Source organism: Copidosoma floridanum, unplaced genomic scaffold, assembly GCF_036245765.1.
Source record: "Copidosoma floridanum isolate Cflo_tuat_1 unplaced genomic scaffold, Cflo_Japanese_pri ptg000030l, whole genome shotgun sequence".
In the NCBI taxonomy this organism is placed as follows: Eukaryota; Metazoa; Arthropoda; class Insecta; order Hymenoptera; family Encyrtidae; genus Copidosoma; species Copidosoma floridanum.
In genome coordinates, this window is record NW_028321907.1 from 15486946 (window position 1) to 15731023 (window position 244078).

The 244078-nt window shown below is 41.9% G+C and overlaps 7 protein-coding genes across 11 annotated transcripts; 6 read left to right on the forward strand and 1 right to left on the reverse strand.

The window, feature by feature from the left end:
* Positions 1-11082: 11082 nt before the first annotated feature.
* On the forward strand, positions 11083-12081 carry LOC106639654 (general odorant-binding protein 69a). Its single transcript, XM_014353362.3, has 5 exons — positions 11083-11136; positions 11256-11328; positions 11441-11532; positions 11607-11718; positions 11975-12081. The coding sequence occupies exons 1-5, from the start codon at positions 11083-11085 to the stop codon at positions 12079-12081; spliced, it is 438 nt and encodes a 145-aa protein (XP_014208848.2).
* Positions 12082-16449: 4368 nt separating this feature from the next.
* Positions 16450-18167, forward strand: LOC149373493 (odorant-binding protein 10-like). Its single transcript, XM_089597072.1, has 5 exons — positions 16450-16562; positions 16682-16754; positions 16838-16929; positions 17004-17115; positions 17942-18167. Exons 1-5 carry the CDS (start codon positions 16509-16511, stop codon positions 18046-18048), a joined length of 438 nt encoding a protein of 145 aa, XP_089453198.1. The 5' UTR covers positions 16450-16508; the 3' UTR covers positions 18049-18167.
* A 22604-nt stretch (positions 18168-40771) lies between these two features.
* Positions 40772-210227, forward strand: LOC106639594 (uncharacterized). Its single transcript, XM_089596839.1, has 13 exons — positions 40772-40792; positions 40837-44127; positions 44735-44785; positions 105632-105691; positions 193084-193218; positions 202405-202614; positions 204407-204667; positions 207746-207862; positions 208057-208314; positions 208448-208650; positions 209436-209587; positions 209676-209745; positions 209823-210227. Exons 1-13 carry the CDS (start codon positions 40772-40774, stop codon positions 209842-209844), a joined length of 4851 nt encoding a protein of 1616 aa, XP_089452965.1. The 3' UTR covers positions 209845-210227.
* Positions 59877-88125, forward strand: LOC149373494 (uncharacterized). Its single transcript, XM_089596216.1, has 4 exons — positions 59877-60037; positions 85173-85435; positions 87467-87986; positions 88108-88125. Exons 2-4 carry the CDS (start codon positions 85203-85205, stop codon positions 88123-88125), a joined length of 771 nt encoding a protein of 256 aa, XP_089452342.1. The 5' UTR covers positions 59877-60037; positions 85173-85202.
* Positions 210228-218814: 8587 nt separating the features above from the next.
* Positions 218815-224599, forward strand: vtd (RAD21 cohesin complex component verthandi). 3 transcript variants are annotated; one of them, XM_089597129.1, is made up of 11 exons: positions 218815-219279; positions 219771-219954; positions 220205-220434; positions 220514-220694; positions 220780-220942; positions 221021-221428; positions 221512-221927; positions 222069-222443; positions 222517-222660; positions 222738-222893; positions 222965-224599. In XM_089597129.1, exons 2-11 carry the CDS (start codon positions 219811-219813, stop codon positions 223088-223090), a joined length of 2343 nt encoding a protein of 780 aa, XP_089453255.1. In that variant the 5' UTR covers positions 218815-219279; positions 219771-219810; the 3' UTR covers positions 223091-224599. The 3 variants fall into 3 exon arrangements, with proteins under 3 accessions (XP_089453255.1, XP_089453254.1, XP_014208907.2); XM_089597128.1 differs by having other exon boundaries at positions 218816-219279; positions 220499-220694; XM_014353421.2 differs by lacking the exon at positions 218815-219279 and adding an exon at positions 219469-219670 and having other exon boundaries at positions 220499-220694.
* Positions 224600-227851, reverse strand: CCT1 (chaperonin containing TCP1 subunit 1). Its single transcript, XM_014353425.2, has 9 exons — positions 227644-227851; positions 227161-227246; positions 226864-227090; positions 226685-226795; positions 226195-226600; positions 225917-226119; positions 225583-225775; positions 225347-225510; positions 224600-225269 (listed from the first exon to the last, which is right to left on the reverse strand). Exons 1-9 carry the CDS (start codon positions 227714-227716, stop codon positions 225062-225064), a joined length of 1671 nt encoding a protein of 556 aa, XP_014208911.2. The 5' UTR covers positions 227717-227851; the 3' UTR covers positions 224600-225061.
* A 6140-nt stretch (positions 227852-233991) lies between these two features.
* wts (serine/threonine-protein kinase warts) lies at positions 233992-240595 on the forward strand. Of its 3 annotated transcripts, XM_089596312.1 has the most exons (10): positions 233992-235427; positions 235769-235944; positions 236264-236863; positions 236969-237478; positions 237521-237769; positions 237864-238074; positions 238126-238423; positions 238512-239026; positions 239102-239379; positions 239458-240595. In XM_089596312.1, exons 1-10 carry the CDS (start codon positions 235331-235333, stop codon positions 239887-239889), a joined length of 3366 nt encoding a protein of 1121 aa, XP_089452438.1. In that variant the 5' UTR covers positions 233992-235330; the 3' UTR covers positions 239890-240595. The 3 variants fall into 3 exon arrangements, with proteins under 3 accessions (XP_089452438.1, XP_089452437.1, XP_014208917.2); XM_089596311.1 differs by having other exon boundaries at positions 237527-237769; positions 237864-238423; XM_014353431.2 differs by having other exon boundaries at positions 236969-237769; positions 237864-238423.
* The last annotated feature ends 3483 nt before the right edge of the window (positions 240596-244078 follow it).

Below are 244078 nucleotides of genomic sequence, written 5' to 3' on the forward strand. Positions count from 1 at the left end.
CCGTGATGATACATATTTATAACCTCGGGGCGAAAAAATTGCAAATCTCGGTGATTCCGGAATCCCCGCGTACCGGCCGCTGCGAAAAGTTCCTCTCGCTATTACACAGTCGCCAGAACCGATTAAAACACCGCGAGATAACGACATCGGCCAATATTCATCAGCCCAAGTCCACAACTTTCGCACCGTTCGAAGTTCCTCGAATTTCCTCGCCAACTTTCGACGGAGGAACCGCCGAGGCTCTAATTTTCAACCGCCACTCGTCGTTCAAAGAAAATTACTCGACTCTCCCTTCCCGGCCAAAAGGATAAGAAACTCCGTGAGAGGTCTGTAAGTGCATTTTTGGCTGGGGTATCAAGCCAGCGCGCTCGGTGGTAACAGCTTTCACGCGTTATTCTAGCTCGTGAGCGAGAGGCAAGGAGCGTTAAGGAGCTTTATCAACGCCGAGCAGGTTTTTCAATTGATCAAGATGCTTTACTTACTTGATTACCAGAGCGCGTGTGTGTATATACATTTGTGCTGATCGACTTTGCTTTAAATCGTATCCCTTGAAACTCAAGTTAAAGCAACCTTAAGTAGTAATTCACTAAAACTGATGATTACGAAGCCCTCAACAACAATAAACAAAGACTCATATGTTTGGTATATTGTCAAAAGCAACGTGGATATACAGAATTTACATTTACAGAATGAACTGATGTAACTTACGTAGGATGAACTTTATGATCTTCTCAAACTAAAGTAAGTTGCTACAAATCAGAGTTGCCTTGTACGCCAAACGTAATCAGATTTCAAACAAGATACATTTATTCATTCAACTTTAAATTAATTTGAATATCCTTTATACCTCTAATCTTCTTCCATAACTAATCCAAACAACCTTTGAACGATTCCCAACTTCAAGTAGGCGACTTGACCAACAACCGTCTCAACCGAACGTCCATACTTAATGTTTGTTGAGAAATCGAGCAATTACTCTGCCATCCTCACGTCCATGGACGCACGATTCAAACTCTACGGCCTAACGAGATAGTGTGGGTTGGAGAGGTATCCTTGTCGCGTCTTGTCTGACAAAGTTGCAAGAGCGTCAGGAACAGGAATAGTCGTCGATCAGCGACTGGCACCTGTCGCATAGGCACATACTCATGCAGGTACAGATAAATTCTCGGATAACCATATTGGACAGGGATTAGTCACAAGGAGGAGAGGATCGTTTCAATGAGCGAATATTCGGGCCGGGAGGTATGCGACGAATAGTCGTGCTTACGCAAGTTATAAACACTCGTGTCATCTTCTATCCAATTCGGTATTCAGAGATAAATGGAGAAATTGGGATACATACCTTTGTACGACGGGATATCGAAGGTGCCGAAACAGGAGAAAGACAATGGCGTGTTTGACGCCTTGAGATAATCGTATAACGTGGTGCGCGAAATTAATGTGTCGTCTAATACATCGTTGATAGAAACAAGTATGTTGATGAAAAAACAGCTACGTTGAGATCTATCCATGTTTGGTTGTTAACGCGTTGTTTGCACACGGTGGCCACCTGTAATTTCCACCCTCTCAACACAAAAAACAATTAAAAGACTCGAAAAGAATGAGGCAACAGTTACAAAAACGGGAGGAGGTACGATACACGCAAGAAGTTAAAATGCAAATATGGACGGTCGAGTTTGCATTTCGAGCGCGTTTCACTAGCACCGTCCGGCACAAATGTTTTCATCTCATATCCCAGCGGCTAATGCGTACGTATACATACGTATATGTACATGAATAAGCATATGTGCATTTGTAATCGGAGGGGCGGAGGTTAAATCGCGCCAGTCGCAGTTTCATTTGCATTGGACAATATAATGGGGCGGCAAAAACCGTGGGATTAAAGAGGGGAGGGCATTCCCCAGAGATGAAATATTCAGTTTCGAATTGAATGTCCTCGCGTACCGATGAAACATCGCGATAGCCGGGGCTCATCTGATTTCTTCTCCCCCCCTCTTTTTTAATTTTTAATTATCGTTGGACCTCGTGGAATTCATTTGTTGCAGTGAAACGAAAAAACGTCTCTCCTCCGAGCAATCTCTCCCGTCTCAACAAAGTACCTGGCGAAAAACTTCTCGGCATGAAACTCCGAGTCGCTGAGTCAGAAAATCAAGTCACGCCGTGCATATCCGGGCGTATCTCCAGTCGCGCGCGAATTAATTTCTTCTTCGCGTTGGGGAAATTTTTTTCTCTACCACGCCATCCTCCCTGCGCACGGAAAGAGGGAAAACTTTTGGAAAGGAGGTCGTACTTCATACCCGAATGCCCCTCATGTGCGGTGCATTTTTCGTCCTCCGTTCCTCGAATCGTGCGCGCATTCACGAGCATCAGAGCAGCAGAGGAGCCATTCAACGGAGCAGAGTACAACACGTGATGCTCACGCCGAGCCTCGGGCTTCATTACGTCTATTATTTTGGCACGAGTTCTGAGAAACCGTTCGATACATCTCTCGAGGGATAACCGGAGAAGGCCAAAATTGCTTTTCGCACAATACTTATACCCTCGGTACTCTCCTTTCGATCGGCATTGGTGATGGCTTTTTTCTCCCTTCAACAGCTGAATTGTCGTTGTAATAAACGCTGCTTTCAGCCCCAAATTTAACTCACGCTGAGCTTCTGTTCGTGATTTATACCTGTGGAATGTACGTACGATAAAAGGGATTCCATTGTGCGGGCACTCGCGACGATCAATTTAAATTCATAAAAGATCTTAGGTCTACGGCGAAGGATATTTTTTACGGAATCCTCGAGTCATGACAAATGTGATCGGACCATCATCCAAAAACGTCGACGTAATGGGCCACCAATCGAAAAAAAAAAAAAAAACCGCAGACCAATAGAGCACCCTTGCTCCTTCGGATTTGCAAAATCGTGAGATTCAATTTTCAACATCTCGTACACACATGGGGTTGTCCCAACAACACGGTTTCCGCCAATCGGCTAAACCAGCCAACAATTTCCGTAAATCACGAAACCCATGTCCGTGTTTACGCTTTCCTCTCGTCTAAACTAGGGTAACAGGAAAAAAAGCCACCACACGCGCTCTCGAAACGAGCTTTTCTGGCGGAAAAAGCCGCACTCAATAGAAGCATAGTAGAAAGAAGGGAAAAAAAGAAGGTACAGGTGAAAAGCTCCTATCTGCCTTTTTCGATACTGCAGATCACTCGGAGATCCTCTTTTTTTAAGATAAAAAAAAAAAAAAAAAAAACAAAAAGGATAGGTACATCATACCAGCATTGTTTTTGCTTCGCGCCTTCAATCGGTACGAAAATGAAAAAAGAAGAAAAAAGGTAGGTACGTTCCGCATTTGTAGTTTGCGATGGAACGAGAAAAGGAGGGATTAGGAGAGGGTTCGTGGGCTGTACGGGTCCACCTTGTTTCGTAGCGATGCAGAGAAACGAGCGATCGTAACGACTCCCCGATGGCAATTAAACGCGCGTTGTTTGCTGAATCTCTGCGCTGTAATGCGCAACTTTGCCAAATATTTATCGGCTCCGTATTTATTGCCGTGTCCCTGGCGAATGAGCACTCGTAAACCGAGTTGTGTAGGTACCTACGAACCTTTCAAAGGTTGAATTGCCCCTGTAAAAGTTCAGCTTTCAAAATTCACGTGAATGACCATCCCCAGCATATTACACGATTCACACAACCACACTCGACGTTTAAAAAGAAAAAAATCACCCAACACCTTGCACACAACAGGCATAGGCCAAGAGTCAAGTGATAAGGGAAGGAGGGCCCAGCTATAGGTGAAAAGACTAGGCTTGACGACATCTGAAAAAAACACTCAACAACCGTACAACTCTGCCCTCCCCCGAAAACTTTTTTCTTTCTCTCGTCGACATAATTTTCAACTCGCTTACGCGCGCCCCTCGTATATTATCCGTGGCGACCTACCCTGGCAAACGCTTTAAAACAAAAATTAAACGAAGCACGGAAAAAAGGGACACATAATTAGAGCCGGTGCTCGTGTTTGTTTAGCGCTCATATACGCATGAACAACGTTTGATGTTACTCGGTAACACCTGTAGTTAATTATCGCGCGCCTAGACGTGAGAGGTGAAACAGAAAACTCTCCCGAGAGTTTGACGACGCGCTCCTGCACGCACGTGTTCTAATTAACTATCGTCGTTATAGCTATGGTACCTGTGTAGCTAATTAGCTAGACCTTGAACGCAGTGCCTATCCCTCCCCCCGTCTTTTGTGATGCTCGAATCTAAAAGGTTCGGCTTAGTGCTCATCTGCCATGGTATGGTATGCTCTGCGGGTATATCGAAGATCATGCGCACAGTTTCTATCATCCAGACTCCCTCGAGCGCTAAAATTTTTATTTCGCTACTTTAATTTTTCGTTCGGGCAGTTTTCATTTTCACGGGAAATTTAGAGGGTTTGGATTTTTCGTGCGCAACGAGGGTGGTTCTTTATTTTAATACCTTCACAAATTGAAAACTCAGCTCTCAAGTAATTTAACTGCCACTTGTAATATTTTTTTATTCGGTGAAAGATATTTTTTTTGTTGGGATGTAATACACAGTACACGTTTATTCATTTTTATACTCCTTGAATGCTCATTAAAATTATCAAAATTAAAAAAAAAAAAAAATGTAGTTTGGTTTTCTAGAGGTGAAATTTTTTTTGGTAATTTTAGAAACGCAAGAGGCTTTCGTGCAAGTTTCGAAAATTTTCATTATTGCTTCTCTCTCGTTTAAACTGGTGGTGACGTCCTAAACAGCATTTTGGCTTCAGCGAAGTAGGTGCTGGGTTTTTGGTTAATTTGCTATAATTATATTAGGGCTTGCTTGAAACATGGTAGTTCATTAATTGTTAATACGGTGACGAGAATCGAGTAACTAAAATAAAGTCGATAGTTACGTGTCATGTATATTTGGACTAATAATTATCGAACGTCAGTCAAACAATTATGTTGGACTCATTTATTCGGAAGCATCATTAATTGATACAAATTTAGAGTATGAAATATAATTTAGCAATCATATTTAGAAAAATCGACAATAATATATTATTGTAGTTAATTCTAATAGAGTGAACTCTACATTTCAATGACCCTACACTGAAGTTGGAATACAAATTTATTTATATAAAACAAAAAAAAACTTTATTTCGTAATGCAAAAGGATTAAGATTTTTCTTTCCAATACTCCACGTTTCAATATTATTGCCCTGTGAGTAAATCGAACGTGAGATCAGCGCACATCCCAAACGGTTTAGAAAAAAAGTATCCGGTGTCACAAAAGCCCCTTTGTACAACGCCTTTGCTCTTCCAGCCTTTGGATCGTCAACAACCCCTTTCAGAAGGTTGGGTTGTTTTTGTTGGGCTCCAAAAAAAATGAGATTTAACCATCGAACTCAAAGTACCATAAACGTAAAGTTTAGGCTACAGCCGTTGCTCGAGATTTTAATTAAACGAACCGCCAATGGTTTCACGCGCTTGAACGTTATTTTTTTATTTGTTTGTTTTTTCCTTACTTTTAATTGGAGAGTTAATCAATATGCAAATAGGCAATACTTGACATATCGAGCTGACGGTCGTTACGTGTGGTAAAAAAAAAATTAAAAAAAAAAAATATAGCATGGCGAAATAACGAGATTCGTAGCACGAAGAAAAATTGTGCATGTATACGGTCAGGAGCACAATTTTTTAACGAATACGAAAATATAATCGCTCGACGAGCCAAGCTTATTGGATTTGTTATCAAATTATTAGAGTATTATGTATTATTTGAAAAATATAAATTAGGCAACACAATATTATTATGAGTGAACATGATTTTCAATAGGCTATCGATGTTGAAATTATCCTAAAGTTGTTATCTGTGGTAAGCGGTGGGCAAGCCTGCTTTTGTACGTACAACGAGTTTCAAAATCAATGTATAATTAAAAATCAGTGAGTTGGTTCGCCTACGGGCGAGCGGAAATTGTGTTTCAGCTGAACGGATTGATCGGGTTTAACATTACGTACAAACGAAAAGCACACGTACGAGTGGAGATACCACATATGCCGTTCGTGCTGCTCTCAATCGCGACGAATCAATACATTTGGATTCTCACGACCTTTCTACCTTCTCTCACTCGACCCAGTTGGATTCGTTTATTAGTGCTTTGTACAGATGTAGACACGTACATGCACGAAGTGAATTGTGTGGCCGCATGTGCACTACGTCGGCTTGATCTAGCTTACACTTGCACCTTGGCGTTGTTTGTAATCTTTGTCGAATGGAAAAAGGAGCTTTAGGGATCGAATTTGATTTTTCAACTCGAAAGCTGCACCCATTCGTTCATCCCCGTGAACTGCGATTCTGTTTGACGATGTAGGGGTATACAGATTTGAATAAATTGGATTTCGTGCATGCTCGGAGCTTCTTATTTTTTCTTATTCTCTCTTTTTTTTTCAAAAGCTACGTTTGATTACCCAGCACTCATTCAATCGAGCCAATATTTTTGCAATGAAAAAATAGTCGATATGAAGTTTTCATAAAGCGTTTTCATCGATATTTAAATATTTGCATTTTTATGGATCAGATTGCTGTAATGTGATTTAATTTTTTGTTGATAAAAATAGTTCATGAGATGCAATCAAACACAACTTTTTGTTTGTTTGCTTCTGTATGGACGTTATAAATACAATATGTTAAAAAAAAAAAAAAAAAATGAAAAAACTAAGAGTCAATGCTTAATCTACTTCAAATACCGTAGAAATATTTTTCTTCTCACCTTAACACATTTTACTTCTTGTATGTAAATTTTGATAAGCTTCAAAACTAGCTTTGGGACGGAGGTAGGTGTGGATGTATACATATCTACTTTTATGTTAAAATTTACTTGCACTGGGAGAGACATATACATATATACGTACGAATGTATTATTCAAATACAGTGTGCTGGAAAATGTAGCCGCGACGGCGTAAAACAACGCTTTGAAAATTTGATTTTCCAAGTTTCCTTCGCGTCCACGCTTATTCACAAAACCTCGTTAATGCGATACCACGTACCGACTGCACGTGCGTGTGTGTTTATCGACAACAGGGACAATTTTACTGCATGTATCTTGTACATCGCAATATCAATGGCCTGGCAACGGTAATTAAAATTTGTTTGCTCGAAATTACACGTTCTTTCTCAGACTACCGTTTCACAATTCGTTTAACCAGCAGCTATGACCGTAACGCTAACAAGATTAACTTGGCGAAAAACGGAAGAAAAAAGCCGCACACAACGCTCGCTTGGGTACACAGTGTATTCGAGTGCACGTGTCTGACCATACACTGACACACTCTACTTGCACCGCTCAAAATCTTGTCACGTATTTACGAGCCTTTTCATTCCTCCCTTTCTCCACGTAAACCCTCGTAAGTTTTTAATAGCCTGTCTTATGGACTTTTTTTCCCGCTCCTTTTATCCAACCGTTTGATTGCAAGAATTAGAGTTGGCTGCAATTTCAAACTTATCTCACCCATGCCTTTTACCTTTTAAAGTGGCTCAAAGTAATAACTATGCATTAATCGTCCATTTGGTTCGTGGTCTCTTAGTCTATTTTCAAAAAGCCAACTTTATTCTTAGTCACATAGCGAATAAAGAGTGAGATGACCCTGCCAGCTCTCTTCCTTCTTGCCGCGGTTTATCTCTGAAGAAAGGAAAAAAAATGAACCTCAAGAGCCACATACTTTCCAGTCCTTCACCTACACCCATATTATCCTCTCGAGCGTTGTCCTCTTTCTTTGGTCTGGATACACAGGTTTGGAGGTCTTTTTCGTATACCCTTGCTGTGGTCAGAATCATCGATCGTATTTTTTACCACCACTGAGAAAAGCAGCCTGCGCATAGGTGTATATATATATATATATATATATATATATATATATACACATATACATATTTATGTTACGCAAGAGCACGGACGTGTCCCGACGCCATCACCTGCACGCACTAGTGCATACTATCTCTATGCCGTAGTGGCGAGGGTGTGGTGAGCGCGTACGTTCGCCATGGGCGTGTTGTTGTTGCAGCAGGTACCCTACGAGTGTTGTTCTGGACATCTGATGGTGAATTGAAATGGTTACCGAGATAGCGAGTGTGTACGCGTCTCTGACCTTGATGTTTTGGTTTTCGGGGATGCTAATGGCTGCATCTATTACCTACCTAATGCTGGTGGCTGGTAGGCGTGGCGCACGCTAATGTATACCTGCTAGTGCATATCCATCCAGTGCAACTTTGACGTCATTCGTGATTCGATTACCCTCGCAAAAGTATATAGAAAAAGTGAGTTTTGGACGCACCCAGTACATAAACCATGGGTCCTACTGCATTGCAAGTGAAAAATGTGCCAAATAACACTGCTCTTACCGTCGTCGTAAATACAAGAAAAAAGCACGGCTGTCTCTCCTCCATAAACCCATAAAACATCGAGATCAGCTTCGTTCGATCGAAAAAGGTTCGAGAGACAGAGAGAGAGAGAGAGAGAGGGAGAAAGAGAGATAAATCGAAACAAAAGTAAACGAAGTGAGAAGATTTGACAAACGTCCAAATTAGATCTGTGGCTAAAAATCGGCTGAATTGTATTGCTGAGTTAATTGATACTCGTAATTGATCTTTAGGTTCTAGTAATTTTATTTTTGTAAGTTTTGTGGATTTGAGGAAATCTACAAAAAAAAAAAAAAAAAAAAAAAAAATATTCCTTTTTTTTATTTGGATTTTATCATATAGACCTAATTGCTTTTTGTACAAGTATCAAAATATTTGCCTGGCAGCAATAATTACACTTAGAAACATATAAAAAAATACTTTTAGAAATTATTCGATGCTGTCAAGCTATCTTTATTTGAATTCCAAGCCAGTTATATACGAGCGTAAGAGCACTAAATATATTTAGTACTTTAGACATAAAATGCTCTGTGGAAAAATCAAAGTAATAACTAAAACTTCAAAAAAACGAATGTACTTCAACTCAATTTATTTGCAGTGATTTTTCATGATGAGTTGAAATTTATTTTAATGAACTGTGATTAGATAATGCGAACTTAGTAAAAAATAAGTTTTGATTAAAAAGTAATCATAAAAATATTAAACTGAAATTAGTTTTTCATTATCAAGTGTATCACTGCATCGTCATATCTGGGAAATTAATTTTTTTATTTTTATATTGATATGAAAACCTTTTCATTTTTAATGATGAAAAAAAAGTGCAAACTATACTTTATTATAAGTTTAAAAAAATTTTATTTACGTTTATTAATACCGTGACAACCTAGAGTGGCCTTACGTATACGATTCCTTTCACAACTTTCTGGAACAAGAGTATCCCTGATTCAGTTGCAATTTATCTTTTTTCCACCTTGATCCTTTTATGTACCTATTAATGTTGCAGATTATAAAAAATATGTTGTTGTAACATGGAGTACAGCAAAAATGATGTGAACATATTTAAACTTAACAAAAAATTACTGTGGATCTCATTATTTTTTCTTAAGAGAACTAGAGAGAAATAACAATTAACAGCCCTCAAATTAGCATTTTAATTTCAATTTATCACCATGTTTCTATGACTACTAAATATTATTAATACATTGAACTTTATGTTTGGTTTTATCTGTGTTTCTTCCTCTTGTCTGTTCATACTCAAATTATTTTGGTTAAGATACATTTTAATTTTAAAGATGTGGCATGGTTAGATTATTTCGAAATCGTATTAGTTGACAATTTCTTTACGAGGTCTTAGAAACGAAATGGCAGATCACTGGCCTTTCGTTTAAAAAGCTTGGATTAGAGACCCTATTCCACCACTTTTTGGGTACTTCTGTTGTTTTTTATACAAGTTTTTCGTTCTTATCATTGGTAAACTCCTCGTCAGTATGATATAATGTAATTCTCACCGTGCCATCTGAGAGTAAAGGAAATGGTGTGAAGCTGAGACGTGTAAAATATATACCATGACTTCAGAAAAGTATAAGTAGTAACGATGCCTCAACGTATTTATTTTTGTATATAACTTATACAGATTTTTTATGGAAAATCAAACTCATAATGAAGTGACTAAAGGCTAATAAAAAACAAAGAAAAGAGACAATACATTTTTTAGTTTCATTTTTGTATTAAGAATCGAATAAATTTTTCATTTTTTTATTTATAAATGTCAATAACCATTAGTGAAAAAGTAATTTGGTCAACTGAAAAGACCTTCGATGTTAAGAGGTTTGTGACCCGAATCTACCGGTTATCGGGCAAACGCTTTGTCCGTGAAATTAAAGAGGAAAAATACGAGAGAAAAAAAATTAATCATGTCTATTTCATACATCACTCTACACATGATTTGACTGTATCGACTTGCAACTAATTATCACCACAACATTTTAAAAGAATTTCCTGTCAGAATTTTTTATAGAAATTGTGGTTCTACATTTTTAATACCAAACATATATATCAATTATACGTAAATCAAAATTTGATGTATATAATGGCGTGGAGCCATGTATCGTTTGCTACCCAAACTGGAATGCTCCGCTACCGTACCACTTATCAGTTTATTTGATTAACGACATTATAAAGATGTTTAAAATTTTTATAAATATTGGATAACCTACTTGAGAACAGTAACTTATTTGTAAAATTTTTATTATTTTTGAATGTAATTTAAGCTTTATGACCAAATCAATTGAAATTAGTAGTTTTCGTCGGATAAGTGCCATCGTCTCTGGGCTTATTTTGCGGCACGAGGGACCTGAGAAGCAGGGTCCGAGGGACGTAAGGTAGCCGTGGAGTGATGGCGCTTATGTGGCGAATCCTATTTTTCCTACCGAGGGCACACCAGCCTCTCAAAAACGCCCGAGGTAGGAAAAATTCATTATCCCTTGCACATTTGCTGACCTAATTTATAAATATATTTATAGCACTGTAATGGTGGGGCTAGTGTACTCCCACTGTAATCTACTATTATTTTGGTATATAAGTTCGACACTTTTAGTGGATTGATCAGAGGAAAAGTGTTACTGTCTGAATAAACTTCTGATTATCCAATTTTTAATTCTTTACGATGTATATGTGGATCCTAATGGTACTTACTATTGGCATCAGTTCTATTTCTGCAGTAAGTGAATAAACTATTTGTATTTATTAAAATTTACGCAAGGCTTTCAATATTTATTGACAATGTGATGGCTATTTTACACAGTTTAAAACATTTTTAATGGTTCGTTTTATTTTCAGGAACCAATAGTACTAGTAAGGAGTATATCTAAAACACAAAAATTCTGTTACATAGAATCTGGATTTAATTACGGTAATAACTTATGATTTTCCAAAAATTTTACTAACTTGTTGTTTAAATTCTGAAAGACAATTATGTCATCGAGGGTTTGATTTGTGATTTGAATTTTTTTTCGTTTTTTTAGGCAAATTAGAAAAAATCAAGAAGTTTCGTCTCTTTCCATCTGATGAGAGTTACAAGTGTTACATAGGCTGTTTTTGTACTAAAAAGAAATATGTAAGCTAAAATCCTTATTTTGTTTTTTAATTTAAAAACCATTTCATATTAACAATGAATTATTTTAAATGAAGCCGATGCCAGATACGAGAGTCATGAATGAAAAAATCATGTGGGATGCTCTAAATCGATCACTCCCTCAAAAAACAGTTAATAATGCCATGGCCAGCTGTAAAAATGTGACAGGTACGTAAGCTTAATCTTTTTAAAGATTAATCATTATGCACATACATCCAGACCGTAAACCATTAAAATTGTATGTACTCCATACTTAGTAGAACTCAGTCTTTCACATTTGCCATCAAACTTTAATTAAAATATATTTCAAATTCTTTCAATTTCTGCAACAGAATTTGACGATTAGTTCTTTGAAAAAAAAGAAATTTCTGATTTATAGTTCAACTTGCTGAATTTAATTTAAAATATGTTAAATCTTTTTCAGTGACTGAAGATATATGCGAAACAGGAGAGAAATTGGTTGATTGCTTCATAAAACAAGGAATTACTCTCGCAGATTTTATGGGGTACATTGAAGAGGATAAATTGTAGTTATGTATTTTAATAAATTCATCACATTATTTCAAGAAAAAGTAATTGTCTATTTGACTGTTATTTAAAATATGTTTTAATAAAATAAAACAAAAGGAAGTTCATAATTCAATAAATAATTTATTAAACGCTAAATTTAGTATTTATTGATGTAAATATTTATCAAGAAATATCACTTTACGGTTTATATGTAAATATAGTTGTACCTACATGGAGAAAACTTTTTCCATGATCTAGCATACAGAAGTATAATTTAATAGTAATGTGTGTTACTGGAGTGGTTCTATGGACGCTAATAGCTGCATCTATCCCTAATGCTGATGACTTGTAGGCGTGGCACACGCTAATGTATACCTTTTAGCGGATGTGTATTCACTGCAACCCTGACATTTCTGGCTTTGACGTAAACTTTTACAGTGCACAGGTACGCGTGTCGGTAGTAAAGATATTTTTTTATCTCAGTGTTGATAATGTTTTGGCACGTTGAGAGTGTACGGGAGAGTTCAGGGATTCGAGCTAGCTTGAACACAGCGTGTAGGCTAACTTGGATCTCCAGCGTTCCAAAAAAAAAAAATGTACCTTTCCCACGTGCCCTGGCTTTTTTCTGCTCGGCTCAAAAACTAAATTCCATTAGCTCGATTTGTTTGCTATTCATTAAAATGGCAAATGGAAAAGGAAATTTCAATTTGCATATTAAAAGCATATCCTCTGTCCACTGAATTTTTCACCCTTTGGGTTTCGCAGTGACTTCACGAGTTTCCGCACGGAACTTTGCGCGGAGTTGGGAAAACAATGCAGACGCACTTCGGTTCGCTCGAAAGTTACGGCTTGGCGCTTCATGAAAATCTTTGCTCTGAAAAATGAGTTTTCAAAGTACCGCACGTAACCGACTCCTCGGCCAGTTTTGACGTAAAATTAATAAAAATTAAAAATCGAGCTGAACGTTAGTAGTACAAAAAATAAGTACTCATAAGGCATCAAAGGCACTTACTCGTAAATACGTCATTCGTAATTTGATTACCTTCGCAAAAGTGGAAAAGTGAATTTTGGACGTACCCAGTACATAAACCATGGGTCCTACTGCATTGCAAGTGAAAACTGTGCCAAATAACACTGCTCTTACCGTCGTCGTAAATACAAGAAAAAAGCACGGCTGTCTCTCCTCCATAAACCCATAAAACATCGAGATGAGCTTCGTTCGATCGAAAAAGGTTCGAGAGAGACAGAGAGAGAGAGAGAGAGAGACAAATCGAAACAAAAGTAAACGAAGCGAGAAATCGCGCGCGTGGCAAAACCAAGTTTTGTGTGCCTGTATGTGTTGGTGTGCGTTTCGAACGATCACGTCTTCTCCCTATCCCACCCCATCCTTACTCACTTGGGTGGCGCTATTTTTCACACTCGCTCTTCTCATACGTGTCGTGTGTGTATGCTCGTAAAAGACTGCGGATACGGGTGGCTTGTTAAAGTTTATCGGCTGCCTAGGACAAGTCGCCGTATACATACATAAATGCACATGGCATACAAACCAGGATGAGCGCTGAAATTCGTTTATTTATTTATTTATTTTCCTACAAGCTTTTTTTTTTTTTTTTTTTTTTTTAAGAAGACATTTTACTGCAGTCAGACACGGAAAGACAGAGACAGAGAAAGAGAGTTTGGCACTGTTTGTTAATTTATCTAATTGGTTGGTCTAGCAACCTTAGAATGTAGTCAGTTCTTCTTGTAGAATGAGCAAAGCAGTTGCGCTATAATTTAGAGAGAACAGCACACATGATAAAGGTCAAAAAAGATCTTGAAAAAATATACTTTTCAAATTGTCGTTTTGAAACTCTTTCAACAACTTTGGAGACGTGAAAAGTTTTAACTGGAAAGCTTCTTTTGAAATCTTTTTAACACGTTTCTTAGTTTTTTTTTTTTTTTTTTTATTAATTATAAAGTTTGTCATTTTAAAGATTATTTGAAACAGTTTTACTTTTACTTATTTAATTTTGTACACAACGAGTAGATATTAATAAATGAAAACGTTTCTAAAACATCTACAAAAAATTCTAGTAATAGGAAAATATTTCAAAAAGATGTAAAAAAGTTTTTACTCCTTTACGATGCTCCAAGATCGATAAAAAAAAATTTCAAAATCTACTATTTCAAGGTTTTAAAACATGTTGAGCTTCTTTATGTGGAATAACTAAACATTAGAGTATTCAATGCTGATCATAAGTTATTCGCCAAATTTAAAAATCTAACTAAATATTTTTAATGCAATATTTTTTTTATGTAAAATTATCTTGTTTTCCATAAATACACTCACTTCTTGCGCACAAAAATGAAATACTCTATTGAACTTCTACTTTACAAATGACCATCATCAGGGTGTTGGTTGAAAAGGAAGGGGAGCAATCAATCAAGCGGACGATCTGTATTAGCAATGCTGTAGCTAATTAGCCAAGCAACGGAGGAGATTGTGAAACAACTGCTGCCGGAGCTTAATTGGCGCTTTTTTGCGCAAGCCCGCAGCATAGTTCGCGTGTACCCGATATACCCCCTCCCATTTAACCATCGTTGGTGGAGAGAGGGACGGTATTTAGAGAGACAAACTATGCATAGCCGAGTGTGACTTTCTCTCTCGTCCTCTCTCAATTGGTGTCTAAGGAAAGGACAATTAAATCAGACTCCACTCGGGAATTTTGTCTTTATGTTTATATTTTTAGGTAAACAACATAGGTTCTTAAACTTACTGTAATATAGCATGATTTGTTTCAGTATTTATCACTATGCGATTTTTGAGAAAAATGTCTTAGGGTGCTCTATTTAACAAAAGCTCTCACATGGGAAAATAAGTCTGCAGTCTTTAATAAATTATTGTTATTATTGTTATATATAAAGTTATAGATAACATAAAATTTATATGAATAGTTTAATGATATAAAAAAAACTTTGATTTAAATTTCTGTACCTTTTTCAAGGAATTCCACAGAGCAATTTTACTAAAGATGTTACTAAACTCCACAGCAACTCTATGTGGTTTCTTGAACCTAAAAAATTTTTTTTCGATGTACATTTCTCAAATATTTATTCAATAAACTAGAAAGAAATAAGAAATTACCACTCTCCAATTAATTAATTACTTTTTGACATTTTTATAGTGATTTGTATCTAGAAATTCACTTTCTTTTAGCAATATTGGAAGTTTGAATTTATCACCATTTTTCTTTGACTACTAAATATTAATATTATATCTAAGTTTATGTTTGATTATATCTGTGTCTCTTCCTCCATTCGGTGCATACTTAAATTATTCTTTTTAAGGGACATTTTAAATGTGAAGATTTGTCACGGTTAGATTACTTCGAAATCGCATTAGTTGATAATTTCTTTACGAGGTCTTGGTAACTAAATGGTAGATCGCTTGCCTTTTGTTTAAAAAGCTTGGATTGGAGACTCTATTTCACCACTTTTTAAGAGTAAGAGAAATGATGTGAAGTTGAGACATGTAAAATACATACCCTGACTTCAGAAAATTATAAGTAGTAACGATGCCTCCACGTATTTATTTTTGTATATAACTTATATAGATTTTTTATGGAAAACCATATTCATAATGAAGAGACTAAAAGCTAATAAAAAGCAAAGAAAAGAGACAATACATTTATTAGCTTCATTTTTGTATTTAGAATCGAACAAATTTTTCATTTTTTTATTTATAGATGTCAATAACCATTAGTGAAAAAGTAATTTGGTCAATTGAAAAGACCTTCGATGTTAAGAGGTTTGTGACCCGAATCTACCGGTTATCGGGCAAACGCTTTGTCCGTGAAATTAAAGAGGAGAAATACGAGAGAAAAAAAATTAATCATGTCTATTTCATACATCACTCTACACATGATTTGACTGTATCGACTTGCAACTAATTATCACCACAACATTTTAAAAGAATTTCCTGTCAGAATTTTTTATAGAAATTGTGGTTCTACATTTTTAATACCAAACATATATATCAATTATACGTAAATCAAAATTTGATGTATATAATGGCGTGGAGCCATGTATCGTTTGCTACCCAAACTGGAATGCTCCGCTACCGTACCACTTATCAGTTTATTTGATTAACGACATTATAAAGATGTTTAAAATTTTTATAAATATTGGATAACCTACTTGAGAACAGTAAATTATTTGTAAAATTTTTATAATTTTTGAATGCAATTTCACTTTTATGCCCAAGTCAATTAAAAAATTCATTATCACTGGCACATTTGCTGACCTAATTTATAAATATATTTACAGCACTGTAATGGTGGGGCTAGTGTACTCCCACTGTAATCTACTATTATTTTGGTATATAAATTCGACACTTTTAGTGGATTGATCAGAGGAAAAGTGTTACTGTCTGAATAAACTTCTGACTATCCAATTTTTAATTCTTTACGATGTATATGTGGATCCTAATGGTACTTACTATTGGCATCAGTTCTATTTCTGCAGTAAGTGAATAAACTATTTGTATTTATTAAAATTTACGCAAGGCTTTCAATATTTATTGACAATGTGATGGCTATTATACACAGTTTAAAACATTTTTAATGGTTCGTTTTAATCATAGAAACCAGAAGTACCAATAAAGAGTGTGGCTAATAGACAAAAATTCTGTTACGTAGAATCTGGATTCAATTACGGTAATAACTTGTAATTTAAAAAAAATTTTCAATAACTCTTTATTTCAATTTGTAATTAAGACTTTTTTTTTCATTTACGTTAGACAAATTAGAAAAAATCAAGAAGTGGCGTCTCTTTCCATCCGATATGAGTTACAAGTGTTACGTAGGCTGTTTTTTTACTGAAATGAAATTCGTAAGCGAAAATCCTTATTTTGTTTTTTAATTTGAAAACCATTTTATATTAACAATGAATTATTTTAAATGAAGCCGATGCCAGATACGAGAGTCATGAATGAAAAAATCATGTGGGATGCTCTAAATCGATCACTCCCTCAAAAAAAAGTAAACGAAATCGTCGACAAATGTATAAATGTGCCAGGTACATAAGCTATAACTTTTTTAAGATTAATTATCATACATATTATACGTTCAGGGGGTTATCGTGATATTTCATTTTCCATAGAATTAAAAAAAAAAATTATGAGACATTTATTTTATCACTATATATATATCATATTAAAATTTAAGAGGAACTAGCTTTGTAATTTTGAAAAAAAAATCTTCAAGTTTTTCTGTTATACACGGAATTTTATAGAGCTTTTATGGAGAGGTCGTCGCGAGCTCGCTGCCAAAGATGCTTATTCTCATATAACTCGTTTAATTTTCTATAGATTTTCGTAAAAAACTAATATGCTGAAGCTGACTATGTTAAGAAGCATTGCCCCAAGGCCTAGCTTTATAGTTTATGAGATTTTGTAATGTAAAGTAGCACATTTTGCCCAAAATTTGATGAAAACGAAGCAAACAGATGACTAGACTTGAATCTCGACTTGAACTGCGCATGCACGAGTACATTCACTCATAAAAAATTCATCGTTACGGTAAGAGAAGGATGTACAATCAGCTTAGATCTTGATACACCAAATTTTTAGCGCATATAGTACCACGATAATCCCCTGAAGACCACAAACGTTTGTACTACATACTCTGTACAGTTCTAGTTGATTCTTAAAAAAAAAAAAACTTATTCCTTATTGGACTTGTTAAATCAAATTTCTTTCTGTATTATTCTTCTTCATCATACTTTTTGATTTTTAATCAATTAGCTGCGTAGTCAGTCTGAGCTAATATCTAAGGAAGTCGAATGACGAATAGATCGACTGTAGCCGATGACAATCTTTTAAAGTATGTTAAAAAATTTTCAGTTACTAACGATGTATGCGAAACAGGAGAGAAATTGATCGATTGCTTCATCAAACAAGGAATTACTCTCGCAGATTTTATTGGTTACATTGAAGAGGATATATTATAGTTGTTCATCAAGAAATTTACTATATTATTTAATGAAAAAGTAATTCTCCATTCAACTATTAGTTGAAATACTATTTGATGAAATAAAATTAAATGTATTATTTAATAAATATTTGGTTTATCGTGAAATTTGGTGGTTATTTATGTAAACATTTATAAAGAATATAAAAAATACCCAACGATTTATATACAAAAACAAATTGTGCCTTCATAAGAAAAGCTATCACCATGTTATACTGTACATAAGTAATTTTAATATCAGTGACCGTGAACTTGCCCAGTTTCAAACAATACCTTTACCGACATCTGCAGTGGTATACTGGCTCTCCTGTTTAATTTAATTAAACAATTTTTTTCCCAACGAACAGGAAAAATTGTGCGAGAGCTAGGTAATTTTCTTTAAAATGAAATGTTTTTATGCTTAACAAACTTGTCAGTGTTATTTTGCATTTGCATCAATAAATTTTTTAGAAATTTCGTAAAAAGTCAAGTATGAGTTGGTAATACAATTTTAACGACGTTGCTGAACTTTATCTAATGGAAAAAATCAACAGTGAAAATTTAAGAAAATGTATAAAATCCACACCATGTATACAGCTTGAAAATAAAAAGGAATAACGAAACAATTATTCAAACAAATAATTGTTCCCTGAAATAAAATTCTGTTGAATTAATTTATGTGATTTTGATTACAAGAAGAAAGAGAAGCTAAAGGATATTTAACACATCAATTGTTTCTGATCTGATGCTGCTAAAAGTGATAGAAGGTACCTCATTTTCTATAGACAAAAGGTTTGAAACAGTAATTAATGCGAAACTTTCGTTCCATGAGACAGACGCGTGCAAACATACACACAAGCAATAAAAATAAACTTACCAACAAATCTGTTATCCCCCTCGTGTATAAACGATCAGCGACAGCCGCTAGATAATAAAGCGCCTCGAAGAAGCAGCCACCTGTACGCCAGTTCGCATAACTCTCCAGGCTTATTAAGCGTGATCGAGCGGCCGATTATCGCTCGAGCCTGTAAATCCTTCCCCACCTCCCTTCGACCACCGCTACTCTTGCGATTAGACGGTACAATGCATTATTGGAACCAGCGCTGGCGTTTCCGGGCATCGAGCTCGATTCAATCCGAACCACACACGCGCCTGTACTCTTACACTGCGCGTTGTACGCACGCACGAATGGCTGTTCGATCGGATTGACACTGCTCCGTGGTATACGTTTAATGCATCTCCATCGCCCGTACAACAGTAGATGCGCGATGCACAGCTGTATACTGCTAAGCTATAGACTTTATGCAAGTACAGATGCACCAAACCTATTGATTGATTGGTAATTGGCGCATGTGAAATGATACGCACGGGTAAAAAGAGGAAAAAGAGGTCTTGCTGTCTTGGGTGGAACTCGTCGTATAGTGGGGGTTGGCTCTGTAGCTGGTATTCCGGCTTGAAACTTGCGGAGACATTTTTCTCTGCCGCGAGGTGAGTGCGTCAGTGTGGGGGTAGGCCCTTCGCAAGGTCGACGTCTCCCGAGCTTTTCTCTGTACTTCAAGTTTCATACGATTATGTATTCGCACGGTAGGCAGAGCGTCACTGCGTTTTCTCTGCTCGAGCTGAAAACTCTGACAGACGGCTTGGAATTTGTAAAGGCTGTCGGGCTACTTTTTCGTGAAATAAACGGGCCAAGAGAACTGTCAAAAAGATGAAAAATGTCCGATGAGCCCGTTTTTCCTTAATGGGGTTTGTCGAAAACTGGCGTTTTTCGTTTTGCCAACTCGCTGTTGGAGGCTTTGCGAAGCTGCTGGGTGAAAATTTTCAGGAATGTTTTTCGTAAATTTTACCATAAAATGATATAAAATGTCCCGTTCACAATAAATTGATTGTCTGTATAACGTACAACGTCCGTAACAATTGAGATATCACAACAAAATTAAAGCGTATTTTAACAGTTAGACTTTTCATCAAAAGTTTTATATATTTTTTGGAACGTATTGGATTTTTTTTTTTTATGGCTTTCATAATTAATGAGACTAGCAAAAAAAGGAAATATGGCACTTCTATGATCGTTGAATGAGTTTTAACCTCATTAAATTTCATCACCATTCACAACCAAAAAATCTTATATCTGCAATAATTTCTAAAGAATTAATAACCAAGAGCTTAAAAAAGCTTCTTGTCAAACGATTGGCAGTAACTTTTTTCCCCTTCTGCAAAGTAATAAAGAAAGTTTACGCCTGACATAAATAAATAAGAAGCAAAAGAAATAGAGGGCAAACAGTAGCTTTGGCCTCCCCTCCATCCGAATCAAATATGGATTTTCAATATAATGTCAAGACCGAGCTCGGGTCCCCTCTACATTGGGTCGATTATTCAAATTCCGAGTCACTCAGCCGAGAGAGAACAAGTTATTAATAACCCGACCAATGGGAATTTATAGTAGTCAGTTGAAAATGGATGCCTCAAGACGTTATTCGAAGTAAACCGGTGGTTTTAGACGCGAGGGGAGGGGCACAGGGGCTAATTTAATATTCTCCCGGTTGTGTGCCGCAGGCAGACACCACCATCTTGTCTCCTCAGCTTCATTCTAATTGTCAGGGATTGTCGCGGGCGTATACTTGGCGACTCAAACGTACATCATATTTCAGGTCCACGTAGATTTTAGTTGTTAACTGGATGATTTTATTACGTGTAAAATCATACCCAAGTGTCTTTTATTTCAGCTCCAAGCTGTATAGGTGTCACGTGCTCGAGAGCAAACATCTCGATACGAATTTCAAATCCACACTCTGTAAATGTAAATCAGTGGTACAATTTACATTTTTTCAATGAGCAGCTTGAATACCACACGTGATTCGTTAAATCTTCCTCTTGAAATGAACGGCAGTGAGAAATCAGTAACTACTTTAGTCGGTGAAGAAAATTCAGAATCGAATAATGTAAGAAAAACAGTGGCATAGAAACCACTGATTTTTCATCCTTGAACTAGTAAATGTATTCATCATCAATCAGTGCCTTTTCCCTGTTTCAGATTTCCAGAGTCTCCGGCGATCGACGAAACTAGAAATTCGATAAGGTCATGGAAGCTTCCTATAAGTAACGGGACGCCTAATTAATATAGTCTTTGGCGTTTTTTTTTCTCATCCTCGGACAGAATGGAAGAGACAGTGTTTACTTACCTCGGCTAGCCGCATCCATGCATTATGCATTTTCCGTGATGGCTTTCTCAAGGAAGCTCCACCCTTTTTTTATTAACTATGCAAATGTCTACATATTGATTCTCCGAGCCCTTCGCCTTCTCTTTTTTTATCATTATAATTTTCAACGTGGAGCTGGAAAAAAATAAAAAATCAAAAGAGTAGAGTTGTCGATTGCAAGCGTGTCGGAATTTTTTCCTCCGCGTTTTCTTTTCTCGACGTTGGCTTGCTTACAATGGAAAATTCGCACTCCCCCCCCCCCCAACTCCGTCTCGTCCCGACGCACCATTACCTTAATGGATGTTTATTTACGAACTCCCCGTCCTCCTCAGCTCCCACGGCTTAGAGATGTATTCATTCGCCATCGTTTTCTTTTTCTTTTCCTCCGTCTTCTTCTTGTCTCGCGACTGCAATCGAGCGTACACTTGTACTTGCACGTTTTTTTTTTTTTCCTCCACGACGCACAAACGCTGATCGCACCGCCAGCTAACGTAGTTGCTCTTGCCGGGATGCTTTTCTTTGGCTTGTACAGATGCTACGCTCTCGCCTGGCCCTCAGTTTTTCTTGTTACGCGAGCCACTTCTGGAAGAGAGTCGAGGAATCCTTCGTTTTCTCGCCGTAGGGAAGGTTGAAAAATTGCCGCAGACACCAAGCCGGGTTTGCTTGATTGCTCCTTGTCATTCGAGCTTTTTTTTTCTTTCGTTTCCTCATTACCTTTTTTTACTTTGAAAAATCGAGGTAGGTATATCTCCAGCGGGTTATTGATTGACTACGAGGCAAAGTTGAGCTTTTTTTGAGGCAGACTATCGAGAACGGCCCTTCGGAAGGAAAGTTTGAAGAGATTTCGGAAGGTGTTCGGATATCGCGCTCTCGAAACTCGGGTCCGAAGTTTCGCTATCGTTGTACCATTATGATGGATAACGCCGAGTCGATTTATTCAACAAAATCCAAATTGAACGAGCAAAGGGAGCTTTTGTAGCGAGACAATAACTAATTCGTCACTGTCGAGAGACTGGGGATTCTTTCCCTTGAAAAGTGGTCTCGGGATTGAAGAACAAAACCCATCCGAGCAGAAGCACCGGCGACGATTGTCACTCTCGTTTTTTGCACGAAAAAAAAAAAAAAGAAAAATACCAAAAAACAGAGTAGAAATGGGGATCGAGGGAAGAACAGTCACGATAATGAGCCTTCAAGCTCAGGCCGTTCAACAATCGCGGGGAGGAATGAAAAGCGAATAAAACGAGAGGGAGAAGAGAATAAAGGAACTCACACAAATTCCAATGATTTTCAGGGCCAAGCTACGCGTGACAATGAAGTACGCCCGCGTATCGTATTATGGGCGGGCACGCGCGGCCGATCGCACTTTGGTTCCCGTGTGCTTTTGTTTTTCCCAAAAGTAATCCTCGTGAGCGTGGAATCTACGGCGCGTCGTATAATATGCATGCGTATGATAAAAGCTTCCGAGCACGCAGGTGTGCAGTCATATATAGGTACCGTAGCTGATAATGTGGACACGTCTCGGCGCCATAATGTAATGTATGGAGAAATATATGCAGCTTTTTTACAGGACACACTGTTGTTGGTACTGCGTGAGCAGGTATATTTTCATGGGAACTTGTGCAGGTGCAGCTGATGTTAAAAACTTGGGAGAGTTTTTCACTCTACGTTGGGACAATTGACAATGGATGATGGTATCATTAATAAACCGATCGATTTTTACTACAGGTTGAAGAAAAAATAAATGACCGAGGGTCAATCATCTTTGTGTATATGTCGCTCCTCGACAAAGACGCAAATAATAAATATCAACCTTTTTTTCGTTTACTAATATCTCCAGCATTGATCAACAACAATTGCTGTTTCCTTTTTCTCCGCTTCTTCATTTCAACTGATTGTTTCATCAAAATTTCCTGCTGGAAGACAAAGGTATATTTACACAATAACTCATTTCGCGGGAACCTTTTTCCCATTTTTAAGGCGCTGTTTGCCTCTTCCTTTAATTTACGTGCAACGGTACGTGGAGGTGTCGTTGTTACTGTTGCTTATTGTGCCTCATTTTCAAGAGACTCTCTGTACATCCGAGGAGGAGAAGAGAAACCTCGAACGGAAGTCATGTTGTGGAATGTAATTTTTTTTTTTCTTTGCCACAGGACAGAATACCAATTGTGTTGAGGCTTTGAGAGACAAAAAAATCATCTAAATGTGTTTTCGCGTCAAAGCTGGTGTAGTTGGACGGAGCTGTTTTGGTAGTGGTCGCCTCGGAGTTTTTGTCGTTTGCGATAATTTTGGCGAGAGCCGTGCACTAACGTGTGTGCAGTAGAATTGGGGAATTCATCGTGACGAGTGATTTGTTCGAAAAGTTTTGATACAATTGATCGTGGAGTTCAGGGAAACAAATGTGACGAACGCGAGTTTGGAATTTCATTGCACAGAGCTAATGGGATTTGAGGTCTCCTGGTGTCTGAAAACGCTGCCTTTTGTTTTTTGGAGGCTCCAAAATAATGCACACCCGCGCAAGTTTGAATAAAATATGCAAAAAAAAGAAAAAAAAAAAAATTCACAGCTTCAGCCTCACACTACACATTCATGAACTCTCTGCTCTTTCGGATGCGAGATGCTCATCCCTCGCAATCCGCCTCTATTCTCATAATACCTTCGGATCGCAGATTTCACGAACAGTAATGCCCAACCAGCCACCAACTTCCAGAGCAACGCCTTTGAACTTTTGCTGCTAGTAGATTTGGATTCGCTACTCCCTTTTATTTTCAAGAAAAAACTTGCGGAATTCACGCGTACGTATGCTGCATACGATGACAGCAGTGAAAGCGGTAAGTAGAGTAGGTTCGAGTTTGGTCAGACACATGGAAAGAGTTCCGGGGTTTCCAGCTGTTACTCGTGGGTGTTTAGATTGAGTTTGGGGTTTTTTTGAGCTTCTAACTTGTTGAAGGAATCAGGGCCTCGAGAACAAGGTATAACAATTACCGTTTAGTCAGGAAAAATGAGAAATATTTGTCTGAAATTGTTATTAAACTTTGTGCTGTAAAACGTTATTACATTTTCCATCACAATTTCAACAAAGTCGTTAGTATTCTCTTTGAAATATAACATTAAATTAAAATTCATGAAATCGTGTGAGACAGCAAAATGAGATTTCCAAAGAATTTTAATAACTTTCCGCGTTATTAATTTTCAATCAATCGTGAGCAAGGCGAACTTGATGAATAAAAAGTTGCCCGATCGCTCATGATTTCCATACGCAAACCCCCTTTTTAGATCAAAAGTTTCAAACGAAAAATCAGGCTTCGGTCCCGAGATCCCGACAATCTTGAATGCAAAATGTTTCGCACAGCTCGGCGCCGTTGAGCGCGTGCCGCAGTCGACGTACACGGACTTATCCCCCGCCCCGAGATTTCAACTTTTTGATTGGGCCGTTTGACGCGCGCGCACGCGTGTATAAAAGCCCGACAAACTTGGAACTGCCAGCCAAGATATACGGAATTAAACTGAGATCGGGACACAGATGTATGGCACCCACGCGTATTCTCGGGAGTTTCGGGTAACGCCCGCGAAATCTGCCGGGAGACTTAACGAAGGTGCCTCGGTGTCGCCCCCGTGAAAGGGAAAAGAGCAAATGACTTGGCTCGTCCCTCATCCCTTATATCACTTTATCTGTATTTCCCCCTGGCTTTCTTTGGGTCTCTCCTTTCGCAGTTTTGGCTAATCCGAAACTCACGCTTGCACCTCATCTTTCCTCGGGCGCTCCGTTATCACGCCAACAAACGCCGAGATTCATCAAATTTAGTTAAATTGCGCTGGATTTTTCAAGCGTTACCATCCCGTCTGCGGTCCTTCATCGGTAGACAAAAGGGAACTTTGAGCTTAAGGACGCCACTCCACTGATTGTGTGATGCATTAAAGGGTACGGCTCGCGCAGTATTGATTCAGCGAATTTCGCGAGCAGGACGCGATAAAATTATCAACGCTCTACAGTTTAGAATAATTAATTTGCGTACAGTGCGTTTTATTAAATCCCGAGCACAAAGGGGCCTTCGTGCCGCTCGGGCTGCTGGAGAGTGAAAAAGCTGTCTTTTTTTTATTAAAGATAAAATGATTCGAAATGCAAACAATTTTTTAATGAAGCTCCAATAAAGCTACAAAATGTTTAATTTGTAAACTTTTAATAGCCTCTGGATGAGATTATGATGGATCTATATAGAAAGAGCGATGTAATGTATTATCGTTTCTTTGAAATTTAATATGAATTTTTCCAAATAAGAGAGAAAAGTGAGGAAAATTTTTCAAGAAATATTATATTCACTCGCAAAGGAAATTATTCCGACTCTTCCGTTTGAGAAAAATATTTAATTAATAGGCGATTTTTTTATTTTGCAAACAACTCAGTTACATTACGAAAAAAAGTAAAATGACGAGTATTACAAAAGTTGGATGAAGGATAGTTTTATTCATAGTCGGGACTTCAAACCATGAAAACTTTTGGAAAACAAGATGTCAACGCCCGTGCCTGCCCATATGTTTGCGATCACGCGTTTGCCTCCGAGTTTGCTTTAGTGCAGTTCACGAAGAAAAACCGAACTTTAACGCCTGGCGCTGATGTGTTTTTAAAGCAGCGAAATCGACGTATTCCCATTATGCAGTATGGACTCGGGGGAACTGTCTGTGTTTTCACAGCCAAGTAAATGGAAAAGTTTCATCGATCGAACAGTTTTATACTTCATCCTTCAACGTTTTTATGAAAAATACAGACGATTGATGAGGTGTTATCGTACAATTAATACCCGTACAATACAACATATTTAACAAAAGTGTTTTGTTTTGAGACATTTAAGAAAATCACTTTTTTTTCCCAAGTTCCGACATTGCAAGCCCGAGGCGTGGCTACTCGGTATTCCATCGGGGTAACAAACTTTGTATCTCAAATTTTACGGCAGTACGGAAAGTATCGATTAAACACACGTAGTATGTATAGAAATTTCTAAAAAAAAAGTTCTTTCCCGTTCGCACAAGTTTTTAAGATTTATGGGCTCTCGGCAAATAATTTCCAACCAACTTTTTCACAATTGCATTACTTAACTCTTTTTCCGTGCCAAAAAGAGCGCGAACAATTAAAGTTTGGGAACAATGAATCTTTTAGCGACATTGGTACTATACAGGTGAAAAAGTAGAAGGATAATATTCACGTTGGCACGGTCTGAAAAAGAAATGTTAAGTATAAAATCGTCAGTGCAATTATTTTAAGATTCAGTCAAATGGAAGCTGGAACAGATCGAAGTAAACCTGCCATTCACGGACGGAGAAAAAATGCAGAGAAACGTCTCAATCAAGAACAGTACAGGAAGAAGGAAAAAGGTAAAAACAAAGGGAGCAACTCTTGCGTTGTGCTCTAAGAGAGCATTGCACTGCGCGTTACCTGCTCGCAGGCCACATCGTTAATGCCCACGGTCGTTAAGTGCCAAGGGTGTGCGCGTACACTTATAGGATACCCTTACACGTCTGCGATCAAGGAGGGAACGGGGGAAGATGTGTGCGGGCTCTTGATGCGATTTCATGCGGCGCTGGCTTTTTCAGAATTTCGCACAGAGAACTTGAAGGGCAAAAGAAGCGTGTGCGAGTGAATTGACTCTCCTTGACACCTTCCGCATTTCTCACTGGCATTTCCAGAAGCAATTATCGAAAAGGTGTCGAGCCGAAAGATTTGATTATTGAAAATTGGTGGGTGTCTAAAAAATGACAGAGTCAGCACATAATTTTATACCCCTGCGCCGCCCCGTAAAACGCTGTTAGATTTATTGCTCCAAAATACTCACATGCCCTCGAATCGATCAATTTTCATCAGCAATTTTTTCGAAACAACAAAATCCTCCGCGCTCAGCTATTTTTCTCCCGGGATCGATTCCTCGCAAAGAGATGCACCAACGTGTGCATAAAAACTCGACTGGACGATGACACGTGCTCTTCGATCATTCGTCGTTATATACCTTTCAAACGACGTTTAGACCTGCCAATTAAACAAAAAACGTCCCATCAATATCCTCGGTAACTGCAGAGGAAAAACAATAACAATGGCCAACGCCCGGTTACCCCACCAGCGCACTACCTGCCATCGGACGAGCGCCCGCTCAAACGCCATAAATCGATAGAGCGCATAAATTGATCCGCCTGCCGGAGTGCGCGTTCGCACGCGGGTATACGCGTACACGTCGCGCGCACACCCGTCGTTTCGGCCAACACACATTTCTCCGCGCTTGCAAAACCGGACGGCCGCGGAGACGTCGGGAGCGCGGGCTCTAATATAATTTTCGCGCGGCAGAGCGAATATCTGAGAGCTGCCAATGGCACGGCCCTAATGTGTGTCCGTGGCGCGAGAGAGAGAGAGAGAGAGAGAGTTACCTCGAGTCTGCGGTGAATACAGCATGGTATGTATAATAGGGGGAGCGGGTATGTGTTATCGCGCGAGAACGTGTTACAGGGTATTTAGAGGCGACAGGAAGAAAAATGCGAGAAAATAGAGGATGTTGCGGCTGCCTTTGCCATTGCGGTCGCGTGGGCCTGTTTGACAGTGAAACACACACGTGTCGTCGTACATAGTTGGGGCGGACGCGTACATACAGCAACGGAGGGGTGAATAATGGATTGCCAGCGGCTGGGTTAATGAAGCGGGCTGATTCTTCATGCTGTTTGCCTTTTCCATTTTTTCATATTTTTCTCTTTTGTTTTTCGTGTCACTTTTGGTTTATTACGTATATATACCGTATCACTTTGCGCGTGTCGTAATGGGGTTATCCGATTTCACAAGCACGGGAAAGCTCGGCTGTTTTGCATAAACTCACGCCTACAAAGAACCATACACTCCGTTTGTAGTTAAACTCGCGATTCGTTGTACTGCCGGAGAGCACGATAACTCTGTATGATATCGTCAGACTATATAGCAACAAGTGTATCGTCATACCGCGCGAAAACATGCATATCGTGGTGCTTCTGTGTATACTCAGGGGGATGACGGAAGACCCACAGCTAACTATTAAAATACACGCTGTATTACAGCATTTCATCTGAGGATATACAGTATGCGTGATTATTATCGTGTACTGAGAATTGAATAGAAGTTTTTATTATTATTTTTAGCGCACAAGGAAAAAAAAATTAGTAGACGAGATATTTTTTCATTGTAAAGATAATTTATCGCTATTTACTTGGATTTCTGTATATTTTATTAGTCTAATAATAAGCATTATAGTCTTCATCCACAAAGACGAAGCGTATTGATAGTTTTTGTTACTTACCGTGTTTGTTCCTATCATAATTTAAATTTGACACGTGAGACCATTTAAATGACTTAAATCGATTGTTGTACATAAATTGGGATATTGAAATTATTTTTAATCTTAATCAAGCATAGTTTAACAGAGAACAGCAAATAGTTGAAAAAAATGATCTCCTTGTAACTTTATTTGAAGCATAAGGTAAATAAGATTAGATGATAAATGAAAAACATTTAACACTTGAATTTAATTAAAAATATATTTCGGTGAAACCGTCAAAACTACGAGCACCTGTAAGTTTTTTGATAAAAAAACGTTTTCAAAGCGTTAGTCCAACGTTCAACGAGGACCACCGTTCATCTGCTAGCTTTTGATACCGATGTTTTTTTTTTTTTTTAGCTGTCTCCCATGCACATACGAATTTTTTTGCGCTTGACGAGTTGAAATGCCGTTGCGGATTTTTGTTCGACTCAGTGACTTGCATGTACACCCCAAAATGTTGTAGGTACAGCTACGCACCGGCACTAAGAGGAGTATATCTTGCATACGTGCCTCCGATTGTCGGTACTTTGTTTCCGTCGGTGAGAAGTAGAGATGCTTGGGAGACGTGACAGAACGACTAGGCAAGTGTCTCTACTTTGACAATACCTGCAATGCGATGCTGCTCACTTCTTCTTCTACTACTTGGACGACTCATTTTCCAAAGTGGTTTCGGGGCCTGTACACCCTCTTTCTCTCTCTCTCTCTTGCTATACGCCCTTTTATTGTCGCTATTTCGAGTGCTGGAAGATTTTTCACACTTGAATTTAACTACACGAGGATTATTTTGTTTACACCAATTTCTAGGACCCTGACGGACAAAACTGTGATGTATCGAGTTTCCGTATGTAGAGTTGCGCATGTGCTTTGCCTATTCTTATTGCGAGTGTGTGTGTGTATAGTCTCCGCGATAGACAACGAGACCACTCGAGCAGAGTGTTGTGGATCGACCCGATGAACACGCGTGTAGAGGCATCGCAGTCACGAGCCTCGCTCTCTGTATACATCTACTTTCCACTAAACCTTATAATATACTTAGTATTATTATCAAGGATGTCTATTATTTAAACCTACCAGTTCCCTCCAACTGAACCTATTTCCCAATTAATTAATAACTCTATAGATGTTTGAGTGGAAGTGCCAAACATAACAAAAACTAATCATTGATTTAATTAGTTTCAATAAATTTTGAAAAAAAAAATTTGCACAAAATAATGTTATTATTAGATTTCAAGTAATTGAAGTCATTGCCATCAAAATATCTCACCTGTATAATATTTCAGAGAACAATTTTATATTATTTTAAACTTTGGTGCATTATGTAAAAGTATTAGGAACTTTAATTATTAATAATATGTTTGATTTTTTACACGTGATTAAGTTTTAATTTTCTTTTTTTTTTCTTTTAACAATCTCTTCTCTGATTATGGGTACGAACAAAAAAATACTATTCATTCAACAAATGTGTCATTCAGTGAGGAATACACAAATGAAAAATATTTCACAAACAGTATACGCAAGCACAAACAAACGATCAAACAAAGGCAGTAGAGACGTTTGTTTGGAAACAAATATATCGAAACAAGAGTGCGAATCAATAACGCAAAAAAATATTTCAGAGAAAAACAGGGAAAAAGTGGAGAGCAGGTAAAAAAATACAAACACATATCTGTGGGTAGCAGCATTAAAAAAAAGTAACTAAATTTATAAAAAATTCATGAAAATTTTTCTACACTGATGCACATGATACACAACTCATAAGCTTATACAGCTATAGAGCAATGTGTTCAATCGCCACTCATGATATTCTGGACGAAAAAGTTTATTTTTTAACTATATTAGTTTTTTATTCATTTCAATTACATTTAAAGTTATGAATGTATTATTTATGGTGAAATTTTACTTTTTTATAATTAATGTTTCAAATAAAAGAGGTGTTCTGCAATTAAATTATTTTTTGTTCACATAAAATCGATTTTCGTTGTTCAACGTCTTTAGATGATATTGTAGAAAAAAATGCATGAAAAAAATTATTTTTATTTAAAATTTCTCCATTTTATACAACACTTCATAGGGTACAAAATTTTTATTATAACAAACAATTAAAATACTGTTTTTAGCTACATTTGTATCTTTTTTTCACTTTGACGTGTTTGAATTACACCTTAGAGTAAAACAAATACTATAAAACAGATTAAAATTTTTTTAACACACAAACAAATCTAGCGTAATTAGTTTTGTTTTTAACTTTCTGTTCTGGAACCACAATTTTTCTTTGCAATGGTTTACCAACTAATTTTTTTTACGATTACCAAACTTCAAAGTTCAGATATAACTTCCATACGCACCATCTTGATGTTCTGTTGCCGCTCCTGCACAATATACGTAGGAAGAGCATTCGCTGCTATGCTTTTGTATTCTCGACAATATCGAGTTCGCAGCACGGAGAGGTAGGTAAGGAGAAACTCGCTAGGGAGGCGATGAATGACACGCTGCATACAAACCACCTTAGCTCACTGCCTGCGCTTCTCCTCTCTCGTTATCGTTCGAAACACAAGCAACGAAGCCCAGAGGGTTGTAAACTTTTTCAAAATGCCCTACAACTTCTATTTGAAATGATTCGATTCGATTTTTGTTGTTTTCCTAGTGTCACCCCCGTAAAATACGGGGGAAGTAAAATACATCAAATTGGTTTGGATTACTCGTTAAATTATCCGAGACGGAACATCTTAAGGCAAGTTTGAGATAGGATCAGTCCTAAAAACATCATAAAAAATAGTAGTTACTCACATACGTATTCTAAAGGTACTTCTGTCGGTTAATTCCATCATAAAAAATATTAGGTAGCTTCAGGTAGATAATAATTTTTGATCTACAACTTTAGTACCGTCTATAAATATTGTGGTAAAGTGTTTCTACAGTATATTTCGTTCATTTACAATTTTAGCTTTTGAAACTTTCATTTTGTAGAACAATGGTTTTCTGTATGTGTGTGTGTGTGTGTGTGTGTGTGTGTTTTTTTTTTTCTTGCAACATGCGTCTTCTTTTACAGAGAAAGTAAATTTGATAATGAAATGAAAGATATGATGAAATTCTTCACGTTTTATATCTACTATTTATAAAAAAAAAATATATTAATTTGAAGACACCCTTGAATACAATTATTAGTTACAAGTTAAATACTGTGAAGTATGTTAAATAACAGTGTTTCATTATTCATCTCCGATGGGTACTGTAGTTTAACGTTTTTCGTTGAGTATTATGTTTATTTTTATTTCATTTGTTTAAAATATTAAGCATTGCAGTCTTGTTAAAAAATAATCAAATGAGTTAAAACAGTAAGTTAAATTAAAAAATACATGGCATTTAACAACAATTTTCAAATGTACTGTTTCCATAATTCCACGCTTGAAGAACAAAATGTATGGTTGAATGATTTGGTTGTATATACCTATACATGTTGGTTCAAAAAATAATCTGTTGAAATCTTCAATATTTCAGTCACTCTTCATCCACAAATACGTACGTCCTCCCCTCTTGGGTGTTTCTGTCTTCGTATTGGTTAGAATGGTATCTGTTATGATAACAAGTCGTGCATTGATCTATTGTTATTCTGTGTAAGTGATGCGAAGTATAAGACATCCTCTTACAGTTGAGGTAGAATAAGCTCGTACGTATCAATACCCTCCTAGGCTCCCTTGTACCCGAGGATTACGCAATTTTTGATATTGAGAAACGGAGCAAGAAGTGGTGGAACAGGGCTCGAAGAGGAGAGTGGGATTATGGAAATGGTAAAAGGGAAGCTGCAGGGGCAGGAGGTGGGACCTCACGCGAAAATCCGCGCGTTTCGTGAGTTTACGCGGATATGGCTCGCTCTCTGTAAATATTTCCGCGGAAGAGGGAAGGAGAGAGGATATTGCGTGGGATTTCGCGATCACCTAGCTATATATATATATATATACCTATACTAAGGGAATATGGAAACGCTTCTGCACCCATTCACGAGGTACTTACGACTGCTGCGTTATCGATCTCCGGGAGGGTCTGGATTAAGTCGAGGTGCGGCTGATATTTTTCACGACCGAGTTTTCAGGATGGCACAGTTTTGGAAGTGCTTTTTACGATGGGTCTCCAATTTTATTTCTGGTTCAAGTTTCTCACTGTGCGAAGATTTTTGCTCTCCGTACAACATGATTTTATTCGAACGAACGTGAAGCAGAAGTTTTTACGAGTTTGCTGTAAATAATTGGAGTAAAAATACCTTGTTATAATATACAACTACATTTTTACTGTTACAAGATCATGCAAAATATAAATAAGATTAAACCGTAAAGTTATATTTTGTGATTATTTTCTTCATTCGATTACTATCTAATGGAAGATCCGGTCGGGTAATTAAGTCCACCGACGAAAGCTCTAAATCTTCAGAACTGGTATCGACAGCTGCTGCGCCATAGGATGCAATAAAATCCAAACCCAATTTCCACCTTGATATGCCGATGCAATTAAACTTTTGTTTTATGATAGCCAACAAAATTACCCTCATATACGGTATCATTAACCACACAACGTGACTCACTTATTTTCATTCGTTATAGTAGCAGTTTCATCATTCTCAATATTTTTTTTTCCATTTTGCAATTACAAGAGATTAATTCAAAGCGGATCCAAAATCAACGTCACCTTAGTAACGCTCAAAGTCACCCTGCAAGAAGAGATACCTTATCGACCAGGCCGATTGTTTTTACAAAAATTTCCGACAATAAGAGCAAAGACAATTGAGAAATAAAACCACTGTCTTTTACCTTCCACAAACGCACGCAACAAAGGAACCCAGTAGAAGCGACGAGCAAACTGAGCTCTATTTTCATTTAATTCTCCCGGAAAACAAAGGGATCGCAGCTGAAACAGTAGTCTCTCTCTGTTTACACGAATATATGTATGTGTGTGTGTGTGTAAATACATGTAACCTGCGGGGATGTCGAGCGTGGTCTTCTAAAATCACAAGCTCCGCTGACGTGCGTAAGCGTAAACAAGTCGCGCCTGAGCGCTTTATGTCCGTAACCTGCATTTGCCATACTGACTTTCAGACGATCCTTATACACGTTGGTAAAGTGTATCAACCCAGTTAATGGGGCAAATGTATGCGCAATCTCACCCCGGCTGACGAAGTTTCTGGGATAAATAAGACGTCGTTCCCAAAACGTCGCTAGAGAGGATTAGCCGTAACCCCGGATAAAGTGCGATTCTCGTTAGCTTGATGAGATGGCTGTGGGTGTCGAGTTTGCTACTCTTTTTCTTCAATTGGATTCACGATTTTTTTTTCTTTTCTTTTTTTTCAATTGGATTCACGAAATTAGAAGAACTACCTGTCAAGATTCTTTGGATGGAATTAGGAAGAGAGTCCTTACTCGAGTGTGGATGTAAGCTCATTGAGGGCAAAAAAAATAGTTCTCAAGAGTTTAGGGGGGAGCTGCATTGAGCAATCTTTCGAAAGAAAAAAGAAAAAAATTAATTGTGGATGTATTTTTTTTTCACCCCCTCGAGATAAACAAGGTGTGAGCGTGCATTTATCGAGCTCCGGAGAAGAAAATTGAGCGTTCCGCCTCTCGGGAGACACGGAGCATCCAGAAGTTTAATTAATGCAAGTCCCGGGCTGTCGTTTGAATAAATCAAAAATTCATAGCCCTCATTTGTACCGGTTATTTTTTACGATGCGCTGTGATTTTCTTTTGTTCTTATTAATCGCTCGAGTATATTTAAGATGAAAAAGTGAAAGACCAGTTTCCTTTGTTCCTTTTAATGTTCTTCTTTTACAGGCACAGTGGCGTAAAAATGTTAAATATACAAACTCGGCTTGGATGTACAAGACTGATATTTTTTTTATTTGTTCTCAGAATAACGTAAGACTGAACGTGAAAGTATAAATGTACACTCGAATGAAAAGGGTATACTACGGCTGACGTGGTATGTTTTTAAAGAGGAGATTTTTACAATTTACCAAAAAAAATTCATCCCTCCTCAGTGCTTACCTTCAGCTTGAGAAAAATTTTCAGTTATTTTTCAATGTCCATCCTTCAGAATCGGTAATAGCCATTACTGGAAAAAATTAAATTACATGGGGACAAGAGGGAAACGAACCCTCGGTAATTAATGATTTTTCCATTGAAACGGTAATTATGCAACGTCACTTGTCCCTGTTTACGTCGCCAGCCACTTATACCAGGGCACTTTGCATCGGAACTCTTTCAGCAGCGCGTGCACGTAAATATTTTTCTTGCTGCCCGGGCCTTGCTCCCTCGAAACGCGACAGCAATTTGATGCCAAGCTGAGAGCATCGAACCGATAAATATGGAAATTAGGGGAGACGGGGGCCATTTCGTACAGGAAGCTGGAGGGTGTAAGTTATTAGTGTGTAGGTACACACGTACATATATACACTACAAGCTAGGTCACGTTGGGAGTTCTCTCACCCAGTGTGCGCTGTACACACCTTATTAGTTCGATAAAAAATAGTTTCTTCTGGACCAGCAGTTTATTTTTCGTCTTGTTTTTTTTTTTTTTTTCTTTGCTCTTCCTTGGACTTTTCTTTTGGAATACTTGCGTGCTTTCCTCCAACAGCTCGTTAAAGTTTACCCACAGAAGGAGGAAGCGTCTGCGTCTATTTATTTGCAGCGGACCAAACTCGAGGGGATAGTTTACGGGCCGGAGAGAGAAGGAGTGACTTTTCTTTTGGAAAATATTCCGCGAAACTTTGGAAAACGCAGTTTGCTTTTGTTTAATGAAATCACGAGTTGTAGGTTTCCCGGTGGGTAAAAGCCCTTGGATTTCTCGAGCCAACGAAATTCCCTTTAGCATTTGTTTTAATCGTTCCAACGCGTCGGAATTCAGTCGGGTTTTATTTTTCTTGAGCGCGAAATCAAGAGGGAAAGTGCAATCAGTTAACGTCACGTAAAATCGAGTTGACGGGAAATTAATGAACCGTCGGGGCCCCTTTTCTGAAACTCGGCGAAACACAATCAGCCTCTTGCCTATCAATTAATAGACTTTTATGTGACTGCGTCGAGTAAAATCCAATCGACGCGATGCAAAGTGTATACAACCAAAGTCAATTATTTAAAACAGAGGTTACTTGATTGGCAACTTACGTACTTCGATCCTTGATTCATAAAAACCGTGGTATAACTTGTTAAAACATGTAACCGATGAGACAGGTACTCAACATGTACGCACTCTTGTGGCCAGTTACTCTGATCCCTGCTTCCCAAGGCTTTTCCGCCCCTATGCAGTTGGCAAATAAATAGAAAACATTGGGCGATTCTCGAGGGGAAGAGGGTAAACAGTATAGCCGGGCCTCATTAGCCGTGGCATCAGGAGCGTGCAGTTGAAAGCGAACGGGAGTAGCGTTGCAGTGCACAGTCAAAAAGAAAGTATGAGAAAGGTAAAATGAAAGTAGTTGCCGGGAACTGTTGTATATCTAAAAAAAAGTTAAAAGAGAAGCAGAGAAGAGAGAAAAGGAAAATGAAAGTGTATATATGTGTGTATACGTGTGTACGGTGTGCATATAGTAAAGATGGCGTGGGAGTAAAAAGCTCGAGGCTGACAGGGGAAAACCATTTTTTCAATTAGAAAATAAAGGGGAGGGAAGGAAAGTATTTTCTGTTCTGATTAAAAGCCTGAGGGATCAAAGAGTATTGGTGGTTTTTATTATTATTATTTTTTTCACAATGACTGATGCAGTGAATCTTTAAGTTTAACCAGAATTAACCATATGGGACGATTTTTTTTTAAATTAAATTAGTTATGTCAATGTTATCTTGCAGAAATAAGTGTGCTGATATATCATAGCTGAACGTTGTTAAAAAAGGATTAAACAGTTAAAAAATAACACCGCACATGGTAGAATAAAATTTTTGTTTACACATACTATTACCTATGTTTATTACGAAATTGAAACATAAAAAAGTCACTCATAATAACGCATGTTAAAACAAAAAGTTTATAGTTAATTATAAGTTGAGTAACAACCAAAAGAAAAAAATAATTTTAAACTATTTCAAATTCAATTGTTAATTAAGAAGAGCTTTTTACAGTAACATTCGATTGTTTGATTGTTTTATTAGTGAATTAGATAAATTGTTACAATAAAGTCAAGTGAAAGAAAAATAAAATTAAAGAATGTAGTTAAACTCTCAATTAAACCTTAAATTAATTGAGATTCAAGAAAATTGGATTCTGCCAATATTGTTTACAATTTATCGTTAAACTCTAGTATAGAATACAAGCGAGACAATAAAGTTTGCGGGTAATCTCTTGACGTCAGAGTTGTTTCAACGAATTTCACAAAATGAAAAGAGAGGCCCTTGATTGGGACTTGATGTACCATTTGACAAAGTTCCATTGCAACATTTTCTGAAAATTTTACCACATGTTAAACCAAATCTCGATGTGATGCCTCTGTACTCACAATTTATGAAATTCACCCCAAAACGTTGACAAAACGGAAAAATGGCATTTTATCGTTAAGAAGATTTTTGTTTGTCAAGTCGATCGTTCAATCCCTTGAAACCTCTATCCTTGGCAATGCAGCCACACTCGTGGTCTCCACCCCAATAGTTCAGACAAGCGTGATCAGTGGATATTACATCGAGCTTACGGGACTGTATGGATCGTCCAGCGAGTGCTCGATACCTTTTGCTTTGAGGAAAAGACAAAAAAGGATGAAAATCGCACGGATGGACTTTTGGAAAGGTGCTCTTTGCACCAGTGAGCTTTTGTATCTGGATCTGCAAGGAGAAACGGACCGTCTCGCGAGTCGTGCGGAGCTTTCGAGGAAGCGTCATGTATGCACGTATGAGTGGATTGTGAATTAAATGGCACGTAGTTCAAACGCCCCGGTGGGGCCTTTGTTGGATGCCGCTCGTGCCATGGCAGTTGTACAGAAGCGAGCACTGCACGATATAACGTGCCCCACAATCGAGAGTAAGGGAAAACGGGTGTTCGGTCCGAATGATCATGACGGTGATATTCAAATTCAAAAGGGCTTTGTGACTAAGTAGTAGACAGAGGGAGGAGAACTCCATAAGAATATCTCACAGCTCGTTTCACGTGTGACTTCAAAGAGCGAATTCAGCAGCCTCCCTGAAATTTGACGTTTTCTCAAAGTGCCCTATTTCACGGGAGTACGCTGCTGGCACATACGCGATGCTTCTAATGTCAGTGGTGCTACTGCAGCCGCTGCTTTTGCTATTACATTCTGAAAAGTCAGTCTCGGTACGAACGAGCGAGGGACGGGAGTATATACGCATTTTGCTCGTAAAATGAGAAACAGGCGACCATGTAAGTGCATTCCTCCCTTGTATTGAGAAAGTCGGGAGACAATGAGTAGAGTCCAAATTTAGGATTACGTATACTTCGGGAAACTCGTATAATATTGGCTAAACTTTTTCAACCCAACGAGAGTCCACGAACTATCCAGCGAGTCCCAGCCTATTGATTTATTTATCAAAGAATAAATCCCCGGCAAAAGGAGGATCCTCGAAGCTCAAGAGCTTTCGTGTGCGGACACATGTCCATGCATGCCCCGCGCGTGCAAGTACAGCCACACTCTATGAACTTCTCGCTAAATTGAATCACGAGCCCAGGGGGTGGGACGAGGGGGATGGGGCGCATGACGTGAGCGAGTGGGCGTCAGAGGCCAATAATCGCGTTAAACTGTTTACCGGGCATCGGTGCCAAGAGTGGGTGGCGCGGGAGCGGGAACCAAGCGTTTTGCTGCTGCGAAAACGCAGGCTCGCGGCCCTGGACTCTCTCTAGGGCGCGTTACACGTACGATGCAAGATCGGGGGAGGGAAGTTGAGTAAAGCTGAATCAAGCGCGAGTATACTCGTCCAGCCACACGAGCCTCCTTACCCGGCTGGGACCCACACCCTGTCCGCGAACTTTGTCCATTAATCTTGGAGCCCCGGCTGGCTGCGGAGGAGTGACTCTGCGCACCAGTAGCTGCGACGGTCAACGAGGGGTTATAGTGGTGGTGGTGGAGAGCTTGACCGATGAGCCCTAGAGCAAACTGTCCCAGGCCCAGGGGGTGTTAGAAATATGCACTTGCCAAGATATATTTAGACGGAGGCTCAGGAGCGGATCGACAACTTTCTCTGTTTTTCATGGAAGAGGTTGATCCTCCCCTCTGCTTGTATTATCTCGAAGGGCGTAAGTTTTGTTGCACCGATCAATGGAGGAATAATCTTTACATGTATGCAAAAGTGATTTTTTTTACTGTATACGTACCATTTTCTAGTTTTTTTTTTTTTTAAGCAGTCCGAGCAGAATAAGTAACGAAATATACGATCCATTTTTTAGTGTATTAAATTCGATGACTGGCAGAATGCAGTGCACGTGACCTATACCGTTTAAGTACACGTGTCCTCGCAAGCTATTATTATAACAAACTCATGCCGTTCTTATATCTTTCTTAGTTCATTTTTTTTTTTTTTTTTTCTTTCCTTTTTTTTTGCTTGTGAGAGGAATTTTTATAGCTATAAGACACGTTGAGGCATCAGTTTCTACCTTCCTTTTTAATGCTTGGAATTTCGTTTCCTCGTTTCACGTCTTCTTCTTCTTTTTATTGTTTCAACCAAGTTTCTTCTTCTCCCCCTTGCTTTTTGTACACGAGTGCATTCGATAATCGCACAAAGTATTTTATCAACGCAATACTACCTGTAATACTATATATTTACTTACATACACTCGGGTGGAGGCCGTCCAAATGGACACAATGACCCCCGTATAGACACTACCATATATTATGATTAAAGATGACAAGGGTTGAAGATTTTTGATGAAAAAATAAAATTTTTCATGAAATTTATACGTCCAAATTCATTTGACACCGCTATCGGAGATACACTTCGGTTGAGGTGCTCGTTTCGTTTGCGCACCCGCATACACGACTGACTTGTTCAATCGATTTTATGTTCTACGTGTAGATGGGTGTTTTGCCGATCCGATGGATAATATTAATTGGAACTGCCCGATGCAGTGCCGAATTTATCGTTTTCCCGCGCGTAAATAGATCAACAGGCAACAAAGTAATAACTCACGCTTTAGCTTTTAAATAACAAACGAAATATCATTTAAACTTACATGCATATAAATGTACAAGGGAATGAAAAAATCCTGCTTCGTAAATATTCGGTCGACACTTTCGTTTCCTTTTCTGCAGATAAAAAAAAAAATGTCGAGCAAACAGCCTGATATTCTCAGGGTATATAGCTCAAAACACTTTTAATGACAGAATGGTAATTAATCGGTCTCGCACGCGCCATCCACCCTGTACGCGCGGGCGCACACAAACGGATCACCTCTCGTACACCGATAAGCGCGATAAAATCTCGGTCCGAGTACACCTGGGTATAGGTGTTCAACGCCAACCTGTTTCGGAACTTGGGCGAAAGGCTAGATTATTGCGTATACGCGTACGCATGCGCCCCTCGCACATGGCCTCTTTCTCCGACGTCCTCGGCGTCGATATGTATTATGCACCCCCTGAACGTGTATATATATATGTGTGTGTACACACATACGTATCCCTGAGCGCACTAAACTGCAATTCGTTTGTTTCACAGATAAACCCGTTCGGGCGTGGCCGGCTTAATTGAAAGCTGCGGTCGGCGGCGAGTGCCCGAAGCGCGCGAGCATAAAGACCTCGAGCAAGAGGACGAGGATAATGAAAAATCAAGACGGAAAATAACAAAAATGTCGGCGGGCGAGGAAAAGAGACGCGATGGTGGAGGAAACCACGGGATACGGACAGTTGTATTTTAACGAGTTATAAGGGAGGAATTATGGATAGTCGAAGATGTAGCCTAGAGGAGCGGTAGTTGTCGGCTCCTGGTGGAAAAGAAATGTCATGACCAGCAGCGATAGCTGGGGATGCCAGAGCAAAAAAAACTAAGGCAGACCAGCAGATGATCCGTGATTATTTATCTGATGCTTACGTGTGCCCGAAACACCGAGCCTGGGATTTATAAGTAATCCAGAAGGAGAGTATCCAATCGAGCCTAATTTTTTAGATACTTTTACAACGTGATGATGTATTGATAGTAACCGAGTGTCCTTTCCCCGAAACGTATAGGTTGAGGTGTACGAACGTGTAGCAACAATTAGTAGTAAACAGAGAAAACCGTATCGCGTGGAAATCGAGACAATGAGATTGGGGCTCGTTGGCGTACTATTGCATTAACCGCGGCCGATGCGTGTCAGTGTCACTAGAACGGGGGCACTTGTCAGCAAGACCGTGGTTGCCGCGCTCGGGTCCCGCAACTCGTCACGGTGTGTGGCCTGGAGCGCATACTCGGCTACATCGGCGGCAGGCCGGTGGCCGGCCCAGCCATGTCCCAACTATCGGATCCCAGCCACAACGCGATACAGGACGAGCCCAAGAGCAGCCAGCGTCAGAACGGCCGCGCCTCGGCCGACCTGATGAAGGACCTGGCCATGGCCGATCTCTCGAACGGCTTCGAAGCCCGAAGCGCCCCGAAAACTCGGCCGCGCAGCGAGACTCAAGAGATCCAAAAGGCCAGCGCCAAGAGCCAGCTGCTCCAGGACGGCCAGCAACAGCTCCAACCGCAGCCGAAACACGCGGAGGACTCGCAGAGGAGCGCCTCCGTTCCCGTGGTCCTAGCACACCAAGCCTATCACGACAACCTCGTGATCGACAGGGTGCAGTTCGTGTCCCAGGGCCCACCGGTCCAGCCGATCCCCGTGCACGCGTCCGCGGCCCCCTACGTCCCTCCGGAGTACGTCATAGCCGCCCCGGACTCGCTTCAGTACTCGCAGCTCCACGGCGCCCTCTACAATCCGGCTGCCGCGTACGTGTCCAGGGACTCGGGTTTCCGGGAGTCGAGCCTGTACGGGCCGAACGTCGCGATAGCCGCGGTGGCACCGGGGGCTCCCGCCTACATCCAACAACAGCCCGGGCAGGGCCAGCCCGGCCAGGCGGCTTTCTTCGCCAACAAGGCCCTGGGGCTACCCACGTCCGTGGCCGCTGGATACGTCCACTTTGGGCAGCAAATTCACTACAGCCAGTACCCCCAGACGGTGGTCAACGCGGCGCCCTACCCCGGCCCCACTGCCGGTCAGAAGAGCATGTACCCACCACAGCAGTATCCCGTACCTCCCTCGCAACAACAAGTGTCGCAAACGTCGTCCGCCCAGCACTCGCCGAACCCACAGAGGTACTCGCAAGAGATGTCCCAGTACCCCCAGGCGCAGCCGATCGGCGCCGAAAGGGTGAGTTCGCGGGGACCCAAGCCAATGGTGCCACCACGGGTCAATTCCAAGATAACCCACGAGGCTGGCCACCGCAAGTCGGCGAGCGTCGACACGGGCCACAACGGCAAGACAAAGGAGGAGACCAGTGCCGCCGATGGTCAACTGGAGCAGTCGCAGAGCGCCAATCAAAACTCCTCGCGCACGAGGCAGGACGGTCTGTATGGGAACGCGAACGGGGACGGAACGTCGAGGGAGCAACAAGGTAACGACGTAGAGGGCGCGGAGCGCAATATTTACGTGTCGAGGAACGAGCATAGGAAGTCGATTTCGGTGGACGTGACGAGTGGCCATCAGCGGCGCAACGACACGATAACCTTCACGTTCCCCAGCGACGCCAGCGCCCAGCAAGACTCGATGCTGCCGGTCACGCGCCAACCTGTCGTAACCAGTTCTAACGTGCCGGATCACCAGCCAATTGACGGTATTGGCGGTGCAAATTTGTCCCTCATCGAGCAAAAGAGGCTGGACATGAGCGCGGGGTTGCGTATGTCACCGATGCCGGTGCTTCCCGCTGCCGTGGCCATCGTGCCCAAGAGTATTCTCGTGAACGCGGGGGAGAGAAAATCCGTCGAGTGGAGCACCCTGAGTCCCAATCAGCGGGTCGTCTTGCCCCAGGAGAACAGGCGGTCGGACTACTTCGAGGAACACCGGAGATCGCCAATGACGGTAGAGACGGGCAAGCGGTTCGAGGAGGTGCGGAGGTCCCCGATGGCTTTTGTCCCCATAAGGGACACGGGCGTGGTAGCTGAGCGCGCCAACCAGAAGAGCCCGAATAGCAGCGTGGCGGGGGCGACCCAGAACTTTGAGAAAACCCGCGCGGAGCTGGCCATGTGGGCGGAGCAACGCCAGCGTCAAGAGATTGAAACCCGGATGATCACGCAACCCTCGAACCGCGAAATGTACGTGACGACGAGTCCGCGCTCCCGCAACCAGTCGGAGGAAAGACGGCTGGAGCCCAGTCGGAACTTTGTGCCATCCCAGATCGACAAGACCGATCCCAGATTGCAGATGGCACCCTCGGCTTTTCAACCGATCGCCAGCATCACCCCGACCACGATAATGGAGCAGCGCCGCCACCTGCGTCACGTGAGCGCCGATCTGACCAAGCACCTCGAATTGTCGCGCAAAGAGTTCGACGATCAACTACTGGGTGGTTCGGTCAGCAATCTGGGCGTTACTCCACCTGCACCTGTAATGATGGCCCAGCGGGCGAATCCCAGTGTGCCGGGATTCCAGTATGAGCCCAAGCCACCCGAGACCAAGGTTCCTCTGACCATCGTCACGGATTTCAGCAATGAGATCCCATCCAAGCCGCTCGAGCAGATCGACCACATCATTCACAGTAGCCACCGCAGGAACAACACTGTGGCACCGACAGTCTCCAGGAGCCACCATGACGGCGGCTCGCAAGGCCAGTCGGTGGATCTGGCGTGCAACGACAAAAGCAACGATGGCCATCACCTGGCCGCGCACTCGCAAATCTTTCAGCAGAACCAGCAAAGCATCGACTTTATCTCTGAAAAGCTGAGCCAGTGCGAGAAACAGCAGAGCGACTTGCAGGCGAAGCTGCAGAGCCTGCAGAGCCAGAACGAGATCCTTGACAAGGTGGCCCAGTACCAGTACCAGCAGAACGACCTGCAGACCCGGCTGCACAACCTTCACCTTCAGAACCAGCTGGCCGAGCGTCTCAGTCAGAGGCAATCCTCCGAGTTCTCGCAGAGCAGCAGTAGCACGGGTATGAGCCACGACGAGCAAGACCAGACCAACAAGTCGATCCTCAACCAGTGCATCAACGCCTCGCGCCAACTCTACTCCCACCAGTCGCTTCTGAACACCGTTGGCTCCCAGCAGCTCCAAGCAGCGGCTTACATGGGCCCCGCCTCGTCCGAGCGGGTTGTCTCGCCGCGACTCCAGTTCCAGCAGATGCAGGACGAGTCGGACCTTGCCGAGGCTATCCAAATTCCGAATATCTCGCAGATGCCACTGCCCAGCCTCTCCCAGTTCGACCGAGCTGACGTGCTCGCTCGCGCTTCCTACGCCCAGCTGCAGCGCATGCACCAGCAGCAACAGGCAAACGACAACATCATTGATCCGGGCATCCTGACGACGAGCTCCCAAGTGAGCTTGACGTCGGTGGGAAACGCCACAAACTTCACCGGCGCCCTGAAGAAGGTGCCGCCGGAAAAGCCGCCGAGAACCTCGCTCATTGCCCAGTCGCCCGATACGGAGGTAATGGGGAGAACTCCGCAGCCGGGTCGATGTCGAGTTGGGTTTAGTTGTGGTGGATGTTAACTTTCCTACTGTCGATTTGGTTCTCGGGTCAAACATGTGGTAAATGGTAATGTTTAAAAACGAGGTTGTGTCGATCACATCCTAAGTGGGAGTCAAGTGCCTTACTCCCACTGTGGCATACACTGCTTGTCGATCATGACGTATAACCCGGGAACCAACTCGAGATCTTCGTCCTACTTGAACTACTCGATGTTACGATCATATATTACATACTATAGATGGATTACGCATGACAAAGTGTTATGTTGCAAGTTTGGTGTTTATTTTTGTACTTTCCCCTTGTTCCGTTGTTTCAAAAGTATATGTAGGAGTTTTCGAGCTCGTACCGTATTTTCATCGTAGTGTTGTTAATGCATGCGGACGAACGACAAATTTATTTTTGATTTCTGACACAGCGTTGTACAAATGTTTATTAGGTCATATGATTTTTAAAACTTACTTTGAACTATTGTGAAGTTGTTACTTGTACATGTTTTTGTGATTATTTGTTTAGTTATGTAAATGTATCCACACTATTGAGCTCATAACTGTTGTATTGTTATAGAGCAACCGGAGCCAACCAGCCATCGGATTGAAGCATACATCCAAGGCAAGGGTGAGTACCATTTTATTCCATAAATGTGCACATTGTACGTGTAAAAACAAACAAATGAATGAAAAATGTATATCTTGCAACGAGAAACGAACAGCACGTTACGTGTATCGATCTCCCCTCGATAACTTCCTAGAGCAAAAAAAAGGCACCGGCAGGCACGCGCACAAAGCCAAAGCTCAAGCACAATCTGGAATTTCCAGCCATGCACAGCCTCTCGCGACGTATCCCGTCCTCTGCAGTACTCCTCGTTTGAGATTCAGCGTCGTCGCTCTCTCAACAGGATTTTCTGACCGAAAAACTCGTTAAGTCCCTCCACCACCCCCTTCCGGTCCAACCCTTTCCTCGGGAAAGGCAAATCCACCGCAATAGTTTCCTGGGCCTCGCTCCACGAGGACAAAGACGCCGAGCGATGGAGACACAGGGGGAAGGGCAAAGAGCTCCTTCTCGCCTTGGTCGTCTCCTCCCCTTAACATTCCACCGGCACCTTCGGGGCTGCATGTGTACACCACGTGAAACGCGCATCGTCCGAACGACTGGGGCGTAAAACACTTCTGGTTCACGTGCGACGCCTCTCCGAGTACGCCATCACGTCGTCCGGCGAAAATTTTCCGCAGTATACCCTGCCATTTGGGCGCCCTCGCTCCACACCTCAACTCGCGCCGCTGACTTTTCCTCCCTTTTTTTTCTTTCTTTTTCTCTCTGCAAAAGAGAAGCGCGACGAGAGCGACTACTGCTGGCATCTTTTTTTTTTTTTTTTTTCTGAAACGTGCGCGTGCATGCTGAGTGGGGCTTTCTTTTTTCCACGCGTCGACGTTGGTGAAAGAAACAAAAAAAAAAATCATACTTTGACCGTGTAAAACTCGCACATGGGCCCTTTTTTCCCTCCGTTCTGTCCACGTTGCCTCTGTGCTTTGGCTTTGCTGAGCTTTGGAACACGGCGCGCCTACTGCGATTGAAATTAGGGTTTTGAAGAAGAGAAATGCCATTTTCAATTCAATGTGCTCTTGGTAGTGCAGTCGGATCTGTATAAACCGATGGATAATGGAATTTTGTCCCTTACAATATACAGCTGAAAAGTAATTCTTAGCAAAATCTGCAGAGTTACAAATTGCTGGCAATGATCGTGCGTAGCTTTCATTCGACATGGAATGATGTCATTGCAAAGAAACGAATATAACACCCATTGAGGGGTTCCCCGTTGTTATTTCAGCTTCGGTCCAGCCATTACGCGGTAATATTACGTTTCACACGTATAACGACGGACTAAATTATACGACCAGGTGTACGTGTGAAGCAGGCGTGCTTATTTTTCCATCTCGTAGTTGGAAAACCGACTGCGGCCCCCCTCAAAACCCGTAGTGGTGTATCGCGCTTATTAAAGCGACATTACGGGTGCAAGTTTGGCTCGGTTATTGTAATGCGTCCCTTGTCGCCGAGTGTGAAATTCGCACACTACGACCACCCGTTTCGTAGCCATTGGAACGTTTGACAGTAGTCGTAGCAACAATAGAGATAATAACAATGTATGTTTTGCCCCTCCTCCCCCCTATGTCTCTCTCTGCGCTGGGCTTGCATAAAAGTTAAGGGTACACATGCGCCTGCGTATACACGCGTATTTTACAATTATTGCCCTTTGCGATTGCCGCGGAGATGGCAAGCATCGATAGCAGCGCGTATACGCTCGCTTTGGGGCTTTAAAGAATTTATAGAAGGAGATCGGAGTTTCAATGGGGCTCTCCGAGTTTATCTGATCAAAGGTATCGGCCAAATGGGATCCTTTAATCTATTTGGGTGTCCCGGGATATCAGAGATCATTGATAGAGACAATTATACATTTTCTAGCCTATACGAAAACAAATGCTAATATTTTATCGGTGATTTGAGAAATGTATTATTTATAATAGTGGTAAGTTGGACTTTCTTGACATTTCTTTGATTGTCGACTAACGGGAAATGGTTAAACTTATTTATTTTTAGTCAGGGTTTTTGTGTTGGAGCAAAAGTATGTACTTACTTACTACTTTGTTCTTTAGCCTTCAAAAAGATGCTGGAGGAGTAAAGAAGAAAATGAATGGAGATTGGTGCAGAACTTGGTCAAAAAAGCATTTATAGAATTCTTTCCATTTCTTCTAATCAAAAACATCAGCTTAGTTTGGCATGGTTTTTCAGTAATTATTAAAAAAAAAGGTATCACCAATAGTGAGAAAAAAAATAAAGCCAATGGACTTGGTTATCGGCGTAATTTCATAATCTAACCAAGGATTGACTTTGAAAGTGAAAATTAAAACCCGCAATTTCTTTTTTGTTAGAAAAAAGTTTTCTTTGATGAAGAAGCGAACCTTCGAGCTTTTAATCCACGAAAAATAACTTGTGCATTTTTTCTTCGATAAAACGGATGAGCATAGAATCGTTATGGTAACCATCACAAAGGGGTTTTCGAATAAATGGAAAAAAGAGCGAGTCGATATCTCAGAGGTTCTCATTAACTTCTCGAAATTTCGCTGAAAAGGAAAAGTGGAGCGAAAAAAAAAAAAAAAAAAAAACTCCAGCAGCGACCGAGAGATAAAAATCCCTAATCAACGCTGCTCGCGCTCAAGCGCCCGCCCGTTGCGGAAAATCCCCAACGTAAACGGCTTCCATCCACACACCGCTCCTCCTCTCCACTGATGACAAATAATCCTCCAAGATCAATTTATCCCCCGGCAATGTAGTAGCTCGCACAGTTTCTTTTTCTCTTCTCTTTTCTTGCCAACGACGAGACGTGCACGGGCCAAAAAAATTGAGATAACACGCCCGGGGTGTACGCGTAGACGTGTTAAATTAATCATCGAAACGTGATTTCGATCGAATTCAGAAAAGCTTTCCCCTTTCTTCGGAGCCCCACTGTGGCAATTCACTGTAAATTGCTTATCGATTTTCGCGAAGCTATGGCAAAGGAAGAAAATTAGGGGCTTGCGACCTACAAGCAAAATGTCTTTTTTCAACATTTTTTCTTTCTTGTTTTTATAAATGACGTACAAATTAACACGGTGGCTTTTTTTCTCTTGCAAGCTCTTTAAAATTTCCTGGTGAATAAATATCACACGAGAATGAAAATAAAAACAAAAATATTTTCAATCCAGAAACATAAATGAAAAAAAAAAAACTATTTTTTTGTGTGGCACACATTTCACAGAAACATTATACAGAGTACAGCCGCGTGTTTGGCACTTGAAAAAAAACAACAGGCAAAAAAAAAGTTTGTGCCTTTGACAACTACTTTGGATTTCTCTCAGAAAAGCTCAGTGACCGCAAAACTAGTTTCGTTAATATATAGTACACGCGAAAACAACACTCGAAAGTCCTCGAACAAATCGATAAAACAGCTCGTCGTTGGCGAAAACATCTGCCGATTTGTTACGTCAATTAATGATATCCTTTCTCGCCTCCTTGGCTTTGATCGAGCTCCGGCGATCCCCAACTTACAACCAGAGGTAATACAACCACATCCATCTATAGTACGGAGCTACTATTTTTAAAATTATTTTGAATGATGGTAATTCGTATAGAATCGTGTACCCTTGGGGCTGTACATCATATACAAAATTGTATTAATATACGGAAAAACAGAGCCCAGAGATGCTGTTACAGTAGTCTGATCCCCCGGCGGCGGTCGCAAATACCTAATAGCTTGTATAATGGCATTTACAAACGAGGGTAACCACACACACACTATATACGTATATACATAATAAATAGGCACACGACGTTATACCCGTATTTGCCGGGGAAGAGCCGCGGGCGCGTCACAGTGGCCTCGTTTTCCACAGAGCTAGAAATCAGCGCTCACTCGTCCGCCTGTCGGGAATATACGACACACGCAACAACCTGCCGGGTGGAGAGAGGAAAGAGGCGGCCCAGGGGGGCAGAGGTCCCATATACACACCCACTCACGCGAAATGAGAAGGAGACAGAATACTCGGTTTTACGTATCGGGGATGCGAGTCCTCTCACAAAGTTGGGTCCATTATTTCGTGATGGCGCGTGCGTTAATCTCCTCCCCTTCGCCGACTACAATGGCTAATTAAATGCAGATGGAAGTGGTAGGCGGGGATTAATTAATTTTTTTTTTTTTTCCTCCACTCTCGTTTCTCGGGCACTTTTTCCCCGAGTAATGCCGTCGAGAGCGGATACGCGTGTACCGACCGACATCTAATGAGCTCGTCTACGTGTAATTCTTTTGTTTGAGTTCGTTTTTTTTTTTTCCCCTCCCGCAGACTCCGTGGACGCGCCCGGGAGTTTGTATATTTTTCTGCGGCGAGTGTACTCCGTCTTTCGAGGGGTGAGTCTTCCCTCGGCTCGCCCATTATTCTCCTCGACGTGATACCCGCGTTGCTCGTACAATAATGCGTCGTGCGGGCACACCTGAAACTCGGTGTGAGTCGAGGTTTTTCCTCTTTCGGCGCGGGTGATGTTTCGTGTATACGAGGAAAAGAGAGAGGAGGAGCCGATGTGCACATTGTATAATGTACCCATGGGACTGTGACCTCGATGGGAGGAAAATTTGTGCGGTTGGAGGGTGGGTAGGTGCACAGGGTATAGCTTTGCGTGGATTTTGGTTTTGCCTCCCCCGCAACCACCTTTTTCCTCTTCCACGGCGAACTTGGCAGTGTATATATATGTAGTTGTTGGAGGAAAATTTCTCCTGTGCACCGATGAGTTCGCGGTGCCCACTAGGGTTTTTATTTTATTTTTTTTAAATTGTGGGTCGGCAACTTGCGTGTTTTTATTTTGCTATTTTCAATTACTTATCTCCGGAAGTGGCAGACGGAAGATTTTGTCCGTTCTCCCATGGTCGTCAGCGGGACATGGCGCACTTGTGGGGTGTTTAAACTTTAGTTGCTATTTTGAGGAGAACAAACGTCGCGGGGCGTACAAAAAACGTCCGGGCGCATACGTCTCGCTTCGCAGTAACGTAAAATGGGTTTACAGAGCGTCATAAAGTGGGACAATCTTTTCTGGAACATGTTTTACGATCCGGAATATTGCCTCCGTATAATCTGAGCAGTAAAAAATGGTGGGTTACTGCAGCTATGAGCTCGCAAGGAATTAGAATATGTAAACGATGCTCTTGGGACATTGGTAATTTATAAAGGAACATTATTTTTTTCCCCTTTCTCACGTTATACGTCTAAAGAGAATTTTGTAATGTAGTGTACATTTATTCAAACGGCTTCTTTTTCAGACCTTAAAACAACAAGTGTACGCTAGTTGACGAAAATCTTACGTGTTGAAATTCGTTAAATGAAAATATTAAAAATTTTTTTTGAATGCTTTACGTTCTCAAGAGAGCGAGAAATTCAACCAAATGTGCGATGTGCTAATTTCATATTTTGCACCATCGTCGTCATACTTGAACATTTCACTTCGCGTTTAAAAAACTCTCACCAAAGCATAAAACTTCCAATACTGTTTTGTGTAAAGTAAAAAAAATCGGTTATTCGTTGTAACTTTGCAAATTAAATGTTCTAGAAAAGCGTGTTCCTGGAAAAAGTTATATACGATATTTCAATACATTTCGGCTTTTTGGTATCGCAAACTATATTGAAAGAAAAATCATACGAATAGTACACAATTGGTATTTGCCGATGAGAGAAAAAAAAAGTAATAATCCTTCAACAAAATTTTAAAAACTAAAGTTATTTATGTTTCCTTCTTATATTTTAAAACGACTACTTTCAGATGAAATCAGCACATGATAGAAATAAAAAAGAAAAACAAGTAACCAATATACCATTGGGTATCCATACAAACTTTCATCATCAACTCTGTCCTATATTAAATTCCTATAGTAAATTTCACCTTCCAGAACAAAAGACAATAACCCCCGCCATCCCAGCTATAAACATAAAACCAACACGACCTCTCGTAATCTCACGTATACACGTATACACGTACAAATCTATTCAAACGCACCAAAGGACCTCCCCTCCCCCTCGTTTTGTGCCAAACAAATAAAAACAATAGACCACAACAACAACAACTCTATCTTCCACCAATGTATGAGCGAACAGCCCCTCGTGAAATAAAACCAACGTGAATCGTTCCCTCGACCAACAACGGAGACGTCTCAAACTCCACGCACATAACGTCGCCTCGCTCCTTCCCCCGCACGTGTCTCCCATGTGAAGTACTCGCTCGAAGAATAGACGGACAGCCAGACGTGGGGGGCGCGCTCCACGAAAACGTCGAATGCGATAATACCAGACTCCCACCTCCCTCGTCTGTCGGATCCAACCTCCGCCACCCCCCGCAACACACCAACTCAACTCTCTCTCTCTCTCTTGGCGATCGATTTTTCTCCCTTTTGTTTTCACTTCGGCACACCCCCACGAGTGCCACGATCGAAAGAGAGCCGCGATCGGCGACGATAAGAAACCTCCCTCTTGACACCTCGCTCTCTACATCCCCGCGCGTACAGGAACCAAACGGGGAAGTTTTTCAAAACAGCCTTTTTCGTATATTATATATAGATATAATATACACTAAGCGCGCACGTACGAGCCACGCGACTACTGCACAGGTGGATGAAAATTAAGCAGTGTATGTATGTATATATGTACTCGGGGGGTGGGGGGTGAAAACTTCTCGAGGCAAGCTCGCTCGGCGCACAGCCGAGTGGAAAAAGTTTACCTCGACTCGCGAAACTCTCGAGCGGCAACTGATGTGCTGCGTGTACACGCGCATCGCGTGCACTTTTGTTTCTCGATCCTCGTAATTGATGCGAGAGAGTTCGAGGGCTCGCTGGCCCGATCCAAGAGGGAGAGAGAGAGAGAGAGACCAAGTTTCATGCCCTTTTTTCACGAGCCAAGGATGTAAGGGGTAATTTGGCGCGCTTGTAAGCCGATCGAGGCAAAGTGGGGTTCAAATAAAGATTTCGGGCGTGACTGTGCGCGAATGTCCGAAGGACTTCTATTGGACTCTACGAAGATTTATGGCTGGCTCTTTTTTTTTCTCCGCCGAGTTTTTCATTGTTGACCCAAAGAGAGAGAGATGGGAGGGACGGAGAAAAAGGGAGCAAGAGGATAAATCAGTCGATGGCATGACTGATCGAAAACAAAATTAACCGGACCAAGCGCTGACTATGACGCTTTTGTGGGTTATATATGTATATATATATATATATGTCTGGTTGCAAAGTGAAGGAGTACCTGCATCAGTCGGCAATTTGCGAGACAAAGTATTTTGTTCCGCCAACCGCGCGATGATGGGCTCTGCACCCTCTCCTACATACGTGTATACACGTATACCGCATTGTAATCCAGCCCATCGCCTTTAATCGGGGATCGTCGTTGGTTGGTAAACTAAACGCATTTTCTCGTCCGATAAAACCGAGATAAAACGGCATTTACGTTGAGCTCCTCCTCGTAGGTACTATTATACGCCTGCAATTTTACTTACCACGCACATACAAGTGCCAGCCATGTAATTTGGTTAAGATTGATGACGTAGCTGTTCCGTGTACAGCTTACATCCTCCTCGCAACCTATAGCTTGAAGGAGGAAATTCAGGAGAATGGCTCAGAAGATCTTTAATAAACTGTTATACGCAGCCACGGGTGATATAATTAATGGTTCTCATTGTCACGCTGATTAATCTCATTACGGCAAAGCGTCGCGATTAATTGTCCGCGATGATGAATGGGTGTATTAAAAATTCATAAAAATACGTTGTACGTATACGTCCCATCGTGTTTCGCGGATATTCGTTGAATTTTAAACGAACCCTGTCTCAGTTTTCAGCCACGCCGACAAGGTATATTAATGCGACCTTAAAAGCTCCGGGAGCTGCTGTATTCGATTTGTCAAGGGAAAATGTGTTTTAAAAGTATCCCGTATCATGACAAAGTTTTCTCGGCCGTGAATAACCTGATAGAAAAAAAAAAGAAAATCATAAGAAGATAAGTTTGAAAACATTTTTTTCTCTTTTGCAAGTACACAGCGATATCGATGTTCGAGCTTGCGAGAGGTCCTTGAGTCTCGGTCTTATCAAAATTGATTGCAAAAAATGTGTCACCGATCGTTTGCAAATATTCATCAAGTGGACTTCCGTACCGTCGCTTTCTGGCCGTCGAATTTTTCCGTAAAAGCTTACTTACTACACGGTCCTTTCAAAATCTTACCTAATTCTCGTCCCCTCTGCTTTTCCTCCGTTTATTTGCGTGGGATTGTTTACCGTACGCGCGCCCCTCCAACACCCATGCACGTGTGGGCCTCCACGTGTGTAAAGTAAATTTGCACGAGAAGATTACTGTACCAGCTTGTAGTGCCAGCCCTCAATCTAGGTATTTGTCTTTGCTCTCCGATTAATCTCTTATCACATTTTTTCTTTTTTTTCCACCCCATTTTGCGGCAAAATCATTTGGACTTTTTTAATTAGATTTTCATAAAGGAAACTCGCACTGTTGTACGGTTGTATGTGCACTGCGCCTTAACACGAACTTGAGTCTAGATGAATGGCTCGAGTATTCGAAAGCTTTGGATGGCCGTTATTCATTTTTTAAGAAATTCCGTGTTTACTCGCCGCACAATTGTATTTTAATACCATCGCCGAGTCGGTCTTGTAGCGGAAGGACGTGAAATATAACGGGGTTTTACCTGCACGGGGCTATCTTTTCACCCGAGATTTCATATTTCCGTCGTGTGAAATACTTGAAGCTCTCGAGTGCAGCACCGGCGTCGCGAAAATGAAAATACGTACATATACGTACGGACGTTTTTGTGCATTGCAAAATGAAAGGATTTTTCATCGACCCGTGAAATTCATTCTCACGCTCTGTTTATTTTTGTTTAATTCGAAAGTGCGGAAGTTCAAAGCAATCATTAATATGCGCACATGGCGTGCGTGTCATATATATATATTGCGTGGAACAACTGAAATCATATGAAAAAAAAAACTCTGTTTAATGAATAATGAATGTGAAAAATTTCATTTGAATAGTATCTATAAAATCCTCCATAACTCCGAACAACAATAATAATTTTTTGAGCTCAGGAGTACCGGTATACTTCCCTTAGCAATTACAGAACACACGCGAATATGCAGTTGTAATTTGTCTAAGCCGGATTAAGGTTTCCTCGCTCGCGTCGATAATTCTCATCTGCAAAATGTGCTCCATCCGCGTGACTGATCGTTTATTTTATTTTATTTTTTTTCCGATCCTCACCGTCTCGAAAAGTAATTTTCCGCATGGTCTGTCTAGTCGACGAAAATTTCACGTTGGTCCTCCAGCTAACATACATATTACAGCTATAAACCGAAAAAAAACCAGAGGAAGAAAGTCCGTTCTCTCTTTTGTCCCGGTTTTCCTTTTTCGGTGGCGCGTATGCATATACGTATAGATGATAAAAAAATACATGTGTAGGTTCGGCGCAGGCGATTTCGCCCTGTCGCTTCTGTCAAAAATGATTTTTCCAATTCAGCGGAGAGAGGCAGCTTGCAAACAAAGCTTGATTTACAGGGGCCCCGACAGGGGGTTCATTTAGGGCGTGGTATACATATAGGGCACAAACTTCTCTTTCGATAGTCGTCAGCTACAGTGTAGCACGAGGTGTATTAAGCTCGACATCGGATTTTCCGGGCTTAATTAATCCTCGAACAAGCGGCCGTTGTCGAGAGAGAGAGAGAGGGAAGGAGAGGTACTTTAGACTAAATTTAGTTGTCGATTATTGGTCGAAAATTTTTTTTATTTTTTTATCTGTACCGTGGAAGGGTGTTTTTTGCATCTCTACGTGAGGGTTGTAAATATTAGACTATATCAATAAAAATTACCCGAATCTATAAATAGTATCATGTTTTTTTGAATTTTTCATGAAATATGAGTACAATGTACGTAATGTAAACATATACGTCTCACGTTTCTTTTCTATAGGTTTCGCAAACTTTTAAAATTATGTAGATACTACATGCACAAGCAGATAGCAGATAAATTTGTATTCTCAATCCCATAGTGTATGATGTACGTCCAATTTTTTAAAAGATATGTTTCCTTGAAAAATCACTCAAAAAAGGACCAATCGGTTAAAGCTATTGTGAATTTTTTAAGTATTAGGCACTGGATGTATTTATCCACAACTTAAAAAATAAAATATACAACTATATGTCTGTCACGTGTATTTCTAGCTTATCCTTTTTTTTTATGTCAAGAAAATCGATGTACAAGTAGAAGTCGACAATGTTCGCAGTTGAGAAATCCATTTTATTGGATCTGAAAATCACATTTTTTAAAGTGAATTCTCATCATGCCTGATATTTTTATGGGTATTTTGACATTTTGAAAAGGTTCGAAAAAACAAGTATCATCCTAGCGTGACGTATTGTATCTACACACATTTACCAAAGCACACAGACGCACAAAGGTTTACAGGATGTAACAAATATCAGAAACAATACTTTTAAGAGCATCTCCATCAATCAAACTACTCTCATTCACTCTATAAAGGAAAAAAAAAAAAAAAAAAAAAAAAAAAAAAAAAAAAACAATCCATTTACATCACTTTGACAGAGGCAGAAAAAATACAGTATTCTTTGTCAAAGGGATTTGTTCCCATATTTTTTTTCTCTTTTACGTATACATCCGCAGCATTTTTTTATTTTTGTTTATATTAGAAAAAGCATTTACCATTTGCAAAAGGGTACGAACACAAGGCTCGGCTTATCCGTGGGCAAACAAGAGATTTAATTGTGTGAAAAATTTCGTTCCTGAATCTCAGCACTCAGGTGTTAGTTTGATTAAAGTTTGAAAAATGTTTCTCTTAGCCTTATCAAAATCTCCCAAAAATTTTCAGTGTATTTTTCAAGGCGTATACCTTTGTGTTGCGCTAGATAACGGAAATAAAAAGGAATATTTGATAAGAGCTCTCTTTTTACAATTTGTGATGATCATAAAAATAGTTCGTCTGTAAAAAAAATGGATACTTTTATAAAATTCTGAAAGCTCACTTTTTTCATAAGATTGTGTGCAGAGCTTTTTATGTATATGAATCAAGTTACTAAGCATTATAATGAACAATTCAAACGTACAGTATCGATGATAGTGTAAAATATTTGTTTAACTTTCTTACAGCAGCAATTAAAAGTATAAGTGCGTATGCGTTTTCATGCTTACACAGCATTACTTACTGTATTGTAGTAAAATGCACTTTGTACTTGTAATATTTATTATTTAGATCTATGGAACTTAATATATTTAATTTAGTCACACAGAATAAGTACTATTGCCACTGTTCTCGGCCATCTATAGACCGTTGCTAGCATCAACTACGTTAAAGCTCAAGCTTTTCTCCTCGAACGTAAAGCTCAGGTGACGTTAGCGCAAAATCCCTACCGTACCGACGATCGGTAAAACCCTGAACCTCTCCTCTAGCTCACATTTATCCGCAGTCAGCACTTTCTATTCGTTGTATCAGACTGAGAAACCCTCCGCTGCGCTTGCGTTGTCGAATTTCCGCGTAAAACTTGCAAGCTCTTGCGTAAAGTTGCGGGTGTGGAAAATTATTTTCTGAATATGCCAAAAATGAAGTAAACGTTCGATATGAAAGGCATTAGAGCACACGATACGAACCAGTGTTGAAAAAAAAGATGAATGAGCTTGATTTACAAACGACCGCGTTGAAGCGCAGGAAGTGCTGAAAAGGGCCAAAAACGAGAAGGGAAGGAAGAAAAATGAGAACTTCTCAATCGTCATTTTCTCCCGACACTTTTGGCCGTCTGAGCTTGGATTGAAAATAAAGAGCCAACGGCATGACCGTAAAAGTGTAGCGGATATTATGGAAGAGAAACGGAGGAAAGAGATCTCGCGGGTGAGTATCGGCGTAACGAGAAATACCATGTGGCTCTTTGTCGTTTGAAAAAAAAAAAAAAAAAAAATTGGACCTGCTCATCATTCTTTTTTTGTCCCACCTCCCTTTAACCTCTTGTTTTGCGCTCTTGTAAATCTGCTTCGCGAAATGCTCAAATGCTGCGGTACTCGAGCTCTTTGATGGCCAACGTTGGCTTTTGCTCTCTTTTTCCCTACGTTGCAGTTTTGCGTCCCTTTGTCCGCTCTCCCGTGTCTATGCACCTGGAATATTTTATATCAAACGCGTCGTACTGGAAAATTCCGGGTGGCTTTGATAAAAAAAGGCCCTTTTTCGTGTATAGCTAAGGTCCATGTCTGCTTTCCACGGAGCTGACATAGTAGTTTCTCTAAAGATACAGTTTTACATACAATTATAAAATTTGACCATCTATGATTTCTGTTGTGACGAGTTTTTCTTTTGGATCGATAAGAAATGTCGTAAATCCAATTAAAAGCTCTACTCTCGACCACTTTTTTCTATGGCTGTGTTACATTATTCAATTATCCCATCTCGTTGAGTCCCATGTGTATGTACCTGTCATTATCTATTTGACGACAATGTACACTGTCATGGAAATAAATTACTCAAGCCCTAATTGGAAGGAAATAAACTTTTCGACATGACACAGACTAAAACCCGCATTACAACCATTCAATATTACCATTGTTGGTATTTTTGATGAGTTGATTTTGATAAAATAGATTTAGTTTTAGCAATTAAAGTGCAACCACACGATTAAACTTATTATTTATAAAAAATCATCATTGTTTCATGGCTTAACAAATAGTCATATACACCAATTACGATACAGATTAGAGCTGCTTGTTTTGGCTAAGTCCATTAAAAAAAAAAAAAAAAAAAAAAAATTAATACAAACAGATGAGACAATCGTTAAATATATCAAAATACTTGTCAAGTTTATCAACTTAAGTCAAATCGGTCAATGAAAATTTTTTTATCTATTTTCCTGAAATCAATTCGTAGAGAAAAGTGTTCGATCTGGCTTAACAGAGTTGGGTACTATACCAACTTGTACGTGTGTACACCTTATTTCTATACCTGTATAGGTTGTCCGGAAGATCTGGCGTACAATGGTACGTGTAATAACTGCGAGACTGTATAGTAGACGAAAGAGGAACAAGGACGTAGATGAGTAACCTATAAGCTGTATGGTGTATATGGAAAAATCTTGGAAAAATCATGAGTGAGACGGAGCCAAAGTATGGAAAAACTTTTTTTTTTTTTTACTAAAAAACTCTTGTCTTCTGCATTGTAATTTACTTCAGTTTTATTCGCGCACTTTGTTTTTATCTAGAAATAGTTTATTTTTACCCTTAAAAAAATACTTGTGGTGTGGTACAGAACGTATTTTATGGCTTCTCTCTTCAAGATATACCTACAGGTATAAAGTTATAACGTTAACTTCAAAAGAAGTGAAAAGCCCTTAAAACAAGCTTTATTACTTAAGCACGTTAATTAAAGTTGTTTATCAGGCCATTCGGAGCTTACCACTACTATATCGGAAGGAAAAAGTTTTCTTTCGTGTTTTTCACAAAATGAGTATCATTTTCTACAGGGTAGAGAAATTCCGATCAAGTTAAGAGCAGCAACTACGTTGTATTTCACTGTTGCCGATTTTTTAGAGATTTCGACAAATATCAAAACACAGAGAGCGCGCGCAGTGGCGGCTCAGCTCACGATACCCCGCTTGCTCTCCTACACGGTTGGCGAGGGAAGGGGGAGAAGCTCTGGAGGGAGGTGGGGCAGAAAATTCATCCACTGCCGTACACAGTATAATAGGAGCAGCGACCGTCCGTGTTAGTCTCGGCTAAAGCGTCCTCGCGATCGGTATTGTTCGTACCAACGCTGCTTCCGTATCAGATTTCTGTGTTTACGTTACTGATAAACGAGCTTTTGAGACAAATCATGCTCCGTAAATCATTTGTGCATCGAGTGACACCGTCATTTATTAATTGTGTCTCTGTGTGTGTGTGAGTTTTGCATAATTTTTGTACATGTGTTAGTTACTCAGATTTTTGTTTACGCTTACCAAGAATGTAGGAGAGGCTTGTACGGTAAATGGGAGCTTTTTCGACGCAGCGGTAAGACCACAATTGACGAACAGCGACGGATGTTTGCACATCGAAACGAATAACTCGCGTAATACGTGTGAGCAGCGTAAATTTGCAAAAGCTCACGTCCAGTGGTAAAAGGGTGTACAAACCGGTGAAAAACGAAGGATAGACCGCTCGAATGTATGCACAACTCATACAAGAAAGGCACGACATTCCAGACGAAGGATACGAAAAAAAAAAAAAAAGGCAGCAAGCCGAGGAGAAGAGGAGGAGACGAGGGAGAAACACACGTATATATAGAGAACGACGCGCACCTGAGATATATACGCCGCGTACACGCGCGCCCAAAGAAGGATAGAATAAAAAGAATACACGGGGAAACAAAACTCGAGAGAGAAACGCCAGCGGAGTGGAAAGAGAGATCCTTATTCCCGCACACACGCGGTTCTGTTTGTAGTTATCTACCGGTTTCTCGATCCTTATTCCCCCCCACCTCCTTTACCGGACGAATGTATCATACGGAGCGTCCATCTATTACCTCTTCGCCGGTTTAATTACCCGCTTGTGTTCCCGTTTGTCCACCTGTGCCCGTGTATAAAACCTGCACCTTTACCAACCCGCGAATACGATTCTGCGATGCAGCGACAACAGCAGCAGTCGAGCTGCGGAGGAGCAACGGAGCGCGATACTGTCGTCGGTGCCGTTGTCATTGCCGCTGATGTCAGAGACGTGGGTTGCAATACGCCGATGCGACACCGGCTACAGTTCAATGTCAGCGTGCAAAACCTACGGCCCGAGTTGAGCCTTGACGCCTGCCATTAGTTGAAATAATCGCTGTGGGTGGATTTGCATACATTATAGTGTACGATCGAGGAATTCGTTTCCGGATCAATTGGGCACGCAACTGGTGCGCCTCGAAGGATAAAGTTTTGGTTTTTGCTGTACTTCTTACGCTGTCCGGATCAACGGGGTTATTTGCGACGAGGCTAAACGAAACAATTCACTTTTTGGAGCCTGGGGTTCAATGTGTTGTTATTTTCACGTTTAAGTAACTCGTTGTTGGTGAGCTTCGTTCGTAGAGTGAAAACAATGCACGCAGTCGCGGTGAACACCCACATCTGTAATACATACCGGCACTTTGGGGCCCGGTAAAAAGAAAGCAGATCATCAGTTGTAGTGGGAGACGCGGTGTTTGTAAACAAGAAGACGAAGACGAGGAAAATATAAGTGGCAGGGTCGCAGAGGAAGGGCCCATTTGTAATCTGTCAACTTTCGTGGTTCCCACAGGCTTGCCTAATGTAAGTATACATATTTACGTAACATTATCCACCCAAACGTAATATATAGGTGTATACACGTGATGCGAGGGATGTAAAAGAAGTTAATAACATTCGTATACATCTATTGCCGGTGTATAACTATTATTATTGTATCTTACGTGTTGGGTGTGAATAAAAATGCTCGTTGGACGTATATATAGCGTACGAGTGAGTTTTGTGACGTAGCATATCAAGTGACGGGGAAACAGGAAATAAAATAAATAAATGCCGACGACACGTGACAAGCTGACAATATACGTACATATACCGAACTGATAGATAATGGGTGGCGATAAATCCATTAATCCACACACGATAAGACATGCGTTTGGGCCCTAAAAGGTAACAAAGTTTGTTTCTCTCATTCTTTATCGATACGTTGCAGTACAGCGCACGATTTGTACTTTTTTTTTTCTTTTTTTTTTTTCACTGAGTAAAAGCACTCCGATGTGTACACTCTATAGGGATAACGCTCGATCGACGACTTTTGTTCTTCCCCCCGTCGTGGAAATGCAACCATACGAGAAGTGATAGGGGGGGGGGGCTGCAACGTAACGGGTTTTAATCGCTAGATACACGTACGTACGTTCGTGTGTGCGGGGCATACAGCGTGTGAACCGAGTGAATGTCATCTGGTTTATCTAATCGAGTTTCGTTGTCTCCCTTTTCCCCCCAATTATTTTCCGTGCCGTACCGCCTACGTTGACGGTGTAGTCGTTCTCCATTTAAATCACCCACACGTGAATATTGGCGCGAGAGATAGCGAAGGATCGGTAAATGTTTTCAAAGACATACTTACAAATGTACACAGGATCGGTTTTTTTTTTTCCTTTGCATTGTGCCCTTGCGTGAGTTGTTGGTTTAATCAGCCTGTCTAATTAATTCTTCGTCTTTTCATCCAAGCGAAGAAACACTCGTTCGAATTATTGTTTTACTTAAATCTCTTCAATTGGGTCGCATTTTCGGCAAACACATGCGCGTTTGAGTTTTGGCACATGTGCAGGGGGGAAAACTGTTGCTGTAGCTGCTGCGTCTCGCCAATTTTGAATATATTTACGTGCCCCCGCTTCCAAGTTGTACTTGCTCTCTACACAGGAGGGCAACAGCTCGGATGAGGGCAATGAAATTGTCCGAATAAATCCCGGGGTGTATACGTTTCATCATCATAACGCGTATTAACGCATTCGCCGAGTGAAATGTCTTGTGTGTACACGACAAATATTTGATCGTGGGAGGCAAGTGCATACACTCATATAATATAATCAATTAGATGGTCTCCTGGCAAATTGTCGCATTAAATTCCTCGTGCGTAGTGTATGCGTTGCGGTGTAATCGTGGAAATGGGGTACGGAAGGGGGGAGGCGCCCTCGAGCTTTTTTCCTTCCCACAGAGGTCCAAATCTCCCACCGCGAAACTCCAAACGTGTGGCTCAGCCAGTCCGCGAGTTTGCAAGCAGCTCCTGCTTATCTCCGCTAATGTCCCGAGCGGCGTCGTTGCCCTCATGAATAGCCAGCTCGATAAGACCCTAAATGCACACGTCTACTCGCGATTTTCCGAACCGACGGGCTTAATGGACAAAAGACGCCGGGTCTTATCGGCCGAGACGTAAGTACCGTCCCTTTATTTTCAACTCGGTGCGATACATGTACTCGACATGCTTTATACAATATTGTATTGCGATGCAGAAGTAGAAGCGCGGATGTGGGTGGGTTTTTGCGAGTTCACCGACAAATTTGGCGACCCCCCCGTTTCTTTGCGCGTATACAGTGCGTTCCGTTCTCTCTTTCTCCTCTTTCGTTCTCGGGAGGAGGCAATCGAGCCAGTCGTTTTTGACGGCTCATTATATTGTATACGAGAGGTGTTCTGCTGTACTGCTACCGTTGCGTCGCTCGCAGAGTGCGTCGGTTCTGGCTTTTGTTCGGATATACATACACGAGCAGGAGAGTTAATGGCTTGTGTTATGCAGATAGGGGTATGTGTTTGTATAAAGACATATACCTTTTTGTTGTCTCCGTGCGAGTGAGTTTTCGCAATGGTATTCTTATCTTAGCGATCGTTGAGAGTCTCGGGTACCAAAGTACATTGCCTTTTTGTTATCTGCCGTTTTGATTTTGCGGGGAATCGAGGATTGTACCGCCCTTTTTTTGTTATTTTTGTTTTTGCAACACTTGTACTTACGAGCCTTTGGTTGCTTTTCAGCTGCTGTGTGCTATCTGTTTTTAGATAAATGGGCATCCGTCTCGTTTTCAATGCTTCTGACTGTATACGTATGTATAAATATTTATGTTGTCTGCATCGAGCACGTATCGGCCAAACGAAGCGCACACGCGATGAATCACGCAGTTTTTAGCGAACAGTCCTTTCTTTTCAATTAGAAAAGCCCTTGGGAAAACAAAGTCGAAATTTATTGAAATCTCTCGTTGCCTGTGTGATTAAGATTCGATGGCATGAAGTGCAAACCGACGGGGGATTAAGGACTCGCTCGTTACGTGTTGTGTTTCGTTGAGAGAAAATCCGGGCCTTGTTTTTTTTCGGCTCTACAAGTACGTGTGTAGCTGCCGTAAACACTTGTCCTGTTTGTACAGAGACGACTGCCTCTTTCGATAAATGTCTTACGGTTTTATTGCTCAACGCGATCATCAAAAGTGATAAACGATGTTTATCAAGTATTAATTTTCGTTTAAGAGATCAATTTTTATTTATTTACTTTTTTAATTTTGGATTAATCTGTTGTTACATTTGAATAAAGCCAACTGCGCGGGGTGATACCAACATTAACAAGCAATCGAAAAAGGCTAATAAGACTAGTAGTCTAAAATTAGATGGCTTTGAAGTATTTCAAAGATTGCAAAAGTTTTGAAATTAATTTTTCATCGAGACTGTCTATACTGACCAATTAATACCACCACAAGCGTTTGAAAAATCCAACGAAACTCGATGGGCTTTAAATTTCTCGCTTCCGTGGCTCCCCGGTAATTGGTAGCTCTGTGTGTTCCCAAATTGCCGATACCATATCTCCGCTAAACAGCGTTCAACCATCCAGCTCGAGCAATTTTCATTTCACTCGGATCACGAAACAATTACACGCGTCACGGGGTATTATCGATTGGGAGGATTAATTTTGGAGCCACGCGGTTAATATCCATCGTTAAAATATCGACCTCGATCGCGAAGGTGGAACACAACTCGGAGTACCGATCCGTAACAACATGTATGTATATCTCGGGGAAGTAACTACCGTTGGTGCGGTCGAAGCTGGCGATTACGAAGCGTCCGAAGCCATCCGTCTCCTCGAAAAAAATTGAAAAGTCCTCCCAGAGCCCGTACGGATCTCGCGATCGAGATCGTGAAAAATCGTCGCTCGCGGGTGCCCTGTATATTTTACAAACCCAATGCCTGTTGCCGCGATGAAAAATCCGCGCGTGTCCACCGGGGCTGCACGAAAGCGGCTCACGTGTACGGGTACAGGGCCATAAATTATCGAAGCCCCGCGACAACGTGCTATCGGCGTCCATCTCCGCGTAGGGAGCACGTATTCATAGGGACGGTCCGCCTCGTGAACGAAAAAAATTAACCAAAAAAGTTGTAACCGCGAGGTGAAACAATGAAACAATGTAATTCATACTCTTGTGTTACGTTTACTATATACGGGGAAAAGTCGAAAGTGAAAATGTATAGAGGATGGAAGAAAAAAAGGAAGCGATTCATCGGCGTGTACGTATACGCGTATGCTATTTATATAAATACCTATACTTACTTTTTCGTTGGGCCAGACGAAGACACTTCCGTTTGCATTACATACGTATGTGTGAAAAAAAAAGAGAGGAGCTTCGCTCACGCGCGAGCTGATACATCTCATATAATATATATATGAAGGCATCAGAGAGGGACCAAAGGCGCGAGGAAGTGGAGGAGAGAAGGGGCTGCAGTCTCGGCTCGCTGACCGTCAAGCGCCAGCTGTCAGGACTTTCGTTTTCTAAAGCCTATATATTTATATACATCGGAGCATCGGGTCCTCCTTCTCTCTCTCTCTCTTTCGCCGATTTACTGCTCGTGTTGCTGCTGTTGTATCTCATTTGTTGCGGAATACGTAGCATGTGATTTTAGACTATGAGTTGGAGGAAAAAAAAAACCAAGCAGATGGGTTTGGATGCTCGAACCATTTTTTTTTTTTTTTCATCCTCCATCTCTGCCAATTCATTTTTCGTATTGAGCAACATTGCGTTTTGCAAACGTCGGTCGACGATGTACATGTGTGAGACTTTTCCGTGACTCGGTTACACTGTAATTATCCCGTCAATTACGGACACGTATAAATTGCGCGTACATCACACAGCAGCGGCAACAGTAGCGACGTTGGCCATTAGAAGGAAAAACTTATTTGGTTCGTAACACGGGACGTATTTATTACACACGCACGTCCAATTTTTTACCGTATAGATTTATTGTGTAGGTATACTTTGGGAAAAAATGAGGAACGATGGAAAGACCAAACGGAAGAAAAATGATTCCACGGTTCACCCTCGAACGGCGAAACAAATGTACATATGTATATATATACGCTGCTGTGCATGGAAAATTAGTAGTTCGTGACAACGAGCGAGAACAACAGTCGTACGAATAGTAATACCTACCGTTGGCTGCGCGTCGCGCCTCTTAACCCAATTAATTGTTTTTCAAGCAGCAGCAGCAGCGTTTTTTCCAAGCTCCCCATAAAACTCATTTCCCATTTCGCTCCACACGCCAGTTTGTTTTATAGAATATGCTTGCACGCACGCGCTCTCGTGTATGAATATACACGTATGCGTACTTAAGTGATGTTATTTACTCGTGCGCGCGGGTATATATATGTATAAGCACCTGTCTCTTTTTCTTAGCGGCGACCAGACAGTAGTTTGCCTCGACGTGCATTCGACTGCCGACGACTTATTTCATATATATACAACACACCTGCTATCCTGTTATCGCCCACGACTTTCGTTCTCCGCGCGTACAATATCTCTCCTCAAAGTGTGGCGCGATCGAGAACGATTTCGTGTGCTTCCTTTTTTAATGGTGTGCTTCAAAGATCACAGAGCAACCAGTTTGGTTTATTTTTGTAAAAATTATGGTCACGCTTTGTGAACAATTAAATTGACAAACAGCTTGAGACTATAACGGTCGCGGGGGTGGCGAGGGACCTGAATTTTCGATCGGTATAGCACTCAGTCACTTTGCCTCGCTCTCGCTCTTGGTATTTGGAGCACGATGAAAGTTGAGACTCGACTTTTTCTTTTCTTTGTTGAGGATTCCTTTGTGGGATTCCGTCTCTTGCCGTGCCAAGTATGGGCAATAATTCATTTTTACAGCTGAAATATTGTTCTTAATGTACAGTAAATTATTTTTGCTCTCGTTGTCCGAGCATTCCTGTAAATTTTCGTATCATTGGCACTTTGAGTTACAAATTGGTTTTTTACTTACATCACCATTTTCATTGAAAAAATAAATAACAAACTACACGTAATTGCTACCCTCCACGTTGTAGTAGGAAGTCAGTACATGTACACGCAGTGAAAGTTTTTTTCAGGAAGTCCTGCGGACCCGTGCCGGTTATTATCGTTGCATTAATTTTAATGAAAAAAATTAGTTGAGTTTAGAAAGTTATTACCACTTAAGCGATGAACGTTTCACTCTACATTCACCAATGCTTTGGCTTCGTAAAAGAAATGTGCTATTACGGCGTGTGATGAGTACGCATACTCGAAACGACGTCAAAAATCGTAAATTAAACAATATTCCAAGATAAAGCTCGTAAACCGTTACGTCACATGAATTTATGGTCTTAATTATAGTCGAGATGGTTGATAAAAGCATCGTAAGAGGAATAAGCCACACGTGTGCACGCACGCTTACACTCGAACTTGGGACGGATGAGCCAACACCTGATAGTTGAGAGATGTATAGGGCCCCAAACAAGCCGATGACCCAGTAAAATCATCGGATCAGTCAATATGGCTCTCTTGCAAATAGAGCCTCCACAAGGTTGTACCACCGTGTACCGTTGAACACACAGTTGTCGTGGATGTTCTTTTTTCTTTAATTTCGTGCACGGAGAAAGCTTTTTCCGAGAAAAATCTGTACAGACAAAAAATTATATACACTCGGTGAGGTTTCTCCTTTACCACGGTTGTTGGCTTCCGTTGAATTTGTATTGTTTTAACTAAACTCTATCTGTTGGAGGATTAAACCTTATACCACTTGGTGCTAGTCGAGAAAATCTCCGACCGTGAAACAGAAATTACGATTACCAAGTAAAACAAAAATAGTGTCATCTTGGCTTAGTACCCATACCTTTTTCTTTTCTGTTCTCGTAATACTCCAGTAAATTATTCGAATTATTCGCAATTAACAAGGCTTTTCCTTGTTTGATCGTGGTTTACTAGCATGTGAATATTTTAGAAGCAAAATCATTTTAATTTAGATTTCCATGGCCCAAGCTTATACGACCTTCAGACTCATTAAATGAAAGACAGTCGCAGTTGCGACGAATGGTTAAACACATGTGTACCTCGAACATGAAATATCACGCGTACGACAGTTATGGTGATAAATCGACTGTTAAAAGGAACGAGGGGAAAGGTGAGCTTATTCATCGCGACGAGTAGAGTATATATAGCATGTGCGTTAGATGATAATATTAAAAAGTCACGCGTGTAATTTCTAAAATACTATAGGTGTGTATCCATTATCTGGAGTATCATCCGATGTAAATACGTGATGTGGGTATTATGGGCGCTTTTATGAGTTTATAGGTATATATCTGTAGCACAGCAGAGGAAATGGCTGTTGTAGGGAATAGTAATTTTCTTAAGTAGTGGTTACTGGAAGTTTATTTCTACCGTTATACTCGCGGCAAACAGTGAGGTCATTTTTAAGTATTGCTTATTTACTACCGATTTCATCGCTGTTTTTCGGATTGAAAAAAAAAAAAAAAAAAAAAAAAAAAAAAAAGTAGATTGTTGAACTGGTGAATGCAAGAAACTGGCAAATATTATTGCTAACAGCGGAAACAATCAAGCTTGTTGTGAAAGCGGTGTACGTACTACTGCAAAATAGCACACTGCAATCACATTAATCATAGTGATTACGACTTACGTAAGGCTTCAAAGTTATGCAGGAAAAATTTGTTTTCATAGTAAAAATATTATTGAGATTACTTAGTTGTACAACTAATTAGTGCAGAGGATTCACATATGTAAATAATTTTCAACTTATGAAGAAAAAAAAATTATCTAACGCTGATGTAACGACTTTTCCAGGAAAATTGCTCAAAAAACTTTAAAGTAGGTACCAACTAAAGTGTTTGTCCTTATGATTAAAGTAAACGCGTTGCCAGCACAGATAAAGTTTCAAAATCGTTTGCAAAGTTTCTAAGAGTTTCGGAGGGTACACGTTAAACAGATCCGTAGCTTGAGTCTATAAATGAGAAAAAGCTCATTAAAGCCTTTCGAACGATGTGAGTGTAAAAGCAAAAAAATACTTTGGTATAAAATGTCTGAAGTACGAAGGTACGGTAACGATCTTAGATAAACGACGTTTGACAAATATATCAGGAATGTAATCCGGCTTCTCAGCCAACGTGTTTGGCATTAACACGCAAAACACGAAACAGTAGCCGTCTATTAAAAAAACGTGCTACTGAAAAAAAAAAAACTTGCTCTTCTCTTACAAACACATTTTCGTGTCCAAACAAACTCTCGGGTTTTTTAGCTGCAGGGAGGACAAAAAAAAGCCCGTCTCTAAAGACAGAGTCACGGAGAGCCAAAGACACTCGTTTCTTATCAGCGCACCACTAAGTACGTGTACATAATACCGTCCATTCAAGCTTCTCGCAGACACCATTCGAAAAACTAGACTAGACGAGATCTCGATCGTTTGCTGCTTCCAAGCTTAGAACGTGTTCATTAACGCCACCCCTTCCTCATGGCATCGTCACTTTGTTTTTGTGCAAGGTGATTTGTACGTGCGCTTTTGAGACAGATGGATGAACAAAGAGACGGTGATTGCGCAACGCTAGGTGCATAGAGAAGAGTAGATTTCTCAGATCGCGTGCTCCTCGCGGACAACGCGGTGGGAGAGTAGGCCTTGACTATACTTATAAGGTGCTCGGGCGTATTATTAATTCCACGCTTTCGCACCAGTTAATGTTTGTTTACGCGATACTTACCAGCGTGAAAAAATTCTCTTGAAAAAAAAAAGAAATAAAGTATCTACTCTTGGTCCTGCTTTGGAAAAGCAATTATTTCATTTGGAGGGTACGCGTTCAGAGATACCTATACTTTATGGCTGATTTTTCCTACGGTTACACGTTTTTTTTTAACTTTCGTGATCTCGCTTCAATGTTATCTTCCGAAGACACCAACAAGCGTTATCATAACCATGGCCCTTTATTGTTTAAAGAAATTTTCCTAAATAATCCATAGCCCGCAAGTGTCGAGCTCCGTTGGGGTAACTGCGTAAAAAAAACGAGCAGAGAGATCGAGGACACACGTCGAAGGGAGAGGGGACGGCTGCGGCGAGCGTTATTGGGCGTACGTGCGAGTGGACGCGCTGGTTTTAACAAAAGACTTATTATGCGTCGCGATCTTAGTAGGTTACACGCGCTCTGGTACACGCTTCTCCTCCTCATCCTCCTCCTTCTTCTGCTGCAGCTCCGGCAAGAGTAGGTCAACTTCATCGTGTGCGCATGACCATCTTGCTGATTTCCCATACGCATATAGGGTACCGTATACCTCCTTTGGTGTAAAGTATCGGAGACTCCGTATACTAGACCACAGAGAATTAAATTTTCGCGAGCAAACAGTTGGTTTTTCATGCTCGAGTGCAACGACACGCATTATTATTTCCACAGAGGTATTCCCCATGTAAAGCTGCTGGCTTTGTTCCAGAAAAATTGGTTTTCCATACATGCAGCGGACAATACATCATTCCTTCTCCTGTGACGAAGAAGAAGCCAGAACGATTTGTACTTTTCTCCCTTCGGTGTAAAATATTCAAGATTGAATCGATGCGTACCTATACGGTGGAACGATGTAAATACATGCAAGGCAGTCCGGTGATTTGCTGTGCCCAGGTTTTTCGATACACGAGTACACGCACAAACTCGAACGAAGTACATATGGAGTGAAAGAAGTTGATGCCGAGAGCAAAACAAGATCACAAATGCACCCACGCGCGCCCGCGCCTGTGGAGTTTGAATAACAAATTTAAATATCCATTACCGAAGCACCTCCGCGATATCTCTCGCAGGCAAACATTATAATTCCAAGGCACGGCGGAGCGACGGCAGCTACTGCATCTCGGCTTTTGATGCAGCAAAGTGCCGGGCTTTCTGTTTTCTGAAAAAACACGCGCTTCAAAAGCCGCTTGTCCGTCTGTTCCATCATCTTTGCCCGAAGCAAACCCTCGATACACATCGGAATGTAGCTAATTACGTACACTCGATATCAATGGGTTCTTTGTTCGAGCTCTCGGTCGAAAAATCCCACGGTCTTTTTTTTTCTGTCGTTTGTCAAGATGAACATGCAGGTGTGGGCAATTCAATAAAAAAAACAACAATCGTTTTTCCAACGTCATTTACACTTATATCACAAAACCAAGTGATACTTACACGTTTGATTAGCGAAGAGCCCCAGAGCAAGGATAATCCTAAGAGACAAACGGCAACATTGGCTAGGCAATTTTGGCTCTATGCGAAACGCGACTGTAATCCCTGGCGCGCGCGCATAAATCTTATAGGCGGGCAAAAGCACGGATATCGGCACACGGACATTTATAGAGCGCTGTACGACTCTCAGCTCAGTACCGGCCTTAGACTTTATGCGATACTATTAGACTGCCTGAGCTGGTTGCCTGCATACGCGCGCCATGGGAGATTTATGCGTGTTTGAAAATTGTTGGAAAATCGCTCCTCCTCCTCCTCCTGTGCTTTTATCGTTATTGGGAGCTTTTTTTTCCTGTTTACTAATATTTATTGCTCAAAAAGGATATTTAAATACTTCCTCTTTGTTTATCAATCAAAAACGTTGCTGTGTGAACGAAAGCTCAAAGTGAATTCTCATCTTTGTACGTACATCGTCGGGGGACATTTTACGATTTTCTAAAATAAACCGTAACATCATCCTTTCGCTATTCACCATCGCAAAGCACCTCGCGTTACGGCACAGCCGAGCGATCATCAACGCTTCGGCTACACCATCGAAAAGTAATCCGCGTTGTTCTCTCGCCTGTTGATGATGTATATGCTACTGGAGAGACGCCCACGCTCCCGCGTATATAGGTATACATTGATGTGCAGTATACCTACATGTGGATGTTATGTGCGTGCGCTCTCTCCTTTGGGTTCCATATATCGGCATAGTATGGATTTTTCCCGCTGATAGCACGAGCGTTGATGAAAATTTTACTAGTCGACGAGTGAATTTCGTTGGAATGAACACACAGTGCCCGAGCTAAAATGGGATCTCATTGAGGGAAGACTGGCTATTTGGAACACACCCTAATGGTCCTGTTGTTTCGCTCGTTGTAAATACTGCGGCCTGGAAATGTGGACCAAGGCTGTTTCGAAGAAGCGTTCGGTGAAATTGAGAAAAACAGTGCAACGATCTAGTTCCGCAGAGATTCATTCCCAAGTATCTATTTGCCAATGCAAGTTGCGAAATGATAGGGAAACAAAAGGCATGTATACAAAAACACACGCCTCTCTCATCGCCGTCTCGTTTACGGCGATCGTTGTTTTCGTACTCCTCTTCCCAATTATACGGGGAGGAAAAAAGTTTGGCCTTCAGATTCCCATCATAAAATCTCGTTGTGAAAAAAAAAAAAAAAAATGCATTTTCGTGGAACTGAAAATTGCCAAGTATAACATGATAGATTAGTTGACAAGCTCGCGAAGGGCTTCGATCAGAATTTTGGCAAAGGCAACAAAAAAAGGCACTAATCCTCTGCAGTACGATACGTCGGATTAGCCATTGCTCTCCCAACTCGGTGGGAAAAGATTAGAGAAGGGGAAAAACGACATTCGTCCGAGCCGAAAACCACGAACGATTGTCACTCTCGTGCGGTAAAGTCGAATTCCGTGTGCAGCCACCCACAATCCCGAGATTACGGCTGTACTTGTTTAAACCACGGCAGCGCCCAGCCACATGAGCGTCGAAGAGAGGGCCTACTCCAGGGTCACGTGGTGTGCCCACCCACGCGTTAGTTCGCGATCGCGGGTGTACGATTTGTAACTGCCCGTACACATATATATTATGTACACATACGTGACGTGTGGGTGGAACCTGTGTGTGTCTATTTACCCAAGCGACGGAGAAAATCCTGACCCCACGGCTCGTCTATTCTCTCGTTCTCTGGGCCGTGCATGGTATACAACGGCGCTGACGGTGTTTGCACAGCTCTCTCGCTCCGTGCCCACCAGAGCCCCTGGGTGGCGTAGGTATATTCCATTTCAATGGCCGCACCGTTATCAGCGGCAGTCAGTAGGTGAGCGCCTCCCCCCCATCTTTGTTGTCGTTGAATAGTGCCGCAGCGATAAATTCTATCGTCTTACCTCGTGTGTGTGCCCCACTATGTGTACTCTCTTCGCACGGTGATACTGATAATCATGGCGTGCGTTGCAGCGCCAGCACTATCATATTTTGTATGTCCCCTAGTATGGAGCATTGAGACTCCTATTCTTGGTGACACTAGGTAAAAAATCCTTATGGGGTTGAGTATAGGGTTCCCTTTGTCTTGTATCGTCGGGAAGGGGGCTAAACGGGCGAGGATCGTAAAATTTCTGATTTTTCGGCTCAAGGGGGGCGTATGGAGAGCTCCGCGCACTATTTTCGTCTAACGTGGTGTTTTAACGCATCAAGTCTCTGCAGAGCGGACAACCTTGAAGCCGGCGTGTATCGATGAATCGATCATTTCGAAGGTCAGGCTGACTCCTAAAACCCCCGAGTCGGTGCGAGGGCGACTCTTCGATTTTATTTCGACTGCCGTTCTTCGGACGTATAAATCCACGTTCGGCTTCTCGGAAACTTCAAAGCTTCTCTCTTTCTGGTTCGGCTATTTTACCGAGAAATGAATTTGCAACGATTCGCGGAGAAGGAGATTAATTGCCCGCTACCATGGAGGCTCCTCTTGTTCCCATTGGCGCGACAAACAGAAACAAACACCATAATAATATACGTAGGTATATACCCTATACATCCACAGAGACAATGGCTGCACGATTTTAGCTGGTTTTGCTGCACAGCCAGGGTATCGCCATCACGACCGTCACGTGGATAACCTGATTTTTTTTGTCCCCCCTACCCATACCTACTTTTGTAAGGATTTTGCTTCCAGCTGCAAATAACTTTTGAAATTTTAAATTTCCTGCGACCATATACTGCGCGTACGTGTTGAGATCGGCACGAGCTATAACTTTCCCCGCGCAGTTTCTCATTCCACGCTGCGGAATCAATGAATTTTTAATGCACGCTCGCGAGCAAAGAAGCATACCACTGAGCTCTGTATACTCTCCTCCGAGGTACGGTGCTTTACAAATTGTTTTTTTTTTTTTTTTTTTTTTTTTTTTTTTCTTTGAGAGAGTAGATTATGAATTTCGAGGAGAAGGCTCGCCAGGCGGTGAACCAATGAACCTGGGGCTTCAATGAAAGAGGTGAAAAAATTATCCGTATAACGCGTAGAAACCCTCGAGGACCACACGAGCGTATACCCCCGCGGTTTGAATACAACATCGTCCATTGTTCTAGTGGCGTGCAGGAGTTTATAATTTTCGTCGCAGATAAATATCGTCCTCTATCCTGCGAAATCGACTCAGCTCACTTGTTCATTTAAATTGCAGCGTCTGGAAAGCGCTTGACAAACAGCGACTCGGAGATGGGTATCGTACGGTGCAAGTGAAATACCTCCTCTCCTCTCCGTTTAATTGAGAGATGAGCGTTAAGTATAAGCGCGCGCAGAAAAATTCGCACCCACGAGCGTCTGTTTGGAATACGTGCGCGTCCGGTCTCGCTCATCCGCTCCCAAGGGACGGCCGAAAACGCGGTAGTCCGGAACCGGGCACCGTCGCAAACAGGATACACTTTTTATTGCTTTCAATAATCGAAGCGTAACTCTATCTTTCCGTCTGTGAGTCGTATGAACGGCCGATAAAAACCAACGGGGGTAAAGTAATGGGAAAGAGAGGGAGAGAGAAGTGAAAAGAAAAAAAAAAAAAAAAAAAGGAACCATAAAACAGATACATCCGAGGGGCTTGAAATTGGGGGAGTCGGTGTTATTCGCCGCGTGCGTTTCTTGTATGTGCAACGTCATGCAAATTACGTACGGGAAACTGCCGAATCGCCCCACTGTGTACTATATTCCATTATGTATAAGTATACGCGTATACGCAATGTATTTTCTCTTCCTGCATACCCCACGGGTATACATGAACAAATGCGTGTGTGTCCTTTGTGTCCGCTCGTATACCCCACAGTTTGCCATCTCTCTTTTCTGCTTTCGCTGATGATGTATATACGTATTTGAGTTGCAACAGCAGCAGGACTTACCTGACCGGTGGGTGCTGTATGCAGCTAATAGCTCCCCCTCAAGTTCACATTGTGTGGGTAGGTATGTGTTGTAAAGTTGTACACTCTCTGTATGGTAGGTATATCCATTCACGGGCTATAAGTGCTGTGTACAGTGAGTAAGTGCTCACGCATCAAAACTATATCTATATATATGTAATTTTATTCGCTGCAGCTTTCAAGAGCGTGCGTGAACACATGCCTTTTGTGCCTACGAATACTTAGCTCCTGACACTGTATTACACCTGGAACTTTTTATCACGGCCATTTTATTTTTGCTCCTTTGCAGTTTGGAGTAAAATGTATAGATCGCCTCAATGTTGCCAAGTTTTTCGAGAGCCATAATTTTTTTTTTCTTTCAATTACCTCGAATCTGCATACCATTGGTACCCACAGTTCACGATTCGAAATATAGACGTCGAAATCGTACGCAAACCTCGATTATTACGCGCTTATATCAGCTTCTTAGCGCTGAGCCGAGCGAGCACATACAGAGCGAAACAAAAGCCCAGAAAATTGAGCAAACAGCTCCACCCTGTGCGCCCTCTTCTCTTCGATCAAATAAAAATCGCACAACCGGACGATCCCTCTCCCCACGCGCTACCCCTCCTCCCGAAAACTAATAAAGAAACTCCCCTGGAGGCGCGGACAAATGAATATAAAATTCAATTATAAAGTTTGAAGCCGCGTGCGAGGGAGCACTCTCCAGTCGGGGTAAAGTTTGCGCACCGGTCCCCGAGTCCTCTCGAGCGGGATACATCTCTGGAGACAGAGGACAAAAGGGAGCCCATTAGGTATACACGTACACATCAGGGAAAAAGCGTCTATATTTCTCTACTTTGCTGTTTCTCGATTCTTCGTTGTATACAAGGACGGGCGTTCAGATGGATGATGGGCCTTTTTTTCTTTTTTTTTTTCGTCACAAAACATGATAATTACCGACACGTGGGACGAAGGAAGTACACGCATGTTATATATATATATATACATACCTATCATTTCGGGTTAACGAGCTTTTCGGCGCGCGCCTCGGTTCTTCCTCTCTCCTACACACGTGCCAAACGACGACGCGGCTTGTTTGTCTTAAATTTATGCCTCGCATTTATTAATTTACACGCGACAGTCGGCCGAGTGGAATAACTTGGGTGCGCGACCCGAAAAACTATAGCGAGGACTATTCTTGGAATCCCACGACTGCCAGCGAAATCGACGGGGAAGAAAAAAAAAAATAATAATAAATCAACTCCCCCGTGCAATTAACGCAGAGGGCGAATCGATATTTTTCTTCGATTAGCACGCCCTGATGGCTGTCTCGTACACAGCTGGGGAGCCAAACATCCCGCATTGCTCCTCATCGTTCGCAATAGAAGACTTGGTTATAACGTCACGGCGTGTATGTCCAAACAAACGCGTCGGACTTGCGCGGCAGGAGGAAAAAAAAGCTGCTGTCGAGCTTAATATTTTTCCGGTATACACGCGTTGACGCGCAGAGAGAGCTTTTCTTCTTGTCTACCGACGTATAATCCATTTGTACACAAACGGAGCGAAGAAAACTTTGGAAATAAATCGCTCCGAGCTGCATTGTTATGGTCCCCGAACTGTTTACGAGCTGAGATTTCGCCGTGCGGGTATACTTTATGTTTTGTATTACTGCGTGGCTCGACAGGGGAAAACGTGATGCACATGCGAGCCGAGGAGAAAAAAAAAAAAAAAAAAGAAAAAGAAAAAAAGGGTTGATAGAGCAGGAGACGAAGGGTGTAGTGTAGAGGATCTCTCGGTCGCGTCTAGACGGAAAATGAGCCTGTAGCCGCGTGGATGTGAGTTACTCAAGCACGTGTGTGTTTGCGCACTACTGATGTCTAGTAAAAAAAACTTGCGCCCGTCGCGTTTTAATCCTTGTCGTGTGCTCGCGCGCGTGTAGGTATGCGTGGATGTATTTTATATACTCGTTTACTTTGGCACGAGACTTGCTTGCGCCACACTTCCTCGAGTGCAGGCTCCTGCTGTGCAGCCTATCGCTGCAAAGTTTAAACATCGTCGTCGTCGTCGTCGTCTAGCAGTAACGCTCGCATGGATGAGGATAGGCTGAGTTGACTGGGAAATAGGGTAATTTGCTGTTTGAGGGGCTGGAAAAGTTTTTTTCCTTCGTATTTTGTTTATAGGCAGTACTCGGGAGGAGAGGACGTTTACATTATAAATCTCAGGTATTTTTTATGTTTTTTGCGGTTAAAAAGTTTGAGTATCGCCTAAAAGAAAATTATTTCTTGCTTCATTCTTATTCAATTAAAATATATAGTATTGAAGCCAAAGCATGTTATTGGCGGAGTATATTTCGCAGGTCATCGATCTTAGTTTGTCAAAACAAACTGAAAATGTGTAAGAATTTTTCAGGATAAGATTTTAGTATCAGTGTATCATTAGTGTAAGAATTTCTTCCAATAAACGAGATACCGTGATGACTCCCGTTGAAAAACTTGAAAAGTTTATGTTTAAATATGTTTTAATAACCATGTCGACCAGCGTATCTCGGATGGTAGGGAGACAATGGGTCCGAGTCCTGGTAGTCCATCTTGTTGCGTCTACTAAGCCTAAAGAATCAGCCCAGGGATCGGCTAGATTTATGTTGAGAAAAAAAAAATTTGTTTTGGGAGTTACAGGTTTTTTTTTTTCTTTGCCCACACAAATATAAAATCGCCCATTTTCATCCCTTGCGTTTACGCGTTTATCGTTCCGTCTGGCCTGGGGAAGCATTTACGAAACAATAAAAAGATTCACCGAACCTTTACGACTTGTCGTATTTCTCCCAAATCTCTCTCTCTCCATCCCTCCCCCCACACGAGACCCTCAACAATCGTTTAACGCACAAGCCTCCCATATTCTCGTGAATTACACCCTCGTCCTCGATGTATGCTCGATATATTCGCGACAACGTACCATATACCCACTATCACAGGTAAATCAAGATTACGCTCTCGCACGTACACTCATATATTATACACACGGTTCTCGCTTCCTTCACGTGTACGCGAGCACAAGATGAGTCATCTGGAGCCAACAGATCGATATGAGCGCAGACCCGTGGAATTCCAGCAAAGGAGAATAGGTTGATGACCGGGGCGGGGGGGAGTTAGGTGGGACACGACCCTCCTTTGCCGAGCCCCCGTCTCCCCTTACCCCCGAGGGCCAATGTACGCAACATACCCTAAAACGAGGAGGTATATGTGTGAGTGTGTATAGAAAGAGGAAGAGCAGCACACAACAACAACTCTGGCTTATACCCCTGTATAATACGCATACGTAGCGCGCACCGCATTGAAGGGGAGGACCAGAGCGGGAGCGAATATTTCACCAAAGGGGGCTTCGCACTCCGTCTGCCGGCGACGAGGGGTGGAAGGACTCTGCACGCCGTCCCGATGTGATAGCGCGCTAGGGGCTTCTATACGTGTATATATACATACATGTACAATATGTACACACACGCTCGGTATATAGACCCCTTCTCGTTGGCGACGCGAAGAATTCGCGATGGGGTGGCTCCTGGCGGCTGTTTGGGACGCTCCGGTGTGCGCCGTGGAATGTTATTTAACGTGGCGGCAATGCGCCCTGGTAATCGTTTTGCAGCGGAGTAATTGCTCGAGTTTGAGGATACAGTTATTTTCGAGAGCGCACTGGATTCTTTGGATTTTTGCGTAGAGCCATCAAGCCGTTGGCTTCGTGGGAAGAGGGAAACGAGGGAGGGTTCAAACGATTTGCAGTACTTTACGGTGCAGGTGGTAATGAGGCTGTCGTGCGAAATTGAGCTTCGGGGGAAAAAAAGAGGGCGATGACATCTCTATTGAAAAAAAAAGGGGCTTCAAAACGTTGAAGAGCATGGAAGTCATCGCGATCGGCCGTGCAGCAGCAATTTACCATTTGTAGTTCTTTAAAAGCGCAAACTTAGGAGAAAAATGATTCAATGAAAACAAGTGAACAAGAAAATGCAACAAAAAAATAAAGATGGCGTTTTCTTTGGTACACCACGATAATTAGTAGTTGCTAGACCGAGAAAGAGAGAGAGAGCATCCATCCAATGCATACTAAAACCCATAATTACACCGATGAAAGAAACTCTCTGGTTTCTCAGTTTCTTCCCCCCTTCAACACACACACACCCACATGTATGGGAGGCATCATTCCGTCTCGTGTCTCATCAGCAACAGCAGCCAGTGCTCTTCTGCCTCGTCGACATCTATCTGTCCGTCCATCTACGCCTCTCTCTCTCTCTCGTCCCGGCCCACCTCTAGTATACCGTTCTTTGTCTCCTTCTTCTTCTTTTTCCTACCCTCCGCCACTAGAATCATATAGTGGCCTTTAGGGCTTACTCCTATGCCAGCTCTGTTTGTCCAACAGCCCCGGTACACACATATACACACGAGCAGACATACGTGCACTCTTTCTCCCTGCAGAATATGGCATTGCAGGCGCCCGCGTTTATCTCCCCATTTGTCCCCGTGTGGGCCCTCCATTTAGCGCATATGTATACGTCGCCTCCCTCTTTCATTATACGTGTGCCGAAGAGACGCGGTCAATACCTGCACCGGTACCTATACGTACGCTGTCCCTCTGGATTTTTATTTGCGCGACGAGCGAGATGAGAAGTCATTTCACGCGCGTCGGGGGCTCACCGAGGGGGTGGATTTTTGTGCCTTGTCAATTCCCACCCGCGCGCTACGTGTCCCGACTCACCGACGAGCGCAGCCTCACTCTGTTATATCCTGTCTTTCGCTCCGCGCGTGTAATTAACGAGATATCGATCGGGATTGTCGATGGAACCCTCCCCCCCCCCCTCACCCCCGTGTATTGGTTTCTGTGGGGGAACGCACTCTGCACTCGCTTGACAAACACATAACGTGATACCATACCGAGCGGCTTTTAGCGTCTGCGAGCTCTCGAGACGAGCGGGATTAAGGCTTGGGGCTCGAGGGAGAGCTGCGCGCGATCGGAGAGCGCGAGAATCGCAATAAGAGCGCTCGTCTGCGCGTGTATATCACGGGGGGGCGTCCGGCGAGATAGATGTACGTGCTGCTTTTCTTTTGTGAAACCATTTTTTTTTTTTTTTTTTTTTTTTTTCTTTCGGCACGGATTGATGTTTGCAGCCCTACGTTGGGATTTTTCACGAGGGAAGGGAGAAACGTATGTGTGTGTGCATGTGCCGGCAGGGCAGTGCTTTCGTGATGCTGCATTTTAATGGATATTCAGCGCTCGCTTGATTGACAGCCGTATACCCCGGTGGTGCGTAGCTCTGTGCTTTTTGAAATTGAATTAATTTATACCTGATTGAACTGTCCTCCACGCTAATCTCCAGGATGTATTGCACCGGTTTTTTTCGTTTGATGCATATAGGTGTAAAATGAAAAATGATTTTTTTCCTCCCCGAGTGCGATGCAAGTTGACTATAGTCCTAGCTCGTAAATAACGGCGATTGCAAAGGATAAAAGTGAGGTGTAGGAGATGGATTTCGGGCGCGTGAAAAGCTTACATGCAAAGGAATAATTTCCTTCGTGGGCGCGAGTGCATCAAACGATCCGCGGATTCGCGGCTCACCGCGCTCGGACTGACAACCTTCCACTCTGGTGTGTGTGTATGTGTGTTTTAAAAGCATTCGTGCTCCTCCTTTTTTCCCCCTTTCCTCTGCTATCTCTCTCTTTGCGCTGCTTCATGTGTCAGTGAATTTGATGCCACTTTCGATTTTTACGACTGCAGAAATACGCGAGGGCATTCGAGGGTGTGTGGAGTACATCGCTCGATGAGGTTATTAATATACTTACCATTAGGTTTTTTAATTTTTCCGATTCGCATCTGCAGAGATTCTTCGTATGCGGTACCCATATCCGCCAAAATAAGTAACAGCAAAGCCCACCTTTCATCATGACTTGCAGGCATCATTTGGCTCTCGTATTATATAGAACAACAACAGTTCCACCATACTTTTTTCTCTCGATAATTATTGCACTTTGCAACAAAAATCCGCCCATTAGCCCCCAAACACACGTGCACAAAAAAAAAAGGGGGAAAAAGCTAGCCTCTCTCCCTCTCGGATGTAACAAATTGTAGGAGCACAATAATCAGCGTCGCCGTAGCGGCATAGCGAAGCGCCTCTGTACATACCACACGCTACCTCGCTAGAGTTACGTGAAGGGAGAACAGCTATTCGTTACGCGTAATAAAGTCGCTAATCACAAGCCGTGCGCGCGAGCAAAGAAAAAAAAAAAAAAAAAAAAACAGCGAAGAAAGGCGGGGCAGGGAGCGTGTAACAGCAGTAGCAGAAATAATAAGAAGCAGAAGAGGAGCATCAGGAGGAAGGAGGACAAAACAGACGTTTCGCGCGAGATATACCGCGTTCCTTCTCCCTCTCGTGCCTGTAATTCCAAAGAGGAGCAGCGCATGCGAGTATTAACCGTTTGGCAGCGCGTGAGCGCGTACGACTTCCTCCTCGCGATGGATCCGTCTGTTTTTGTACTTGTACATATTGTATACATATATATGTAGTGCCCGTATATATATATGGGTAAGAGCCATGTGATGCAAAAGCGATATAGGTACCTATATATTCACGTTTATGTCTATAACGAGTGTGTATACATATTCATATACAGTACATTTACAGCGAGGAGGCCGAGCACGCGTGTCGCGTTGTACATGTGTTTACGAGAAATCCTGTATTGTGCATATTACACGCTCGGCGAGGAAGCAAGTTCGAAAGGACGGGAGAAGGAGCGTGGACTCCCTAAGGAGAGCAGATGTAAGAAGCTAGGATGGAGGAGAAGGAGGAGCAGAAGGGATGAAGCAAGGAATATGGGGAATGACACTGGGGTGTGGGTATATACGAAACAAGGGGGGGTTGTTGCTGCCGTGCTTTTATACGGCTGTATATACGTATAATGTATAGCTGTAGGATCGATACTGCTGAGTTGGCTCTGTGTGTGTGTGTGTGTGTGTGTATATACCGTCGGTTGAAGGGAGAGGGTAGGGGGGATGAAAATGAACCGAGGGGAGAGAAATACGTATAGGATCGATGAATTGCGTGGCGCTGTAGTTGTGGTGGTGGTACCATTGCAAGGGAGAAAGATGGGTGGAAATTGATCGCATGAATCATTTTGCCGTGAAGCCTGCCGGCGTGAGCCCTATGCCGTGCGATTTGGCTATTTCTTTCTTACTTTTTCCTTTTTCTCTTTTCACGGTTGTTGGGTCTAAGTTTCGTCGCGTACTGGTGTACAGACGGTCGCTGGCATATGTGCCTGTAGCGACGCTTAGGTACATATTTCATGGAAACCGTTTTTACGGGGGAAACGGTGAATTTAATTAAATTGATTAACGCATATAAGTCGTTTTAATGTTGTCGCAAAGCCGAGTCTGTAGAATCCATTACGCCAGAGTGAATTATCCGACGAGTATTAATTTTGTAAAATTACATCCCGAGGTTTTGTCGTTAGTGGAATTTAATCAACAAAAGTATGTGGCAAAGAAACCAATGAAACCGTCGACGAATCGCCCTCGGGGCAACGTTAAAAATCACATTGGATAAATAAACCACGAAAGGACACGCTCGAAGAGCAAAGACCCCACGCGGTGCAGCGGCAACTCGGCAAAAACAGACTCTGGAATCAAGGGGCTGGGGCGATGGGGGGAAGTGGCGGGGAAGAGGGAGAGCTACATGGGGTCGGTGCAAAAGCGAGGGCGCGGAGAATTCCACTTTGGCGCGCGACAGTGCTGGTATACGTCCTATACACTCTCCGTGAACGATTCTCCTGCTGTACCTTCGGCGTGCAGATCCTCCCCTCTTTTTCTCTCTCTCTGCTCTTTAGAGGCTCTCCTGTGCTCCTTGGGGTCAATCAGCGCCTTGGGACGTGACGCTCCGGTTTTATTGTTATTCCTCTTTTGCGATTTGCCAACTCAGGGATTGCTGTTTCATGCTCGGTATGATGGTACTGTAGTGATATTTGGCTGCTAAGTTAGATATATGTCGCAAAAGATACAAATAGTTGGAATATAAATAAAATGTCCTTATCGTTTATAAGAATTAGTTGGGCTGAAATTGCTTTGTAAAATCATTTGAAATCAATCCAATTATTTAATTGGTTGAATCACCTCCTTGGTTGATGGGATGGAGGAAAAAATAATTTTTAAGTGGTCTGACGCGATCTTTGTTTTTTCCCTGATTTCCACTTTTTTTTTCAAGGTCTCGTCTTCGAGTGAAGCTGTAACTTTAAATGTAATGATTCTTCGCGATGTAAAAGAAAAGTTTGCCATTTAACGTGAAAACTGGGTAATTTTGAACCTAAAAACTTTTTCAAATGACCCAGTGCGAAAGGAGCAGATTTTTTTTTTTTTTCGAAAGCTTTTTTCGGGTCGTCTAAAATGTACAGACGATTGGGCAAAAATGGCGTTTCACGACGAGCCGGAAATTGGCCTACTTTTCGTGAATTGCCCGGGTAAATTGGGCCCTCTACCTGACTCGAAAAGTAGACGTCATTGCTCTAATTTGATTGATGGTACCAATTTTTTTCCTCTATTTTCGAGTCTCATATAAAAGAGACAAATTTGAATTCGCAAGTTTAAAAATACCTGCGTTACAGAGACCATTAGAAAAGTATGCCTTCTTTCCTAACGTACTTAAAATTGACTTTCACGCGTTGATAACTCGAGTTACAGATTTCCAACTTACAGAGCAAATTTCTTGTTATTGTTTATTTTCTTAAACAAGCTTATTACGCCCGAATCGTCGAATGTCAGTTGAAAACTGATATCTACCTACGTAACGACTTGATATTTTTTTTATTCGCTTCAACGTTTCATGTTACGGGTACAGAAATAAAAAATCGACATTTCACAAGGATTTCGATAAAAATCGCACCAGCAAATTGAAATATCCAACTTTCTGAAACTCTTACTCTCCGTAGGGCCAAATTTCGTAACGAGATCCGTTTGTTCGCATAGATATAAAAATCCACCTGCGAGCCATCAGAGCGCAAGGCATTATTGTTTTCTCAACGACCGCGTTTCCAACAATTTTTCTTCCAGCCAAACTTCCTAGCGGAAAAAAAAAGTATCCAACCCTTCAGTTTCCTCTGCGAACTTTTCCAGCATCTCTCGTATCCCTCCTTAGCGTATCTTCCGCATCTAACGAGCGTACAGCAGTTGCACGCTACAGCCGCACGTGTACGTGCTCGAAAAATTTTAGAATTAATAAGCCACTTTGAATGGGAAGCCAGTAGGGAAGAATCCCGTGATGCTGGAGGATGGAGTGTTGCCCTCTACGAAGGGGATGCGCTTCGGATGTTAATGAATTTAGAGGAGGAGGGAGCAGGGCAAAAAGAAGCGAGGGAGGAAAAAAAATCTTGTGTGGGTGCATGTGTGTGTTGACGAGGGTGCTTGAAATATTCGCTCCTTTTTTCCTGCTCTTGTACGCGTACGAAGGCGAGAGTTGATTTTTATTTTTTGTTTTTGTTTTACAAGTTGTTCACTTTTAGTGTCTTGGAGTTTACGGGGATGTTCTCTTTTTTTGCGGTACAGTATACGTACAGAGGAGGGAAGGATTAGATGTTTTCTTGAAACAATCGTTGATATATTTCTCTACATGTAGTAAAGTTGGATACAGAAAAAGGACTCTGATGTCATAAAAATTGAAAGAGGTACTTTAATTTCATAATTATCGTAGCAACTGATTTTTCATTAAAACAACTGTCGGATTAACTATTAGGTCATCAAAGCAAACAACTCTTATCGAGCCGAGTAACTTTACGTTCGAGCAAACGTCAACAGAACTTCCATCTACGAAACCCATCTCATAAATGTACATGAAAATTTCCGGTGTCGATGCCACAATGATTCTCGAAAGGAATAAAAACGTAGGAGCGAGCTAGAAGTAGGGCATCGGTTACTATACCAACTTACCTATAACTGCGAAGTAACGAATAAAAAAAGAAAAAGAAACGTATATACATGTGCTGGACAGAAGTGGAATTTTTGCAAGAGTGGGTTTGCGTTATGTCCTTTCCCTCGGTGGCGAAGGCCGTTTTTACGGTCGCCACTTTCGCGCGAACGCGTGAAAACAAGGCTGCGAGAAAAAGAGAAGGATCGAGCGTGCGTTATACATGCGTGAGTGTATGTGTTACGTGTCGATTGGCTTTTTTACGAGGCTACTTTGCAAGAAATTTAAAATCGCGTCTTCTTCCTTTACCCGAGGATCTATTAGACCACCCCAAAGTCTTGCACACCGGGGATGATTAGGCGTGGTTTTGAAATTTTTATTCTTTTCTCGCATTGTGGAGGTTTGTAAAAATGTTTGATTGAAAGAGTGACGCTAAGGGTAATCTACGGGTTTACGAGTGCGCAAAAGTATACATTTAGCATTGAGATTTACTTTACGGCAGGTCATCTCGGGTCATCTAGAAAAATGACAATTTTTCCGTATCCGTCGTACTGTTTGATTTTTACGATGTTTTGCGGAATCCTCACAAAATTCATGAAAAATACGACACTCCCACAGCGATAGAGGTGTGAATCAGCACCTTTGTAAATACGTGGGTGTTTACAAATTTCTTCGTTTACGCGCATTATTCAGCGAAAAGAGACAAGCTATTAACGATGCTCACGGGTATTTGACCATATAATTTATCGTGAAGTAGCAAAGGGTCACTGCGCTACGGACAAACCAAGGAAACATTCCGATCGATAATTCCAAATGCTAGAAATCATAATGATGAACTCTGCGCTTGTTCGTTACGATTGACCGTAGTACTGATAAAAGTAATGCCATTTTTTTAAATTTATTATTCTTCATAAACGTACAGTAGGATGGCTATTGCTTTAAGACACCGACGTATGACAATATCCACATCCACCTACAGCTACGAGAGCACAAACCAATTGAATGTATCATTATATATCATTATAATCATCGTAAGGTTATTTCGAGTTTTTTAAACGTAAACAGCAATCGGTAAATCAGGTGATCAGTCCAAACTAATTACGTGACTAACTAAAAAACCCCAATGCCATGGCAATAAGCCACTGACTCAAAAAAGAATAATATATTTATTGATCACTGTTTATGCTTATTCCAAGGAAATCCTTTTTATTTTATTTCCATAAAAAACAAACAAAGCTGAACAAGGTACTTGTTTCCACGAACATTTATCACACTTTTTACTATACAGTACGCTGACTTGGGTATGAAAAGTACCAGTGGAAGGTGACAAAAAGAACTGGTATGCTCACGCTATTCGTCCAACGAGGATTTTTATCGCTTTACTAGCGAGAGAAGCGTAAAATAAGTTATTGCCGCGTAAAATTTGTGTTGGAGTAAACGTGCCATATTGTTTCATTATTTATACGCATGACTTTCGATCACTTCGAAATTTACTTTGATCATTGCAAGCGCAACGATAACTTTTACTTGTGCTTCTCCGTGACGATGACAAACGCGTGTAAATATGTGTAACAGCATCGATTTGTCGTGGCGCGTTTGAAAACAGAGGAAAAGGAAAGAAACGGGGGCCAGGAAAATGGACGACTCGGAGATCCAATCGACGGTGGAATCGATCCTCGGTCCGGACGTCAAGATCATCGACTGCGAGAAAAAGTCGTGCGTCAAAGAGGAAGAGGTGCTGCTGATAAATGGGGTGCCGATAACCCTAGACGAGCCCGACGGCGCGGCTATGCGCGAGGCCATGATAACGGGCCAAGTGCCGCCCTGCGACCTCCTCAATCGCATCCTCATACGTGCCGGTATTCAAAGGTAAGTTGTATAATATAAAATGTACATAAGGCCACGGACTCTAGCTTGGCTGACGGCTGTCTGTCCGACCGTCGTCGCTCGACTGTCGCGTCGACTGATCGATCGAGTGACACATGTGTACCCGATGTGCGAGTGTTTTTGTGATTTATACAAGTTTGGAGTACAGCACTAGCGCGAGAGATAAAGGAAATCGCTTGGCTCGGCTCTTTTATTCTTTGAGCGGCCGATATCTGGCTGCGGCTTTTGTAAGTCGTCGCGTACGTGTTTCTTTGCCCTATTGAGAACGAAATTCGAGGCTTTGATGTTGCGACAAAAGTTTTTTATTCGGTACAGCTACTTTTACGTTTTTTTTTTTTTTTTTTGTTTTTTTTTATAAGAAAATTACTACACGTCTTGTATGACTTGCAGGAGTATAACAAGGGCTTCCTCGATATCTCGGTTCCGAGCACCCCAAATGAATCACTTTGTCACGTAGAGGCTTCGCGCTATTAAATTTTTGCCGATGAAGCAGTAAAATACAAAGTAAAACCACGAAACAAGCGTGCGCCAAATTATTTTTGTTGCCGCGTCGCCCGAAGCCTCACGCGAGCGAGCTCTGTACAACGTAAATTGCATTCCGATCGCGCGGCTTCTTCGATTCGCTCGCGATCGTTTTTTCCCTTCCTCCTCACTTTCGCTCGGTCCGTTTCGCTTCGTATATTTTTGCACGGGCGGAACATCGTTCGTTCGCTTAAGTGTATACACATATACGCCGAAATGCAGATTGAAGCTTTTTTCTTCCAGTGCTCCGGTGTTTGCGCTCCTTATTGCAAAATGTTTACGATTTCGTTGTCGATACGTTCAAATAACTATGCAAATTTACGGTGATCAATGGGAGGTTTGTTGAAAAAAAAGAAAAAAAATTATTACCATTGTCTTCGTAAATAAAGTAAAAAAAAAAAAAAAAATGTATGTACTAACGGAAATTAATTGGTATTGCAACGATTGTTTGATTTATAAGTTTTTGTCGCTTCGTCAACCGCATCGTTAATTGTTATGCTCGAAACGGCATTTCGAAAGACCACAACTGCATCCGGCACAATGTTAACTTTTAACCCAATCATCTTGAGTTTATTTTTGCCGTCTCGCAAATGGTAACAAAGCATCCTTCGCGTATGTAATTAAACAGTCGCATCGACCTCTTCCTCGACAACAGAAAATTCTACCTCATTTTCTCGAACGACCTATTTTTACGCGGAGGTTTCACTTAACCACAGCGAGTAACAACTTTTCAATAATTTTGTTGGCCTAAAAAAAAAAAAAAAAAAAATAGTTATGCCTCTGAAATCAGCAGAGTAGTCGGTAAAAAGCCGGGGGCAACGGACTCAAAACCGAAGCGCGTGAAATTGAGCATACGTGAATTTACGATACGCGAAGAGAAGAAAACCGTGGGGGAGAAAAAAAAATGGGTCACGCGCACACCCGCGAACGTCAACAATAACTTCTTCGCGTTTATCGTCACGCCGACGTTTCGCATAAGTTTGCGCGAGTGTGATACACGTATCGTATACAAATTTTGTCGCCTCGTCACTTTGACAGTGATAAAACTCTCTCTTTTCTAGGGCTTTCGCATTTGTTTTTGTCCCTACTTTCAATGAAAAATAGGCCGCGCTCGCGATTCCGCGAATCATCGACGACGAGATGTCGCGAACGTCACGGTCGTCATTTCGCACGGCGGCAAAAAACATAAAACGACCGAAATACCATACCAAAAGCGTGCTAGGGAGGGAAAAAAAAAGAGCCGGGGAAGAGCATCTGGCCGGGTTCGTAAATCACTGGCGCGCGCGTACCATTACACTCGAGCCTTTTCCCATCTCTCTCGCGAGCGAGCTGTACAGATCGTTCACCGTGAATTCCCACACGTGTGCACATACTCCATCGATACGTCGACGCAGATGAAGCGCGAAACAAGAAGCTGGAAGGTGTCCCGCTGATTTTTCAATTTCCCCATTTGATTCGCGTTTGTTCTCTCCTCGACTGTCGGACGAAAAGGGTCCCCGTGCGCCTGGAGACGTCGCTGAACGTGAAATCCTCGATAATAACGAAGGAGGAGGTGACGGTGGCCCGAGACGGGAAAGTCGTGGACGAGCGGAGCCGCGAGACGAAGGAGAACAACTGCTACTCGTCGACGACGAGTGAGATCTGGGAGCCGATCGGGGTGGTCCACCGGCCGCGCAACCTCAAGCCGTTCGACAGCTCGGACGAGTCGCGGCCCAACTCGAACGCGAGCTCCGACCAGGGCTACACCACCAACACAAGCACGAACAACGTGTTGAGGGAACGTGGTGGCTTCGGCGGTGGTAGCGGCGGTCGGGGTGGTGGCACCAGCGCCGGGGGTACGCACTGCAGCTGCGGCGACGTCGAGTGTTCGCGTGGATGTTTGTCCACGACCTTTTCCGGGCTCGGGTTGAGCGAGAGTGGGGATGACGTCGATGCCGATGGCAGTGTGATGATCGGGAGCCCCAACAACGGCGTCGTCAAGGTGCCGAGAGTCACCGGCACCAACTCCGCGGTAAGTGTGTCTTTGATTTGGTTATTGTGAGCTAAAAACTTACGGTGAGTCTCGGCAAACTGTATCTTCTCGAGTTGGACTTTTTCTTCAACTTTCATGATGTGTGTTTTTATTTCTGCAGCTTGATACACCGGAGTGATTTTAATCCTCCTCCTTATGCGTATGGGCATCACAAAACAATAAATATACGAGTATATATAATTACAGTGTAGGCACGTGTTAAGTTGCTCTAATATAATTAGCTTGTACTATAAAAAAGTATGTTGGCAATAGTACCTTGTAACTGAGCTTTCACTCAACCATGTACTTACTTTCCCGTGTTGATATAGTTTTTTACATAGATACACGATACATGTGAATAATTTACATTGATGGGACATTGTGCCTTTTATGAAAAAGAGTGGTGAGAAAAACTCTGGGATTGTTAGTCAATAAAAGAGTAACGAGCTGCCTTGAGTGCAGTGTTTCTCGCGCGTATGTAAATTCAAATGTGCTTCGAGCAAGTCAAGGGTAAATATAATAACACGCACCACGTAATTTTTTTAATGCACCAATAAACATTTTTCAACAGCAACAGGTGATACTTATCCTTATCGCGTGACTTCATTTGGATGAAACACTCGATTTCAATGTCATTAACTTGCACTACTGTAATGCATGCACATTATACGGCGAGGAATCGCATTAAATATTAATCTAATAATATTGGGTTACCATGAAATTATTTCATTTTCCAAAACACTTTTTTTTTAACGTTTGCCCGTGATAAAGATGAGTATCGATTCACTGAAACTCGCAAACTTTTCCCCTTAATTGAAACTTGGGGGAAGCGCACATGAACGCCTGTGCACGTATACAAACGTGCATAATTTTAATAACGAAAAGCCAAACAGAACCATAAATAATGTAGTCTCGAAGGCTCAATATAGCCACCCGCTCGTGTATATATACACACGTGACCAGAGCGACCCACGGCAGCTGTTATATATCTTCATCAGCTCCTTCGATCTCCATGGCCAGCGAGACGCGAAATTAATCCAATTGGCCCCGAAAACTTGCCGCCCTTACCTCCCTCCGAAACTTTTCCCGTATGCATAAAGAAAAAAAAAAGCCATTTATTAAATACATCTCTTGCACGTAAGTTTGCAGAACAGTGAAGTTCGATTTCTCGCTCACACATGCGTATAATATACCCTTAGCTTGTACAAAAATCGTAGAGTGAGTGAGTGACAGTGTACGTCACGCGCTCGTGCTCGGCAAGCCCAAGCAACCTGTTTCCCTTTTCTCGTTCTTCCGTGTTTCCCAAACACCGGCATGACTGCGTCACGAGAAACGATGACAGGTCTCTCCCTTCGTTATGGGCATCCGTAAGATGCACTTTTGTTTATGGTATAGAGTCCTTCGCGTATATACGCTCACTGAGTTTTTATCAGGAGTTTGCGAGCATGCCGGAAAAACGAGTAGCGCTTTTTCATGGGTGATATATATATTGTATACCTGCCTCATACCTACACGGCTCTGTTCCGAGGCCGGAAGGCTGCTGCTCTTTTCTCCGCTTCCTCGCTCCTTCTCTCTCTCCTGTACATCCCTCTCCTTTGTTTTCTTTTATTTTCTTTTTTTTTTTTTGTCCATATGAACATACTTCGCACCCCTTCCGTTCTCTCTTATCTTTGTTGTTCTACCGGTACAGCAGCAGCTCTCGTGTGGGAGTGAGCGGTGCTCTTGACAGGTCGGCTGATGCGCTACTGCTCCTGTGCACTTGGGAAATGATAATTAGCCCGGGAACTTTGTATCTCCCTCGCCCCATCTCTCCCTATCTCTCTCTCTCTCTCTCTCTGTCTGATTTGATTTCTCGCTTCTACATATTATATAGTAGATATCCTGATGGGTGCGTGCTCATTAAGGTTCCACAGCTACATTGTCGTGCGAGCGTTGACCCGTGCCTTGCACCTCGAATAAAGTTCAATAAGCTGTCTATTATTTTTTTTTAAACAGTTCATCGCTCTTTCTCTCTCGATTGTTATATTTTGCTCTGGATTAGATACTAATGTATTCTAAAAATACAAAAAATTTAACAGAAAGCACGTATTCAATACTTAATCATGATTTTATGTAAAGGATGGAGATTGAAAAAATTACAAGCACGAGTTTCCTACAGCAGTTATACTCTATTCAAATTTTGCCACATTCTGTGTACCTACAGTAGGTAAAGCAGGTACCTTGGTTGTGAGATCTACTTTATCAGCAGTCGGTAAAATTACCGATTCCCGCTACACGCTTTGAAAGCTCGGCGTAAGCTCACCATACCCTCGGCCGATCCACAGAGGAAACTTGCCGCGAAGCTTTTTCTCCCTGCAACTTTTCACCATCAGGAGTCATACATACATCCTACGTACCCTCGTATACTATCTCACCCCACTGACGAGTGGGAGACCTTTATCACCTGCCGCTGCAGTGCGTGCCATAAATCTTACTGATCAACTCCCGTTAAAGGACACGGACAGGCTTCTCTGTAGCCTTGCCCTCTATTTTCCGAGTCTATCGCGAGTCACCTACGACTTTGAAACATCGACTCGGCGATCTCGCACCTCAACTGGTGGGGGCTGGCACTTAATTTTCTTTCTCTCTCTTTTAAAGGACACAGTAGGTGGAGGTCGTCGGCCTGTTTATGGGTGCTCGTAAATTTTCAGAGCTCCCTTTCCCTCTTTTGTCCCTTTTATAGGCACTACCGAGCCGTTCTTGTTAGATCATACAGGCCATGATTGCAATGGTCGCAGGGTATTATGAAAAACTCGAGATTTATTACTCCGTTGACGATCGAGTATCTGGATCACAAGCACCGGGGACGCTACATTGTTTACGACGCGTGAGAAACGGAGCGCTGCACTTGTGGAAAAATTGACTCTCGAAAGGCACCTGTTACGCGACGAGCAAACGAATAATGGCTCAAGGCCCTAGGCCTCTTTCACGGATGATGCGTTTTATTCCATTCAGTCTGTGCAGGGGCGTGTACAGAGCGTGAACCCTCTCTCGATGTTGCAGATAAAAAGCCATCAACCTTCCATTCACATCGTCTTCTTCTCCTTTTGCTTTTTACATGTAAAATCTACAGTCTGGCTGTCGATACCTGCACAGCGCCGCCAAGATCTCTGGTAGCTTGCCGTTCATTTTTCAGTTCATTTTTCAGTCGCGTATACTTATACGAGAGGAGTGAAGTTGACAGTGGAGTCGAGATTCCTGAAGACGCTATCGTTATTTCCTGAATAGAAATTGAAAGGCATTTTTTTTTTATTTGGGTAAGAACAAGTGATTTCGCTACCGTCGTCAATTGAATCATACCAATAGGTGAGATTGAATAACTTTACAATAAATCGATCACTGCCAACACCCGCTCACGAAATTGAATATTATTCACATTCGATACCAATCCGAAAATCTTGGTACAACTTTTGTATTAATTGAATCCCCCCTCCCCTGTTGCAGTGTCTTCATTTACCAATGTGGAGCCTCGACTTTACATGATATAATTGGTCACTTTTGATGAGTCTTTTGGTCCTTCAACTGGAAAAACAAGAGCGTAATGAGTTCCGATTTTAAAAATAGATTTCCCCATTCGCGGGGACACTCGTCTTGGCTCTCGGTCGGATAAAATGAAACTCCTGTGTTTCAATTAACGTATAGCTCTCACGAGGGCGAGAAGTGACAGAAATATAAATGAAACAGTCAACCTGCCGATCGATAATTTTAATTAAATTCGACGTACCGGAGAGTCAAAACTGGAAATCCATCAGCGAGCTTGATTTCGTTTCCAACCTTTGCCATCGCGTTAACGTTGATCACCGAAATTACTTCCCTCCTCTTTTTCTCCTTCCCACGTTCATAATTAATCAATTGACCGATAGCGTGTGTGTTGGCACATCGCGAAAAGCAGCAGTTATTTTCAAAACTATCATTGCCGCGCTGTACTTGTCGTAGCCAGAAAATATTTAACCAGCCGCTGATCCCGAGAGCTCAGGTAGACGCGAAAAAGTTTACGGCAGAGCTCGAGATTTGTGTACCTACACTTCCTCCTCTGGTGTTTACCAGCGGTAATCGGGCCAACGCAGTCAAGGCCTTGGTTGTGCAATACAGCTTTAAGTCTTGCCCCTCCCCCCACACCGTACTCTCATGACATTAGAAAATCGTGAAATTGGAGGCCCACTCGTACGCCTACGCGACGTTTCGAGCTCCCTTTTAACCCAAATTACGCGCTCCGGGTCGTGAGCGATGCCAGTATTTACAAGTGGCTTTTTTCTCGTGGGAGTGTCGTGGTATAGCGTTTGATTCTTCAAATACTGCTCGATCGTTGTAAAACGAAAAAAAATACATCGTTGATGGTCGCCCTTCACCCTTTGATCTCTTTTTGGGTTACCGCGTGCTTTTTATACATGCACACGCGACTCCTTTGTTTTCCCCCTCTTTCCATCCATTCTGACTTTGAAATTCCAATTAACGGGGGGCTTTTGTAAAACCCGGCCTCTGTACGGTTCTCGTTAGTTTTTCTTTTCACCCACACATTGTTTTACGCACATGTATTTCGTAATTTTTTGTTAAAAAATATATACATTGTTTTTTCGGGACTTTACGCTTTGTACCCAACACACAGTACTCAGTCGAAAAGGTACGGTGATTCGTTGCAGGGAAAAACATTTTTCAATTTAATCCTCATCAAATATATATTTCTGGCTTTTGCTTCCGGCCTTGCGATCCCTTTTTTCAATCATACAGTCGACGGGCAATTATATTTAACGAGCAATGTATTTTACATAACACGATACTCGTCAAACATTTTCGTGCCTTTTTCGAATGAAAAAGTAACAAAATAACATCAAAACAGTTTACTGTACGTTATAATGAAAACATAATATAACGAATATACCGCAGTACACAAACAAAAACCTTTTGCGTAGACGATCACGTTTTCATTACGTCAAATTGATCCTCAGAAAGAGAGTGAAAAAACCACAAAATAAATTTACCTCCAAAACCCGCATATTTTCTTGGTAGAAGCGAAGACGTGCTCGTTCGATTCGATTTTTCACGCCCAATTTGACACGCGTCTTCCTAATGCATCCCCATGCACTGGAGATATCAAAAGACTAGGGGGAGGGCGTAGGTATACAGTTGGGGCTTAATGCACAAGCACTTGAGCGGGTAGTCACAATCTGATTATAAATTTAGCATTCGGAGAAAACGAAGGTCTACGAGTCGGTGCAATATGCTCAGTGCCTCAGTGGGTTTGGGTATAGGTAGGCGGGAACGGTCGCTCAATTAAACTATAAAGGGATATGCGGTCAAGTCAATTTGGCCCTGAGAACGTTATATACATTATGTCCATACACTCGCCCAACCCCTTCCGATCTTCATCACGTATTATATTTAATGTGATGTTGTATAAGTATTTCCGATGCTTCGATATTTAATACTAATTTTCTTCGAAAACTCGCTTTTTTTTCTCAACTTTGTTGAATATTTTTTACTGCTTTGATCGTGTATATGAGTGCATATTCACGAATCTTCGTGGCACGTGGTGCTTTTAATATAGCAACTTGAATAATAAAAGTTCTACTCAAGTATTTAGAACAAATATATTCTTTTAGTACTGAATTCAATTTAAAATTTGCTTCCATTGATAGTTTTATGGTACATTACAATTTTAGGATGATGCGAGTTTCAGATGAAATTTAAAACCTAATAAATATCGTTGATTACATTGTGTATACACAGTAATGAAAAAATATAATTATCAAGTATACTCACATTGCGTGCTAAATTGCTATGAAAAAAAAAGAGTGTCTCAAATCAACGAGCCCATTAAATTACGTTTAGAAAAACGATAAACATCAGATGCGTGCTTTTTTGCACAACAAGCGTTCACAAAAGGTTCAAAAAGGCACTAACGAGTCAGCCGCGAAACTTGAAGCTTAAACCTTACGGCCAGCCTTGCTTCAAAAATAGAAGGACGCCCGCGAATCGGTATCTCTCTGATGCTACTGTACTGTTGCCGGCCAGTGCAGCTACACAACCGCACGAGGTAAACAGCGAAGCTCGCGTTGTGTAGAGTCAGCTTTTTTTAATTGCGTGGTGGTGTATTTGTTGAAAAAACAAGTTTAAAGCGTTTAGCTGATATTGATGTTGGGTATTATTGGTATTAGTGTTTCTATGATTTGCAAAAACATGCGTAACATGAGCACTTGGATGACTACTCCCTGTGAATGAGCAAGTACTCCGAAGCTTGGCGTGAAACGACGTATACCGGCAAGTGAGAAATGTTGAGGAGTATCGTCATATACGTCGTATCCGTTAAGTATGACCCAAGAACTCAGTGCCAGTGAAATCTTGCCGACCACGTATGGCGTGATGATTGCCATTTTTGCCGCTCTCATTGGTTACTTAGTGTGGGTAAGAGAAGCTTTTCTTTTATTACATATTAAATAAAAACAAATACGGAAGATTGCACAATTTAATTAGATTTTAAATCCAATGGCTCGAGGGAAATCAACAAAAGTAGTGATTTGTGGTGAGAAGACAAAAATATGTTTAACTTAATCGGACTACCGTTCCTTTAATACGAAAGCAAGTATAAAAATATCTCTTGGCTATTTAAATTACAGGCTTTAATATAGCAACCAAATTGGCCCCATCCAGAGTGAAATTAAACGCAATTAGAGCTTTTCCGGCGCCATCTAAAAACTCAGAAATTAATTATTTGCCAGCTTTATTTTTAAGCACCTACTTTTTATAAATAAAATACACCAAAAGCGTCGAAGACCAAAGCGTAAAGTGAAATAATACTTTATTGTGCTACTTTTAACTATTAAACTCACGGGTAAGTAAATACTTTTAAAAGTGATTGACGATGAAAAATGGTCTACAAAATGAGAAAAAAAAAAAAAAAAAAAATGCAACATCGATCGGATTTGTTTTGAGCACTTTAATAAAGAGCCGATGTGCACCACCGATTTTACGGCTGATTTATGGCTTTCATAAAGCTAATATTGTCCTCGTTCCTGCTGGTAACCCAAAACGTAGAACGAAAGCTTTTTTTTTTTTTTTCATCCTCTGTCAACGAAAAACTTCATTTCGAGCCGACGGCAAATAAAAACCATTAACGACATGTGCAATATCGCGCTGATCGGCAAACGTTCATTTCAATCTCGCAGTGCAGAGCATCGGGCCCTTTGAATATACTAATTCAGTTTGCCGGCTTCGCGTGTTTGCAAACGTACTCAGTCTCACCGTGTCTGCTGCCATCAGTCGGCGCGTAGGAGTCTCTTTTTTCCCCGCAACTTCAACAAATGGCACACGAAACCAATATCCAGCGCCTCCGTTCTAATCACGAGTTATCGAGCGTCGAAACTTCTGGAGCAATAACCCAACCGGTCGCATTGTCGAGCATCTCTACGCGTACATACACATTTATGCATATATACATACATCTATGGAGTCTTGAATAAAACCAGCAATCTTACTTCCCGACGAATCAGCGATTCCGCCCATAATGGCACAATGACGGGCATTGGCAGCATTACGTGGGTATAGATATGTATACATACACACCTGCGTTGAAAGTACCTTGAAACTCGACTACTCCTCGCGGGAGATGAAATCGATCGAGTTCTCTCGCTCGGCGGGGGATGCAATTACGAGGAGACAGAGGAGGAGAGACTGGCTCTGTCGCACTTGTACTTTCCAAAGACAAGAGTACTGATCATCGTGACGGTTGTTATTATTATATGGATTACCATTGTTACAGGTATAGAATCGCGTGACAAACGCAGACTATATAAGTACTTATGAACGATACTTATCAGTCCAGTTGATACTTGTATGCAATGATACATTCAACTTTGAAGTGCGCACATATACAGAGAAAGTCACAATCACCGGCATCCAAGAGAGTGCAGAGAAAGGTCATTAAGTCGCGCCGAACGGCCCTGTTTCGCGCATTATGCGGGATTTACGCGCACGGTAGAGCAGCCAACCGAAGTGTATGCAACGCGCGCAATTAGCGCCCGATTAAATTAGAGACCGGCTCGGTAAGCCGATAGCTATCCCACGCGTGCGCCTTGCATCCCTTCGTCGGAATAACGTATCGCGTTCGCGTTCCGACCGCAAGCCTCGCTACACGTAATGGATGCTCCCTCCCTTTCTTAAAACTTACTTGTATTGCTTACCTGCTGCTGCTGCTGTTGTTCTTGTCTTACCCCTCCATCCGTCCTTCATCCACTGATCGTCATCCACGCGATGGATCCTACCCTCCAATATTCACGACAGGTATCTGCTACATCGTGCTAATGCATATACATACGTACACCTGATGCATTAGCTTTTAATGACGTTCTTTCCAGCGATGAAAACACACGAGCTCATGAAGGGATTTTTCTCCCAGCTTTTCTCCATTGCGAGGGTGTAATGAACGCCAGGGGGGTGCAAAATACTGGGAGCTAAACAAGGTAAATAAAACAGGGAGTATTGCGAGAGCAATCCGCGCTGATTATACACATGGGCGCGATGAAAAATGCAAAAGTGCGTTATTACGAGCACCGTTGGATCGACCATTTTTCACTCGGTGCGGTTCGTCGGGGTCTAATGATTTATTCCGTACATGGACGTGGTGACCCGTGACGCGTTTGTATATGGCAAGCCGGTCAATAAGTACCCCAATCATATCGTTGAAAAATCGCTAGTAAATTAGGCGCACAAAAGTGACATTTCCTTCGTATGCTGCAGATATGAGGAAATTCACAAACAATATCTTCTTTCGGGTTTCAGTGCGGGTGACACCCGCAAATGACATTACGAGTAAAATAAGCTCGGTTTCAAGGGTGTGTCTCTCAAAAACAATTTGTTTTTGTTGAAGTGGGTGACAAAAACGGGACATCTTTTGTGGATTTTCTCATATACCTGAAAGCAGTGACGAATAGGATGTTCGTTAAGTTTCCAGAATCGTACTTCGACAAACCGAGGGGGGTCGTTAAGCCTCGAGAAGTTTCGCGCCGCAGTTTAAGGTATAAAAGGCTCCTTCGATATCTAAATCGTATTATTCGATCCTTTTATATTTTTTCCCTTTGAGTTTGGTCGACGAGGAAAAATTGAAACCGAAGGAACCCGGATGCAATCAACTTTGGAAAATTGAAGTTTCTCAGCTCGGAAGAGACGTGGTCGTGAGCCAGTGTGGACGGCTACTTTTTAAATTAAAATCCAGAAATATTTTTACAGGCAACTTCAGATGACGTTCCTCGTGCGCTAATCGATAAAGGATTGAGCGCCAAATTGGGTTGTTACCGCGAGGAATACTCACGGGATCTCAAGCGACCGGGGGTGACGATGCCGATGGAGTACTTACGTGTAATCCTTGCAGTTTCTCCTCCGTACCCACAAACTCCTTGGATCTAATCTCATTGCATGTAACCAAGATTAGGACGGAATCCCCATAGGCAAGCTGGTACCAATAATTTACGCAAACTTGCTTCGAGTAACCCTCAAACAGCGTCGAAGCATCCATTGTTCGCGTACTAAGATTCGCGATGATTAAACTTTTTCAAAGATACGAAGAGACCTTTCGACTCGGTGCCGTCACTCCCAAAAGCCCCTTTTATTTCTCACTCTGTGATTTACTCTCCCGCCCCTTTTTCTCCTTTCCGCCGAGAGACAGTTTCGGAAAATCGAAGGCTTTTAGGAGAGATACAGTCCGGCAAAAGTGTCCAAACTGCACTTACACACAGCGTTATGGTGCTGTATCGCCTAGCAGAGCTCCGTTTCCTCTCCTTTTTTAGACTCTGCAAATAAACGCGTCTCCCGGGGTCAACGCTCCTCTCGCTGGCTCAACGTTTCGTCGTTGGAAAGTACGCCCGAAAATTCCCTATATCATCCATTGACACGTTAATTAAATGAGGGGGTGGTAATGATTTTTTGTGTTTTCAAGCACGACGAAAAAAAAAAAAAAAATTTCACTTACGAGAAGTCTTGACGCACAACAAGACAAGAAGAATTGATCGAAAAGTTGACGCAAGCAGTGCTTCCGGGGAAAAAAAGTGCAATGCCTCGCTGGTGAGACACAATAGCGCCAAGTGGTTCGATGAAGTGCTCCGGTGACGATCAATTACCCAGCTTCCCCTCATTCTCTCTCTATCCATTGTATGCTTGTGTGCCCAATGTATACGTATGTGTGACTCGATTAACCTCTACAAATGTCTCCCCACCGTCATTCTCTCGCCCCACACCTGCTCTCCAAGGTTGGCAATGCAGTCTAGAGTTTTGAAGAGAATGAGAGGTCATACGTGTCGGAAAACGCGAAACCTCGGGTGAAAAGTAAATTGTACGTGCGCCATGAGTGCACATGCTCGGAGCAACGCTGCTCTATAGGTATCGTGTGCATCATATGCACAGTGGACGAGATCTGCTGGTCGGCGATGTCGATGCAGCACGTGTTTCCCCGGGGCTGAACAAACACGACCAAATTGATGAGCGTTCGGTAAATGTTATTCTCTTCTGCACCCCCCCCCCCCCTCGAGTATACATTTGACCTGAACTTCTATATAGTCCACGGTGATGAGAGATGTGCTCAGAGAGATGAATTGATACGTAAATACGAGCAGTGTTTAAATTTCAGTGGGAAAAACTTTTGATTGTTCTAAAGAATTTTATTTTTATTCTCAAAGCGTGTACATGCTGTCAGTGCTTGCGGGTAGAGGATGTATGTAATTGTTGAAAGAGAGAAAGGTATAGCGAGTGAAAAGAGAACGAAAAGTAGCACGGTAGAGAAGAAGATGGGGGACGTTGAAACAGAGGGAGATCTGGAAAAATATTTTGCGAGAAAAGGAAGAAATAAAAGAGAAACTGTGCTCGCTACCGAACTTGAGCCGGAGCTAATCCGTGGAGGTATTGTCCGACAACGGTCTGGCTCGCAGTCTTTGTAAATGGACAGGCAGAGTCCAAAAAAAGATGAAGGGGGAGAAGCGAACAAGTAGGAGGAGAGAGCCCGAGAGGAGAAAAAACACTTGTTACGGGCGTGTATAAATACACGTCTCTCGGTGTGCTTAGCTTTTTTCGTGATAGTATATAGAGATTACGCAGCTCTTGCGTAATGGTTTTTCAGACGCCGTGATACTGGAAGTACTTTGTTCAACAAAATAGAAATTTTACTTACATTTTCTTAGTTTCATGAGACTAATGCATTGAATTGATGCATTGAGCTATACATTTGATAAGGAAACATCATCCCACTTGAAATGTCTTCTTTGCAGTACTAAACTGAGCTGTAGCTTGTATTGATCGTACAATCCATAGTCAACATATGTTTTTGAGTAGTTCATTAATAAACTCTCCATTATTTAAAGTATTTTAAACTGTAAAGTAATAATTGCTAAGTATATATACGATTTTTAACATTCGATGTGGCTAGAACGTTCATACTGTTGAAAAAAAAGAAAAATTTCCGAAAAAAATTGTCCAAGGTTCATGTAATAATTATCATAACTTTTGTTATTACAATCAATTATTTGAGTAAATTGCAAAAACTATAAACTTACAATCGAAACAAGTTTTGTTTCTTAAAAACAGAGTTAGCTTTGAAAAAAAGTCTCTTGTAATTTTTTTTATGATTTGTTTATTAAAAAAGTTCTCTTTGACATTTAAATTCACTAAAAATGCTGAAAATTGTAATTTATATCGGCAATTCCTTTAGTCATACACAGAACTATAAGTAACTTTCTATATATTACATTGAATTAGCTAAAAACCCCTTTATTAAAAAAAAATAATAACCAACCTCTTTTATTGGTCTGTAAAAATTGTTTGTCACAATCTCTCTATCAGTTTTACAAATGTCCATTTATGAAACATGCATTTGAGAGACATTGTCGTACATAAGTTGTAAGAAATATTCCAAAATCTTGGTAGAGCTGTGAATATTCATAGCTCACAGTCATCTTCTCTTTGACTATTGCGTAATACGCATTTATACTTCAACATTAATACCATATTTAAAAATTTTTATTTATTAAAAATTAAAAAAAAAACAAAAATTCCGGTACCGGGAATCGAACCCGAGCCTCCTGGGTGAGAGCCAGGTATCCTTTTTTTTTTTTGAAAAATGATTTTTATTGAACATTAGTTATTAAATTACAGGATGAGAAAACATTTAAAACATCCGTTTTAAATTTACATACATATTCATGTGTAGATACAGAATGGTAGTACAAACTCTCGCTGTATATCGCTATTTTTGTTTTTGTTTTTTTTTTCACTCGCTTTCATGTGGTGTGGTTTGAACGCAGTCAAACTATAAATTATTTTTTGTTTGCTTTGCTAGAAAAATTTAAAAAACTAGCTTTGCTCGCTTATCTAGGTGATAAAGTAATAAATAAGTAACATATAAATAGGACGCGCTTATAACTAGATAACAAGTAACAGGACAATTATTCTTTGAAATGAGTTGCTTTATTGCTTTATAAGCTGTCTTATCACTTATTGTACAGTTATTAATTAGTAAAAAAAGAAAAATTTTTTTTTTTTTTTTTTGTTATTTATTATAATAATTAAAGTTTTTAAGAGTTTTAATATCTTTGTTCGTTATGTTCATCGAGTAGACTAAGTTTTTGTTACATGTTTTTTCTGGGTTAAATAGAATCTTTTTGTTGTTATTATTTCTTGAAATGTGGTAAAATATTGGTATATAATCGTCATTTGTTATATACTTGTTGGTATCAAGATATAGAAAAGAAGTAGGCGGTACAAAGCCTGATTTTATAGCGTTTTGATGATACAGTTCATTCGGAAAATACGGGTGGCTGATGAGCCCATTTGATTTATTTTGTAGTGCATCTTTGATGTGTTTTCTAATGAGATATATGATAAATACATCTATTCTATTTATTTTCGCTTGCGTGTACAGATTAATATTACTTATATACTTAGTATAGTTACTTTTCGATGATTTGTATCTATTAAGACATTTTCTAATGCATTTTCTTTCAAAAAATCTAATTTTTTCCATCATGCTTGCACTAATATTGAACCAGCTGGGGCAAGAATACGTTATTATGGGCCTTATTAGGCATTGGTAGGCGATGATTTTGATTTTAGGATCTAGGAGTGTGGAGTGAAAAAGTTTGTGTAGTGAGTGAAATATTTTTGTTGCTTTGTCTAGTTGGATTTTGATGTGTGTTGTGAAGGTTAGTCTATCGTCTAGATTTAGTCCTAAATATTTTACTAATCTTTTGTGTGGTATGTATGTGTTTGCTTTTTTGTCTTTAATTTTAAATAGGTTCCAATTTTTTCTCGTTTTTTCGGGTTGTCCTGTTAGTTTATCCCTGAAGAGGATTGTTTCACATTTTTTTTCGTTAGTGTCAAGTAACCAGTTGTTATAATAATTTTTAATGTTATTGTAGGTATTTTCTAGTGTTTGTTCTATTTTTTGGATATCTCGGTCGGCATAGTAGCATACTAAGTCATCGGCAAACGCTATTGCATATAGGTTGTTTCCGTTGTTGATATTAAAGAGCTCTAGAATGTCGGCATTAAAAATGTTAAACAATACTGGCGAGTTTATGGTGCCTTGTTGCAGACCTTTTGTTATTGTATATGTGTCCTCTGATATGAATTTGTTAATCATGACTTTGAATTTTCTTTGATATATTAGGTTGTGGATTGTTTTGATTAAGTGTGTTGGAAATTTTTTTTTGTATAACTTAAAGATTAGTCCTTCCAGCCAGACTGAGTCGAAGGCTTTGCGCAGGTCTATTAAGCATGCTCCTGTCATTTCCTTTTTTTGTAGGTGCCAATTTATGTCAGAGAGGAGTTTGTTGATTGCATGGTTGGTGGAGTGTTTGCTTCTGAAGCCAAATTGAGTTTCTGGGATTATGTTGTTTTCGTTTATGTGTTTGAGTATTGAGTTATTAATTATTCTTTCAAGAATTTTACTGATTGCTGGGAGTATACTTATTGGTCTAATGTTGTCTATTGTCACCGGTTTATCATGTTTTTTTTTGAGTACTATTAGTTTGGCTATTTTCCAGGCTTCAGGGAAGTAGCCATTGTTTATGGCGTTATTGAAGATTATAGTATAGTTTTGAATTATGCATTGAGGTAGATTTTTTATTATTATGTTGGGTATTCCATCCCATCCTGTTGATGTTTTGTTTTTCATTTTTTTAATTAGTTTATTAATTTCTTTTGAATTGGTGAAGAGTACTCCGGTGTTTATTGTGTTTGTGGGGCAAGAAGCTTTGTTGTTATGATTGAATGTTGTGCAAGAGTTTGACTCACTAAACTGATCAGATATCTTTTTTACGGTGTTGTTTACTATGTTTCTGAGTGTTGTGAATTGATTATTATCTGTGTTAATACTTTCTAGTTGTTTGCCTATTATGTTTGGGATTATGTTCTGTTCTGTTATTTTTGTGTGGTTTATTCCATCTAGATTTATTGATGTGTTTGTAATATTTTTATGCTTGTCGTTAAGGTCTGTTGTTTTTATTAGGAAGTGGTCAATATTTATGTCGTTATTATCATTGTTTTTGAATATTTTATTAAGTGAGGGGAAAAAGTTTGCTGAGTCTTTATAGTTTATTGTTTTTAGTGTTTTTATATATTCATTTTTTTCAAGTATTGAGATCATGTTTATTATCTTGTTTTTTATATTTTTCATATCCTTTTTTAGTTCGATGGTCCTCATGATGCTAGCTTGGTCTTTTTTGTTAATATTTTTATGTATCTGTGTTTGTATTTTATGTTTGTCTTTGTATAATTTATTTAGTTTTGTTGATTGGTATTTTTTGTACGGGTCTATATTTTTGTGTATTGGGACAGTTTGTGCTATAGCGTCGTTTATTGTTTTTTCATTTACTATTATGTAGTGATCTATTTCATTATTTGATATGTTTTTCGTATCTGGGATTTTAAGTGTGTAGTTTTTGATGATGTGTTTTTGAAATTTTTTCCAGTTGGTTTTTTTGTAGCAGTACTTCGTTTCTGTAGGGATTCCAACATGTAGTTTATTGTTATTTGGGAGGGTGATTGTAAGTTTGGTTGCTCTGTGATCACTGTCTATTGTTAGTGTTTGTGCTAGTCTTTCTACTGTTTTGAGTCTAGTGTCAATTAATGTGAGATCAATAAAGGCATTGGATGCTGGGAAAGTTGCCTCAGCTGGGTTAATGATTTCAAGTTTGTAATCTATCTTTTTTTGGTTATACCAGTTAAATAGTTGTGTACCTCTATAGTTTGTTTTTGTATCGCCAAAAGTTGGATGTCTAGCGTTGAGGTCACCAGATAGAATATAGTAGTTGTTTGTGTCTTTTAGATTGAGATCATCGAAAAGGGATGTGAGGTCTTTATATAAATTGTTTTTATTGGAGCTAGAGGCGTAGGCACTGATAATAAATAGATTTTCATTTTTTGAAATTTTTAACTTAATTACAGTATGCTCTAATAGTGGTAGCTTACCTTGTGTGTTTACTGTTTCAAACTTAAATTCCTTTTTGATTAGGATTGCAGTGCCTCCGCCTCCGTTAATAGTCCTGTCCGTTCTGATTATAGTATAGTTATAATATTTGGGGGTATGTATCTGGCTTAATTTGGTTTCGCAGAGTAGCACTAGATCAGGATCGTGTTCATTTATTAGGTTTTTTATTTCTAGTCTTTTATACTTACTCTTTAGTGAGTTTATATTTGCTTCGATGATTCTGATCCTATTTGTAGTGGAGCTTGGAGAGGTGTTCTTATCCATTATTTTGGTGCTGTTGGTTGTCTATGTTCCACTGTATATTTAGGTGGGTGGCGATTAGTTCAATTTTTTGACTGTTCATTGTAGTTTGGTTACTGATTTCATTTATTCTATTGCTGAGGTGGTGTGTGCACCCTTTGATGAGTTCGTTGATGTCTGCTTGCATTTTTTGGATTGTAGCTGTTGTTTTTTTATTTGTTTCTTCAATCAGGTTCTTTATCCTTTCTTCATTACCATTATTTATATTCCAGGCATTTTGGATTTGTCCCTGTGGGATGATGTTCTGGGTTTGTGGTGTTGTTTTTTGGTTAATGGTGTTTGAGATCTTTTTGTGTTGATCATTTTCTGTCTTTCTGGGATCTGTTGATCTTGGTTGCGATTTGAAATATGTGCAACCTCTGTATGAGGCTGGGTGTCCCAGATTTCCGCAATTGACGCATTTCAGAAGATTTTTGTCTGATTTTTCAGATATTTGGCATTTACCTGGTCCATGTGAGCCTGCACATTTCACGCACCTATGCTCCATGGCGCAGTTGGTTGCTACATGTCCTATTCTTTGACAATTTTTACATTGTGGTGGGCCACTTTTCCTTATAGGTTCCCACTTAACCGCTTGGTACAGTAAGTGTTTTGTTTGGATTAAGTTATCCATTGTGCTGTTTGGTGACACTTGTATAATGAAGATTTTTAATTGATCATTTCTCACTGGTAGTGTAGATATTTTTTTGATTTCTACGTTTTCTAGATTTTTATTTCTTAGTTCTTCGTTCAATTCTTCTATAGTTGTTTCTTTGTTTAATCCTTTCAATACTATGGTCTTGATCTTCTCAGTTTTTGGTGTGAATGTGTAGAATTGTATTTTTTTGTCTTGAAGCACTTTAATTATTTCTGAATGTTGGCTGTAGTTTTGTGGTTTCAAGCTGCATTTTTTTGTGTCTAGATTTTTTACTATAAAATCAGTGCATCTTGGGTCCTTCCTTAAAATCTCTATTAGGTCTTTTGTGGAGAGGCCTTCTATTATGATGGGCGGGGCTTTAGCTTTTAAGTCTTCAATGTTATTTATGTTATTTTTACCTTCTATAGTTTCTTCTTCCGCTTCCATTGTGGTTTCTATATCGATATTCGTTTGCTCTTTAGTTGTCGGTTTTTTCTCTTTTTCTTCATTTTTTCTGTTGAGATTTGTGTAATTCGGTTTGTATTTGTCGTTTTTATCATTTAGTATCTTGTTTAGCACGTGTTTTGTTTTATTATCTAACTCTTTGAGGTCTGTTAATACTTGAATCTTATTAATTCTTTCATTACTTCTATTTGTTTCTTCGTTTTTTCTTTTTTTCATTTCACTTTTCTCGTTCACTTTAGTATTTGCACTGTTTTTTATTTCGTAGCGTGGGTTCGGGTTCGAGGTTAAGTTGGCATGTGTTGCCATTATATCCTGGGAATCGACCCTTGGGGTCGATCCCGGGGGGAGTTTAATGTTTCCTCGCGGTATAATGCTTATTTTCTCTTTTTGCAGCCTTTTTTGTAATAATAAACACTTATAAACTCTTTTTTTGAACGCACGTTATGAGCGCATGTACGCCAGGTATCCTAGCCACTAGACCATACCGGATGATGTTCGCCGATGCTTACAGCTTCACTCCTAAAGGTTTTTAAATGGCATCGTACAAATGCTACGAAATACAATTTTAAGCAATTTTAAGTAATAGGTTATTATTAATTATAATTATAAAAATTCCTAGACTATAACATACATGTATGACAACAAATAAAAAAACAGTTATAATTAAAAAGAAAACGTGCTGATAAAGTAAAAAAAATAGATAAAATTAAAAAAAAAAGAAATTTTTTCATCTTATACAACTTTACTATTCTGTTGCAGCCGACGATCTTCGGTACTGTGGCCTCGGACCTAAATCCCAAGGATGGCAACAGTCGCAGGGTAAGTACTCGTGCTCGCATATATCAAAAATCTCCAGCGTGTTTTTCAATATCTCACAATCCCAGAGCTCCGCTGAACGTATATTATATCCTCGTTCCATCTATTCTTTGCAAAAGAACGAAGAAAAGAGTATTGCACTCGCATATACGAGTATACATGTATGTGAAAAGCCACGAGAGCGACATTAGGAAGCAAAGACAGAAAATACGAGTTCTGTTGGCTGGCGTACGTGAACCACGTATTCTGAAATATTTACCGCTCACGAAAGACACTATCGAGTATTAGAAAAAATGAGCACAAATACGCCCTCCCACCGATGATGAAAGTGTCAACCGTAGATAAATTTATTCTTGAATACAAAATATCTCTGTCTCATTCATTCATACAATCATTTATATAAAATAACCTTTTCAGAAAGTCTTGGTAATAATACCACAATAGACAATGAATTTGGTACACGTTTAAAGCATTGAAGTTGGAATCGAGTATGTACTTGCTATTTTGTGTAAAATGCTTTGGAACAGAGTTCATAAGTGTAAAAATGTACGTGGAAAAATCGATAAGTAACCAACTACTTCAATAGGTCTACCAAATCGAACAATTATTGTCACAAAAAGTTAACGAGTGCAAAACATTTTATACTTATGAATTAAATTTTGCTAGTAATAAGTACTATTCTATAATGTTCATAAAATGATGATCAAGTTAGCTCGATACTCTGGAGAAATCGAAATTTTTCTAGCGTACCATCACCAACAAGCGGCCACATACTTATTAATTTGTTTCCGAGTATATACACGCACTTACAACGAGGCCAAACCTCGGTGGTATAGAGGGAAGGTTCCTCCGGCATTTCATCTTCCGGCGCACAATCCCCGAATGCGCAAGAATGCCTCTTGCATCTGGGGTACGGTCCCACTCCTCTTTCTTCTTCGCTTGCACACTCTCTCTCTCTCTCTCTCTCTAGTCGTCGTCGGCGTTCCTCAATCCTTCAGACCGTAATGAGCGCAATTTCCAGAGGATTCAAGAGTCTATATACCTGCCTGTCTGCCTCCAGAGTCTGATCCCGTTCGTTCGTGTGCCTCATCGTTGTCGTCGTCGTCAGCGGGAAAACGACGTGGAGCACGTGAATATCCCACCAGGGCTCCTTGTTTTTCTTACCAGTTTATTTGATTTTTTCCTTTTCGTTTGAATCTCGCGATAGATTTCGTGAACGACTCTAACTAAAGTAACGTTGTACAGATTATATGGGTAATACAATGTGTGGCGCGGACATTGATAATACGATATGCACGCTCGTGATTTGAAGTTTAATCGCCACTCATAATATATTTATTGCTACTCTTTTATACCCATGTTTATTAGTTTACATATACCTATACATTGACTTTAGTTCACTCAATTGTTGTGGTCACAAAAATTTAATTACAAAGGAATACACTCCAACTGTTAACGCTACGTTCGCGTGCGATGATTGGTCTACATGCGGTCTTGGTACCAGAAACAAACACTTGCGTACAAATTATTGGAAATTTCATTGCATCAATAGTTTATGGAGTCAGTCGTATTGTGTTCAATCACCGCAATTTACCATGCAGTTTAGTTTTGGAATGCAATTTGCATGAATTTTGAAATTATAGTTTTCTCAGTTAAATTCTGTAATGATTGAGAAACCCGTTAAGTATTGGTACAAGAGCGCAATGAGGTTTAAAACAAATTAACTCACACTATGATGATGATAAATTGAATGGATGAAAGATGCGGATTAAATAACGTGCGCCATTAAATTTTCGTAATTTTCATCAGCCCGGAAAAACTCGAAGGCAAGAATTACAGTCGACGTTACTGCCCGCGAATACACAACTATCGTAAAGTTCCAAGAGTCCCGAGCCATTCGCGTGAAAAGCTCGCGTAAAGCTCCCAGGGCAAAGGCAAAGAGCAGGAGAAAAAGAAGCCACGGCACGGAAGTTGGCAACTTTATTACGCGGCCCTTGGAGCAAAAAAAAAAAAAAGAGCGCGCATCCTTCCCTCCGGCAAAATGTATCATGGCTGCGCGCATCCAAGTAAATATTGCTCTCTCTCTGTATCTCTCTCTGAACGTCAAATCTCGTTTCGCGCTACCGATGTATCGAGGATCTTCCACCTGCGTGACATACCCACACGCGTTAACTTACACGTACCTATACATATTGGTAATAAACTTTATGGTTTTTTTTTTTCAAAACCTGAAAAATTGCCTTGTCGCGCGCTGATATTTCTTCAAAAGCTTTTGAGAACGCTCGAAAATTGCGCATGCCCGTGTCCTGGTCGGATCGCATGAATAATTCCGGTGTGGTACCCTGCGTGAAATTGCAAATACGGGGCTAAACCAAATCCAAGAAATTAAGAGATATATATCTGGAGAAAGATAGTGAGTGAGTTGGGCTAGGTGGGCCCTCGAGCGAAAAGGCTTACATGTACATGCGTACGCGCACGAGTACGTGATCTGCTTGCAAAGCTCCGACGAGGCATGTATAATTCGGCCACGTTACATCTCTTTGCAAATTAGTTTTGTATTACCTTTTTTCTCCATCTTTTTCATTGAACGCGAGTAGAGTCTCTTTTTTTTTTTTTTCTTTTTCAATTGGCGCTCATGCTGCTACTTCTAATTGAGTTCGTAATTCCATGTGCGTTGAATGCTCGGTGAAACGAGCGTTCTATACCTGTTAGGTTTTGTACCCGTTATCGTTTTTGGAAGTAAAAAATAATTCCACTATTCTCTCCGGGCGTATTTTCCGCATTTGTTCAAGTTAACAAATTCGAGAATCAATTTGCGTATCGAAATGCCTCCAATTAGAAAAAGAACGACTTTTCGCAGTACTCACCGAAAATACAAATGCGTATCAAAAGCACACGAATAACATCGTTTATTCCGAAACGAAATTGATTTCCTATTCACGTTCGGTTGTTCGAACAATGAAGGAGAAACGAAATAATCGCTCGAAACGTATTTTTTATTATTATTGATTTCTCCGTTCAAGAGACGAGGCATCATTTACAAAATAGAAAAATTTCGCATTATCTGCATTTGGTGACGTAATGATAAAAAAAGAATAAGAAGCAGCGACAGCAGCTTTCTTGAAAAACGGGACGAGCAAACAGTTACTCGGAAGAAGTAGGTTACGCTTAAACATACACGAACGCGCGAGCGAGCGAGCACTTGTATAAAAGTCCCTATTTTCTTCTTAGCTCCTACAACTGCTAGCAGGACATTATCTCAAAGTGCAAACATAACCCATAAAGCAACGCGCGTGTGTTTACCGAGTCGCCTCGCAGATCTGATATAATGTACATACATCATACATATAAACACGGACAAATATTTATGCTAAGCCCCTAAAATCTACTCCATCGCGTTGTCATCAAGTCGCCGACCGACCTGACTCTCATATTGGCTGTGGACTGTAAGAGTATTATCATGATACTTAGTCATCGAGACTACTTTTCTCTTTCCTAAGTATACACGTATAGGTACAGCTCGGCTGTGCCTCGAGATAGCCCGTAAGCTCGCCCTTGTTCTTTTCCCTCCTCCTCCTCCTCCTTTTCCCTATTATTCGTCCTTAAAAGCTTTCGACCGTCAATATGTGATACGTGCACGCGTAAGTACCCTGCATGTCATGAATTTCTTACTTTTAATACTCAAAATATAGTTTTTCTGAATTTTAATTTTTTAAATGTTATCGAAGAAATGTTTGTACACACAGTACTTTTTAGTATAAAGATTTTTTTTATGTTATGACTATTGATACTTTTTGTTAAATTAGTTACGTGCTAGCTCGAGATAAGAGGGTGTATATGTTATTTACAAGGGGTAAGAGAATAACAAAAACGGCAACGATGCTTCTAAGTAGGTACAGCAGTGTGTGTGTATATATGAGTATTAGTCCCGGACAATGGGAATGAAAAATGCACGGGGAAATATAAGGCAAAAACTAAGTACACTTACTGCGTCGGCCAAAGTCTTTTCACTGCAAAAGTTGAACGAGAACACGAAAATTGTCCCCTGAGACGAGGCAGAGAAAAATGGCCAGTGCCCGCCTATACATACATACATATACAGACGGAAAAAAACGGAGGTATAAGCAGAGAGTGTACACACTCTATAGAGAGACATAGAAAGAAGTATACATACGCGTTTAGATATTAATGTACATGCATTGTGTGTATGTCAGAGAAAAAGACAACATAAAGTTTGATCCTCAATCGAAATGTATTGCAAAAATATGATATGTTTATCACACATTTTAAACCGTTTTGCTCTTTCGAAATTATTCGTGCAGATACCAATAAGGTAAAAGTACGTAATATGAAACGTGCCCATATTATGAAAACTCAAGATTAAATAATCATGAAAATTCTAATAATAAAAATAAAATATACTGAAGAATCTCTATAATACTACCGTATCAAATTAACAAAAATAGTAAACAATTTCAAACATTATTATATTGAAAAATATATTATTACGAATCCCGTTTTCATAATACGGACAGTTTGAAACATAACCTGCAATATGTGATGTTCCTATTTATGAAACGCACGAGCCCATTTAATTAACATGTAAATTTCATAATTGGGACTTGTGTCTCATAAATATGGACACAACTTTTTAGCTATTCCATAGTTATGGACATTTTGATCGTGTCAATATTTGCTTATAAAATTATTTTTTTACATCTAAATTTCATTTCAAAAATGCCAATTTGTTCAGAAGAGCATAGCGCTTCTATTAAAACCAAAAATTATGGACATATGACTATTTTTTTATTTAATATTGGTCGATGAAACGTAACAATCGAAATTTGTATCCATAATACGTACTTTTACCTTACGAATTTGATATTCGTTAATAGATTTAAGCGAGCTTTTTAAACACATTAGGAAAAATTCAAAATTAGAGAGCTTTTATTTATCAGACTACCATTATTTCATGTTATCATGTATATAAATAAAATAAAATGTAGAAAAAAGAGCAAAGAGTGATAACGGGTACACACAAACGTACATGAGCAAATAAAAAGTTGATTTTACGCACTTTTTGTTTTACGATCGTAAAAACAAACTTTTTTGATTCTGATGAATGTATATATTGTAATATACCTTTTTCAACAGAAGCTGGCCAGAAATATAATACACCTACAATAAAGCTCTCAAAAAAAGCGTTGTTATAAGGTTTTACAGATGAAAAAATAGTAATCAGATCAACAGTTGTTTGCAATTTATGCTTTGCTCATTAAACTCGCAGTTTATTGTCATAACTGACCATATCTGGCTATAAATCCCCCGTTACTTTTGATAGCAGTACGAAAAAAGATAGTCAGCCCCAAAGCAGGTGTGAAAAGATCTTCATTTTTAATAATTTTTCGAACAATTTTATTTTCATATCCCTTCCAACCAATTTTCTGTAGAATCGAATATACTTCTGACGTAACAAACCACCAAAACTGTTAAGATTAGTAAGACAGTAGTATAAACAAAATATAGTCAGCCGCAAATCAGGCATATAAAGATCTTCATACGTAAATTTTCAAGAATCACCTTACAATATTTTTTTGTAGAATCCTTTATAAACTCGACCTAGCAAACCACCACATCTATTCAAATTCGTCAGACAGTAGTACGAACAGTATATAGTCAGCCTCAGAGAATTTAAGCGAAGATCTTTACTATTAATTTTTTTCAAAAACTACCTTACAATATTTTTTTGGATAATGCCTCGATGCCTCATATACTTGACGTAGTAAATCCCAATAATAATTCAGATTTGTCAGACAGTATGGTCAGCCCTATAGCAGGTGTGTAAGGTCTTTGTCCTTAATTTTTTTAGTTACTATTTTACAACACTTTTTTTAGAATTCTTTATACACTCCACGTACTGAGCCACCGCACACTATAAACTGACAGAAATGAATAGAAATTGTAGACAGAGTAGTACAGAAACAGAATCAGTCAGAATTCTTTATATAAAAAACAAAATGAGCTTTGGCGCTTGAACTGTTCATGTAATGAACTTGTGTATATGTATAGTACTTGTACACTAAAACGGAGTCCCTTAATTTAGACAACGAGATTTTGGAATACAACGTATTGTTTTCATACTTGGAAGAACCGTTCGTAAACACATTTTATAATGTACGTACTATTACAAAACGGAAAGTAATTCTAGGGATAAAAAGGGGGGGAGAAGAACCGTGTAAAAGTTTGTAGGAAAGTCTCTTTCCGGTGGTGACAGCGGGATGGCAGGAAATTAAAAGGTCGTCTTGAAAAAAAAAAAAAAAAAACCATGGAGGCGAGCTAAGCTCACAAAACGGGAAACGAAAAAAAAAATTGAAATCACAAGAAAGACACAAGTATATATATATACAGAGGAGAATGAAAGCAAAGGGCTACAGGAGAAAATCAAAGTGGAGAAAAAGGTGACAGTGAGCAAGAAGAATACAGTTGTTCGGCGCACGTATACATGCAGTCTTGCAGTTGCTCTCCTGATTATTCGACGCGGCCTTTGACACCAAAAGCGGTACGTTCTATTCTTTGAGCCACTCGGTCCTCAATATACTGCCTCCCCCGAATCGTCGAACAATCTCTGCTCGGTCCATCTACAATTTTTCTTTTGAAGTTCTGGGGCTGCAGCGCGTCCCTGTCTCTCCAATATTGATTAAATTAACTCAGAGTGACTTCTCGTGGGTGGGTAAGAAGCTCTTACAAAGAAATTACGCGAAGAAGCGAATAGACTTTTTCTCTCGCCGGCCTCTCTTCCATCTTGTAGCGCAGCTCCGCGGGCGCTGCGGGCTTCCGTTTTTTCGAGGCTGTAATCTTGGCGCGGATTTACTTCTGCCCCAGTTACTCCGTAAAGCTGAGTTGTTTTTGCCGGCAATCCGCAAGAAGAAGCAGGCCAGCCGATGGGTCTTTCTCTGCTGTTGAACGTTGCAGCTTGCCGGATTTTCGTTTTTTTTTTTTTTGTTTTTTTTTTGTTTTTTTTTTTTTTTCCACGACATTTTGGCTCTTCCGAAATGCTCTTACAGTTTATATACCTACTTTCTGACGGAGAGTCGAAAGCGAAAGCGTATATATCTGGATAGTGCGGTCGGCCTATGTAAGCACCCTCGAGAGAAGATGTAGGTGATGTCGCGAAAAATTTAAGTTCTTGTTTCATCGGATAAGCGGGTGCAAAGAAATGAAAAAATTCCTTCTGAGATCCTAAAAATAAAAAAATACAGTTCCAAGCACAGTAACAAATTTATCCTGCCTCTTCATTTGTCCGCCAGTCCTCACGTGTGGTAATGTACACAGTCAGCAGTTGTAGCTCATAACGAGCCATTTGTTAGCAGTCGTGGGTATACCTACTGCGCAAGCCACAGTGCACAATGTGGGATGGACGAGGAAAAGGGATGGAACATGATGCTTCTCTGTTTTGGTGGACGTTTGATGAGGCAAGGATTAATTACTCCTGTCTTGGCTCACCTTACTGGCGATGGGGTACAGTGTGCTCGTGACGTTGCTATTTCGGAGGGTTTGTCAAAAACCAGAGCGGGAAATCATTGCGTCGGGTGTTGTCCGCAGTTACGACAAGAACAATAATTCGTTCTGTTTCTACGGGTTTTTTCCCTTGTTTTTTTAATTTATTTTTTCCGAGCTTGGAAAGCAATGTAAAATTGCACGGACGGACTTAATGTTATAAAAGCCATTCGAAAATATATACATCTCCGGAAGCATCAACTGACCTGAAAACAACACGAAACCATTACGAGCGCTGGAATTGAAAAAAAAGTCCAATTTGTTTTCTATTTTTACCGAAAATATAATGTACACTGTCGGCAACTCTATAGCTGCGTGGTTACGCAACACCAGAAGGATGTCTTCAATTTGTTTCTATGCTCATTCTCACCATTATGTAATTTTTACATTATTGGAAAAAAAATAGTTTGCCCTTCACGTAACTGTTAGTATTATATAACAAGAGACACTATTTATTCGAATTCTTACATGAAAGCGGAAAAAGCCCCTTTCCATCATTTTGCTCCAATCTTGCTGTTACCTCCGTTGAAGGTGTCGACTCAAGGGGGCAGGATCGTGCAAGAAACACCCAGCAGCAGTGGGAAGCAAAAGCGACGTGACCCCAAGATAAAATGAATATATATTTCACAGGATCTCGCAGCGGTGGAGGAAAGACGCGCTTCCTCCTCTCTATGCGCGTTTTTCTCTTTGCACTTTCCTTTTTTCCCCTCCGTTCTCCGTCTATTTTTCCCCAGTTCTTCTTTTTACGAGCATCTCGAGGATCTTCCCGGCTTGTCGGAGTTTTTTCTTCCCTCTTCGCTCTGCTGTCATGCTGCTCGCGATTCTGTGGCGCAGATACCTATCGTATATGTGAACATTCTGAGGATTCACCGCATGGGTTTTGCGGAGAATCTCTAAACTTGCTGCACGCGTGTATCGCTCCTTGTCAAAAATATATTCCGTCGAATTTCTGAGAGCTTTCTCCCTTGCGTCATTTCTAATCCTGTACTGGTATAATACATACAAGATCGCGAAAAATTGACTTTTCTCATCACTCAGTAGCCACTTTTTGAGTTTCATTTCATGGAGTACTATAATCCTCCTGAGGTTAATTGCTTCGGGGACCAATAAGGTCATCGAAACCTATTATTACTCAATGTCTTTGTCTTCCTTGACATTTCATTTATTTTCAGAAAAGAAAATTCTACTCATCGATTTAGAAATAGCTGTCCGGCAGTTATTCTCATAACGCAATCATTTTCGGACGAAGATTGCCTTCGGATAAAACGACAAAGTTGACGTCGAGGGACGAAAAGTTTGTCAAAAGTTCATCATCTGCCCGGCGAAACTCTCCTCCACCTCCCAGCCCCTCGAAACTTTTGAAGTTTAAGTCATCGGGATTTGAATTGCAAAATGAGAAGCACTTGCTCTAATTTACGATTGAAACTCATCGAGCTCTCTTTCCCATATTTATTTCGATTCTCGCGGTCGAAGGGACGATTTTCTCGAGCTGTTTGCCCCTGACCACCAGCTGTACCTGTTTCCTTGCTGTCCTCCCCCCCTTTCCTCGTACAGCAGTTAAGTGACCGTCTTTATTGAGTTTCATCCTGCCCTTTGTCGCGGGACGGACTTGTTGCGAAACTTTTTTTGCCCTCCCGAAAACTAAAGTTATACTTTTAACTGCCACCGCGGCAACACGCCCCGACCGTTCCATTAAGGACGAACTTCATCGTCTACATCGTTCTCTTCGCGTCAACTGATCGTATTTCACTCGTAATCGCTGATCTTAAATTTTCTCAAATTTATAAAAATACAAAGCTTACAAGGTCCGTGTTTATGTATAATTTATGTGATGAACATTGGTGAGCGCTTAGTGTTAAATTTTGTGTCTTAGACCTATTGACAAAGGTAATAAACACACACGCCAGTCAATGCTGTCTTCCTTTATACTTTTTCGCCTCTCAGAGCGAATATAGATGAACTCGACTCATCCTCGGAAGGGTAGCGACAGCAGCATCCCTACCAGCAGACAAAGAGCCGACGAGCTCCCATATATATATACTCATCACTATGCTGCAACTACTACACAAGTCCACTTGACCCCAATTTAGCTGATGGCTCGCATGTGCCACTCGATCAGTTAACCATTGAGTGCGTGTGTGGATGCGCTGCCGTTAACTACTCAATTTCTCCAGTAGAAAGAGAGGGGCTTCGGCCCTTTGACGCGTGTGTCCGTCCCTCGGGGTGTTCTGGTCCTTCTGCCTGTCAAAAATGGTCACGATGACTTGACACTTTGTCACGGTCTTTATCCTCTCCTGCGTAGGCACGATTTGTTTTGCGTTGTGTTTATTGAATGTGGAGGGGGACTCGTTAAATTTTTTAAGCATCACTGTGAGCTTATTTTACGGTGAATCGCCGAGTTTTTTAATGACTCGAGTTTTCAGGTTATTAAGCTGAATGTACGCATTTTAAAGGAGTAAGTTTAGCCGACGATTTTTAACTTTCCGCAATTTTCACTTGAACTTTGTAGTTACAAAAGTTACGTATTCAAGTGAAAAAAAAAAAACCTGCTGACTCCTTCATAATGCACTGAGGTACTAAAATGTGCGCATTTAATTAAAAATGAGCCCTCGGTTGGCTGATGGTAATGGATGAAAAACTCTCTTGGTCGAAGGAGGCGAGGGATATAAGATTCATCTCCGAAGCCGCGAAAATTATAAGTTTGATGATGAAAAAGTCAGGCCACCGTCTTCGTTTTCTTTTTTTTTTTTGTTCTTCTTTGCTCCTCTCCTTGTTTAATAAGCCCAAGCAATTAATGCAGAGCTTTTACTCGAAAAGGCTCGATATTGCCCGTTCGATATGAAGAAAACCCTTGACGTGAATAATGAAAAGACGAAACTCTTCTCGAAACTTTGCTCTCGGTCATCTTCTCCTTATTAAATTATGCTCCGCGACGAAGTTCGGCCTCTCCCCCCCCCCCCGATGATTTTTCACGCAGAAAATTAGATGCACTTCCTTCGCGGGGCAAAACCAAAGTCCTCGAGGCTCGACTGCTTTTAAAAACTCCCGACGTATTGAGCATCCACGCAAAAGCAAAAGGTGTCCTGCGGCGTGTGCTCGTCGCATGTAAAGTAGAGAAGCACACGGACGGCAGTGACTGGCAAGTTTTATGCTGCCGGTGTACCACGAGAGCCCCTACGGCTAGCAAGTTCGAAATCAGCATAGAAAGAGGAAAATGGAGTACAAATAACAACAATAAACAAAAGTTTTCAGTCGCGTCTGCGGGAAAAAAACTTTGATTTTAAAATGATATTAAAGCCGCGGTGCCCGCGCACCTTGTATACATATATTTATACGTGTGTCTAGACGTGAAGAAGAAATAGATGCTCGTAGGGATGGACAGAGATGGAAATGGAGTTCCGTGTGTATATGTATATACTTGGAAAAATCAGAGAGACGAAAGAAAAAAGATGATGCAAGCAAGGCGCACGAACAAATACCGGGTTAAAGATATTCCAGGACCAGAAGAGGCGGATTGCATTGCAAATTTTTCTGCTTATAGATGCGTCTTTGTGGGTGATTTTGTTTAATGCTGTAATAACTGCAGACTCGAGGTCGTATGTATCTCTGGCGTTTGACTACGGTGTTTGCGAATCGGTCCGCGGCTGTAGGGTAAATTTATTAAGTGCGACGTCTTCCTTTGGAACGTAGTCGCATCGAAGGAACGGAGGAAGAAATCGAGCTCGGAAACTGATGCGAGACGGAAAAGGGGAAAACTAGTGTCGTTTCTCGAGCTATTCGGTAATGGGGTTCAAACGAAATGTTTCCGCCGAAACCCAACAACTTCCCTCGAGCAAAGTTAACGAGGAAGAGAGGAGAAAAAAGGAGCTCAGCCACGCGACGCGACTGCACGGGATGCCCATCTCTTTTCCCTCGCTCGAAAAACAAGTAGGAGAAGGAAAGGGAGTGATGATAAACTTTGAAACAAGTTCGAATGCTGCCTCCGACTCTGCGAAGAAGCTTACCTCTCCTGCTATACCTTATATATAACTGAGCAACCCAATTCTTAGAATCAAAGAAAATTTCTTTATCCTCATTCTGTTAAATATTTTCTTTTAATTGAAACAAATTTAGTCGATCCAAAAAAACATTTCATACAACTAAATGAGAAATTCGTAATTAAAAAAAGAAAATTTCAATTTAATGAAATATTATTTTTAGTTAACTTATATTTTTTTACTCGTAAGAAAATATTTAACGGAATGAGGGTAAAGAAATTTTCTCTGATTCAAAGAATTGGGTTGCTCAGTGATACGCTTCTTTTTCCGCGTCTCTTGTGTTCTTCTTTCTCGGGCGTCCTGCACACGCAAAGTGCACACGCATACGTACTTTGTGTCGTGCACACTGCCGAGGTTGCACACGTCGACCGAGTGCGTTACACTTTCACACAGCCCGACAACAACTCCGCTGGTCGTTTCACGTGCACTGGGCGGAAATTAATACCTTGGCTCCATGGGTCGGGCGGTTTGTCAAAGGACTCGAAGTGATCCCTTTGCTTTGCTTCGGCAAGTATGTGCCCTTTACAGTTTTTTATCAGCACGCGCGTGTAAAAGATATATTAAACATAGTGTACGTGCACCAAATATAAAAAATTTCATCTCCACAAACAGCCAAACGTGTATTCGATCCGTCAATTGGTGTTTTTTTTTTTTTTTTTTTTTTTTTTCGCTCAAGAGTCCCAGTTCCGCCCACGCTCGATTCGATAGATCCATTTCGGAGATTTGCCAGGCAAGAACCGCGGGGCGTGAAATTTCGCCACCCCTGGAGCTTCCATCGAGGTGTTATCCGTTTCGCTTCTCGCGCATAAAGCTTTCAACACTTTGAAAAGGAAGGGAGAACAGGACGCTTTTTTAAGCGACGAGTGCCGCATCCTGTAGGCCATACGCGTGGAATCGAGCATAAATCTCGAACGAGGCTAGTCTTCAGGGGAGCTTAGAACCACTGGGAGAAGGGGGGGAACTTTTATCCCGTGCCTCTCTTCTTTCGGCTCGTCTCTTATCTGCCTCTATTTTTTTTGTTTCGTGTGATCTACGATTTTATCCCGATTACAAACGAGACGATAAATAGCCAGATTTTTTTCGGTTTCTCGAAGAGATGTTTGGTTTGGTTTTCAGATCTGTTTTCAGTTGTTCAAAACAACAAACACAAATCGTTGGTAATTTCGCTGATAAATTACAGTCACGCTCCCTTTTTCTTGGCCATCCATTAGAACAGAACCCACCCTCCGGCTGATAATTTTACGCACAGCTTCGCGGAACTTTGCGGCAAATAGCTTATCAGCTGACGAGTTGCCGATGGCAGGGAGGGAAGGGATGGGAAGTACCTACGAAGCGGCCCTTGAGTTTTCTCCTCTTTTTCACCAGCCGACCGCATTTGCAGAACAGAAGTTCCGCTCGGGCTATACTCCACCCCCCTCCCCCACCGGGTATCTGCCAAACTCCGCGATAAAGCTTTGAAAGAGGAGGAGGTGGGGGAGACAGCTGCGGCGGTTCCGACGGAGTACAGTCGCTAACTTCGTTAAGTAGGTACTCTCACCGGAAGCACTTCGCGAGACCCTCTTTTGGATTACGTTTAAGGCTTATTTTCCTTACTCGACTATGCTTTCTTTTACTTTTTTTTTTTCTGCGGTTGAGTGTCCCTTCATCTGGTGCTCCGACTGCCTTTTGAGAGAGCTTTTGTTCTCACTTTGTGGATTAAAAAGTTTCCGTAATCAGCCGAATTGTTATGGTGGGTTGTGATTGGGTTGACGAGAGCAGAGTTATTATGAAGTATACCTTTTGTGGGTATTGTTTTCTCGAAATGCATCGTTTTATAACTCGTATTTTACGGAACGGATAAGCATACGGTTCTACGAATAGAATGTAGAACCAACATTTGTTTTTCTCGAAAAAAAGTCGAAAGTGCTGGGATTTCTTGGTACGAAGAATTAATTTTTAGATTGGAGGAAGGATTAAATTTTTTTTTTTTCTCTTTCAAACTGCTCGTTCATTATCCAAAATGAATCCTGATGGCTCTATCTTTATCAAAAAATAATATCGTTATTAAAATTATCAATCTTCTTCTCCTATACTTTGGTCTGCGTTAAAATTGTTTTCGAACCATCGTGATAAGTTTCCACCTCGTAGTTTTGAAGGCCAGAAAAAAAAAACTTACCTGTTTTTCACGTCCACGTACCAAATAAATTTGACAATGGAGGGAAGCTGCACGATTATTCAGAGGCAAAAAAAAACAAGGGTAGGTGCCATTTCTTTCCTTGCGGCCCGGTAATCCTCTTCCTGGGCGCCTTCGGTTTTTTTCGCTCCGTCAACTTTTTGTCTTCCGCCGGTGACTCAGCCGACCGGCCGGACACGCGAGTTACGAGCTATTTTCCCGCGTGCAAAACCAAAGAGGATTTACGTCTACTTTCCTCTTATATTTTACTTCTTTTTTACCTCATTCAGCTCATCTCCTTTTTTCCCGCGTTATTCTTTCCTCGAGTCAATTACCGTCCGATGGTGATGCTGGTACAAAGAGGAGACGAGGAAACCCTTTCTCGAAAAACTCAGTTCCAGCCTCTGCTTTATATTCACGCCTTTACGAGTGGTAATAAGCTCGACGATGACAGAGAGGTGATGGTGGATCACATCCGCCAGCCAGCGCACATCAGCTGCTTAATTGCCCGTAATGAGAAGGAAGACTCGTGGCGAATGCCAAGTGAATGGGGTATAGGTGCGCGCCTCCAATTTGAATATTACGCTGACGCAGCGGGTCTTTAATTTTGTTGTCGCCGACTGTTACTTGCCAAGGCGCATTTCGTACCGTTGAGGTTGAGGAATGGGAAGTCGCAAGGGTGGTTTTGTGCACCATTTCCAGAAATGAAAGTGCCATTTTACTCCTGGATGGGTATTTTCGTTTGATGGCAATTAATTTGCGGCACTTGATATCCGACAGTGTGGTTCAAAGTACAGTTTTATTTTCATTGTACTTTTTTTTTGTGAGAATCGTGAGGAGATTTATTACACGCAAAGGGGCACTTGGAAATGTTACAGTTAAGCTTCCGATGTTGGCTTTTGTATGATTTTTATCATAAACAATGAATTTATATGAACAAATGGTACATAGGGACGCCATAACTGAACAAACACGTCAGTTAGTTGGGCAATATTACTTTTATCCTCAAATTTTCAAAAATCTCACCGAAAAATTCATCAACTCCGATCATCGTGCGTAAGACGTACCTTTTCATCAAAGTCAGCCTAAAATAAATCGATCTGGACGTCAAGTGCCAAACGAAAGATTAAAAGCCGCCGATCCTTCATTTTCGATAGCCGCCACTGACCCGCGCACATACCCTCGATCAGCGGCTATTGTTTGAAAAAACAAAAAAAAACGCGCGTGCGCAGCCACGTGCGACGACGTTCCATTATCAACGAGTCACGCGGACGAGAACTCTCCAGCAGAGCAGCACACACCCGACGTGGATGTATCGCCCCGAAAGTTTATTAAGGTCCGTTTGTTCCGCGCCACGGCTCGAATCGCGCGTAATGTTTGCTCGGCTGCGACATTGACTGAACGCGCGAAATCCACCCGGCCGAGGGGGGTAGGAGACACGTGTGCACGTACAGCTGGTATATAGTACGGAGGGCATTTTTATGCGCTCCGAGTATACACTCTCAGGAGTTGAGCGAGGGGATGGCTCGTGTGCCTAATTTGCCTTACGTGACCGAGAGAGCAGATCTTTTCCCCTTTCGAGAGACGTTGCTATTCTGACTCGTTTTGCGGTGATGTTTTATTACTTCCCGCGAATCCTGCGATTGTTCATCGAAATTCAACGTGGCCAAACCCTTGTTCGATGGAGTATAATTGCGTGGTACAACTCGATAGAAGCACCAACGTCAATATTTTGCATGTGCCATGGACGCCACGCTGCTAGCATTATGCACTTGGAACAAGCTTATTATACGTATCTGTATATATGTACACCCGGAAAGTGATTGATTTTCGTCTGTACATGTGTATATATGTATGAGTTCGTTCGTCGATGGACGTTGATTTATTGGACAGGAATAGGCTATACAACAGTCGATGCGGAATGGCTCATTAAGCTACTGGTTGGCGTGGAAATTGATTTTCTTCTGATTATTAATTACGTAATTATCGGTGATATTTTTTCATAGCTGAATGTTCGGAGGGATAATTAATTGAGTTTTGTTTCGCAGTTAAGTGTATCTGGAGTCGTGCAAAAGTTTCGCTTGAGGTAGGTATTTGTTGTTGAGTATACAAGGGTTCCGGTGGCAGTGCAATCGATCCGATTGATAAATTGTATTTTCCCGAATCGATAAAAACTTTTGCACCTAGTCTCGTTCAAGGGAAACTTAATCTCTCGAAGTACCCATACACTCACCTTCAAAATAAGTAAGATAAGTTGAAAGTGCTCGGTGTGGCGCGCGCAATTAATTTGTCTCTTTATGGTGCCATAAATGAACGCAAACGTGACAGTAAAGCTTGATCGAGGCAACCTGTGAACTGTACCTCATGCTTTTTCCTTTTCTCTTCTCAGAAAAAATAAAGTTTTATTTTGGTTTTCAACGAAGGAAAAACATTTTTTTACTATCGAAACACACTGAAAAAATGAAATAAATATTTTTTATCGCAATATGAAATTTTAAAAACTATACTCAAAGGTTTACACTTATTGTAAACTTGTCGAACGTGAATTTGTAAAAGAAAATTGTGACGGTAGAAAATAAGTTTTTACGCATCAAAATCAGTGATGTACGAATGAAGCAAAATGCATGAAAAACTGCGACAAAACCTTCTACATATTGTATATCGGCAATGCCTACCGAGCGCAGATACTTTTTCACAACGTCAATTCTGTGTGACAATCCCTTGATGAGAAATCGTCGGAGGGGCGTGAAAAAGAAGCTCAAGACGTGTGGCAAAAAAAGAAAGGAAGGAAGATGGACTTTAAAAGCTCGAAAAAAAGGTGTCGAACGAAGTGAAAGAAAAGTGGAACAAAGTCAGCGAGAGCTGGGGAAAGACCGACGGAAACTTGGCCCATAAGAGTTTCATTACAGGCGTGGGAGGAAGGGAGGAGGAGACGGGGCCTCGTGACGAAAAAGGGTCGGTGCGACGTAGGCGATTTCCTTCTGAGCTACACTGTGCTGCTTCTTTGAGGAAATTGTGGGCTCCGATTGATTCGAGATGCTGCTGCGAGTGAAAGAGAAAAGGTTGGCGAGTAATTGACTATTAGGGCAGACGTCGCGGCTCTTTGAGCCATGATTGCTCCCCACTGATGTCATTATACGCTTTTTCTTCTTCTTCTCTTTGTCAGAGGGGATCTCACTTAGGGTAATATTGTGTCTGATTGATTTACAGGAGTCTCGAGCAGGTGAATCCATGTGCGAAAAATAGATATTTCGTATCAAAAGAAATATTTCAGTCTCCTATTTTAAATGTATTTTATACGCAACCGTAGCGAAAAATATCCTTGAAAGAATTGAAATACGGAGCGTGTATCGAAATAATTTCCAGAATACACACACTACGTGAATTAGGCCCTTAAATCTTGTGAAAGCTCGCGTAAATGGTGAAATTACCATCCCCTGTGTGCAGGTGCTTCTTCTCTTCTCCCTTGCCTTAATGGGTATGGCGACGGGAACGTACACGTTGACGCTTCTTGCAAATTACCAATAATCGCTCGGCCGATTACCTCGACCGAACAACGACGACTCGAGGGACGTCTCCCGTACAGCTGATGTGGTTCGTCGACCCCCAACCCTCGGCTGAACATTCCCTACGTTATTGGAGACTCTTAACGAGCCTCTCATCCGACTCTGTGATGGTACTGCGACCACACCCCCTCTCAGCTCTTCTATGGCATACAAATTCCATTCACTCTTTTTTTTCACCTGCAATACGATTTTATTTACCAAATGTATATTTATAGGCGTAAAGTACGTTAGAATAAAACTTTAGTGTTGCTGAAAACGAATAGGTATCTACTTACCTTTCGCAAACCACGTCAGCGTGAAAATAATTTGCAATTCGAGAGAGACTTTTCCGTAACTGATACTCAAGAATCACTGTACCACGTATATATAGATTCGGCCGAGAAAGACGAGAAGAATAATAGACGTGCCAGTATACGTCTAAAGTGTCCGATACTCCCATATATGGGTACCACCTATACTCCCGGAAAGCACAAAAAACCTACGGAGCAAAGATAGCACCGAGGCAAGAAGCAACACAAGATGTACCGCGATACAGTTACGAAACCACCTCTTCCCCCCTCCTGACTTTTTCCGCAGGATGGCCCTATAGCTTTTCCGACGCTGTTGTCCTCGACGTTGTTCTAATTGTCTTCGCACTCGAGTTCTCCGGACGATAGTCACCGTCTACCTCCGTTCCGACCCTGTCATTCCTTTTTCTCTTCTTCTCCCCCCTGTTTTTTGCTATCGTCAATTTAGCCCTTCTCTTAATTGCTTAAAGAAAATGCCGAGTAGCTGTTGATTCGCTTCGAACTCCTCTCTTTCCAGCTAAATTAAACGAGAGATTACTGGACTGGCACTACTACTCCTCGCAAAGTCTCTTGGAACGGCCAAAGTACATCGATTCAACCAACACTATTGTTGAGAGCTTTTTTTTTTATACAGTCAAAGTTGATCCCATGGTTTTTCCCGTAACGCTGTACCTTCGTTTTCCTCTTACACACCCGAGCAGTTTTATTTTCGTGACAAACTCGACAGCGCGGCTCTGGTTTCGAAGTGTATCAGCCAGGGGATGATCATACATCCCTCGTTTACTATCTCCTCGCGCATCCATCCACCCGTCCACTTGTCGGTCCCTCAAACTTTACCCTTTTTTTTTCCTTCCGCGTAACGAATCGATCGCTAAACTTTCACCCCTCCCATGCACGACCGATTGCGTTCTCTTGTTTCCGAGCACCATCGCCCACTGGATCCGCCTACAGTGCAAAAACGACGGAGATAAAATCATTCGTCCCGAAAGGCCGATTCTTTCGTTTTCTTTTTTTTTTTTTTTGATCCTGTGATCGCTGATTCAGCGCAAGGAACGCAGGTACAAACGCGAGAACATGATGAAAGGGTGTAAAAGGCCGAGGGTGACGGAAGGATTCTCGCAATCGACGAACGTGGCTCGCGAGGGGACACCGGTAATCCAACGACGCCGCTGTAAAAGGGAAAAGTCGAATGAAGGGGTCGTTAGCGGTCACTCCCCACTCCCCATTCCCGAGCTAAATATCAACGTCCCTCTGCGCCGCTGTCTCTTTGGCCTCGACTTTTTGCTCCCTCCGCTCTTTCGTGTCCGTCTCTCTGTGTTTTTCGCGCGATTTTCGAGCTGCATTCCGAACGAGCTCGCCTCTTTTCCCGCAGTCTCTTTTTTGGCCTTTGCTCTGCGGTCCGAGGGTGGTTTGGGATTTTTTTGGTTTTTTTTTTTTTTTTTTTTCAAGGACGGTTTGATTTTGCCGTCAAATTAAGGGAAACGTGGAAATGTTTTTTATTCGAAATAATTCCTTTTGGTTGGGACTACTTTTTTGTTGATTGATAACATCAAAAGTAAGATGAAAACTCTCACCCAAAGGTAAAACCATTAGTAGTTGCATTAACATGTAAGTATAATGCAGCTCTCATTAAAATTAAAATTTGAAAATGCTGCATCGAAAGGGATAGGGTAGGTCATTTAAGTGTACATGTACATGTAACGATGTAGATAGACCTCGAGGGAAATGTAGCCATGACATTTCTAATTTAGACCGATGAGCCTCGATCCTTAATCCTCGTCTTCGGAGCTTGGGCGCAATAATTCTCTCCCCGGCGCGCAGTACGGGCCGCCGGGGGGCTTAATGGAGTTGGCTCTGGACTCGCGATTATCCGCGGGCTTTGTGCATATGTGCGAAAAAAGAGAAGAGCTTGGAACGAGAAGACGGAGGGGGATCTGCTGCTGAATTACGCCAATTACATTGTGCGCGTGAATCTACTGAAATTTAGATCGGGACGCCACGAGTCTGTTTCAGGTTTTGCCGAGTTCTCGAAGCGCGCGTTTACTCGTGATTGATGAAATTCATGAACACTGGTTTTTATAAAAAATTGGAGGAACATTTTCAAAGTTGACGTTGGTTTGAATTTTATTACATCCCTGCGAGTAGTTTCATACGGTATTTGTCGACTCAAAATTTTACCGTTTCCAAAGCAATATTAAAACTTGTATAGTAACCTTCATCGTATTTTCATTACTTTACAAGAGAATGAAAGCGATAAATCATGAGAATGAGAACACATAGACGAGACATTCGATGCGTTCAAATAATAAAGACTTTTTCAGTATTTCAAATGTCTGACCAATTTCGGGCTGTACTACTGAAAGCGTAAGGTGGACCGCGTACGCTGAAAAACGTATGGCAATGGCGCTGCGAGAGCGGAAAAGTACCTTGTATGTACATTTTACTTTTTCTATTTGGTAAACTAATATAAAATTCATACGGCTGCCAACATATTCGACTTTAAGTAAAAAAAGTAAATTTCCTGGCAACAAAATAAAAGTATTTCATTGAAATCTTTCTTATTGAGCATCGTAGCCCGGAGGCTGTAGTCGTGCATGGACCATCGGATCGGCTAGCTGCATGCTTTTAGCTCGCCGTCTGCTTCCAGCTGGCTCAAAGAGTAGCGTTACGTTGCTGGTCGACGCAGGAAGGTGGGCTGCACAATCACATTAGCTTCCATGAGAGTAGGAGAGGGTGTGAGAACGTCGCTGCCCATATTTAACGGGTAGGAGAGCATGTACACGACGTTGGACGGCTGCAGCGCTCCGGTGAATTTCGGGGGGAGGAGAGCAGGGAGCGCAAGAGGGAATTGCCCGCGCATGCACCGACAGGTTCGCATCAACGTTAAATTATGCCGAGCTTCCCCGGCACACGCGATTACGCGAAATGCCTCGCAGGCTCTTACTCTCTATTCTCTCCCTGTGCTCCTTTCTCTCACCCCCCCTCCCTCCGCCTGACTCTATACCTAGCTTCTACCTCTCCAGAGAGAACTGCTGCACCCTCCATCTCTCTACCTCTCTGTGTGTACGTGTGCGCGCTATACATCGGCTCTTGACGTCGTATACTCTCGACGATGAGCTACCGCCGCAGCCGACGCCACTTTCCTGTCCTTGATGTATAACGCGCGTTGATGCATTGCCTGCTACTGAGGCTTTTGATTTTTATACCTGCCTATCTGGGCTTTGATGCAAGAATATTAATGGATGCGCGCGGCATAAAAGGATTGGGACCATTTTGGTTTTTTTTTTTTTTTTTTTCGTTATTCCTGCCCAAATAAAACAAAGCGACATTTCTCTGCTTTCGTCGTATCCGTGGAAACAATGTCGAAACCAGACGAAAATATGCACAAAAGATATACCCGCCCCTCTTTTGTGCGCACGGTAACGATGTTTAAGTTCATCTTGTCACATTTTCTTTGTTACTCTGCCAAATAGTTAATTCAACGGATGAGCCTGTACCATTTGTCGTCCCGGTGGTTTTTTTTTTTTTTACTTTCCTTTTGTCTCTTCATCGACAAACGAATGAATCAGAATATTTTATGATACGCCATTAACTACAATATTTCATATTTTCCTTGACAAAAAAAGCTCACAGCTTATCAATGAGAGCTACAACGATCTGATCCCTGAACTAAAACCACTTTTTTCATCCACCAAAGGGATATCCGCCTTTTTTCAGCAGCGTAAGGACAACGGGAAAACCGAACGAACCATCAGAACACAACCAAACAACACAAAACAAAACTTTCGAAAGGACGAAACACAAATACTTGACGCGCGTCAAATGGATTCCGTTTCGCAAGGATTCATCGGGGCGCGAATCACGCGCGTACCTTTTCCTCTTCCGCGAAAATTTAATCCTCTTTGATAAGAGCATAAAGAAGCACGCGCCATCGGTTATACGCGCGCGGTATTATCGTCCTGCCAACAGCCCTCTCTCCCACCGAAAAACTGCCATCCATTTTTCCACGGCTTTCCGCGTGCTCGTTCGCTTTTTTTTTTTTTTTTTTTTTTTCGATCGCCAGACAGCGAAAGCTCTTTTTTTAGGGGGAGGCCGAGCAGTAGCCCACTACACGCGTGGAATGATGCATGCGCGCACTTAAAATATACGTCCACGCCCGTGCGAAACACAAATGGACATCTGCCCGGTATACGCGTTTACGTGGGTATATCCTTGGAAATTTATGCGCGACGGAATTAAAATTTTAAATGCGCCGGTGACCCCGTCTCTCTATCCCCTTCTTTTTTTCACCGTACGGTCAGTCGTGCGTGGTTTTTTTTTTATAATCTCGAAGTGGATGTCGGGGGCATGGATTTTTTTTAATGACCATTACGAACGGCTCTTCCGACAAAATCGGCTTGCAGAGGTGTTTTAACCAATGACAACGAACACCACTACACCCCCCCCCCCAGGACTTCGTTAATGGAATCATCGGCACCTCCTTAGTCAATGGTGAAAAAATATACCGTAAAAGTATAAATTTATAAAAAGCTATTTTTGAGTTATCCACGTCCATGTTTACCACATCCATTACTCACGATAAAAAGCCCTCGCGCACCAATCCTCTGCTAACTTTGGCCCAGAGTGGGTCCAAACACCATTGGAGTCTGGCGATGCGATCCGAAAGAACCAGGTGGGGTAAAAAGCTCATCGCCGAGTGCGCGTGTGAAGGAAAGTTGTAAGGGGAGAGACAACAAAACTCACGGCTGAAAGGGAGGGGGGCGATACACGTATCCTCGAGCACGTCCAGGAAATGCACCAGCTTTTTCTTCTTTTTTCTTTCCCTCCAAAGTTGCAAGAGACTGAGTGCCGTGCACGAGTCGGGCCTCTATCCCGGGGCAACTGCTGCAGTATGTACCATCAACGCAGACGTGAAAAAAAAGGACCACTGTGAGGGCATCGAGTGGTGGGTTTGGCTTTTTTTTCCAAGGGCAGAAAAGGAAAAAACCAGCGCAGAGCCGGAGGAGTAATGAGAAGGAGAGGCCGAACGTTACGGGGAGCCCGATGGCTTCGGGGTAAGTGGGTGACCCCGTATACGCTACATCAATACCCCCTGACGCTTCCCGGCTGTTTGGCAAGCTCAATTTTTTTTTCCCCTCGCCGCTGACCAGTGGTGAATTCTAGTCGAGGCTTTCGAGATCTAATGGATTTTTCATTCTAATTAGCGTAGAAAAAAAACAAGTGCACCACAAACATGTGTAGTATAGTTATTTTTTCCACCTCTCCATCTTCCGAGATGTGGAACCAGTTTGTCTTTGCCGCTGCTGCCGCTGTTCCAGTCCCTTTAACGTTCTGTCTATCACCCTTTTTTCCGTTTTCACGTATAACGTTGGAGGGTGTGGGGATATGTTAGCTTTACGCAGAGACGCGGAGGTGAGTGGGTACTTTGCCGTTATTCTTACGGAAACTGCGGTGTGGAGCGTTTGAGGCTCGCTCAAAAAGAAAATTTCACATTTGTATTCAGTAGCGAGTGCTACACCCCCCCTCCCCTCCACAGCCTCTCTGAAATATGCAGATAAATCGTTGCCACTGCGAGAGTGTCGGGTTTTTTCTTTATTTCCTACTTTCTTTTTTGTATTAATATGGCGGAGAAAATTTTTGAAGGTGGCGAATTGTGAGTGTTTCGGTTTGTTTTGACACCCAGTTCATAATACTAGCGGTATCTCAACCCACATTATTGACTGACATTTCCATTACGAGTTCTTTGTACAAGTATTTCAGTCAACTCTTTACGTATGGTGAATTTGAACCGGTGAACATTCCCCTTTGTTTATTTTTTTCAGGGTTCTCGAAATTTCGCTATTTCTGCATTAATAAAAATCCCCGTGAGTTATGCGGGAGACGAGAGGAGTATTAAAAAATTCAATCCTCGCAGCGAAATAGCTACGGATACTGAAAGTATACAGAAGAATCAAGTGAGTGGACGGAAAAATGGCTTTCGCGCTAAATGCATTGCGACATTGAAACGCGTACAATTCTCCAGCGGCATTTCGTTCTCGTATTAATACCAGATGCCTAACTGAATTACGCGGGAGCGCTTTCTCCGGTGTCTTTCGGTTGAGCTCCCGAGGCGTGGAGAATTCGAGCGGATTTCGCTTTCTTCTGTTTTTCAATTCTCTCTGTCGCAGTTTGCGATTTTTCTTGTTTTTCACAGAATTTTATTCGCCTCTCAGAGTGCTCCCGGGAAAAGGGGATTTGAGTTTTAACGACCCCGAAAGTCCTTGCGTCGCTCCGATTTTACGGATTTTCAGCGGCAAATGCTCGGAAAGTCGAATTTTCATCGCGGAATCCTCCCCAACTCTAATGATTTTCTCGGAAAACGCTCTCGGCGCAAAGAACAAATTGCTCGAGTCTTTGCGCTTCGGGGAGCTCCGTCGCTCGGAAAAGTCACGAATCGGATCGAACTCGAAGGGAAAACGAGCAGCGTCGTCTTTGCTCGGCAAACACTCGGCGAAAATTCCCCCTTGCAATTCCAGCCTTTGCCTTTTCCCCCTCCGACCCACTCGTTGCCATTTAATCTGCATTGAGCCGAGTTGCCGAGCATCGAAAGAGAAAACGAGGGTGGAACATCGCCGAGGGCACTAGTGTCGCTTTGCTTTCGTAATCAAACGTGACGCGCGCGCGTTAACTCGACTACGAGTGCATTAGCCCTGTCCGTCCGTTTCTCCATCTGTCCGACCAAACTCGGACCTCGACTACTGCAGATTAATTTCCAGGCGCTAATGGAAAGAGCTGGATTCCCGAGTATCTACTCTCTCTCTCTCTCTTTTTTTTTGGCTCTTCGAAATGGTGCCTACCTCTGTTTCTGGGCTCCCTTGTTTGTGCGTCCATGCATCTGTACGCGTGTACTCTTGACAAACAAGAGCTGGATATAAAAATGGTATAGAGAGCAAGAAACGACATTGGGGTGGGTAAATACTCGGTAGCCGCGGGTGCTGCAGCTGTGTTAAAATGGTTAATAGCTCGGGAGGTAAAGTTAATAAAACGCTGTTCTCCAGTTGGCGCACATTTTTCCTTCTCCGTCTTGTTTTGTCTCTGCCGAGTTTAATTCGTCTTGACACGGTTTTTTCCCCCTCTCGCGTTTGCAAAACTACTGTCATCAAATGCAGTGAAAAAGTAGTCCTTTCAACGCAACTACAGGATCAAATCTTCCTTTTGAGCAAACGCCGTTCACCCCAAAATCATCTCTCGCCCTGAGCATTCATTCCTCGGACAGCTTCTGTCCCTTTTTTCCTTCCTCGTTCATGGTATACGCGTTTCTACAGCTCTTCTGAAAATGCCCGCAAATTTGTACAATGAGATGTTTGCGCTCGTAAAACGAAGGGGATGGCAGTTTTACGCGTAATAACTCAACCATGGTCGTTGTAAAACGCCGCTACACGTGGGACGCTGGATTTTTCCCCGCTAAACATTTGAAAAGCATCAAAACACGCAACGAATAATTAGTGCTTTTTGCTCCACCTGATGCTAACACACGTACCCAGAAAGTCATTAAAAGCTCGGCACTACTGGCCCTCGGCGAAGCTGAGCTGCACTCTCCAGAGCAATGTCCTGGTCTCCACTCTCGTTATGCAACTCCGTCAACTTAGGCTGCTGAAATTGCGCCTGCCTAAGTAAGTGTGGCCGTCGTGCGGGCATCGGGAGTGCCTAGTTCTCGAAACGTCTCGGTCTGAGACTCTTTGCTTATTTAATCAGCGCACGGGTGCATGGCTTGGTCATTACTCCAAGGTATCGTAGCCGCCGACTCTCGCTGATGGGTTGCAAGTGCACGTACAAGTTTGCCTTTTCAACTCAATTTGTGATCACAAATAAATGAAATCAACGAGTCACCCTATATTCCACGGTCACGCTCGATTGCCTTTGTCAAAATCCTGTGGATTACGTGAAACCTAGAGAAACGTCACTTCGGTTAGCCCCGGCTTACATGTAAACGCTCGTGTTCGTGGCTTAATCTGACTGAAGGAGCCTCCTCACTCGGCATTATAAATTCCCATTTCAGAAGATATATGCACTTGTAGCGTACGTACCTGTGTACATTGGACCGGAGTAGGTGCTGTGTTTGAGTTTCAGTCAAAGCTTCAACTTGGCAGACACGCGTCACTCACATCACCCCCCGGAGAACAGCGTGCGACATATTTGCGGGTTGAGAGAAGAAGGGACGTAGTTCACTCCTGGTAAACGCAGCCTGCAAGTTTTGTCGAAGGGATTAAAGTCCAGTGTAGAGGAATAGGGGGGGGGGTAGAAAACATAGGGTTTGTTTTTAAACTGCTCTTGGAGGTAGGGAGCTTTATTCGACAGTTTGGCCCAAGTTTCGTACGAGTACGTAATAATCGACGAGGGCTGCTGCTCCTGTTATTACATGGGTGCTTCATACGGGTTGTTTCGCCGCATTTATTCCCCGTATTAAAATTCTTATCGTCGATTTCCTCGGTTGAACATTTTTTTTTTTTTTTTTTTTTTTTTTTTGCGATATAATGATGGTTTTCATGAAACACGCCAACGTTATCCACGCGTGCTCTCACTAACGACCGCGGTGACGCTTGTTTTTATTTTTTCTTTCAAGTTTTCACACCTGTATACTTAGAGGGGTTTTCGTCAAATTTGCCGTTTCTCTGATCAAAGCGAAAACGCAGGTGGTCTTTGAGCTTCGGTTGCACTAGGTTCCATAAATAATGTCACTTTGTCGTGTCAGACGTTCCAATTACAATTTACGGATGGCTACGTGTATCTATACCAAGAGTAGACGGGGGGAGACTAGCGCTTTGAACGTGCAGTGGTCGTGCGACTAAAGAGCGCTAACAAGATAACATAACGAGGACGGAAAATCGGGCGCGTTGCAACGAAGAAATGCTGGTTGTGTATACAGCGGTGGCAACTATACTTAAATATATACTATACTTACTATGGGATACGGTGTCCACAAGTAGGTACCAAATATTATGTGCACAATGCGTGGTGCATCGTACATGGAATAGGTAAAACGAACCGTGGCAGTAAGGGGTCACGGTCGACTTGACCGCCCGTGACTCCCGATACCGAGGGAGGAATATACACAGATATAGAGGTATACACCGACGACACGAGGACTCTGGTGGATATTCTGGTCCTATAGTTTAGGACCGACTCGGCGCCTCTGGTCCAATTAACAATACGTTCGAGGTGTGGTACCGCGTAGACGACTGGTAGTAACGGCATCACGTCCACTGTAGGGCAAGATGAGACCGAGACCCGAGGATATTCGCCGACATTAATCGTGTACTCGTACAAGTGGAATCGAGGTTAGGGCGCTCGGCTAATTCGGAGCTTTCGGATTAGATTTCGACTGCCGGATGGAATAAGAGAGAGAGAGAGAGAGCAACGCAGGGGAGAGGGGTTGGATCTGGAGATCGTCTAGGAGGGCTCTCGATTTCGTACGTGTGTGCGAGGAGGCCCCTGATGGGATTTTCGGACGGGTAATAGCTGACCGCTGGACTATGGCCAGCTGCTCTGCTACAACTGTACCGCTGTTGCGATGGGAACAGAGTAGTTTACGCGTGTGCGTGCAGAGAAATAGGGGGGGGGCTGATGTATGCGACCGTGTACTGTTGATCTCATGATTGTTCAAGGGGTTTTTCTCTGATTCTCTCGGATGAAGCTTCTACACGAAAGGTAGAAGAACAACGATGCGAGTAATTATTCTTACTAATGCTTTGCTTCGTCGCCGTGGTGTCCGTGTGTCTCTGTGATGGACAGCACAAATTACAAGTTTCAGATAATCGTGAGTGGAATGAGCGTACCATTATTTTCTTACATCGATTCTCGTTTGTTTAACATAGTACCGAAATAATAATGCACGAAAACAGGTAACGTGATGGAATAACAAAGCGAATGAAACAAGAATCCCATCTATGGTTATTTTAAATCTTAATTATAGTACGCGTATACGCTGTACGAATATTTTCAATGCTTGAACAAACACGTGGACAAATTTTGCGTACTTGTATTATTTAATTTTTTTTTTTTTTTTTATGTATATACTTGGCCAATTAAACCAAAAATTTCAAACAATTGAAAAGCAGGAGACGCTTTAAAGCACCTTCGAACCGATAAAATACGAAAGCGCGTCGAAAGCACCGAAAACCACGGGCTCAAAAGTTAATCCCCCGCAAACAGGCCTCTATCCCCTCCAGCCGGGCCAAAACATTTTCAATCGTCCGTAATCCTCCAACTACTGCGAGTCGCATTACACACGCGCAGATACTCTCATCCCCCGTAGCCACATCGGCGAGCTTACGCTGTTCAACACCAGCGCGTGCACCAACCACCACACACTTTCCCGAAGAGCTCGCGAACCAGTCGCATGCTACAATAAACCGATACCTACTCGACCATCCGCGCGAAAATCCTTTCCGCGGAACGACTCTCTCATATGCAGGTGTACATATACATACATTTGTGTACGTATGCCCACCAAACGGTAAGACCAAACCTATAGTATGCACGGTATGTACGGTATCGCGCAAACAAGCAGATCGCCCCTTTTTTCCAACCCCCCGGTCCCTCTCTCTTTTTCTCGTCCCAATGATCTTGCGCGAGCGGCCGGCCGAGCGCGATTTACGTGAGAATAAACCATCAGCCCTTCCTCCCCCCCCCCCCACGTACACTATAGCCACGAGAACGGAGAGGGCTGCGCCCACCGGCGACTCGCGAGCCATAAATCCCGAGATAATGATCGCAGTACGTCTGCGTCCGCGGAATCCACGCTCGGCTATGGGACCCATAACTTACCCCCCAACCCCCCTGCTTCACGTATAGACATATGTAGAAGCGCGACGATGAACCCCTCCTATGGGCCTGCCTTCGGTTTCCCGGGAAAACATAACCGCCGCGGCGCTGAAGAATGTGCGGAACGACGCATCTGCGTTTTTGTAATTAACACCCCGCTTTTGTTCGCATACGCGCGCCGTTGGTCCTTTTTCCGTTTCAAAGGGGCCATTGTACCAGCCGAGCGGAAATCTGACGGACTGTTTGATTTATCGAGAGGTGTCTCTCTCTCTCTTTTTTTTTTTTCACACGTACCTGTACACCCATGTTGGATTTTCCATTTTTTGCGAACACGCGTGCAAACGGTAGTCCCTCGCGAGCGGGTTTTAATACAATTGCGAAACGTTGATGCTCGGGCGGCAAAAGTTTTCACGCTCGCGCGACCGCGTCAATTATGAGTGTGGGTGGGTATAGCCGAGCCGGAGCAGCAAACCGCGACCGGCCGAGCTCGCGAATCACTTTAACAACAGCCGCGAATCCGATGAATTTTCTCTCGTCGGTGCAGCGAGGGTATTAAACAAACGTACGCCGCTACCGAAGCGATTAACGGTTAGGCGGCACTTTGTAAGGGCCGTATAGGGGACTGTTCGACCTCGATTTCGACCAAATTGGTTCGATTACGAGGAGACGGCGACAGTGTGCGCGCACACGAAGAGGAGCAAAGTTTCACGCCACGGAAAGGGGGTATGTATATGCCACCTGATCGTCGTTACAAGGGTGGAGTTTCCCTTGTTATGTACGACCGCAGGATCGTTTGAGGAGACGTTTGGTCCATTGATTCGGCTAGTGGGGGTCGTTTAATTCGCGTGTAGGTATGGTGCGTTTACTTTTTTTTTTCCCTGATGGTACGCGGTTTCTCTCCATTTCGTTGGGTTTCGATGACACGAGGTGCAAAAATTATACTACGTATCGGCCCATCAAAACTTCCTAAAATCTATTAATCCCTCCTAACTCTCTTCTACCCAAACACCCACCCCCAAGAGCCCATAATCCGAGGGTTCCACCAAATTTCTCGTTAATAGCTGAAGAAGAAGTTAAGCACAAGTTACTTGCCTAATAGTTTTAATATAGTCGCTACGTGTAATATAATGACGCGCTATCACGTTGCACCGACCATGCACGCACATCCTCCCGTAACGCAAGTTTAAAAGTCAAATTACTCGACGTGAATTTGCATGATGAATTCGAGCGGCGCATCTTGCAAATATCGGCAGATCTAATTAAGGCAGTATAATCAAGAATTAACTTTTGCTTTCGAGAGCCTTCGCCAAGGTTTTCCAGACCAGTGTGCATGTACGGGGATGTACGCGTCGAGGAATTTACCGCCGAAGAAAAAGAGACTCTGCTAATGTATTTTTTATCGCGTGAACATTAGCATCGTTGCCCTTCGGGTGTAAGTTTGCGAAGGAACGAGCTCGGTACAAATGAGCCCCCCTCCCCTCCCCAACGGCATTAACGAGCTTTTTTTCCCTGGTCATTCAATGAGCACGAGTAATTACATCAATTTATTGGAACTTTTCCTACTTTTCTTTTTTCAGTAGGATAAGAAAGCGCGCTACCTTCAGGGAGTTTCGTCCCGCGGGCGAGTAGTCAAAGTCAGCGTTTGGTCAGACGGAGGCGACACGAGCTTTTCACTGTTGCTTATACACTAATATTGCGACGTTAAAAAAAAAAAAAAAAAAAAAAAAAACAGAAAAAGTGAGAGTGGTATATTGGGTTATTGGGTATAGCGCAGACGTGGCTGAATGGAGGTGTGGTGAAAAAGGAATTCCTTTCTCCTGCCGTACAATCGAGCGCTTTCTAGGAGTTAGAACAAACACGGTTCGCCTTCTCTCCATAGCGTCCTTTTTATCTTTGCCCCAACTCCCCCAACTCCATCTATATTTTTTTACTTTATTTCGACCGTTGGACGTAGTAGGCTTCCAAAGTGACCTTCGAAAAGCTTTGATCCTTTGTCTACCTCTTCGCGGGTTTCGCACGGTTTACTCTATCAGCGATCCTTGACATTTATGTTTTGAAGGTAAGGAAAAAAAAACTCGCTTTTACCGTCAATGCAAATATCTAATCGTCTCTTTTGTCTGTGCCATTTCGGAGCGCGTGATATATGAATTGGTGGCTTTAGGGGGGTATGCTTCTAGCGCGCCGCACTGAATAATTCGGCCGGCAGGGGAAGGTCATGCACAATATGAACTATGCGGCCTTTCCAGAATGCGAATCATGGGTATTAACATTTATGGGATCGATTTATGCGGGCACGGAAACGGGGCCAATAAGCCCGAAACGCGGGAGTTACCGATCGCCCCTGTCGATTTTGTCCCGTGATTATATTATTACGTCGACTCCGCGTGTATCGTATATATAGTTCGTTGTTGTGTTATTTTCTACTCCACCCCCCCGCGTAAGAGCTCAGGGATGTTTTTTCCCACTTGCACCACTTATTTGCCGCTAGAGCGGAAAATTTTTCCATCCGATTGATGTATATCCCTCCGCTCGTTGTCGTCCTTCCTGATGAATTAGCCTCGCGATAGACGGGCAGTTGACAAAGGTAGTGGAGCAGCGACGAACAGGAGAAGGCAGCCGGCTGGCCGGTGTCCAGCGCCGAAATGACGATTCAATTAACCGGAAAGCTTGAGATAACGGGCTCATCGTCGAGCGTAACGAGCACGTCGACGACGCACTCCCATTATTCTTCGTCTCCCTCCGGTTTTTTTTTTTTTTTTTTTTTTTTTCGGCTCAGGACATCTTTTGATGATTGACGCGATACGGGATGTGGTACGGCTGTCGCTGTCCAAAATCATTGGGATTTAATGCGTCGAACGGTATAAATCTTGTATAGGTATCCACAACGTGTGTACGGAAGATTCACGGTCTCGGTTGTACTTATCAGGCATTGGGCAATTTTTCACTGAAAGTTACGCGATCGGGTTGTAGGGAAAACTTTAACCACTACGACGTGTAATTTGAAAAACTTTAGATTCAACACAAACAAACAAAACTACTTTGTACATGCAATTTAATTTTCGTAACGGCGCGATGTCACGCAACAATTGTCGCTGTGGTTACGAAATTAAAACGAATAAGGAGAGCAGGTTAACTCACGCGGAAGGGAAATGAAAATTCTCGCTCTCCAAGAGTGGGTAAAAAAGTGAGTGACGCTTACCGTGTATCACACGCACAGCAGAGAAATGCACAAAGGCACTGAGCGAGCTGGAGAGGCGAGTAGGTACGAATTACGGGTCCTGTAAGCTCCACGTTGCGCGCCCGTTTGTTCATCCGCTCTCGAGAATATGATAATTCTAGGGAGAACGAGAAAGAGTAGGAAGTGTTGGGATGATTTTACGAGGGTGCCTCCCGGAGAAATCTCTGCCGGGGGGGGGGGACGTTGCACGCGCCAAGCGTTGGTGGGGAAAAATTTCATTTCGAGCATTACCGCTCTCTTTCTCCGCGCTCGGAGGAAAGGCAAAAATTCTCCCTTGGATGGGGGGGGAGGAGAAAATAGTCGTGGGGGTGGAATTTTTGTTGCACGGAAAATTACAAGTCCCACCCGCGGTGATGAAGCCAACGATATTTCACTTTAATTAATTTAACCGTCCACTACCTTCCACCGCTCGTCGCGCCGCACTACATACATCCGCGAAAAAAAACAAAAAAAACAAAAAAAAAAAAAAAACAGCGAGGTAATTTTTTCCTACACGCGTTTCACTTTGGAAAATTAAAAAGTCCCGAGATTTCATCACTTGTAAGCGTAAACAGCAGAGCATGGGAACACTGTGCACGGGGGCCAACTTTAACTCCCTCCGGACAAACGTGGGCGACGAAATTCCCGACCTGCACCAACTCTCGAGGCTCGGACCACAAAGAGAGTCGAAACAATGAGAACAGCTGGAGTAAAGCTAATCGCAAAGCGAGGTCTCTGCTGCAGAGTGGTGTGTGTGTGTGCTGGGTATTCGCGCTGATTTTCGATCGCCCCAAAGCCTCGGGGCCGAACGACAAGAGCAGACGGGCGGGAGCTTGTTTGGATCCTGCAAGAAATTTCCGTACACTGGAAACAAATCCTACACCCCTTTTGCGTGTCCTTGATAGCATGACCGGCGTGTACGCAACGTGGCTACTACGGAAAGGCTGGACCCGGGCCAAGTAGGTGTAGTGTTTCCCCGCGTATTTGCATTTGTATTGAGAGTGCCAGAGGGCACTGCCGGGGAAAGCGATCGATCCGTGTAGTGAACTAGCCCAATCTAGGGCAGATTAGCTTCTCTTTTACCGTGTACGTACCGGTCCGTCTAGCCCTTTGTCGTTGCATGGCTTTCTTTTGTTGCTTTGACATTCGGGTTGCGGATCATTGGAGTTGATCGCAACTTGCCGGCTCGTTGTTGGCTTACCACCTTGTTTCCTGGCAGTTTGACACTAGTGCGTTATTGCCATTTGACTTTCTCGAAATGAATGAAATGCAAATATACTTTTTTTCTCCCTGTTTAACCAAATAAAATCTAACGTACCGATTCTCCGAAATATACATGTACAGTCGAAGTCGTTGAATCGCATTACCAACCAACCGGTAGAAAAAAAAAAGCCACGCCCTGCAGGTCAAGTATGGCTCAATGTACGCTTGGATTCCTGTTGAACGAATCTCGAGTTCACGAAAACAAAATCCATCGTGATAAAAGCGACGCAGAGACAACCGAGATATTTCCGTGTGGCAGCGAGTTCTCCTCGAATTCGCGTAAATCGAGACGAATAATACCAGCGAACGCTTCACAAGCACGAAAGATGCTTTGAGTATTGTAGGACGTGCCCAATGGGAACACACAAAACTATGCCTCGAGAGACAGAGTCAGTTTGGTTCAGCCAGCCCATAGCCGAGAGAGGGAACGATCGAGGATTGGTTCCTCCTCCGGAGTAAAAGCTCGAGTGTGTTTACGATTGATGGGCTTCGGCGTAGGCTTTCCGGGTGTGCATGTACGTAAGCGTGCGTGCCTTTCCTGCATAGCCGAGGGAGAAACTGATTAATGCTTTAACGTCGTTCCCGTCGTCTCTGGTTGGTTTAACGTAGTCGAGCCGCCTGCGATTCGTTGCTTCGAGAATTTCGAGGCCAACTATGGCTGAGAAGATGCAGGCGCACGCCAACCGAGCCACGGTATAGCTTTGCAGATAGGGTGCGTTTTGCAGTTCATTACTACTTGTACCGGCCCACGTGATTGGACCGGCGGGGTAATCATCTATTGATTATTGGGTCGATCCTTCAATATAGAGGATATTACAAATTTTTGATTCAGTTACACGAGAGGCAAGAGCGTTGGAATTGGATAATTGGTTTTGCATAACTGAGTAGTAGCTTTACGCGACTATACTTTATTGGGGATCGACGGACTTAAACTTGAGCAAGCAAATATATGATTATTCGAGTACAAATTCAAAAGAAATGCGTTGGCATTGTCGAAAGAAAAATTAGCTCCACTTAGGAAAGCAATTAGTGATATTAAAGAACGCGTCTTTACTTACTTTGAGGCGAATACCTACTCGAAATTTCATGAGATTGGGTCACAAATAAGCCAAGTGAGTCACTTTTTTTGGGTCAAAATTTTATACTGACTAAAAAGGATGGGCTTCTTTTTGCTTTTTTAACAGCTCGTTCAACTCTTTGGATGCGAACCACTCGAGTTTTCTCAAAAAGACTGTAAATAGACCCGCAAAGTGTACTCTGCCCTTTGCCGACCAATTTAATCGCAGAGGATTCAATTTTTACAAGCAACGAGTGCGAGTTATACCAGTCTAAATCTTTTAGCGAGTAACTACTGCTAAAATTGTGATTTTTCTCTCACTCTCCGATTGTGGTATAACCACGCGAATCCTGCACATTCGAAAGCTATTGGGCCGCAAAATAACTCATTTCTTCGTCGAGTCATCCATACCTTCTAAATCTGGCGTTCAATTAATCAGAAACTCGTGGAAATATCGAGCACTTTTGTCGTACAGCCCGAGGAAAGTTTTTTTTTTTTCCTTCCCCAAATGAACGATCCCTTCCGCCAGCCACTCGAAAGGCTTATTCAATTAATTAGAGCTCCGACCGAGCGCAACATTTATCTTCATTGGACTCCCCAAACGCTGCCGATCTGTCTTCCCTAATTTTTGCGATTTCACAGCCGTTCCGGCAAATCGAATCCCTTGTGCTCGCTCGCTCTCCCCGGTCTTTTAATCTCCTTGAGTGATGCGGTGAAACACCCACCTTTTACGATCATTTGGAAACTCTATATTTTCTCAAGCTCCTCCCGATATATATGAAAAAAAAGGGTAATCCGATTTAAATAAAGCCCACATCCACAGCGAGGCAAAACGGCCGTGTGAACATAATACAACCCTTGCCGTGCAGCCAGCCTCAATTATAGCGCCCAGCACCTATTTCCGACGCGTCAGCGTGGCTATTATGCCTAATTAGACAAGCCGAAAGAGGATGAGAGATGCAAACGAAAAAAAAAAAAGGGAGCAATCGCATTAGTCTCGTCGTTGGTTCACCGATGCAGCGAGTAATTGGGCCTTCGCCGCCACCGCACCCTTGCCAAAAAACTTGGTGCGGCCGATTAAACCACGGCCAATCCCCGCTGCTGTCCACACGCTCGTTTCGCCCTCGATTTCCTCGCGTTGCATCCTATTTTTTTTTTACGAATTTTTTCCTTCTCTTTCATTTTATTTTTTTTTTTTTTCACAGCTCGCCAATCATGATGATTATTCTCCGTTTCAAAGTCGGAGGGGGGGACTGAACGGCGATATTTTCGCCACAGGCAAACTTTATACAATTCTATCCTTCTGCTCCAAATTCGCGCATTCGGCTGTACACGTATATAGTGGTGTACCTTGAAATTTTGGGAATTCGCGAGCTTCCAACTTGGCGATGCACCGTTGGGAATCTGCGAAACAGTTTGCAGCCAAAACCGAGCGAAAAAAAAAAACGATGGCAGGGGGGGGGGTTAGAATACAAGAGAAAGGATAGCAGCGCGTACAATCCAATTAAACTCGAAGCGAGAGATTTTGGAGAACGTCGAGGCGACGGATCGACACCAGCTGTACCACCGACGGCTTTATATCTCGAGCTGCTCTACGGGAGGCGATGTGGAAGCTCTGCTGTAGGTATTTGCGTGGTGATGTAAGAAAAAGAAAAAAAAGAGGTGAAATTCGCCTGGATAAACAGGTGTACGGAGCGAGGAGAGAGTACTCGGTGACTGCAATAATTACTCGCGCGATGAGAGGCAGCTGAAAATGGGAGTGGGAGAAATTCCGCCAAAGTTAAAGCACCAACGCGAGAGGTAGAAGAAGAAGAGGAGGAGGACAGTGAGAAGAGCACACGGTGCATACTTGCGGGTATAGAGGAAAGGAAGCGACGTCGCATTCCGCGGTGATGCGACGACGTCCCGCGTGGAGTTTGGTTTGCACGACGTGCCGCGAATTTCCGGTCATCTTTCGTGTATACAGATACGTAGTAGGTACGTGTACAGAGCACGCACGTGGGGGTGTAAAACTTGCTCGCTTGGGTGTGCGACGGGGGGCAGGCGATCGCTCGATTTTTCTGTCGTAGAGAGAGACTTTGCGCCCGAGTTGTCGAGATGGTGGAACATTATCCCTTTCGTTAGGCTTGGGGCACGTACACCGCTCCGACGGAGCTTCTAGTTTTCTTTTTTTTTCTGTGTCATTTGTTCTTACATCGATTTTTCCCGAGGATCCTATACATCGAGCTTGTGTATTTTTGCAACAAAAGGTTTTAAATGCACGAGACTGATGAAAAAGCAATAAACGTACCTACCCGTAATAACACATAATATATAATGATAATGAGTAAAGCAGTTTACTGCTCACGCCAATACGTCTGGCCCATCCTGATGGCACGCTTGGAGTATTTGGGAGCACTTGAAAGACGCACTTACACCATAAGAGACTCCCCTTTAAGGGCTGTTTTTTTTCTCTTGAAAATTTTTTTAATTGCTACTGCCTCCCTCTAGCCCTTGTTACACTAATACCCAAACAAGATTTTGAAAGCTGTTACGCCACATGTACACAGGCTGCTTAGCTTGTTTTCCGAAAATTTCAATCTTTATGCAGCAAAATTAGTGCATACTGAGCGTACTCATACAAGCGCATAATTTATGATGAATTTTCCGCGTACACATCACCTTTGATGCGCCATGTCGTTAAAATTTTACAATAGCTGCGCTGCAAGCGACATAACTAACATTATTAACATTTCACGTTGTTTTCTGTTTCAGGTAAGCATGGCTATCTTGATTGCTACGGTTATTCATGGCTGAGGAGAAGCGTGAGTACAATGTACCCCCCCCCCCATGAAAATTTGATACATTCGAAAATTCTATTGTGTGTGATTAATTGTTCGTACATCGTACAATACAGAAACGAAAATCATTGCTCGATGAGCAGCCTCGGCATCCCATGTATGTTACATGTACTAGACTAATCGAACAGCAAGCCCTTGCTATCGACTCTGCTGTCACAGAGTATCACTGTAGAACCTTTTTCGTAGTCGAAGAAGTATCGGGGGGAAAAAAAAACTAAGAAAAACAGCGCGCCAGCGCCAACTCAACGTCAACGAAAAAAGTACGGTGTCGAGTGCACAAGCGATGCGTATCAGGAGGCGACGACGAGTGCTGGGTGACGTATATGTATATATACATACAGTCCATGTACCTAAGCGCTGCAGCGGCAACGCAAGCGCAATGGGATATATTGCCGGACGATCCTGAATAGAGGGTAACACCCTGGTGCCGCGCGCTGCTGCGTCGTCGCGCCGAAATCTCGCGGCTCCATACCTCAGTCGCGCCTCGCTGCTCGCTCGGAGAGTTCTACCGTCGTTGTTGTCGTCGCGTGCATGCCTTTTTTTCTCCTGTATCTCGCTCTTATTCTCGATTTTTTTTCGAATCATCGCGCAAATACGTCAAAAGTTGTCGATAGTTTTCCAGTTGGCAGTGTCGAGTGTTGAAGTTGCATAGTTTTTCCCAACAAGGAAAACGAGAAAGAAGAAAAGTGTGTGGTTTTGTTGAGGCAATAAATTAATAGTAATAATAATCGTCAGTGCACAGGTGAAACATGAAAATCGTTGGGTGGCCAAAGGCGTTCGTGGGGAGATGAAAAAGTGCCGCGCTGAAGCGTGAAAAAAAAAGCCAGTGTTTCGTCGGTAGCAGTAACGGATTGCATTTGTGCCAAGTTGTGCGAGCACAAAACCGGTTGCCCGAGCGACTTAACCCCCCCCGTCCTCTTTTCCTCTATTTTGCACGATGCCTCATCGTGAGTTCTTTGGCGGCGAGCTGCCTTATCAAAGCTCCGGCAAAGTAGCAGAGCGGTAGACGGCAATTTACAGTCGATTCGCCCCCTCCCTGCCCGAAGCTTTTACCGCTTAACAAGTTCCCCCAAAGGAGAAACAATTTCAAACGTTATGCGCCGTCGCTTGCTTACCTTGTTTTACGCCACCACCCTCCTCCTCCCCTACTTAACCCTTAGACCTGCCAAGACCACCGAGACTGGTATTTTTTTACGTACCGAGACGGTAAAAGCTCTTTGTGATCGCCAAACATGACGAAAGAGAAATTTACAAAGTTCTCACAGCTTACGAAAATAAGGAGAAGCGATAAGCGCCTCCGTTGATTCACTTTTTGAGTGAACATTTTCCCATCCCTCGCGCGTCAAAGTTTCTTCGATCGACGTCCCATCAGCTCTACAATGAGCAAAACGATTGTTTGCCTACCGCGAATTGAGTTCCAACTTTTGTAGGAAAAAAAAGTAAAATAAAGTAAATCGAGAATATAATCATTACTGTAGTGAACAGAGACAGGAAAAACGGGTCCAGAGAAATCAGGGGGATTAGCCACGGTCGGTGTTTGCTTAAACTTGGTCGGCGCTCCCCCAAAAATGTACATCCCTCGAGCAGTGCTGGTGAAAACGGAAGAAACGAGTGAATGAAATGAATTTGAAATTTCAATGGCACCAAGATGGGCTGCCTTTCTACTGTTGGCACGGACCACCTTCCTCTTTCTTCCTCAATTCCCACGCCAACTAACGAGGACTCATTGGCCTTTTGTTTGTCCTGGGCAATTAAAAAAACTTTGGCCATTCCTTATGAGTATAACGTAGGGGCACCGATTTATTTCACGGTCATGCTTCTCGGTCCGACGAGTGAAAAAAAGGTTCCAATCGACGAACCATCTACGGTTTAGTTGGTGTGATTCTCGTTCATTAGTGCCGTATGAGCCTCGCGCTCGAGGTTATTGCGAAAGTTATGCGGGAAAATTGTTTAATCCAATGGCCCCCTCGACTGTGCTCTCTCTCTCCGGTAAAGTGGCAAAAGCCCTCGAGTGGGAGAACGTGATGGATTTTTTCCCCCCGCTCGATATACCTGCCTGCGTCCACCTGCAGACTCGTCGTCGTTCCGCTTAAAGGGTCGGCAATAAAAAAAAAGTTAGCGGGCGTTGGCGCGAGGAATCGAGAACTTTCGCGGAGGAAAACAAAATAAATAAAAGACACACAAGCGGGAGGAGAGACAAAAGGAACGACGGCTCCGGGGTAAAAGCTCTCCATATCACCCTCCCCGTCCTCTTGTTGGAAAAGTACACGGTCTCGCAGTGTGCACGCGACACGCTCGTCTCGAGCATCCGTTCGTCGCGCTGGAAACTAGCTCGGCTTAATACCTACCATCTCTCCAATTTTTTTTTTTTTTTTCCATTCTATCTCTTCTCTGGCGCACAGGACGATTTCCAATTTTGCGACTCGCCTGCAGCGGGTAAATCTCCGCCCGCCGTGCATTGCCGGAGTTTGTTACGGATCCAGGGTTGCGTATACCAAGTGCACGTGGTGGGAGGAATCGAGATAGCGGGACAATAAACCGATGATTTAAGATTTCCCGTGTACCTACGTGTATTTTTACGTAGCAACGAAGTGAAAGCTTTTTGCAAAAGTTATGCGCGGGTGATGGCACTGGCACGAGTCGGGCGATCGCTTCGGGCGGTGTTGTAACGCACGGGAACGTCGGGGGAGGAGGGGGTTAAGGACAATTTATATCTTCGGGACACATTAGGCGCAACACAAAACCCATGCGTGCTCGCCACGCGAGTATATGGACATTGGGTTGTCGAACTATGGCTCGTAAATCGATTTAATTACCTCTCCCTACACGCATGGACCGGATTTATCATTTGACAAAAATAATTGAGCTTGGCCTCATAGTGTAAAAAGTTGTTTTTTTTGGAAAAATAGACGAAACGTAAGAGCTTTCACAGTGCACACGCACTTGGGTACCAGAATATATTGCGACAGACACACCTACACAAGAAAGCTGCCTTACATTATGAAAAAAAAAAAAAATAATAATAATAATAATGAATAAGAGATCTTTCATGCTACTTGAATCCAAGCTGTATGGGCTGGCCCTAATGACTTGAAGAAGCGTGCGGTCAATACATTTACGTACCGTGGCAGTAGTTCGAGTCAACGTAACGTCAGACGCTGAATAAAAGGGAGATTTGCGTCCGCACTTCTTACCCCGGCACTGCTGTGATTTCAACTCTCTCGGTCTTGTATACGGTCCCTCTCCCTCGAGATTTACTCGGCATACAGCATCACCCCCCCCCCCCCTTTCTCCCTCTTAAGTTGCGGAGGTGCCCGCTTGGTTTCGTTTCCGCATTTTCTCTGGCTTTGACGAGGCCTCCGCGCTGCCTTGGCTCCGCTAAGGGAACTCTGAATAAATTAGCATTAAACTTGTCCCAAGCAGGAGGCCAGCTTTTCTTCGTTACGTGCCCGCTTGCCTCTTTATATCTCGTAATTTTATTTTCCACGGCATCCAGAAGAGGCGTACAGATAACGACGCTTAATGCTGCTGAATGCATTCTGCCACCTGGATTTCCGTGAATTAACTCCGAGCCGTTTATTCATTCATTTGGGTGGCCTTTGGATTTTTTTTATGTTCGCGTTGAATAAAAAAAAAATATATATATATACATTTGGGTTTCTGGTACAGCTTCGGAAATTACAAGAGTCACCTCGGAAACGTGCCAATCTAATGTGACAGCCTGTAGCCCTTTGCTCACGTGAACTTTAGAGGTAGGCCAAAGCGAAGCGGCACCTCGTTTCCTGCTATTTTTCTAAAACGCAAACACATGTACCTATATATCCTGTCCTCTTTCGACGAACCGGTACACGCGCATACACACACCCATCGCCGCGAAACGTTCACTCGTTTTTTAGCCATCGACTTTTTTTTTGCTCCATCCAGCTTATTCTTCTATTCTCTCGTGTTTTCGGGTAATCCCTAGTCCAATGGAGCGCTAATCGTGTTTGTTATACTCTACTTGGTCGATTCCCTCCCGGTTTTTAAATTTCCTTGGGCATGCAAGGCTTCGTTTTAGCCGGATTTATTATTTTTTTTTTTTTTTCGAAAATTGTACGATTTTCGTCAGTTTTTCTCGTCAGTCTACAGGAATTCCCGTCTGGCCTAGTTAGACCTGTGTCGATCGAGCAAACAAACCCGACATGCGGTCAAAGCTATAGGTTGGATCAGTAGTAGTGCCTAGTCAGTCGGCTACTGGTGATTAAAAAAAAAAAAGTAAAAAAAAAGACCTAGAGAGCTCTCGACCGTAATTACTCCGCGCGCACTCAATGCACTTGATACGAGTTTTAGGTGAAAAGAAAAAAAAAAAAAAAATTCCTCAATTCCCTCTATCCTGTCTCTCACGTGGAGTTAATTTATTTGGAAAAAAATAACTTTTGTTTGAGATACGATTGTTTACCATCCGTATGTAATTATGAATGAAGTGTAACATCAGTTTTTCGATACCGATGATTCAAAACGTTGACACTTCCTTACATTTTTTTTTATTTCACAGCTCCATCTTAAGACCCTAATGAAATTGAAAATTTTACACGCATTCGATTCATTTAATGTCAAAAAATCTCATGCTCTATATGAGGCATGTGGAGGGTAAAAATCTTTGTTGCGAGATCGGTTTAAAAAAAAAAACTGCCCTTCTTATTGTACTTATTTTGCGGAATCGGTTTTTGTGCCCACCGTCAAAGCGTGTAATACTCACTTTAGTCAGTTTTAAATCTCCATCGCCAACATTACAGCCTAACTCGATCACGCAAGTCCTTTGCGTTGAATTAGAGGGTGAGAAGCAGGGCAAAGTAAAAAAAAAAAAAAAAAAAACTCGGAGAGGCAAAAAAACACACACGGGCGCATAGTTAGAAAAGGAGAGGAAGAAGTCAAAGTTGCACCCTGATGCTGTGTACAGAGCAGCGCCAGAAGCGCGGACGGTTAATTATGCGAGATTAAAGCTCGGCGTCGTTTTTGCGCCCAAGACGCGCGCACCCCCCCAGGTATACATGTACACGCGCACGCGAGCGAGCCGCAGGTTTTTTTTTTTTTCCCATGCACCGCAGAGCAGTGGCAGCTAACCTACTGCTTCCCCTCCTTTTCACAAGCCAGACCGCCCAGCGAATTCTCGAGGCTATAGTCCTTCTCCACTCGCGCTTTATTTGCTCGGCACGAATGAGCTTCCATCACGTACACCTTTTTTTCCCATCCCCCTCTCTCTGAGTGGAAATAACACGGCCTTTAATTGAAAAAAAGCAGCCAGCCTTTTCTTACATCGACACCTGGCAGCAGTTTACTTGTTCGAATATAACGATTTTTGTCCGCCTTTAGGCTCTGCGTCGCAGCGAATTCTCATCGTCCCACTGCCGCTGACTTACCGCGTATTAAAAAATGCGGCGCGCATACCCAAGTCCACCCGAGGAGTCAGCCTGCAAGCTCGGAATTAAAAGAAAACATTAATTATTCATAACGCTCAGGCGAGCGCTATGAAATTTAATTGTGAGCCCGCGCAATTAGCCTGAAAGTGTTTTTTTTGTTTTCTGTACAAATGAACTGAGGGAAAAAAAAAAAATTTGATTCATGGTACAATGGACGCGTAACGCATCTAAAAACGTGCTGTATAAATATATTATGCTCGGGAGGAAGCACGAGGGAGAAATTTGAAATAAAGAAGACGGAACAGGAGCGCATTAACTAGTATATATATATATATATATATATATATATATATATATATATATATATACGTGCATAGCGTACACGGTGCACCCGAGTACCGAGAAAACTACAAAGCAACAAAATATACGGGCGCAGCAGCCATTACGTGAATGAGTAAGCAGGTTACGTGATTCAATAAGCCAATAGGGCTTTACCTCCTCTCTCTCTCTCCCTCATCTTGTTTTGTCTTCCTACTCTCGACGGTTATCTCCTCCGGTTCTCCCTTCGGGGCCGCGGAAACGTCACCTAGAGCTTTTATACACTCACAATGCTCGCGAAAATAGAATCGCTCGCTGCATTAATAACAATTACACGGTAGAAATTAAAGTCTTTTCCAGCTGGGCAGCAAATTGCGAAAAAGCGCACGCTCGCATCCATCGTTACCTCCGCTCTTTGCAATTAGACGAGCCTCCGTGATGGATTTAAAAGCCTCGAGAAAGGGTATACATATAAATGGTGACGATTACGACCGAGTTTGATTAATGGTCCGATCGGTGCACGCGGGTTTTTTTCGACTCTTTCGTGGTGTCGTGGGGGTTGGTAATAGGTTTAGTTGTGGTTCTGTGAGACACACACCTGTGATGCGGAATTCTCGCTTGGTAGACACGGACGTAATAAAAAAAAAAAAATTAATCCACCGTTGCGGTAGCCTCGACTTTTCTCGTCCTTCTCACCGCCAAAATGGCTTTCACCGACGGGCTAATGCACCCTCCTGCTATTTGTGTCTTTTTTTTTTTCCCCCACTCACTTCCAGCGGAACACTCCGCAACGTCTGGATAATCGAGCCGACAATTCTGCAGAGCGGAAAAAGGGATTGGGGCGAGCTGGAAAATATAATAGAAAAAAAAAGAAGCGAGCTCCCCATTGAACAAACGTGTCGGAGTGGGCAAAAAAGAGATTCGTTTCCTCCTTTTTCCTCTCAGTTCGGGGAGCTGTCTGTATTTTGTATACACGAGGCACTTACGCGGCAATTTCGCGTCGTTTCGCGAGTCAATCGAACCCGTCGATTGTTCGGGCCTCGCTAAAAGCGACACCGAGCCAACTCCACCATGAGTCAAAGGGGCGCTAAAAGCCATCCGTTTCCCATGATATGATTTCCATGTAGGTGCGGAAGGAACGTCGCAGGAGACGCTCACGATGGGGATTACATTCGGAGCTCCCCCAACGTGTCCGACTGAATTGATGGATCTTTCGAATTTCCAATCCAAAGGGTAATATCGCGAGCCCCAGAGGAGAGGAAGGGCTGTCAGCTCTGGACTCGATAAAACTGACGTTTCAATAAAGGGAACAGATGGCCCGGGTACTTTCTGGTAGGAATTAATTGTCGGCCGAGTCCATTGGCTCCCTTATTAAATCAAGCGACACTTTGTCGCTGACTTCCGTTTTTCAATCAGGGATTCGTTTGAATGCCGCTTTTATTTGGGAAGAACAAAAAAATTCCCCTCGCGCGCCGAATCAAGGCCAAATTCCCCTTTAAAAAAAAAAAAAAACCTTTTCAACGAAACATTCGTCGTTTTGGAGCTCGTGCCAACGCCGATACGAAAACACCGCGCTTAGCCTCCCCCTACTTTTTTCGCCCCAACTAACTCTGCGTGCCACCTGCAACAACTGCAACGAAGAAGAGAAGGAGAAGCAAACACACGTGCCTCTGTTGCATTGCAAATCTCACGCAAATTTGTATGAGGTAGGAGGAGCGACGCTGCTGGGGGTTTTTTAATCGACAGTGGATTCCCAGCGGTCGCTGAATATGGATCTCGTTTAATTGTCTAGCGCTGCGGGTGTAGATCGATCGTTGAACCCAACCGATCGCTTATGCGTGCAGCGCGCATGTACAGTGGCTTTTGAAACGACGGAGCTTGCAACAAGCTTGCGGAAAGGAGAAACAGAAAAACATTCGATGGTCCGGAGATTTTACTTACCACCCCCCCCCCCATTGGAAGCTGGGTGCTGGGTAATTTTGAAAATCGTCTTGCCAATCAATATTTGAAAGCTCGCTCTGGTGCTTCTAGTCTTTTGTTCCTCGTTGGAATTAGGTCGATTGCAGGAGGACCCTCTTTTCTGTTTATTTGCCGTACGATCTTTGCCATGAGTAACTGCAGCGAGTCGCTTATTTACAACTCCCTTTGATTAAAAAAAAAAAAAGAACACTCCATCTGACTCCCGGCAAATTTCCCAAATGGACTCCGCAGGGAAATAGCGTCACTCTGGAGCGAAAAAAAAAAAAGTTGACAGCAATTTTCTACACCGGCGCAAAAGAAAAGTGAGAAAAATTAGGCATTATCAGGAGCAGCTCTGTAATAGTATAGGCGCGTCACGCGTTTTTTAAAACCTCTTTTCGCTTTCCTCCGTATAAGTACCCCCATTTCGTCAACGCACACGTGTGTCACCTCCCCCAATGCGAAGCTTAACGCTCCTCTCTGATGAAAGAGCCGCGAAGAGAGGAGAGTCTTGTGATTGAAACTCTTTGTTTCCTCTCTCTTCTTTACCGAATGACGAATTGGAATCTGAATCCAGCCCCGCCCGAGCGGTGAAAAAGCTTCTTCTTCTTCTTCTTCTTTTGCTGGTGATGCACATTTTTCACGTGATCGGTATATTTCAGGGGAGAGGGGACTTTTTTTTCCCTCTTCTCTTCCTCCCAACTTTCTACGGAAGATTCGAACTTTGTAAATTTTCCCGGGGACGGGTCATTGTGCGCCGCCGAACGGTAGATAGAAAGACGCCCAGACAACAAGAAGAATCAATGCCCTCCCGCGAACAGTCGCGTTGTAGAACCCGATCCTCCGATATGTCGAGGGAATAACAAATGAGGGTGTGTGTGTGTCCCGTGCCCAAGTTTTTGCCAGAGGAAAAAAGATTCTGGAGGGCGCGTGTATATTTTATTACAGCATAAGCAGATTTTCCCGCAGGTCCTTAAATTACAGGAAAACTCGCAAACGCAGGAAACGTAGAAAGACACGTTTTTCCTTTTTTTTCCTTCCGAGTATTCATGGAATTTTCATTACATCCTTTGAAAATCACTACACACGGATCCTTTCTCCCGGTACAGTGGAGCCTCCTTTGTGTTTCACACCTGAAATTCTTTGAGAATTCACGTTTCATGGCACACCCCCCGCTGCTCAAGAAATGAACAGATCTCAAAAGGGCAGGATTCTTTTTTTGTTTTCATCACACTGTAATAAAGAACCCTGCAAAACAACCAGCAATGTAAAATGGACATAGTCTTGAATAAACTCGTCCTCGGCGTATGTTTCCCACCGACTCTCCTCCCCCCACATGACAGGAGCGCAGATACGACCCGGCCGCCTCCTCCGAGCTAGTGATTCATAACGACCAACTGTTTTCGAGAGCAAATTAATTTTCTCCAACAGCCGCGCGTCTCCCAGGGCCCCTCGATCGTTAGACGGGCACGTACGAAACGTGCTTCCCGTGGAAACCATTAGGTCCGCTCATTGTCGAGAGATAAGGAGCGAGTCGTTCGCGGGTGGCGAGGACGTGGTTAGCCCTCGAGTTTTCGCATTGTCCGCGCGAATCTTGTCTCCTACACCTCTCGCGCGGCAACTCGAGCTCGTAGGTGAGATACCGGGACGAAGGGACGGAGGTGTCGTAACGCGTGGAGGATGCGATGAGAAATCGCGAGGATTTTAACCCGACTCGTCTTTGGCGTGTGGAGTTTTACCACAGTTTTTGTACTATTACGATTTTACGAAGGCGGTGCGTTGGTTGAACAAACACTTTTATCCCCGCCCGACCCTCCAAGAGCCGAGAAATTTCAAGCAGTAGACACACCTAGAATAACTCCGTTTCTCTTCTCCCCCCCCCCCTCCGGAGTATCTTGTGTACACACACTCGGACCCGTGAAAAACTTTAATCTTCGGCGAGCGGTAAATTTGCCCATGGTAATGTATTTGCGCCAAGCACACGTAAGCCTTTCGCCGCTGTTGCCCCCGTTATTAGTAAGCACGCGCGTCATCCACCGTCGTAACGGATAGCTCGAGCAAATATGAGAGAGAGCTCCGGGGCATAATGAAGTTTCAGCCGGCGGCTCCGCGTGCGCCGGACACGCGCGTTTGGAAAATCGAATTTCACGGCTCTCCGATACGCCCCGGTGTGCCCATCGTACCCCCCTCTGCTTAATAACCAACCCAACGACTTGGACGCAGCACGCAAATGGGAAACACTTTTCTTCGCTCTCTCAATAGGAATCTGGATGATGTGCCACAGTAATATTTTTCATTCCAAGTTCCCACGCTGTGTATCATCCCCTTTGGGAACAACACCCTGGCCAAACCTCAGCTCGATTCAATACGCAGCTCTGAGAACTCGCAGTCGCCGCACCTGCAGTGTGGTTTCGACCCACATCGCACCAGCCATCCGTTAATGCATCTGCTGCAGTCCCTCTGTGTGTACCACGGCCAAAGATGGTCCTTGGTTTGGCTATATCCAGCTGACGTTTAGACTTTTCGCTTAATGAAAAGCCCTTTCATCCCGTGAGTCTTGCCACGCTCATGTCTACGGAGATTATTTTTCTCGAGTTATTTAACACGTGATTTCACACATTCAAAAAGTGTATACGCCCGCGGTCTCCATACTACAAATAAGTCGATGAATTTTAGGATCATAATATGCGCCACAGGCGACTAAATTATCGTTCGCTCGTATGCAAATATAGCATACGATCAGGTGCCGTGATTACAATTTAGCAGCTGATATACCCCCCCCCCCCAATATTTGTGTGAGGTCTTATCAATTAGTTAAAATTAATTATTTTATCGATTCGCGAAGGATGCTTATGTGTGTGTTTTATATTCAAATGCGTGCGCATGCAAATCAATTTTGATTTATAACATATCGTGACGAATATTCATTAGATTGAAATTCAATCCCCTCCCCACACTCTCTATACCCACTCGCGATCTTTCAAGTTGGTGCGCGCTAGCTTTTTGTTGATATCGCATTACCATGCATTCGTAATGAGCGCACGTCCGAAATCAATATACATCAGCGAGATTGACGTGTGGGAAGAATTTTAATCGTGCGGCAATGAGATGCATACAAAAGAGGAAAAATTCGACTGTTGTTATCGCTGTTGTGCGTTTTCCGTGTCCATTGACGTGTATTTCAAAGCTCAGGGGCTGATTCTCCGGAGATTAAATGCACTAGCCACGCAATGGATTATCCGAAAGCTCGTTTACAGTTTGGGTTTTGTCGATTCGGCACTGGTTTCTCGCTCTACATGGGAAGAAAAAAGAGAGGGCTTAGCTCTGAAAGCGGCCTTATTTCCGCACTCGAAAGAATATCTATGTTATAGATTATAAGAATATTGGAAACGAGTGATTTCTCGAAACAGCTGCCACTCTAATTCTGGGGAATCCATCGAGCAAAAGAATACACATAAAATATCAAGGCCCATTCGTAGGGTGGAAAGCAATTTTTTTCCTCTCAAATGAATTGTCAAAGACTTATTGAATCTAATATCGCTTTCTCGTGTGACGCTTTGTCACGATTTGTGTTCGTACATATATGTACTAGTCCCACCTGGGTGGTGAGTTTGGAAAAGCTACTACACGTTTTCTTGAAATGCAACATTGAATTAAACTAAAAGAATTTATCTTTGAACGTGTACCATTATTAATGAGAAGATGAAAATGGCACCTTTTTCGAGCTCATAGCCAAAAGACTCCGGTACACGCATACTCGGAGAGATTGGAATTCGAGAGCGACAGAGTGTGGGGGGGAGGGGGTGGAAGCGCATAATCGTGCATAACGTGGTGCAGCGGTCGTGCACACTCGAGCGGATTTCCGCGCGCCCGCATAAACGCGTACCATCCACGGTAAATATTGATACGATGGTAATGACGCGAGAGACGAGGAGAGAGCGAGCACGTTGAGTTCCTGCACTCCACGGTACTGTAAAGAGGCCGGACGAGAGACGTTGTTGAATTTTAAACTCCCAGGCTGGCGCGCTTTGCCGTCGTTTATGCACATGCATCCGTTTGCTTACAGTCAGAAATCTGTGAGTCTGTCGCGTTTTGTGGTATTTTTTGTTTCCCCCAAGTGAATAATCAATACTTTCGAGTGATAAAACGATCAATTCCCTCGAGATATGTATATATACGTGGTCTGACCGAACTTGGAATACACTACTTTTTTAGCTATGCATCACAATACGTGCCAACACTGTGTACGTTATACATATCGCGGGAAAACTTTGGCAGGGCATTTTTCAACTCTCCCCTGCCACGAGGAAGTAATTCCCTTTGAATTCGCCGAATTTTCGTCTACTACAGCAACCGATAGCGGAAGATTTCGGGCATTCATCTTACCGAGAAATTTTCCTTCTCCTCCTCCTCCTCCTCCTTCGTTCACGTCCGCTTCTGCACGCACGTGTACGTATACATACGCGTATCACAATGGAACCAATAATATTATCTCGAGAAATCGAGGAAACGTACGGGAAACTTCTTTACAAACTTCTTCTAAATGGGGTGGGGTTTTGCGCGAGTGTTTGTATTGATGAATTTTCGTTGAACGAAATATACATATACAAAAAAAAGAGAATGTAACGAATGCAGGGATGAATAATTTTAAAATCCCTTCAAAAGGCCCGGGAAAAATAAAACCACCCAAGAAGGAGGCAGTAGAGGCGCTTGGGAGGCTGTGAATAGTCGTTGGGTGGAAAAATCGAGAACTTTTTCAAGTGCGTCCGAGGGCTGCAGCGCACTTCTCCGCCAGGGAAAGAGGTAGGGAAAAGGGGTGAGGAAGCGTGCAATAGCGTGAATAGGAAATTCAAAAGCTCTTTTTGTTTGGCAGGTGTTCATTAAAAAGTCCGAAACTGCTGGGTCAGCCGGTAGTGGCACAAGCAAAGAGATACACGTGCCGAGAGACGGTCGGTGCATTCGTAATTTCGGTCTAGTCTCCTCCACTGTATATTGTGTTACACGTACGCACATGGAAATTAGCTTTGATGAATGTGCCGTGACAGCTGTGTATCATTATGTACCACAATAACGTGATTTTTGTAATCCTTGTCTTTTGTTTTATTACTCGCGCGTGCAAACGCACAATGGTGATTAGTTGCAGGCTCATCGTTGTTGATTTACATGATCCTCTGCATTTGTTGGACCGCTGCAGGTACCGCATATAACCAATTAATAAGCCAGGGCTGATGGCTCCTCGACATTCAATATCTCAAAAATTCCCGCATCCCGATAATCCAGTGAAGGATGTCAAGATTCGGTCAGACGAACTACACGCCAAAAATCCAAGCCACCCACGTTCTCTCGTTCATCGTCGTTGGGTTAAAAAAAAAAAAAAAAAAAAAAAAAAATATCAATCCCAGCTTGGCGTACAACAAAACACACAGCTTCCTCTTGGACCGTTTCCAGCTCCTCTCCATGATATCCACCTGCGGCCTTCTTGGCTACCACCGATGAGTACGGCTATCATATCATCCGGAGCAACAAGTACAACACGCGACGTAGCTCTTGTGTGACGCTGAGGTGTTCTACTTTGAATGCTAATATCCCTTGATCCCTCGGACGCAGAAGAGGATGGATTTATGGTTTGTTTTTATTTTGACAAGCACCTTGTCGAGTGTGGAAAAAAGTTACCTCACCAAACTAAGAATACGCGCACGTGCATTGCACGCAACAATCTCATTTGTCAATTGCATCTTCCCTGGAATGCACTCAACTATACTCTTTCCCCACAACAAATACTTGAGCGCCATTGTGCGTATAACTCTGATAAATTGCTGTCATCTCTGGAGTGGGGGGTTTTTTTCTGCGGATGGAGTAGTCGAGATTTTGTGACGAGACCGATGTGACATTGAGTTGAAGTCTCGCAAGCTAGATCTTACGGGCGAAAAGTTACATAGCTCCTCAAGAATTTGGCAGGTGTAAGGGCTCGATTTTAAATGCACGTATCCCAGGAACATTTGTACATCCCCCCACGTAGGAAAAAAAGGAGTAAAAGAAAATAGCCGAGCATGCAATTCTATGGAGACAGGAAGAGCACGCGGGTCTCCAAACCTCCGTCCAAATGAAGCAGCCAGAAAGTGAGACCAAGAAAAAAGCGCACTTACGCGGAGATAACCAAGTCTTGGGACGGGGGAGAGCTATTAATTTTAATCTCGTCGAGTGCGAGCACGAAAAAATGTCAAAGGCTACGCTATCGGCCCATTCCCGTTCCTCAGTACAGGTCGTTAAAGTCGGCGGAAGGAGCACCGCTGCCCGCAATCTCGGGGCTCGTAACCAGGATCGTCGGGTAAGAGGGTTGTACGTGCGCGCTCGTATGCTTTCCGAGAGTGGCGGAAGGAAAAAGCTCGGAGGAAACTGCGTTTCGTTTTTTCAGCCGCTTCGTTTCTTACTCCTAACCAAGAGCTGCTCTGAATTCTTTTTTGTTCCCATTGTTGCGCGTAAAAGTAACTAGGTGTAATTCGATCGAGTCGATTTTTGGTGTAACGTCGGTGCGCCACACCCTCGCTTGTTTAGGGGGGGGGGGGCACAAACCGGGGGAATCCAGCGCGAAAAGTCGGAAGACTGGATGGGCCAAACGTGACGTGTGCGCGCGAGACAAAAGTTTCGATCCGAAAGAGAAGGAAGGGAGGTGGGGAAAAAAAGCCACCCAAATAGAACGGTCCAGAGAGCGCGCGAGGGGGATACATCCCCGAGAGCGCGTTGCCAACATTTTTCATCGTGAACTCGATTTTTATTCCGCGCGCCATTGTTGGCTGGGCTGACGCCGGGCCAAGAGTTTTTCCTCCCATCCCCCCAACTTGCCTCGCTCCACGAGCTCTCGACCTTTATTGAAGAAAGGCTTATCTCGATACGTGTTTGGTTGTCCACGTGTACGTGTAAGCAGTGATAAAAATAGAAATAGAGACGGCGATTCTCGGGCTCCTGTCGCAAGCAGCCTCTTTGACATTCGCTCGCGTGAAAAACCCAAAGGAAGGACAAACGTCACTTTTTGCTTGCTGCTCGACTACCTCACCCACTTTGCGACAAATGAATCCCATCGCGCGGAATTACTCCCGGAAAAATGTCAAGGATGCTCGCAGGCGTGGAAAAAAACCCGTCACGATTAGCTCGGAAATGTAATACCACTTGGAAACAGAGAGAGAGAGTAAAAAGTAGAACACGTCGCGGCAGGTAAACGAAGGGTAGGAAACTCGAGGCGGCTATCTCGGAGAGATAATATCTGTCCCCGGCTGCAATGGTTAACGTTACTACGGCAATCTCGGCCCTCGTAACGTCCCTCTCGCTTCTCCGCGGCTTTTGTCTTTATCTCCGCTCCGATGCGCCGGTTTTCTTTGAGAATCGAATTTATGCCCCTACGCGCTCTCGTCTTTTGTCGGCACCCGAGCAGGAGAGAATCAGGGCTCCTATTGCGTTTGCATTCATAAACGAAGGCTCTGAGTTTACGTTTTAACAATGCCCTGTGAAAGTGTGCTCTTTTTTTTGGTCTTTTAGCCAACCGGGAAATGTAAACCCTTTTTTACGCTGTGGTTCCGGACTCAATGTTAAATATTTGCACTGAATTAAACGAGCTCTGTTTTTTCTTTGCTCGGTCGAATGACTAATGTTTGACGTTGGAAATGTATGCGCAATTTTTGCATATACATACATGCGCGCAACTCGCGAGTTTATTTGCTCGGGTGATGGCATTAAAGCGCGCATTTCTCGTGACGCTCGGTAATTGTTGACAAGTACAAAGTGCGCGATCGTCAAAAAGCTGAGAAATGCGTCAAATAAATCCCCGAAAGGATTTCGTGGGTACACATGTGCCTGTATAATAAATTCATACGTGTGCACCTGCATGTATACGGGATCCCTTTTTTTCGTCCTGTTAAATTGTCGAGTGCGTTTGCACGAGCACTCGACCCCTGGAACTCGAGGAGGAAAAACGCGCCTCGAAAATTGCTCGCCAAATAAATCGAGAGCGCGAAACCAGACGAGATACGACGGAGTGACTTTTTCGGAAAATCGCGTACGTGCTCTCTTTCGAAGACGTATCGAAAAATTTGCAAAACCTCCGTATTTCCTCGGCACATCCATCAATACCCGATTCTCACCCAAATCAATATTAATACAACCCCGCGCTTTTTAAAAAATTCTCATGGAAGCGAGGAGGAGACCCCTTCCCCTGAATTCAATAGTCGGGAAAAACAGACACATCCAGCTGGGGATAAAAGAGGGGCTTCTCGTAATTTCCGCCCGACGTATGAAATTCAGCCTCCGCGTCGTCAGGAGGACACGTGCTTGGAATTCGAGGGGCCCGCTAACCATCAACATAATTTTCGAGTTTCCATTATCCGGCCACTTTTGCGTTGGCAGCTCGAGAAAAAAAAAAAAAAAAAAAAAACAAATCCCCCTGCGCAGCCACTCCTCGCCGATAGACGACGGCTTATTCGATTTTCATATTCGACGCGTTCGTCTCCTCTCTATATTTCTTTTTATTCCGGAGGGGAAGGGGACACGGACGCTGGGCAGTCGGATCGAGGAGCAGTAAAAGGAAGTCATGTAGTCAGGTGGAGCAGTAACCCAGTTAGCCCCCCCCATCTCCTTCCGCCCGTCAAAGACGGAAGGAAGCGTTTTCCTCGGTTCTGTACAAACACGTCGCGGAAGACGAAGAGGATAAAGTAGTGGAGGCGGGGGGGCGGCACAAGTGGTGGAAAAATGTGCAGGGAGGGAGATGAAAGGAGAGCGGAAGGGAGGTAGAGCCAAAGATGAGAAACGAGCTCACGCTCCAGTGGCAATGGCCGAAGGGGCAGGTCGACGTCGGTGTATTGTGCATTATTACGCCGTCTCGGTTTAACGAGCTTTTTTTTTCACGTCCCGTGGTTGTGCCTTCATTCAAGGGTCACAATGGAATCTCGAGTGGCGCGCACAGAGAGCAGCAGCAAGGACTCGACTCGGACAAATTTACAAGCTACCTTGCGGGAATAATGACCAATGCGTGCTGTGGAGTGCCCATAAACCTTTCGATTCATCGTAGTTTTGTATCGGGTATTTCCAGGGGCTCCGTCAACTGCTCTGACTTTCCTCTCTACTCGAACACGCGGAGAGTTTACACCGCATATAAATTTGCACGAGAGCCAACTATTTGCCGATATTATGGAATCGGACAAAGTTTCCTCACCAAGAGCTCGACTGATCTTTTTTCTCGCATTGGCGTGCCACGCGCGTACACGCAGAACAATAGTAGGAGTTTCAAGTCCGTGGAATAGCCCCACATTCAAACAACGGACGAAAAAGAGTTTGCACAGACGGTGTGTAGGTACTCCCGGGCGCAGACACGAGCACACAGACTTGAGCGAAAGAGGAAATCCATCAACAATTAGAGGACGGGTGGTATAAGCTGGCTCGCTTGTTTGTCCCTGCGTCCACCCAATTCGTGTATTTCCGAGGGAGGGGCTCTTTTGTTTACCACTGAGAGGGACGCACACACGCTTCGTACAGTTGTAGCTTGTCGGGTCTGCGCTTCCATTCCTTCCAACGCTACAACTTCTACTCGTGCTCGGATGGTGCATTTTTTTTTCTTTTTTCTTTTTTTCACAGTAAGTACCATTATTGCTTTTTGACTTAGAGTCCGAACTATTCGACAAATAATCTAGTACACACCTGTACGCTGTGCTTTGAATCAAAACTCGGATGTTTACTTCGTCCTATCCTGGTACCCGACTTTTTTCCTCTTTTTTTTCTATAACGCATGGCCTGACCAAAGTTTCGGTGTGCAAAACACACCGGTGCAAGCGCATCTATTAAACGCGGAATAACTTTGTGGAAATGTGTGTGTACTACCGATGAGAACTCGGTGGATTCTTTTTTTTTTTCCCCGCAAAGTTGACGGATTTCTGAATAATGTATGCTATGGACGTCAACTTTTTGATACGACTGGAAATATCCCAGGGGGCTGTGTGTGGTTTAGCTTTGAGGGCAGGATATTGACACCGAGCTCATCTCGTGAGAGGCGCCATCGATGCCGGATTTTCAGACTGAATTTGACTACAAAAAAGCATTACATGTTACTAGAATAGTTACACTTTTCATTCCGTAATGAAGTAGCACATGGTATACTTGATAAATAATTTAAGTATCTTTGCTAATGATTTAAGATTTGATAGCTAAATAAAGGCTTATAGTAAACTGTTTTTCAGTTAATCTGACGAGTACATCAAATCATATATTTTTTTTTTTTTCAAATTCAAGCTTGTAGTTATATTCCAACTGAGCCTTGATACTTTTGTTTGTTACAATTCATTTATACACCTTATTGAAAAATTAAACGTTAATTGTTCTCATGACAATTTTTTGCAGACAAATGTATTTTATGACCATGACACTGTTTATCAGTCCATTTAATCAGAGTAGCGTTTGGATGGCAGTTGATTCAGAGTTGCAAATCAATCTTTATTATTTTAATGAAAGAAGCTAGTATAGAATAAATAAATTCTATAAGGAGAAAGGAGCTATACAGAGTACTAGAGAGATGCAATTAGCCAAGTCCTACTACATTGAGGCGCGCGCGTTTGCGATGGCGGGCTTCGCTGCTACAAAAAGATAGTAGGTACTTATTCCTCGAGAGTTATAATTCAGAGCCCGCGACTCTTACTCTCCGTTCTTTTTTTTTTTTTTTCATCATCCCCGCATACCTATTCAAACATTTTCCAATTCAAAACCACCTTTCGTTCGATATTCTACCGTACGGTTCATTTGAATTTCCAAGTGTGTCTACGTCAAAAAATTTTTCCGCGAGTCCTTTGACAAAAGCTAACTACTGCTCGAAGCAGACAGGAGGCAAAGATGATAGCTTTTAAATGTTGACGGGAGTGCATTAAGAGTACACTTTTAATCTACCTCGCAAACCGCACCTACCTAGCCTTACAAAGTCAACCTATTGACATTATCATAATAAAAGTATCAAAGAAGTGCTTCAAATACAACAAAAATATCTTGTTTTTTGTCACCGTCTGACCGACATTGATTTGTACTACTTACTTCTTATTTTTGCACATAAACATTGCAATGATTCACTGCGATAACATGCCTTTAGTTAACTTTGTCTTGCTAAATTCAGTTCGTTCTACTTCCAACTTGTTTCACAACAGTATGCCAACGGTTGTCTGACCAAGCTCGATTCGTGCTACTTACTGCTTGTTTTTCGCACATGATAAAGCATATTTAAATAGAAGTTATAATTTTACTATTATTATTGTATCAATAAAATCGACCTATGATGCTTTTCACATAGGCGTTCGAGTTAGTTGTAGCGTTACTTTAACTTTTAGTGCCACCGTCTGACCAAACTCAACTTATTCTACTTACTACTTGTTTCTGGCACATGAGGATTTTAATGATTTTCCGTTATAATTTGACTGTCGTCCTAACCTTCCGAATAAATTTTATTCGTGCTAAATGTAACTTATTTTTCTCACTCAAGCATACAAACAGTTTACAGCAATAACGAAGTATTTTAACGGGCTACCGATAGCAATACACATGACACCACCAAAGTTAAATCAAATAAGAAAGTGCAGGGAGGGAATAGCCAGCTTTTATTTTCTTTTGGAACAAGTCCAATACTGTTAAAACTCTTATTGGTGACGTCATGCAGGCTGTTTTTTTCGCTGCCCGTACAACGGAACCTTTTTTTATCGTCACCGTCTGACCAAACTCGATTCGTACTACTTACAATTCACATTTCACACATCAAGATTCAAATGCTTTACAGTGTTGAACTTGTTTTCGTAGATAAGCGTTTGAGTGGTTCTCAGCTATAAGACTTTTATATCTTGGCCGTCTGACCAAACTCGATTCGCACTACTTGAAATTAATTTTTTTTTTTTCTTACACACAAGCCTCCCAACGGTTCGCAGCGGTAATTTGGCTGCAAACTTGATTTGTAATATTTACAACTTATCTTCTCACTCGAGTATTCGAATGGTTAAGTAAAATGGCTAACAAAACCAGTGTTATCGTATGAGAAGTTACCAAAATTTCTATCGTAACTGCTGTAACGTAACTGACGTCGCTCACTCACCAACAGTCCTTATCACAAAGCGACGACGTGGCCCCTGTAAGCAGCAGTTCCAAAGTCAAGCAGGAAGCGGCAAGCCGCTAGCACGCCAACACGTCGTTTCGGCTATGCCCCAGAGATTGTCACCGTACGAGCTTCATCTCAGGCAACTCCTGCCCTCGGGAGGTGGCATAATTTCAATTCATACCGTAGCTTTTTCTCCACCAACTGTTCCTTGTTGCTTCTTCGACTTCTCTTGACTTTTCACAACTAGTGTAATGTATACACTGCAATAGGGTAGCCGTCCCACTTTTTCTTCTCAAAGGAGGAGCCACGAGTAATGGCGTTATTTTTACAACTATTCGAGTTAGCGTTGGCCGGTCGACGTTTTCGTTGCGATCGATAGTAATGAAGCCTCTTAGAGTTACGCCTCGAAACAGTTGGTATGTTTAAATCACGGAGACTTTGCCCTTTGACCTAAATCAGAGTTTTCAAGAGCCAATAGTGCAAGTCCGTTCTATCCGTGTACGTATGTATACGTGCAGTTACGAATATACGCGTGCGTTCATCGCTTTGGCAGACTGTGGAGTAATTAAAATGACCTGGGGAACACGCCATTCACAGTTACTGGAACGAGTGAATCCCTCATTTCCTTGCCTCCTTGTCCCTTCTGTTTCCTTTTGTCCACGTCTATTTTGGGCCCTCTGCCTTTAGCCTAATAAAATCTCACTCTGCTCTACTCTACTCTCGTTTGCTATTCAGTGGAAACCACGAATCTTTGATCCATGGTACAAGATACCATCTCTCCTGTTGGGTCAGATCTCTTTGGCGCCACGCTGACGTTCTTGATGATCTCAATCATTGGTCAAGTATCGAAGTGCACGAGTTAATTGCAAACTGAAAAGTCAACAGCTGAATTAATTTTGTACATAAACAAACAAAGACGGGAAGATCGGTCGGCTTACTTGTTTTTTGGATGTCTCCTTCGGAGTTACGTGATAGTAATTACTTTTCCTTGCACACAGATACCAAAGGTGTTAAACCAACACAGGACACACACATACATACGTACGCCAATTTTCAGTTGCCTCCGCGTCTGCGATATCTATATGCCCAATTGTTGTTGTTGTTGTTCTTTGTCTCCTTCTTGCTGTCAGCGGTAGCCACGGCTGTTGCTGCTGCTGGTCGTTATTACAAGAGCAAGAAAGGCTGGCAACCGCGCAAAGAGCCTTAATGGGATTTCAGGGAGTGGTCCACCCCCGGCAGGGAGTCCAAGGAGAGTTTCGGAGGGTTTCAGCTCCGCGGTTTTGATTGCTCCGCAAAGACAGGGGGTGGGGGGGAGGGTATTCGACGATTGGCTCGATTTAATTGGAAATGTGCCCGGTGATATTTGATTAACGATATCTACCCCTTTATTCTCTCCTTCTACTAGTATCGAATTTCTCCAAATGTAATATAGACTCGAAAAATTGTACAGTGCCCATCGGTGCTGAGAGATTTTTGGTTGTGGGACAACGTTGAATCAATTTACTTTTTACAAAGCTTTTGCATTCGTTCGATATCCAAAAATCAATTTTCGAAAACAACGCGCTTCCACGCGAGTTAGCACGTACCGAGAGAAGCTCTTTTTTTTTAATTTTTTTTTTTAATTGTTTATTTTATCGCTGGACCATTTTCATTGGCCGTTAGCTGGCGCAATATACCTCTTTCACTGTTGAGTGCACCGGGCGCTTTAACGAGATTTTTTTCCGCACCTGGCGCGGGCTTTGTGTCATTGCTGACTCTTGGCTCTCTTTTCAGCGCACGTTCGTTTAATAGACTTTTATTGAAATGGCGAGCACTGCCGACTCCACTTGTTAACTGTGTACATACGAATGCGCGCTCGCGTGTTTGCACCAAGTTATGCTTCATACGAGGGGACCCGAAAATTTCATCAACGTGGATTACTTATCGGCTTCATTTTTGTAACTAGTACCTCTGCAAAAAGTACTCGTTCCTACTCGGGAAGGAAGAGGATACTTTGTAATCAATTTGAGTTTCAAATTATTTTGCCATCAATGTTTTTTTATCATGGAATAATATTCGAAAGGAACCCTCGAAGCCAATTTCTTTGCCTTTGTTAACAAAGACTTGCTTATACTTTCGAACTGTATTCTTAAGAGGCTTCCCATCAATTTTCTACAATGACGACGATGGCGGTTGCTTTCTTTTTTCCATCATCAACCCAAGAAGCACACTTTGATGAGAAAACCCAAGCCGACTAACGAGACCGTGTAATCATGCGTACATACCAGTACACACACACTTTGCCTAATCCCTCCACAAGCGCATCGAGTTTGATAAACGTGACACGTAGTTTTCGTTCCACTCCTAATTACCACTTCGATATAATAACATGAATTTACACATAAAAAAAAGAATGACAGCAGCGATGCGCCAACGCTCCCAGAGAATCGTACGGTATTGGCTGTCGGGCGTTATTCATCGGATATCGTCGACGTTGGCAATCTCGTCACGAAAGCCCATAATTGCGGATAAACACGGAGGGACGACGGAGAAAGAGAGACATCCACTCCCCGGCCTGTATATTACATACACACGCGCACACCGTATGTAGGCCAGTGCAGCACTAGCACAAAGAGACGCGAGTTCGCGTGGGAATTAATGCCAGTGGCCACCGATCGATGAATATCAATTAATTATCGAAAATAGCCGAGAGAGGGTGGACGGTAGTAATAATAATAACAACACTCCCGAGGCCTTTTTTTCTCCAGACACACCAGAGCCATATTCGAGCTCGCGATCGCCAATCGTACTAATTAGTTCACGGGGGGAGGGTGTATAGCCGCTGGAGCCATGTGACGCGAAGCTGACGGCATCTATTCTTTAGCGCGTCGCCGGCTCGGACCTATATACGAGAGATTTACGAGACCGCGGAATTTCCCTTCGCGTCTGTATACGCATTCGACGGGCCCTCCCGGCTTATGTGCGTGCCTGTCGCGTGCGGTTATTAATTGCTCGTACGCGCTATACCTGCCAAGCGTATTGCGTATTTTGGGCGGGTCCTGCGTGCCCAAACGAATAAAAGAAGGAGGTTTTGTTGATTTTTTTTTTTTTATAAAGACAGTTTCATTGAGTCAAGTTTGATGACGGAGAAAGAGTTTTTACCGTGATTGAAAAAATTCTCCGACCCCCCGTGGGGAGAGAGATAGAGTCGTGCCGTGTACTTTGCACTTTTCATCTCGTCGGGGTGATGATTAATTGCGAAAAATCAGGGACGATTTAATTAGTGCAACCTATTTTCACGAGAGGAAGGGATGACTCGCGTTTCGCGGTGAAATGTGACCTGGAGATGAGTAATTTATTAAAATTTATTTTTTGTACGAGCTCTTGAAGTGCTCTGTCAAGGAGAAGTATTTTTTTTTTTTTTTTAATTCAATTTCACTTTGATGAAAACGTATACGAGTGACACACAAGTAAATTAAGGGATACTCGTGCTTTTTTTTTCTTTTTTCCTTTTGATGTACAAAGTCCCTCGTAATGCACCAATATGCAGTCGTTAAAGTGCGATTGCGAATAATTTCCAATACCAAGCGGCTTGTCGAAATGTGTCCACCGAGAGCTTAATCAAAGTGGTTAAACTATATTTTTCTCCGTCTGTTAAAAGAAAATTATTGTTCAGCTTCCGAGATGAAAATTTTTACTTTTACAACATCCGTATTTACAGCGCAACAGTGTACAATTCGTGATGCACCTTTTAGCGAGCGAGTCTGGAGCACTCCAAAGGAGACCACTTTTCCACTCCAGTTGGATTCTCAGCCGGGCAGAGCTTTCATCCCACCTCCTCCTCCTCCATAGCTTTGGTTGAAATTTTACACAATGCAGTTTTTCCGAATACCGCCGTTTAGTTTAGATTACCTGCAAGTGCAGCAGATACGGTTTTTGCTTTTTCAACTGCAAGAGTCAGAGGGAAAACACACGTCTTAATGGGATTTCGCTGCGATTGTAACTAATAGAATAAAAAAATAAATGAATAAATAAATATCGACGGGTCCACTGACAACATGTGGTAAATTTCACGATTCGCAAAAGAAAGGAAAATATCCTCGATTCAAAATGCCTCGCCGCCGTTGTAGCAGCTACTTTTACCGTAATAGGTAGGAGTAATAGCCGTATAAGGAACAGCAAACAAGAAAAAGCTAGGAACAAAAAGAGCCCGGATGTATGGATGTAACTCGTAAACGGGCTGTCGGCGATCGTTAAAGCGCAGATCCCGCGAGCTTTCAGCTCATTGCAAGTCGTAAAATGAGAAAAAAGATGAAAGCTAAACCCGTTTCGTGACTATTATGACAGCCGAACTTGATAGCTGCGCGTATATTATCGAGTTTTAGGTCGCTAATCAGACAAAAAGCTCCTCCTCCTCCTCCTTCTTTGCGAAATCAAGTCTCGCATTTTTGCCTCAACAATTTTTATTTGACGTTCTACGTACAATATACAAGCAAATGGTGTACGTTTTCCTGCCGTATGCCATAAAGCCCTTTTGTTGCGCGAATAAAAAGATTTGCCACAAAAAAAATCATATGTACGTGTTCCCTTTTTTTTTCTATCGTCATACATTGCTTACTATAAATGCAGTCTACCGGAAGAATGGGAGGAAAAAAAATCCGATGGCAAACATTTACTTCGGCAGCACGGAAGCCCGAAGAGAGGGGGAGCGAGCTTTTTTGAGATTTTATAGAGGCCTGCAGCAGCCGGAAAAAAACTGATTGTCGCGTTATTGACTTGCCGATTAGGCACTCGAACGTGCGCGAGTGCGGACTCGAGAGTCTCTCGAGGATCCACTGGCGAAGCTCTCTCATCTCCGTTTCGTCCGTATATTTGAGCGGTTCGCTTTGAACCCCATATCCTTTTTTTTTTTTTTTTTTTTTTTATTTTTTTTGCTCGTAAAGTTTGACATAACAAAAGAAATTCGTACAAAAATTACACACCTTTACTGCCAACTTCCATCGCCCGACCAACTCTATTGTCCCGCGAATAACCCTAGCTTTACGACCGCCCGTAAAATTGCAGTAGTGTACAAAAAACTAGCCGGCATTCGATTTTCCGCGGCACTAAATCCCTCCTCCATTCCATTTCGGAACTTTTTAATAATCGCCCGAAACGACCGGTCAACCTTTTATACTCCATTATGGGTATACCTATGTGATTTTCCTTTAGCTACTTTACCTTGGAAAATACAGAGGTCAGTGACGAGGACAAAAACTTTTCGAATCGACGCGCTGACAATTAATACACCCCCGTCAAGAGTCCACCCATCAAAGGCATAAGGATCCCGGGGATAGCGCAATCCGGCCTGTAATCGACGGCTAATAAATTTCACTTAACGAGAAAAATCTCCCGACCGAGTTTTTCTTCTCTCTTTTTTTTTTTTTTTTTTTTTTTTTTTTTTTTTTTTTTTTCATCTCTCCCTCTCGAGAGCGCAAAGAGCTCCATGCAAAAAAGAGGCCATAAGGACGAGGAAACTTTCAGCCGGGCCATTCATCTCCCTTTCGTCTTTGCCGCTCCGAGATTCTCTCTTTTTTTTTTTTTAATTTCCCCGATCGATCAGTCTCCTTTTTTTTTTCTTTCATCCTCAAAGCGGCAACTTTTCAAGCTCCACGATCAACACCTCGGTCTGAAAAGAAAAAAAAAAAAAAAAAAAAAATAACTGGTGACTCTCGACGACAGTTAAAATAGCAAGAGCCGCTGCTGCTGCTGCTGGGGGAACAACTCGGCAAGAAGAGGCAAAAGCAGAGACGACAAAGTTTCAGCGAGTCGACACTGAATAGCGGGGAATACATATACAAAAGTATACCTCGGAGGAGGAGGAGGAGGAGGGAAAAAGTGCAAAAATTCCATAACGAGTTTTGATTCAGTTGGGAGAGGGGGGTGTGATTGCGAATTAAAGACGCATCGAAGCTTGCAAGATTGAGAAAAATTCGCCTCGCCGCCCATCGACCTCTGAACCGTGCACCCGTACGGACCGAGCGAGGGAAGCGATAAGTTGTCGTTGAAAAACACGGACAACAAGTGCGCTCGATAGGAGTAAGCAAGGAGCAAGTGAGGTGCCAGGCGGTGGTAAGGCCAGTCCGAGGTATATAACACCGGGAGTCATCGGCTTCATCAGTGATGAGCGGAGCGAGGCGGCCGCAGGTTGCCCGTCCAGCAGCTGATTTAGCCCCGGATCAATGTGCGCTATGTACTATTACGCGAGCAAGCTGACTGCGGCGGCCCTGAGCGGGGGAGGGGGCCCCACCACCTCCTCCAGCAGGGGCGGCTCCTGTTGCCCGAGCGTCTCGGTTGACCCCCCGGCCAGCAACGACAAGGCCAACAATGCCCCGGGCCCGGTGTGCCGCTGCCAAGAAAAACAGCAACAGTCGCCCGGCAAGAAAAAACCCGGCCAGCAGTCGCCCCACCATTACACGAGGCTCAAGCCCCAGCAGCACCACCCGAGCAGGAAGGCTCGGGCAAACTCGCTACCGCCGCCGGGCGACGCTGCACCCGGTAGACCGAGGGCCCACGGTACGCCCGAAAAGATGGTCCTTGCGATCGTGGAGACCGTCCCGGCGAAGACGGCCTCGCACCATCGGGCTCGCAGCAAAAGCAAGGTGAGTCACGAGCATCGAAGTCTTTTCCCTTTTTTTACTTCGGTGGATGTGTCACGTTACTTATACGCGCGTACGCCAATTACGTGTTTATCCTGGTTTATTGGACGGGCGTTTGTTTGTACGAACGGTGCTGTGTATACCTACCGGTAATACTACGATTGATTACAAGCGTGCAAACAACTCGGCACTGCGCCCTAAAGATAATTGATAAATGTATCCATCGGCCGCGCTTGCCGTGAGATGTATGTGTATAATATCCGGTGATCTGATTAGCGAGTCGAGCGTTAATGTAATGGGTTCAGACGAGAATTCAGTGGTTCTTAATTAAGTGGGGTGTAAGGTATGTTTTCCGGCCGCGCTGTCCGTCGCACTTGGCGCTGCAGCCTTGGAAATCGCTCGACGAGGGGATCGATAAATAATTATATTGCAAGACCTCTCGAGCGGTGGGCACTTGATTTTTTTTTCGCTCGGGTCAAGTGACGAGGTGTGTTTTTTTTTTTCCTTCTTCGTAAATGCTACATGGGTACGAGTGCAATTATTTTTACGAAAAAACCGTGTCAACGTGATTTTTTTTTTTTTTTTTTTGTTACTCCAACGTATAAGAGTCTGAGTGAGCAAAAAAATAGCTTTGGAGTGCATGAGCAAACTTTACCTATACCCCTGCTCTCACGGCAACTGTGTATATAGTGGGTATATGCTGTATGAGGCTGCACTGCGATCGACACGGCCTGAAAAGAGAGCAGAGGGAGATAAATTTATACCCTTCTCGAGTGGTGGAAGGAATTTGACGAGAGGAACGGACCGGTAGGTGGACTTTGTCTGAGCCCACGGTAATTTATCGAGTGATGTACTAGAAAGAATCAGAGCGTACATACAATTCGACGGCTCCGATTTCGAACACACGATGAGGGTACATTCAGCACGAGAAATCAACAAACAAAAAAAACAAATCACAAGAAGGCTGTAGAGGGTAAAACATTTCTGTCACAGATTTTACACACTATTAAGCATGTTTAATCCGTGACAGCCGAGTTTTTTCACTCCAAAGCCTTCCAGTATTGATTTTTCCCATTCACACGCTTTAAGTTTAGTAGAAATGGTGAAATAACGGGTGCACCATGGCTTTGGTTGTACGTAAAATCCTGATCAACGCAACTGCGAAACGGAAATTTCAACTACACACCTTAAACGTGTACTTTAACACGCTTGGATCTACAGTATATACTTAAGTGATATGCGTGCTAAGACACTCCGATATGTGTTTCTGTCGCACGACAGTCAAATTCGATTCGTAATAGCCGAGGAGGGAAAAAAATGCTCCAGTTTGTAGGAACAACACGCGCATGCGTGTATAATACGATGAAAGGGGAAGAGAAAAAATCTCACTGAATGACAAGACGACAAAGTCAAAGGGAGTTATCGATCACTTGGTGATCCATCATCATCATTGCGTCAATAAGCTATACTTTTCCCTCTGTATACCGGCTCTCGGCTATTGAATTACCTTCCTTGGAGTCACAAATAAATCAAAGCCGATCGATAGTCTAATGTACACGGGGGGGGGGGGGCTTGTCTTTTCTTTTTCCTCGAAAAACGATTACACAGAGAAACGCTCGCGGTCCTTTTCTTTGTTGCACGCGCACAAAACCTTGTTCAGTCGACAAAGGGAAAAGCAGTCTTTTTGTCGCTCTGCAGCGCCACGGGTGCAGGGTTAATTTCCACTATCGCCCAGCAACACTTTATCACGGAGCGACGACAGCTAATACACGGTATAGGAGGAAGAGATAAGTAAGCAGAAAAATAACACTGCCTCCTCTGCAGTATATCCACCCATCCTCTCTTTTCATTCCATTTTCTGCGCATATACATACAACCACGGGTGCACGCCGAACGAGCTGTAGATACCCGCGCCACAGTCGGCCCCTCTCCATTTTCCTCTCATCGAAGTTTCAATTAAATCAGCGACGATAACTCGAGATGGGGGGGGGGGCGTGTACAAGGACTCGGGGGGAGATTAATTTCGCTCGCCGTTGCGCGACGCTGCTTTACCTTTGACGCGAAGGACACTAGAACAAACTACCTTGCAACAACACTCGCTACTCCATGGATTCCGGAAAAGTTGTCCAGCCAAGTAATTAACCAACTAACTAAGGGCCTTTTCTCAACAATGTCAACTAATTAAAGGTTCATTGTGCCACTGGTCTCGTGCAGTCGGTACAAAGGGTATCATTACGGCGCATCCAGCCCTGAGAAGATTAAGATTGACAACGGGATGCAGAGGAGAGAGGATGAAAAGGGCTTCGGATGAATGCATAAATAAGAGGCCGGGTCTCCTCCACGATCCGTTCGGAGCTGGTGATTGTGATTCTTACGGCGCATTCGCCTTTCCTGCGGGGCAATTCATCAAGCGGGACGTGCCGTTGTTTTACGAAAGAGAGACATACATGAGGGAGGGCGATGTACCGAAATAACGCGTGTATATATATCCAAAAGCCATCAGTACCCTCCCAATTTACATTTTTTTTTGAAAAGATTAATCAATGGTTTATTTCATTTGATATGGCGCAACTAACGATGATAATTGTTGTTTTTTTTCTTCTGTTACAGGTAAGTTCACGAGCCACCGAGTTTACTCGCTTCGTAAGTATACGGTGTACCCCAATTAACCCCGCACCGTTGAACCTCGAACCCGGTGAGTTATTCCGAGGAATAAAATGTTGTATACGATTACTCGCGCGTACCTTACGACTGCTACCACCAATCAATGAGCAATCCCCGGAAGGGACGAAAATTACTCTAGCTGTAGGTCGTGAAAAATTAACAGGAGACCACCCGACGGATAGCCCCTTCGGGAGCAGCCCTCTCCATTCGAAGGAAAAAAAAGTGGCCCCCAAAAAGAGAAAGAGAGGCCCTTCATAATCGCAGTGAAGAGCGTCAATCTCGCTCGAGTACGGAGAAGCGGGGGGGAAGTTTACCCTCGTCCCAGTTTTTCTCTCATGCAGCGTTTGCGAAAGACGACGGGGAAAAATGCGCGCGCGCGTGTGGTAAAGAAAAAAAAAAAAAAACAGCGTACGTACAGGAGCGCGAAAACGGGGCAAGCCGGCGTGGTTGGCCCGCGAGCGTGTAAGCTCGTGTACGTGGGCGAGTGAAAAAGCCCGGCCCCGAAAATCCTTTTCATCTATTCGCGCGCCGGTGAGGAGCATCCGCTCGGGCTTCATTTATCTTTCACGTAACGATGCGGTCTCGCCTCCTCCTTCTTCTTCTTTCGGGGTGGTATTGCCCGTCGGATGTTTCACTTAAGCTCGTCGTGCGAAATAAAGAAGAGAAAGGGCTCGGCCGCGTTTTTCGAGAGTCACGGCGTTTGATGAGAAAATCCAGACCAACGCCCGAAAATTCCTTCGGTTATTGGGTACAAGGCCGGTATATACCTGTTGTCACTGTTGTTGCGTGTTGCCAACGCCTTGTTTTTATCATTTACAGAGACATCCAATGGCATTGGATACGTTGTATTATTTTAACAGAGTAATCGCGAGGCAAACGAATGATTGGGTATATACTTTCCACGAACCTGCTATTGATGGCTTGTAATTTTTTTTTCTGTTCCTCGTTTAATGAAATTGCCTCCGTACGGGCGATCCATCAATCATTTTAGATTGCGTGATGTGTACGTATGTTTTTCAAGCAAAATTCATCGCAGCCAGGCATAAAAAGTTTAAGGGCGTATACGTTGCGATAAATAACACGTGTACGATACGTTCAGGCAGCATATAAGCAAAAAACTCCGCTGCTCTGAACATGAATTGAAAAACTTGTAGCCTACAGAAGTTGTGAAGATTTCAACGTCTCTGACAGTATTTATTCGTAAAATAAAAATCACCAATATTCAGTCTCGTATAAATGAATAGTAAGGTGCTGAAAAATTTTTTTCGTGTAAACGGTTGAAAGGTTCGTAATTTGGACTTGAGCTTAAAGTTTCGAGCAAATATTTAAGTGACAACTCATGAGCTTATTGATGCTGAAAATGATAATAATGTATCAACTCCGAGCAAATGTATGACTTTCCAAATTGCGATTAAAGTTAATTGCTGAAAACTTTAGATGGTAGCCAAAGTTTCATTCGATAACTCGGTATTTGTGTTTTGTTGAAGCAGCTCAAATAATACGATATGCATTTCCAGTTGACAAATCAAATGTATTTTGTACAGTAATCTACATTTTGTTACCGCCCAAGTTGAGAATCATCACAATCCCATTATTTTGATCCCCTTTACGAGATCAGGGACATTACGGTTTTCTCCATTTGGAAAAATCAATCAAACTTTTTTGTTAATCCCCTCTTCGTACAACTCCCTCGAATGGTATCAATCGAGCGGGGACGTAAAAAAAATTCACGCCTCGACCAGACTCTTTTCCGTACACGCACACATGATCTGACCCAGAAAAAAAAAACCCTCTCTTTCAACCATCGAAGGGCGATTTAAATTTGGCCCACGAAAAAAAAGGGAGCACCCAACTTGGCCAGCCTTCGTCTCCAGGCTCCTCTGCCACGTGAACGCATGTTTTATTCACGCGTAGGTCGAGCTGATAGAAACGACGAAGCAAAACTGGAGCTGAATAGGCGCGATTAACGCCAAGGAAATGTATGCGCGGGAGAAATTTGCATGAGCGAAATCTTTATTGCCCGCTCGCGTACCACTTTTGCGGTGGCTGTGGACGTTAACTGTCCTTTCTCGCGTCCAACGTCGTTTTTCTTTCTTTCAACCCTTAGATGGTACTTGATCCAAGCCCTTGTCGATCGCGCGGTATTTTTCTTTCCCTTTAGTCGCTGTCTCGGGTAGTTGGCTCTGGATTTTTTTTTTTTTTTTTTATTTTTTTTTCTTCCAACACGTCAGATCTGTCAAACAGCACTGTTGAATGGACATTGTCGTCGGAATTTTTTCGCCAACCTGCCATAAAATAATACAATACAAAAGCTTGGAGGATGCGTTCAACGGCCCGTACCCTCCGAGCGTCCATACCCAATTTGTTATCCGTCACTCACTTTGTCCGCCATTCTTTACTTTTTCCGCAAAGTCATTCGTTCGATTTTAAGTTCGCGAGCGATAATCGTTAATCTTGGCTACCAGCGGTGCGGGCCGAGGGGGCAAATCGATGAAATCGCGAGGGAAAACGTAATAGCTTAATTCGGACTGAAAGCCGAAAACCGATGCATCATCCGGTTACCCCCCCTCTCGCATTGTTTGTTGCTGCACACTACTTAATTTTGAATTTCCATCCGTTGAATCGAAGCTCGATTAAAATAGACCGGGCGTTGCGCGCGTATATCCCTAGGCGCTGGCGGTTTGGTTAAACTATTATACGCGATTTGGGGTATGGATATTTAGAACTCGATTTGTATGGGTGTTGATTTGCATTTTAATACCACGAAATTGCCCGTGTATGCATTCGTATACGGATCTGTACATTCCAGACTCCCAGGTATGATTTCCGCGATATTCATTTTCGTTTTACCAAGGATTTCTTCACATACGACCCCCGACTTTTCCTTCCCTTCTCTCAACATTTATTGTGATTGGAAAAGTACCGACCCGCACGTCCGCTGAATCTTTACGACCGCACGTACCAGCGACCGATAAAATCGGCCATGCGGGCATTTCACGGCGAGTCCTAATGTTCTTTTGATGATTTGGGGCGGGTTGGAAACTTTTGCCGACTAGGCATTCAGATTTCTGTTTTTCGTCCTCCCGCCAAGTTGTGTGTTTTTTGACCCTCAACGGTAACTCGATCGCCCGCAGCGATTTTCAATGAGTTGTCTCCACACGCGGTAACTTATCGAGCCGATGGGGCACAATGGATCGAACTTGTGATTGGAAAAATAGTTTTCCCCTGGGCGCGATTTTTAATCACTTTACACGTGGAGGTTGAAAATTTTAACGGCACCAGTCGAGTGGAAAACGAGTTACACGCGCGCACTTTGACGGTCGCTCGCATGTTAAATATGTGCCGTAGGGCAAAGTGAGCCGCACAATTAGCCCTGCCTGACGCGCCTTTGTCCACGTGTAATTTGATAGGCGACGTTTCGGGAGATGCGCCGACACCGAGTGCTCCGCTGATTTTTTAATTATGCACGCTTTGCCACTCGCATTTTCATCGACGACTCCGCCCGAAAAGGGAGGAAAAACCCTCTGATGGCGTATGTATTATCTTTCGGCCGCGCTCATTCAATGGAGCGATTTGCTATCGAGAAACCCTCCAGCACGCCTGTGAGCTCAGCTTGTGAATAAATAACTTCGCTGGTGGTAACATAATGTATACATTGGAAAATGCTCTTTTACTCTCGGCTGACATTAATTTCCACTTGAAGCCGGTTTTTTTGTTTTTCGAGCGCACAGCAGCCGCAAGTCGTGTGTTACAAGTTGATGACTTTTCGATCGGCTGGAGGAAAATTGAATCGCATTTTATTCGGGAAATCATTTTGCCCGTACAGCTCGTGCGTGTACCGATATAACGTCCGCCGCACTTTTTTTTTTCGCACAGAAACGAAATTGCCTTGGAATCACTTGGAAGCCCTTCTCTGAACGTTCGACGAAAAATCAAAAAACAACATACAGAATCGAGCGTCATATTTATTTATAGATTTTTGAATAGCTCGACTTGAAATTTGTTCCAGAAACTGGAGTACATTATTTTGCTGGGAATATTTTTTATTTGGAATGTGCTCGGCTGAAATTTTCAGCGTACATTAATTTTGCTGAGAAAAATTTATATTTAAAAATAATATAAAATAAAACAAAAATAACTACAAACATATATCAATCGATACGAGCTCCTTGTAAACTTCAGCAGTGTGATATCAAAAAATTGCTCGCCCCTCCAGAAGAAACGGGGAAACGCCCTTCTTGCGCGCCTCACGCGAGAAACAGAGCTTGCGTTGCACCCTAGAGTACGATAGTTTTTATCTTTTTGTTGCCGATTTTTTTTCCTGTTGCTCCTATTTATAAAGTACCTACAAGCGAGAAGGGAATGCGAAACTACACGCCAGGGGCGAATACATATACGTGGAGCACAGAGTCTAAGGATGGACTATCTTTTTTTTTCACAGGTGCTAGGAAGTAGTAAATGGGTTAACCTGCTTGGTACTGTTGTCCTCTTGGTTGTAAAAAATTGTTGAGCTGAGAGTTCGTAGTTAGTTTTTTTTTTATTTTTATACGTACGTATGTGATCTTTATGTAAGTAGTGGAAATAGTAGAGGCCACTCGATGCCGAGGTCTAGGGAAACGGAGCTTTTGAAGCTACAAGTCGTCAAGATGGCTATTGCACCTCTACGATCACGAGTATGTTCAAAAAAAGAGTAAATGTACAACAAAAAAGGAGGATTCGCTCGCGTTCCTCCAAAACTTTATTTTGGCAAAGCTCATATTCAAATGCAACCGCATGCAGATATTACGTACACGTGTAACGTACCTTCAACTACTCGTTTCACCTGAGCTGCACTAATATCTTAGCATGGCTATAGGTACTTTCAAACACTTTCCAACTGCAGCTTTTGACATAAGTACATTACAAGATCAAACATAAAGTTTTTTACACGCTCGACTTTATTCGAGAGAGATACTACATACGTATACAGAACCGAGTCGTTATCTGGGTCGCAAATCGAGAAGCAAACAGAGTCGCGTCTCTAGACAGTTGTACGTGCACTTGCTTACGGGTCGCGTGTTCATGTTTGAAAGCAGAGGATCCTTTGTTACCTTATTCAGGGGCCCTTCGCGATGCTTATATACGTTTTACCTCCGAGCTTTAATAAGTATTTCCGACAATCTTTTGTATACATAACATATATATTTTTCTGTAGTTCTAGCACGGGCTAGGACTGAAAAGCTCATTGTGTATTTCGAGTAAGTACACGTGGTAGCATTTGCGTTTGTTTCGTGTGGGTGCAGTTGTAATGCCGGGGTGTGTGTCTTTGGAGTGTTCGAGTCAGGGTACAAGTGCGAGGATTTAAATAAGACAATGCTTCAGACAGTAGGGTGCCATAACGTATAGTATTAAAGCCGCAGCTGTATGCTAGAAAATAAACGTTAATTGCTCTGTAAACGGTAAGCAAATAAGTTATTGAACACGTGCGAAAAGAGAACTCAATTTTTCACTTAAGGAGGAACTACAACGTTTTTTAACTTTTTTTTTTTTACCATGACTGATTGCAAGTAGGTATGGTATCAATACTAAATTGAACTTTAGTGCATTTCAAGGGAAGCTGTTGCTCTTTGACAAATACTTCTACAAGAATTTGTTTTCTCTAGCCAAACTAGGTTCATCTATATGCGAAACCAACCCTCTATCGTGTTCTGCCAGCCACCACTTGAAACAAGTACCCAAAAGGATTGTTCTCACCACCCTTGTTTTTTCAGTATTTAAATGGCATCGCTCTATCTTAGCCGAGGGAGCGTTTTCAGTGTTATCATATAGTTCTGGAGCATACGAGATGAATATTTTCAATGGTGCCCATCCGAGCAATCATTTCGAGAACCAATGGTGCTTCCATGGATGACTTGAAATTGTTTTCCTCTCAAAATAACTTTAGTTATTAATGCGTTGTTGTTATCCTCGTCCGTATCAGTGAACCACTTAATCGTCAGAGAAAACGACTTGGCTCGATAACAGTTAGTAACAGCAATGATTGTCCTTCGATTTCTTTTCGTATGGAGGTAGCACCGGATTATTATCTTCATCGTAGCCAGCACACGGCTCCGTAACGTAGGCATAGGCGAAAAATCGACTTGATCATCGAATTTCCGGAAGCTCGTAAGAGCCACTTTATATACCACAACGTGAGCTCTCCGCCGTATGCCGGAAAATGCGTACACAAGGGGAAAATGTAAAATTTATGCGATGTTTCAGCTCGCGAGCTCGTGAAATCCACGGATAAGTCCATACAACAGCCACTCCCCCTCTGGCTTCGTGGGCGTGCTTTTTTTTTTTTATCATATACTCCACTATGGTATGCATGCGAGAGCGATATTAGACGAGGCAGCGATGTATGCACATAAAAATGATATGGTTATAGCTACGTTGCTGCAATGTACAGCGGGACTGTATCGTCGGTATGGATGCGTATGTATGCGTAGGAGTGGAAAGGAGCTTAATCTGTTATGATTTCGGCGTTGGTACAGGTACTTACGTATCACGGAAGTGTTTTTTTTTTTTTTTCCTTCCATATTTGTATACAATATACGTATACGAAAGAGATGAAGATTTTGCTTGCACGGAATAATAGAGAGCATAGATGAAATGCGTGGAGAACGACAAGAGAGGTAGGAACATTTCAACTTATGATGAACAATTTAAAAGTAAAAAAAATTTATGTAAAACCTACCGTATAGTCTTGTGATTGCAAAAATTATAGTCCGTGCAATAAAATACCCTCGCACCTAAGCTAATATTGTAATAGAAAAAGTAACTTCGCTCATGCTCGGAAACTTCAATACAAAATGGAAAATGCGAGATCAATGTTATATCCACTATTGTATGCTTGCTTTGCAAGGAAAAAAGATGTTTAGTTTCTATAAAAAATTAATTACAATAATCATACGATAAGTACATACTCGAAGCATACGCATGTTCATCCATCTACAATTAAATGTAATTGGAAAGAATATCTCATGGGGTTGGGTGTGTGTCACGAGTTTAATTGAAAAAATATTGTTACTTCAATAATTTGTGCGTGTACGTCATGTAATTTATTGACGACAGCTTCAAAGCTCAAATCTCGTGGAAAAACAAGGAACTTGCACACAAAACCCAAAGTGGATGATCAACCTAAAAATGAAGTCGCGCGAAGCAAACTCGTTCGGGTAAAATGGTTCTTTTCGCTCGAGTCGAAAACTCGAGCTAATATTCGATTTGCCAGCCGATAGAACGCGAAACTAAATTCACGCGTAAACACGTACCCACGGGAATTGTAGTCACGACGTCGCGTGGAAGGAGTGTACGTGAGAAGAGGACACGGAGAAATGAATTATCTCCTGATATCTGTTTTTCCTTTGTTCGTGCGCAATGAAAGTGTTATGAGACGCGAGATAACGTTTCGTGTATTGTGCAAAAATGACGTGTCATCTCAGCCACAAGTAAAAAAGTACACCAGTTACGTTTACGATTAGAATCAACATTAATGATAAAAAATTTAACGGCACTCAAGTATAGTTGATCTACTTTTCCAGAAGACACGTTTATAGAGCTTTACGATTGATCGAGCGACAACTATATGCGCGTTTTATCTCGAGAGGCAGTGCAAACTATTCGAATGTATAAACAGAGACGAAGCACAACTCTCTGTCCCCCCAAGTGGATTCAGTCGGACGGTAGAGTCCATACGTCATATTGGTTTGTAGATACAGTGTTTGGATTATAGACGAAACAACGGGTCACGATTCGCGGGTCGATCGTGCAAACAGTGCGAGGAACCGGACGACCAATAGGAAGATATAGTCCCAATGGTACACCCATATACTCTACCAGCAATTGTTTTTAACGATACGTCATTTCCAACGATTCCGTGGAAAAAAAAAAAAAAAAAAAAAAACAGTCGACCAAACGCATCAATCCGTGAAACCCATAAATTCCAATCCGCGCAATTGCGTTTATCGAGGGAGCAAACACTAGAGAGAAATAAAGTGCTGGCAGTGCAAAGAAGGGGGTGGGACAAGCATCCATCAGCCCTTAAAGAGTGTCGAGGCGGACAGGAAGAAAGCCCCTACTGCTATACGCTCTGTATTAGATATTTGCCGGTTACTCGCGCTTGATCGCCCCCCCCCTCTCTCTCTCTCTCTCTCTTGTATACGTGTGTATCCTCTGACGGTCGTATACGTGGTGAAAAGGGGAGTAACGCGAGCAACTCTCGGAGCTGCACTTTGTCGGGCGACGCCCAAGTGGCCGGCTAAATTGGGGGTCTCCGTACTGCGCCCGGGTCGATGTTTGAGCGCGTGGTGGCGCATTTTCAAGTCCCACCTTAACTTTCGATCGCACCCCCCCCCCCATACCCAAGTGTGTGTGTGGGTGTATCAGTACCTGTTCGCGTTACGGAATGAGTTGCATTATAGTTCGAGAACGTGATGCTGGGAGAGCTTGGGGCCCATACTCGCAGGGCGTGTTAATCGTATGGTTGTGCCTTTGCACGGTCGGATTTATAACTCCACTGGATTAAAATAACTTGATGGCGAGTTGACAAAGCTACTTTTCAACGTTAGCTCGTCAGTTTAGACGAGGGCAAAAGCAACTATACGTCGTCTAGCCTCTTGGCTCATGGACGATAACAATTTCACTTGAAACCATGACATTACAAAACAATACCCCCTGGCCGGAAGATCTCGTGTTACTTCTGTTTGCGTTTACAAGTGCACTGAGCTCTGGCCAAAAACTCGGTTCGGAAGACACTTCGCTCTATCGCACGGCTGCGAGGGCCAATAAATTTTAGCCGGCATTGATCAACGTGACCTCTCGAAAGGGATCGAGCAAACAAGGGGTAGGGAAGCAAAAAGCTCGAGAAGGATGCCACTGGAGGGGGGGGGGACATGCATTCATCATACGGAAGCCCGCAGGTCCTCGCGAGCCGAGTCCGTGCGAAAGCTCCCACTCGTATATCTACAGCTGGAATTTGGATTTGCGATATCAAAACTTAACTCCAAGGACGACAAATGCGATCGAGTCATATAGTATGGGCTCAACTGCACGTGGGTGTGACTATTTGAATGAAATCGATATGTTGCACACGTTCTTTGCGTCCAAGGTACGAGATATGATATTTGCTTGTACCACAAGTGCAGGGAGTAAATTAAAAAACGATGAACAGCCATAAAATAATTAATCTTAATCCGAGAATATGGAAATAAATTTTCAAAAATGAACGTCATCATACGCGTCACGGCTGCAATAGTGGTACCTTATTGCGTCCAAAAGTTTTATTTGTACCCTTAAAACTAAGTACACTTTATGGAAATATGTGGGCAGGGATGACTCATCGGATGCTCGCGTTATTGGTGAGCAAACTTAAATTCATCCATGTATATAATGCAGCGAAAATGAGGGATGAAAAATAAGGGGTAGGGACTGAGGGAGCTTTTCAAAGGCAACGAAGAAGCTCTTGCGGTAAATTATTCTCTGTGCATGGTGTATGGTAGACGTTGCGGTTGTAATATTGATAAGTAGTGTCTCACTGAACTGTTGAAGAAAATGCTGAATATTTTGGTCGTGTGAAGCAGAGGAAATGTGTCACGTGTACATGGATTTCACCCGAATTTCCTCGAAGGTATAAAATAGAAGCACAGAAAGCATAAACATATCCCAGCCATCGGTTTTGCGATTATTTCTCGGCATCTTCCGCATATACTTGCTCAAGGGAGCAAGAGAGTTGACCGCAGAGTCTGAGACGCGTGTGTCGCCGGTACTGTGGCCAACAAGACCGGATGTATGCATAATGTAAGTCCAGTTTGTCGCTCTGCGGAGGTATGTGTACCTACCTATACCGGCTGTGGCAGCAGCTGGCGCAGAGTTACCGATCTGTTTCTTGATGACGTTCCGTCTACTTTTTCAAAACTTTTTAACTATCTTGTTAAATACGTTTCTTTTCTTAACACCTTGCGTAAAGCGATAAGTTTCTTGAATGTATTATGTACTTTACTCATGAACAGTTGAAACAGGTTTTTAATTTCTGGTGTATAAAATCATCATACTTTTCAATTCGGAGAATAATCATAAGCATTGCATCATCGCAATACAATGATAAAAATCGGCAGTCATGAATTTGAGAGAATTATAATGAATCGGTAAATAGTTTTTAACGTTGTTGATTTGATGTACATCGAAGAATGTAGTTTCAAACTATTGGTGTTAACGAAATATCAATATTAAGTAGTGACATAACACGAATCAAGTAACCAGATTAGTTGATTCCCTAGCCAATCTTACGTTTACGAAGAATCATTTATTTCTCAAACGAATAAAACGACCTTGAGTAGCCTGTAGGGCGCAAAATGTAGCCAGCGCTTGTCTACTTAATCTTATGTGTACATTTAAATGTACCGCCTTTCGTCACTCACGACCAATCAGATCACGACGTATTCTGTGGACAGCCACGTGACACTCATTCTTTTAGGAGAGTATTTCATAAAAAGTGTACATCTTTTTTAATACTACAGTAAATTTATTTTTTACTTTCTATAATAACCAACGACATCAGCCACGTCGAACAAACATCGAGCCTTGTGTTTGACACGTGATCTTCAAAATTATAAGAATAAAAACAAAAATTTTTTATGTATAAATGTAAGAAATAACTCGCATTGTAAGTCTAGAAACAATGATTATTCAATTATCTGTTTGAGCTTTAATTTTATTTTTCAAAACATAAATTCAATTGTTTACAGCATTAATTTCAACAGTACAACCATCCCAAAAGTAACGTAATAAAAAATTTTTATGACATAATAATATTGGAATTATGATGACAGTTATTATTGAACCAGTTGACTACTTTTTTCATATGAATGAACTATTTTCATTTTATCGATTATAAACAGACTGATTTTTTTTCTTTGGATGTTCACTGCATCTTCTGTAGAAAAAAGTAGGTGCGCATCCAGCTACAAGCATAAAAAGTCCCAAAGGGTCTCATAATTGAACAAACCATAAATAAATGATATTTATATTATGATTAAATATTAAGTAAACCACCTACTGGAGTCATGTGGTATTCAGTTACATAACATAGGAATTTATCAATAGAGGAAATTATTACTTGAGGCTTAGGTATCGTAATATTTGTAACACGTACTTATCAAGTAGAAGTTTATTTCTTTTTATCAGAATATTCCATTTATCAAAGAATCAATTTCCATATCAAGTTTTTGTCCAGGGAAAATCGCACCTTACATGAAAAATATTTTTTGTGTTTTTGGCATTTATTTTCACACCTTTTAAAATCCATACTGTCAAAAAGTCATTATCAAAATAAACTTGCTGCTAGTGCAACAGTACAAGTGCCAGAGTCCATCAAATACACAAGGTATTCTGCTTCTTAGTACATACCCAAGCAGGGCAGTACCTGTACAGATTTTTACCAGTGTTGTAATGACTACTTTTTGAATTTCTAATCGATAATTATTTATTGGTCACGTCCAGCATTGAAACCGCACCAACGTATGACTCATGCGACTAAATGATTGCCGTAGATGTTGTTAGCCTGACAATAATCTTCCTTCTTTTATAGATATGAAGGAAGAAAATATTCCAATTAATTTACTAATTTAATTTATGAAATAGATTACCAAGCTTTACTAATTCAAAATATTAAATTATCAGTTCTTTTTATAACTACGTCAATGCACACGTATAATGTGGCAGAAATCATGAACATTTAAAAAACAAAAAACTGATATAAATTTACTTCGAGTTACAAAAAAAGCGGGCGAAATAGGGAACACACCCTCTGTCTCTATCTCGCCATTGGTATTTTAGAAAAAGAAACTCGTCTGGCTACACATTTTTTGTTTTGTTCTACCTCTGCAGAGAAAAGAGAAGTGTACATTGGCAGTTCTCAACTCGGAAAAAAAAAAAAAAAAAAAAAAAAACAGCTTTCGACGACTCGTCACCAAGCAAGGGTTGGACCCAAACTTTTGGAAAAAAGCCCAGGTACATCATTCATTCGTGGCCGTAAATCTCGGAAAAGCTCGGTGACGAACTCTCCTCTCTCTCTCCGCGCTTCTACAGGTTTTCCCGGTGACTCGCTTTGACTAGGCTAGCTCGTCGTAGTCGTCGTTGTGGTAATGGTGGTCACCATCAACTCTTGCAACTCCATATACTTAAAAAATCGTTTAACAACGTGTGAAGCTGCAGCAAGAGACACATACACCCCACCGGAAAAGAAGGAGGTGTATAGGAGAGGGCCGTACACAAAAGGGGATAAGGTAGAACACGTGTGGATAAAGTTGGGTGGCCGACAAAAGAGCCGAGCAGTGTGTACTATGTGTGTGCCCGAATAGCTGCTCCCAGTCTATGGGTCTCCCTACACCGTATAAAGCTATGTTTGCCGAGCTTTAAGTGCCTCGGGTCGTACCTGCCACTGCTCTCCTACACGTGCCCATACATTTCGCTGAAAGCAAGTTAGCTGGTGGTGGTGGTTACGAAGGCAAAGAAGGAAGAGGAGGGTATGGCGGCGATTGCAGAGCGAGATTATTAATCAAGGTTATGCCAGTGATGGAAGAGCTTTCTATTACGAGCTGTGGCCTCGATGCTGGTCACTCGTCTAATGACTTTCAGTGCCAATCGTGAACTATTGAAATCGAGCAAATTTTTGTTTTTTTCCTCTTTTACATAGTTTTTTATCACTTTAGGCTGGACAGATGAACTTTCGATTCACTGGCCCCTGAGAACCATATTCACAGAGCGTTGTTGGCAAAATTTGCAAAAATAATCAGTCGCGTAACTCGTCCAATATGCTTCGAAATGTAATTCTATAAGAGTACTCGAAGCAACATATAATTTTCATTTGATGGTCGGTAGCTTTGATGTTTGAAATGGGAAAAAAGATTTTGCAAAAAGGTTGTTCTGCCACTCCTGTAACGTACCCTTGGGTGTATCATTTCGAAAATCGCTAGACCACCCCTTTTTTCTCGTATAATTATAGCAAGGGGTTTTACCCGCGTACTCGAAAACACCGCGAATTTTCGATGTTCCCGCGTACATACACGACCGAGCGAGTTTTTCACGCCTCCCCCCCCGCACGCTCTCTTCTAATCTACACGAAGGCCTCGTTAAAGTTTGCCGGCTCACTGATTTTACAGCACCAGCAGGCACCGGTGGTAGCTCGATAGCATTTTGCACTCGCCAAAGTCACGTGTTCTCGCAACCCTTTAGCCGCACGTCCATGTATGTAATATCGCGCCCCTCGTGGCTCCCGAACTTTTAACGCCCCTTCTATACGCGAGGTGAATGGGAAACGTAATTTTCCAGCCCCTCCCATGCATTCGCCGACAGTCGGAGCGAGTTTGCCGGGGAAAAACGTTTTAATTGCCGTCCCGGGAATCCCCCCGCCCGGCGTTTTCGAAATTCCTCCCACAGCCCGTTGAAAATTGACCACTATAGTCGCAAAGTGATCAAAGAACCCCACTTTCGAGCGGTAATCGTGTACATCATCCCTCGACTGACACTTTAATACCCGATGCTCTTTTGCGAAACTTAGTTTCGAGGCACGGAGCTTTGATCGCTTGGCGTCCCCCTGTCCTTGTTTTTTTGCTTGTCTTCCAAACTCGGCTGCAACGCGGCTCAAGGTATAAACCAAAGACCCTTCCCCGATGCCCGAAAAAGCTCAAAGTACAGGGACCCACCCGATCGATATGGGGAAAAGCAAAGTCTGGCCTGATGGATAGCGATTCCGGTAAGGAAAAAAAAAAAAAAAAAACGAAGCGGCGTTTAATCGAGCTAGCTGTCAACCACCGGGGACTCGATTCACCCGTCTATACATATACGCTTCTGCCGGAAAAGATTAACGTCGCGTCGCAGTGTGCTCGCTCAAAGCTTCGCCCTCCCCGTGCATCAGTCTCTTGCGAACTCTGGTGACACACATTAAGATTGCAGCCACTCTCTCAACACGCGTGCATGCCCCAACCGTGATGTGCACGCGGAAGAGTCTCGCATCTATAATGCATACGTGCGCGGGCGAGCTCGACTGTACGGAGGCGCGGTGTTTTTCGTATGTGTGTCGCTGCACGGGTTTTTTTTTTTTTTTCTTTTTCTTTTTCTTTTTTTTTTTTTTTTAAGGCTGAAGAGGAGGAGGAGAAATAATGGCTCCGAGAGGGATGATGGATACACGGTCTATACAGCGCTGTACGGCATATTCAGTGGAATGAAAGAGTATACTCTTTTTGTGGGTTTTTGGCACGCGAGCCCGAAGTTTTAACTTGATTAGTGCACACACATGGATTGATTGATTGATTTGAGAGACGAGACGAAAACAGAGAAAAAACTAAAATCGATTATTTAACCTTTTCCCGAAATTTTTGCGGCGACACGGAAAGAGAGGAAGAGCAGGGGGTAAACATTTTTCTGCCGCGACGAGGGTTAAGTTAAAGAAACTGCGCGAAAGGGGAAAAAACAAAAAGTAATGTACGGAGCCGGAAGTGAAACCTCATCCTCGCTTAAACGCAAAAAACACGCGCAGGCTGCAAGTGTATATAAAACGCGCAACACACCCACACACACACAAATTTTGTCAATGTCGCGCTTCGTAATTATAAATCTCATTAAAATGCACTGCGCGCCGCGAGCTGGAAAAAGCCATTAACGTCTCGACGCTGCTTCGGCGGCCTACAATCGTCGTCGTGACTGTCGTGACTCGATAGAGTATAAGAGAGAGAGAGAGAAAGAGTGGGGGAAAACGAAAAAAGAAACCACCAAACGTAGTACCCACTCGCTAGAGGTGATGTCAAAGGTTTCTGAAATTGAAGTTAGCAAAGTAGACTGCACACTGCGATGGAGATTGCGCATGTATACGTACAGCTAAACTACAAGCGCACGACTCGGAAAGGAGAGGGTACGATTATCATCAACCGTTGCGTGTACGGCACTTTTTTTAATTGCAATTTTTTACTTTCCCCTTTTTTCCGCTCCACCCGCTTTTACAATCGTCTGGTTCTTCATAATTGACAGATATAGGACCTGTGCATTGTACGGCATTGTAACAATGGCGGGTGCGCCGAGACTATATGAGTTGTAATTGCGACGGAACGTCTCGTTACTGGAATGGGGAACGATCTGTTGTGTAATTCACGATTGAGATGTTTATATTCACATGCACCTATATATACGTAGACGTGCACGCGCAGTGGACTCGTAAACGTTGGTTATACCTGCAGCGCATTAATATCCCCCGCGTCGTATGATTATCACGAGGGGGAAAGGAGAAATAGATCCTAAGTGTGATTCATCGTCTGTACGACTTTTAATTGTGTAACTTGTACGTACAAAGTTAAAAGAGAGACCAACGAGAGAAGGACGAAAGATGAGATATGCCTACGGGGATGAGGAAAGTAGGGTTGGCCAAAGTAAATAAGTTTAGTGGGAAAAGGGGTTGTCTCGAGAGAGAGAGAGAGAGAGAGAGAATGTTATATGTGACAAATATACGATGGTGCAGCTTTTTTGGGGGCGCAAGCTGTTGCAGCCGGAAAAAAGCGTCCCCGAAACGGATTCTCCTTGCGAGAAGAGTAAAAAAGATATTTTATTTCCAAAGGAGAGGGGAAAAAAAATCAAAGGGTACACACGGAATCCAGAGCGGTATTTTCTTGCGGATCGTTCGCCCCCTTTTTTCGTGCCCCCCCCCCCTTTCTTGAGGTAGTAAGTGCCGAAGACAAATAGACGCTCGGAGCTTAGATTTTTCTTCGGCCGGAAGCGCCCGCAGTCAACACACGCGAGAGCCCGCGCCGCAGTTCCGCGTTGATTTTTCTTCCTTTTCTTTTTTTTCCCCCCTTTCCTATTTCGTTTTCTCTTTTGCTACCGATGCCAGGCAAGTTCGTACTCCATTGGCCGGTATACGTGTGCTTAGCCGCTGGTGGAGAGAGATTTCCCCCCCCCCCCCCCCGAGTCCCTAATTAAACTGCAGGCACTTCAATTACAACGCTCCTTTTCTTTCCGGCCCTACCGCGTTGGAACCGATTATAATTACAAAATAGCTCGCGAGAAGTCGACCGCGAACAGATGAAAGTGCCCTCGTGCGGGGAGCGACAAATAGTATGTACAATAACGATGCCCCCTTCCTCCCTCGCTTGGCCCCTGCAACGTGGGGTCGTACGAAATTATTGTCATTACTCTCGGATCTGCGGAAAGAGCGTTTCTTTGTTTTCATCCGCACACGCTGTCGGTTTTATTGTGGTTGACGCATGGGCACGCGTACGTGGGTGTGCCGTATACCAAAGGATCCCGGATCCTACAAAGCTCGTGATGTTGTAGCTTACATCAGTCGACGAGGAATGCGCCAACTTTCAACATTAAATCTACAAAGATTTTTGAAAAACATTTGACGAAGTAATTTCCACAATGGAAGCATGAGCTTTTTTTTTTTCTTCGCGTGTATTGATGCAAGAAAAGTAGAACTTTAATAAGCATATGAGGTTTCGAATGATTGATAAAAAAAATTACAATCACGTTAAAACTTGCAAAGGACGTCTGATGTGTGGTTAGTGTTATAAATGAAAACAAAAACAAAACAAAACAATGCAACTTAAAACAATAAAGCAACGAAATCCTCGATCTTGTGAATGGAATTAGTTTTTTTTCTTTCGATCCCTCCGAAGATCGACTGGTGTCAGTGAGCCATCTTCTCTACCTTCTGGCCTCCTTCGTCCCTCGGTTGGATTAATATCCTTTTCTCAGCGATCGAAAATAATTCCAAGAACGAAGTAGTCGAATATCGATTTTAGGTACATATATATATATACATGCACTGCCTCCGGCAAAGAGCGACAAATTAGTTTACTTTAATTTAGTTTAAAGTTTCCAGGATGAAGCAATGGCATCCCCCTTAGCTCGACAATACGTGTACATATGCTCTATATCTATGTGTAACACCCGATACACGTCCACGGACCCATACATATTCAAGTTCTCGCGATTGTTCCAAAGAGACAGTCCGAAAGTTATAGAGTTGGAGCCTCGATTCAGCCCTTAATTCAACTCTATCTGTCTCTCTTCCTTTCTCCCCGTTTCCATCCCTTTTCTTGGTATCCTAGTTGAGCTGTACAAACAGCTAATAGGTACGCGTTGACACAGAATGACGTGGTTCAACTTTTCTTTCAACAACCATTCGCACGGATTTCAACGACTTTTAAGTGAATTCACGAGGATTGCGTATGAATGATTAACGAAGAATTTTTTTATCATCAACGTTAAATTGAAGAAACATTTTTACCAAGCTTTTGAGAGATTTTACAAGGATTTGATGAAAAACTCTCATTAATTTTGCACAAACTTCAAAGGTTTCCAAGGAAATCCACACAAGGGTTCAACAGTCATGACCTGGAACGTAAAATTGAAAAAACTAATGTTATCCCGTTGTTCTGGCTTACGTTTGTAAAAGCACCTGATTGGAATACGATTTAATTTACACAGTGTTTGCCTACAGGAGCGGCTAATGCACAGAGACACGACAAGTCAAAGCTTTCACTCGTAGCAGAGTCTCGAGATAGTCAGTTTTCCTGCTTGCTTTTGTGACGTATAATCCTGTCGCTGGGCTCAGATGTATGCGACGACCTCTATCCAGTTACACATAATATGCTTCTTTTTTTTTTTTTTTTTTTTTTTACGTATGCTCTCGTCGACTTGAAAGCTCATGGAGCTTTTGCCGTAACTATAATCTTGGCATGCTCCGTCGAGATTGGCATGAAAAGGAGGCACAAAGCGAGTCCCTGCGCTTGTTGACCACTTTTGTTGTGTGATCGGTTTACGGTGAGGGGTACTTTGCGGGGCTTACCATACAATAATATAACTTAGTATCAGATTTACAACGAGTGTTGATGTTGTGTCACAAAAGCAACTGATCCACAAACTTGCATGGAATAAGACCCGCAGAGGACTTTTGCTTTTTTCATCGCGAAAGTGTGCCACGAGTAGAGCCGTAGCGGCGACACCGTCGTCACAACTCAGATTTTTTGTCACTCTTCTCTCGTCTCCCGCTCTGATTTTCCTTCTAACGGAAAATGGAAAGGTTCCTCGAACCTTTTTCGGCCAATTGGCGCCTACTTGTGCCCCTCCGTTTAAAGGGTACTCGCGCGTGTATGCAAAGGCGTATCATGTACGCGTGAGAACATATAGTTTTTTTTGTTTGTTTTTTCTTGCCTGCCCTTTATATTTCGCAGGTACACATATCACGTACAAAAAAATTTATAAGAGTTTAGTAAAAACATGTCTTCAGTTTCGTGTTCACAATATTGTACCATTGAAGCGATTGTACCATGGTGATGTGAATACAACATATGTGGTAAATCTGATGTGCCCAATAGAGGTGCAAGTTGCATGTGTACGGATGGTAATGAAAGTTAATGAGCGAACGTCCACTAAAATTCGTTGCGATGAAAATATGTCTCCCACATAAATATTATGTAATAGTGTCCGTAGCAAAGATTCCAAAGGTAGAGTTCCAAAACACTTACTCTCGACAGTATAGGAGAAAAAATGTAGGTATAACGACCACCCCCCTTTTCAACCTCTTCAAAAGAAGAAGAAGAAGAAGAAGTGGGGAAAGAAAAATCCGCCGCAATAACGCTAGAGACAAGCGTATAGCTCGGCTGTTGCACATAATTGTCAAAGCTCTTCGCGCCACGGCACAAATCTTCTTCTTGTTCTCGCTCGAGTGATGTACACACACACACACACCGAGTCTGCAGCTCAAAGAAAAGACAGAGAGAGAGAGAGAGAGAGAGACAAATATTCCCCGGGCCCGTAACTTTTTCAATATGCACGCGCAAAGCACAAAAGGGTTGAGAGGAGGAGGCAACGAGGGCAACAAGGGCGAATGACGCGAGTTGCCAAGTAGAGCGGCAGCCTCCGCGACCCAAGCCGCAATATAATACGTCTCTGTCCTCAGGGGGAAGGGCGAAATTTTCACTATCTCCGGTGGCACCGCACGCGAGCGCGCGTCGAATTAACGTTGATTCGCGTCTTGCTTAGCTCGCGAGCGAGATCTTGCACCGCGGAAGCGGGCGCTCCCCCTCTCGCAATTCCGAGCCAAGAAAAGAATTATTATTCTTACTACGCTGGCGCTTGTGTGCCGCTGATGCTCGAGGGCGTGCACCGTACGCTGTCTTTGTCAAATTTGTGCTCAGCGTGAGCGCGAGTGGTTGCAGCCGAGATTTCCGAGGGAAATTTTTTCATTGCGGCTTTTCTTGCTGATGGTGAGGAATTAAATTGTACCCGGAGATGTAAGTTTTTGAGGGTAGCCAACCATTCGTACAGTCGCTTTTTTCCCTTCGATCGACACGAGTTTGCTTTTGTTCGATTTCGTGCATCGGAGTCAGTAGTATGCCCATTTGTTTCTCCTGTCAACATATTTGTCAATAAATGTTATTTATCGAGCCACTTGGATTGCACATCATAGTGTTTGCTCGATCCACAAATCACGTTTGACAATCTAGTCTTTCTTTTTTTTTTTTTTTTTTTTTTTTTTTTTTCTGCAATCGGTACCGTTTATCCAAAAATAATTGACACGTTGCATAATTGGTATGGATTTTACGCACCGCCTCGTACGCACATGTAATTCATGCAGTCGACAATCATTCGAACAAAGCGTATACGATAAAATATTAATGTTTCAATCGCGAATCCCCTGTACCATTGTTGGCTCTACTTCCAGTATGTGACATTGTTTCACACAGCGTTTATTATACGCACTCGGTACACATATATAGGTGTGCCATTAAATTTGGAAATTAAGCAATAAAATCGGTGACGTCAAATTATTCAAATAAATACTCTTTGCGCTTTTGTTCGCCAGATGGTGACTAATTAAAACACGACAATGCGAAACCCAGTTGTGTAAAAGTTATGATTTTGCCAATAAAATGGATTGGAATTTTTTTCGTTTCCCTGCTTACAAGTTGAGTTAATTTGTGTCGGATACAGAAGTAAACAAGCAATCAAAAAGTAAACTCTTGCAACAAAATCAGCTCCTCTGTTTCCCTCGCGAAACACATAAACTCAAAATGTATAAATCTCTTTCTACGTCTCTGTTGACAGCATTCCTTTGTCCCGAGGTGCACTTTTTCCATCCCCGATCGATCGCACCTCCCCCTTCCCCCGCCGCTAAAATTGAATCCTAGCTGTACCCCCCCCTCCCTTGTTTTTTCCATTTTGATCTCAAAACTCGAGTGGACTCGCTGCGAAATCGATTATTTTAATTAGCTCATCTTCCCTCAACACCGTAGAAATAGCTTTTCCAAGATAATCCGTCCAGCAGTGATGAAGGTGCACAGCGAGGGAGAGATTAGTGCTCGAAAAACGATGTGGAAATACACCAACGGGATAAGATCCCCGTAAAGCCATAACGCACCGGTCGACGGCTAATTACAAGGTGCCCTGCGTCACCCCCCCCCCCCTTCTCCCGCTGATACCGTAAATCCATCTATTAGCCTCGAGCTCGAAGGACCGATAACCCATCAACCTTAACCACCTTCTCTCTACCTCCCTCACCGGCACGATTGTCCCGCCATTCGAGGGTTGAACGGAAAGAGCTTGCGAAGGATGCACGCGGAAGGAAAAATCGTAGCGGATCGAAGGCACGAAACTTTTAGAACTTACGCTAGCCTGTAATATATATATATACACAAGCGAGCCATCGTCGTCACAAAGGAGAGCGACGACGACGCTCAATCTCCGCCCTTGGGGACCATTAAAAATGCTTTCAGGACCCAACCAGCATCCTCTATTCTCTCTCGCTTCCTTTCTCCTCCCCGAACGTCGCTGTTTCGTTTTTTCTTCTTCTTTGTCTCCTAGCTTTTTCCCTTCCTTCGAGCGCCTATAGGTATATACATACATGCACGCGCAGTGATGAAAGCGCCCCGCGCCCGAGCAATTTATCGTCAATTTAATCCCTTCCTCCCCCGCGCATCCCCTTTTGCTTTACGACCTACCATTTTTAAATTCGCGCTTCGGTGGCACGCTGTTTTTAAATTACAAGACAAACACCGAGGGACAACGTCGGGGTCTTCTTATTCGCCGGTGTGTGTTTTTGTATCTCTCGCGACAGATGGTACATCCGGAATTCTCCAACGTGCAGTTTTGCCCAAGTTTATCAATAATCAAATACAAAAGAAAAAAAACTCGCACCGATCGCTATAACGTACCCCGACAAAGTTGTTTCATCAATAGTTTCTTAACCCCGACTTGTATAACGCGCAGGTCACATCGAACTTGTTAATTTATCCCCTCCAACCTCTGCGTGTTCTTATTGTTACACGATTCGCGGTTATCGCAACTTTGGTAATCATCGAATTTCGCGGGAGGAACTTTGCAAACGTTGTTCGCGTGCAACCGTGTCGAGCAGAAAACAATAAGATATACATGTATACATATGTATATATATATATAATATGGACGGCCGGTATAGCTAACGTACAAATTACGTTGTGACGCCGAATCAGCAGCTGACCCGTGAATTCTCGCATTGTGCTTGCAGAGCTTGCCGCAGACGCCGGCCGGAAGCTTAGCCGCAAAAGCCCTGGCCGGTGGTAACGGAGCCGGTGGGCCCTCCACCTCCGTTATGGTCAACGGCTCCGATCACCGCGACCCCAGGGATATTGCCGAGCAGCACGTGAGTACCTCCATACATCGCATACAAATTCATGTCATGTTTGAGCTGTTTTTTTTTTTTTTTTTTTTTTTTCACCCCACACCTACACAAATTCATTCGGTTATTTATACACCAATGGACTCTTATTCGGATGTTAACGTGTACATTTCCATGTTGACCCTCGATCGAACGAGGTAAAGGTGAACGAGTCGCGGTACCCGTATAACATACATGTATCGAAGCGCGACTACCGCATTAATTATTCAACGAACAATCGATGCGAGAACTGACCGCATGCAGATACACATATACAGGTATACGTGTTTGAATGTCGCAGCATCAAAGATATCTATAAAATCATATATTGAGTAAAAAGTAATGAAAATTATAGAGAAGTTCCAGCAAAAATTACCATATTTGCTCAGGTAAATCGTAGCTGGCAAAAAAGGAAAAAAAAGTTTACTGATCCAACCATAATGTTTACCATCCGATTTTCCTGAGCAAATTGGTAATTTTCGCTGGAATTTCTCTAGAATTTTCATTATTGTTTTCTTTTTGTGCTGTTGTGCGCTTCGTAGACTGAATAAACCATATGATTTAGTATGGCACTATACGTAAGGGCTTTTGACTCTACGCATTGATGCGGAACTAGAACGAAGCCCTAAGAGCATTACAATCATCCCCCGAGGGCTCGCTGTAAAACATGCGAAAGCTGAGAGTTTCCATGTAACGTAGCCCAGCATCATTCGATCCCTCACCGCCTCGTTGATAAAATTTTTACTGCTAAGCTTTACTTTGATGATTAGTAGGTATTTGTACATAAAAGGGTACCCGTAGTATTAGCCAGGAGCTTATACGTTACATTGGCGTCCAGCAAAGTTTCAAACTACCGAAACGAGCCTCGCTAATGATGAATTAACAAACATCTATACGTTTGGGGGCTGCTGCGGGAAATTCGCATGGAGTGCAAAAACAAACAAAAACAAAAACAAGCAAAGGAAAAAAGTTGAAACTACACGCGCGTACCAAAGCTCGGGGGCCATTTTTATATTTCTTCTAATTTTCCGTGCCTCCGCCGCTCGAAAATTGCGTAATAACCAGGAGGGCTTTGTGGCTCGTATAATTAGAGCTGGCTGTAATTTTGTTTAATGACTCCAAGGGGGGTGGGGGTCGCCATTGAGAAAACTTTTTACGATCCCCGAATAAACGATAATCGCAACGAGAGCCCGCGCTTGTACACCAGATACATAGATTTACTTGCAAAGGGAGCTCTATATACAACAGCGTATAGTGCAAAATTTCGTGGACAAAACGATGGATTTAATCATGCGGCCGTTGTGCGAGTGGTGCTCTGATTAGAAAAAAAAAAAAAAAAAAATGCTCCTTGAATCCCACTCTCCGTATTTTTCATCAAATGTCTGTTTTTCAATCAACGAAATTCCCCAGGAGCAATTCATTACGGGTCAATCACCGGCCATCAAGGCTTGTTGTTCCATTCATCGGGACAAAAAAAGCTCGAGCTGTCCACTGCAGCGGCTCCGTATTACATAAAAAAAAAAAGTTTAAAGTTTCCAAATATCCAGCAAATAAACATGTAGCTCAAAGGGCGTACATATACGTACATTTGGGAGGAGGGCCGTGGAATCGCGCAAACCGTATTTCGCACAGTCTCAGCCAGTATGCATGTCCAAGCCGAAAGTTAGCAACGATAAATTAGTTTAATCACGTAGGCGTAAAGTTTCGGCTTCTCTTCTGCCTCTCTCCTGCACTGTGCGCCGTGTACCATCAGCGTTCAGTGTCAGCACCACCGTCCGGCTGCATCTGTTTGACTGCAGCAGAGGTATGTGCGTACATTGTACGAGCCATGGCCTTCGTTGCGGCTGATTTTGATCGAATTAGGGACAACCTTTTGTATTTCTCTTCTTCTTCTTCTTCTTTATCTTTTTCTTGTAGGTGATGAGAGGCAAAGATGATAACGACGCGATGAATATTCAGGGGGAGCATTTTGCCATCGCCATGTGCTCTAGCCGAGGTGGGATTTTTCGGTATTTTTTCCCTCCCTTTTTTCCTTCCTTGCATATAAATATGGTCTGCGGCGCTGCAGTATTACCATGGTTATATATATATATACTGCCGTGCAAATTCACGCTAGACTTTTTTCGATGCAAAAGTGGCAATAGGACGCGGCGGGGAGCTTTTTGGGGTCGGACGTTGATTTGAAAAAACAAGTGGCCGTAGTTTTCAAATATTTGGACAGGGGATCGTTAAAATACTCCGGTGCTGTGGCCTCTCACAGGATGTTTTTTTTTTTTTTTTTTTTTTTTTTTTTTTTTTTTCATCTTTCGTGAACAGTGTGCCCAGTACATATAGATGGGAAAGTTCGATGCGTATTATTGTTTCTCGTTACCTTTCACTTTTCAAAATATTGTATTATTTATCAATAATCATAAAAACACGTGCCAACGTTTTATATCAATCATTGCTCCCTGCCACTATTTATTTATTCTTTTTTTTGAATAAATAATAAAAATGTGTTTTATTTTTTACATGTACGTATGAAGAGGAGCAAAATGAAATATCTACGTTTGATCTGTGCGAGGTGATGGTAGATACGTACGTCAGTTTCACGGAAAAATATTGAATTCTTTTGATGGATAAAATTTAAAACCCTTTCCGCTCTACGATTTTCCGAAAAACCATTCGATTGCGACTTTTTATACTACATCGCTTGATTATTAAAAAAAAAAAAAAAAAGAAAGAAAAGCAGGATTCTGCTGCAAAAAATCCCCACTATATTTACCGAGACCTTATTTCGACGAGTTTTTCCTTTTCCCGTTAGAAAAAAGGACTCGGCCATCTTCATTTCCGTCGCACAGATCGATAAGCAATAAAAAAAAAAAAAAAAAAAAGTGCGACCAACTGAATCTTCCAGCCCCAGCTCCGTGCTCCCTTTTTTTCTGCTTACGCAATAATGCTCCGGCGACAAAGGGCATGCAGGAAAATCAACAAAAATACAAAACGTATGCACACTTTTCTCTCTCTCTCTCCTTTTTTCCGTTTCCATTACGCGACGTAGCCCTTCGATCGCCGCTCCGCTCGTTAATACCATCCTACGTGCTCGTTGTTGTCGTCGCTGCGACACGGCCACTCTTCAGCCGCGCAACAAAAGCCGACTCTGTAACGATGTTACAACGGTCTTTTATGCGGTGTGCTCCACTGCGACCCCTCGCACGGAGGCGATTGTGTTTTGCAGAGCCAATTACCGGCTTGTTGTTTTTTTTTTTTTTCTCTCCCTCCGTATTGGCAGCTCACTTGTTTACCCTCTTTTTTTCTACTCTACGTACATGAAATGAAAAATAGCGACTCTTTTTTTTTTTTTTTTTTTTTTTTTCAATTATAGTGCTCTATGTCCGGCTCCTTTAATAAGGGCACTACTATGGGCACTTAGCACTTGGGAAAGGGATAGGAGGCCTCCCACTACTGGGAGGGGGGTAGGGGGAAATTAGGCAATTTTTGCTGCGAGAAGGTCGCCTAAACCCTCCTCGAGGAGCATTGCGTGGTGAAAAAAGCGCGCTCGAAAAATAGCGACCTCCGAAACTTTCGGCAACCCTTTTTTCTGGTGATGTGTAGCACACACTCACGTACAGTTTCATGCGACAGAATGGCAAAAAGGACGGGACAAGAAAGGAGAAAAAGCTCCGAGACGCTTCCATCCTCAGGGGCGCAGCAATTGTCGCTACATCGCTTTTAATACACCCCACGGAGTTCCACTTTTTGCGCTTGTCTGGCTCACGTGTGTGTGTCTGTACACACTTTTCTCCAAGAAAAACGAAGGGAGAGGCCGAGCGCTACTCTTCATTTGTCACTTGTTCCTCGGAGTTGTACACGACATCTTTACGCGTAACCATTAGGTGCCCAACGGAGCGTTTGTGTGGAATTTTGTCTTTGAATATACATGTATAAATGTAGTTTGGGTGTATTTACTCCACGAGTAGTACACAAAAATCGAAACAGCTCACTTGTAACTGATGCACACGATTTCTCCCTTAATCTTTCATTGACTCACATGCACGTGTACATTGGTAGTCATTCAGTGAAAAGTACATGATCGTCGGGACTAGGAAAATCTGCCAGTCCCGAATATTCATGTGTAATCTACACGAAAAAAAAAAAAATAAATAAAAATAAAAAAATAAAAACCTCATCTACCCTCGTCAAAGTGCGACCGGCTACATCGCACCTCAATTTGAAAAACAACTACGTCAAAGCACACACGTTGAACCTACACCTGCGTATACACACACCAACCTTTGCCATCACCCCTTTTGTCAACCTCGTGTGTGCCGCCCACGATGCACTTTAACCGCGGCTTTGAGCTCGTCTTTACCTCGTGCGGACCGGCTTATTGCCTTGAAGCCTCTTTTTGGTATATGGGGAGCAACGAAGCGCCCACGAAATGAAAACCAAAAAAGAAAACAATAAGACGCCGCCGTCGCTGCTTTCCCGGTAATTGCTGTCGTATAACCCGCGTGACAAAATTTCTTCTTGTACGCCTACACGGTACATTATGTCACGAGAGCCCGGCGATGAGGAGTCGCGGGATTACTTTCCGCGTGTGTAGCTCGGAAATTTCTCCCGTCGCCGTACAACGTTTGCGATTAAGTCGAATGAAAGTGTCTCTATATATAAGCGCGACTCCCTCCGGCTCGACGTCACGCGTTCGTTGTGTGCTTTGCAATTGAGCGCCACGCGTATGTGTAATTCTCGGGGTTTGTTTTCTTACACGCGTTTGTAGTGCATTATAATATGCGACGAGGAAAGGCGTACTCGACGATATTGCTGGATGATATCACTTGTTATGGATTTGCAAGTGATATTAATGTGTATAAGCGACGAGCGTCGCTGCTCTTTGCATTAAAATTATTAAGGATAATTTTAAAAATTGCAAGGGACGAGCCAATAATATACTTTGGCTTTGCGAACCGGCGAAACGAGCCACACTCCAATTACGACAGATTAAAGATAGAGATACGTGCATTGATACACATTTATATATGTGTGTACGTATAAAGATACCGAGAAACTAATTCTACTCGGCGACGCGTGTGCACAAATAGAAGAAGATGAGCGAGCGGCTTATGTACGAACCGACTCTCGAGAGTCAAATGTTCATTTTCCAAAAGCATCTCGTCCTTCCCCCCTCCTATACGCCATCACCTGAAAAAGGACCATAGGCCGTGTACGCACGGCGCGCGATATTATGCGCCCGTACTACTTATCCGTATAATATATATATATGGTCACGGAAAAAGAGGCGTAATAGTAGGTCCCTCGGCAAACGCAATAAGAATTTCATTTCGTCGAGCTTACATGTATATAACATATGTGTAGCAGTAGAGTAGCCGGGGGATTATGGCGGGGGCTCGATTTCGGAATTCGGGTGCGCGAGGGGCGTCGAGAGACGAAAATGAGGTGAATGCGAGCGAGCCCTGTACGTATAGCACGCATAACGAGACGCAAGGAAAAAATAACGGGGGCTGTTTTCCAGTGCCTATGTACTCGAAGGAGGAAAAGTGGAGCGAGAGGCGCGTGTTTTTCCGTCTGAATTTTCGGATATCGGGCTTATTTTTCCTTTTTTTATCTTTCCGATGCTCGGGACCGCTCTCGAGACGGGGAAAATGCGCATAGATACGTATACACGCGAACGAGCACTCCTGCGATCCTATACGCGGATCAAAAAAAAGTATGCATACGTTTATTTATTTCTTTCCTTTTACTTTTTTTTTTTTTATTTCCTTCAAATCATCCTCGAGTGCGGGTATGCACGGGATGGAAAAAAAAAAAAAAACTGTAGCTTTTGAATGTTGGTGTCTTTTGTTTTTCTCCCCGTCATCGGTACACACCCGCGAGAGCAGTGGCAGAAAAAAAAAAAAAAAAAAAAACTACTTCCAAAATCCGTTTCGAGGGAGCCAGGAAAAACGAAAAAAAAAAAAAAGAAAAAAAAGAAAATGAAAAAAAGAGCTGCGCAGGAGCTCGAAAACCAGGTCAAAAGTTCTCGAGATCTGTCTATTGCCCCTTGCGTATTAGTAATGTATGCGAGCACCATTGCGCGAAAATGTGCCATATATACGCGAGCTTCCCTCTTTTTTTTCTCTCTCTCCATTCTTTCACTAATATTATTTTCAACGCTCGACACGCTTGTGGGGGCCAGCATAGCGAAAACTTGCTCGAATTCGTACGAAAGTTTGTCGGGCATTGTACCTCGCCCGACAGTCGTGCACGTGGTTTTTCGGTTGTCGGGTCAAGAACAAAAATGTCGAAAAAGGGGAAAAGTGCAAAGGGCTAAACGCAGTTATTTTACGCAGGTACTTGGATAAAGGAGAAAATGCATGCACGCGGTAGGTGTATATATATAACGCACAACAGCAGTATAGAGAGGCCATTCAGCCGGAAGTGAATTACCGCGCGAGCTTTCTTTCTTTTCTCTCTACTCCGGCTCCGCAGGACTGATGCCCCTGCAGTGCGCGCGAATCATCACAAAAGAGAAAGCCTCTCGTTGGGGGGAAAGGGGGGAAAAAAACTAGCGCGAGCAAAGTGAATTAATTAAAGGAGGGGAGTGTATGCTGTAGCTTCGGGGCAGGAGTCCGGTAATTGCGTGCGGCTGTGTGCTCCGTAACACAATGATTGCACATCAACGTCCCCGGTATAAGTATCCGTGCATCATGCACCACCGTCGATGATGATTATTTTTGCATTGTTGTGTATACTATACGCCCTTTCATTTGTCCCGGTGAGCCATGTATACATGGAACTAGCGGAAAGCCACTTGGCTAGCAGTGCGCGGTCTTTTTAGGGCTTTTTTTTTTTTTTTTCCCCGTTACCAAGCGCAAACTAAATTAATAAACCATCCCGTCCGCGGTGCACTTCAGTGGCTGGGAACTACAGAGTTCGCCCATTGTTACACAAAAGTACGATGAGAAAAGTTGATTCGCCGGTGCAATATATTTCCCTCTGTTTCGCCAATTTCTCCCGTGAACCATATACGTACATGTGCCTATTTATATACAACACGTTGTGAATGAAAAGGCACCCATGTGCCGAAAAAACCCGGTACTACGCTCGGCTGCCCACTCGACTTTGGAAGGGGACAAAGCTCGCGAGCTCCTGCACCTCTTTTTCCCCGATGCTCCCTTTCTTGCAACGAGTTTTCACCAGCGATACCATCTCAGGGACGCGATAAGAAGCGGGGCCTCTATTGTGCACCTCCCCTTCCATACACGTGCATCCGGTCCACCCTACCTTTTTTTTCCACTCGCCGAACTCCTTCTTCGGCCAATGAGAGTGCACCGGTAGTTTTTTACTGCCCCCCCCCCCCCGATCTCGAGAACTTCTCGGGTGTAATAATTGATGCTCGACCTTTCGCACGAAAAGCAAACTTGAGCTTTGACGTACGATACATCTGCACTGGGGCGAGTTGGCGCGATTAAACCCCCAAGGCTTGTGCACGGATGAATTTGAAGAGAGAGTGTCGAGCTGCTGGTGACTGCCGTGGATTGGGGAAGCTTATTTGGGGGGGGGGCAAGCTTTCGTCGCGCGTCAATGTTACCTCTGTGGCCTCGAACAAAAAGATCTGTATATGCCTCTGGGAAACTTTTACGTCTACGCAGTTGGAAGTTTCATTAGCGCTGGGTTGTACTTCGTACACAAACTTTGTCCTTGTTTTTTTGCATGACGCCGTGTACACATGCGTAAGGTGTACATAGGTCTCCGACGAGGAGCTTTTTGATAAAAAGTTTTGCGCCACTGGTCCTTTTTTTTATCTCTCTTTCTGTTTTCTTGACGAACAAAAGTACCTATACGCCGTGTGTATCATAAATTCATTAGAGATGAATCGCTGCTATGTTGTGGAGTCAAGTTTTTTTTCTTTTTCCCTCAAATTCATGTATACAGCGTTGGAAAAGAAAAGCCCAAAGCTACACTGAGAGAAAACAACAATAAGATTATTACTGTGCTGGAATGGTAATCTGGTGTCATTCCACCATATAGGGACTTTTTACTTTTGCCAAGATAATTTTTACCATTTCATTGCTGGACAGTAATTTCTGTTGTACAAACAATAAAAATCACTGCACTTACAACAAAAGTTACTATCCTAAATTATAAAAATTATACTGGTAAAACAGTAAAATGTCCCCAGACGACCGAACATTACCAGATTACTATTTTAGCACAGTAATTTTTATTTTTATTTTTTTTCTCAGTGTACAAAAGCTCTGATGCGATTCCGCGATCGTTTGATAGAGAAGTAAAATTTTAAAAAATATCTACATTAAATATGAAAGCACTCGAATTGGGCACCTAAATCAATATGCACCTGACTGCGAATATGTATATTTTTTTTTCGCAGCAATTAATGAAATTTCAAAGGTACAGAAAAAAGGAGGGGGTGGGCCATTGAAAGCGAAAATCGTTTAACTTTACAGAGCTCGAAAATGATTTGTAACGAGTTTTTATCTTTTATGTATGCACATACGTATGGAATACGCCGTAAAAATAATTTCCAACGAGTGAGCTGTTCTAGCAGCTCTCGAGCTTTGTCAATATTGAATTTTCGTGTAAATCTCCCGGGACGTAAAAAATATCACGCTTTCCAGTGGCTCTCCGAGCTCTTTGTAACGTAAAAAAGTGAGAGAACGAATGGGGGAAAAAAAAATCACCCTGTCGGTTTGCACGGCGTGCAATGTGTAAAGGAGAAAATTCGTCGAAGCTCGAGACGAGCGAAGGGATTATATTAATGATTAAAGTATCGCTTCCTCGCCCGATATCGATGTGAAATATTTTCCCGTGATGCCCTATCTACCCTTACGAAGCTCGATGGACTGTTTCTGTCATTCCCTCTTCATACGTCACCTTTTACAAAACCCGGTCTCGACATTGTAGGATTATACTCCCGATCTCGAGGTACTTTCGTATCTGTTGTACGTACTTTTATTTCTGGCTTGAGAGTTTAATTAAAGTAAAATATAAAGCAACCAATTGGTATCCGGGCTGAAAGACCTCGAGTCCCCTGTCGTAAGCCATACATACCAACATTGTACATTTTGGACGATTTATGATTTTCCCTTAAATTTTCCTGTATCGCCAAACAATAGAAGAAGAAGAAGAAGAAGAAAAAAAAAGGTATAACCTTACGACTCAATGTTTCAGGAGCTGGTGTATCGCGACGGTAATCTGGTCTCGGGCTCGCTGGAGGCGCTGGTGCAGCACATGGTGCCCACGGAGGAGTACTACCCGGACCGGGCGTACCTGTTCGCCTTTCTGCTGAGCGCTCGGCTCTTCATCAAGCCCCACGAGCTCCTGGGCGAAGTGTGCGCTCTCTGCGAGCATCAGCAGAATCTCAACGGCGAGGGTGGAAAGGTGAGTTACAGCCCACACGACCAACTCGATATCTGATATTGCCTCCCTCCCTTACCTTCGACATATGTACGGCTGGAGGAGGTCAAAAGGTCTTTTATCCGCGAGCCATTTTTATCTGGCTGCTACCGACGTCTTCGTCTCGTGTGTGCAAGAGGCCGTGAAAGCTCCATGGCCCGGAGATTGATTTAGATATTGCCGGTGTACGAGGGGCTTCGATTTTACGACGGAGAAAGGGATTTTCCAGCGAATATAAGAGACATTTCGTACGCGTATGTTACCCTCAGCGATGAAACACCTTGATTGTTGTAGTTTTTTTAATTTACGACAGGAATGAATAATAAATTCTTACAATGTGTTTTTGATACGTTGCGCCCGGAATATCCAGCCGTATCGAATTTTCTCACGAGTTAAAGTGTACAAAAGAGCCGTGCAACACTCGTGATGTTCCTCCTCACGAACAATGAGGGAACGAAGCTCATGGAGCGAAAAAAAGAAGGAAATATCTGCATACTGCATACGCATTATCGTTTTCATCGGCGTTTTTTCCACCTCCTCCTTCGCCCTGCGATTCGTGTATTTGCACACCAACCCCCTTGCTACGTGTTACTTACCAGCCGATCGTGTAAATCGACCCTTCCCCTCTGGCTCGATTTTCCGACTTGCATCCCTCTTCCTTTTCCATGCGTGTACACAATGGAACTGACACTCCCCTTCCTCTTATTTCTCGAGGAGTCAAACGCTTCGAGATATAAGTGCCGATTGTTATAAGTTTGCCACTGTAGCGTCTAGAAATGTAAAATCTTTGTGTCGCGAGGGAAGCTTTTTTTATACCAGGATATTAATGTTTTCTCCATCAAATCGAGATTTTACTTGGCAAATGCGAAAACAGCACGACAATGATATACATATCAATGAGCCAGGCTAACGATCCCATTGAGGGTATGAAGCCATTCTTGAAAAGCCTCGTGGTTATTATTTTCCGTATAACAATCCATCGATGTGTAGAAAATCGTCACGACAAAAAAAAAAGTTGATTGGCCAAAAACTATACAAATTACCCTTCCGACGAACTGTACGGGCTGGATCACGCAAAATTTGAGCGATTTTCCGGTGCTTTTAAGCTTTTTAATGAAAAATGTTATCGTCGAAACATAAGTTATTTGATTTCATACATCATTTCACCGTACAACATGTAAATTTTACTGCGTATTGAAATTCCCTTTTCCTTTGAGTCAATTATCTCTGCTACGGTATTTTACACGAGCGCACGATTTATTACGATACACGGGGTAGTCAAATTAATGAGCAATGCAAGGTATCCCTGGCTCATAACTAATTTCTACAAACTTGATATCGTTATAAAAAGATTATAACGTGTAAATTTTACTGCGTATTGAAATTCCCTTTTCCTTTGAGTCAATTATCTCTGCTACGGTATTTTACACGAGCGCACGATTTATTACGATACACGGGGTAGTCAAATTAATGAGCAATGCAAGGTATCCCTGGCTCATAACTAATTTCTACAAACTTGATATCGTGATAAAAAGTTCTACATGTTCGAACGTACGTAACATTCGTATGTACCCATGTACGAGAAAATATGTAATATTTCGTTGTTGCTAGAAACAAAAAAAAAAGGTATTTCATCTTGAATCTAGTCCGCAACCGCGTATACGTACCCCATTACCAAAGACACGCAACGGAAACGAGCGCTACGGAGGTCAAATCACCGTGAAACGGCTTGTCCTTCCCAACATATGTACATCTACATTTGCGTACGTGTCCGTAGGAGCGGCTACATCGTTTCGTGCCTCGACTGGTGCAGCTGTTGGCCGAGTGGACCGAGACGTTTCCGTACGACTTCCGGGACGAGAGGGTGATGGGCCACGTGAGGTCGATTACCCAGAAAGTCGCCAATGTCGACGCTGCCGCCCGACAGGAGGTCTCGGTGCTCCTGCAGAATTTGCTGGTCAAGCTCACTGCGCTCGAGAGATACGAGGAGGCCCTCACCAGGCTCGCCAACGACTCGACCACCGAGTCGCTCTCGCAGGTCAGTTTTTCTCGTGTGTGCGTCGTTTTTTAACAATTTCCCGCAAGAAGTCATTAGAGTCAGGGAAATGAAAAAAAAGAGCTCCCGAGTCTTAAAAAAAGAAAAAAGCTCGTAAAGGGTCCCCGCCTCGCGCATGCACTCTGAGCCTCTTTCGCTTAATTTTTTTTTACTCCCCAGTGATTTTTTACCGCCCTTATAAGCATCCGTATTTCAGCATTAAATTGAAAGGAGCGCACATTGTACGACTCTCAAGGAGCCAGACTTTCTTGACTTTTTCCCTTTTTTTTTTTTTTTTTTTTTTTTTTTAATTCTCCTTGCCTCCCTTTTTATTCGCTTTCGTCGACGACCCCCCTCTGCCGGGTTTTCATTCATTAGTTTTACCTGAGGAAGTTTCGTTAACTTTCTCCTGAAAAGGAGAAAAAAAAACATAAAACACGTTGCGCAGCGTCATTGTGACGCTGTAAACTTCTCCCCCGAGCAACTCGCCTCTGTTTCGATATTAAAGGCATTCCGAAGAAACAAACAAACAGGAAACACGTTTTAATTACGGTCTTGGACGCTCGTTACGTTTTTTCCTTTTTTTTTTTTTTTTTTTAATCTTTGTTAAACGCACCCCAACCACGACCTCTGCTTCAAAACCAAATCAAAGTTCGAATCGCAAAGCCGAGAATTTCTCCCCTTGAGGCTACGGTCGATCGGAGTATAGGGTTGGTAGCCCGGCCCTTTGGCATTAATTACCTGATAGTTTGGCGAACAATCGTATACGTTCGAAATAACCATTTAAACTTTACCTTTGGACGCCATTGAAACTAATTCGTATCCAAACTAGATGCGTGCCCGTGTACATGTGTATGTACACATGTCCGTCGAGCAGACGCGCATTATCATTCACGGGCGGACGGTGATAGCCAAAAGCTCAATTTGCTAATACCCAGTCATGTTATATACCCTTGCATATGCCACTATCGTGATTATCATCGTCATTAACTGTATACAGCATATAGCTCCTGTGCGCGAATTACCGCGAGGGTAATGATTGGAGAATCGGCAGCCGATTTTAATTAAATTAGCTTACACGCGGTATGCATGTGTGTACACTGGGGAGATCGCGGCTGAATAACGCGCGCCGATGATATACCTGTCGCTATTGCGGTTTTGCCTCCATCCCATTGTCCCTTCGTGTGCCTATCTGGCTAATAACGATTTTTAATTTGACCAGCAGGCACGACTCATACTCTCTCGAGGAATCAAGGAAAATCCTTATGAATAATCAAAGCGTTTTGTTACTCCCCAAAGAAAAATGTATAAACCAGATTAAATTTCACTCGAGCGGTAAACGTGCCAAAATTGTATGGTTCTTTGCTCATAAATTCATCCGCTCGTTAAACCCTCGATTAACCCATATCTCTCGGATAAGAAAATTCCAATTGTTCGCCGTCGCTCGAGTTGTGCAAGCTACCCCTGTAGCATGTACTACACTTTAGTCTCCAATCTCCGGATTTCAAGTAAATTTCACACTCGTCTCGTTCCACGCGGGTGACGTTACGGCCCCTAAAAACTCACCCTCCTCATCGCGGAACGATCGCACGTGCAATTACGTTTTACCGTGCGGAATGAATGTACGTGTAGTCCAGCAGAGCGCGACAAAAGCACTAGCTTTCGAACGGCACTTGGTGCGCGTCGACTCGAAAAGATAAAAACTCGGTATTAAAAAGAAAACAAAACAAAAAAAAAAACATTCGTCCTCTATCACAGAAGCCCCCCGCACGGATTACTTTGTTACAGCAGTTCGGCACCCGAAAGCTCTGCTTCCTTCGGGGAAAGCTAAACTCCCCTCGCTCCCCCAATTGTTGGCATTATCTAATTGTCAGTTGCTCTCATCCTCACGGTAATCGTTCCTCGCCCGGTGCAGTATGCACATACAGTATAGCCCACGGGCTTCGCGCCAGCAGCTTAACGCACACGCGGTCGACTCTCCCAACGCGTGGCACGGAGTAAGATAGTACAGTTGTAGGTGGAGGGTTGGCTGTGCAGCCTAACTATTTGCTCGATTTAATTAGAGCCCGCTCGCTTCGACACCAGTACAACTCGGCGCGCACGATATGGCTTCATTCGCGGTGCATCAGTCCGAGACGGGAGAGTTAAATGTGCCGGAGTACATGTCTTATATATACATACGCCCCCTCGGTTAATTAGCTCGAAATTAAGCGCGAGCCAACTGTACATCCGAATGTATACATGCATCTGACAATATATAACTATATCTGATGTATGAGAGCAAAAATCCATACGTACAACACACGTGCATTCTTCTACATATCACTCCGATTTTGCGAGGGACAGTTGAATCTCCGTGAAGGGCTAATCGACGTAGATCAACCGCGCGCGTTCCCGATACGACATTACTGAAAAATCGACCAAAAGCATATAATATATTCATAGCGAATTTGCAGCTGAAGTATTATATGTTGTACAAAATACCGTTGTTGTAGTGGCTGTAACAGTAGTGATGATGATGATGATGATGATGCGCGCGGATCGACCGTTTGGTTGTACATATACCCACGCAGCCCGTCTCGTTACTCTTCGTTACGGCCACGCTGATGATCGGCCCGAACTGCTGATAATTGGAGCTTATGACCCCGATGTTGGACCTATACACGCGTACCAAATATCCTTGCGCGTTTACACCCCTGAACGTACATAAAGTGACCTTTTGAAGAAAAAAAAAAAAGCAACAAGTAGTGGCAAAGCTCTCCCCCCGACTCGTCAAAACTTTCGAGCACAGGAGCATAGGAGAAGAAGAAAAAAAAAAAAAAAAAAAAAAAAAAAAAAAAGTTACCCATCGCCGTAGCGGGTAGTTAAAACATTTCAGCCGCGCGGAGGGTTCCCACTCGCGAAGCAAATCAACGAGGGAAACGCTCTCCTGGGACCTTTGGAAATAACGAGAAACTCTCGACAAAAGAGCGTGTATACGCCGCACATGGATACGCGTTCATACGTGTACTTGGCTGTGTGTGTGTGTGTACTTCGTTTCCCGAGGGATCGGGGGAGATTCACGGGGTATCGTTTGCGCAGGTGGACGTGACGGAGCTCTGCCCCTCGGCGACCGTGCTGGCCCAGCAATTGACTCACATCGAGCTCGAGCGGCTGTCCTACATCGGCCCCGAGGAGTTCGTCCAGGCGTTCGCCAAGGTAAGGATCGACCGTTTATTTTCTTTTTTATGCATATATATATACATTGTCTCGCTTTACCCCTAAAGTGTATATATTTACTCACTGGTCTCGTTGTCACAAATTTACCGTGAACCCACCCTCGGGATTCGTATATAGTTATTCTCGCCCCAGGGAATATCGATGTTCACTCAATAGCGTGCAATTCCTTACAGGAGTCGCCACACCTGGAGACATCCTTCAAGGACATGAAGAAGACGCGCAACCTCGAGTCGTACGTGCAGTGGTTCAACAGGCTGAGCTACTTCGTGGCCACCGAAGTTTGCAAGCACGCGAAAAAGAAGCAGCGAGTCCGGGTGGTCGAGTACTGGATCGAGACGGCTCGCGAGTGCTTCAACATCGGCAACTTCAACTCGCTCATGGCGATCATAGCCGGACTGAACATGTCCCCCATATCGCGGCTGAAGAAAACCGTGAGTATAGACAATAATTGAAGCCCATTGAAACGTCACCCTTTCATCCCTACGATAGTCTCCCGCCCTCGACATTTATGTAAAACCACGAGCTCTTTGGGGGAAATAACAACAAGCGTCCTTTCCTGCGCAGTGGTCCAAGGTCCAGCAAGCCAAGTTCTCGATCCTCGAGCACCAGATGGACCCGAGCAGCAACTTCAGCAGCTACCGTAGCACCCTCAAGGCGGCGATGTGGCGTAGCGCCGGCGCTACGGACGAGAGGCAGCGCATCGTCGTGCCCTTCTTCAGTCTCCTCGTCAAGGACCTCTACTTCCTCAACGAGGGCTGCAGTAACAAGTGAGACCCTCACTCTTCGTACGCACAATACGTGTCCAAGAACACACTCGCAACACTCGCTAGTGCCGTTTTTTTTTTTTTTTTTGTTTTTTCACTCCCTCCCTCGTTTACATTAATTTTCACCGTCTGCGGAATACATTGTTTCGCGCAATTGTTCACGCTCCAAAAAATACGAGCACCACACACACCTTTTTTTCACCAACTAGACGACGTGCACGTGTGTATTATACAGCGAGCGGGGGGACAAAAATTAAAAAGTACGAGCCCGTAGGTGGCGAGGCGCACATTTTAAGTAGTACAGCTCAACGTGTGGTCGGACAAATATTTTTTCGCGCCTCTGATAAGTATGGTTGCGATCGTTGGGAATAAGTGGAGAAAATGATCAAAACGAGGGAGGAAAAGAAAAAAAAAACCCTCGTACCCGTGTGGCGAAAAATCAGCTGTATCTCCAATCCCCTTCGATTTTCGTTCGAGTTAGCGAGCGCGTCGCTGTAAACTTATTAAACTTGTAATGACGAAAGTTGAAACGGGACTTTTCCCTACACTCGCGTATGGGCGGAGAAAAAGATGCGCGTCGCTCGTTCTTCGCTGCTTGTAATGGAAGGGGGGAGGGTGTAGCTGACACGCCATTTCCAGAGGTGAAAGAGATAAAGTTTTTTTTTTTTTCTTTTCCGATATGCGCGAGTTTAGGCATTTTTCGCATAAAATGTAAATCGGGGCACGTATATACCCAAAAACGAGGGATTCGCGGTTTCATTCAAACGAGGCGGTTACGAATTCCACAGGCTGCCCAACGGACACATCAACTTCGACAAGTTCTGGCAGCTGGCCAAACAGGTGACGGAGTTCATAGCCTGGAAGCAAGTGGCCTGCCCCTTCGAGAAGAACCCGCGGGTCATAGCCTTCCTCCAAGCCAGCCCGGTGCTCACGGAGAACGGTGCGTTGATTTTTCTTTTTCTCCTTATGATTTTTAGTACAATGTTTCCCCCCGAGTTGACGTGGCTGTCTCTTTTTTGTCGCTGCAGCCCTGGCATTGGCGTCTTTCGAGTGCGAGCCGCCGGACAACCACGAAAAGGAACGGTACAAGGCACTCAAGTGAGTTTGACTCTACCGATAGTGGTAACATGTGTTAACGAGTGTTTTTGACGAAAAAATGTAACTGCGTGTTTCAGGTCCGAGCTGAGCGGCCAGTGAACATTTGCTACTCCGTCAACAAAGTACTACAGCGAGCATCAGTGGCGCGAGAGATACTGAAATAATAACGCGTGACGAGCAAGTCGGAAAGAAGGAGCCAGCCCCTCTGTTCTCGCGCACCTTAGCCCTGGCAATTTCGTCATTCCTTTTTCTTCGTTCCCCCGTCTCTTTCTGCACTTACTTCATTCCAGCTGCAGCGCAGAGACAACATTCGGGCTGGAATCGAAAACTTGTCCCGAGAGCCGCTTGTCACGAGAGCGTCAAGTGCAGGGCAAAGGAGACCGAGGGTATAGGCTGCTTCTTCTTCCACGTGCACCTCTATATACCTGTTTCGCTCGTCTCGCCAGCCCCACTTGGATACCCGCTTCGTGTGCATTTTTTTTTTTTTTTTTTTTTTTTTTTCGCAGACACACTTTACTACTCCTTCTCGTTTGATTACGCGTGTATTTGCGTATACGTGGATGAGAATTTTCCGTCTTTTCTCTTTAACAACGATTTTATATGACTCATTGGATACTGTCGGCACTTTTTTTTTTTAATTTACGTATGGGAACGCGTATGTGTACGTAGGACGAAGAACTTCACGCTGTTCGCTGCGCTGAGCGTGAGACTTTTTTTTTTTTTTTTTGGGAACTACCAACGAATCAGCTTAACGCAAAATACCAAAAGGTGAGAGCAAAAAGTTACATTAAACTACATTGAAAATTAAAAAAAAGGAGCAAACTTCGAACGAAAAGGCAAGGGACGACGGGAGGCATCTATTTTCCTCGAATTTTCGTTAAACTCTCGTGAAAACGCGTCGGCGTCTCGCGAGGAAGCGAGCCAGGAAAAACGACGATCGAAAAGTTCGCGCGACGCCGTACGAGGAAAGGGGGGGTGGGGTAAAAAAAAAAAAAAGCTTTGGGCGCCCCTCGGAAACCCCTTAAAGAGTTTTAGTCCCGCGAAGCTTTCTCGGCGCGCGTACGCGGATCATGCAGCAGCTGTGGGCCTCCTAAGCCTTTAGCTCGAGGATACTTTCTAACTTCCTCTCCTCTTTTGCTCCGGAGATCGAATACGCGATTCCTCCATTTTTTTTTTTTTTTTTTTTTTTCCGAGGAAAAAAAACACGTTTTGATCGATAAAGTTCTTTCTCTTTTTTTCTCGTATTTCAACTCGTACGCGTTTTTGGCGAGTTGATGGTTTCGCGGTGTCCAAAGGTACAAAATTTCCGCGGATCATCGGTAATTTTTCCTCATTGCAAAATGACATTTCGAAATGAACTTTTTGTACTATATTGGCGCGTTTTATGGTACCTCATGAAAAATGTATCGTGCGCCAACGTCAGCCTCGGTTTTTGAAACTTTTTTACGTCCATACTCGTTAAAATGTTTGTGCGCAAAATGTACAAGTTTTGATGGTCCATTAAGTACGAGCGAGTCGTAGTGACGACGATGATACTAAAGTCAATTAAAAATGTTATCGCTGCGTATTATCACGATACCTTTTAGGCGATTCAGTCCATTTAACCGTAGATACAGCCCCTGGAAACAGATGCGAGGGACGCGTTTGGGATCATCTTCTCGCGTCGTAGAGCAGATTTTTACGATCACAAGATCACGGGCATCCCTTCATCAGCTATAGGTACGGAGGAAAAGGAAAAAAGGAGAAACAGGTCACTAAACCGTAAAAAATCTACGGGACCCTCTAGCTGCGAGCCTGATAAGCTGATCCTCCTTGAGTCTTTTATTTTTTTCTTTTTTTTTTTTTCTTTCAAGGACCAGCTTGAGGGCTCTTTTGTTCTCTTCGACTTGAATGGAGAGAGGAAAATTTTTGGGAAATGATGCCAAACGTGTAGGAACTTGCTTTCGAGATATATACTTGTGAAGAAAAAAAGTGCAAAAAGAGTAACGTTCGTCTGCCAATGTTCATGCCAAATTTTGCCATAGTCAATTGGACACGAATTTTTTATCGCATTTTTCAACACGAATGTCGCTGTTTGATCATGTTCGGGGAGAATACAGCTAATGTATAAGGAATTATTAATAATGGCAAAAAAACAAAAAAAAAACTTTTTAAACGTTTAACAATTAATTAGGTGAGCGCACGTTATCGAGACGAAAAAATTATCGCACACATGTTTTTTGAGAAATATTTGTAAAGAAAAGTAACGACGATTTCTAAGGACGTTTTGTAGTTTGACAAAATATTAACGAGTTTTACGATGTGCAACGTAAAGGGTTGAAAATATTCACATCGCGATTCATATGGCAAAATGTAAAACTTCTGCGGAGCTTCCGTTTTCAAAAACATTAAAGTATTTTTTAAAATTATTTTCCACAGTATTCCATACGACGATATTTTCTTAATCCCAAAACTTAAGCGGTACTTCCCATCGTCGAAAGTTGAAACTGTTGGAATCTCTTAATGCCTACGCATTGCTACTAAAAATGGAGGGCGAAAAAGAAAAGTAATAACTATTCCGTTATAAAAAAAAAATTATAATAATAATAACAAATAATGATATGGTAACCAGAATGGTTTATTTGAAGCGATCTGATTCACGCATTTATGGAACATAATGCACTATGATGTACATCATTACTTGAGATATTCCCTTTATCAAGAATGCACTACGTTTATTTTGCGTCAACAGGTAAACATCCTCGTTGTTAATGTCACGCAACTGTTGGGAGGCGATTGTAAGGATAATTTTAGGTACTCGAGCACCAACGACGAGCATAATTATGTCAATATACGTCAAACTGTACATATATAGTAATCTGTAAATATGACCAAGCGAGAGAAAACCTTTGTATGAGCGAAGAAAAAAAAAAAAAAAAAAAAAGTTGTGCGTAGTCGTTGAAAGATTTGCATAAGTAATGACGAACGAGCCAAGCTCGCTCGCTCCTTTTTCCGATCGCAAAAACGGAAGAAAGTATTATCATACGATACAAATATACATATAATATACATATACATACATATATATGTATACAATTTTGCGCAAAAGAGAGGACACGAACTTGGACCTCACCTCTTTTATGAGTACTTGCTTTCACTAATCTAGTCATTAGTCGTTAGAGTCTAGTCTATAGATTTTTTTGCTGCGAACCAATTGCGCGTGACAATTGTATGCGAATCACAACGAGCGTGTAAGAGAATCGAAGTACTTCAAAAGAATCATGAAATCACTGCAAAATATTTTGTTTTTTATGAGTATCCGTTTACTTAGCGGCTGATTTGTATATCTTGTGCGTGAATGACATTCCACATTAAAAACATGTGCGAGAGAAAGAAAAATATTAATTGACCGTGAGGGACGTTTTATACACGTATTTGCAAAACGTTGAGTCTACCGATAATTTAGAATTATTTTTTTTACATTTTGGATGGATCATCAAGTGTCTTCCTCGATGTAAGCACTTTCATTTCATTACTGAATTTTCAAAAAGAGAACTGTACGATAAATCCCTTCCTTACCCGTCCTCTTGCGTATGCACACATTACACGGCATACCACAGTGTTAACCATGAAAATATGTTAAATTCAAGTGCGAGTGGTAAAAACTAATGAGAAAAAAAAAAAAAAAAAAAAAAAAAAAAAAAAAAAAAACGATACTTCACATTGTGTGGCGCGACAACACGGTGTAAGAATAATGAATAATAAAACTCGAATCGATTGTCACCCGATTATCGCATAATTCACTCGGAAGTTCACAGCAATTTATTTTATGTTGCGAAATCATTGAAAAATATTTTTTTTTCATTTTTCTTATCATAATTTTAATTTTAATAAAATATGATAGAAATAAAATGGTACTACATATTTTTCAAAGTTTTTTTTGTACAAGATTCCATCAGTTCTGATTATTCCTAATTGGTCCCCGGTTAAATATCCTCGAAGCGGTGGAAAGATTTAGTCTCGTAAATTTACTTTTGAGGATGACACAAAGAATTAAATGAACAAATCAACAAATGAATCGTCAGTATTAAAAAGCTACATAAGGAACCTATTTTAGAGAGAAATTGTAACTGTGACCTAATCTATAGTACTAGCCAATCTAAGTATGTGTGTAAAACAAAACGAATTCTAAATCTTCTTGGCACTATACTCAGTAACTCCAATGGTACTATTAAAAACGAAAATGTACGTATACCATACGCAGCAAGTCACACTTGATCGTTTGTTGAAAACCACTAATTACACTATTCTCGTCGTAATGCGTATAAATATCATTTATCATCACCACCACTCTTTGACTAAGAAATAAAAATAAAACACCAGAAATAAAGAAACGCGTAATAACGAATTTACTACATTATAAAGTCACAAGTTTAATATCGAATACTTACCAATTTTTCACGAAAAAAAAAAAAAAAAAAAAAAAAAAAATGACGTCTTTGTGTTTGAAACCATAAGGTTCTCTTATTTTATTTTTTTTATTTTTTTTACATTTATTTTTGGAAAGTATGTAAACGCCGAGTATTATTTCATCGTGTATAATATGTATTTAATTCTTATTTATATATACCCGTACGTATATATACACCGCACGATCGATCGGACGATATTCGTCGTCGTTAATATACATATAAAAGTAAGAGAAACGAAAAAAAATTATTGAAAAAAAAGAAGTGCAGCAGAAATAGTTACTAGCGACAATTGTTGTGCAAATTCGTTTGATTTTGCGTCAAAGAGACGCAATGTTGTACAAGGGACGAAAAATTTTCAAACCGGTTTATTAAACCAATTAGCGTTTAAGGGTAGTGGTAGTTTTAGCTCTAATTAACTCGATACTGAGAACAGCGATGAAAATTATTTATAAAAAGAAAAAAAAAAAATTAAAAAAAAATTAAATAAAGCAAAACAAAAAAAGAGTGTAGTGGAAAATAAAGCACACACACACACACACTTACACATTTGGCGTGTAACGCAATAAAGAAAAAAAGGAAAATGTAACCGTGTCTTTGTTTACTTTGTCTGTCTCGAAAATGTAAGTATATTGTTTTTTCTCAGGACATGAATATTTTGTCAAAAGTGGGCAGATGACTGTATTACGTATGAATATATAAATTGTAATTCGTATTTTTCGTTTATTTTTGTAAATTTTTCATTTTGACATTCCGATTTAGTACTGTGAAAAGTTATAAGTTGTACCGATGAACCTCGCAACTTGTATCGATGCAAAATAAAAAATAATAATAACAATAAAAAATATGTATGATTTTCTTGAACTCACATAAACTTCAGAAAAACTGTATAACTCATATACTTACCTATACACATGTCTACAGTACTAGGATGGCGTATGTTTTGAGCGACTGAAAATAAAAGCGGTTCAAGTGTAAATGGAAAAAAAAGTAAATGTTACCTTGATCGTTAGCATTTGTCATTTGTAAATTTGGCAGTATTTTTTATGATTTTATACTGATTGCAAGCTAAGGAAGGTACCAATGAGATTTTAAAAAATAAAAACGAAAACATAAGTATAGATAATGAAATTCAGATAATTGTAACGTGTAAATAATACGCACAAGAGTATGAAAATAAAAAAACGATCGGCCCGGCGACTGCAGCAAAAACCGGTCTGTTTTAGATCCGATTGTTGGCACCCACCATATATATGTATGTATGTATGTACGAAATATAAGTGAAATTTTAAAGAAAATACATAGTTTAAAAAATCCATTATTATATTGTTAATTGTTTCCTACTTTTACACGACTTTGCAGGATTTTTTCTGTTTGTAATTCTGGTCTTCTTTAAAATCACCACTGCTACCTGGAAGTGCATTATTGATTTTCATCAGTTATCATTTATTGTGGATATAAGTCTGTCTTATCACATTTCTTAGAAAAATAAAAATAAAAAAATTCGCTAAGATAAATATGTCACTCTGTCTTTAAGTCCCGATTGGAGATTAAAAATTGGCGACAGCTTGGCCCAAGTCAAGATGCCCAGTTAGCCAAGGTGGGGCCAAGGGTATCGTTGTAATGGGGCGCAGACCTGGGCCCAAGCTTCTGCCCAACCGCCGCCTGATTTTGCCTGCTTAAAGTATACATATATATATAGTTATACTCGCGATGAACCCTATATGCATGCGAGTACACTTGTAAATATCAGGTGAAACCTAATGAGAAATGTATAAACATATAATGTAATCAACTTCTTGATTTATTTATTAAGCCTTAAGAATAGCTTTGGAAAAAATTAAAGCACATGTCTGGAGATGAGTGGAATATTTATACTTTTCAGGGTCTATTTACAGGTGAAATACATATTGTAAACTTGCCGCAAGTAGCACAAAAAATGTCAACTATCTATTGTCTATTAACAAAATTAGTTGCGGCTGGTTTATAATTATGAAAGTGACTTTGCTGTAAATAGCAATAGTTATTTGGATCAGCGCCATCTAGCGGTCTTTATTTTTTGGTCAAAAGTGGCTCCTAAAATTCTCAATCAGAGCATTCAGGATTAGAGCCATTTAGTCAATTATAAACCAGCCGCAACTCATAATGAAGCTATAAAATAAAAAAATAACAATACATGTGTTTTAGGCGGCAAGTTAACAATCTATTTTCTACCAAAAAATTGACCTCCTATGTGTTTGTACTTTTGAAGATAAATTTTCAAGCATAAGATGGATTGTTAACTTGCCGCCAAAAACATACGTATCGTTATTTTTTTATTTTATAGCTTCGTCATAAGTTGCGGCTGGTTTATAATTGACTAAATGGCTCTAATCCTGAATGCTCTGATTGAGAATTTTAGGAGCCACTTTTGGCCAAAAAATTAAGACCGCTAGATGGCGCTGATCCAAAATAATTATTGCTACTTACAGTAAAGTCACTTTGATAATTATAAACCAGCCGCAACTAATCTCATAAATAGACCATAAATAGTTGACATTTTTTATGCTACTTGCGGCAAGTTTCTACATCAATATTCTGCATATCTTATATGACTCATAAAATCGACAATATTTACAAAATTACAATACTCTTGACCTTTTACCATTGTAACTCATGTAATGTAAGCACAAATTAATCAGTCCATTAAAGAGACAACCGAAGAAAAAAGGCCTGAAAAAGAAGCACAGTCACACGGAAAGTCTCATACAAGAATGGAGCATTGGATCTCACTTGATCAGAGAAGGTTGGGTTCTTTGTTTACTTGTAACACTTAAAATTTACATCTCTGTAATAAATGTATTTGTCAATTAGTGAGATCCGATGCTCCATTCCTAGGAGACTCTTCGTGTGACTGCTTTTTTTTAAGACCTTTTTTCTTCAGTTTGTCTCTTTTCGACTGATTAATTTACGTGTATATTTGATCGTGATTTACGATTTCTGTAACACAAATTTTGTTATGTACATATTACATAAGTTAACTGTTTATTGGAAACTAAAGTTGAAGGGCTGTTCTTTCATTAGTTAATGGTAAAAGGTCAAGAGTATTGTAATTTTATAAATATTGTCGATTTTATGAGCCATATAAGATAAGTAGAATATTGATGGTTTTGGAGGTCGATTTTAAGGTAAAAGATAAATTGTAAAGCAATTTAAATTAAGTGAGATCCAATGCTCCATTTTTAGGAGACTCTTCCTGTGTAACTGAACTTCTATTTTAAACTTTTTTTCTTTAGTTGTCTCTTTTGGACTTATTACCTTACGTATCTATTTAATCATTGTTCAAGATTCCTGCAACACAAATCTTAGTATGTACATATTATATAAGTTAGCTGTTTATTTAAACTAGACAGTTAAAGGGCCGTGCTTCCGCGAGTTAATGATAAAAGGTCTAAAGTATTGTAATTTTGTAAATATGGTAGATTTTATGAGCCGTATAAGATAAGTGGAGTATTTTTACTATTCAGGGTCCATTTACAGGTAAAAGACATATTGTAAACTTGCCGCAAGTAGCACAAAAATGTAAACTAACTATTATCTATTAACAAGATTAGTTGCGGCTGGTTTATAATTATCAAAGTGACTTTGCTGTAAATAGCAATAGTTATTTGGATCAGTGCCATCTAGCGGTCTTTATTTTTTGGTCAAAAGTGGCTCCTAAAATTCTCAATTAGAGCATTCAGGATTAGAGCCATTTAGTCAATTATAAACCAGCCGCAACGCATGACGAAGCTATAAAATAAAAAAATAACGATACATATGTTTTTGACGGCAAGTTAACAATCCATCTTATGCTTGAAAATTCATCTTCAAAAGTACAAACACATAGGAGGTCGATTTTTTGGTAGAAAATAGATTGTTAACTTGCCGCCTAAAACACATGTATTGTTATTTTTTCATTCTATTGCTTCATCATGAGTTGCGGCTGGTTTATAATTGACTAAATGGCTCTAATCCTGAATGCTCTGATTGAGAATTTTAGGAGCCACTTTTGGCCAAAAAATTAAAACCGCTAGATGGCGCTGATCCAAATAACTATTGCTATTTACAGCAAAGTCACCATGATAATTACAAACCAGCCGCAACTTATTTTAAAGACAGATAATAAAAAGTTAACGTGGTTTGTGCTATTTGCGGCGAGTTTACAATCTATTTTTCACTCGAAAGTCGACCTCTAAAAATAGAGATATTCATATGATTTAATAAAATCGACCATATGGCATTAGTTAGTGGTAATTTCTTGCTCTCTTTACCAGAATGATAAAATCAGAGGCTGTAAAGTTACGTAGGTCGTGGTGGTAACGCCGCTTGGGCGGCTTGGGGTGTTTTCCGCAGTCGTCGTCACCAGCAAGTAATTTAAATTTGCGCTCTACGTTACCATCAGGTCAGTAAGTCAACTACCTATATCTTATAGAAGCTATATATATACGTGTACCTAGCTAGGGTACCTACGGAAAAAAGCGGAACTGCTATTACCTACAGTAAGTAAGAAACAGCTGCAAATGAATGTTACCATTGACTGGTACGCCAATAAATCGATTACTTAGGTAACTGTATTTCCGACCTTTTTAGTGCAATCAGCCGCCGTTCCATATCACCAACAGCGGCTACAACCCTTAAAATGAATATCTTATCGAGAATCCCGTCAGCCTGAGTCAGTACTCTGGTCAGTACACGTCGAGGCTTATGGTGATTGAGATTATCAAGGCTGTGCATACGTGGTCACGTAACATTAGGAAGCTGTGTGAATGAGCGAAGAAAAGAAAACGGGCTGGGAGGGTCGAAAGGCTCAAAAGTTGCGGTGCATCGTATTGAGCGCGCGTAATAATAGTCCTACCTCCTGGAATCAGTCTGAGGTCGGAGTGACGCACGCCAGGAGCGTGCGGCCGTGTGTTTACAGCCTCTGTGCCGTGAGGATAGAGAGCGAGATAGAGGGATAAAAAAATGCGAAAGTTGAGCCCGGCGAGCTGGTGCAAGAGACGCTAAGGTTGTCGCCGACGCGGGCCACCGCATCTTCGACGAAAATTCGAGATTGGAGATAACTAAGGTGAGAAAATAGAACCGAAAGACCGCCAAAACACTAGCGGCGGCGCCCCCGCGCGCGCAAGCGGCCATTTTCAACGCCATCATACGTTTTGTTGTCATCTCTCTCGCACGCACTGCACCCCCATGGACCCGCTGTTCCGCCTACAAACAATATATATGTATATACGCACGTTGCACGTAGCAGTAGGCTTATAGAAAGAGAGCAGTTGCGAGAATAATTTTTTTTGTTACTTTTTACTTCTTGTTTTAAAAAAAAGCCAAAAGTTTTAGGGGAGGTTTAGATCAATTTCACAAGGGTTAAAGTGGCGTCAACGTGGATAGATCGAGCCATTGCTCGGTGCGCAGCACAAACTTTCCCTCCATAATAGCCTCAATAACAACAGCACATAAGTGTGGGTGTTATTGACGTTGCTGTTTTGACGTAGTTTTGTTGTTTTAAAGGTTCTTATTTTTTGGTAGATGATTAGAGTGTTTAATTGTTGTATTTTGTAGGTTGGTGGGCCTAGTGTAAGAGCCCAAGGCGTCTGTCAACATGTTCTACGCTCACTTTGTGCTAGCCAAGAAGGGCCCGCTGGCCCGGATTTGGTTAGCTGCTCACTGGGACAAGAAGTTAACCAAGGCTCACGTCTTCGAAACCAACATCGAGAAATCCGTTGATGGTATTTTACAGCCCAAGGTAAGAATTTTATTAATCTATCTGGTTTATTATTTTTTTACCTCAAGTATTGAATCAAGTATATAGCTTTTTTTAAATTCTGTGTCTTCATGTCGACAAATTTTACGTATAGAATACCATTCTTTTCATTTAGTGAGAGACATGATTCTGCTATGTTTTCAAATTAATTGTGAAAGTCAGTTTATAATGTACCAAATAAATTTTTATTGATTGAAAATTTAAGAAGCACGTTGGTTCATTAATCTTATAGGTCAAAATGGCACTAAGAACTTCGGGCCATTTGTTGCTGGGAGTAGTCCGTATCTACTCTCGTAAGGCAAAATACCTTTTGGCAGACTGTAATGAAGCATTTGTCAAAATTAAAATGGCCTTTAGGCCAGGAATGGTGGATTTGCCAGAAGAACACAGAGAAGCGGAAGTCAATGCCATCACTCTTCCTGAAGTCTTTCATGACTTCGACTCTGCCATTCCAGAATTAAAGTAAGTCGGCATTCTTATAACTATTGCCCGAAATTGTAACTCTATTATGACCTAGCGATCATAGCTTACATCTGTACAGGGACGTTGATATTGAGGCACAGTTCAGCTTGAACCAGTCGAGAGCGGAAGAAATCACCATGAGAGAAGATTATGGAAGTCTGTCTTTAGTTACCCATGACCAAGGCTTTGGTGATATGAGTTTTGATGTTGAACCAGAGCTATTGAGGCATACTTCGAAAATTGATGGTCCCTTGGATCAGGTACGTTTAAAAATTTATTTTTATTTTTTTTTTTTATTCAACTATTCAAAATCTACCTCTCTTAACGTAAAATCGCGCTTTACAGAGACACATGTTATTTACCGATGATGGTGCAGGAATAGAAGCTGCACTAGAGCAGCAAGAAAAAGAAGCTGTTGCCGGTACTTCAAGTTCGGTACAGCCTATGGACATAGACACACCTATTAGAGATGATGGTTTTGGTGGTCACTTGGGACAAGATATGATATGTGAGTATTATTATCGTTTTTGTTCTTTTTATTCAGCAAATTTTCACTAGCAACGTGACTCATGAAAACATCTTTCAGCGGGAGGACTGTTTGAAGGTGGTTTGTTTGATGAGGCCCCAATGGGCGACGTTCCGGTACCTGATGTAAGCTCAATAGATCAGCCAGAGCCAAGTGCTGCTACAGTTGCTCCTTCTGTTCATGATGGCTCAGACGACGATATGGGTGATCATTTTGGTGGTGGTGCACCATCACCCATGGGTGGAATGAGCTCTGATGGCTCGAGGCCAGCTACACCAGTAATTGATGCTGCTGGTGGTAGGATTAGCGTAGCTAGCCGACGATTTACACCAGCTCCACAACCTATATCAGACGATCTTGCGACGGATGGTCTCGAAGAACAGCCCGCAATGACTGAACAGACAACGTTAGTACACGATGAGGAAGAGAGTTTTGCCTTAGCGCCAGTTGATGCCTCAGCCCTCAAAGGTATAATTTTGTTATTTCATCTAGAAATGCACAATTTATCAAAGTTTCACACTAATTATTTATTCAACTTGTGTGATTCATAGGATTCACGAAAGCCAAGCGCAAGAGGAAACTAATTGTTGACGAGGTCAAGAATATATCTGGTGAAGAAATGAAAGCTCAACTCTCTGACACTAGTGATATTGTTACGACGTTAGACTTAGCACCACCAACTAAAAGGTTGATGCACTGGAAGGAGACGGGAGGGGTTGAGAAACTTTTTGCCCTTCCGGCTAGGTCGATACCAGCGAGGGTTCTATTCAAAAACTACAAACGACACTTGACCAGCAAAACGTATGATCATGACGACTTTGGTAGGATAGCTGGCATTGATGACGATGCAATGCCATTAGAACAAATGCGAGAAGAACCGAAAGAGACTGAACCTGTTTTGGATCAAAGTAACATTCAACCAAGGCGATCGACGAGAAAACGCAAAGCACCCGCTGACGAATCTGAAGTAAGTTTTTCTAGACTGGTTCTACAGAGTTCATTAAATTTTATGCTCCTTAAAATAACCACACACTATTTCAAAACTATAAATGCACATCTCTGTATGTTTGTAACAAAGTAAATTTATCTTTCTTATTCATTTTTTCAGCCACTATCGCCAGTGCAACCAGAAATTCCACAGACTTCAGCTGTTTCGGAGCAAGTGGAGCAAACCATGCAAGGAGTCCAAGAACCAGCACAGCTATCACCGACAGAGCATCTTCAGCAGGCGCCTGATGCCTCGATACCTTCAGAACCTCCTGTGCCTGACATCAGTAGCATTATGTCTGCAGTTGATCAGGCTGACATGATTAGTGCCGGTACGTCTGCAGGAGTGGAAGATCAATTGTTTGGTGCAGAAATGCCTCAGATTCCTCCCAATGAAGTCAGCTCATTGCTTGGTACGCATGATGAACCCATGGATCAACAGCAGCCTCCACCTGATGATGGCATGCCCCAGATGGAAAACATGGGCTATGATCAAGTAAGTTTTATACTTATTACATTTATTGATTCACTTGTTCGACAGTTAGCAATAACATACGCTTATTCTTTAGAATGCGCCACCAGTATCTTTCGGCATGGGCTATGATGACCAGCATCCGCCAGCTCACACTCCAGGTGCTATTTCAGAGAGGGGCGGACCAGCCACACCATGGAATGCTCACGAAGACTACGAGTTCCCACCGTCTGTTGGGCCGGTATGTTTACTAATGTTCAATCATCGCAAAATAAAAAACTATTTGAGGTACTTAAATTTTTCAATTTAAATTAACAGCAAGAAGAACAGCAAACGGACGAAACATACGAACAGTTTGAAGAACGTGTCTTGAACAAACGAGCGGCACACATGTACCACGCTATTAAGAATAAACTTGATGGTAGGGAATACTTAACGTTGTCAGAAATGACGTTTAAAAATAGTCGCAAACAGGTATGTACAACGAAAATTTTAATGTGGTCAAAATTTTGGCTCGGTAGATAAAAAGTTTACCTTTTTTACAGGCGGCACAGAAATTCTATACTCTGCTGGTTCTGAAAAAGTTTCAAGTTTTAGAAATCAACCAAGAATGTTCATATGCTGACATATATGTTACCAAAGGCCCAAAGTGGGAAACTCCAGCTCTTTAAGCAGGGCTTTTCTTAACTTTATACTTATTATTTTTTACAAGTGTAATAATTACTACACGTTGGCATGGTTTCCTCTTCCTACGACTTTTTTTACGGTGGGCGTTTATCACAAACCTATCAGACCACAAGTATTTATTTATCACTCATAAAATAACTCGATAAATATACGCATATATTATATAAATATTTAATACTAAGAAAGAGGTATATTTCTACACGAATTTTGTTAGATCTAACAGTTCGGAGTTTTACTTTGTATCCTACATCTAAGAAAATGCGCTTTTTACGAAAATAAGATCTTCGAATTTTCCTATAAATTTTATAAATACGATGATTCGAATTAAAAAATGCATATCCTTGTTTTACGTCTACAAAATGGTTTATATGACAGTTTAGAGAAAATATTACAATATTTAAGCAATATTTGAAAAATTGTATTTCAACCATTACAGTTTCTTGGATAAATTGTATGCGATTAACATCGATTACAGTGTATCTGATATTTTTATGGTTATGGTTGAAACTCAATACTAGTGGAGCGGAGTTTTTAATAGAAAAAAATTGCCTTATTAAATTGATGATAGGTAATATGAGTTATAGATTCTGCCTAGGTAGTATTTTATTTTTCAAAATTCTAAACACTTGGTGTGTAGTTCAATACGACAATGAAAGTATGTTTAACAAAATTGGTCGGAGTTGATATAATACGTGATATTAAATTATAAGAATTATTTTAATTTTATTTAATTTTTTTTTTTTGTAAATAGTATAAATTGACGTCGCACTTCGATTTTTATTATTTATCAGAATAAAAGTTAAATAAAATTTTCAAAATCATTTTTTTCTTATATATTTTTTGGTAGAGAGAGTTAAAAAAAAATGTCGTAAGCTGTATGATATTTAAATTAAGAATATAATTTTTCACATGTACATCAAGCTCATCAATAGTCTCTTTAATTATGATTTTTTAAGTGACTTTTTCGATAAACCTACGTTGTAAGTTTGAAAATCGTATTAAAAAATAAAATTATTTTTTAAAATAATCTCAAAACAGTGTTTTTTAATATAAGTGTGTGAGTATTTCGAATGCTCTCTAGATGAAATGATTGGAGTTTACGTTATATCCATCGTGTGGTGAACGACGAATGTATATCTCCTAGTTTAAATTACACGATTTATTCAGCCGTAATGAAACATCGTATAAAAGAACTAAATAAACAAATAAGAATTTTAAAAATGTAGTGTAATATACTGTGTTAAAGGAAACGCGACAAAGTTGATTGTTTCGTGAACTTGTACAATTTATTTAGCGCGAAGTCAACATTAAAAAAGACCTATAATTATATTTGCGACGGGATTGCAACAAATATTTTTCTCCTCTTTCTAGAATTATTTTGATCTCCCTGTTTACAGTACTGTTAAGTTTTATATGAATCCCGTATTATAAAAATAATTTTACTGTTTGTAGATAAGAATAAAAAATAATGAGAATAAATGATTGGTAAACCATTTTAGTGTAAAAAGCTTTATTTCATACATTCATATTAATTTATCGCTTGTAAAATCGCATTAATACAAGTAAAAATTGCATTGTTTTAAAGTGTACAAGAATAGTTTTTGTTTGACAAAGTTATCTAGATTTTTTTTTACACCACTATAAATTCTGCAACTTTATTTAACCTTTACGTAAAAAATATGAAAAACTGATTGAACAGACAATAAATATTTAGAGAAATGCCGCTTATTCATCATGTTGACAACTAGTGTAGCACTAATTATTATTTTTATTGTTATTGAGAAGCCAATTATGAAACTTGATTGCCGCGATATTTTAAACGCCTGAGTAGAGACGAGATCGTTTAAATCTTGTTCACCAGAAGAGTGCTAATAGTCATTCAATACGATGAATTAAAGTGTGTGTAAATGTAGCAATTGTAGTGAAACAAAACGCCAGATGAATTTCGCATTTAATTAACCATCAAGTTCGCCACACTCCATAGCTTCCTTATAACCTCGGTCTTTCTGTTCTGGGTCAAGTTTTATCATATCATCGATTCTCAGAATCGTGATAGCGGCTTCAGTAGCAAATTTGAGGGATTTGATCTTCGAAATAGCCGGCTCGAGTACTCCAGCCTTCTTGTTGTCTCTGATTTTTCCCTCATACAAGTCCAATCCAACCCTGAACAAAGAGTTTTTATTTTACACACAAAGTTTTTGACAGTTCCAAGAAATTGAATTAAAAAAAAGAATATGTACCATTTCAGACCGGCATGTTCTGCAACTGTCTGGCTAGAGTTATGATAGGCTCGAAGTTGAGCAACAAGATCAGTGGCATCGTGTGCCGCATTGACGGCCAAAGTTTTGGGAATTACCAATAGAGATCTAGCAAACTCAGCTATCGCCAACTGTTCGCGGGAGCTCTGTAATAATATTATAATTAGAAAAATTGAATCGATCACTACCGATAAGCATTGGTATTTAAAAATATTTACTAGCGATGTAGCAAAGTTTTCCAAGTAAATGGAAAGTGCTGCTTCTACGCAGCCTCCACCAGCAACGACGTTCTTGCTTTCAAGCACACGTTTCACTACACACAGCGCATCGTGAATAGAGCGCTCCATCTCATCACAGTAGAAGTCATTGGGTCCACGCAAAATGATTGAGCTGGCAGTTCTAGACTTTGGTCTGTAAATAGTTTCAAATTGTATAAAAAATATCTTCATAATTCTCAGGTGTATCCTTAATTTAAAATTCTTTTGGCTTTGAACCATATGTTCTCGGGTAGCCGTTGAACTAAAAAAAATCGTTTTCCTAGATTAAATTTACCCTCTGATAATGATAAGATCATCATCGCAAATGGTTTCGGTAGCAACTTCGGCAGCTTCCCCAAGACTGTTAGGGTCGAAGACCTCATCGCCTTCCATATTCGTGAGGGATGTCAAGAAGTGTGCACCAGTAGCTTTGGCGATACGTTTAAGATCGGAAGCCTTACACCTGCGGACGGCCATTGCTCCAGCGTCAATGAAATACTAATAAACATACAAACAATTTTCAAGAATTGAAACGATGATACAAAAAATTTCATCAAAAGTAAATTATCTTACCTTGAGACACAAATCGTCAATTCCACCAGTACAGAGAATAACATTAGCACCAGCAGACAGAATTTTCTGGATACGCTCTTTCGTGATATCAGCCTCGCGCTGACGAATACCCTCGAGTTTCTCGGGATCTGTGACAAGAATTTCAACACCCAACTTCATCTTGGCCTTTTGAAGAGAGAAGTCGAGACAGGCAATTTTAGCATTTGTGATTCGCTTGACCATCAGCTGCGAGGCAACGGTGCAGTTGAGGGCATATCCCGGGATAAGGGTGGATTCTTTAACGCTTTTGCCGTGAGCTTTGAGGACGTTGACCGCTTTGATGGGATACAGGTGACCACCTTTGCCGTCATTGATTTTGATGGCATTAGCTGCATCAACAACCATGTTGCCGAAAAAATCGGAGTCTCTGATATTGGTGGCAATTATAGGAAAATGTGCTGATACTTTTATTATTAACATCTTTTAGAAAACAAAACACAAAAAAGGATACTCGTTGATGATTTTACTGGACATGGAAGTCTTGGCAACATTAACCAAACATTCCTTACCAAGCTCCTCAACACTGACGGTTAAACGTTCTTGTATATACTTACAAGCTTCCCTGAAAACAATATAATTTTTTATTTTTAATCTTTTTTAATTCAACAGTTTAAAAACTTTCAAACATACTTGCAAGCTAGTCTGTAACCACTTATAACTGAAGTAGGATGTATCTTCTGTTTGACAAGTTCATCTGCATTTTTTAAAAGTTCTGCTGCAATTATTACAACTGATGTTGTACCATCACCAACTTCCTCATCCTGAAGTTGAGCCAGTTCTACAAGAACACGGGCTGCTGGATGATCAACTTCCAAAAGACGGAGAATGGTTGCTCCGTCGTTTGTTATTGTAACGTCCTATACAAATGTCACGTTGAAATAACCAGTAAACATTTAATATTTCTAAAATTATTTTAATCATACTTACACCGATATCATCAACAAGCATTTTATCCAGTCCTACAGGTCCAAGTGAACTCTTAACAATATTTGCAATAGCCATGGCAGCCATGACTACAAAAGTACATTTAATTGTTTATTTATACAAGACGCAAAATGTAAACTATTCATAAACACGCATGCACTAATTGTTACAAACTGCAAGTATGAAAAAAAAATCTTGCAAAATTATTCTCTCTAAATATGAAGAGCAGCTAGGTGTTTGGTCAATGTTAAATTTTGTTTATTCATACAACTAATTCATTTGACTACACCCCCAAACCTTCCAACGCCGGCGTTTCGAGATCCAAAAAACCAACCCTTTAAAAGAATACCTCTGTCTACTAAGGATCTATAGTTACTTAAGGTTGAAAATTACACATTTCAAATTACTGATCCATCAAATCAATAGAAAAATCAAAGAAAAGATACAGACGCAGTAGAGCTTCAGACATAGGTTATCCTGACTTACCATTTTGAGTTCTGACCGGTGCCCCGGATTGTCGGCTGCCACCGATGGCCAGACTACTCGACCCTGACGGCATCTCACCCTTATTAATTATCTGACTTTTATAAACAATTAAATAACACGTGATTCAACTCGTTCACTGCGTTAAACACCTCGTGCTGTGATCTTTCATAGACTACAATGTGACCGTATATGGATGTGTGTGGCACTGGTTGCTCCGGTTGCTCGTCGTCGTCGTCGTCGCTCTCTAAATAAAGGTGCATTTTCATTAGTATACTTTCTTGTGTAAAAACAAAATGTATTTCAAAGAAATTGGCTGAAAAAAAGACATCGGAGGTTTTGAGATGTTTACTTCATACGATTTTCATAAGTACTTACCATAAAAATTATCGCAAAATTTTAAAAATACAGTTTTTATAAGAGCTTGTAAGCTTGCACATCAGTTCAAAAATTTGTCCAGAACTAATTTCATGAGAAGTATCGCCGTTTTGTTGTTATCAATAATTATATCATTTGATTAACACTTTACACTGTTGGTGTTTGAATTTTTCATAAAAAGTAACAAAAAAAAACCTTGTTTGCCAGAATGCTATAGAAATTATAATTTTTTTCTTCTTTTTTTTAAAAAAAAGCCGATATAGTAGAATGTACGATTTCCGTTGTTCAATTGCGAATTGCAACTATAAAAATTAAAAATTAAATTCATCTCATTTGCTTGCATATTACGTCATGACAATATAAAAAACTTTTTGTTTTAGTCACAAATGATATGTAGCCAACGATTGCACTTAAAATATTAATTTTTGCATTATTAACAATAAATTTTCATTTATTGTGATTTATACTTTTTTATACTCAGTTCGATGCAAACATTCGACTACTCGTAAGAAAAGATACTAAATATGTTTCAAAATTATTTGGAAAAAATGCCTCATTGTTTCTCTCTTTTAATTTTTTTATCGCCAAAGGAACACACGAGCATATAGTGAAACTACGAAATTTGAAAAGAAAAAAATTTTTTCCCCGACAGTTTCGATATAGCTGATTTTTTTCAACGATTTTCTAGTAGGGATGAAAACAAACAAGTGATCGATTTTATCATTTTTAAAAACGCATGGACAGTTTTCATTCTTTTAATAAAAATTATTTTAATAATTAACAGAGATGTATTATTTATAGCAGAGATATATTATTTAAAAATATGTAGAGAAAGAGAGAGCTCTACTCTTTTTGTTGCAAAAAACAATACTTATGTACAAGTTATAAATGTTATGACACTTTTTCTGAAAATTGAAATTAATAATTAATTGTTTCACTCTTTGTGTGCATTGTATATAATTAGGTGAGCGCAATCTGCACGATATTCATACCACATTAAATTATCAAAAACAATTTAAGCTACAATAAAGAGGGATATTAAAAAGCTCTCGGGTTATTATTATGAGGGTAATCGGTAATCGGCACATTCGGAGTTCTAGCGCTGTGTGTGACACGACAGGGGACGACAACACTACGTCACTCTACGGAAAAGAACTACTTAAGTTTAAGTAAAGTCCTTTTACTCTCTCGAGTCCTCTCGAAAAAGCTCATGCAGGATTCAGGAATAAATAACAATAATCTCGCTCTCTCGCGATGCTTGGTGCAAGCGCGGTGGAAAGATGGGGGGAGGGGGAAAGGCCCGCTGCATACCTTCGATAAACTACAAACTACAGATGGTCCTCCGAATTCCTGATCTCCCCCGCATGGGAGAAAGAGAGAGAAGATATTATCATTGTTGTACATATGTATAAATTATACCCTTTAAGTACAATTCAACACGAATACGTTACACACATAAATGCACTATACAGCAGTAGTAGTAGTAGTAGTAGTAGTTTTTTATTGGCTTAGAGAAAACATACAGCCACTGAGTATAAGTATACATGGTAAATTACATAGGAGAGTTATTTGTATATGATACGTAGGATTGACATATTTTGTATGGTACACTTAATCCTTATTAACATTGAACTCTATTAAGACATTTGTTTTAGTAACTAGTGTATCACAATTGTGTTGAGATTATTAAACTATTGATTATATATATATAAAAAAGTCGCAATATACATCTTGAAAAATTAAGTATAGTGATTCTCTGTTTTATCGCTATAATATATAAATAATTTCAATTAATCTTTATGACAAGAATATATATTATATTATTAATATTGTTTTTATCATTAGTGATTCACTTTTTCATTTTCTTTTTTTTTTTTTTTTCCTTCCTTTACATACAAATGTAACTATACGCTTACTTATACTATTTATTAATTAATTACACTTTCTATTAAATGTTGATTTTGATTTCTAAAATGAAAGACGAGATCAAATTGAGAACATTGGGTTTGAGATCTGCAATGAGTGATTCAACCGAAAACGGACCGTACCGATGGATCTTTCTCAGTTTTGCCAAAAAAATGTCTCTTTGATCTTTGAATAATTCACACTGCCAGAATATGTGGTTAACTGTTTCTTGACTTTGCTCGCATTCGCATTGTTCACTTATAACAATGTTGTGTCTAAACAGACTTACTTTTAATGATGTATGGTTGGACCTTATTCTATTTATGCTCACTTATGCTTTTCTTGGGATGCTGGAGTTGAGGCCAGCGAACCAGGGTTTATTAGATTTTTGAAAGAACGTTTAGAAATATTTTGATCCCTTGCCCTTTACTTCGTTGTCTTGTAGAATTTTAGACTTGTTTATCTTTTTTAATTCTGATTTAAATGAGATGACAGCGTCGGAGTAAGGAATAGGTAAGTTAAGGAAGTGCCCGCTCTCAGCTGCTGCCCTGGCCTTTTTATCAGCTTCCTCGTTGCCTTGAATTTCCACATGGGATGGTACCCAGATAAGTTGAACGTTTTTCCCTTCTAGGGAGCATTTTATGTATAGGTTCTTGGTTTCCAATATGAGAGTTCAGAAACTACATTGGAGGGCTGAGAGGACGCTCAGTGAGTCAGAGAAGATTCTGAAGTCTGATTTGTCGCTTTGCCTTATACGACTAAGGGCCTGATAAATGGCTGTGCATTCCGCTGTAAAGATGGATGTCCCGTTGGGTAGTTGATATGAAAAGTTGAAGAGGTCATCTAGGCTATGGCTAGCAAGGCCAACTTGGTTTTGGCCGCCTACTTTAACTATTGAACCATCCGTGAATATGTCTATGTAGTGGAGAGTATTATTTTGATTGAACGAGTCATTAAACGCCACATATGGGTCAGAGGAATTAAGCAGTTTGTGGCCTATAGTTAAGTCTAGCTGGACTGGAAAAAAATTGTTCGAATATCCCTATTGTTGCGGTCCAATAAAAACCAATAAGAAATTCATTGATTTTACCGTAGGATTTTTCTATTGGTTTGTTATCGGTATTTGCACCCGTAAATCCAAATAAAATCTGAAATGGTCAAAAATAGATTTTCTATATCATTTATTATAACTAGGACATGATTGAACAAAAATAAATTGACAAATTAATGTCATACCATCCGGATGGTAACACCAAAACGGGGGGACTAAAGTATTTTTTACAAAATTCTAATAAAAATTAATAACTAACTTTTCTTTCAATTTACATATAAAATACTCTAATCCCCCCGTTTTGATGTTACCATCCGGATGGTATGACATAAATTTGTCAATTTATTTTTGTTCAATCATGTCCTAGTTATAATAAATGATATAGAAAATCTATTTTTAACCATTTCGGATTTTATTTGGATTTACGGGTGCAAATACCGATAAGAAACTAATAGAAAAATCCCATTGTAAAATTTTATTGGTTTTTATTGGACCGCAACAACAGGGATGGGTTCAAGTACTGGAGGGGAAGGATAGGGTAGGATTTGATGTTAAGATTGTGTTGACATATATTGGTGAAGCATTTTAGCAGTAGCGAGGTGTCGAAATTGTATTCATGGTTGTAATTTTCGGAAGTCCTTTTAAGAGTGGTAATGTGTTTGATTGTAGGGTTGTTATCAGTTGATGATGCTTTTAGAATTAATCTGTAAGCCAGATATTCAGCCTTCAAGGAGAAATGCATAATTTTTGTCTCAGCTAAAATCACGTTGATTGGAGTAATAGCTCTATATCCCATTGCTATTCTAAGAGATTTGTTCTGGATTCTTTTTAGTTTATCGGTATGGCCTTTTGCACAGGAGGAAGTCAAAAAGGACCCATAATCTAGTTTGGATCTGATCAGAGATTTGTAGAGAAGAGTAAGCGTTTCTGGGTCAGCACCCCACCAAGTATTTCTGAGGCAGCTGAGAATTTTAAGCTCCTGGTTGGCTTTGTTTACTAGTTTGACAGTATTAATACCCCAATTTAGTCTTTTATCGAAATGGATTCCTACAAATTTGACTGATTTGGGTGGATACATATCTGTATTATTAAGATGTATAAAGTAGTGATCCAGTTTAATGTTCCCTTGTGGGTGGTTATGTTTTATTTAGCTCTGACAGATAGGTTCTTGCTGCTTTGTTGCTGTTGGTCTTGTTGTTGTCGAGGATTGTGTTGGGCCTTGTTGAGGCTTTCTCTTGGGCTCTGTATGTGTTTGTTTTGTTGTTGGGTTCGTGTGTTGACAGCTTTGTTTGTTTGATTGATGGTTGCTTCAGCATATGATTTGCCTCTAGCTGTAGATGATATATTCTTTTTATAGCTTTATCTCTGAGTTCAGGATAGTTTTTTTTTGCTACGAGTCGGTGCAAAAGTAGTGCCAAAAACCTTTACTTTGGCTTCCATATGCGATATATTATCCCAAGCCATCAACGTGTTCACTTCTAGATATCTTTTAAAAAAGGGACATGCAGATTCTATGCTTTTGTCATTTTTCTCATCTCTACAGTTAGCACATGATGGAGTCTGAGTTTCACATGAGCCCTCATGTTTTTCTTTTCCACAGTTAAAGCATTTTGTCTTACCTCTGCAGAATTTTGAATTGTGGCCAAATTTAAAACAGTTGTAGCACTGCATTGGTTTTGGAATTAATTGTTCGACAAACAGTCTTCTTCTAAATAAAAACACATACTCTGGTAGCTCTTTTCCTTCAAAAGCCAACACAATCGACTGACTAGGGATCCATTTGTCATCTTTCGATTGGGACTTTTTATTCTTTCTGTTGAGCCTCCTGACTTCTGTAACTCTTATGTTTTCTTCATTTTTAGTTTTTTGGGAGATTAAGTCGTCCGGGATCATTGTGTCGATTCCTTTGATGATACCTTTTCTTGTTAGTTTTTGGTTCTGACCACGTCTTGTTATCTGAATTCCTTTGCCTTGCAGGTCAGGGTCGCCAAGTAGCGCATTGGCTTCTGCTTGGTTATTCATGGTGACTTCCACTTGGAATTTTCCTTTGTTTTCAAAGCTAGTAATACTTGGAAATTTCCCGTCCAAGAACATACCAACCAAGAGAGCAGATATTTGTTTGTTTCTGTCTTTATACGAGATCTGTAAGTAGTATGGTCCTTTCTCTGATGGAGTAAATTGAGGGGTAATTTCATTGCTAACCTCTTTATTCAGTTCTGGGTTTTCTACACAGCTAACTTTGGAGTTTTTATTTGAACGTAGTTTATCATTGTCATTGTCGTTATCTCTTTCTTCTCGGCTCTTTTTAGCAGGACCGCTACCGTTCTTTGTGTTTAGCTGAGTTAGGTTATGTCTGCCGCTTTTGCCTTCGAGCTCCTTCTGGGAAGAGTGACTCTGACCAGACGGGTAATCTTCTGTGTCCGACATTTCCATGACGAGGTCGACGTTTTTCTCCTTTGCTGCCGTAGCCACCACCATTTTAGAGCTTCCCGTATACCCGGTAATTTGTAATTACATTTCAGAGCACTATATATACTCACTACTAATATTTGTAGGTCGTATACACGGAGTTCAGTTATGTTGTATCCACAGGTGCAGGAATTCGTAAACGACAAAATTTCCAAAGGGTGAAGTGCTCGCTCCCTTTTTTTTTTTTTTTTTTTCATGTTAGCTCGTACGAGCCAACATCCGTTCACCTTCGAGGCTCGATCGCGACTTCCCACTATACAGCATCGCATCACTGCCAGCAGTGCCAGCAGACGCTCTGCAAATGTTCAGATGCAGACTGCAGTCTGCACTTGCAGAGTCCTGCAGATCTGCTGCATCTGCAAGCTGCAGCAAGGTTTACATATTTTACCCTGTGTAATTCTGTATAACTATACACATGCCATGCTCGCACTGTACATACCGAGAACCGAGAATGGGAACGAGAGAGAGAAAGATAGAACACACACACACACACACACAGAGCAGCGGAGCACCTTTACTGCGGCTGCGAGAGTGTGCGCGAGTGTCAATCGGTCCCCAGGAATGTGGCACTTCAAAATGGCTGCCAGTTACTTTAGTAATTTACGGCCGTGTCTGGCTTTGTTGTTGACCGTGTGTGATTGTCGTCTAGCCGCGCGTCGTTGAATACGTCTTTTCTGACAGTAGCACAGCAGCACGTAATTGTTGCCCTCCTTCTTCCCCTTTCGACGCCAACCCTTCAACGGCCGCTAGCCAGAAAGCCACCCTCGCTAGAGAGAGACTACCCGCACTTTCTCTCTCTCACTCTGCCTGTCTGTCTACTTCTGCTGCAGGTACACTGCTGCTGATTCAGCCTGCATCTTCTCGACTACGACGACGACGACCCCAACCGCGACCATAACTTCTTTTGCATGTATATTGTCGATGAAAGGTCGAGGTTACAAAGCTCTACTGCTCTACTAAGTAGTACTGACGAATGTTCCCATAGTCGACGTTATTGTGCAGTGCTCTCTATCTAGTTTTCTTCTCTATTCTGGATTGTCTGTACGTATTGCTTGCCAAAGAGTGAAACCTCTGGTGAAACCATGCAAACTTACGAAAAGGGGCTCTAAGTTTTCGAGAAGCGGTGTACGACACGGTGTATGAGTGACGATGAAAAAAAAAGGATGAGGGGAATAAGACGACGACAGCTGCAGCAGCTGAGTGTACCAATGATTCCTGGAGAAGGGTTTCCCTGTTACTCCGAATTTTGATACTGCACAGGACATACTATGGAGTCGACTTGACATTTTTTCATGTAGATTTTTTCATTGGTAAACAATACAGCTGTTCTTGTCACAAGGATACTGGGTGACCGCTTCTCGATGCAAAATGCAGGATGCCAGCTGTGTTTGAGATGGTGAAGCTGGCTGCTCCAGCTGCCAGGCTTCAATGCTCCAGTTTCAAGAATTAAGACAATCTCCGAAATTGATTGGGAGTGCAATTTTTTAGTATGATTGTTATGTTTGTGCGTGATAGCTATGATAGTGAACAGCAAGGGGGCTGACAGTTGTCACAAGTTGAGGTAAAAGTACAAAAAGTACTGCACTTTTACCCGGTTCTTCTTGTTTTATGGTATCATGACTATTTGAGTACTGTGCTTCAAGTTAACAAGTGCCTTACAATCAAGCCTTCCACATTTTATGAGAATTTATCAACATTAAGTTTTGATACTCGTGATATTGTTGACAATAAGGATGACAAAGTTATGTATTTCATAGTAGTTTATTTTCGTGATAAAGCAAAACAAATAAATTTTTTTCCTGGCATAAATGTGCCTGTTGCATCTGCGGTGTATTTATGACTCAGCCAAATCAAAGCTAGGTCCTCGAGGGCTTAGTATGGGCCACTATGAATCCACCTGCGGTCAGCAAGTCAAACACACGTGGATACCATCAGAAAGCACTAGCTGAGATCCGTAATTCGCTGCTCCCATTTGCTAATATTGGTGTGTATTTAAGTCTTGTGTGTTATTATTGCTTAATTTTTCTTTCATCATCAAATTTATTGAAAATTACAAATTAAAGTATATTGAGAGAAGAAAAATGTAATAAAATTTAAATATAAGTTAATTATCGCACACGATCATACTTGTAAATTATTTCAAAACATGTTTTAATTTGATAATGAACCCTAAATTTGGTTGTGCATCAGGTGGAATGCATATTTTTTTCTGTAAAATTTCGGGTTGTATAAGCTCACTTCTAGCTTAATGGGCTATAGAGCAAAATTTTTAATTGTCTATAATGTATGAATGTAAATTAGGAATATTTATCTACGTCATTGTAGGTGGTGCAGGAGAAGTTGGTTCTAGTGCTGCTAGTACAATATCAACAGCATCAACTACTAGCGGTGTTAGTTCAGCTTCTGGTCTCAGTGGCTTATCTGGTACATCTGGATCAATAGTAGACAAACCTGATCAACGTCAGGCATTGGCACAACTTGCAGCAATGGGTTACACAGAGGTAAGATCCCTAATTTAAACAGCGTTCCTGACTCTAATTATTCCATTACATGATATCTAATTTGAAAAAATTACAAACATTAGATTGGAATTTCATAACTCATAGCACTAATGGCAACACAGGAAAATATGTAAAAATGCATACAATACTCGATCATTATTTTTATTTTTATAAGTATTTGTATTAACTCAACACACTGCAGATTGTTCACCTTTATTGCAAGCTTTATACTCTTGTTTAAGAAAACGAATATTAAAAGTCATTAGTTACTGAAAAATAGTAAAAAAGCAACAATAATAAAAAAACAAATTGTCAACAGGAACTGAGTGTGCGTGCGCTGAAGGTGACAGGTTGGCGACCTGATGCAGCTGTTGAGTACTTGAAACAAGCTGCAGCCAGCTGTCATCAGGTCGATCAAACAAGCTTAAATGGCATGAGCAAGTTGAATACCAAACTGATCCGCAAGCCAAGTCTAGAGCGTGAATTGTCTCTACAGCGGGGCTCGCCAGCTCTAGACAGCGGTGCCGGGAGCTCGCGCTCCGATAGTCCAAGGTTGCCTACAGAAGCCGGTGGCATTAGTCCACACCATCCTCAACTTAGCCGTCAGTACTCGCCCAGTAGCTTCGTCGAGCGCGAGCCTCCTCCTCCGCCACCCCCTCGCTGCAGCTCCACACCTCCACCACCTCCGCCACCTCACGCACCCTACAGTCCACCTAACGTCCCCACCAAAATGCAAGAGATGCTGAAACGCATGTCACCTGCCCCCGTCGTGCCCAGTCGAGCACCCTTACCTGCGCCTGTAAGTGCTAGTTCCGGCGCTGGTTCGATGAGTGTAACGCAACGGGGTACCAGTCCCGTGTCCACGTCCAGTGCCGGCTCCAGCGGTAGGCAGCCTATGATTGTACAGAATGGACCACAGGTTAGTCACTTTTTCGTTCACCCAAATTAAGCTGCAGCTATGCAGTTATATTATATTTATTGTAAAGTGCTTATGAACAACTCGCATACTTTTCAAATCACACAGGTACAGCAGCAGCTCTCGCAACAAATGCAAGCTCTGAGTATCTACCAGTCCAATAATAGCGCAAGCTCGAACCAAGTGGAGCCTCCTCCCCCGTACCCAATCGTCTCGTCGTCAGCTGTAGGCCCGGTGCAGCCACCTTCCTACAGCGCCTCAATGCAGAATCGCCAAAGTCCCACTCAGTCTCAGCAGGATTACCGCAAGAGCCCGTCCTCGGGCATTTACTCGGGGCCAACTTCGGCCGGCTCGCCTAGTCCCATCACTGTATCGACAATGTCCCCCAACAGCCAGTCCCAGTCAATGGCGCGGCCCACGCCTTTGCAAGCTTGGGGCGCTCGCCAAGCCAAGACCCAGCCGCCTATCATTATGCAATCGGTCAAGTCCACCCAAGTGCAAAAGCCCGTGCTACAGACAGCCATCGCGCCCACCTCGCCCCAACCTATCTCCAACACCAGCAATACACCCCCACCGCCCCCCAGCTACGCTTCGTCGATACAGCAAAAGCAACAGCAAGCGCAACAGCAGGCCCAACAGCAGGCTCAACAGCAACAACAGCAGCAGCAGCAGCAACCCGTCCAACCACAACCACCGCCTCCGGCATATCCGCCTGTTGTTGGAAACAGCAATGGGGCGCCGGTTGCGGCTGCGGTTAACATGGGGATGTCCGTTGGCGTGCCCACGACTGAGCCACCAAGCTACGCGACGACTATGCAAGCGCTTGCCGCTCAGAGGGGTATGCACCATCCACTACCGCCTCCACCCTATGGAACGCCTACAAGTGATGATTCCTGTGGCATGACTATCGTAAGTATTTTCTTTAATTAATTGCATCCAAAGCATTCAATAGCATCGACTCGAATCCAAATCCTATTTTACACACATGTATTTGAAATGCCAGGGTTCGTCGATGGAAAGCAGCTCGGCGCCTCGTTCGTCGCCTGTAGCTCATCATCCTCCTCTCCAGAGAAAATATTCCCCTGCTACAGTAGTTATAGAAAGTGGATGCCAACAGCATTCATCAGAAACACCACCCTTACCACCGACGGCTTCGAGTTCGGTGTCCAATGCGCCCCGCAACAACACCAACCATTCGTCACCAATCCCAGATGGTGACAAGAAAAAGAACAACGATGGCGGGGATTCCGGTAACAACGTCGGAGGTGGTGGCAATGGTGCCAACAATCAGTACAAGATAAAGCATCAATCGCCGATTCCTGAGCGTAAGCACATGAGCAAAGAAAAGGAAGAGGAGCGTCGGGATTGCAAGGTGCGCAACTATTCGCCCCAAGCTTTCAAGTTTTTCATGGAGCAACATGTGGAGAACGTACTCAAATCGCATAAACAGCGGCTCTATCGGCGCTTCCAACTCGAGACTGAGATGCAGAAAATCGGTCTAAGTGCTGAGGCTCAGTGTCAAATGCGCAAGATGCTTTCACAGAAAGAATCCAATTACATAAGGTAAATAGTTGGTTAATATTTTCTTGTGTTGTTTTTTTAGGTCTTGTTTTTAAGAGAAACTTGAAAAATTATGTCAAATCATTTTCAGGTTAAAAAGAGCAAAGATGGACAAGTCGATGTTCAGGAAAATCAAGCCCATTGGTGTTGGTGCTTTTGGGGAGGTCACGCTCGTCAGAAAACTAGACACTAATCAGTTCTATGCTATGAAAACATTACGAAAGGCAGACGTTTTAAATCGCAATCAAGTAGCGCACGTAAAAGCTGAAAGGGATATTCTCGCGGAGGCAGACAACGAGTGGGTTGTCAAGCTTTACTACTCCTTCCAAGACAAAGACAATCTGTACTTTGTCATGGATTACATACCCGGTGGTGATCTTATGTCGCTGTTGATAAAATACGGTATATTCAAGGAGCCACTGGCTAGGTTTTACATAGCGGAACTAACCTGCGCTGTCGAAAGTGTACACAAAATGGGCTTCATTCATCGTGATATCAAACCAGATAATATATTGATTGACAGAGATGGGCACATCAAGCTCACGGATTTCGGACTTTGTACAGGCTTTCGTTGGACGCATAATTCGAAATATTATCAGCAAAATGGTAATCATTAACTTTTTATTTTTCATGATATTGCGACTCATAATAAACGCTTATAATTCGTTTGCTGCAAAATAGGTCACAACAAGCAAGATTCAATGGATCCATCAGACGATTGGAATAACGAGTGTCGTTGCATTCAGCTTAAGCCACTTGAACGAAGGCGACACAGAGAGCACCAGCGTTGTCTTGCTCACTCATTAGTTGGTACTCCAAATTACATAGCGCCCGAAGTCTTACAACGCACTGGATATACGCAGCTGTGTGATTGGTGGAGTGTCGGTGTTATTCTTTATGAAATGCTGGTCGGCTCTCCACCGTTTTTGGCTAATACACCTGCAGAAACGCAGTACAAGGTAAGTTTTCATTTCAAATTACATAGTACTGAAGAGCATCAAACTTCAAATTAATCATGAATTTCGATAATTTTACAGGTGATCAACTGGGAAACGACACTGCACATACCAAAGCAGGCAAATCTGTCACCCGAGGGTAAAGACCTCATTTTAAAGCTGTGCGTGGGTGCTGATAAGCGATTGGGTAAAAACGCAGACGAGGTGAAGTCGCATCCGTTCTTTGCTAGCATTGACTGGGAAAAGGGTTTGCGTCGTCAAGTAGCGCCACACATACCCAACATTCGCAGTGTCACAGACACGAGTAACTTTGATCCCGTGGATCCAGACAAGCTACGCAACTCGGAGTCTTCGGATTCGAATAAGTCCGACGAGCTGCTCGATAATGGCAAGCCCTTCCATGGTTTCTTTGAGTTCACGTTCAGGCGTTTTTTTGACGATGGTGGTGGTCCCTCGTATCCTAGTCGAATCAGCCTAGAAGATAACGATAATTCAGGTCCTGTTTACGTATGACATTAGGCCTCGTGACGCGTGTATCGTTCAATACGCGTGTCCAGGTGATTTAAGTTTTATTAATTTAAAGTTGTTCATTGTTACGATGTATGATATAGTGTGTTGAGATTGGACGGTTTCATTATAGATGATTTTAGAATTAACAAGCTTCAGACAAAGTGAAAGTCTGCTGCTACTTTTTACTAATCATAATATGTATTCGCGATATTAAATTTAGTCGTACTTCGAATTATTATTTATAGTGAAATCGTCTGATCAATGGATCGCCACTAAGCCCTGTTATCTAACAGTTTTGCGTGTGATCGTGAAACAAAGATTATGAAGGAAATAATGAAAGGTTTGCGTGTACAAACGAAAGTGTTAAATGAAATAAATGCTCCCAAGGGAAAAACTCATAAGACTTGAAAACACATATGGCCGAATTTGAGAATGTCGGTCGTCGTCGGTGTATGCTGATCACGTTTCTTTATATTTATTTTTTTTTTCTCGTAAACATACTTTAGCTTGCCATTTTTCTCACATATAAATTGGCTTTTGAATTAATAAAAAAATAAGCGGATCTTTTTTTAGAATATTTCAGCAAGTACTGTGATATTGCAAATACTAGCATAATCTAGCTTTCAATTATAATTGTAATATTCTTTGACTTAGTCGGACGTTAATTTAAGGAAAATTTGTTGAAGTAATTCAATTGAGTTTCTTTAAACTACCCTAACTAACGTATTTACAATTTTTTTTTTTTTTTGTTATTTTTTCTTTTTATTTTTTATCAAATGCTGAATTCACCTGTAGTTCTATTATAATGTGAAATAGTGTATAGTACTGTATTTATAACATTCATCTAAATTTTACGAATGAATATAGTAGAATGTAATGCGTTTGTTTTAAACACTTTTTTTTCACCTTTTTTCGAACGTGGACTTAACATTTATCAGAATTACTTGCCGAGTAAGTTGTATAATGATCAACGTTTTACTGTTTTTATAACGTTAATTTCGAATCCTTATGACAAAGTAAGTTATGTGATGGTATCGTGTTTTTCTAAGAAACAATCGATTCCTCGTCGTTTCTTATGTATAATCCATAACTAACTTTTCATTGTCAAACGGTATGAGTAGTAACCATGTATTATTAATAAAAAGTTTCAAAGTAGAGAATTTTATCAACATCAGAATGGGTAAAAAGATAATGTCGATAAATATATAATATGTTGCCTTCCTGTTTCTTAAGGTATTTTGTTGCTTTTTATGTGATGTTTGTGAATTATATGATTAGAAAGGACAAGGGATAAAATTGTTTTTATTTAGAATATTAAATTATATTTTATTTATTTCGAAAATTATAAAAATATCAAAGCTTTTGTACATTTCGTGAAAACAAAAAAACAAAAAAACAAATTTCGTATCGGAAATAAGATAGAAATTAAACCTACTTGATAGTTTCTAATGCGAATCATCCCACGTGATAAACTTTTTTAAGGGCTCAATGACTCACATTTTGGACTTTTTTGTCATAACGACTCTTTTTTTTTTCGTTTACTAAGTGTTCATTCATGCTGCGGGAAACAAATAAACAAAAATAACAAAGTACGTGCATTGAACAAAATAATGCATGGAAGTGAGTGCCTAGAACATAATACTATGACACATGTTTCAAGTGTGTTGAATTTTTCTCATCAAATTGAAACGTCATGTACTTTAATGTTATGCTTTTAGGGAACGAAATTTATTTATTATTATTTTTTTTTAATACAGCAATTCGATATATATAAAAGCCTCAAAAGCGCTTTTGTGTAGTTAAAAACAATAATAATTATGATAATAATCAAAGAAAAAAGTTATTAACGAGATATATCGAATTTTCATTCAGTTGTATGTACTATGTACAAAAAAATGAGAGCAAAAAAATGATGTACTCTATGCCTAAACGTATGTTATATATTATTATGGTTATCATTATTATTAATCATGATGTGCAAAGATAATACAAAAATATGAAGCAGTGATAACTCAAAATGTAAGGATAGATTTTTTTTCTTGTTCTGCTTTTTAAGTTGACAAACGAAACAAGACGGTAAAGGTATAACGAAACCAATATTTAATAACGTGCAGAGAATCATGTAAACATTAATCCTTTTTTTTTAAGTCCTGATTATTTTGTAAGTGATCCTGCCTAACGATAGTCCGATGATGAATTTTCAAAAGAAATAAAGTATCATCAACTTCATTCTAAAACGATATTTAATTTAATATTTTTTTCAACCAATCATCAATGGGACCTGCATTTAAAATTTCTTATCGATTCGCAGTGCCAAGACTATTTCGTAGCAAATTTCACTTGATTTTGATCAATCTGTGCTACGAAAAAAAAGAGTAATCATTTTTTTCGTTCTCAAGACTGTTGACGATGTTGCCTTCAAGAAAATAAAGTAAAATATAAAGGGAAAAAAGATAAATATAAGCAATTAACGAACAAATGCCGAATCTGCCTTGTGAACGAACTGATATATTTTCGTAGTTTTTTTTCTCTTGTACTATACTAAGGATTTGTTGGCATACTACAAAAAAGAGTGTAGGGAAACTTTTTTTTTTTTTTTTAACAGTAACCAACGTTTGTCAGTAAATACATCAAGCAAAGCAGTGAAATGTGTCAAGGGTCAATTTTGTAATCTATAATGAATGGAGAGAGATGTGTCATGTATAAAAGCGAGCAAGGTGACTGTATTTAAATCGTAGAGAAAATTTTTGTAGTGCATGTTATATAAGTACGCGCCTTAACGTATATTTTTTCAAGATCAGCTTGATTCGTTTAGCTCATTGTTTCGCATTCACCTACTCCTCTGAAAACTTGAAGATGAACGAAGTAAGACAATAAAAACAATGCTGGTGTGCTAGTTGAACAGCGAGAGTGAGATCTGTCTAATGATTTATACATTCATGGTAAATAATTTACAAAAAGAGAACGATACAACGTTGTTCCGAAGCGTGGGTAGCCGATGTTATTGTTAACGTGTACATTTTGTAATATCTTCTCTTACGTGTAATGTCTCCCCTTAATTTTATTTTCCTCCTACCCCAACAACTGTAATTAAAATGCAAAACAAGTGCGATAGTGAAAGAGATGAGCGACAATTTAAGCTTAGCTTTTTAAGGCACTATATAATATATTACCTTGTGTACATAATTTGGATGAGTGTTCTAAATTAAAAGTATGTTTAATGCTTAAATTAAAAACTACATAATTGTCTATTTTATTTTACTCTGCTTTTAAAATGTAAATGTAGCATGTGTGGTCTAAAATCTCATTTTCATTGTCTCCCGAGGTGAAGCCAAAGGTGACAAACGTAAAATTTCAAATCTTTCACTGAATGGTGGACTTGCAATTTTGCAAATTTTCATATTTTAAAATTTAACTCAGAATCAGCGCCATCTACCAGGGGTGTTTTCCGCACATTCCGCAATCCACCAGCAAGTGATTTGAGGATGCGCTCTACGTTACCATCAGGTCGGTAAGTCAACTACCTTGAATTAACTAGCTACGTAACTTTACAGCCTCTGATTTTATCATTCTGGTCAAGAGAGCACGGTGTAAGATGTACGTGAAGTTATATGTAGTAATTACTTCTAATTAATGCCATTTGATCGATTTTATTACACCATATGAATATCTATGTTTTTGGAGGTCGACTTTTGGGTAAAAAAAACAGATTGTAAACTTGCCGCAAACAGCACAGACCACGTCAACTTTTTATTATCTACTTACAAGATTAAATGCGGCTGGTTTATAATTGATTAAATGGCTCTAATATAAGAAGTAATAATTATTTGGATCAGCGCCATCTAGCGTTGCGAATTTCTGAACTAAAAAGTGGCCCTAAACTTTTGAACCAGAGCTTTAGCGCGTAGAGCCATTTAGTCAGTTATAAACCAGCCGCAACTCATGATGAAGCTGTGAAATATAAAAAAAACGATACGTGTGTTTTTGGCGGCAAGTCAACAATCTATTTTCTACCAAAAAATTGACCTCCTATGTGTTTATACTTTTGAAGATCAATTTTCGAGCATAAGATAGATTGTTAGCTTGCCGCCAAAAAAACATGTAATGTTATTTTTTTGTATTATAGCTTCGTAATAAGTTGCGGCTGGTTTATAATTGACTAAATGGCTCAAATCCTAAATGCTCTGATTGA

What these genes read in the sequence shown, in the direction of transcription:
- LOC149373494 (XM_089596216.1), top strand. Translation starts at nt 85,203, where the DNA reads ATGGACGACTCGGAGATCCAATCGACGGTGGAATCGATCCTCGGTCCG. An exon ending in ATACGTGCCGGTATTCAAAG is followed by an intron (nt 85,436 to 87,466) that starts GTAAGTTGTATA and finishes TCGGACGAAAAG; the next exon opens with GGTCCCCGTGCGCCTGGAGA.
- vtd (XM_089597128.1), top strand. Translation starts at nt 219,811, where the DNA reads ATGTTCTACGCTCACTTTGTGCTAGCCAAGAAGGGCCCGCTGGCCCGG. An exon ending in ATGGTATTTTACAGCCCAAG is followed by an intron (nt 219,955 to 220,204) that starts GTAAGAATTTTA and finishes TTAATCTTATAG; the next exon opens with GTCAAAATGGCACTAAGAAC. An exon ending in TCTGCCATTCCAGAATTAAA is followed by an intron (nt 220,435 to 220,498) that starts GTAAGTCGGCAT and finishes TAGCGATCATAG; the next exon opens with CTTACATCTGTACAGGGACG.
- LOC149373493 (XM_089597072.1), top strand. Translation starts at nt 16,509, where the DNA reads ATGTATATGTGGATCCTAATGGTACTTACTATTGGCATCAGTTCTATT. An exon ending in TTTTTACTGAAATGAAATTC is followed by an intron (nt 16,930 to 17,003) that starts GTAAGCGAAAAT and finishes TTTTAAATGAAG; the next exon opens with CCGATGCCAGATACGAGAGT. An exon ending in CAAATGTATAAATGTGCCAG is followed by an intron (nt 17,116 to 17,941) that starts GTACATAAGCTA and finishes AAAAATTTTCAG; the next exon opens with TTACTAACGATGTATGCGAA.
- wts (XM_014353431.2), top strand. Translation starts at nt 235,331, where the DNA reads ATGAATCCACCTGCGGTCAGCAAGTCAAACACACGTGGATACCATCAG. An exon ending in GCTCCCATTTGCTAATATTG is followed by an intron (nt 235,428 to 235,768) that starts GTGTGTATTTAA and finishes ACGTCATTGTAG; the next exon opens with GTGGTGCAGGAGAAGTTGGT. An exon ending in ATTCCTGTGGCATGACTATC is followed by an intron (nt 237,770 to 237,863) that starts GTAAGTATTTTC and finishes TTGAAATGCCAG; the next exon opens with GGTTCGTCGATGGAAAGCAG.
- LOC106639654 (XM_014353362.3), top strand. Translation starts at nt 11,083, where the DNA reads ATGTATATGTGGATCCTAATGGTACTTACTATTGGCATCAGTTCTATT. An exon ending in GCATCAGTTCTATTTCTGCA is followed by an intron (nt 11,137 to 11,255) that starts GTAAGTGAATAA and finishes TTTTATTTTCAG; the next exon opens with GAACCAATAGTACTAGTAAG. An exon ending in CAGCTGTAAAAATGTGACAG is followed by an intron (nt 11,719 to 11,974) that starts GTACGTAAGCTT and finishes AATCTTTTTCAG; the next exon opens with TGACTGAAGATATATGCGAA.
- LOC106639594 (XM_089596839.1), top strand. Translation starts at nt 40,772, where the DNA reads ATGAGATTGGGGCTCGTTGGC. An exon ending in AGGATGGCAACAGTCGCAGG is followed by an intron (nt 105,692 to 193,083) that starts GTAAGTACTCGT and finishes TTGTGCTTGCAG; the next exon opens with AGCTTGCCGCAGACGCCGGC. An exon ending in GGGATATTGCCGAGCAGCAC is followed by an intron (nt 193,219 to 202,404) that starts GTGAGTACCTCC and finishes TCAATGTTTCAG; the next exon opens with GAGCTGGTGTATCGCGACGG.
- CCT1 (XM_014353425.2), bottom strand. Translation starts at nt 227,716, where the DNA reads ATGCCGTCAGGGTCGAGTAGTCTGGCCATCGGTGGCAGCCGACAATCC. An exon ending in GATCTTATCATTATCAGAGG is followed by an intron (nt 225,776 to 225,916) that starts GTAAATTTAATC and finishes AACTATTTACAG; the next exon opens with ACCAAAGTCTAGAACTGCCA. An exon ending in GAACATGCCGGTCTGAAATG is followed by an intron (nt 225,270 to 225,346) that starts GTACATATTCTT and finishes CTCTTTGTTCAG; the next exon opens with GGTTGGATTGGACTTGTATG.